We start from the raw sequence: 257,309 nt of genomic DNA on the forward strand, positions 1-257,309 counted from the left end.
AGTTTTCCATTCTTCAAATAGTCGATATACTTATTTCTCAAGTCCCATGTTAAACTTGTTGAATTTATCTCGGCATGACCCTCTTCAACCATAGACTTTGATAGTTGGATGACAGTCCCTAGGACGATGTCATCTTCTTCGACTGAAGATCCCAGATTCGCAAGTGCATAGGCCTCGCTATTTTGTTGTCGAGGTACGTGATCCAGAGTCCACTCCTTAAAGCGATGCAAAGTTACCTGCAGCTTATCCAAGTACCGCTACATTCTATCCTCTCGAACCTCAAAACTCTTTTTTACCTGATTTACTACCAACAGAGAATCACACTTGGCCTTGATGACTTCTGCTCCCAAGATTTTGGCTAGCTCGAGACCTGCAATCATGGCCTCATACTCGGCCTCATTGTTAGTTAATCTTGGAGTTTTGATGGATTTCCTAATAGTATCACCCATGGATGGCTTCAAGACAATGCCAAGTTCGAACCCTTTCACATTTGAGGCACCATCCGTGAAAAGGGTCCATACCCCTGATGTCGTACCCGAACTCAACAGGAGTTCTTTCTCCAATTCGGGTACGAGGGTTGGCATAAAATCGGCCATGAAGTTAGCTGAGATTTGAAATTTGATGGCTATTCGGGGTTGATATTCGATATCGTACCCGCTAAGCTCGACGGCCCATTTGGCTAATCGGCCTATTAGCTCGGGCTTATGCAAAACATTTCGAAGGGGGTACATGGTTGATACACATATAGGATGACATTGAAAATATGGTTTTAGCTTTCTAGATGCGCTTATCAATGCAAGTTTTTCTAAGTGAGGGTACCTAGTTTCAGCATCTCCTAGAGTTCGGCTTACGTAATAAACATGAAATTGCGTACCTTGCTCTTCTCAAACTAGCACCCCACTTACCGCTATTTCGGACACTTCCAAGTATAGATAATGTTTTCCATCTACCTTCGGGGTGTGAAGCAAAGGCGGGGCTCGACAGATATCGCTTTAATTCTTCTAAGGCTTGCTGACATTTCAGGGTCCATACGAAATCCTTTTTCTTTTTGAGCAAGGAAAAGAACCGGTGACTCCGATTTGATGATCTCGAAATGAATCGACCCAGATCAGCTATTTGACCTGTTAACCTTTGCACAACCTTCACGCTATCCACGACCGTGATGTCCTCGATGGCGTTGATCTTATCGGGGTTAATTTCAATGCCCCATTCGACACCATGAAGCCAAGGAACTTACCCGAGCTGACTCTGAAGGCACATTTCTCCAGGTTGAGTTTCATGTTGTATTTTCTCAAGATTTTGAATGTTTCCTGCAAATGAGTCAAATGGTCCTCTGCGCGCAGGGGCTTAACCAACATATCATCAATGTAAACTTTCATTGTTTTACCTATTTGTTCTTCAAACATTTTGTTAACTAGGCGTTGGTATGTAGCTCCAACATTTTTTAGCCCGAAGGGCATTACGTTATAACAATAAGTCCTAAATTTGTAATAAACGAAGTCTTTTCCTGGTCCCCCCGGGTTCATCAGAATCTGATTATACCCGGAGTAGGCGTCGAGAAAAGTTAGGATCTCGTGGCCAGCTGTGGCATCGATCATATGATCGATGTTGGGCAGTGGGAAAGAATCTTTTGAACATGCTTTGTTCAAGTCCTTATAATCTACGCACATTCTCAGTTTGTTTCCTTTTTGAGGAACTACAACTACGTTGGCTAGCCACTCGGGGTACTTTACCTCCTGAATAGATCCTATTTTAAGGAGTTTGGTTACCTCGTCCTTTATGAAAGCGTGTTTTACCTCGGACTGAGGCCTCTTTTTTTGCTTCACCGATTTGAACCTGGGATCGGTGCTCAGCTAATGCGTGGTGATCTCCGGTGGAATCCCTATCATATCAAAATGGGACCAGGCAAAGCAATCCATATTATCAATAAGAAATTGAATGATTTTTTTCTTGAGTTCGGGGGTCAATCCCATTCCCAGGTATACCTTTTTCTTGGGCATGTATTCGATCAAAATGACCTGCTCCATCTCCTAGATAGTTGATTTGGTTGCATTGGATTCTTTGGGAACGACGAAGGTTCGAGGAGTAAGGAAATCCTCATCTTCGATTACCTGTTGCTCCGATTCCATCGAGGCTGGAGGCGGTGATTGCTATTTGGCCGCCTGTTTACCCGCGATGATTGATTTCTCCAAGGTTGAAGACTCTGGTATCAACACAACTTCCTCATCGCAAACATCTCCTTTGCAGCATGTTGCTCCCCATATACTGCTTTTACTCCTTCATCTGTCTGGAACTTCATCATCTGGTTAAGAGTTGAAGCATTGCCCTCATACTGTTTATCCATGGTCTCCCGAGGAGTGTCTTTGTCATGACCCAAATTTCCCACCTTCGGACCGTGATGACGCCTAACATTGTACCCATTAGGCAAGCCAACATTACAGATTATTACACCTTTTCCTTTATATCTTTATAATTACAGTTTAACAGAACTAAATCAACGGAAAATGAAAGCGAAAGTATATAATTTAACTATTTACTATAATACTATTAATGAAAACATAAGTCAATCCCACCTAGAAATTGGCGTCACAACTCACGAACTTTCTACAGATTACTACAAATACTTGTTTGAAAGAAAAGATTACATCTGTCTCGAAAGTAAATAAAAAAAGAAATTAAGTAAGAAAGAAGGGGACGACGGGGCCTGCGGATACCTGCCGGACTACCTTGGGTCTCCGGAATGTAGTAACAGCAACCAACCTCTCGATCAACCACTAGCTCTGAAATCTGCACAAGAAGTGCAGAGTGCAGTATCAGTAAAACTGACCCCATGTACTGGTAAGTGCCGAGCCTAACCTCGATGAGGTAGGAACGAGTCTACGGCGGGTTATAACAACATATATATAACAGCTGATACTAAAAGAAAGGAAATACAAAATGAAATATAACAGTAACTTCCATTAAATAAATACGGAACCCAATTTTCTACCGGTACTCATCTATAACCAATCCTGAAAAGATTTCCAACACTACAATAATGAATTTCAGCAGAAAAGAGTACATAAATAACATTTGATACGGCGCGCATCCCGATCCCACCATATAATCAATAACCGTATAACATTCACCCTTATTACTCCTTGTTGCGTCGTGCGAAACCGATCCTACCAGTCCACCCTTATTACTCCTCAACACATATCACCCTTATTGCTCCTGTGGCGGCGCGCAACCCGATCCAACTTGTCCACACTTATTGCACCTGTTGCGGCGTGCAACCCGATCCCACCTATCCACCTTTATTACTCCTTGTTGCAGCGTGCAACCTGATCCTACCAGACAATCACATTTACCCTTATTCCTCCTGTTGCAGCGTGTAACCCGATCCCATTATATATATCAACACTAATCACAAAAATAATGACAAGTGTTTCGAAAGTTAACTGAAATCCTCCACAACACTTATACATCAATCCACACAATGGAATATCACTACGATTATGAAACTTCACCAGTCAAAACTACACAGCGAGACCAACCAAGTGTACCATGAAGCACCAATAAACCAATAGGTTAATAAAACAAAACCATGAAACAAATAAATACCTCCATAAAGAGAACAACAATTAATATGAAGCAATTATACACGGAAACATTTATGAGCAAGTAGCAATTAAGACAGGAGAGCAATATATAGGGAAACGGGGAAGGGAACATGCTAAAATGATAATTTGGTGGCGCATAGGTACTCGTCACCACACCTATATGCCACACGCATGGAATTTCACATAGAAAATAAGTCGGGGATTCCTAATCCCTCAAGTCAAGCTTCGACCAAACACTTACCTCAAGCCAACGGGTATTTCAAAGCCCAATCGCCGCTTTACCTCTCGATACCACCACCAATTCACTCGTATCTAGTCATAATTAACTTAATAACATCAGTAAATGCTAAATAACTCAATTCCAATGCATAATTATAGGTTTTCTAACATTTTTCCCAAAAGTCAAAAATTGACCCCGGGCCCGCTTGGTCTAAACTCGAAATTCGGACCAAAACCTGATGACCCATTCACCCCCGAGCCCCGATATACAATTGGTTTGGGATCCGATATCAAATTGAGGTCTAAATCCCCAATTTATAAAAATTCCTAATTCTACCCAAACCCCCAATTTCTACCATAGAATCTTATATTTTTGGTTGGAAATTCATGAAATGTGATGGGAAAGTGAAGAAAGTGGGCTAGGATCACTTACCAAAGTTTTGGGGATGATTTGGTCTTGAGAGAATCGCCTCTAGGGTTTTAGGATTTGAGAAATGTGAAGAATGGGTGAAAATCCTGTCCAAGTTATATTTTAAGCAGTTGCAGATGTCGCATTGGCGACTAGAGCTTCGCAATTGCGAACCTATCGCATTTCTGCTACTGTCGCAATTGCGATGATATCCCCCTCCCTGACTACTTCGCAAATGCGAAGAAATGTTTGCAATTCCGAACTATGCTGGCCCAGCTCTTCTTCGCAATTGCGATAAAGACCTCGCAATTGCCAAGACTGTGAAGCTCGCAAATGTGAAGCCTGATCTCGCAATTGTGAGATCAGAGGCCTGCTACAAGTATCAGATGCAACAACAGATTTCTAAGTTCAAACTCACTCTGTAGCCTATCCAAAACTCACCCAAGCCCTCTGGGCTCCAAACCAAACATGTACACAAGTCTTAAAACATCATACGAACTTGCTCGCGCGATCAAATCGCCAAAATAACATCTAGAACTATGAATTCAACACCAACACTCTTAAAATTTCTCAAGATAGTTCAAAGCTCCTATTTCTCAACCAACGGTCTGAATTACATCAAAACACTTCTGTTTTCCACCAAATTTCACAGATAAGGTTTAAATATTATAACGGACTTATACCTGGCTCCGGAACCAAAATATGAGCCCAATACCAACAAGTTCAAACATTATTCCATTTCAAAAAACTACTATATTTCCAGTTTAACAATTTTTTTCATAAATTTATTTCTCGGGCTAGGGACCTCGGAATTCGATTCTGGGCATATGCCCAGGTTCCATATTTTACTACGGACCCTCCGAGATCGTCGGAACATGGGTCTGGATTTGTTTACCCAAAATGTTGACCAAAGTCAACAAAAATCATCTTTTAAGCCAAAAAAATATTATTTTTTAAATTTTTCACACAAAAGCTTTCCGGTATTGCGCCCGGACTGTGCACGCAAATCGAGAAAAGATAAATAGAGGTCTTTAAAGCCTCAAAATATAGATTCGACTTCTAAAATAAGATATGACCTTTTGGGACATCACATTCTCCACCTCTAAAATAACCGTTCGTCCTCAAAAGGACATAGAAAAGTACCTAAGTCGGTGAGAAGATGGGGATATCTGCTCTACATATCAGACTCGGACTCAGATTCCCAGGTAGCTACCTCAACAGACTGGCCTCTCCACTGTACACGAACCGAAGGGTAACTCTTCAATCTCAACTGACAAACCTGCCGGTCTAGAATAGCTACCGGCTCCTCCTCGTAGGTCAAATCCTGGTCCAACTGGATAGTTCTGTAATCTAACACGTGGGATGGATCGTCGTGATACTTCCGAAGCATGGACACATGAAACACTAGATGCACAGCTGATAAACCTGGCTGCAACGCAAGTCTGTAAGCCACCTCTGCCACTCGATCAAGGATCTCAAAAGGTCCGACGAACCTAGGGCTTAGCTTTCCCTTCTTCCCAAATCTCATCACGCCCTTCATGGGCGACACCTGAAGCAACACTCCCTCCCCGACAATGAATGCCACATCACGAACCTTATGGTCGGCATAACTCTTTTGCCTGGACTGAGCTGTACGAAGTCTATCCTGAATGACCTTAACCTTATCCAAAGCATCCTGTACTAAATCTGTACCCAACAATTGAGCCTCCCTCGGCTCAAACCATCCAATTTGCGATCGACACCGTCTATCATATAATGCCTCATAGGGAGCCATGTGGATGCTTGACTGATAACTGTTGTTGTAGGCAAACCCCGCTAATGGCAAGAAACCAAGAACCTCCAAAGTCAATAACATATGCTCAGAGCATATCCTCCAAAATCTAAATAGTACGCTCGGACTGTCCGTCCGTCTGAGGATGAAATGTTGTGCTCAACTGACCCTCATACCCAACTCGTACTGCACTGCCCTCCAAAAATGCGAGGTAAACTGTGTACCTCGGTCAAAAATGATAGACACGAGCACACTATGAAGATGAACGATTTCACGGATATAGATCTCTGCCAAATGCTCCGAAGAATATGAAACTGCAATGGTAATGAAATGCACTGACTTAGTGAGCCTATCCATAATAACCCATACTGCGTCAAACTTCCTCTGAGTCCGTGGGAGTCAAACAACAAAGTCTATAATGACACGCTCCCACTTTCACTCAGGAATATCAATCTTCTGAAGCAAAACACCAGGTCTCTGATGCTCTTACTTTACCTACTGATAATTCAAAACCGAGCTATGTATGCAACAATATCCTTCTTTATCCTCCTCCACCAACAATGCTGCCGCAAATCCTGATACATCTTAGTGGCGCCAGGATGAATAGAATACCAGAAGCTATGGACCTCCTCTAGAATCAACTCACGAAGTCCATCCACATTAGGCACACAAACACAACCCTACATCCTCAAAACTCCATCATCTCCAACTGTAACCTGCTTGGCACCACCGTGCCGCACTATGTACCTAAAGACCAACAAATGAGGGTCATCATACTACCGACCTCTGATACGCTCAAATAATGAAGAGCGAGCAACCGTACAAGCTAGAACACAGCTGGGCTCCGAAACATCCAACCTTACAAACTGATTGGCCAAAGACTGAACATCCAAAGCAAGCAGCCTCTCACCGACTGGTATATAAGCAAGGCTGCCCATACTAGACGACTTCCTAATCAAAGCATCGACCACTACATTGGCCTTCCCGAGATGATATAAGATGGTGATATCATAGTCCTTCAGTAGCTCCAACCACCTCCTCTGCCTCAAATTTAGCTCTTTCTGATTGAACAGGTATTGCAAACTCTTATGATCCGTGAACACCTCACACGACATACCATATAAATAATGCCTCCAAATCTTCATTGCGTGAACAATGGCTGCTAGCTCCAAATTATGAACTGGATAATTCTTCTTGTGAATCTTCAACTGTCGCGAAGCATATACAATAACCTTGCCATTCTGCATCAACACCGCACCAAGTCCAATACGAGATGCATCACAATATATTGTATATGGCCTTGAGCCTGTGGGCAACACAAACACTGGTACCATAGTCAAAGCTATTTTAAGCTTTTGAAAGCTCACCTCATACTCGTTTGACCACCTGAACTAGGCACCCTTCTGGGTCAACCGACGGTAATAACCTGCCAAGCCCAAGAAACTCCGGATCTCTGTAGCTGATGTGGATCTAGGCCAGTCCTAGACTGCCTCAATCTTCTTAGGATCCACCTGAATACACTCTACTGATACAACGTGACCCAAGAATGCAACTAAACTCAACCAAAACTCACATTTCGAAAACTTACCATATAACTGGCTGTTTCTCAGAGTCTGAAGAATGGCTCAAAGATGCTACTCATGCTCCTCTCGGCTGCGGGAGTAGATCAAGATATCATCAATAAATACAATCACGAAGAAATCCAAATAGAGCTTGAACACTCAGTTCATCAAATCCATAAATGCTGCCGGGGCATTTATCAACCCAAATGACATCACTAAAAAATCATAATGCCTGTACCAAGTCTGAAAAGCTGTCTTAGGGACATCGGATGCCCTAATCCTTAACTGATGGTAGCCAGACCTCAAATCAATCTTCGAAAACACCTTGGCACCCTGAAGCTGATCAAATAAATCATCAATCCTTGGCAATGGATACTTGTTCTTGATGGTGACTTTGTTCAACTGTCGATAGTCTATGCATATCCTCATCGACCCATCTTTCTTCTTAACAAACAACACCGGCGCACCCTAGGGTGAGACACTAGGTCTAATAAATCACTTATCAAACAAATCTTGCAACTGCTCCTTCAATTCTTTCAACTCTGGCGGGTCCATACGGTATGGCGAAATAGAAATGGGCTGAGTGCTCGGAGCCAAATCAATGCAAAAGTCAATGTCCCTACCGGGTGGCATCCCCGGCAGGTTTGTAGGAAATACCTCTGGAAACTCCCGAACAACTGGTACAGAATCCATAGAAGGAACCTCAGCACTAGAATCACGAACATAAGCCAAATAAGTCAGACACCCCTTCTCGACCATACGCCGAGCCTTTATATAAGAGATAACTCTACTGGTAGCATGTCCAAGATTCCCTCTCCACTCCAATCAAGGCAGCCCCGGCAAGGCTAAGGTCACGATCTTGGCGTGACAATCCAATATGGCATGATAAGGTGACATTCAATCCATCCCCAAAATGACACCGAAATCTACTATATCGAGAAGTATGAGATATACACTAGTCTCAAGACCCCCAATAACAACCATACACGAGTGATACATACAATATACAATAATAGAATCACCTACCGGCATAGACACATATACATGAGCACTCAAAGAATCATGAGGCACAACCAAATATAAAGCAAAATAAGAAGACACATAGGAGTATGTAAACCCTGGATCAAATAGAACCGAAACATCTCTACTACAAACCGAAACAGTACCTGAGATAACTACATCAGAGGACTCAGCCACAGGCCTGGATGGGAAAGCATAACATTGGGGTTAGGCCCAACCACTCTGAACCATATCTCTAGGACAGCCTCATGCTGGCTGGCCTCCACCTCTAGCAGCTTGGCCTCCACCTCTAACGGCCTGACCTCCACCTCTAGTGGGATGACCCCTACCTCTGGCTCCCTGACCCCTACCTCTAGCTGGCTGGGCAGGCGGTGACGGAATTATGGCACGAGAACTCTGCTGCTATGATCGAACACCCACTAATCTCGGACATGTCCTCCAGATATGCCCATACTCACCACACTCAAAATATCCATCTGAATACTACGGTTGAGAGAACTGAGACTGACCCTGACGGGCCAGCTGACCGCGATAATAACTTTAAAGAGGAGGTGCTCTAATAGGAGCTGGCGGTGCACTATAAGCTAGTTGCCCTGAAGGAGGTATGTAAGGACCACAACCCCATAAAGCTCCATGAGATGTCTAAAGTTCTGAATGAAACGGCCTGGGATGATGGCCCATACCAAAAGTACCTCGACCTCCAGATGAGGCCCCACTGAATCCACCGGAGTGACGAGGCCTCTTGTCAGACCCCTGGCCACTCCCCTAAGCTAAAACCATCTCAACTCGTCTGGCCACATTTGCTGCATCCTGGAAAGAAATCTTACTCCCTGTCTCCTTAGCCATCTGTAATTTGATAGGCTAAGCGAGTCCCTCAATAAACGTCCTCACCCTCTCTCTCTCTCGGTGGGAAGAATATGAAGAGAATGACGGGCCAAATCAACAAATCTGGTCTCGTATTGAGTGACGGTCATAGAACCCTGCTGAAGGCACTCAAACTGCCTCCAATAGTCTTCTCTCTGAGTGATAGGAAGGTACTTCTCCAAGAATAGCTGTGAGAACTGGTCCCAAGTGAGAGCTGGTGATCCAGCCGGTCTGGCCAAACAGTAATCTCTCCACCATTTCTTGGCAGAACCTGATAAGCAAAAAACAGCAAAGTCGACCCCATTGGTCTCCACTATCCCCATGTTTCGTAGAACCTCGTAACAAATGTTCAAATAGTCCTGGGGATCCTCTGAAGATATACTGCCATAGGTAGTAGTTAAAAGCTTGGTAAACCTGTCTAGTCTCGACAAAGCATCAGAAGACATAGCCAATCCATCATCGGTCTATGCTACAACACCCGGTGGAACTACCCCAACTGGCTAAGCTGCTGGAGCTTGAAACTAGGGAGCCATCTACTCCGAAGTGTGGGTAGCAGGAGTCTGTGCTCTTCCCCCAGCCCGAGAGACGGCAGGTGCTACAAAAGGTATGCCGACCTGAGTAACACCTTCCATAAGGCCCACTAGATGGACCAAAGCATGTTAAAGTACTAAGGTAGCTATGAACCCCTTTAGAACCTGAGATGGCCCTGCTAGAACGGTCTAGGCCAGAACCTCCTCATCAAACTTTACCTGAGGCTCCGCCGCGGGTGTTGCTGCTTGAGCTCTAGGCTGAGCCCTGCCCATGCCTCGTCCCCTAGCACGGCCTCGGTCTCGTCCTCTGCCCCTCGTAGGAGTTGCCATCGGGGGCTCGGGCTGCTAATCAGTTGATGAAGCAGTACATGTTCTCGCCATCTGCGAAAGAACAGAGTAGAGAGTTCAATCACAGATGTCTCCATACCGATCCCTCAGACTCTACCAAGCTTGTCCGTGAATTGTCAGACCTAAGCAACCTAGAGCTCTAATACCAACTTGTCACGACCCGAATTTCCCACCTTCAGACCATGATGGCGCCGAACATTGTACCCGCTAGGCAAGTTAACGTTACAAATTATTGCACCTTTTTCCTTTATCCCTTTATAATTACAACTTAACAGAACTAAATTAACGGAAAATGAAAGCGGAAGTATATAATATAACTATTTACTACTATACTATTAACGAAAACATAAGTCAATCCCACCCAGAAACTGGCGTCACAACTCACAAACTTTCTACACATTACAACAAATACTGGTCTGAAAGAAAATATTACATCTGTCTCGAAAGTAAATAAAACAGAAATGAAGTAAGATAGAAGGGGACGCTAGGGCCTGCGGACGCCTGCAGGACTACCTTGGGTCTCCAGAATGCAGTAACAGTAACCAACCTCTCGATCAGGCACTAGCTCCGAAATCTGCATAAGAAGTGCAGAGTGCAGTATCAGTACAACTGACCCCATATAATGGTACACACACACACACACACACACACACACACACACACACACACACACACACACACACACACACACACACACACACACACACACACACACACACACACATATATATATATATATATATATATATATATATATATATATATATATATATATATATATATATATATAACAGCTGATACTAAAAGAAAGGAAATACAAAATGAAATATAACAGTAACTTCCATTAAATAAATACGGAACCCAGTCTTCTACCAGTACTCAGCTATAGCCAATCCTGAAAAGATTTCCAACACTACAATAGTGAATTTCAGCAGAAAAGAGTACATAAATAACATTTGATGCAGCGCGTATCCCGATCCCATCATATAATCAATAACCGTATAACATTCACCCTTATTACTTCTTGTTGCAGCGTGCAACCCGATCTCCCCAGTCCACCCTTATTACTCCTCAACACATATAACCTTTATTGGTCCTGTTGCAGCATGCAACCCGATCCTCCTTGTCCACCCTTATTACTCCTTGTTTGGCGTGCAACCCGATCCCACCAGACATTACACTCACCCTTATTCCTCCTATTGCGGCGTGTAACCCCATCCCAATATATATATCAACACCAATCACAAAAGTAAAGACAAGTGTTTCACAAGTTAACTCAAATCCTCCACAACACTTATACCTCAATCCACACAATAGAATATCACTACGATTATGAAGTTTCACTAGTCAAAACTACACAACGAGACCAACCAAAGTGTACCATGAAGCACCAATAAACCAATATAAACCAACATGTTAATAAAATAAAACCATGAAACAAATAATTACCTCCATAAAGAGAACAACAATTAATATGAAGAAATTAGACATGAAAACATTTATGAGCAAGTAGAAATTAAGACGGGAGAGCAAAATATAGGGAAACGAGGAAGGGAAGAGGCTAAAATGATAATTTGGTGGTGCATAGGAACTCGTCACCACACCTATACGCCGCACACATGGAATTTCACATAGCAAATAAGTCGGAGATTCCTAATCTCTCAAGTCAAGGTTAGACCAAATACTTACCTCAAGCCAACGAGTATTTCAAAGATTAATCACCGCTTTATCTCTCGATTCCACCGCCAATTCACTCGTATCTAGTCATAATTAACTTAATAAGATCAATAAATGCTAAATAACTCAATTCCAATGCATAATTATAGGTTTTCTAACATTTTCCCCAAAAAGTAAAAAATCGACCCCGGGCCCGCTTGGTCCAAACTCGACATTCGGACCAAAACACAATGACCCATTAACCCCGAGCCCAGATATACAATTGGTTTTGGGATCCGACCTCAAATTGAGGTCTAAATCCCCAATTTTATAAAAATCTCTAATTCTACCAATGTCCCCAATTTCTACCATAGAAATCTTAGATTTTTGGTTGGAAATTCATGAAATGTGAGGGAAAGTGAAAGAAAGTAGGTTAGGATCACTTTCCAAAGTTTTGAGGAAGATTTGGTCTTGGGAGAATCGTCTCTAGGGTTTTAGGATTTGAGAAATGTGAAGAATGGGTGAAAATCCCGTCCAAGTTATATTTTGAACAGTTGCAGATATGGCATATGCGACCAGAACTTCGCAATTGCGAAGCTCGCAAATGCGAACCTGTCGCATTTCTACTACTGTCGCAATTACGATGATTTCCCCCTCCCTGACTACTTCGCAAATGCGAAGATATGTTCTTAATTGCGAACTTTGCTTGCCCAGCTCTTCTTCGTAATTGCGATAAAGACCTCGCAATTGCCAAGACTATGAAGCTCGCAAATGTGAAGCCTGATCTCGCAATTGCTAGATCAGAGGCCTGCTACAGGTATCAGATGCAACAACAGATTTCTAAGTTCAAACTCACTCTGTAGCCTATCCAAAACTCGCCCGAGCCCTCGGGGCTCCAAACCAAACATGCACACAAGTCTTAAAACATCATACAAACTTGCTCGCGTGATCAAATCGCCAAAATAACATCTAGAACTATGAATTCAACACCAAAACTCATGAAATTTTTCAAGATAGTTCAAAACTCCTATTTCTCAACCAACGGTCCAAATTACATCAAATCACTTCCGTTTTCTACCAAATTTCACCGATAATGTTTAAATATTATAACGGACCTGTACCGAGCTCGAGAACCAAAATATGGTCCCGATACCAACAAGTTCAATCATTATTCCATTTTTATGAACTACTATATTTTCAGTTTAACAATGTTCTTTAAAAATTTATTTCTCGGGCTAGGGACCTCGGAATTCGATTCCGGACATATGCCCAGGTCCCATATTTTACTTCAGACCTGCTGGGATTGTTGGAACACCGGTCTGGGTTCGTTTACCCAAAATATTGACCGAAGTCAACAAAAATTATCTTTTTAAGCCAAAAATCATTATTTCTTAAATTTTTCACACAAAATCTTTCCGGCATCGCACTCAGACTGTGAATGAAAATCGAGGAGAGATAAAAGGAGGTCTTTAAGGCTTTGAAATAGAGATTCGACTTCTAAATCAAGAGATGACCTTTTGGATCATCACAACGTTATTCCTTATGTCACCTTTGATGACATGGAACTTCGTATCTTGTATGGTCCCGGCTATGTTTACTGGAAAGATAATTTCTCCTTTTGTTGTTTCGCTTGCCATGTTGAAGCCATTCAGGACCCAGGATGTAGGTACAATCTGATCTTGTAGGCCAATTTGTTCCATAACCCTTGATCTGATTATGTTTACTGAGCTACCTGGATTCACTAAAACATGTTTAACTTGAATTTTATTCAAAAGGATAGAGATTACCAGGGCGTCGTTGTGAGGCTGAGACATGCCTTCTGTTTTCTCGTCACAGAATGATAAGACGTCCTCGGGCACATAGCTCTGAGTCCATTCTTCTCTGGTGATTGACACTTTGGTGCGCTTGAACACAAGTCATTGAGGGACATCGTCTCCGCCAATGATCATGCGGATTACATGTTGTGGTTCTTCTTGCTCATTTTTCCTCTCATCTCTCTCTCTGAGGTGATTTTTAGCCCGATCACTTAGGAATTCTCGAAGGTGGCCCTCGTTGAACAAGCGAGCCACTTCTTCCCTTAGCTATCTGCAATCTTCTGTTCGATGACCATGTGTGCCATGATACTTGCACATCAAGTTCGGGTTCCTTTGAAAAGGATTAGTCTGTATTGACCTGGGCCATTTGGTGTCTTTGATTCTCCCAATAGCTGAGACAATCTCTGATGCATCTTTGCTGAAGTTGTACTCTGATAATCGAGGGGCCTCGGCGGGGTCAGTGTGCTTATCGAACCCGCTTTTACTCATGAGTTTCCGAGAGCTCTGACCTTGATCATTTCTTCGATTGCTCTGAGGAGTGTTGCGGCTCGGGCCGCTGTTCCTTTGATCGATATATGGATGATATCGTTCTTTGTTGAATCTCGATTCTCAGTCTGTGTCCCTTGGGGGCTTGGCTATAAATCTATTAGGATGAACTAAACCCGAGGGGGCTCCCAACTGGTCGTCCTCGACCTTGATCTTTGACTGGTAACGATTGTGCACATTCGACCATGTCATAGCTGGATTTTCGATCAAGTTCTGTTTAAACTGTCAAGACGCGATCAAGCTCCTTTCATTCAGATCCTTCATAAAGGCCTATACTGCCCAATCGTCGGAGATTGGTGGTAATTCCATTCTTTCCATTTAAATCCGGGACACGAACTCCCTTAGCATCTCGTCATTCCTTTGCTTTATTTTGAAGACGTCCGATTTTCTCGTGGCCACCTTTATGGCCCCGACGTGTGCTTTAACAAAGGCATCTGCTAACATAGTAAATAAATCAATAGAGTTAGGAGCTAAGTTGTGATACCAAATTATGACTCTCTTTGATAGTGTTTCCCCAAATTTTATCAACAAAACTGACTTGATTTCATCATCATTCAAGTCAGTTCCTTTGATCCCACAAGTGTATGAAGTTATATGCTCGTTAGGGTCGGTTGTCCCGTCATATTGGGGTATATCGGGCATGCAAAACTTCTTGAAAATGGGCATCGGAGCCGCACTCGGAGGGATGGTTTTTGTATGAACTTTTTGGCGTCTAGACCTTTCAAAACTGGAGGTGCCCCCGGTATCTGGTCTACCCTGGAGTTATAAGTTTCCACTTTCTTATCATTGTCTTTAATTTTCTTCTCTCTAGACTCGATCCTCTTAGTAAGCTCTTCGAGCATCCTCATAATCGTGGGTCAGTCCCCGAGCCACTTTCACCGGGCCTTTCTAGTGTTGGCTCAGCACGCAGAGAGTTTACTGGTTCGGCTGTGTTTGGAGTTTATTTTGACTCTGAAGCTGAGCGATGGCGATATGCTAAGCCTGCGTACATCTCCTTCGGGGTTCGTGCCTAGATTTGCATTCAAAGCAATGTGTGAACTAACATCAACATGTTCCACATTTGGCACTTCCCCTGGGTTTATCGGTGGTACACCGACTCCTGCATTGATGTTTTCTCCAAGAACTTCGTTGTCATGAATGGGTGTGTTTTGTGAGCTAGACATGTTTCAGCTTGAGAATCAAAAAATTTTGACAAGAAAAAGTGTAAAAACAACGTGTGTAATGAGAATCAGTAAAGAAATAATCACTATTATCTTTAGCCCCATGGTGGGCGGCAAATTGTTTACCTAGAAAATACGAGTAACAATTAAATTTGATTAGTGATTTTAAAGATATGTGATATAGTTCAATACCAGTTAATAATCAAGAAATATGAAGTAGAAATGAAAGAGACAAGTAAATCAAACCAATGTTACTCAACATCAGTGACCTCGAGGTGGCTTAGAGCAATAGAAACAATTAAGTAAGAAAAGTAAAGTAAGAACATTAGAGCTAAAGGATAATGATGATGAACAGTAGGCGAAACAGTAGAGAGTATATTCTTTGCTCAATGACTAGATGATCTTACAAATGATTGGGGTCCCCTTTTTATAATAGGGGAACCCTAAATAAGGAATATTTTTATTTACAGTAAGGAATATTCTTGGTACAACTGTACGGAATAGTACAATCATATTCCATGATTTGTGCCATGACTTTGGGGACGTGGCAGGAATCTAACTGGTTCTGGTACAAATCCATAACGGTATTATTTCGGAGTCGAGAACACTCGACCTCAGTATGCATCGTGTTTCGCCTTCGAACTCGGGTCTGGTCCCTCGAGCTCGAACTTGATCTTGCCTGGACTCGGACTTTGGACTGGCCCTCGAGCCTATAAGTCGGAGGCATACGATTTTGACAATATACAATGATATAATTAATTTAAGGGAGTATACCTTTAAAGATTTTCCATCCCCGCGCTCATTATTTAGATCGATTCTCTACTGTCTATACAAAGATGCAATGAGCGCAAAATCAGCAAATTGTCATAGCTTTGCAAATTCAACTGCCTGCTTGCCCTCATGAACTTTACTAAAGAAATAATTGAAATAATCTGAATAAATAACCTGTTTCTATTGGCATTTACAATCACGCGATGCTCAACGCTCTTGTACCTATTGTTGCTCATGATCTGAGAACATCCCATGTATTGATTACGAACACCCCTTTGACTGACGCAACATGAATTCAACTATCACATTTGGGTTCTCGCACATAAAGGCCACCAATATCGCCTTGTAGGAGCATAGTGATTGAAGAGACATCAGCATGATAAGAGTTGATAAGAATTGTAAAAGGCTTGTCTGTATTGATTAAAATAGGGAAGTTTATATACAATTACAAGAGGAGAAGGGAGAGAGGATATAGAGTTGTCTGTACATAAGCCTCTTGTGAAGATAGGAAAGAATCTCATAAGATATACCTTAAACTAGGACTCCTGGATAGGCTTGGAGTGTCTATCCTTATCAATCATTACGGCCAGCACCAGCAGTGAGCTCAGGGTTCGGGCATGTAGGGTAGTGAATGAGGTTAATAATCAGCGTACCCGTTACAACAGACTTCATTGCTTCACAATCTACTTCACATTCAGTCCCTTGAGCAGCAATTCTAGAAGCTTTACTATAACAGGTATAGCCCGCTTCCTGTACTCCAAAACCTGATCTCTACAGAAGTAAAATGATATTAGTTAAAAAAAAGGGGGTCTAGATGGATAATGATATTGAATGGCAAAGGAGCCCAAGAACTAAGAGCTCTGGCAATCCTGTTTGAGGGAATGGGCTGGAAGGCTAGTGGTCATATTAGTTATCTTAGGGGAAATGCCTATAGCTGCTTCAGCATTGCCTTTCACAAGACCTGGCTATGTGGAGCAGACCTCACTTGCTCTTTGGCTCCGGCCTTTGGACCTCTATTGGAAAGGGATCTTGTTTTATTTTATTATAAAAGAACACCAGAAGCTACGACTTATTCCGAGGAGATGTTTGATCTCCCTGGTGTAGGGGCTTCTTGTAAGGACTAGGTATAGCCACTGTACGTACTAGAATTTGCAAGAGAAAATTAAATGCATATTTTGTTTATGCTTGGTATTATATCAACGTGGATGGGTCCAGGATCCATAGAGTTGGCGAAAATCCTGTAGAAGAGGAATATTAATATAGCGTGTATCCAGGAGACTAGGTGGGTCGGATCGAGGGCGAAAAACGTGGATGGGTATAAGTTGTGGTACTCTGGTGTCCTGAGGGGTAAGAATGGAGTGGGTATCCTGGTAGATAGCCATCTTAGAGAGTCCGTGGTAGAGGTCAGGCGGGTGAATGATAGGCTAATGATTATTAAGTTGGTGGTGGGTGAGGGCACTTTAAATGTCGTTAGCGCGTACGCACCTCAAGAAGGCTTGGATGAGGATATTAAAAGGCACTTTTGGGAGGGGTTGGATGAGATTGTTCATAGTATACCGCCTTCTGAGAAGTTATTCATAGGAGGAGATTTCAATGGTCATATTGGGTTATCTGCAGGTGGGTACACTGAGGTGCATGGCGGATTTAGTTTCGGAGAGCGGAACGGAGGGGGCATTGCGCTGTTGGACTTTGCCAAGGCTTTCGATCTAGTAATTGCAAACTCGAGTTTTACGAAGCGTGATGAACATTTGGTTACTTACCAAAGTTCGGTGGCGAAGACTCAGATTGACTATCTCCTCCTCAGGAGATGCGACAGAAGGTTGTGAGAGGACTGCAAGGTTATCCCAGGTAAGACACTCTCAACGCAGCATAGGCTTTTGGTGATGAACATTTGTATTAGGATAAGGAGGAAGAAGAGGTCAGTACAAGGACGCCCCAGGATTAGGTGGGGCGCCTTAACTAAGGATAAAGCTAAAGAGTTGGAAGGAAGGTTATCGGCAATGGGAGCTTGGAGAAGTAGTGGGGACGCAAACACAATGTGGTCGACGACGGCGGACTGTATAAGAAAGGCGGCGAGAGAGGTGTTAGGGATATCTACGGGCCACAATGGTGGCCACAAAGGAGATTGGTGGTGGAATGCAGTTGTCCAAGGTAAAGTGGATGCAAAGAAGGCGGCTTACCTATGGTTAGTAGGGAGCACTGATGAGGAGGAGAAGAGAGAGAACACTCAAAAGTATAAGGTAGCTAGGAAGGAGGCGAAGATGGCAGTGACGGAGGCTAAGACAACAACTTTTGCTCGTCTGTATGAGGAACTAAGGAACAAAGGTGGGGAGAAGAAGTTATTCCGACTCGCTAAGGCGAGAGAGAGGACAACTCGGGATCTGGACCAAGTGAGGTGCATAAAAGATGATGACGGCAAAGTTTTGATGGGAGATGACCAGATTAAGAGGAGGTGGCAGACCTACTTTCATAAACTTCTAAGTGAAGAAGGGGATCAGGATATTATACTTGGGAATCAAGGAATGCCGACAGTCACCATGAATTAAGTAATTGTAGGGACATTGAGATCGATGAAGTCATGGAGGCAATGCGTAAGATGAGAAGGGGCAGAGCTACCGGGCCAGACGAAATTCCGGTTGAACTGTGGAGGTGTGTGGGTAGAGCAGGCTTGGAATAGCTTACTGCATTGTTTAGTGTTATATTCAAGACTAATAGAATGCCTTAAGAGTGGAGGTGGAGTACAATGGTCCCGTTGTATAAGAATAAAGGTGATGTCCAGAGCTGTAACAACTATAGGGGCATCAAATTACTAAGTCATACCATGAAAGTTTGGGAGAGAGTGGTAGAAATGAGAGTGCGAAGGACAGTGTCTATTTCAGACAACCAGTTCGGGTTCATGCCGGGACGATCTACCACAGAAGCTATCCACCTTATTAGGAGGATGGTGGAACAGTACAGAGATAAGAAGAAGGATCTCCACATGGTGTTTATTGATCTGGAGAAAGCGTACGATAAGGTTCCTAGGAAGGTCTTATGGAGCTGCTTAGAGGATAAAGGGGTCCCGAGTAACTATATTAGGGTGATTAAAGACATGTATGATGGAGCTAAGACTCGGGTTAGGACAGTAGGAGGCGACTCTGAACACTTTCCAGTTATTACGGGGTTGCACCAAGGGTCTGCACTCAGCCCATTCCTATTTGCCCTGGTGATGGATGCACTGACTCATCATATTCAAGGGGAGGTTCCATGGTGCATGCTATTTGCTGATGACATTATTCTAATTGACGAGACAAGAGGCGGCATCAACGAAAGGCTAGAGATTTGGAGACATGCTCTTAAGTCTAAAGGTTTCAAGTTGAGTAGGACGAAGACGAAATACCTCGAGTGCAAATTTGGAGTTGAGCCGACGGAAGCGGGAGTTGAAGTGAGGCTTGACTCTCAAGTCATTCCCAAGAGAGGTAGTTTCAAGTACCTTGGATCGGTTATTCAGGGGATCGGGGAGATTGACGAGGATGTCACACACCGTATAAGGGTGGGGTGGATTAAGTGGAGGTTAGCGTCGGGAGTCTTGTGTGACAAGAAAATGCCACCGTTACTAAAAGGTAAGTTTTATAGAGCAGTGGTTAGGCCTGCCATGTTATATGGAACTGAATGTTGACCGGTAAAGAACTCACACATCCAGAAGATGAAAGTAGCAGAGATGAGGATGTTGAGGTGGATGTGCGGGCATACAAGGATGTATAAGATTAGGAATGAAGATATTCGAGAGAAGGTGGGTGTGGCCCCCATGGAGGACAAGATGCGGGAAGTAAGACTCAGATGGTTCGGGCACATTCAGAGGAGGAGCACTGATGCACCGGTGAGGAGGTGTGAGCGATTGGCTGTAGTGGGCACGCGGAGAGGTAGAGGAAGACCTAAGAAGTATTGGGGAGAGGTTATCAGACAGGACATGGCGCGACTTAGGATTATTGAGGACATGGCCCTTGATAGAGAATTATGAAGGTCGAGCATTAAGGTTGTAGGTTAGGGGAGAGTGTGAATATTTCTACAGCACAATAGAGTGAGACTATCCAGTTAGGAGTTAGACTAGGAATGTCATTGGTCGTCTATTGATGCAGGGCTTTACCTTCTAGTTGTGCTATACCAGCCATCTATTTCGTATTTCGTATTTCGTATTCTGTATTTCATATCTCTTATGTATTGTTGTTATTTTTATTATGCATTTTTATGGTACTAATATATCATCTCCTATTATTTTTTTGAGCCGAGGGTCTCCTGGAAACAGCCTCTCTACCCTTCGGGGTAGGGGTAAGGTCTGCGTACATATTACCCTCCCAGACCCCACTTGTCGGATTATACTGGGTCGTTGTTGTTGTTGTTGTTGTTGGTATTAGATCAACATTTTAAGCATATAATACTAAAGTTTTTCAGAAGGCTAAGCCACAATAGAACTTGCAGCTTTTGCGAGATTTACCAATGAGCTTTGTTGGAATATAATCTAATACTCTCTCCGTTTCATATTATATGGGGTAGTTTGACTCAGCACGGAGTTTAAGAAAAAATAAGAAGACTTTTGAAACTTGTGGTCTTAAAAGCTTAAGAGGTAAAAAGTTTGTGGGCCCATGACATTTGTGTGACTATAAAAGCTTTTCATTAAGGGTAAATGGGTAAAATGAAAGAGTTTAAAGTTGAATTATTTCTAAATTTAGAAATGCGTCATTTGTTTTAGAACAGACTAAAAAGAAAAGTACCTCATTTAATATGAAACGGAGGGAGTAACTTACTATCAATGACAAAGGGATAAGTTATCTAGTAATGAAATAAATGCATTTTGTTAGAATTTGTTCTACCTTCAAAGAACTCTTTAGTTTGTTTTATTTTAATCTTAACTAGAATTAGTAGAAGTTCTCAGACACTATCACTTGAAAATTTGGCATTCACCAAGCTGAAAAACTAGCAACTTCATGTTAGTTTGCAAATGTTTAAGGTGCTCTCTGGATCAGTTAAAAAACATATGCTCCCCTTTTCAGCTTTTTCAGTCATGACACATAATTGATAAATGATCTGCACAAATTCAAATCTGTTCTTCATATTATTGTCTAGACATTGTAGTTTATCATACATCATTAATTCATAACTCTCATAATATGGAGTACGATCTGTAGATAATAGTAAATGATAATTTTAAATATTTTGGAATTATATATTGATGCCAAGTGAAGAAGCCAAAGTGTATAACTACTAGCATTTCCTAACTATTTTTTAATTTATTTTTACATCAGTTGTTTATAAGATAGCAAGATGCAAAAATTCCGTATACCATGGTAAATTTACTCTTTGCAGTTTGCATATCTACCAGAAAGAGTATTCCAATAGGGTTTCAGAAAACTAGGTTCATTCCAACTCTTTCTACTACACTTGCAATCTTTCTATCTTTTTTTCTTTTATAAAAATAAACGTGAAAAGTTTGCACTCAGGGTATCGCTAGTGGTCCAAAAATTAGGAGGAAAATTGAAGATGAGGGTTCAAATCACCGCAGGGACAAAAAATACTAGGGTCATTAATTTCTTCTCGTCTGCTAACCCTTGATTGACAGAGTTATTCAGTACACGTGCTGATACACATAGTCGAAATGCACTTAAATTGAGATAGTAGACCACGTGGAATGGCGGAGATCCATGCAAACTAACTCAAGAATTTAGTCTAATAGGATGAGTTTTAACCAGAAAGATCAATCTAAAAATGAGAGCTTGGGAATTAAACATAGCTGTCTGGTTTATGGACAGGGTCGTTTAAGTAAATCTAAAACGAGATTAGCCGTAAAATAATTTAACTGACTTAAAAATTAATGTCTGGTTGATTTGTTAAGGTTTGTTGTTAAATTCACAAAAATTCGACAATATGTGTAATTCCTTTTACATAAATATACCTTTATTTATGTTTCTATTGTGTATCTAAGTTCTGATTTCGTTGAAAAAAGGCAAAATACATAAGGTTCCTTAAATTTGTTCGGTTAAACAATGTAATTTTACGGATGTTTGTGTATCTCTTATTCTTATTTAGAGTGAAATTAATGCACTCTTATGCATACACAACCAGTTGCATGGTGTGAGGTGATTAAACGTTCCCTATAATTTCACCACATCATTGCCATGTTATCATTTAATTTTAATTTTTGCACTCTTAAAATTTACTATTCTCACTCCTTTTTTCCCACTCTTTCTATGTACTTTTAATATAGATAAAGAGACAATTATCAGATTCCCAACTACCGTCCTTCAACTGCTGTGAAGCTACGGAACTTCGAGCGCTGAGACCTTGACTAAAAGCTTAAACATCCCAATCGTCAGTGACCGGTAGCAAATCCATCCGTTCAATTTGGAATCGAGATACGAATTCCCTGATTATTTCGTTGTCTTTCTGTCTTACCTTGAAGAGGTCTGTCTGTCTTATAGCAACCTTAATTTCTCCGGCGTATGCCTTTACAAAAGAATCTGCAAGCAAGCAAATGAATAAATAGAATTGGGTGGTAAATTATGGTACCATATCATAGCATCCTTCGATAGAGTCTCCCTGAATTTCTTCAGCAATACGGATTCAATCTCGTCATCTTCCAAGTCATTTCCGTTGATGGCACACGTATATGAGATGATGTGCTTCGTTTGGATATGTCATCCCGTTATACTTCGGAATCTCGAGCATACGGAACTTCGTAAGGATTGACTTCGGAGACGCACTTGGGAGGAAAGGTTTTTGGACAAACTTTTTAGAATCAAGTCCTTTCAATACCGGCGGTGCACCCGGGATTTGATCGACCCTGGAGTTATAAATTTCCACCTTCTTATCGTTCTACTCGATCTTCTTTTTCCTTGTCTCGATTCGTTTTGTCAGTTCTTCGAGCATCTTTACGATAGCAGGATTGGTCTCCGATTCTCCTCCATTCGATCTTTTGGCACTGATTCGGCTCTATGAACGATTTCTTGTGATGGTTCGAGCTCGATCCAGCTTGGTGCGCGATTATGATTTTGGACTTGTGCTATTGCAGCTTGTTGAGTCTACAAAATTTCGAATATCATTCTAAAACTAATCCCGCCTTCTTCACCGCCCTGTGCATTCTGATCGGTTGTTCGAGCATCTCTGCGGACGCTATTTTCAGGATCGACAGCCAAATTCCCATTAATGGCAATATGGGAGCTGACGTCGATTGGGTCTAGACTGGGGCTCCATCGGGGTTGACTGGAGGTACTCCGTTTCCCGGGGCGGCTATGTTGTCGTTCTCGCCGTGGAGACCAAGGCCGTTGTCTGTGTGTGTGAGTGCTGCTTGAGAGTTTGACATGTTGATCCTGTAATCAAAGACACTTCAAAGAACAAACATAAAATAGTGTGTATTACGAAAATTGTACCAGTCAATCACTATTATCCTTAACCCCACGGTACGCCAAACTGTTTACCCTAAAATTGGATAACAATTAAACTTATAAGTGATTTTAAGGATATGTGATTTCACTTGGCACAAACTGATAAATATGCGAATTAGCATTAGGAATTAATAGTAAAATAAAGCAAACCAATATGATGAACGACTATGGTCCTCAAAATAAACCGCCCTCGAACCAACTGAGTATGCTTAATGAAAAGTATGAACTGAACGACAGAGTTTAAGAGAGAAAATATTGTCGTGATATGCGTGAATGTATGATAGTTACAAAGTGATTAGAGTCCCCTTTATATAGTAGATGAATTCTACTTATGGTACAATTCTAAATATGGAATGAAATCCCATGATTGGCTAAATAACTGGTCCTGACTCGATACATGATGAGATTTCCACCAAGATCTTTGTCCGATCACGGATATCTCGGTTTTCTGTTATTCGACTTAGCATGCTCCCTTCGATCTCGCTCGATCTCTCTCTCGTTTCGATCTCGGTCACGTCTGGTCTCGAACTTGATCGGTCATTAATTTATGAGCTTAGCAATTCATCTCCGTACCATGTTTCGATACGATGCGAGGCTGAGCCTTGGTCTGTCGCCCCGGTTTCGTTTAGCTATACAAAATTAGGAAAATCCGATTTTGACGGTATACAATTAGATGAATGAAAAATGCAGAAGGGGTGAAAGATTTATGCAATTCCAGATATTCCGTACTGACCTTATCCAAAAATACAAAATCTCAATTACTCCAGCCTCCGTTATAGTAGTTATTAAAACCTTAACATGTATTATGTATAATTCATTTTATGATGGACAAAATGGAATAAAAGATCAAACAAGAACTGGATGAATTGGAACCATTGAATTTTCCTGAATGTGACAAATCTTTTACTCAAGAAGAATATTAAAAGTTTGTTTTTCCTCTTGATATAATTTATAACTTTGTATCACTTCAAGTCCCTTCAAACTTGATCAAGTATCACCGCAAAAGTCATTCCTTAATCACATAGGCGAATTCATGATTTAAATTCTATGGGTTTAATTTTTAAGATTTTTAACATTGAACCAATTATATATTTAAAGTTATGGGTTCAAATCTATTATTTTTGCAATTTTATTGAATTTTTACGCATAAATTTCTACTCCGCGTCGAAAGTTATGGGTTCAATTGAACCCGTAACTTTCACACTGCATCCGCCTCTGCTTAATCAAGTATACAAACTTGATAATTATAAATTATATTAGAAAATATAAAGTTCAAAGTTCTATTCAATAAAATTAAAGGCTTTAGTTGTGGAATTTCTTTTTAAAATCTTTAAATTGCATGTTCAAATATTCAAGTTGTTTATACACATTTTAAATAAAAATATCGCAAAATTTCACCAAAGCCCACATCTCCGCCCATAAAAACCCGGGCCACTAGGATGGGGACGTGGGCCGATTCAGCCCTACCCCTTAGCCCCTAAATACCGGCCCGCCTAGGCCCCCAACCGGACCCCCTTTTTCCTTGAACCGGACTAGCCCGAGACCAATTCACATGCCTCCTACGACTTGGATCGGCTCACCTGACACTCCTATGCCATATAGTAAACTATATTACCCTACATGCTTAACTTTTAATATAATTACATTTTATATATCTAATTACCATTTATGTACATTTTAGGAGGTTTAATGGTATTAATTAGTCTCCTAATTTAACTCTGCCGTATATTCCCATTCCCCCCAAAGTTTCTCTCTCCAAATCCCACCCCCTCACCCACATATCAAACCACACCTCACGATTTCCTTTTCAATCACCGACTATTTCCTCTTCTAAAACCAACGAAAATCTGTAACCCCTCCACCATTGACAACCATTAAAAAGTTTTGAAGCTTTGAATTCGAATTTGGGTTTTCAAAAGACACTGTTTGTTTGGATTGGATGTTGTTGCAAAGAATTGAGAATTCTCTCTACGTCTCTCTCTATATCTCAATCCCAAATTTCAGTAATATAAAGCAAAGGAAAAGAGAGCAACAATTCTACCATTGACAGCCATTAAAAAGCTTTGAACCTTTGAATTCGAATTTGGGTTTTCAAAAATCATTATTTGTTTGGATTGAGTGTTGTTGCAAATAATTGAAAATATGGTTTGGAGTTTATATCTCAATTTTGAGGGGTTTTGGTGAAGATTAGACTTGGTTTTGGCTGAATTTCAGATTGAAACTCGAAGAAGAAGAAGAAGAAGAAGAAGAAGAAGAAGAAGAAGAAGAAGAAGAAGAAGAAGAAGAAGACATGACATACATTATATTGCAAAAATTGTAGTAAAATTGTATAAAAATTGTATTCTGTTATTTATTTATTTTTCTTTTATTCATTTAACTATTGTATGAAAGTTGAACAACATTGTATAAAAATTATATTTAAGTTGTATGATATTGTGGTTGTATATAACTGAGTAGAAATAATGTACAAAAATTGTAGATAAGTTGTATAATATATAATTAGTTGTATGAAATTTATTTTTACTATGTATAAATCAGATACAAAATATACAAAAGACATGTTGTATAAAGTTTGTACTTAAGTTGTATGTTATTGTAGTTATATTTAACTGGGTAGAAATAATGTGTGAACGTTGTAGATAAATTGTATAATATATAATTAGTTGTATGAAATTTGTTTTTACTATGTATAAATTAGATACAAAATATACAAAAGACATATTGTATAAAAATTATAATTAAGTGATATTATATTGTAATTGTATATAACTGAGTAGAAATAATGCATGAAATTATAGATAAGTTGTAGATAAGTTGTATCATATATAATTAATTGTATGAAATTTATTTTTACTATGTGTTTAAGTTGTATGATATTGTAGTTGTATATAACTGAGTATAAATAATATATGAAAGTTGTAAATAAGTTTTACAAGCCTATGACATAAGCTTTGGAATTTTTTCTGTCTCTTTTAATTTAGACAATGTGATATTGAAATTATATAAGGTAGTTGAAGGGGCAATTAGTGTCATAATTGTACATAGCTGGAGGAAAAGTGGTGGGATGCAAATGCGCGGATTGTTTTCTTTGTGTCCTCAATCGTACAAGAATCATGAATTCTTTACCAAAATAAAACTAAAATTAAAATTTGTGAATTTTAATCTTAGTGAACTAATCTAGGTTGTCCGCTTGGAGCGAACATTACGTAATCCTGGTGAAAGCATAAAGAATTTGAAGACTGACCTTTTAGAAATAAATTTAGTATCTTACCAGAATTGATTTTCATAATAATATTCATGATCATGCACGTTGCCGTTGAGAGTTTATGCTCCACTTTAATGCAAATGGTCATTAAGTAGTTTGCTTTTGATTTTGATAATAATAATATTTATAGATATCTGCAATTGAAAAGCCAATTGGGAATGGGAAGAAAGTAGCAGAATTACAGATCACTGCTTTGATTGAGATGTTAATGAGACAAGCTGTCATTGAAAGAGAGTGGGGCTTCCTCTTGTCGCCGGGTATTGCAATGGAAGAAATCAAGTTCCCTAAAAGGGAGTTCAAATTCCTCGATATTTTTTTCAAATTGCAGAGTTTTAAAATTGTACTCCAAAATTGTACTCGAATTTAGTGATGCATTTGTTAGTATTTTGGGTGATCTAGTGAAGAAGAAAAAAAAAGGAAAATGGTGTAACTAAATCTCTTAATTCAAGGCACTAATAATGGATTGAGAACCTTTTAAGGTGTAATGTATATATTTTATAAACAAAACTTTTGTAGGTAGGGTAATTTACTAAACATGAACATTTAGGGTAATAAAGTTTCCAATAGTATATAGAAATGAAAAAATCCCTATTTTTTACTTGTTCTGCCGCATTTTTTAAGCTGTGTCTATTTTGCGACTACTTTGCAAAAGCTAGCTGACGATATTGTTGTAATAGTTTGCTTGCTTTAATTTTTTTGGTTATTAATTTCAGTTATTATGGACATTGTACCCATAGTTACTCCCTCCTGGCCTTTTTTATTGTCATTTTAGCAAAAAGGTTGTCCAAAATATTTCATACTTTAGAGTTTAGAGAACCAAATAGGTGTTACTTATTTTTTATTTTCATTTATACTCTTGTCCAAAATACTTATTTTAGGTCTATGGTAAGCGCATTTGAATGTTTCAGAGAATCCGAGGGCAACAATAGAGACATTGCACCATCTTGTAATTATTACTTCATTACATAACTTCTTGCTATCTAGCTATCACACGACATCATGTTCATTGTCCCTGTATACAGGTAAAATCGGGCATAATACATATCCCGTTTCTCGGTGAAGAAAATGGACGAAGGGAACGGACGCACGAGGTTGAAATCGAGGCTGGGAGCCCTTCGTATCGAGATCCATGAAAGGTAAACGATGTGTTCATCATCGGGCTCGGACCCAGAACGAGTTTTAAGACCTCGGAAAATATGGTAAACGGTTACACACGACGGATAGAGGGTCGTGATATCCGAACCTAATCGGATATCACGACGCAGATCTTGTTTGATGTCGGTTACAAATAAGTAATTAACGAAAAAGGAAGATTTTTATATTTTTAGACTTGTACTAGGGATGAAACTCTCCTACTATATAAAAGGGAAATTTTTTCTTTTTCAACACACATCGTAACACGCGAATCAAAGGAATACCAATTTCTTTTTTGCTTTCTAGCTACTGCAAAAGTTCTTATTTAATTGTCTTGTTCTTCATACACAACTAGGCTCGAACTAAAGGTCCAATCGAGGGCAAAATTACTGTTCAACCAAGGTTCGTCTAGGCCATAACATTACAACTGATTTGATCGATTATTTTGTCTTTAATTCGTTTGTCTAATTTTCTTGATTATTTATTGAATCAATCCACGCATCCTTAAAACTGCGTACAAATTTAATTATTATCCGATTTCAGGCTAAACAGTTTGGCGCCTACTGTGAGTCTAAGGATAATGGTGGTGATTTGATAAGAATCTCCATAACACGCCTTATTTTACGCTTGTACTTTAAAGTCTTAATTTCAGGTTAGCCCAAAAATGTTAAACTCTCAGTCCGCTCACTTAAACATTGATGCTGAGTCTGGTCATCATGGCGAAAATAATAATTTGGTGCCTAGAAATGAGGTGCCCCTTGCTGATCCTAACAGTGTCCCAGTCGCCAATCCGGTCGATGCTAACTCGGAGGTGGCCATTAATGTTAATTTGCCAACTGATCCCGAAAACAGTGTTCACTAGAGACCTCGACCAACGGCTCGAGAAGCGCCCAAAGGCGAAGGTGATAGGGTAGGCCTGCTGCTGATCTTCGAAATGTTGGCGGCAATACGCAGCTACAGAATCAGGGCCATGCCCCAAGCAGGGTCGAGCCCGAGCAATCCTGGGAAAGCACCCAAGAAATGAATAAATCATCGCAAGAACGGGTGAAGTCGAGCCCGGGGTCAACCCTGAGATAATGAAAATGCTTGAAGCATTAACGAAGCGGTGGAGTCAGGTGAGAAGAAAATTGAGGCTAATGACAAAAAGGTGGAAACATACAATTTCAGGGTCGATCAAATTTCGGGAACACCTCCGATTTAAAAACCCAGATTCCAAGAAATTTATCAAGAAGCCTTTTCCTCCGAGCGCGGCACCAAAGCCAATCCCGAAGAGGTTTCGTATGCCAGATATTCTCAAGTATAATAGAACCACAGATCCAAACTAGCATGTGACCTCCTATACGTGCACAATCAAGCGAATGACTTGGAAGATGATGAAATCTATTCGGTGTTACTGAAGAGGTTTGGGAAGACTTTGTCCAAAGGAACAATGATATGGTAACACAACTTACCCCTAAATTCCATTGACTCTTTTTCTATGCTTGCAGATGTTTTCGCAAAAGCCCATGCTGGGGCTTTCAAGGTCGAGACAAGAAAATCAGACCTTTTCATGGTTAAAAAAAGAGACAACGAGATACTCAGGGAGTTCGTGTCAAGGTTCAAGATGGAACATATGGACCTGCCTATGGTTGCAGATGATTGGGCCATCCAGGCATTCACTCAAGGGCTTAACCTCCGAAGTTCCTTCTCCTCTCAACAGCTAAAATATAATTTGGTAAAATACCCGATGGTGACCTGCCCCGACATCCACAGCAGGTACCAGTCAAAGATCAAGGTTGAGGACGACCAACTCGGAACTCCTTCTAGGTCTGTTTACCCTATCAAGACTAATGACATCTCTAATAGAGTTGTTGATCATGAGCCGAGATCGGTTCGGGATCAGTACCAACCATATAACACGAAGCAAAAGGGAAATTGGCCCGGGCGTCACCCCACAAGGAACGAGAAGAGAAGCAATCGAGGGCCTCGTAGCCAAGGTATGATGAGAAAAAATGGTTTCGACAGGCCTCTCGGGGGTAGGGAAGCGCTGCGATTATCAGAGTATAACTTCAACATTGATGCTGCAAGCATCGTGTAAGCCATCTGGAGCATCAAAGAGACCAAATGTCCTCGACCATTGCAGTCCGACCCTACCCAAAGAGATTCTAACTTGATGTGTCAGTATCACGGCACTCATGGTCATATGACCGAAGATTGACGATAGTTGAGAGAAGAAGTTGCCTGCTTGTTCAAGAATGGACACCTTCAAGAATTTCTGAGTGATCGAGCCAAAAACTACTTCAGGAATAAGGACGCAAACAAACAAGTCAAACAAGAGGAGCCTCAGCATACCATCAACATGATCATTGGAGGGGTCGATGTCCCCCAAGGGATAATGATAAAGCATACTAAAGTACCTATCACAAGGGAAAAATGCACCCGAGATTATGTCCCGAAGGGAACCATTTCGTTCAGTGTCATGGTAGAGAAGAAAAATGGCACACGTACCATACTCGAGCTTTGGATCAATGTCCCCAGAAGCAAGGAGTATACCCGCATGACGATGATGTCGAGGGCATCGTGCCACCTCACAATTATGCACTGGTAATATCCATACTTATTAATAAATATCGAGTTAAATGTGTGTTCATTGATCCAGGTAGCTCGGCTAACATCATTAGATTGAGGGTCGTAGAGCAATTGGGTTACAGGGCCAAATAGTACCAGTAGTTCGGGTGTTAAACAGATTTAACATGGCATGTAAAACCACTAAAGGGGAGATAACCCTGCCGGTAAACACCGCCGGGATGATCCAAGAAACAAAGTTCTACGTGATCGAAAGGGATATGAGGTATAACACTCTATTCGGAAGGCCGCGGGTTCACAACATGAGGGCAGTACCCTCGACCTTGAATTAGGCATTGAAATTCCTTACACCGGGAGGAGCAAAGATGGTCTACGGAGAGCAGCCGGCCGCAAAGGAGATGTTCACGGTCGACAAGGTAATCTCGAAGCCTGCAGTTTCGACATCAAGGAACGTGAAGCTGACCAAAAAGGAAGAAATTAAATAACAATCGCAGATACCGGTCTCGACCGAACTGGAGGAACAATGAATAAACGAGGAGGATGATTACGAAGTCCCAAATTCATTCTTAGCTCCTGATTATACTGACACCACCAAATCGACGGTCGAAGAACTGGAGCAAGTCATATTAATCGAACACCTACCAGATGGAAAGGTATACCTAGGCATGGGGTTAACCCCTGAGCTCACAAAAAAATCATTGACTTTCTTAAAGCTAACATAGATTGTTTTGCTTGGTCTCACCTTGACATGAAAAGGATCCCACTGGAGATAACCACTCATAAGTTGAGTTTGGACCCGTAGTTCCATCCGGTTAGGCAGAAGAGGAGGACACAATCTGAGATTAAGCATGCGTTTATCAAGGACGAGGTATCCAAACTCCTTCAAATAGGGTCCATCCAGAAAGTTAAATACCCAGACTAGTTAGCTAACGTAGTGGTAGTTCCTAAAAAAGAAATAAGTTAAGAATGTGTGTAGATTACAAAAACCTAAACAAAGCGTGCCCTAAGGATTCTTTCCGTTTGCCTAATATCGATCGGATGATCGACGCGATGGCCGAGCAAGAGATACTCAACTTTCTCGACGCCTATTCCGGGTACAACCAAATTCGTATGGACCCGGACGATCAAGAAAAGTCTTCTTTTATCACTAAATTTGGCACCTACCATTATAATGTAATGCCGTTTGGATTAAAAAATGCCGGTGCCACCTATCAACGTCTAGTGAACTGGATATTCGAGGAACAGATATGAAAATCAATTGAAGTTTATATTGACGATATGTTGCTCAGGTTCCTGCAAGCATAGGACCATTTGAAACATTTGCAGGAGACCTTCGACATATTGAAGAAATACAATATGAAGTTGAACCTGGAGAAGTGTGCATTCGGGGTTGGATTGGGAAAGTTCCTCGCATTCATGGTATCCAATCGAGGGATCAAGATCAACCCCGACAAAATCAAGGATATAGAAGTCATCACCGTGGTAGACAATGTCTAGGCCATTCAAAGATTGACCGGGCATATAGCCGTCGTAGGCCGGTTTATCTCGAGGTCCTTGAACAAAAGCCATCAATTTTTGTCACTGTTAAAGAAGAAGACTAAGATTTTCCTGGACCCAAGAATTCCAGAAAGCTTTGGAAGAACTCAATCGGTACCTATCGAGTCCGCCCCTACTGCACACTCCGAAGGCAGACGAACAGATCTACCTCTACTTGGCAGTTTCTGAGGTGGCAGTAATCGAAGTCTTAGTCGGGAGAAATGTCACAACCCCAGTTTGCCCTCCGTGAACTGTCGTGACGACACCTAGTCTCTACGACTAGGTAAGCCTAACAAATGCGAAACATAAGCGAAACTTGCGGAAGAAATAGTCAAAACCAAAATATCTGAATGGAAAAAATAGTTATAATGTCGCTCGCCATATACAACACAACATTCTCAAAACCAAGTACACTATCCCAAAACCTGGAAACTCACAAAAACACAAGCCTTTGGAATATCTAACAATCTAACTCCAGAATATCTAACAAGAAAGAAAATACAGAAGAGCAAGGTTTAACAGCTAGAATAGAAAGGGACTTCTTGGTCTACGGACGCAGCAAATGTACCTCGAAGTCTCTAGATCAGTCGCCTCCCTCAAGGATGGTAGGCCTGAGTAGTGGTACCTGGATCTACACATGAAAAACATGCGCAGAAGGGGCATGAGTACACCACAACGGTACTCAATAAGTGCCAAGCCTAACCTCGGTTGGGTAGTGACGAGGAAGGTCAGAGCCCTACTGAGGTTAAATAAAATATAAAGATCAACAATAAAGAACAGAATAGTATAAATAAGTACGGCAGTAAAATAACACAGGATGTACAGAACAACAACAACTATACAAAAATAAGGTAAACATGGAAAGGAAATATATCTTAGCACCAATAGTAACAATCGGGGATCTTCCAGGATACCGTCTTGTAGTCCCATCTTTACATATCCAGTGGATCTCCCGAAATCCCATCCCGTAGTCCAACTCATAGTGCGCGGGGATCTACCGGAATCCCGTTCTATAGTCCCAAATGTAAATACCTAGTACTGAGGGAATCTACTGGGTGCATTCCCGTAGTTCCATATAACTATGCAGGGGGATCTACCGGAATCCCACATCCGTAGTCCCAAAATAAACAGACAAGGGGGAGCTACCGGAATCCCACATCCGTAGTCCCAAAATAAATACATAGCAGCAACAGGAAAATGTACAGAAATGGCAAGACTTCATATTAAGGCAACACGTGATTCTAGCCTATCATGCTGCACAGAATTCAAGTAAGGCAGGTTGAACAAATAAAGCAATTAAGTCACTTAGACATGCTTTTCTAAGCTAACAACATGCTTAATAGTGCAAGTAATAGAAACAGGAAAGGAAGCATACTAGTAATTACTTAAAGAAAATCGGATTTCCAACAATTAGCACAAGTACACACTCGTCACCTCACGTACAAGGCACTTCAATTACCAAATATACAATTCCTAAGGGGAAGGCCCCCCACACAAGGTTAGACATGCCACTTACCTCGAACCGGCTCAAAATCAACCTGAGACCACGTTTTTGCCACGAGTACTCGACTCCAAATGGCCCAAATCTATCCAATTCAATTGTATCATGTAAATAACACTTCAGTAACTTATTCTACAATTGAACTCTAAGCTAATACACAAAATTTATGTAAAAATGATCAAAATACCCCTCAGGCCCACGTCTCGGAATCGGGTGAAATTTACATTTTCAGAAACCTCGTACTCTCACGAGTTTATATATAACAAGAACACTAAAATCGGAGTCCAAATGTTCCCTCAAATCCTAATTTAAAGGTCTATTAAATTCAAGCCCTAATTACCCATTTTTCCCAAATATTTCACCATTAATTAGGTCCTTAATCATATAAAAACGAGTTATGAAGTCAAGGATGTTACCTCCAAGTGATTCCCCTTTGTTTTCCTCAAATCTCCCTCTTAAAAGCTTCAAACCCGGATGAAAATGGTGAAAGAATCGCTCAAATTCGCGAAGGAAACTATTTATATGTTCTGCCCAGTGATTTCCGCATCTGCGATGCGGTCCTGCTTTTGCGGACCAAAGGTCGCACCTGCGACTTTCATTTAAAGACCATAAACCGCATATGCAATTACCCTTTTGTAGATGTGCCACCGCTTCTGCGGTATTCCTTCCGTATCTGTGGAACCTGAAGACTCTCCCCAGATCCGCTTTTGTGGCTCCGCACCTGCGGAACCCAAACCGCAGGTGCGGTTATGACAGAAGACCAGCTGCTGCAGCAAACTTCAAACTCCAAATCCTTCCGTCAACCATCCGAATTCATCCCGGTGCCCCCGAGACCTCAACCAAAGGCAACAACAAGTCACAAACCACTATCCAAACTTGTACGAGTCCTTAAAACACCTAAAACAACATCAAAATCTCGAATTAGCCATGGATTTAAGCCTAAGAACTCCAAATTTCTCAAAATACGCTTTTGATCAAAAAGTCTACCAAACCTCGTTCGAATGACCTAAAATTTTGCACACACGTCACATTCAACACTACAAAGCTACTCAAACTTCCGAAATTTCATTCTAACCCTCGGATAAAAAATCTCTATCGGACCGGAAACTTTAAGAATTCAACTTTCGGCATTTCAAGCATAAATTAGCTACGGACCTCCAAAACACAATCCGAACACGTCCCTAAGCCCGAAATCACCCAACGGAGCTAAAGGATCCATTGAATTTCCATTCCGAGGCCGTCTTCACACTGCTCCGGCTATGATCAACTCTCCAACACTTAAGCTCTCATTTAGGGACTAAGTGTCCCAAAACTATCCGAAACTCAAAATCGAACATCCCAGAAAATCAAAATAGCAGAAATAAACTCGGGGAAAGAAGTTATAGTGGATCAGGGCTTTAATTCTTAAGACGACTGGCCGGGTCGTCACAAGAAAGAAGGTACACAATTTCCTGTTTACTATGCCAGTAGAACTCTAGGTGAGGCTGAATCAAGGTATCCTCACTTGGAAAAATTGGTGCTCGCTTTGCTAAGCGCCTCCACGAAACTAAAGATGTACTTTCAATGCCACCCCATATGTGTCGTGACCTCTTACCCACTAAGGAACATCATGCACAAGCCTAGGTTCTTGGGCCGATTGGCCAAATGGGCCGTAGAAATTAGCGGGTATAATGTTGAGTATCGACCCTAGACCGCTATAAAGTCTCAGATTTTGGCAAACTTCGTGGCCAACTTTACGCCGGCCTTAATACTCGAAGTTGAAAAGGAATTATTGTTAACCTCTAGGGCCACTTCGAGGATTTGGACCCTTTTCACGGACGGTGCATCGAACACGAATGGGTCCGGGCTCGGTATAGTATTGAAACCACCTATAGGAAATGTAATTAGGAAAACTATTAGAACTAAGAAATTGACTAACAACGAGGCTGAGTATGAGGCCATGATTGTAGGTCTAGAATTATCTAAAAGCCTTGGGGCCGAGGTGGTCAAAGCTAAATGCGACTCTCTCCTCATGGTAAATCAAGTTAACGGGAAGTCGTAAGTAAAAGAAGAACAGATGTGAAGGTACTTGGAAAAATTTCAGGTAATCTTACATCAATTCAGGGAATGGACCCTACAACATGTACCCCAAGATCAAAACAGTAAGGCTGATGCACTGTCTAACTTGAGGTCGTCGGCCGATTCCGATGAATTTAGTTCGGGAGCAGTAGTGCAGCTAATGAACTCGGTGATAGAAAAGCCCACGCTGAAGTAAACTCAACGAGTTTAACTAGGGATTGGAGGAACAAATGGATAGATTACTTGAAGATATGAATGTGCACCAAGACTTCCAGATTTAGCTTGGTTGAAGGGGCATTGTTCATGAGGACTTTGACGGTCCGCTAGATAAATGCGTAGGGCCGGGAGAGACCGAATATGCCATGAGAGAAGTTCATAAAGGCACTTGTGGGAACTATTCAGTGCAGAATATTTGGTTCGGAGACTAATTAGGGCTGGCTATTACTGGACCAAAATGGAGAAGGATGCAAAGGACTTCATACGGAAATGCGACAACTGCCAAAGACACAACTCGATGATCCATCAACCTGGAGAAATGCTCCACTTGGTCCTGTCCCCATGTCTATTTATAAAGTGGGGAATTGACATCGTCGGTCCTTGATGTGATTCTTCAAGTTAACAAAGAACCAACCGACCAGGATCTTGAAACGAAAATGTGGTTGTGGGCCGGTTTCAAGAAACAATGTATCTCAAGTTTTAGCACTCGGAATATGATGATTCAAAAATGAGGTGAAAGATGACAATCTGAACTATAAGAAAAACTATTTACTCATTCAAAACATGTAAATATTGATATTGTACCGGTTCAAGGAAAGATATGATTCTATGATATCAAAAAAATGAATTTAGATCAAGAAACGTGTTCTTGAATGATCAAGAACTATAAAATTCCTAAAGTCAACACTTGGAATCAATTAACGTGATAAAGAAACACCACACGCACTTGAAAACAAGATAAAGACTATCACCACCTTTCTTGGAACCAAAAACAAGGAGCTTCCTTCTCCGAAGCCAGCAGGTCCATTTTGCCTTTCCAAACTTTGGTCGTGACCTTGACCTCGTCCATCTTAGCTCAAAGCTGGTCGATCAGGTATATCTTCTGTTGGACATGCAAATTTATATTATTAGTCACCGGGACTAGTTGCTCATTTTTAGCCTCAAAGATCTTTACCTTCTATACCGGGTCGGCGTGTTCCCGCTTCAAGGTCGAGGCCTCCTTCTAAGCTTTTTCCAGCTCGGCCTGGAGAATCGGGAGATCTTTGAGGGCCTCGTCTTGCTTCTCACTAAGAGCCATGTACATGTCCTTCTTCCGGACCTACTATTTGAGCTCAAACTTGAGCTGTCTAATCTCCAAGTGGCACCGGAGGAAGCTTCCATGGTGAAGCACTTAAGCCTGAAAAATAATTGAGTTAGTTGAGGACATCAAAAAACAAAGTGAGATTCGCAAAGGGGGTACAAAAACGTTGATGCCTTACCCGGCTCAGAACTTGTTGCGCCTCATTGAAGAGGCTCGACGTGCTCACTTTATTCATCTTTGCCTGGTCCCCCTTGGTCACCAGGCATCGGAGGTAGCTGGCTACGCCCATCAGAGTACACAGGACCTTGAGCATCCTCCGGGATTGTGAGAATGACCGTTCTCTTGCGCTCGGGATCTACGCTCGGAGAAGGGAATTGCTTCACTAATTTTGGGCTCGAACTCGGCTGCCCGCTCCCAATGACACATCATTCTTCGAGATCTCCAGGTGACCAAGCCAGAAAAGATCCTCCAATGTAGCCATATCTATGCCATCAAAGAACGTGTTAAAAGTGTCATCTGGGCCCTACACCACCTCGCTAGACTTTTCTTTACCCTCTTGGGCCTCTTCAAGCATAGAACTTGATATAAGAGGACATCTCTGCGAAGTCAATAACACCGGTTGCCTCCTTCAGAGCAGGGGCGGCTTCCTGGGAGTCTACAACCTTCATCTATCTCTTTGGTTCCCGAGTTAGAGTGGGATCAACCTCATGGTCCTCTTTCTTGGTCGTCGCCTGCTCCCCTCATTAAGGGTTGACCCATGAGCGACGAAAAGGTCGTCATCTTTGGGTTCGTCCGTGAGCCGTAGAGAGCATCGAGGTCTGGTACGCTGGACTTGGTGCTCTTTTTGGGCTTATAGACCCGGATGGCCACCCTTTTCTTCTTTTTTGCCTAGGCATCCGGGGAACCGAGGACTTTCTCTTCTTCTTCTTCTTCTCCTTCTTCGCGATAGCCCCGGGCTGCCCTAAAATGAAGGGCTCGGCAAGTGAGGACAGATCCTCGTCCTCATCCAATGGCCTAAGTTAAGTGGTCTTAGGAAAACTTGTAAGAAAAGAGAAAAGATTAGCAATGTGTAAGTTAAGACATGGTGATAATTATTCAAGGAAGAACCTCACCATGAGAACGGGCCCCCCATTTTCCCTTTTGAAAGATTGCGCTATGCGTGCTCAGAGTACGACATCTGCTTGCAGATGCCCTCGATCTACTCCTTGAATCAGGGGATTGCATCAGGAACTTGGGCAACAAATGCACGATCACAAGCACAAGCAATTAGAGAAATAATAAAAAAGAAAGGAATACTCAAGAAAGACAATACTTACGGGATACATTCCACTCCTCGGGAAATGGCAGAAACTCCGGAGGGATCAGATCTTCGGTTTTCACTCAAACGAACCTCCCCTGCCAACCTCAGTCTCAGTCCTCATCGATGCTCGAGAAAGGATCCTTGCTTGCTTGGAAAATGAGCTTGATCAGTCCCCCTCGAAAGATTCAGGGACTGTATATGTGGAGTAGATGGTCGAGGGTGAACCAAGGGGCTTCAGTGTTGTTCACAAAATAGCATAAGAGGATCATGATCCTACAGAAGGACGAGTGGATTTGCCCAAGGCACACCTCATACCTTTTGCATAAAGCAAGGACTATGGGGTCCACCGGGGCGAGCGTGAAGGGGTAAGTGTAACGCTCAAATACCCCTTCGCGTGAGTAGTAATATCGTCATTGGGCCTGGAAACAACCACGTCCTTACCCTTCCATTTACAGTTCGCTCGAACTATGGGTAGGGTCTCTTCAGTGACGGAGCACATGTATCTCCATGCCCCCTTGCCTCAGTCTTGTTGGATAGAGGCCTTCTCGACCTTGAAATCGTCCCCGATAGAGCAGACCCCGGGTATGAAGCTCTTCATGGGAGGCTGCTAACCACTTTGGGAACGACCACCTCGACATCTACAGCCGGGTGGGAAGACGAAGGAGCAGCCTGCTGAGGCACTAATTTGGAGGTTTTTGACATTGCAATTTGTGAAATATGAAGGCCTAAAGAAGAGTATGAAGGGTTGAAGAAAAATATGAAGATTTGAAGAAGGTATGAAGGTATGAAGGTCTGGGCTGAAGGTCCAAAGAAAATGTATGAGGATGAAGATGAATATACGAAGGCTCAAAGAACAAGGTATGGAGACTTCGAGAAGTTAAAAACCATTTTAAAGATCAAGGATAAAATCTAGAGTCGTAAAGTGAAAGAAGTGAAAAAGGTTGAAGCTTTTATAGGTGAAAACAATCAATGCACGAGGTTTCGCATTCGAAGGTAGCCCACCGGTGACTGACACATGTTTGAAGTCAGAACGATGCGACTGATGAGACATTTCGATTTATCCGTCATCTCAGTTGTAACATGCGAAAGAAGGAACCGGGGTTCAACTATAGTTTCCCATCATTTCGGTAAACCTACTCTCCAAAAATTGAGGGGACTATCTATATACAGGTAAAATCGGGGATAATGCATATCCCAATTCCCGGTGAAGAAGATGGAAGAAGGGAACCGATGCACGAGGTTGAAATCGAGGTTGGGAGCCCTTCGTATCGAGATACATGGAAGGTGAACGATGTGTTCATCATCGGGCGTGATAAAGCAACGCTCCCCGGAACCAGAACGAGTTCTAAGACCTCGGAAAATATGGTAAACGGTTATGCATGACGGATAGAGGACCGTGATATCCGTACCTAACTGGATATCACGACGCAGATCTCGCTCGATGTCGGTTACAGATTAGTAATTAACGAGAAAGGAAGACTTTTACCTTTTTTAGACTTTACTAGGGATGAAACTCTCCTACTATATAAAGGAAAAGTTTTTCTTTTGTAACACACATGGTAACATGCGAATCAAAGCAATACCAATTCCTTTTCTTCTTTCTAGCTACTGCAAAAGTTCTTATTTAGTTGTCTTGTTCTTTATTCACAATCGGGCTCGAACCAAAGGTCCAATCGACTGCAAAATTACTGTTCAACCTAGGTTCGGGTTAGGTCATAACATTACAACTGGTTTGATCGATTATTTTATCTTTAATTCGTTTGTCTAATATTCTTGATTATTTGCGTTGAATCAATCCACGTATCCTTAAAACCACGTACACATTTAATTGTTATTCGATTTCAGAGTAAACAGTCCCAACACTTGCTCTTCCCATTTAAAAAATGAGACACTCCTCATGTAAGTACAATTGCCTTATATTATTGAACTGAAGTTTAAGAAAACTGTCACACATTTATTATTCTTTGAATTCAAAAGCATTCTTCTTCTTTTTCACTAAAAATGAAAAAGTCATTTCCAAGATGCTCATAGAGCACATACTGCATTATGATTGGGTTATGTTCTCACATTTACTAATCAGTGGCACTTTTAAATAGTACATAATTTTTTTTGCGATAAATGACGATAGATAAAATTTGTAATATGGGTCTATAATTTAGACACATCACACGACACAAATAATTAGGCATCGTTTATTATTTAGTACGGTTGACAATCCTCCTGTTCTGTCCATTAAACTAGACAAATACACTCCATAATCTAACAAAAATTACCATCATGGAAATTGTTCTGATTTGGCTGATGCAGGGTTAGAGCCAAATATAGGTATATTTGGACCTTTTTCAATTGCATAGGAATATATTTGGACATTTTTTAATTATTCAGGAGTATGCTTCAAAATACTGTAGCTGGTATATCTTAACCAATTTGATAGTTTAAGGATAAATTTGGACATTTTATTTGTCTATGAGACTCCACAATGGCAAATTGTCATAGCCAAGCTGGACAACATTTAGAGGAAGGGCATATTTGAAAATAAAATATAAGGATGGAGGTTTTGGTGGATCGATAGATAAATCGAGGGAAAATGTGAAACAAATCGAATACTTCAGGAGTAAACTTGAATATTTTTTCCTTTATGAAAGCTTTTCCTAACTGAATGCCTAATAAGTTTTTATTTTTGATGGGATTATAGTCAAACATCTCTAAAATAATCGCATTTATTCCAATATTTTTTAGATTCTATAGTAAAGTGTTGTTATAGAGGATACATATTATAACATAACATAAAAGATTGGTTCCGAGAAAACTTAATTTTTATAGTAAATGGCTGTTAATTAGGAATGCTATTATAGAGAGGTTTGATTGTATATGGAAGAGTCGACTTTACTACTTGTAAGGATTCTAATATGTTCAGGCAGTTGTCCCCTCGCTTGAATCCTCTGCAGCCTTTTTGTATTTATTTTGTTTGTGCTTTAAATGAAGACCTTCCCCACAGTAGATATGCTTTTAGTGAATAGTGTTTACCATAAAATTCGAGTAACAATTAAACTTATATTATGGTTTTAAGGATATGCGATTCAATCCAATACCAATTGATAAACAAGGAATTAAATAGATGAATTAGAGAATAAAATAATCCAAACCAGTATGCTATCCAAGTTTTGACCTCGACTTGTGGTAGCCTCGAGGTGTGACAGTAAGAATAGCAGATAATTAGGCAACTCTGATGAACGATAAAGCAAATTAGCAAGAAAGTTATGAATGTATATATTCTTCTCAGTGAATAATGATGATTACAAACGAATGGGATCCTCCTTTATATAATAGTAGAATCCTAAATAAAGTACACATCTAATTATAATAGGAAATCATATTAACATCTAATTAACCACTATAGATTGATCCGTTTCGAGATTCACGCCACGATCCTCGACCAATCGCGAATATCTACCCTTTTTCGTTATCAGGCTATGCCGATGCCACTCGAGGTCTGCCTCTTTCTGGTTGCAATCGAAGTCTACCCCAACAAAAGAATGAAATCAGGTAGCCTCGATTTCTGTCGTATACAGATAGTCCCCTTATTTCTTAGAGTAAAACGATAAGAAATGACTTGAGCCTCGATTTTTTAGAGACCCCGAGAATGGTGTCATCCCCATTATGTAAGCAGTCGAGGTGACCGAAATGTCCCATAGGTACAGTTCCCCAAACCATTAATGCTTGCCAGTAACAGCCAACCACTAGCACTATTGAACCGTCACTGTGAGTCTATAAATTCAGGCTTTTGGATTAAAATAAAATTTTACTTTCACCTCCACCAAATTTTCTAAGTTCCTTACTTTCTTCATCTCTTCTCTTTCACCACTCATTGAATCAACTTAGTTAGCACTAAAAACACCAATTTTCATCCCTTTCCGCGTCCCTTTACCTGAAACAATGGTGAAAACTTCCCAGACCATCCCGCAAAAGGAGAAAGCTTCTTCCTTTTCTTCCTGTTCGGCCGATGACAAAATACCGGTGGAATCGCTCCCTCACGAGTACGTTCCCGGACCTTGCGTCTTAAAAACCGACTTTAAAGTCGAGAACCCTCCATCGGTCCTTGGCCGATGTGAACATGTATTGAGATACATCTGCTCGATAATGGCGAGCAGTCTCGAGGATGTGAAGAGAGAATGCAACTGGGGGGCCGAGGTCGTGGTACAGATCCCCGCCCCCGAAGAGAGCATCACCACCTATGTGTAGGGGTTTCTAAGTGTTTACATTTACCCCTTCACACTGGGTCCCCTCGACCCAGTCATTGTTGACTTTTGCAAGAGGTATCAGGTCACCCTCGGCAAGGTTCACCCCTTATTCCGGCGTATAATGATCATGCTCCGCTATTTTTCTAGCAAGGCCGAGGGGGTTGGAGTTCACACTCGACCACCCCATATGATTATACCGACCTCAGCTTTTTCAAGGGTTGATCAAGCTCCAACGCGGAGCGACAAAGGCCTTTTTCGCGAGCATCGATGAGGACAAAGACTGGGGTTGGATGAGCCAGTTCATAAGGGTAAGGACCTGCGACCTCATCCCGGAGGAGAAACTGCCATTCCCCGAGAAATGGAACCCTAATTGTAAATCACATATTATCCATTAGTCTTTTTACTCTGTTTTTTTGCTTTATGTAATGCTTTCATCTGTTATGCAGCGGTTGCTTAGATTCCTGGAGCAATCCCGCACCTCGACTTCAACACATGTTGAGCGCTCGTGGCGCGATTTTGAAAGGGGCCGATGGGAGGCCAAGAATCATGGTAAGCTTATCCCGTTTGCTTTCAATGCTTTTTTCTCATGAATTTCCTTTTACTTATACTTGAATCCCCTTTATGCAGGTCTTGAGGATGTTTCTAAAATGAGGCCGACCCTGCTTGGGGAAGAGATAGCTCCTAAATCGACCAAGGACAAGAAAAGGAGAAGGGCCTCTCCTTCTAATACCCCGAAGCCTAAGAATAGTAAGGCTCACAAGTCGAAGGGCGACTCTACTGCTTTGTCTACCAGCATAGCCCAAAAGCTACGATATGAAGAAGAGGAGGGAGAGGATGCCGGTTGTGTGCTGGTGCCTCGAAAGAGGGGAATCATCAAAGCTTCTAAGGCAGTTGGGCCGGTGATGGTTGAGGAGACTCACCCTTGGACCGAGGAGATCTCGGAAGGTACTCCGAGAAAAGTCCCCAAGTCATTCGGGGCCCAAGATATTTCTTGCCGTGATGAACAACCGACGAGTGTGCCCGAAGGGTCCGGTTCCGGGGCCCTTCAAAAGGGAAATAATGCCCTAAGTGACTTTCTTGAGGCAATCCATATTGATGATTCGCCGCCCGACCTTTAATTTTCTGAAGGGCAATTTCGGGAGGCTCGATCAATGGAGACCCCCAATGTAGGAACGAACCACGACGGGGAAGACATATTTTGTGGTTGCCTCACAGGGGTCGATGATGTTTCCGACCTAGATGCGAAGATGATTTTTGATGAGATCTAGCGTCTTCTGAACCAGGAAAATTCATTCCCTGTTATTATGTTTGCTTTTATTTTCTTATGTCTGATCTCCTTCTTTTCTCCATAGGCTGTGATTTTTCATCGGGAGGCGTTCACCAAGTCCCAAGCTGAGTTAAACTGTTGTGAGGCCGATCTCAAAAAGCTTACTGAGGAGAGAGATGCCCTGAAATGCCTCTATGTGTAAAATGAAGAGGAAATCAAGGATCTCCGAGCTGAATTGCCGATGGCCCACAAGAAGAAGATCGATATCATCGAGCAGGTAATGCAAACTTTCTGGAACTTGACATATCAACTTGATATTGGCGACTAACACTTAGATCCTACTGGTCCAGTAGAAGGTCGAGAAAATAAGCAGCTTCGCGAAGAGGCGGAGACAAAAGAGACCGAGACTTTGGAGTGGAAACATAACATGGACTATCTCGCCTCTGAGAAAGATACCGCTCGGGCTCAATTATCTTCGGTTGAGCGCCAACTTCAAAGCATAAGGGAGGAGAGCTTGGCTTGGGACAAGAAAATTTAAGAGCTCGAGACTCGGCTAGCTGCTAAGCTTGCAAAGGCTGCATCTGTAGCGGAAAAAGCAAAGGACGATGTGGAGGCGATCGTGGCCGTCTACCGAGCCGAGGCTGCTAATGCTCGATTGGAGGAAATTTTTGATGTTGCTCAGGTTCGAGTAGAGCATGCCAAATGTTAGTCTCATAGGGAGACTCTCGATGAGGTTTATGATCTTTGGATTTGACCTCATGATCGATATTGAGAATGCAAAAGCGCCGGAAGCCGAGTCCAAGGCTTTACTCTTCGATGATGATGACTTCGGGAGTGTGAGCGGATCCGAGAGCGGAGAAGATGGGGATGAGGCTGGGGAAGATTAGGCACTTAGAATTTTCTTTTTCTTCTTTTTAAGATTTTGTGTAAGGACCTTGTTGGTCTCTTGTACATATTTTTGGCCATATAAAGAAATTTCTCTTTGAATGCCTTCTAAAATCTTGTCTACGATCATGTTCCGTGCCTTGTAAAATTTTAGCTCCATTTTATGCCTTAAATAATATGTTCGAGACTTTGGTTTTAAATGACTTGGTCAAAGCCATAATGCTGCTTGTCGGGCCCGAATGAAAATTGAGTTTGGAACAAAAGTACCCTGAGGTTTGTTTAGAATGATGACGAACTCCGATCTGTAGTCTAGTAGGTTCTTATTCGAGCTCGAGAGAGTGGGACCCTTAGGTTCAAATCGAGTGAGAACGTGCTCTCGAACTCTAAGTGTGTTGGCCCTTAGGCTCTTTAGATTTGGTCAATATGGCCTCTAAAAGATGGCTATTATTCCCCTCTTTCGGCTTAAAATACTTACTAAATTTTTTTTTATGCCTTAGCATATATTTTTTACCCATTGGATTTTTTGAGGGTTCGATGTCGATTGAAACCTCTTTGTTTTTTGTGCCTTAGCACGTTTGTGTTAAGATAATTTGGTACCTCTTAAGGTTTTTCGAGAGCTGATTTTATCGAAGCCCTTTTGATTATTCGTCGAGGGTAGCCCCTTTTAAACGGGTTTTCAAAGAATTTGAAGGCCTATTTTCATTGCGGGATTCGACGTCTCCGAGTCGCATTAATTTTTCCGTAGCCTTTGGGTATGCCTCTTAGGCTTATTCCCCAAAAATACTTCGAACTTGTTCGAAGTGTTAATACCCGAGAATGATGGCCTTGGCCTATAGATCGAGGGGTGCCTATTTGAGGTCTCATGAATTCGAGTTTAGACAACTCGAATATATCGATCGTCGACGACAGTCCCCGAGTGTTATATTTGTGCTTGGCCCTTGAGCCATTTCTCAAAAAATCATAAGTATAGAGCTCGTATAGTAGCAAATTTTCTTTGAGACACAAGGTGTTTGATATAGAAAGAATGCTTCTTTGAATAATTTATACATGCGTACATGTTTTTCCATCAGGGCTCGACTAATCTAGATGGACACAGTTCATTCGACCATTTGGCCCACTACAAAGTTTCCCTATCGAGATCCTTTGACATGAAGTATTTTCCTCGAAAATATAACATCTGAGGGTGATTCCCCCCCAGTATTTGAGGTTGATTGTTAAGAAGCCTCGGATACTGTTAAAGTTTCCTCACATAGCACATAATTGTTGCCTCTTTAAAAACTTTGACGGAAAAACCCATTTGGGATAAAAACCGATCTAAGAAAAAAAGAGTGCAACGCGTGTTTTAAAACCTAAGGTTCTCGTACTGAAGAGTTTCTCGACGTCCTCGATCGAACACATGCAATAAGTTAGTATCAAATATAAATGGAAAGGGAGAAAGTCATACCTTAGCAATAATATCGTTTGAAGAGTGATATATTCCAATTGTTCGGCAATTGTTCGCCCTTCATTGTGCCATGTTTATAAAACCCCTTTCCAATGACACCGAGGAACCGATATGGTCCCTCCCAACTCAGGCCTAGCTTCCCTTCGTTTCGGTCTCGAGTATTGAGGGTGATTTTCCTCAGAACTAAGTCCCCGATTCTAAAGTGGCGAAGGTTGGTTCTTCTATTATAATATCTCTAGATTCTTTGTTTTTGCGCATCCATCCGATCTAGTGCAGTTTCTCATTTTTCATCCAATAGTTTGAGGCTAGTATTCATAGCCTCGTGATTTGATTCTTCCGCTACATGTCAAAATCTGGCGCTAGGTTCCCCGACTTCGATTGGAATCAAGGCCTCAGATCCATATACTAAGGAGAATGGGTTGCCCCCGTACTGGACTTCGATGTTGTTCGATATGCCTAAAGGACTTCAGGTGGAATTTCTCTCCATTTCCCCTTAGCGTCATTCAACCTTTTCTTTAAGATTTGAACGATAGTCTTGTTCGTCGATTCGGCCTGTCCGTTATCACTAGGGTGATATGGTGTTGATAATATCCTCTTTATTTTGTGGTCCTCGAGGAATTTCGTTACTTTGCTGCCTATAATTATTTTTCATTGTCACACACTATCTCGGCAGGTATCCCAAATCGACATACTATGTGATCTCGGATGAAGTCTATGATCTCTTTCTCTCTCACTTTCTCGAACGTCTGTGCTTCAACCCATTTAGAGAAGTCAATCATAAACAATATAAATTTAGCTTTACCTGGAGCCGATGATAGAGGGCCGACGATATCCATACCCCATCATGAATGGCCATGGGGACAGGACTGAATGAAGTTGTTCTCCGGGCTGGTGGATCATTGGTGCAAGCCTTTGACATCTATCACATTTTCGAACAAACTCCTTAGTGTCTTTTTCCATCCTTGTTGATACCCAATTTTTTTCTCATATTTTTAAATTGAATATATATACTTTCAAAATAGTATATTTGCATCATCATTTAGTTTATAAACCTATACATGCATTTTCTATAATTTTTAGAGCTTTAAATTAATTTTTCTGCATTTAAATTACTTGAATAATTATTAATTATTCCTTCAAATTATTTTGTGATGACTTAATCATCCAAATTACTATTTTGCATCCTCATATATGTTTCATAATATTTTACTTTATTTCGTATAATTATGTTTGCATTTTTTAAGCCATTTACCTAATTTTGCAATAATAGACTATATTCATATATAATTGCTTTTTATATATACTATTTGTGTCAAAATAGCCTTTATATTTTTATAATGCTAAAACTTTTGTTAATCATTTTATTGCATAAATAACAGTTTTATTTATTTATTAAGAATTTTTATAAATTCTTTTTTTTGAATTTTGGGTATTTAAATAATAGCCCATTCTTAAAAGCAAATTCGGACCCAAAGTAGCCCAATTGTCCCTGGCCCAAGACCAAACGACCCTATCTTATACCCGGTCGCGACCCGTATAACCACCCGAACCAAAACCCCTTTTAAATCGTGGTCGTTGATCTCAGATCAACGACCCGCATTACACCCTCACTTTTAATTATATCCAAACCCCCTAACCCTAAATCATTTCTCACCGTCCGCCGCCCTTGAATCCTCTCAACTCTCAAACCTAAACCCCAGCTGTCTTCCCCCCAAATCCCTCTCCTAATCTCACCTAACATGGGATTCCATGGCCATTTCTTGCCATATGTGACCTCTCCCTGGTACTGGGTACTTTTCTATACTGCTTGCCTAAATATGGCAAACAGATCTCATAAGAATCGAACCAAAATTGGTTCAGATGCTTGACTTTTCTAATTATTCTGTCTATATTCGTCATGTGCTCTATTGTAAGTACGAATATTTCTATATTTTCTGTTGATTCTTACTTACCCTAAATTAGAGTTTTCAGATCTCTTTTAATCGAGCCAAAAAAGGTTCGATTCTTTGATTTTAGTGTTATTTGTGTCTATATTCATCCTATGCTACTATTTTTGTGTATATTCCGTCGATATTTGTTTTACCTTAAAGTAGGGTTTACCTATTTTTTCCTAAATCCAATTTTTATTAATTTTTGCATGATATTGCTTCCTTATTTACGTTTAATTTTATAGTGTTTCCTTGATTACTTGTTTAATTTCTACTACTATATAAACCCTTCCCGCATTCCCTTTTAGACAAACTGGAATCATTTAGAGATTTACTAAAAAAACTGAAGTTATTACTCTTTGTTCTCTAATACTCTTGTTCTATATTCTGGTTCTTGGCCGGCTGAAAGCCAAGGCCAGAAACTCTAGGTCCTTGCTACTGTTTGTTCTTTCTTGTTTTTTCGCTTAACTGGTGAGTTGCTGAACTTTTGTCACTTCATTCCTATTTTCCTGATATTTGCATACGTTTTCATTTCTGGAGATTGTAGTTTAATGTGTTTTCTAGGCTGTTCTTGTATGCAATTTTGATTGCTTTACTTCAATTTTAGGTCTCTCTAATCTTTAACTTCATTGTGTTGGTAATCTGAGAGATGCCCAAAACTAATTTGAGTTAATCAGATTCTTTTCAGGCTTATCTAACCTATGTATTGCAATTTACTGACACACTTTACCATCTCTTTGATGTTTAATTTTGTTAGCAATCATGTTACTTAAACATGTTTTATTTACATAATTCTTGCAATTACTTGTTCTTATCCTGTCTAAATTTTGTTGCCAGTCAATATAATTCTCACTAGGATCTATACTTAGCATAATTTGAACCTTTTTTTCTTACTATAAGTCTATGTATACCAATCCTGCAAACCTGCTATGTTAATGTGTGACTACCTATGCATTAAGTATTGAACTTGTTCTTCTGAAACTTTGTTAAGTCTGTACTTCAAACCTAAAGCATGTTTGATTATCTTCTCTACATGCTCAACTTGACTATGTTTGTACCTTTCAGTTCTGTCCCTCAGCATTCTTCCTCATTATCACTTATGTTATTCTGAACTCCTTATTCTTAGCCAGCTGAAAGCCAAGGCTATCAAGGCTCGTGATACTGACCTCCTAGTGTGAGCACTACTCGGGGTCCAATTGAGACCCTTGTGAACTCTGACACACTAGGACTTGGTTCCCAGTCATTTCCTGAATCTCCTCTATTAACCTCCCTAGTGTGAGCACTACCCTGGGTTCTTGAAGCCCTTGGGAACTCTGACACACTAGGATCCAAGGTTCCTTAACACTTTGTGCTAATTGCTCAATTATGTCCCATTTCACTTGCTGAATAAGCCAATGGGCTTGTGTACATAGTTGTTTTCGAATCTTTGATGGTTATTAGATTCTGGCTATGACTTCTGGGCTGTTGTGAACTATGTGGACTTGAAATTAAAGGCCTGGCCTTGTCAAGTATACTTTGAGCCTACTGTAGGCCCACTATAGTTATTTTGTAATTTATTTCATTTATTGGGCCTGTAATAATGATGTAATAATAATTGGGGTGTTAGTAAAATCGGAAAAATGGGTTTATTCTAATGCTTGCATGAAACGGGTAGAACTCCTGCCTATAGTTACTTAATTGCTTGAACATATTTTGCTTATCTATGTGTTAGATAACCTGCCTATAGGACTTTAATGTTCAGTTCGTTCAACATGTTTGATCCATATGTTTTATTAGATATCATGCCTATAGGAAATAAAATGACCAATCTTTCAATTGAAGCAGGTTCATTAGATATCATGATCATAGGATTCTATTAGCTTACGTTAATCTAGAAATCATGCCTATAGGAGCTAAGTATATAAAAAATCAGTTTAAATCACTAATCGTTAGAAATCCTGCATATGGTAAGCCACTCGCTTTAAGTGCTGATATTGAACTTCCAACATTGTTTCATTGCCACTATTAGAAATCAAGCCTATAGGATCAAATTAAGTAATTTTGAATATCTTCCATGGTTATAACTTCCAACTATTGCATCCAGATATCATCTCTATAGTTTTAAACACTATAATTTGTAATTTTAGTAATTAGTACGCAATACTAGGCTCCCTGAAATATAAAGTTATTCAGAAAGCATGCCTCTAAAATAACACTGTGCATCTGAAACTGCCTGCACGTTTGAATTCCAAAGTGACATAGAAATCATGTCCATAGGGCTTAATGGCTTTAATCGCCTCAATTCTAAAACTGTCAAATACCTAAGTCGTTTGCATGCATTTGTTGTCTAAGTGTAGAGTCTAACCTAAGCCCTTCACTACTTTTTTGTGAAGTCCAACTTGTTTTGTATGTCTCTTAGTTTTTCTCATTTTTTGAGTAACCTAAGTTAGGTCTAGAACCACCCAAAATAAAGGTTTGAACGCCTCCTAGATCATAGGCATGGGACGGGTAGTGCACGCATAAGGAACGGTTTAGAATCAACTAGTGCGCTTTAGGTAACAACTTAAAGATAGTAAGCGGGTAGTAGGAAATGATAGTATGTGCCCGCTGAATAATACGAGTAACACCCCATCTTGAGGGAGTTACGAAGTATTTTTTATGTTGCACGAGGTGATCTTTTAGGATAAAAAATGTAGAACCCCCCCCCAATATTGTCTTTAAATTAATTATTTGTGTTCAATAATGAACATCCCAAACTCCTTATTTTTCTTGTCTCTGATCACATAGACTAAATCATATAATTCGAGTTCGGCCCACCTTCTCTTCGAGGTAACTTCGAGCTCTTACCTGATCTTTGGTGATGCAAACTGGTTAACCTGATTTATTTGCAAATAGGTGCCCTAATGCACCTTAAACTCGTTAGGTGGCGACTCTCCCTTGTAACACCCTTCCTTAAAAGAGTTGTCACGTGTCGAAACCCGATTTCGCGAGAAAAAAGGGTGCAACAGCATGACGACTCTGCTGGGGATTTTTAGGCTCTTACCATAAGTGAACTTGATCTTTATGAATTAGACTTCTCTGATAAGTGTGTCTTTATTATATTTGCTGTTACATGAATATCCCACTCCCTTTTCCCTTTTATTTGCTACATGTACACCTTTTTCCTGTTTTCCCTTTATTTTAATTCACATGCAAATATCTACTCAATTTGGTCATAGCATGCGCCTTCCTTTAGACATATTTTTAGAATTGCTACATCACGTCTCTCCCCACCATCATTCCCTTATCTACTTTATTACGATTCCACAGTGCGAGAACTAACTTCTACCTTGTTTTTCTTTCTTTTTATGTCTTTATGTTTCATTCAATACTGCATTTACTGTTTGCATCATGCAAAATATTTGACAACGTGTTGTTTTATCTTTACATAAAACATGCTCCACATCATATTCCACTCGTGCGTAATTAATATTATAGTGCGCTTGATGAGTGTCCGCACTCTTCCTAAATCACCCTTTAAATTTGGAAAGATTTATTTGCAGTAAAACTAGTCGATCAGCGGTGCAGTCTACAGTTCCATGCCTTTCCCTCTCAAATTGTTCGCTTGAGGGTACCAGTCTAGACTCTTTTAGAAGCCCCCACTCTAATATTAACTATGAATACATCATACCCAAACCTAGTATGAGTTAGAACGTTTTCCGTGTAATAACTCTCTAAGACAAGCCTTATCCAAAGTACATCGGGATTTCCATAATCCCAATGGGAACAATCACGAACTATGCATTATTTGAAGAAAGCATGTCAATATGTTGATCATTAACGTGTATATAGCCAAATATAGTGGGCGAAAGGGCTAACTCTATTTGTTTTGTAGAAATGAGGCACGAAGTCCCCAGGTTCAGCATGGTTCGAAATATCCCTCCTTTGCTGCTGGATTGGTGGGAAAATCACGCACCAAGTGACAAAAACCATATGAAAAGACTCCTCAGGAATTTACTTCTATGTTAGACATTCAGCCAAACAATGCATTAATTGAGGTCGCCACCATATTTTGGGATGAGAAGAAATCCGTTTTCCATTTTGGTGACATAGAAATGACTCCCCTTTTAGAAGAAATAGGAGGTTTCGCTGGGCTCCCATGGGATAGCCCTGGTTTGTTAGTACCGGAAAACCGCACTCCTCAAGGTTTCTTGAAAATGATATGTTTCAAGAAAAACGATGATTTAGTCTGTCTAGAGAAGTCTTACATACCATTCGATTTCCTTTCTGAGCGTTATGGGCACATCAAGTCATACCGCCTTTACCATGATGAGTTTGTCATTACTTCTTTAGGTTGGACTCACCGCCGAGTTTTTGCATTCATTGTTTATTTTTTGTGGATGCTGGTATTTCTAATACAAGGAGAAAAGATCCACACTCACCTAGCTATGGTCACTAAGGCTTTAATGGAGGGGATTGAGGGGAAAACTTACACTATTGTCCCTATGATTATGGCTGATATGTATCGGGCTTTAGACCCTTGCAAAAAGGGGTATTAGCATTTCGAAGGTTACAATCTATTGCTGCAAGTGTGGTTGTTGGAATACCTTCAGAGGGGAGAATACCATTAAGAACTTCCGCATCAACCATGGAATGACCACATAGCCTATCACCATCCGAAGAGAATCACTTTTATCCCAAACAGGTTTGCGCAACCGAAAATTGCTGTGAGCTGGGCACATTTCTTCAGCAATCTGACTGATGATAAGGTACATTGGATGTTCGAGTGGTTCCCTTGTAGTGAATTCATCATCAGGTCGAGAGATACTCCTCATATAGTGCTAATCGGATTGGGGGGGTGGTCTATCCTTATGCTCCTATCAGGGTTATGAGGCAAGCTGGGAGAAAGCAGATTATACCACGAGTTTCCAAAATGGTTCAGTACAAGACAGACTTCTAGGGGAACGCCATTCCATTCAAGTTCGAGGCACAACACATGTGTCATCAAAAGGTCATTGTGGAGAAAGATACCATCGAGCCAGATTGGTATCATTCCGGCCATGTACACTTCTATCCATCATGGTTGGTAGATAATATAGCGGGGGATGTCAAGCCAGGGATTAATCTAAAGAATAGGGTTGTAGACGACGTTGCTGAAGCACAAGTCAAATACAGGATGCTGCGTAAAAGGGTCTTCGAGTCTGAAACTAGGCATTTGGAACAACATAAAGTGGATATGAAAGCAATCAACGAGTGGAGAGAAGTCGCTACTAAGTCAACAGAGAGGTTGGAATATTTAGAGCAGGGATTGATGGAGCTTGAAGGGAAGATAAGAAATAGGGTTGTAGGCTATCAAAACATGGATGGCAATGAAGGAGGGCTCATAGCAAGGGCATATCTGTGAGCACGTGATTTTTGCCTCACGAAAATTACTCCAAAACAAAATAAAAAAAAGTAATGATAAAACAATTTTTTGCTTAGTGTGCAATTTTTAGAATTTGAGTGGCGTTTATTAAATATTTGTGTTATGTCCGTAAATGTCTACTTTGTTTGTTAAAATGAAAAATAAAATAAAAACACATGTTGCATGCATAATTAGGATTTAATTATGCATTTAAGAGTTAATTAAAATAAAATCAAAAAAAATACGCATTTATTCTATTTTAAATGTTTCACTGTGTGATTAATATTTTGTCTATGTGTTAATAGTTGTTAAAAGTAATTAATATTTTGTAAGAGTAATTTTGTTTTTATAATTTTAATTAGGATTTTAATAATTAAAGAATAAAATTGGAAATTGAAAAGAGTTGATTAAAATGTAAAGAAAAACAGACTGGGCCATTTATTTGACAAAACAATTCAGGCCCAAAACAATACATTTTACCCAAACCAAGTCAGTCAACCCAAAAACCATCAAACGACGTAGTATAGGGCAAATACTACGCCGTTTGATGATGCCCGGTCATTTAATTACAAATGCAAACCATACGGCGTCGTATGATTGCAATAGATCGGGGCCGTTCATTACTTCTGATCCAAGGGCTCCCAGGATTTTGACCTAACCCGTGATCCCTACCCGATCCAGTACCCGGGCCGACCCATTCCCTAACTAAACCAAAACGACGCCGTTCATGTAAGCATATAGATCCTGGCCATCCATTCTGCCTGATCTAACGGCCAGTATCAATCCACCCCATCCCTATATAAATCCAAATCCCTACCCCGGCCCCCTAACTAAACACCCCCCTCTTCACTATTCATCATCCTCTCCGAAAGCACACCCCTAACCCTAGCCGCCCTCATTCCCCATCGCCTGAAACCCGGCGGCAACAACGCCGCCGGTCACCACCTTAACACCCCTCAACCCCCTGACCATCCTCTATCCGAATCTGTTAGCCACTGGGCTCGAATCCTCCTGAAGGTTCTCGAATCTTCATTTGAAGATTCAAGCCAAACTCGACCCTTTCCGATGACTTCCAAATTAACACTGTAGCTTCCCCTAACTACCCTAGCTATGGATCTGGTGTTGGTTTGGCTCGAATCACCTCAGAGTTCTTCGAATCTTCTTTTGAAGGTTCGAGCCAAACATGAACTCACTCAGATTCGTTCCAAACTAACACCAAATGACCCCTAGGCATCCCTCACCCTTGTGTCATCTTTGGTTTCTTTCGAATCTACCCAGAAGTGTTCGAATTTAAAATCAAAGAATCTGAAACCCTAAAAAATTTCCAATCTTGGAATTTTTCCAATTCGAGTGAAGGATTGAGGTCTAAGAGACTTTAATCGAGGTATTCTCAATTGAGAATACTTCGAATAAAGTCTGTTCAGCCTCAAAAGGGTCTGAATCCAAGTTGAGTTTGAGTCCGTATGAAATTAAAGATTCAGAGGTATTTTCCTATTTATTTTGTTTCCTACATATGTTGTTGCCTATTTTAGTTGTCTGTTAATTTTTCATATTTTTGTTTGTTTAATTCTGTTATTCTGTCTCATACCCGCTTACTTGATCAAAGTGTGAATTGTTTCTGTTGGTTATGTTTGTTTACAATGTGTGTAATCGACTCGATTAAGTTCGTCGATTAGTTACATTATGAATTCCCGTTTATGATAATACTGATTGAAACAATCTGTTTACCTATTGTTTGTGGACAATTGTTATAGATAATCAGTTTAATTAATACTCGTCAATTAAATCATCCTTGTTTATAATTCAATAAGTTCATCAAAAGGTTGCTGTGTATGTGTTGATTTCTGAGCATAAGTTTCAGGGCATTATCAGTATATTGATAATGCTCCTGTATTTGTTTGGATCTTAGTTCAATGCTGAAATTCAGTTTAACTTGTTATGTTGAATTCAGTATAATGTTGTTGTGATGGTGGGTTTGAATTCAAGTTTACAGGGTTTGGTTAGATACAACTATGTTAAGAAGTTGATTAGGATTGGTTATAGCTGTTTAAATCAGAAAGATAATTAAACCTGGACAGATTATAAAATCTGTTTTGTATCAGATTCTGATTCTTTGTATTAAGGGCAGTAATAACAGTAGGATTTCAGGGTTGTTTTGGGAAAGAAACAGTAGGGTAATGTGATAATAGTAGTGTGCTGATAGTGGAGTGATAATGGCTATTAATTAATGAGATAATGGGAAACAAAGGGTAATGGGAATGCTAAAATCAGGAAAAGATCACTTAATGGGATTTAAAGTAGTAAAAGCAGTTTTTAATGGGAATTTCTGATTTTTAAATACAGGGACTCAGATTTTAAAGGAGGAGATTTAGAGAGAGATTTCAAAAGAAAGAAAACTGATATCTGCTTTTAAGAGGGAGGAACCAGATTTTTTACATTGAGATTCTAAAGGAGATCTGATTTTAAGATAGAAAAGAACTGAGGATCAGATTATTAAAGAAGAAAAAAACCAGATCTGATTTTTAAGAGAGGAAAACACACACAGAAGCAGAAAACAGAAATTTGATTCAAGAAAAGAAAGAAAACAGAAATAAAAAAAAATCAGAAGCAGGAAAAAACAGATTTCTACAATAGAGGCTAATGTTAAGGTTGAATTTCTGATATTGAAATTGTCAGTTTGCCTTCTCTTAAGTCTTGAAAAATCAGAAATATTGTGTTTTATCTATCTGGATTTGTTCAAATCCCATTGTTGAGTTTAAAGTCTGAAATTTCTTAAAGAGTCATTCTACGTTGTGTCTGGGTTCTCGGGTTCTGTATTATTGCTCAAATCTGTGGAAATACTGGTATTCTGCTGATTTTGTTACTGCTGCTACTGCTGAAATCTACTTCTTCTACCTTCATTTCCAGGTACATATCTGTAAACTCATGTCATGCAAAGCTTTCAACATGACAAATAAATGAAGCTCGAATTGTAATTCTGTCTTTTATCATTTAAGTTCGTTAGTTTAAATTTCAGCTTTGTTTCATGTTGGTTAACTAGTAGTGAGTTCGACACGATGGCTATAAGTTAATTGTCTTATTTTGAAATTCGTATAAAAGTTTTGTAATAATGTTATCCATTTCAAAATTTCATTAGTATAGTTATATTTGAATTGTCAAAATAGGGAATATGGCATAAAAATGGGCCATTAATTACATCCCGTAATATTTTTAGCTAAATGTAAAGTAGAATGGAAGTATCAAGAAATTACATTATTAGTATATCTTGTAAAAAATATGATTTTGTTTAGATTGATATAAGTTATATGTTCATATATGGCATGATGACGGGTATATATATAATCATATGAGTAAGGTGAGTTGATATAGCTCGTTATGATGTTAGAATATTATGAACGGTTCAGGCGTACAACTATGTTGCATGTAATGCAATTTTATTGAATCGATTCGAATAATAATTTTTTTTACCAACTTGATGCCTATCTACCATCGTAAACAAACTAACCAAATGATTACAACTTTGGATTAAAAACAAGTAATATAGAAGGTAATGAGGTTTGTAGATTATAACAATTTTTTTAAAAAAAATATAAAAAAAATAGTATTCACCTCAAATAGAATAATGAAAATTCTTGGAAAATATCATTTCCTTTCTTACATCAATTCTTTCTCAATGTTTATACGTAATTCACATGTTGTTTATTTGAGTAGGCAAATATTGTATTCACTATAAATGGTAGTATTAATTACGTTGTTCATATTTACTTCTTAAATTCGAATGGCTTGGAGGAACATAATTTATATGCAAAAAAATATAATTTGCGGTCAACACTCAATAATTGTGAATTCTTTTCAAAGAATTTAAGGGCATCTCAAATAGGGGTTTCTTATGATTTTTCACATAAAAATAATATGGATGTAATAAATAATTTGTAAACAACTTTATATTACCATCAAGAATATATTTGTGATTAGGGATACGTTCGCGTAACCTGATTATATTTCTAAAAGCAATTCGGATTATGCGTTCGCGCAACTTCGAGCGAATATTTAATAAAAGGGATTTCTCCGTAGATGTTAAAATAATTTCATATAACCCGAGATGTGCAGTTCACTGTTTAAATGTAAGGGTGACGATGTTCTTAATTTTATTTTAAATTTCGAACGTATGATATTTTAATTAAAAAAAATAATATTGTCAATCTTATTGTGTACACGTATGCGTGACACCATTCTTTACGTTTATAAAAATAGACAAGGCGAATATACGTACGCGTGATTCGTTTCAAGAAAATCTTTAATTTGTAAACAATCTAAACGAAAGCGGTAATAAAATCAGGTAACAAGAAAAAGGGTATTTAGTAAATCAAGATAATTAAGCCAAGAATAAGAACAGTTAAGCGACCGTGCTAGAACCACGGAATTCGGAAATGCCTAACACCTTCTTCCGGATTAACAGAATTCCTTACTCAGGATTTCTGGTTCGCAGAATAACAAACAGAGTCATATTCTCCTCGATTCAGGGATTAAAACTGGTGACTTGGGACGCCTTAAAATTCCCAAGTGGCGACTTTGAAACAAATAAACAAATCCCGTTTCGACTGTCCTTCAATTGGAGAAAACTCCCTGTACCCTCGCGGGGCAGAAAAAGGAGGTGCGACAGCTCTGGCGACTCTGCTGGGGACCAACTTTGGTGAAAACTGTAACCCAGAACCACTGGTTCAGGGTTTAAGAATTCGAGCTTAAAATAACTGTTATAGTTGTCTTTATTTATTATTTGATTTTTACATGATTATATGCTCAATATGCTAAATGAAATTTTTACTGCTTTAATATTATTTGAATTGTGCATATACAATTGCTACGAAACCCCCTTCTTTCTGAGTCTTCTGAATTTATGGTGCACACGTGTGCGTGGCCCACCTTTCTGTTAAAGGTCATACCAAATAAGACGAAAGTTGGGACAAGTAACTAGGCCGGGTAGACTTTCGTGCTCCCGGTACGTTGCCCCCACTTCGGCTCAAACTGTCCGTTTGGGTGAGCCAGGTTTAGAACAATATGCCTCAGGTTTTTCACCTAGAATAACTCAGCCATGTACCGGATCCCTAGTAGGAACGTCTATTTGCATCATGTACATTTGGCCTTGGAGACTCAACACAGGGGTTGGGTCTGTCTAGGACAGGTGAACCCAAAATGAAAAGACTATCCTGATGCATCCTACTTGCTACCTGTGCATTCATTTGCCTCGGATTTGCTTGTTGACCAGCTTAATCGAAATCATTGTAAGGGTCGAGGAATAAAATGGGTTGTTTTAAGAAATTCCCAAAAATAGTTTTAAATCTTGAAATAAAAAGTGTTTAATAAATAAAAAATTGAAAATGATTTTTTAGTGTATATTTTCAAAATGAGTCTTGATTTTATTAAAATTAAGTTTCAGATACAAAATGAGCACCACACAAAACCTCCCATCCACAAATACAGACGAGTTTTTATTTCAGCTTCAAATGTGGTGGTATGAGTTAGGCGAAGATGGTCAAAAATTGGTCGTCAAGCATTTGGGAAATCTCACGGATATTATGAAAGTTAAACCACGTGATGATCTGATTGCGGCGTTAGTAACTTTTTGGGACCCTGTTCACAATGTCTTTCGTTTCTCTGATTTCGAGCTTACTCCTACATTAGAGGAGATAGCTGGATATGCTGGTTTTGACGGAAGTCTAAGAAATCAAAACCTGATATTCACAAAGGCTCCCTCGGTACATCGATTCTTCGGTCTTCTGAACATCAGTAATCAAATCAGGAAAAGCAATGTCATCAACGGATGTTGTTCTTTCAACTTCTTATATTCAAGGTTCGGAAAGCCAGATGGATTTGAAATTCACGAGAAAGGCCTTACTAACAAGCAAAACAAAGACACCTGGCCGATTCACCGTCGCTTCGCCTTCATAGTGGCTTTTCTAGGAATCATGGTCTTCCCAAACAAAGAGCGAACAATTGATATTCGCACCGCGAAAGTTGTACAGGTCCTCACCACCAAGGAAAATCACACCCTTGTCCCAATCATTCTCTCAGACATTTATCGGGCATTGACTTTATGTAAATCAGGAGCAAAAGTCTTCGAAGGATGCAAAATTTTGTTGCAAATGTGGGTGATTGAACATCTCCAACAACAGCCCAAGATCATACAGTATGGGCCAAGCAATGATAATTGCATCGAGAGTTATGAGGAAAGAATAAAAGATTATAAGTCCCCAGAAGGGATAGAAGCATGGGTATCTCATCTAAGGGCTTTAACGGCAAATCAAATTGAGTGGACTTTGGGATGGCTCCCGATGAGGGAAGTGATACACATGTCAACCTCAAATAGTTATTTGCTACTATTGGGATTGAGAAACATCCAGCCATATGCGCCACTAAGAGTTCTAAGACAACTAGGGAGATACCAAGTAGTTCCTAATGATGAAGATTTGAGTATGCAAGTAATCGAATTACACCCTGAAGCCACTATTCCCGAGGCTCTAATTCAGCAGATGTGGAATGGATGTCGATACTTGAAAAGTGATACTCAAGTCCCAGACACTACAAGGGGTGAAATAAATCCTGGGTATGCAAGGTGGTTTGAGAAACGGTCTCGCGTGGATGATGTACCAGAACCCGAGCTAAGTAGGCCAACAAAAAGACCCCATGTTCAAAACTTTAATGATAAAATCCAAGAGCGGTTGATTTGGGGAGAAAAGGAAAAGGGGTACAAAGCAACTATCCATGCCCTAAAGGAAAATCTGAGGAGCCTCAGTCTGGAGAAAGATTTGCAAGTACAAGAAGCCGAAGGCGAGAAGAAGAGTCTAGCTTGTGAGAAGGAAAATCTTCATGCTCGATTTCAAAAAATGAAAAAGGCTTCTGAAATACCAATGAGGAGTTGGAAGGATCAAAAAACCATCGCCAATATTTTTGAAAGAATGCAAGATTATGACTCCATTCTTGCTAAAAACGAAAGGGCGTTGAGCAAAGCAAAAGAAAGAATCCAACAATTAAACGAAGAAGCCAGATATAATAAGGAACGCCAAGTAAGGCAATCCGAAGAAGACAGGGCACAATTCAAGAAGGAAAAAGACCATTGGATACGATCAGAAGACCAACTTCGTGCACAACTAGAAGAGGCAAGAAGATACAACAGAGAACATCAACAAGCGGACATCGACAGAGAAAGAGCGCAGGCAAGATTAGAGCAGGCCAGACTCCGAGCTCTATTAGAGTCAGCTCTAGATCGTGAGGACTGTATCAGAGATATAGCCACCACTCGCCAACAACAATTACAGAACCAAGACCAACGTCTCCAAGATTTCAGGGCACAAATCCACGACCTGGCGGTCTACACCTCTCAAAGTTATGTAAACTGCCAAGGAATGGATTATGAAAGGTTTACAGAGCATGCACCTATTTTTGCCCGTCATCTAGCAATGGAGTTGGAAAGGATGTATCGTACGCTGGGAGGTCATCCAGGTCAAGCCCCACATTGAGCAGATAATCCAATGATTGACAACAAAAGTGGAAAGTGGGGCATGTTGTGAGATGTTAAGAGTTGTATCTTTTATTTTGATTTGAGTGTGTGTGTTTCAAACCATTTTCTTATAAAGGTTTTCAAATGTAATGTCTGTTCCATCTTTGTATAATGAATAAAAGTGTTTGCCTTATGACCGAACTACGCAAGGTCTGATTCATGCGGGGGCATGATACGTAGGCAATCTCTATAAGATTCGACCACAATAAAAAATATATAAAATAAATTAAGAGTGAGTAACAATAAAAAGACCAAGAAAAGTTGGGATGACACAAGCAGCCGAGCAAATGCATAATAGAAATAGGTTATTTGTCTAGGAGCATTGCATCTCAACGTGTAATTATATATGTGTTAAAATCTCAAAACTAACAAGTTTGCTCATTTCCAGAATTCAAGCAGTTAGTTTCTCTAAAGAGTATACTGGCATATTATCATTATCACACGAGATCAAAAGGACCAATACCCGAAAGTATGTCTATCCCAGATGTTGACACAGGTATTGAGCTAGAGGAGATGGATGTTGGGAAAATGAAAGAAGAAATGTTTAAACTCAAGCAGCAAATGGCTGAGATGTACCGGGCCTGGTCTACAGGGCAGTCACCCCCATCTTACCCAACTAACCCTGCTCTATCAATAGCCCAAACTCAGGATAATCTTACCACTGAATTATCCCCAAATTTCCCCATCTACCAACACTACCGAGGCACCACCTCTCAGACACCGCAATCTCCCCCTCCTAAACCAGTTCCATACTTTCCTCCACCTGCAACTCCTGTCTTTGTGACACCTCCCACAGCTACACTCCACAAATCTCCTAGTGAGCCTACATTCCAGGCCTAGGACAACCAATATTACCCCCTAGAGCCCACCCTCAAAACCTCCGAAATCCATTCAACTACACCTCGTTTTGACCTCCCGACCGAAATTGACAATCCAGCCAAAAATGCTGAACAAGAAGAGATGTTCAGGAAGGTCAAAAGCCTAAAACAATCGTTCCGAGACATCCGAGGGTTAGGTGGACAAGTCAGTGTAGCATACAAGGATTTGTGCTTGTTCCCAAATGTACAATTACCAGTTGGCTTCAAGATGCCCAAATTTGACCTATACAACGGGCACGGCGACCCAGTAACCCACTTAAGGGGTTTCTGCAGCAAGATGCGAGGAGCTGGGGGGAAGGACGAATTATTGATGGCTTACTTCAGTCAAAGTTTAAGCGGATCAGCTTTGGAGTGGTATACACGCCAGGACCATGGGAGATGGTACACCTGGGATGACCTGGCACAGGCATTTGCATACCATTTCCAATACAATCTGGAAATCATCCCAGATCGATTATCTTTGACAAAATTTGAGAAGAAACACAATGAAAGTTTCAGAGAGTATGGTTTTCGGTGGAGAGAACAGGCAGCAAGAGTAGATACTCCTATGAAGGAGAGTGAAATGGTAGACTACTTCCTTCAAGCCTTGGAACCAACTTACTATGCCTATTTGGTTTCAGCGGTAGGAAAATCATTCAACGAAGTAGTAAAGATGGGAGGTATGGTGGAAGAAGGCCTCAAGACAAATAAAATCATGAGCTATTCGGCTATTAAGGCGACTACTCAAGCTATTCAAGGCGGGGTAAGAGGAATCGGAAGAAAGAAGAGGGAGGAAGCAGCGGTAGTTGATTCAGGAACTTGGTCGGGATCCAGAGGTTCACCTCCTTACTATAATCAACATCGACCTCACCAATCAACTCACCACCACAATTCATCTCAACACTACTATCACCCTTCGGAACCTCATTTTTCCATCAACCATGCACAAGCATACAATCATCCACCTGCACACGCTAATTGGCGTGCTCCTGTCATACCAGGTACTTACCCACGAGCCTATCCCGGACCAGGTTTCAGGCCTAGGCCAGCATTCAGGGGAGAAAGGGAACAGAAAAAGAAAACCTACACTCCATTGGGAGAATCCTACACTAGTCTGTTCCATAGGCTGAGACAGCTGGACATGCTAAGACCAATACAATCTAAGCTACCCAATCCTCCTCCAAAGAATCTGGACTACACCATTAGCTGTGAATATTGTTCCAGTACACCAGGCCATGATACGGAAAAATGCTGGCATTTAAGAAATGTAATACAAGAGCTGATTGATACTAATAAAATCGAGGTTCAAACCCTCGAAGCTCCCAATATCAATAGAAATCCAATGCCAGCCCATCAGGAGGCTAATATGATAGAAATAGTACAGGTTGATGGGGAGACAAAGAAGCCGTCACAAACTGTCATGATGATCAGGTCTCATGAAGCCAAGCCAGATAAACAGTTAACAGAGGAGAAACCAGTACCTAAGCAGAACAGAAATGATGATAAACCATCTGTGGTAGTCGAGAAGGGATCTTCGAGAAAAGTAGCCACAAAGCAAGAAAGGCCGAAAGTGATAGTACTAGGGGTTGCCAGCAAACCCATTATATTCGTGGAAGGAGCCCGTATAGATCGGGTTATTATCAAACCTGTAACCCAGCTACCAGTGATCAACAACAAAGCCATTCCATGGAACTATGAACGGGTGACTGTAATGTACAAGGGAAAAGAAGTCAAGGAAGAAGTCTGTGAGGTGCAAGGCTTGACTCGTTCGGGAAGATGTTTTACTCCCGAAGAGTTAAGAAAAACTAAAAATAATCCAACACCAATAAAGAGAGATGTGACGGAAGAAGAAGCGGAAGAGTTTTTAAGAAAAATGAATCTCCATGACTATTCTGTTGTGGATCAACTGAAGAAGACGCCCGCTCAAATTTCATTATTGTCATTACTGATCCATTCAGAGGAGCACCGTCTGGCTTTGATGAAAATCCTGAATGAGGCTCACGTTCCCGATAAAACCTCTGTAAATCATTTGGGAAGAATATCCAACAGAATCTTTGAGGCGAACAGAATTACATTTTCTGATGATGAATTGCCTGAGGACGGGACTGAGCACAATAGAGCTCTTTACCTCACCGTGAAATGTGAAAACTCCGTAGTAACCCGGGTATTGGTTGACAACGGGTCAAGTGCAAACATTTGCCCTCTCTCTACTTTAAGCAAATTGAAAATCAAAGAGGAGAGGATCCAGAAGAATAGTATTTGCGTACGTGGGTTTGACGGTGCAAGCAGAGATTCATTCGGCGACATAGTGTTGGAACTGACAATAGGGCCAGTCGAATTCACGATGGAGTTTCAAGTACTGGACATAACTGTTTCTTATAACTTGTTGTTGGGTCGACCATGGATCCATGCTGCTAAAGCAGTCCCGTCAACACTACACCAGGCGGTCAAGTTTGAATGGGATCATCAAGAAATAGTTGTGCATGGGGAAGAAAGTTTAAATGATCACAGCAGTGCCATTGTACCGGTCGAGGGAATAGAAAATGACCAGGGACCATGGGTATACCAAGTGTCCGACACAGTGTCGGTAGAGAAAATTCCAGAGGGGAAGTACCTTCCGAATCCAAAGATAACATCTGCATCAGTCATGGTAGCCTATGAAATGTTAAAAATGGTTTTATACCCGGCAAAGGTCTGGGCTCATCTTTGCAAGGAATTATACAACCAGTATCTCTCCCCGAGAACTGGGGAACATTCAGTTTGGGGTTCATACCCACTGTCACCGACGTGAGAAAGGCCAGAAAGCTTAAACAAAAGGCATGGGTTCTTCCAAAACCAGTCCCACATCTATCAAAATCTTTTGTCAAGACCGGTGCTAAAAATCGCTCGATAACAACAATTCCTAAATCCCTGGTCAATCCTGAGGAGGAATTAATTGAAAGATTCGAGAAATTGTTTGACGATGTGAATATGGTGAAAAGTGGGGAAGGTTGTAGCAACGCAGAGGTTCAATTCGTTGGGCCAGAAACAAAGCTTAATAATTGGAAAGCCACTCCTCTCCCCATTCGAAAGGAGTCTTGGTAGTTTATTTTTGATTTTCCTTCAGTTTGTTTGGGTTACCTCAGGGTTGTAATCCCAATGCTTATCTTACAGTTTGTTTGAAGTGTGCAAACCTTGTTATCTTTCATCATCCAATAAAATACAGTTTCCTTTTTCATTATCATTCCTGATAGTTTTCTTTTCTTTTTCTTTTTCTGTACAGTTCTTTTTACGCTGGCTCTAGTGATATGGCATGCATGAGGAATCCTCAGCCCAGTCTTAAAAATCAATCTGGTTCTGAAATAATAATTCAAGAAATATATTGTGATTATGAATCAGAATATGATGAAGATGAGGCTTTTGAAGATATTAGTAAAGAGTTAATTCACTTTGAGGAAAAAACCAAACCTAACCTGAGTGATACCGAAGACATCAACATAGGGGACACGAATAATATCCGGGAAACTAAAATAAGTGTCCATCTCGAACCAAAGATCCGAGAAGAGTTAATTAAAGCACTCATAGAATTCAAAGATGTTTTTGCATGGTCATATGACGACATGCCGGGCTTAAGCACTGATTTAGTGGTTCACAAATTGCCTACCGATCCAACGGTGCCTCCTGTCAAGCAGAGGCTGAGAAAATTCAAGCCTGATATGAGTGTGAGAATTAAGGAAGAAATCACCAAACAGTTGGAAGCAAAGGTCATTCGAGTCACTCGATATCCTGTTTGGTTGGATAATATCGTTCCTGTACCAAAGAAAGACGACAAAATTAGAGTATGCGTCGACTACCGCAATCTCAACAAAGCAAGTCCGAAGGCTAACTTCCCATTACCCAATATCCATATTTTGATCGATAATTGTGCCAAGCATGATATAGGATCTTTCGTGGATTGTTATGCCGGGTATCATCAAATTCTAATGGATGAAGAAGATGTAGAAAAGACGACATTCATCACACCATGGGGAACTTATTGCTACCGGGTAATGCCATTCGGTTTGAAGAACGTCGGAGCAACCTACATGAGAGCGATGACCACAGTGTTTCATGATATGATACACAAGGAGATTGAGGTATACGTGGATGATGTGATCATAAAATCAAAGCATCAGGACAACCATGTTGGGGATTTGAGGAAATTCTTCTTAAGACTTCGCAGGTACAACCTCAAGCTTAACCCTGCCAAATGCGCATTTGGAGTTCCATCTGGAAAGTTGCTGGGATTCATAGTCAGTCGGCGAGGCATCGAGCTAGACCCATCAAAAATCAAAGCCATCCAAGAATTGCCACCTCCAAGGAACAAAACTGAAGTAAGGAGTTTGTTGGGGAGGTTGAATTACATCAGCAGGTTTATTGCTCAGCTCACAACAACTTGTGAGCCTATTTTCAAATTGTTGAAAAAAGATGTCACGGTCAAATGGACCGATGAGTGTCAGGAGGCGTTTGATAAGATAAAAGGATACCTGTCAAACCCACCCGTGTTGGTCCCGCCAGAGCCAGGAAGACCTCTGATTCTTTACTTAACGGTTTTGGAAAATTCATTTGGTTGTGTATTGGGGCAACATGACCTCACCGGCAGAAAAGAACAGGCCATCTACTACCTTAGCAAGAAATTCATAGCTTATGAGGTTAAGTATACTCATCTGGAGAAGACATGTTGCGCCCTAACGTGGGTAGCTCAGAAGTTGAAACACTATTTGTCGTCCTACACTACTTACCTCATTTCGCGTCTGGATCCATTGAAATATATTTTTCAAAAGCCTATGCCAACAGGGATACTTGCAAAGTGGCAGATATTGCTCACAGAATTTGACATCATCTATGTGACTCGGACTACAATGAAAGCCCAAGCACTGGCTGATCATTTAGCTAAAAACCCAGTCGACGAGGAGTACGAGCCATTGAAAACCTATTTTCCTGATGAAGAAATAATGAATATCGATGAGATCGAGCAAATTGAAAAACCTGGCTCGAAACTTTTCTTCGATGGGGCTGCTAACATGAAAGGAGTCGGGATAGGAGTTGTAATCATTTCTGAAACAGGGCATCACTATCCTGTTACGGCTCAACTACGATTTTATTGCACCAATAATATGGCTGAATATGAAGCTTGTATTTTGGGGTTAAGGCTAGCCGCAGACATGGGTATCCAAGAAATCTTAGTCATGGGAGATTCGGATCTTCTGGTACATCAAATTCAAGGAGAATGGGAAACCCGAGACTTGAAGCTCATACCATACCGACAATGTCTACATGATCTTTGTCAGCGGTTTCAATCAGTGGAGTTCCGGCATATTCCAAGGATCCATAATGAGGTTGCCGATGCATTGGCTACCTTGGCATCAATGTTGCACCATCCAGACAAAGCTTATGTGGATCCACTACATATTCAAGTCCACGATCAGCACGCTTATTGCAATATGGTTGAAGAAGAATTTGATGGTGAACAATGGTTCCACGACATCAAGGAGTATATCAGGATGGGGATATATCCCGCACAAGCCACAGGAGATCAAAAGAGGACCATTAGGCGATTGGCAAATGGATTCTTCTTAAGCGGAGGAGTTTTGTATAAAAGAACACCAGATCTTGGATTATTAAGATGCATAGATGCCAGACAAGCTACGGCTGTCATGTCTGAAGTACATTCGGGAGTTTGTGGACCCCACATGAGCGGATATGTGTTGGCAAAGAAAATCCTCCGAGCTGGTTATCATTGGCTTACCATGGAGCGAGATTGTATCAGTTTTGTGCGCAAGTGTCATCAATGCCAGATACACGGAGATTTGATTCATTCACCACCATCCGAGTTGCACACAATGTCGGCACCATGGCCCTTCATCACTTGGGGCATGGATGTGATTGGACCAATTGAGCCGGCAACATCCAATGGGCACAGGTTCATTCTGGTAGCCATTGATTATTTTACCAAATGGGTTGAGGCCAAAACATTCAAATCAGTGACCAAGAAAGCTGTGGTCGATTTTGTTCACTCAAATATCATATGTCGATTCGGAATCCCAAAGGTGATCATCACAGATAACGGTGCTAATCTTAACAGTAACTTAATGAGGGAAGTATGTCAACAGTTTAAGATTACACATCGCAACTCTACCCCATATCGGCCCAAGGCGAATGGAGCAGTCGAGGCAGCCAACAAAAACATAAAGAAGATACTTCGGAAAATGGTAGAAGGTTCAAGACAATGGCACGAAAAACTACCATTTGCGTTATTGGGATATCGCACTACTGTTCGCACTTCAGTAGGAGCAACTCCTTATTTGTTGGTATATGGCACTGAGGCAGTAATTCCTGCAGAAGTTGAAATTCCTTCCCTTCGGATCATCGCCGAAGCAAGGATTGATGATGATGAATGGGTCAAAACCCGTCTGGAATAGTTAAGCTTGATTGATGAAAAATGATTGGCCGCAGTATGTCATGGACAATTGTATCAAAGAAGAATAGCAAGAGCATACAACAAAAAGGTGCATCCACGGAAGTTTGAAGTGGGTCAACATGTGCTGAAACGTATTCTTCCACATCAGGTTGAGGCAAAAGGCAAATTTGCCCCGAATTGGCAAGGATCATTCATCGTGACCAGAGTATTATCCAATGGTGCACTATGCTTAACAAATATTGAAGGCAAATGCATAGACATGGCTATCAATTCTGATGCGGTAAAGAGATATTATGCATAACTTTTTAAATGTTTGTATTCGGCATTATTTCGAAGATTGGAATGACAAAGGCAATTTATTCTGCTATCCAAACACTATACCCTTTGCTTCCCCTTTGAGCCACATTTGTTTCTTTCCTACCCTCTCTTGGAATCAATGAAAATCAAATATGAACAATATAATTTTTTTTTTTAAAAAAAAATCACTATTATTGTAGTGAACTACGTTTGACCTGATTCCTCAAAGAAGGATACGTAGGCGCCTCACGACTCGGTCATAGGGTGCACGATATGCATAATGTGCACAAAAAGAAACATCAAGAGACCCCAATCAAGAAACTAGGGCGGGAATTGTATTGGAAATAAGAAAAAGATTCCAAGAGTTGTAATTTTAAACCCATATCAAAGCTGTTTAATATTTTTGATACCTTTCCATTTCCAACCACATACCAAAAAGACCTTTCGATCAATCTTAGAAAAATGCTGAGTCAAGCAAATAAAGATGGTTCATAACACTCTGGTACAAACAAGAAAAGAAAGAGAAAATGAGAGAGTCTTATAGGTGAAAACCCACACGGGCACCATAAGACGACGGAAGTTGAGAGAAAGTAAAATGAGAGAGTCTTATTGGTGAAAACCTTCGCAGGCACCATAAGGCGAAAAGGAATTAAGAAATGAACAAATGAGGAAGGTTTGTCGGTGAAAACTCTTTAAGATATTGCAAGTCAAACAGGTCTGTAAAATGAAAAAATGAAGTTGGTTTATGGAAATTTTGGGAAAACAAAATGATACAATTGAAAGGAGATTGATTAAAAGACCGGGTTGATTAATCCAAAATGCATACCATGATCATTGGTGCCAGTGACTCTAATCAGATAAGTCCTTTATTCCTTCTCCAACAGTCATCCAAATTTGGATTTTTCTTTTCATTCTAGATTGTCGAAATCATCATGTTTTCGTCACTAATAATCTTACTCTTCTAAAGCTTTTGAGATGAGTTTTGTTCCAAACAAATAAGAAAGAATGTCAAGGTATACTACCAAGATTCAAGGTTGCATAGGACAAAAATACGGCCATGATGGGCAGGAGGTAATAAAAAATAATAAGATATGGGTGTAAGAAAAGTGGAATCAAAAGCGGATCAGCAATGTCAGGAGAACATATGATTACGGTTAAAAGGGTTTGAAGGAAAACATACAGTTGGGGATCCTATAGTTAAGGATCAATTACAAGGACAGGCAGTCCTTTCAACCATTCCAAGGCAATAAAACAAAGACGAAGAGAAGCCCCATCGTCGGCGAGAATGCCCCAGTTAACCATCCTGCTTTAAAACTAACAAAGTTTTCTTTGATTTAAAATAGGGGCAAAAACAACATTTGTGTCAGGAAACACCCGGAGAAAGAATTAAAGGAGAAATTAGGCGTCCACCTGGAGAATGAGGATGAAAAATTAAAGAAGAAATCAGGCGTCCACCTGGAGAATGAGGATGAAGAATTTAAGAAGAAGTCAGGCGTCCACCTGGAGATTGAGGATGAAAAATTGAAGAAGAAATCAGGCGTCCACCTGGAGAATGAGGATGAAGAGATAAAGAAGAAATCAGGCGTCCACCTGGAAAATGAGGATGAAGAATTAAAAAGAAATCAGGCATCCACCTGGAGAATGAGGATGAAGAATTGAAGAAGAAATCAGGCGCCCACCTGGAGAATGAGGATGAAGAATTAAAGGAGAAATCAGGCGTCCACCTGGAGAATGAGGATGAAAAATTAAAGAAGAAATCAGGCATCCACCTGGAGAATGAGGATGAAGAATTTAAGAAGAAATCAGGCGTCCACCTGGAGAATGAGGATGAGAGATAAAAAAGAAGTCAGGCGTCCACCTGGAGAATGAGGATGAAGAATTAAAAAGAAGTCAGGCGTCCACCTGGAGAATGAGGATGAAGAATTAAAGAAGAAATCAGGCGTCCACCTGGAGAATGAGGATGAAGAATTAAAGAAGAAGTCAGGCGTCCACCTGGAGAATGAGGATGAAGAATTAAAGAAGAAATCAGGCGTCCACCTGGAGAATGAGGATGAAGAATTGAAGAAGAAATCAGGCGTCCACCTGGAGAATGAGGATGAAAAATTAAAGGAGAAATCAGGCGTCCACTTGGAGAATGAGGATGAAAAATTAAAGAAGAAATCAGGCGTCCACCTGGAGAATGAGGATGAAGAATTTAAGAAGAAGTCAGGCGTCCACCTAGAGAATGAGGATGAAGAAATAAAGAAGAAATCAGGCGTCCACCTGGAGAATGAGGATGAAAAAATTAAGAAGAAGTCAGGTGTCCACCTGGATAACAAGGATGAAGGATCGAAAAGGCAATCAGGCATCCACCTGGAGAATAAGGAAATACAATTGAAGGATCAGCAGTCAGGCGCCCACCTGAAGAACTGGCAATATAGTTTGACATTACAGGTAAAGTCAAAAGCCCGCCCATGTGAGAAAGGAGCACACGTAAAGTCAATAAAGCAGAGGATTCCAACCAAATCCCCAGCAAGAACAACAAGAAGTCCCAAACAAATAAAAGAAATAAGGGACACAATGAAAGGAAATGCAGAACAAGTCAGAAGCAAAAGATGTCCAAAAGTCACCAAGACATCAAGACAACAAGAAACGCAAGGGCATGATCTAGATAAGATTCTGTAATTCATATACCATAGTCTAGTTTAGCTTTTGTTTTACCTTTGAAGCAAGGTGTAATAAGGAGGTCAGCAAGCAGTAAAAGCAGCACAAAACAGCAGTAACATCACAGCCCCACGGTAGTCCCAGCTACCCAAAACTTCCCGAACTACATTGACCTGATTCCTTTATAGCCAAGGATATGTAGGAAACCTTTGAAGCAGAGGTTCGGTCAAATCTTTCAAAAAAAATGCTTCCCACGGAGTATTTAAACGGGTAAAAAATCGCTCGTATCCGCTCACTTTATCTTTACACGAAAACTCTTCGAGTTTCCGCACAAAGAGGGGCAGCTGTGAGCACGTGATTTTTGCCTCACGAAAATTACTCCAAAACAAAATAAAAAAAAAGTAATGATAAAACAATTTTTTGCTTAGTGTGCAATTTTTAGAATTTGAGTGGCGTTTATTAAATATTTGTGTTATGTCCGTAAATGTCTACTTTGTTTGTTAAAATGAAAAATAAAATAAAAACACATGTTGCATGCATAATTAGGATTTAATTATGCATTTAAGAGTTAATTAAAATAAAATCACAAAAAAATACGCATTTATTCTATTTTAAATGTTTCACTGTGTGATTAATGTTTTGTCTATGTGTTAATAGTTGTTAAAAGTAATTAATATTTTGTAAGAGTAATTTTGTTTTTATAATTTTAATTAGGATTTTAATAATTAAAGAATAAAATTGGAAATTGAAAAGAGTTGATTAAAATGTAAAGAAAAACGGACTGTGCCATTTATTTGACAAAAACATTCAGGCCCAAAACAATACATTTTACCCAGCCCAAGTCAGTCAACCCAAAAACCATCAAACGACGTAGTATAGGGAAAATACTACGCCGTTTGATGATGCCCGGTCATTTAATTACAAATGCAAACCATACGGCGTCGTATGGTTGCAATAGATCGGGGCCGTTCATTACTTCTGATCCAAGGGCTCCCAGGATTTTGACCTAACCCGTGATCCCTACCCGATGCAGTACCCGGGCCGACCCATTCCCCAACTAAACCAAAACGACGTCGTTCATGTAAGCATATAGATCCTGGCCATCCATTCTGCATGATCTAACAGCCAGTATCAATCCACCCCATCCCTATATAAATCCAAATCCCTACCCCGGCCCCCTAACTAAACACCCCCCTCTTCACTATTCATCATCCTCTCCGAAAGCACACCCCTAACCCTAGCCGCCCTCATTCCCCATCGCCTGAAACCCGGCGGCAACAACGCCGCCGGTCACCACCTTAACACCCCTGAACCCCCTGACCATCCTCTATCCGAATCTGTTAGCCACTGGGCTCGAATCCTCCTGAAGGTTCTCGAATCTTCATTTGAAGATTCGAGCCAAACTCGACCCTTTCCGATGACTTCCAAATTAACACCGTAGCTTCCCCTAACTACCCTAGCTATGGATCTGGTGTTGGTTTGGCTCGAATCACCTCAGAGTTCTTCGAATCTTCTTTTGAAGGTTCGAGCCAAATATGAACTCACTCAGATTCATTCCAAACTAACACCAAATGACCCCTAGGCATCCCTCACCCTTGTGTCATCTTTGGTTTCTTTCGAATCTGCCTAGAAGTGTTCGAATTTAAAATCAAAGAATCTGAAACCCTAAAAAATTTCCAATCTTGGAATTTTTCCAATTCGAGTGAAGGATTGAGGTCTAAGAGACTTTAATCGAGGTATTCTCAATTGAAAATACTTCGAATAAAGTCTGTTCAGCCTCAAAAGGGTCCGAATCCAAGTTGAGTTTGAGTCCGTATGAAATTGAAGATTCAGAGGTATTTTCCTATTTCTTTTGTTTCCTACATATGTTGTTGCCTATTTTAGTTGTCTGTTAATTTTTCATATTTTTGTTTGTTTAATTCTGTTATTCTGTCTCATACCCGCTTACTTGATCAAAGTGTGAATTGTTTCTGTTGGTTATGTTTGTTTACAATGTGTGTAATCGACTCGATTAAGTTCGTCGATTAGTTACATTATGAATTCCCGTTTATGATAATACTGATTGAAACAATCTGTTTACCTATTGTTTGTGGACAATTGTTATAGATAATCAGTTTAATTAATACTCGTTAATTAAATCATCCTTGTTTATAATTCAATAAGTTCATCAAAAGGATGTTGTGTATGTGTTGATTTCTGAGCATAAGTTTCAGGGCATTATCAGTATATTGACAATGCTCCTGTATTTGTTTGGATCTTAGTTCAATGCTGAAATTCAGTTTAACTTGTTATGTTGAATTCAGTATAATGTTGTTGTGATGTTGGGTTTGAATTCAAGTTTACAGGGGTTGGTTAGATACAACTATGTTAAGAAGTTGATTAGGATTGGTTCTAGCTGTTTAAATCAGAAAGATAATTAAGCCTGGACAGATTATAAAATCTGTTTTGTATCAGATTCTGATTTTTTGTATTAAGGGCAGTAATAACAGTAGGATTTCAGGGTTGTTTTGGGAAAGAAACAGTAGGGTAATGTGATAATAGTAGTGTGCTGATAGAGGAGTGATAATGGCTATTACTTAATGAGATAATGGGAAACAAAGGGTAATGGGAATGCTGAAAATCAGGAAAAGATCACTTAATGGGATTTAAAGTAGTAAACGCAGTTTTAATGGGAATTTCTGATTTTTAAAAGAAGAAGGGGGTCCAAGCAGCACTAAAAGGAAAGGGACAGACCTGTATAAATACAGGGACTCAGATTTTAAAGGAGGAGATTTAGAGAGAGATTTCAAAAGAAAGAAAACTGATATCTGCTTTTAAGAGGGGGGAACTAGATTTTTTACATTGAGATTCTAAAGGAGATCTGATTTTAAGATAGAAAAGAACTGAGGATCAGATTATTAAAGAAGAAAAAAACCATATCTGATTTTTAAGAGAGGAAAACACACACAGAAGCAGAAAACAGAAATCTGATTTAAGAAAAGAAAGAAAATAGAAATAAAAAAAAATCAGAAGCAGGAAAAAACAGATTTCTACAATAGAGGCTAGTGTTAAGGTTGAATTTCTGAGATTGAAATTGTCAGTTTGCCTTCTCTTAAGTCTTGAAAAATCAGAAATATTGTGTTTTATCTGTCTGGATTTGTTCAAATCCCATTGTTGAGTTTAAAGTCTGAAATTTCTTAAAGAGTCATTCTACGTTGTGTCTGGGTTCTCGGGTTCTGTATTATTGCTCGAATCTGTGGAAATACTGGTATTCTGCTGATTTTGTTACTACTGCTACTGCTGAAATCTACTTCTTCTACCTTCATTTCCAGGTACATATCTGTAAACTCATGTCATGCAAAGCTTTCAACATGACAAATAAATGAAGCTCGAATTGTAATTCTGTCTTTTATTCATTTAAGTTCGTTAGTTTAAATTTCAGTTTTGTTTCATGTTGGTTAACTAGTAGTGAGTTCGACACAATGGCTATAAGTTAATTGTCTTATTTTGAAATTCGTATAAAAGTTTTGTAATAATGTTATCCATTTCAAAATCTCATTAGTATAGTTATATTTGAATTGTCAAAATAGGGAATATGGCATAAAAATGGGCCATTAATTACATCCCGTAATATTTTTAGCTAAATGTAAAGTAGAATGGAAGTATCAAGAAATTACATTATTAGTATATCTTGTAAAAAATATGATTTTGTTTAGATTGATATAAGTTATATGTTCATATATGGCATGATGACGAGTATATATATAATCATATGAGTAAGGTGAGTTGATATAGCTCGTTACGATGTTAGAATATTATGAACGGTTCAGGCGTACAACTATGTTGCATGTAATGCAATTTTATTGAATCGATTCGAATAATAATTTTTTTTTACCAACTTGATGCCTATCTACCATCGTAAACAAATTAACAAAATGATTACAACTTTGGATTAAGAACAAGTAATATAGAAGGTAATTAGGTTTGTAGATTATAACAATTTTTTTAAAAAAAATATAAAAAAAATAGTATTCACCTCAAATAGAATAATGAAAATTCTTGGAAAATATCATTTCCTTTCTTACATCAATTCTTTCCCAATGTTTATACGTAATTCACATGTTGTTTATTTGAGTAGGAAAATATTGTATTCACTATAAATGGTAGTATTAATCACGTTGTTCATTTTTACTCCTTAAATTCGAATGGCTTGGAGGAATATAATTTATACGCGAAAAAATATAATTTGCGGTCAACACTCAATAATTGTGAATTCTTTTCAAAGAATTTAAGGGCATCTCAAATAGGGATTTCTTATGATTTTCCACATAAAAATAATATGGATGTAATAAATAATTTGTAAACAAATTTATATTACCATCAAGAATATATTTGTGATTAGGGATACGTTCGCGTAACCTGATTATATTTCTAAAAGCAATTCGGATTATGCGTTCGTGCAACTTCGAGCGAATATTCAATAAAAGGGATTTCTCCGTGGATGTTAAAATAATTTCATATAACCCGAGATGTGCAGTTCACTGTTTAAATATAAGGGTGACGATGTTCTTAATTTTATTTTAAATTTCGAACGTATGATATTTTAATAAAAAAAAATATTGTCAATCTTATTGTGTACACGTATGCGTGACACGATTCTTTACGTTTATAAAAATAGACAAGGCGAATATACGTACGCGTGATTCGTTTCAAGAAAATCTTTAATTTGTAAACAATCTAAACGAAAGCGGTAATAAAATCAGGTAACAAGAAAAAGGGTATTTAGTAAATCAAGATAATTAAGCCAAGAATAAGAACAGTTAAGCGACTGTGCTAGAACCACGGAATTCGGAAATGCCTAACACCTTCTTCCGGATTAACAGAATTCCTTACTCAGGATTTCTGGTTCGCAGAATAACAAACAGAGTCATATTCTCCTCGATTCAGGGATTAAAACTAGTGACTTGGGACGCCTTAAAATTCCCAGGTGGCGACTCTGAAACAAATAAACAAATCCCGTTTCGACTGTCCTTCAATTGGAGAAAACTCCCTGTACCCTCGCGTGGCGAAAAAAGGAGGTGCGACAATATCTGCTGTTGGAGATGCGCGGCCTGGGGAATCTGATCGATGGAGCAAAGAAGGCCGAGCATGGAGAATGTCCCTCTTGACCAAATAGATTAGGAATTATGTTTTATTTACTTTTTAGACTCGTTTTAGACTTTGGTTGTAATAAGGCAAATGCAATTAGTGACTGTTTTTGTTTTATTTATCATATTAATGAAATGACGCAGTTATTGGCATCAGTTTTCTCCAAATCTATATGTCGCTTAGGCCTACCTCGAGCGTAATGAGGTCCCCAAATTAGGACGCGAATTTATAATTCAGCAATATGTGTTTAAATACCGCAAAGATCCTTTTAATACTCCTCACTTAATTATTTACCTTTTTGTTTTCTTCTTTTCTTTATTTGTTTATTCCCATCCCCTAAGGCTGGTTCGTGCATACTAGCATCATCAGCATATCATACCAGATCTAGAGGTCCTCCACCTCCTCCCCTTCCAAGTGATCCTAAAAGCAAGGGAAAAGCCAGAATGGGTTATGCGAGTGGTATCAGGAAAGACAACGCTATGAATGTAGAGAATGTTGAAACTTCGGATGGTCGGAGTACTCCGGCACAGAATGATTTGGTCTTACGGTTGGAACAAAAGATACTGGAGCTACAAGAGGAACTTGAGCAGGTCTGAACTTGGCAAACCTTTCCCTTACCCTGAACATCCCCGATGTCAACCAACAAAACGCCCAAAACCTAGCACCTCCCCAGAACACACAAAACTAACAAAATCTTCATCAGTATGCCACACCTCCTCAAAATCCTAATCCTCCACCAGTACCGACCCCTCCATAACATCATCATCATCCGCCTCAGTAGCCAAAAACCACCACCTACCACACTTCTCAAAATTCACCACAATCTACCCCTGATCCCCAAAACTCAACCAACAACCACCACTATGCCCAAATTCCTGGAGTCCATCAAAGCAACCCCATATACGTGGAAACATTACCCCACACTCCACAACAAACCTTATAAATACCCGAAGCTGCCGAGAAGGACCTTCTCATCAAGAAAATGGCGGAAGAAATCAAGAAACTTACTAGCCGAGTCCAAGGTTTTGGAGGTGGTAAAGGAATCAAAGGTTTGAATTATGAAGATTTGTGTATTCAGCCGAACGTAGAACTACCAGACGGGTTACAAACCTCCTTTCGAAATGTTCGACGGAATAGGTGATCCGAAGGTACATTTGAGAACATATTGTGACAAGATTGTAGGGGTTGGTAAATGGGTTAACTGGGTAAGCATGTCGTCAGATTTTATGGATCAGTTTAGGTTTAATACAAAAAATGCCCCAAACGTCTTCTACATTCAGAATCTTAAGAAGAAGCCAACAGAAACTTTCCGTGAGTATGCTACTTGATGGAGGTCGGAAGCTGCAAAGGTAAGGCCAGCACTGGAAGAAGAATAGATGAACAAGTTCTTCGTTTGAGCTCAGGATCCGCAATATTATGAGAGGTTGATGGTTATTAAAAATCATAAGTTCTCTGATATCATCAAACTGGGAGAAAGAATAGAAGAAGGAATTAAAAGTGGAATGGTGACAGACTTTGAGGCACTCTATGCTACAAACAAAGCCTTACAGTCGGGAGATATCTCTAAGAAAAAAGAAGTTGGTATAGTAATGGTAGCCTAAGGTCCGAAGTTTCCCCTCACATACCAAACACCACCACCAACATATCGGCTTTCACCTCCTAGATACCAACAACCCACCGCTACTTACCATACCTATAACACCCAACCTGCATATTACCACTCACCACCACCAGCCCGCCAAAAACTACCAAAAACCCAAACCAAATTTAAACCGTAGACCGCCCAAACAATACACTCCTATTGTTAAACCCATCGATCAGTTGTATGAGAGACTGAAGGTTTCCGGTTATGTCACCCTTATTGCCATTGTTGCTATGGAAAACTCTTCCCAGTGGGTTAATCAGAAAAAGACATGTGCCTATCACTCGGGCATGAAGGGTCATACTCTTGATGAACGTCGCACTTTGAAGCATAAGATCTAGACATTGATTGACACCAAGGTTATACAAGAAAAAGAGGCCGCACCAAATGTCTGCAACAACCCCCTCCCGGATCACAGAGGCAAAGGGGTAAATGTGATAGAAACTGATGAAGAATGGGATCCGGAAGGATCAATCGGGTTCATTCGTGAAGGGGATGAACCTAAAATATCTCCAGTCATTCTCACACCTATAATGGTGCAGATTCAATTACCAATTGAGGTTGAAGTAGCTGCACCAACCCCATTTGAGGTTGAAGTAACAACGCCCTTATCCACACCAACTCCGTTTGAGGTCGAAGTAACCACACCCTTCACCGTGATGGTAGTACATACATCGTCCTTTAATTCCAATGCTATACCATGGGACTATGTTGCAGAGGCGAGAAGGAAAGGAAAAAGGAAAATAGAAGAAACAGGTGTCGCACAAGGCATGACCAAGACCTGTAGGGCTTACACGCCTGAGCATTTGGGAGGAACAAGTAAAGAATTTTCTCCCAAGAAAACTATCATTGAAACTAACCCAGATGATCTTTGGAGAAAGGTGCAAGCAAGAAAGTATTTTGTGGTTGATTATCTGAACAAAACCCTTGCTTAGATAACCATTCTATCGCTGCTACATAATTCTAACACGCATAGGAATGCATTGATGAAAGTGTTGAACCAAGCCCACGTGCCCAATAATATCACTAGTGTAGAAATGGCTAATATGGTGGTACAAGTGTTGGAAAGCCACAAGATCACTTTTCACAAAGACGAGCTGTCACCAGAAGGATAGAGTCACAATAGGGCACCGCATATCACAGTGCAATTTGAGGATAAATTTATTGCCAAAGTCCTAATAGATGGGGGTTCATGTGACGACCCGGCCAGTCGTCTTAAGAATTAACGCCCTGATCCCCTATAAACTGCTTTCCTCGAGTTTATTTCTGCTATTTTGATTTGCCGAGACGTTCAGTTTTTATTTTCGGGGAGTTTTGGGACACTTAGTCCCTAAATGAGCGCTTAAGTGTTGGAAAGTTGATCGTAGTCGGAACAATGCGACGACGGCCTCAGAATGGAAATCCGATTGTTCTGTTAGCTCTGTTAGGTGATTTTGGGCTTAGGGGCATGTTCGTATTGTGTTTTGGAGGTCCATAGCTAATTTAGGCTTGAAATGCTGAAAGGTTGAATTTTGAAGTTTTCGGTTCGATAGTGAAATTTTGATTTGAGGGTCGTAATCGAATTCCTGAAGTTGGAGTAGCTCCATAGTGTTGAATGTGACATGTGTCAAAATTTTAGGTCATTCGGATGAGATTTGATAGACTTTTTGATCAAAAGCATATTTTTAGAGTTTTTGGAATTCTTAGGCTTGAATCCGATGAAGAATAGGTGTTTTGATGTTGTTTTAAGTGTTCCGAAAGTTGGAACAAGTTCGAATGATGTTTTAGGATTGTTGGCATGTTTGGTTGACATCCAGGGGGACTCGGGATGAATTCGGATGGTTGACGGAAAGATTTTTGTAGTTAGAGTTGCAGCTTCAGCTGCTGGTTCTGTCATAACCGCACCTGCAGTTTGGGTTCCACAGGTGCGGCGCCGCAAAAGCGGCTCAGTGGCCGCAAAAGCGGAATTTTAGAATTTTTTCAGGAACCGCAGAAGCGGATTGGAAGTCACAGATGCAGAACTTGGCCATTAAGTGAAAAGTACAAGTGCGGCCTTTGCTCCGTAAAAGCGGAACCGCAGATGCAGAAATCACTAGGAAGAACATATAAATTCTTGCCTTCGCAAAATTTAGCCATTTTTCATCTTTTTCAAAATGGGAAGAAGCTTGGGGAGCACTTTTCAAGAGGGATTTTCAGAGGAGTTCATTTGGGTAAGGTCTTTGGTCCCTAAACTCGTTATTGGAAAGACTTTTATCAATTTAAGCATAAAAAATTAAGAAAAATCAGTGGTAATTGGGGGGGGGGGTTAGGGCTTGTCTAATTGGAGACCTTTGAGTGATCATTTGAGAGACAAATTGAGGTCCGATTTTGGTACTTTTGATATGACTGAACTCGTGAGAGTGTGAGGTTTCTGAAAATATAAATTTTACCTGATTACGAGACATGGGCCCGAGGGGCATTTTGGTCATTTTACCTAATTTCGCATATTAACTTAGAATTTAATTATAGAATTAGTTACTTGAAGTGTTATTTACATTATGAAATTGAATTGAATAGATTTGGGCCATTTGGAGTCGAGTACTCGTGGCAAGAGCGTGGTTTCAGATTGATTTTGAGCCGGTTCAAGGTAAGTGGCTTGTCTAACCTTGTGTGGGGGACCTTCCCCTTAGGATTGGTATATTTGGTAATTGAAATGCCTTGTACGTTAGGTGACGAGTGCGTACTTGTGCTGATTGTTAGAAATCCAGTTTTCTTTAAGTAATTACTAGTATGTTTCATTTCCTGTTTCTTTTACTTGCACTATTAAGCCTGTTGTTAGCTTAGAAAAGCATGTCTAAGTGACTTAATTGCTTTATTTTCTCAACCTGCCTTACCTGAATTATGTGCAACATGCTAGGCTAGAATCACTTGTTGCCTTAATATGAAGTTTTGCCATTTATGTATATTTTCCTGTTGCTGCTGTGTATTTATTTTTGGGACTACTGATGTGGGATTCCGGTAGCTCCCCCTTGTCTGCTTATCTTGGGACTACGGATGTGGGATTCCGGTAGATCCCTCTGCACAGTTATATGGAACTGCGGGAATGCACCCCAGTAGATTCCCCTAATACTGGGTATTTACATTCTCGCGCACTATGAGATGGACTATAGGACGGTATCCTGGGAGATCCCCGATTGTTATTATTGGTGCTGAGCTGTATTTCCTTTCCGTGTTTACCTTGTTTTTGTATAGTTGTTGCTATCCTGTACATCCCGTGTTATTTTATTGTTGTACTTATTTATACTATTTTATTCTATACTATTGATCTTTATAATTTATTCAACCTCAGTAGGGCCGACCTTCCTCGTCACTACCCAACCGAGATTAGGCTTGGCACTTACTGAGTACCGTTGTGATGTACCCATGCTCTTTCTATGCATGTTTTTCATGTGCAGATCCAGGTACCGCTACTTAGGCCTACCATCCTTGAGGGAGGCGACTGCTCTAGAGACTTCGAGGTACATCTGCCGCGTCCGCAGACCGAGGAGTCCCTTTCTATTCTAGCTATTAAGCATTCCCTTCTGTATTTTCTTTCTTGTTAGATATTCTGGAGTTAGACGGTTAGATATTCCAAAGGCTTGTGTTTCCGTGAGTTTTCGGGTTTTGGGGATAATGTACTTGGTTTTGAGAATGTTGTGTTGTATATGCCGAGCGGCATTATAACTATTGTTTCCATTCAGTTATTTTGGGTTTTGATTTTTTTTTCCGCAAGTTTCGTTTATGTTCCGCATGAGACTAGGTGTCATCATGATAGTTCACGGAGGGCGAACTAGGATCGTGACAGTTCAAGTCTCAACATTTGTTTGTTGACTACTTTGAAGAGGTTAGGTAAAGGCCTGCATGAGATACGAGCAGGAACCGTGAACGTGAAAGCATTCGATGTGTCCCAATGGGCTACGATCGGGGAAATCAACCTATATTTGCAGATGGACCCGACTTGGTTTGATGTTGAATTCAAGTATTGGACATATCCGCCACATACAATCTGTTTTTGGGTCGACCATGGATACATACTGCTGGGGCTATAGCCTCAACTCTACACCAGGCTGTAAAATTTGAATAGAATCATCAGGAAGTAATCATCTACGAGGATAGGAGTAACCCCCTTTACACCAATCAAACTGTTCCGATTGTCAAGAATAGAAGGAAGTTAGATGGAGAAACGTACCATCACATCAAGCGCATCAATGCAATTGATAAAGACAAGTGGTGGAGTAATAAGATTGAAAGCATATTGTCATAGATAGGGTATGAACCCGGCAAGGGTCTCGGCAAGAATCTCCAAGGGATCACCAAAACAATACAGCTAAAGCGCCATGGCACAACGTTTGGGCTAAGTTATGAATACACCTTGCACGAGTATCAGAATTGGTCGCCACAATGGCGTGGTGCTTATTACCCACTTGAGAAGCCAATACCGCATCTGCACCGGACAGTTCAAAAGACTGACGTGATATGGGGATCTGAAGAAGATGAGGCTTTAGCTGGCCTAAGGAATCTATTTCTGGATGATGAATACATGGACTGCAATGCAATAGTTGAGGAGGAGAAGGAGGAACACCTTACAATTCAAACCGTGGGAAAGGGAGTTGTTCTCAAGAATTGGACTGTTGCACCATCCCGGGCCCATCAAGTTCCTGGGTAGCCTGGCAATTAGCATGATTTATTTTTAAAAAAAACAATTTTCAACATTTAAGAAATTTTCAGTATTTCGTTTTAGACATATTTTGTTTTGAAATAATTGCTCAAGTCATCGAGTCGTACTTGTTTTAATGTTTCAAGATTTATCTAATGCATTGTTATTTTAATATTTATTATTATCCTTTACATTTGCTCTCCACAGCATTCTTAGTACCTATCCTGATGAACCGATGACTGTGACTTGTAATGAGACAACGCAACATATGGTTAGTGATTTAGAGGAAGAAGATATAATACATGAGGAAATTTTCGGAGAAGTGAAAAATTTTGAGAACAAGCCTAAGTCCAATTTGGACGAAATCGAGATAGTCAATTTGGAAGATTCTAAAACAGACAAAGAAACTCGCACAAGCATTCACCTGTCACCATCAGAGAAAGAAGAGTACAGTCATTTCCTGAAGGAGTATAAAGATATTTTTGCGTTCTCTTATGATGATATGACTGGTTTGAGCACGTCCGTATGGCTCATAAACTACCTACTAATCTGATGTGTTCGCTTGTAAAGCAGAAACTCAAAAAGTTCAAGCCGGATATGAGTCTGAAAATCAAAGAGGAAGTCACCAAGCAGATCAAAGCTAAGGTTCTCAGAGTGGTTGAATACCCTACTTGGTTGGCTAACATTGTGCTAGTTCCGAAGAAGGATGGGAAAGTTAGAGTATGTGTCGACTATCGGGATTTAAACAAAGCAAGTCCCAAAGATAATTTCCCGTTACCCAATATATACATACTGATTGACAACTGTGCCAAGCATGAACTTCAATCCTTTGTGGATTGCTTCGCGGGATACCATCAGATCTGGATGGATGAAAAAGATGCCGAGAAAATAGCCTTTATCACTTCGTAGGGGATGTATTATTATAAAATGATGTCATTTGGCCTGAAGAATGTTGGAGCCACTTATATGAGAGCCATGACAACCATTTTCCATGACATGATTCACAAAGAAATAGAGGTGTACATGGATGACATCATCATCAAATCCAGAAGAAGCACATATCATATAACAGACTTGAAGAAATTCTTTAATCGGCTTCGAAGGTACAATCTGAAACTGAATCCTGCAAAGTGCACCTTCGGAGTCCCTGCCGGAAAATTGCTAGGTTTCAACGTCAGTCACCGAGGGATTGAATTGGAATTGTCAAAGGTCAAAGCTATCCAAGACTTGTGACCTCCGAAGAGCAAGAAATATGTGATGAGTTTCTTAGGGCGTCTCAACTACATCAGCTGTTTCATAGCGCAATCAACAGTGATTTGTGAACCAATTTTCAAAATGTTGAAGAATGATGTTGCAACAAGTTGGACTGAAGAATGTCAAAGAGCTTTTGACAAAATCAAGGAATATTTGTCCACACCACTAGTCTTGGTCCCGCAGGAACCTGGGAGACCTTTGCTACTCTATTTGTCCGTACTAGATGGGACTTTCGGTTGTGTCTTGGGAAAACACGATGAGACGGGAAAAAAGAGCAGGCCATATATTATCTGAGTAAGAAGTTCACACCCTATGAAGCACGGTATTCTTTGCTGGAACGCACCTACTGCACTTTAACATGGATAGCTCAAAAGTTGAGGCATTACTTTTGTGCCTACACCACATATCTCATATCAAAGATGGATCTTGTAAAATACATTTTCCAGAAACCCGTGCCTATGGGGAAGTTGGCAAAATGGCAGATACTGTTGAGTGAATTTGACATCGTCTACGTAACTCAGAAGGCGATCAAAGGGCAAGCATTGGCGGATCATCTTGCAGAAAATCCTGTAGGTGGAGAATACAAACTACTAAAAACTTATTTTACCGATGAAGAGGTATCGCTCATAGGAGAAGATATCACTAAAACATATGATGGTTGGAGAATGTTTTTCTATGGAGCTGCAAACTTCAAAGGATTGGGTATTAGAGCTTTCTTAGTATCAACAATAGGTCAGAACTATCCAGTATCTGCAAAGCTCAGATTCTCGTGTACCAACAACATGGAAGAATACAAGGCCTGCATCTTAGGACTCAGATTAGCCATTGATATGAACGTTCAGGAACTACTTGTAATTGGTGATTTAGACCTTTTGGTACATCAAGTTCTAGGAGAATGGGATACAAATAATACCAAGATATTGCTATGTTCGCACTATGTATAAGAATTGATGAAGAGATTCACAAAGATAGAATTCAAACATGTTCCAAGGATTCAGAATGAGTTCGCCGATGCATTGGCTACTTTTTCTTCCATGATACAACACCCAAACAATAATTTCATCGACCCTATCCCGGTAGGAATCCAAAGTCAGCCGGCTTATTGTGCTCATGTTGAAGAAGAAACGGATAGGAATTCGCGGTTCCATGATATCAAAGAATACTTGGCAAAATAAGAATAACCGGAGCATGCAAGTCATACTCAGAAACTCACACTCCGAAGATTGGCCAACCATTTCTTCAAAAGTGGAGGAATTCTAGACAGAAGGACTCCAAATCTAGGATTATTATGGTGTGTCGACGCCAAGAAAGCATCTAAACTGCTCGAAGAGATATATGCTGGAACCTGCGGACCACACATGAATGGTTTTGTTTTAGCCAAAAAGATATTAAGAGCGAGATATTTCTGGATGACTATGGAAACGGACTGCATCAGGTATGTTCAAAAGTGTCATCAATTCCAAGTACATGCAGACATGATACGAGTGCCACCAAATGAACTCAATGCAACAAGTGCACATTGGCCTTTCTCCACTTGGGGAATGGATGGCATCGGTCCGATTGAACCCGCCGCTTCGAATGGGCATAGGTTAATTCTAGTGGCCATAGATTACTTCACAAAATGGGAAGAAGCTGCATCTTACAAAGTTGTAACTAAGAAAGTCATCGCAGGTTTTGTCAAAGATCGTATTATTTTTCAATTTGGGGTGCCAGAATCCATTTTCACTGACAACACCGCCAACCTCAACAGTAACATAATGAAATCTATGTGTTAAACCTTCCATATCAAACATAAGAATTCCACAACATACATGCCTCAAATGAGTGGATCTGTGGAAGCTGCCAACAAGAACATCAAGAAAATACTGATAAAGATGGTAGAAAATCACAAGCAATGGCACGAGAAATTACCATTTGCCTTATTAGGATATCGTACCACAGTTCGCACATCAACCGGGGTAATCCCCTAGTTGCTGGTCTACGACACAGAAGCTGTCATTCCGCCAAAGTTGAAATTCCTTCTGTAAGAATTATACAGGAAGCTGAACTCAATGATGCAGAATGGATACGTAGTTTCTATGAACAATTGGCTCTCATTGACGGGAAAAGAATGAATGCGGTATGCCATGGTCAACTTTACCAAAACAGAATGTCCAGATCTTTCAATAAAAGGGTCAGACCTAAACAGATCACACCGGGGCAGTTGGTGCTGAAGCGAATCTTCCTGCATCAAGATGAAGCCAAAGGGAAGTTTTCACCTAATTTATAGGGACCCTACATGGTTCAAAGAGTACTAACAGGAGGAGCACTCATACTTGCAGAAATGGACGGAGAAATTTGGCCAAAATCTATCAATTCAGACGCACTCAAGAGACACTCTGTTTAGATTGTTTACATTTCTTCATTTGATGTAACTAAACTACGCTTGACCTGATTCCCGTTTAAGAGGGGATACATAGGCAGCCATGTGGGTTCGGTCACATCTTAATAAAATCTTCATTTTTCCATGGTAAAAAACTGGGGCAGAATTTTGAGGAGGAGCCTCAAAATTCTGAAGCGAGTCCAACTAATTTTGTCATGCAAAGAATAGTCAAAGAACCGTGTTCAAACTACGACAGAATTTTAAGGAGGACCCTCAAAATTCTAATGCAAGGAGGTTGCGATGTCTCTAAAATATGTTATAGTCATTGGTTCATGTAACTAACTTGATATCGCACACTACTATATTTTTAAAACAATTATATTTATCAAATGCATACATATATTTCTTTGCATGAACCAACCTTCCCCCATAGAACTCATAATTTTTCTTTGTATGCAAGAATAATAAGACAATGATATTCGCAGATACATCAAGACACCGCCTTCAAGACAACAAATTATCTAGCGCAAACGTCCTCAACTAAGAAATACTTTGCTTCATATTCTTTGCATGAGGCTAAACATTGCCTCCCTAATTGCATAAGGCTAAGCACTGCCTTTCCTTGCATGAGACTAAGCATTTTCTCATCTTTGCATGAGGCTAAGCATTGCCTCTCTAATTGCATAAGGCTAAGTACTGCATTTCCCGCATGGGATTAAGAGTTTTTTGCATGAGGCTAAGCATTGCCTCCCTAATTGCATAAGGTTAAGCACTGCATTTCCTTGCATTGAGACTAAGCATTGTCTCCTCCTTGCATGAGGCTAACTATTGCCTCTCAAACTGCATAAGTCTAAGCACTGCATTTCCTTGCAATGAGACTAAGCATTGTCTCCTCTTTGCATGAGGCTAAGCATTACCTCCCTAATTGCATAAGGCTAAGCACTGCCTTTCTTTGCATCGAGACTAAGCATTTTCTATTCTTCCTGCATGAGGCTAAGCATTGCCTCCTTAATTGCATAAGGCTAAGCACTGCCTTTCCTTGCATCGAGACTAAGCATTGTCTCCTCTTCCTGCATGAGGCTAAGAATTGCCTCCCTAATTGCATAAGTCTAAGCACTGCTTTTCCTTGCATCGAGACTAAGCATTGTCTCCTCTTACTTGCATGAGGCTAAGAATTGCCTCCTTAATTGTGTAAGGCTAAGCACTGCCTTTCCCTCAAGATTAAATACTATCTCCACCACGCTATCTAGAAATGAGCACTATCCTCTATTCACATGGTGCTAAGTAATGTCCTCATCTTACACAAGACTAAGCCTTATGTTGTTTCATTTTGCATGTGGCCAAGCATCATATTCTTGAATTTCATGGGCTGTAATACTGCCATTCTGTCCAAAGGCATCATCCTCATAGCCGGAAGATATCATTCCATGGCCTAAGGATCTCTCAATATTGCATATCATTATTCAAAGGAGTAATAGTTCATAGGCACCATTTCCATGGCCCGAGAAAATCATTTCATAGACTGTGAATCCCTTATCATGCTATTCATGGCCCAGGACATCCTCACCGTCCAAAGACAACCTACATGGTCCAAAGGGAATTTGCATCATTTTTAAATTCTCACAATAACCTATATATATTTGCATGCATCGTATGTTAAGTTTTGCAGGTAATTAAGGAAGTAATCATTCTTCAAACAGGAGCAATCTTCGCTCCAGTTTCTCCCTATAACATTCACATCCTACAATTATTTCAAAGCATAACTGACTCCCATCAATTACTCACTTTTCTATATGGCTATTCAGATACTTGCTCTATAACACATCTGTTACATTTCAGATTCACATTCATAACTCTGCATCTGATACTATCCTTCCTAAAAGAACCCTTTTCCGAAACACACGATCATTCCTATAACAATTCCATCGGTTTCATTCACCGTTGGGTCCAAAACTACACATGACCTAATTCCTATAAAATCAGGGTTATGTAGGCAACTCATAAATGCTAGTTCAGCCTATATTTTTAAAATCATCCCATTCAGTCCAAATCGGTCATCATTACTTTACCCGATAATTCTATCATCATTCTCGGATAAAGAGGGGCAGCTGTGATACCAAATTTTTCCATCATATTTTTAAATTGTATATATATACTTTTAAAATAGTATATTTGCATCATCATTTAGTTTATAAACCTATACAGGCATTTTCTATAATTTTCCATAATTTTTAGAGCTTTAAATTGATTTTTCTACTTTTAAATTACTTGAATAATTATTAATTATTCCTTTAAATTATTTTGTGATGACTTAATCATCCAAATTACTATTTTTCATCCTCGCATATGTTTCATAATATTTTACTTTTTTCGTATAATTATGTTTGCATAAATAACAATTTTATTTATTTATTAAGCATTTTTATAAATAATTTTTTGTTGAATTTTGGGTATTTAAATAATAGTCCATTCTTAAAAGCAAATTCGGGCCCAAATTAGCCCAATTACCCATGGCCCAAGACCAAACAACCCTATTTATTACCCGGTCGCGACTCGTTTAACCCCCTGAACCAAACCCCTTTTAAATCGTGGCCGTTGATCTCTGAGATCAATGGCCCGCATTACACCCTCCCTTTTAATTATATCCAAACCCCTAACCCTAAATCATTTCTCACCGTCCGCCGCCCTTGAATCCTCTTATCTCTCAAACCTAAACCCTAGTCGTCTTCCCCCCAAATCCCTCTCCTAATCTCACCTAACATGGGATTCCATGGTTGTTTCTTGCCATATGTGACCTCTCCCTAGTACTGGGTACTTTTCTATATTGCTTGCCTAAACATGGCAAGCAGATCTCATAAGAATTGAACCAAAATTGGTTCAGATCCTTGACTTTTCTGATTATTCTGTCTATATTCGTCATGTGCTATATTGTAAGTACGAATATTTCTATATCTTCTGTTGATTCTTACTTACCCCAAAGTAGGGTTTCCAGATCTCTTTTAATCGAGCCAAAATAAGTTCGATTCTCTGATTTTAGTGTTATTTGTGTCTATATTCATCCTATGCTACTGTTTTTATGTATATTCTGTCGATATTTGTTTTCCCTAAAACTAGGGTTTACCTATTTTTTTTCTTAAATCCGATTTTTATTGATTTTTGCATGATATTTCTTCCTTATTTACGTTTGATTTTATAGTATTTCCTTGTTTACTTGTTTAATTTCTACTACTATATAAATCTTTCCCCATTCCCTTTTAGACAGACTGGAATCATTTAGAGATTTACTAAAAAAACTTAAGTTACTACTCTTTGTTCTCTAATACTCTTGTTCTATATTCTGGTTCTTGGCCGGCTGAAAGCCAAGACCAGAAACTCTGGGTCCTTGCTACTGTGTACTTTGTTCTTTCTTGTTTTTTCGCTTAACTAGTGAGTTGCTGAACTTTTGTCACTTCATTCCTACTTTCCTGACATTTGCATATGTTTTCATTTCTGGAGATTGTAGTATAATGTGTTTTCTGGGCTGTTCTTGTATGCAATTCTGATTGCTTTACTTCAATTTTAGGTCTCTCTCTAATCTTTAACTTTAATATGTTGGTAATCTGAGACATGCCTAAACCTAATTTGAGTTAATCAGATTCTTTTTTCAGGCTTATCTAGCCTAAGTATTGCAACTTACTAACACATTTTAGCCTATCCTTGATGTTTAATTTTGTTAGCAATCCTGTTACTTAAACATGCTTTACTTACATAATTATCACGCCCAACTATGACTTATAAAAAGGACTAAGCGGTCGCTGCAAATATAATCCAATTTACAAGTCCGGAGTCGAATCCTACAGAGAACTAAGGCATAGCTATAGTTGTTCACTATCACTAAGAAGACAAGTTTGAACAATTCCTAACTTATAGATATTAATATTCTTGTATTTAACTAATTAACCAACAAATTAAAATAGTAAATTGACAACTAAAGATACTAAGGGTTAGAGACAAGATTAAAGAGGTCTAGAGTTTTGACTTCCCCTATTATCGGAATCCTTCCCGTTACGTTTTCTATAAATTCGCCTAAGTATTCTCTACTGATCATGATCACTCTGATTGTCATAACTCTCTCTCAAGTAATTACCACAATTTACTAGACATATTCTCCCGAATTACGCTAGCTGGCATTAAGTACGGCTCACCCGGATCGCACCCAAGGTTTCGTTATCCCTAATCCCACATTTAAACCCTCCGTATTGATCCCTCATATATGTTAGGAGTGATGTTGTTCAACAATTACCTAAATATGCACTCTCTCCCGAGTAATACACACTAAATAGGCACAGTCAATTGAGAGCTCTTCAACTAACCACAATAATAACGTAGTTGAACAAATAGAGAAAATACTACAGCAAATGTATATTAACGTAACAGGAAAATCATTCTCCAATAGGTTCCATCAAAACCCTAGATAATTAGCTATTCATAATAGTATGAAAAACTAAAATACTAGAATTCATAACCAATAATGGAAATAGGAAGAAGGAAGTGAAAAACTCATAGAAGAATTTTCCGCCTTGTTCCTTGTGTGTTCTTGCCTCCATAGTCGAATCCTCGATCTCCTTAGCCTCCTTAGGTCTAAATTATGCCAAAGGTATGTCAAAGGTGCTAAAAATACCATTTTCCATGTATATATACCAAATAGGGTCGGTTCCAAACAATTAAACCTTCTCCTACGCTAAAAAGGACAATTTTCCAGGTCAGGACGTCTGCGGCTGCGGATCTGACCGTGGATTTTGCATAGTGTTCAGTTCGTGGCCACGGATTCGACCGCGGACCTGACCACAGACTATTTGGAATTTGAAAAAACGTAAAACATAAAAGTTGTAGCCCTTTGAATTAGATTTCCAACCATATATTGTAGAGCCCAAATGGAGTTTTGATCGAAAAATTATGTGCATTTTATATGCCTACTCGATTCTTCGTTTGTTCTTAACTATCATCCGTTGATCCCCGAGCATGATCCCGACTTAATTCCTTGGGATTTTACTCAGACTTCAAAGCTCCAAATCACTTGAATTCATTCCATAACATCTATATAGCTCGAAATCATTCCTACAATGCATAAAACACATAATTAGTGCAAAATACTAGCGAGTAAAGCTCAAACTCAATTAATGTGCAGTAAATCAGAGTGTAATAAGCAACTAAAATACGGAATTAGAGCCTATTATCAACACCCCACACACAAACCATTTCTCGTCCTCGATCAATTAAACTACACTATATATAGGCACGACCTTTTTAGACAATTCTCCTAACTCGTCACACCAAGAATACTTAAAATGGACTAAGCACAAAAGCGTAACATCTTCACCTCAATATTTGACTCACTAGTACCACGCATTATTCAAAACTCACACACTTACTCTAACATAGAGGTCACTGACATTATCTTTTCTTCATGAATCAAGTGCCCTCACAATACAAAAGAGAGTAGTTCCACACACAAAATAAAATTTAAGAACAATTAGGAACTCAAGATAGAAAGAATTCACTCACTCTCAGAAATAACATTCATATGCCACAAAAGACGCACCATAGGCTTGCCCGGAGTGTACTACTCTACTAGTAGATCTCATTCAGTCTAGGATCAAGTAGGACTTTATTTGGTTGTAATGTAGGCTGTGGGACGGGTAGGATACATTTAGATATAAGAGTGACCACACCTCCCTAAGCACTTTAATACATACATTTTAACATTTAAAACCCCACACTTATGTCAAACCATGACTCCACCTTCACATCAATATACATCAACTCCTAAATTATTTAAGCACAATTACATCAACAGCCATCACTTATCAAGGAATATTTTTCACAACAATCCAACTATATATTTTTTTTCTTTTTTTTCCAATTCAAGTGGCTCTTACTTTTTCAAAACAGTGCACCTTTCTCCTTATTTCATTAGTTCCACTCAAAAGCCAAATCAACCACCCCACACTTTAACTTTTACAAAGTTCAAAATAATTCAAGTGCTCATGAGAGGTTAGAAGGTTCAAATAGATGGTTAATTCAAAAAAAATGGTAAGGCTTGTAATGTGGTTGCTAAAGAAACAGGATTATAGGCTCAATGGGGTTAACTATGATACATAACAATTAGGTGGATAAAGTGTATATATGGTTCAACAAAGATATGCCTATATCACTTCCCAAACTAAACAACACTACTATTTCGCTTTGCAAACATACGTGACAAGTTCTAGACATCAAATGCAATGCATTGAATAACACAAAACCTTATACCCACATGGCACATAACTCATTCAGGATTGGTTCATCAAGACACTCTAATCAAAGCAGCTAAGGTACTTATGCAAGAGTCAAAGACTGAGTCTAAGCGTCACAACCAAAGTACTAACTATTCTCAAGGCATAACAAAGTCAAGAGATATTGCTTCAATTCAACACACAGCACAATGGCTCCTATTCCTAAAAAAACTAACTACACCCGGTTCAAACAAAACCCTTAGAAAAGAACCACGACACAAAGAAAAACCAAGGGGGAATTACTACACTACCTACAAATACAATATTTTTGTTCTTCTTTTTTTAGACTTAAATCCCTCAAGAAAATTGTCTAATAGATCCATCGTCAGGAAAAGTCCAATCTTTTTTTCTTCGTTTTTCAAAAAACAAATTATTCAATTAAACTAACACAACTAAAATAACATAGAAAGTCACCCAAAAAATCTCCTCACCATACACTTAAAATTGTGCATTGTCCCCAATGCACACCATTCTAATAAGAGGGTAAAAGAAACTCCCTGGTAGGCCAAAGGCCGAAGCACTAGCAGCTCATGGGGTACTTAGACTTCTTTCAGGCCTGGTCCTTCGTGCGGGTACCTCACACTTAGTTCCAACCATCTGGTTTGTTGTTGCATCCTTCCAATAGATTTGCTTTCCATGCTCCTAAAAAAATCAAAAATCGACACTACAAACATAATACAATTAAAAAAAATAAAAAAATAAAAGAAAGCAGTAAGCTGGGTTGCCTCCCAACAAGCGCTTGATTTAACGTTGCAGCGTGACACGAATCACTTTCTGCCTCCACTTTGAATTTATGAATTGGACCCCAAGTTTTGAATCTGCTCTGTGATCATGCTCTTGGGGAGGTAGAACGAATCTGACTGGCTCAATAAAACAATGTAGTATTCTGCACTTCTTGGCCTTTGGATGAGATGGTTATTCCCGACTTTTTGGCAAGAAAAATTCAAGAATGTAGGCATCTTGTTCCTTACTCCTTGACTCCTCAAGTGGCTTGGACGACTCTATTCCATATTATCATCCAAACACAATGTGGAAAAATTCTTGGAGTGTGGACCAATGCGCTCAGCTACATAAATATTAGGATTGTCATCATCCTGAACACTAATGATACTAGAGTCAACTAAATATGTATCCTCAATATCCTTGGTTGACTCTAGTATCTCTTCTACGACATCAGCATCCTGAAAATCTAGTTCGATTGATTGTTGGTGTTTTCTCTGGCCTTCTCCTCTAGCTCCTCCCCATATTTTTTTAAATCTTCAATAGTAATAGCAATTTCTGCAGCCAATTCATGCTCATATTGGCTACTATCCATAATGTCAACTTGTTGCGCTTTACAAGGTTCAATTAATTTATTCGCTTGAGCCTCCAAGTTGTGAATAGTTGCCTCTTGCATTTGTATCTGCAGTGGTTTCTTATCATATAGTTCCATGCAACACTTTAACATATCTTTGATCTCTTTCGAGTCATCATCCCTGGGTTCTTTGTTCCTATTAACTTCATAAGAAAAAGAAGAACCATCAAAGTAAGGGGTTGGGGGAAGATAAGAAATATAAGCACAACTATGAAAGTGACCATCTTGACCACCACACATATCATACATACATCACATATAAGATTGAGGGGTGCACACAACTCGCTCTTGGGAATACTTTCACAATTTTGCAATGGGTGGTTTCCTTCACAATATGCATGAGGAAGATTAAAAGTAGAATTACCAACATCAAAACTCTCATAATTCCAAGATGCCATATTTTTTTTAAATCAACAAATAAAACAAAAATAAAAATAAATCAAATACAAAAAATAAAAATAAAAGTTCAAACTTGAAACCTAGCAATATGTACACAAACGAACAGAAAATACCTGAAACTTTATGCACATATATCATAATAAATGTCCCTTCTCTCTAGGAAAAAGGGTGAATAGTGATTTAGTCACTATTCATCGTCATTTTTTCCAAAATCCGGTGGTGGAACTTCACAAACTTGGTACCAAACGACTCATCTTTTCTTTGTGCACAATCCACAACTGATTTAATAGTCAAATCCTTAACCAGTTGGGCTAGATCTTAATTCTAAGATTGCGATTTACTGTAGTGTTTCATCAACTGGAAAATTTTGATCTTCTACTGTAATTTTCATTGGACTTTCGTAAAGTTCAATTTGAAATTACTGTGGTGTTCAACAAAGACCAAAACTGGTTTGAAGCCAAATTCATCAACAGTTCTTTAAAAATATTTTAGAAATTACTATAGCATACTTTCTGCTGCTTTAACTTCTGTAATGTGATTTGTTTAGAGTATAGAAGACCGTTACTATTTTAGTGCTCAAGCAGACACTACAACGCTACTATTTTATTATGCTCCATAAAGGGTTATGTGAGCTGAAGCAGCCAGCTTGTTTCTTTTACATGAACTTAAAATCTGGGCAGTTTCAAGTGAAAAATAATCGAGCAGCTGCATTGAGGTCTTTCATGGCCTCTATGGCCAGTCACCAGTCACTTCCAATGGCTGGTTAGCCCTCACAATCCGTCCCTAATATACCACGACAATACCCAAGCCTCTAGATTATTCAAATTTTCTGAAACCAGCCACGATCAATGCACCAGTTCAAGGACAATGTACTGTCGAGCCTATTCCAATGCGTCGACCAGTTTTATTACAAGGGCAACCAATGATATGTTTCACTGAAGCCGAGGTAGATCGAATGAATAAGATTGAAAATTTGCAGTATGCTGTAGTATGCAAATTTTCGTATGGTTGGCCTGATCTTAATGAATTACGTCGAATTGTCCCGATTCAATGTGGAATCAAAGGCGAGTGTACTTTTGGACACCTTCGTGATAGGCATGTGTTGATAAGATTGACGTTATGACAAGATTTTGTTGAATTCTCATCGAAGAGTGTTTATTATATAAAAGACAAGGCTGAAAATGAATATCAATTGCGAATGTTGATATATGATGCAAAATTCAAAGTCGATGAGGAAACACCTAAGGTAATGGCTTGGATTTCATTTCCAAATTTGTTGCCTACTTATTTTGTGAAAGAATGTCTGTTTTCATTGGCTTATGCTGTGGGAAAGCCAATGCATCTTGATTTGGATACTATTAACAAGACAAGGCCAAGTTGTTCACGAGTTAAGGTATTAGTTGATTTATTAACTGATCTCCCTAAAAAGTGTGTATGGATATTGTTAATGAGCCAACTGGGGAAGTGAGAACTGAGTGGGTGACGATTAGATATGATTACCTACCAAAATACTGTAAAGAATGCAAGTTACAAGGACATGATAGGATTGAATGTTGGAGAATTAATCCTGAGTTAAGGGAAAGCAAAAATGTACAGCAGCAGGAAAATGTGGCAACTGTGCAACAAGGCAATAAGAAACCTACAAAACATGATATGCCTGTGATGATACTTACTAGTGGTAAGGTAGTTGGTAATGTAGGCCCTCAATGGAAGGAAGTTCGTGATAATAGGGGACTAAACAAAGGCAAATAAACTGAAGGTTCTAATAAAGAAGGTAAAGAAATGGTTCCTGTTAACAATACCCCGGTGACAAAACAAATACAAACAACCAACCAATTTGTAGTCTTAGAAATTGAAAATGGTGAGACTAATGAAGGTAACCAACTGGCAGTTGTGGAGGAATCTCCTGTTCAAAAAACCACAGGCAACAATGATATTCAGCAAAATAATTACACAACAGGTGTGGAAAATGAGTTAGAGGAGCAGAAATTTGATTTTTCAACTAGACAAATGGTACAAAAGGTAACTTCTCCTAGCTCTTCTAGGAGACAATCATATAAGACACAACCCAAGAAACTGAACCATGCAGCACCTACTTTCAATCCTACAGCAATAAGAAATCATGCAGCAAATAGGGAATCAATAGCAGATTGTGTACAACAACATTTGGGGAATGAGCAGCATTTTGACAATTACTCAACTGCCCAATGGGTTCAAGAAGCATTCAAAAATAATGTAGTTCAGGTCAATACTTCATGTCAAGACATTCCTTCACAGGACACCAAAGTTGAACAACATTTAGCAAATAATAAAGAAATTGAATTAATTGAAGATACAGATTTTGAGAAATTCAGGACCAATGAAAAAGATAAATGGGCAGGAGGGAGATTATGGATCAACCAAATAGAGGAAGTCTTAGCAGATGGTCAGATTCCAGATACAATGCATAGTGAAGAAGAAATTGGAGGAAATGAAGTGGAAGATGAAGATCAAAGTGTTAATTGTAATGTCAATGCAATCAATATTCAAAGCATAAGTGAATGCACAAATGCAGCAACAGAAAAGACAAAAGAGGGGAACATCAATATTATAGATCCAGGAGGGACTTTACATAATGATGTTAGTAATGTCTTGAAAGATGATGAAAATACAGACAAGAACCAAGAGAAAAATTCAGACAAGAACCAAGAGAAGACAGTGCAAGTCTATGCAAGAAGTGTTGTACTATTGAGCACAGTGAAGGATGAAGCAGGAAGTGTTGTTCCATCGAACAATACACAACTTTTGACCAATGAAAATGAGGAAAAAGCTACTGAACTTACCAATCAGGAAAAAGATGCTGAACTTACCAATCAGACATATGATGTTGTGACATCAAAAGAAACAATAGAAGCACATGACCAAGTTGGCCACGCAGAACATAAAGGTAGAGACATGGATGAGGAATCCACTACACAAAATTTCCTTAATGTTGCCAAGCAGGGTGATCTATCGCCAAGGCTTATTGATATAGTAAAATCTGCAACAAAAGGAAAAAAGAAACAGTCAAAACAAACTTCTAATGTCCCAGCCAGTGGAGTACAAACAAGGAGAACACTATCCAAACCCCAAAACATTTAATGGATGCAATTATATGGAATGTTAGGTCAGTAAATTCAATGCAAGCATTTGAAAGTCTGATTACAATGCACAGAAAACATCACTTTGAGTTCATAGGAATCCTTGAGCCTATGCAACAGTCTCACAAAATGGAGAGGTATAGAGCAAGAATTGGTTTGGCACAGGCTGTGGTGAATGTATCAAACAAGATTTGGGCTTTTATTGATGAAATATTTGAGGTTACTATTCTGTATAACATGACTCAACAACTGACTTTGAGATTAACGCACACTGAAACACATGTTGAGCTCATCCTTACACTAGTTTATGCCAAATGTGATCGCATTGAAAGAATTGAACTATGGGATTCTTTGTATGCAATGGCATCAGATATGACAGTACCATGGCTAGTTGGAGGCGACTTTAATGTGATATGGGATGAGGAAGAGAAATTTGGAGGCTTACCAGTTTCTCTCATTGAAGTAGATGACTTTAGGCACTGCATCAATACCTGCAACTTGACAGATTTGGGATTTAAAGGAAGCATATTTACATGGTGGAATGGAATATCAGAGGAAGACTATATTTTTAAAAGATTGGACAGATGTTTCGGCAATCACGAATTGCAACAGACCTTTCCTGGATTGGAGGTAACTTACCTGTCCAAAATTGGGTCTGATCATAGCCCAATGCTGCTGAAATGTGATATAGAAACTCCTCCAATTAAGAATTCATTCAGATTTCTTAACTTCTGGATTAAGCATGAAACATTCAAAGATGTAGTAAAGGAGAATTGGAATGTTGATTTTAGTGCTAACCATTTCTGCATTTTTAACTACAAGTTAAAGAAGCTTAAGAAAGCACTATCTACATGGAGCAGAGCTACATATGGGGATATATTCCAGAAGATTGCAAGCCTGGAGGAGGTGGTCTTGGTTCATGAAAGGCAATTTGAAGTCAATACTAAACAGATGAACAGACAAAGATTACAACAGGTACAAGCTGAAATAATTAAATATCTTGCACTAGAAGAAGAATTCTGGAGACAAAAAACTGGCATGTTATGGTTCAAAGATGGCGATAGAAACACTAAATTCTTCCATGCTCAAGTTAATGGGAGAAGGAAGAAACTGAAATTATCAAGGATCTAGAATAGGCTTGGTAACTAGATTGAAGAAGATCACTTAATAGCAGAAGAAGCACTAAAGTTCTACAAGGATCAATTTACTGAGAGTAAAGTTCCTAATGCTTTTGATATTCTCAATCATGTACCTTCAATGGTAGATAGTGATCAACATTAAAGATTGATGTCCTTCCAATGAAGAAGTGAAGATAGCAATTATGGGGTTGAATGGGGACTCAGCAGGTGGACCAGATGGCTTCAGTGGAGCCTTTTACCAAACATGTTGGGAAATCATTGAAGAATATGTAGTAGTCATGGTCAAGGCTTTCTTTTGCGGTCAGCAATTGCCAAAGAGTGTGACACACACAAACCTGGTTTTATTACCCAAAAAAAAGAAGTTATGACCTTTGCAGACATGAGACCAATAAGTCTCAACAACTTTGTTAACAAGATTTTCTCGAGGGTTATTCATGAAAGGTTGGTTGAATTTTTACCAAACTTAATCTCACAGGAACAGGAAGGTTTTGTGAAGGGAAGAAGTATAGTTGAGAATGTACTGTTAACTCAAGAAATCATTACGGATATCAGGTTGAGAACAAAAGAAGGCCCAAATGTTGTGATTAAGCTCTACATGACAAAAGCTTACGATAGGCTATCATGGCTATTCCTGACCAAAATGCTAAAGAAGATGGGATTTCCTAAAGCGTTTATTGGATTGATCTTTGATTTGATTGGGAATAATTGGTACTCTATTCTTATAAATGGGTAGCCAAATGGTTTCTTCAAATCTTCGAGGGGAGTTAAGTAGGGTGACCCTTTGTCACCAACCCTATTCATTCTAGCAGCAGAAGCAATGTCTCGGGGATTGAATTCACTACACACTAACCTGTATTTCTGTGGATTTGGAATGCCAAAATGGAGCCCAAAAAATAAATCATCTCTCATACGTTGATGATACAATCATTTTCTCCTCATCTGATGAAAGTTCACTAAGACTTGTCATGGAGGTTTTGCAAGCTTATGAATCATTGTCTGGTCAACTGGTGAACAAAGCCAAATCTGCCATATACCTGCATCATTTAACGGATAATGAGGTGATTAACAAGGTTGAAAGGATTACAGGTATAGGAAGACAATGTTTCCCTATGACCTATCTTGGCTGCCCTATTTTTTATGCAAGAAGAATGAGTGACTATTACCAGGTATTAATCACCAAAGTTATGGACAAACTGCAGTCGTGGAAAGGCAAACTCCTATCTGTAGGAGGCAGAGCTGTATTGATTGCAAATGTCATGCAGAGTATCCCAATTCATATGTTGTCAGTAGTTAATCCACCAATTTATGTGATCAAAAAATTACATAGCATTTTTGCCAAATTCTTCTGGAGCAGCAATGTGGGAGGCAACTCTAGACATTGGTCATCGTGGACTAACCTTTGTATGCCTTATGAGGAGGGAGTCATAGGCTTCATGTCCCTACATGATGTATCCAAGGCACTATTCTGTAAATTGTGGTGGAATTTCAGGACAAAGCCCAGTTTATGGAGTGTATTTATTAGTCAAAAGTACTGCAAGAAACTAAATCTAGTAATTGTACCTTGGAAGCGTGGATCCAATGTGTGGAGAAAATTCTAGAATGTAGGGACTTGATTGAGCATCAAATCTACTGGAAACCGAGAATAGGATCAGCTCAATTCTGGTTCGACAATTGGACTGAGATGGGAGCCTTATATTTCCAAGTGCCTGCAGAGTTTGGTATCGATGAGGATATTCATAATGTCAATGATCTGGTTGAAAATGGTATGTGGAACTTGGAAAAATTATTTCAGACTCTACCTGAAGAGTTGGCAAACCATATTATGCAGAATATTAGACCACCAAACGAATGTGCAGAGTTAGATACACCATTCTGGGTGCTTGAAATAAGAGGTCATTTTTCAGTGAAGTCTGCATGGGAGTACTTGCGAAGAAGAGACAACCCAAGATTAGCTTACAGGATGATATGGGTCAAAGGCTTACCTTTCAAGATATCTTTCTTCCTGTGGAAGGTGTGGAAAGCCAAACTGCCACTTGATGATTTCTTGCGTAAAATAGGATACTTCATGCCATCTAAATGTTGGTGTTGTGCTGATTCTAAGGAGGAGTCATTAGTACATTTGTTCTTCACATCCAATGCAGCTAGGAGTGTTTGGAATTACTTCCTGAGGAGAGCAGGAATTGCAGTAGAAGGGTTATCATTACAACAAGTAATTATGAAGTGTTGGACAGCACCAGTTTTTCCCAGATTGAAGCCAGTCTTACAAGCTTTACCTGCATGCATTGTATGGGAACTTTGGAAGAGAAGAAACAGTTTGAAATATGGAGAAGCAGTGTTAGTGAGCAGAGTTATTTACCAGGTCTCATCTACTCTGCAAGCTCTAGTCCAACTGAAAAAACCTGGACTGCATGTGCCTCAAAAGTGGCTGGACTTACTGACAATGATGGAGCAATACACACCTCGATTGAAATATGAAAAGGTGTTATGGGAATTTTCTCCAAGAGGGTGGATCAAAGTAAATACGGATGGAGTATGTAGAGGGAACCCAGAGAGGAGTTCAATTGGTTTCTGCATAAGCGATGAGGTAGGTGATTTGATATACGCAGAAGGAAGGGAGATTTCTGAAGGAACAAATAATGAATCAGAAGCAGTAGTTATTGTGGAGGCATTGAAGATGTGCAAAAATCTTAATTATTTTTAGATATGGTTGCAGACAGATTCCCTACTACTAAGAACATTTTAGAGGAATCATGGAAGCCTCCTTGGTGTATTACTGATCATGTAGAGGAGATTTTAAGATTGAAGGAACAAAGTATCTTCAAGGTCACACACATATTTATAGAAGGGAATATACTAGCAGATCACCTTGCTAATTATGCTCTAGATGAAGGAAATATTAAATGTCATGGTTTCTGGGATATGGACTCAAAAGGAGGGAGGATTATTAATGAAGATAAGATGCAATGTCCCTACATAAGAGTAAAGGTTGCAAGGAATTAGGAGGAAAAGAGGATACAATTCTCTACCATACTCGAATCATTCTTAAGGAGAGTTTGGTAAGAAATTTTAAAGCTAACATTGTTTACTTTCTTGCAGGTACACATTATGTGTTAAAGCCCTATTTTCTTGCGGACTCAAAGTTGGTAGTGTTAGTGCTGTACACTTATTTTTCGGACAGAAAGCTGAAGGTAGACACAAGCATGCTCATTTGCAGAATAAAATATAAGCAACACGAAAGAATCGAGGAATCAGACTCGATTGAAACAAAAGGAACTCAGGTGTGGTGGCAATTACCAAGGGTTTAACTTTGACCTCCATTGTCCTAAAGTATCAAGGAGCACTTCCTATGGACAACTTTATTGTCAAGCATGCTGTTGTTTATTCGACATATGCTTCTTGGAATAGTACTGTTGGGCACGCTTGTCTCTAAAGACGTGCTGGAGCGCAGAGGCATGGAGGCTTCAGTCAACAAATGGAAAAATGCAGCTGCTCAATGCAAGTTTTCACTTTATTCTCCATCTGACGCAAATGGGGAGTTGTTCTTCGATAGAATAGGAAGGCATGCACATGGGGAATCCTAAAAGTGATTCACTGATCACAAAGCTCACGCGGGAACAACTTTCACTTTCGAGGAATACAGATCACAACTCACGCGTGAAAAGCTTTCACGTTGCTTTGTATACACGGCTCAAGATGTTTGTCTCCATGGGAGTGCAAGGGGAGATTCCAAGAGGTATGGGAATTAAAATATTGCACAAAGTGCACGCCTGCACCAAATGCAACAGCTCTTTTTTCAAAGGAAAGCACATGCTTATGGTGGAAAACAATGGATAATTAACACATTTATTTGTTCAAAAAATCATGGTGCAAATTCGTTCAAAATGGCTGCACATGGTGCAAAATGGCTGCACATGGGAGGAACCAGCATTGATATTTGTTTAATCACTTGGGGAAGACAATGAGGACCTCAATTAGGCACGCCTGGGTCAAAAGATTTATGCTTCACATGCACACATGATAACGTGCAAAGCAGCACATGCATGCCTGGAGGGACTAAGCTTTGGGCAGACTGTGTCTCTGGAAAATTTGAACGTTACAAGATGCTAAGTTATTGCAAAATGCTCGACAGAACAAATGCACGCCTATGCAATGGTGTTACATTTGACAAAAGGGCCAATTCGAAGCAAGAAGACAAACTTGGGTTTCAATGAAATGGAAATGGGTGAATCTAATTGGCCCACCAGATATGGGCTGCAACGCCACACAAATGGACTGGACATTAAATGAATCACGGATCCATTCATGGACTAGTTTTTTATTATACAATTTTTAGTAGTGTTGTTGTGATATCAACTTTGAGTACACTACTCAACTTTGATAAAAGGGTACATGTAATCTCCAAGGTTTATTCTTTACATTTCGTAGAACATTAAGGCACTTTATTGTTTTCTTCATATTTTATATAAATAAAAACTAGCCCTAGGCACTTGCCTAGCGGATTGCCCAAAAAAAATGTACACCTACAGCTACACCGTTAGTTCCCCAGCAATGGCGCCAAAATTTGATCACGTCCAACTATGCCTTATAAAAAGGACTAAGCAGTCACTGCAAATATAATCCGGTTTACAAGTCCGAAGTCGAATCCCACAGAGAACTAAGACTTATCTACAATTGTTCACTATCACCAAGAAGACAAGTTTGAACAATTCCTAACTTATAGATATTAATATTCTTCTGTTTAACTGATTAACTAACAAATTAAAATAGTAAATTGACAACTAAAGACACTAAGGGTTAGAGACAGATTAAGGAGGTCTAGAGTTATGATTTCCCTTATTATCGGAATCCATCCCGCTATATTTTCTATAAATTCGCCTAAGTATTCTCTACCGATCATGAGTGCTCTGACTGTCGTAACTCTCTCCCGAGTAATTATCACAATTTAATAGACATATTCTCCCAAATTACGCTAGCTGGCATTAAGTACGGCTCACTCGGATCGCATCCAAGGTTTCGTACTCCCTAATTCCACCTTTAAACCCTCCGTATTGATCCATCATATACGTTAGGAGTGATGTTGTTCAACAACTACCTAAATATGTACTCTCTCCCGAGTAATACACACTAAATAGACACAGTCGATTGAGAGCTCTTCAACCAACAACAATAATAACGTAGTTGAACAAATAGAGAAAATACTACAGCAAATCTATATTAACATAACAGGAAAATTATTACGCCCTGCAATATTATGTCGATATTATATCCCGTAGTATTATATTATGATGATGTTATGTTTTGCAGTATTATATTATGATGATGTTACGCCTTGCAGTATTACATTACGATGATGTTACGCTCTGCAGTAATATATTACATTGATGTTACGCCTTGCGGTATTATAATACGATAATGTTACACCCTGAAGTAATATACGTTGAATTTGTCGTAAGATAATTGAAATCAGTTCAAGGACAAGATTATTTGGAGATGATAAGTATTATGCTATTTCAAACAAGTGACGAGTAAATTTGTGAAGGTAAGAGGGTAAGCAAATCAAAGAAAACGAATTTTGTCGAAGTTTGGCATTTTGGGATAAAATATAGCCCAAGCTAAAATACCCGATATTTATGGACTAGTACCATACAAGGTACCTCATGGCCATGATAGTAAGGTGTATAAAGTGTATTAAAAGCGAGTATTATTTTATGTATTTGAGATAATTCTTAATTATGTGGATAATTGGTTAATTATTGAACAAGTGGAGGTTTAATGAAGTGATTAAGGAATTAAGTGGATGACTTTGGATAAGTCTTGTGACCGCTTACATGGCAGCCCCCCTCCATCCCTTGTATGACTCTTAAGTAATTTAAATAGGTGGCAAGACTAAATTGTAGGAATTGGACAAGTCTTATAAAGTGAGTCATATATCACTTTGGAAAAAGAGAAACATTATATGTCTTAAAGACATAAGGATCATATCTCCATTTTCTAATGTACATGAGATTCCAAGAGACAGAAACATTATATGTCTAAAATACATAAGAATCATATCTCTATTTTTTAATTTACATGAGATTCCAAGGATCTATAAGACTTATAATTCACAAGAAACGTGAACTAACTTTTAGCAAAGTGACGGAGTTGGGGCCAATTTTCATACAAAGTTACACTGTGTAATCGTAATGGGATTTTGTGATTCTAAGAGAGCACGGTACAACCTTTCCCAAGAATATTATACGGATTTTTCCCTGCTTCAGGTATATTAAGGCTATCCCTTCTTTCTTTTGGCTTGATCAATACGACACAAACAAAATGTGCAAATGCATAATTTCCATAAATGACTCTATTTATAGAAATATTAGAGATGCTTATGTTCTTAGTTCCCCATGCATCATATTATTCTATCATTTGTTCATGGGTCTCAGAAAATACGTAAGTTGATTAAGTTTACTTCATGGTATTATTCAAAGGAAAAATGGTCTTATGACACTCTGAAAGATTTTATTGATGTACTTCTCATGCATTGCATTCATGTACATTGACCCATGACCAGGCGTTATATACGTATATATATGTATGTATGTATGTATGTATATATATATATATGGGATATGGAAAAAGGTTATGGTGTTATATACGCATCACCACCTGATCAGTTGGTATACGTTGATAATTTGCCCACAGTGGCCGAGATGATATGATGGGATGCCCTCATAGGCCTGATGATGTTATGAAACATGTACCTACGCACGACATGACACTCATATGCGTATGCATGACAGTATAATTATTTCATAAATTATAGAATTATCCAAACTTACAGGCTGAGACATTTACTTCATATTTCTTCCATGTCTGTTATGTACTTATTTATGTGCCTTACATACTCGGCACATTATTCGTATTGACATCCCTTTTGACTGGGGATGCTGCATTTCATGCCCGAAGGTCCCGATAGACAGGTCGAGGGTTCTCCAAGTAGGGTATCAGCTCAACGGAAGGTGTTGGTGTGCTCCATTCGCTACGGAGTTGCTTGTTTGGTTGGTATGATTTAGACGTGTATTGTTCTTTATAAACATTATGTATTCTTAGAGGCTTGTAGATAGATGTCATTTACGTAAAAAATTGTATGTCCTTGTCGGCCTATGTTCAATATATGAGTGGTTATTTTGGCCTTATAGGCCCGTATGTCTTATGTATAAATTGGCATCACATGTTGTATTCTACTTAACTCACGGCAGCCTTCTGGCTCAGTTATCTATGATAGTATGACATGAAAAGATACATTATGTTGGTACTCGGTTGGGTAAGGTATCGGGTGCCCGTCGCGGCCCATCGGTTTGGGTAGTGACAAAAGTGGTATCAGAGCAGTTCTGTCCTAGGGAGTCTACACGCCGTGTCTAGTAGAGTCTTGTTCGTGGGTGTGTCGTACACCACACTTATAAGTAGGAGGCTACATGGCATTTAGGACTGTCACTGTTTCTTCTTACTCTAGATCGTGTGGTAGAGCTCAGTTCTAAGAACTAAATTTCCTAAACTCTATCTTACTTATAGTACGATGATCCCTACATCTTGAAAGACGGTTGGTAAAAGATATGGCTGTGGAAGAGTTGAGTCAGAGGAACTCGACTTTGCATCATGCTTATGATAAGTAAATGTGAGGTGTTCAGCAGATCATGTGTATACTAAGATGTGTAAGCTTCTTGATAAGATCCCTAAGGCAAGAATGCCCATCCATTCTTACGGTAAAAAGGAATAAGGAGGGAGACATAAGTTTCAGCAAGCAAAAGAAGTAAGGTGAAGAAGGGTACGAGGCACCCAGTTAATGAGGATTATCAGTATTACCTTTTCTGGCAAAAAAATATAAGCATTGTGAGTTAACCTCAACAGTAATAGAGGTATGTATAATTGACCACACCCATCTCAATTATACCCTATTGGGGGATAACATGTGTAGATTAAGAAAATGACGGGATATCAGGATCCGACTGGGGTTAGTGTAACCCAAAATGGTGAATTTATTATTTGTGTTAGTTGACATTTCCGAAGGATATTGCAAATGTGCTAATAGATCTCCTTGTGAGACACCTAGATAGCGCACTCTAAAATAGTACAACTAGATATGAATACTATAAAGATAGATACTGGAAGCCTTGAAGGAATAAATATTACCTTAGTGTGGCTCGCATACCTAGAAAAGTGAGAACGTTAAGCAACTCGAAGAGCCACTAGATGGAGCAAAGGGGAGCTAAAAGCAAAAGAATGTCTTGTTCGAGTTTTTAGAATAAAGTGATAGGCATAAATGTTAGCAGGGAAATAAGAAGAGAGATAAGGAAGCATTATTAATAAGATGTGGTACATGGATGAAAAACGGTAGATCAAAAGATGACAGTATTACAGAATGTAACAACCCGACAGGTCAGTTAGCTTTTAGAACCCCGTACCCCTAAATAAAAACTTATCACGCTTGCTTTAACAAATATATGACCCGCGGGGATGGTTGGTTTGAGATTTGGAATGAATTTGGGTTGAAATATACTCATTTGATTCCTTAAGATTTTCTTAAAAGGCTAAGTTTGACTTTGGTCAATATTTTTAGCAAACAGACCTGAATTTGTGTTTTGATGGTCCCGGAGGATCCGTAGGAAAATATGGGACCTAGGCGTATGCCCGGAATTGAATTCCGAGGTCCGTAGCCTGAGTAATGAATTATTATTAGAAATTGTTAAACTGAAATTATAAGGAATTAAAGAAACTAAATAATGATTGATCATATTGGTGTCGGGCTTGTATGTTGGTTCCGGAGCCCAGTACAGGTTCAATATAACATTTAAGACCTGCCCGCAAAATTTGATGTCAATCCGAATAGTATAAGCACGTTTCGGCACATTAGAAGTGAATTTAAGAACTTGAAGTTCATAAGTTTGATTCAATTGGTTTTAGGGGGTGATTCATAGATTTAGCTTTGTTTCGGGTGTTCCAAAGGTTCGAGCGGGTCCGTTTCATGATTTCAGGCGGGGTCGGGAGCCCCGAGCGTCAATAGAACAAGGCTCGAGTGAAGTAGGAAAAGTTGAAAAGAGCTGAAGCATCTGGTTTCTGTCATAACCGCACCTGTGGTTGGTCAGCCGCAAGTGCGAAACCGTAAAAGCGGACGGCCTCTCGTAGATGCAGCCAAACAGGTCAGGCCCAAAACCGCAGAAGTGACTCCCAAGCCGCAGAAGCGGATTCAAAACAGCAGAAGTGGTCCCAACCCCGCTTGGCCAATTCCGCAGATGCGGCCACCTTCTCGTAGAAGTGGGATCGCAGATGCGGGAATCACTGAAGCAGTGAGCTTCATTTATTGCAGGCTCCAAGTCATTTTTGGCCATTTTCACTCATCCATTGGGCGATTTTGGAGCTCTTGAGAGAGGACCCTCACCTAGCATTTTGAGGTAAGTTTATCATATCTATTTCTAGTTTAATACTCGAGTCTTCGGTAGATTAACACACAATGATTTAAAATCATGGGGTTAGAGCAAAAACCTAGGGTTTTGACAAAAGTTAGATTTGACCCGAAATTTGCTATGAAATGAATTACAAATCATATATTATTGATCCTTGGGTTATAAAGAACAACTTTCTTCGAAACATTTTGGAATCCGGGCACGTGGGCCCGAGGTCGGATTTTAGGAAACTTGTGTTTAAGGTTGGGAAATTGCTTTAATAGTTAGAATGTGATTTTGCGAGCTTATATTGACTAGTTCTTTCCCCATTTATTTAGTTTTGTATCGTTCGGCTCTAAATTGAGAAGTTCGGGCTCGTTCTTGGTATTGGAAGTGCACTTTGGAGCGAGGTGAGTCTCCTTTCTAATGTTGTAAGAGAGAATTGTCCCCATAGGAGTAAAAATTGTATAATTTGCCACTAAATGCGGGGGCTACATACGCACTAAGTGACGAGAGTCTGTGCGTAGATACTATCATGTAATTGTCCGGGTAGTTTAGGACCCGTATCATGCTATATTTGCCCATGTTATATGTCTTCTTAATAATGTGATCATTTAGGATATGCTGGAGAATTTGAAATGAACATAAGTGAAGATATGTTGTATTAAGCACTTGAAAGAGTTTAATTGAATGTAAATGCGCCTTCTTATACTTTTCTATTGATAATTGATATTTATGGATCAGGCCGACCGCCTCGGTAGAAATAGATGCATCTATAGTTCGCGTCATTCGACCCTCTGGCAGTGTACAATTTCTTTTTATGTTGGATTGGGCCGTCGACCTCGGCATGACGTGCGCATGATATTTATGTGAAATTATTATTGATGACTTACCTGATACATGGTTTGAATTGTAAAGGATTAATCGGAATATTAAATTGACGTGACATAGAAATTCTTATTTCAACTGTTATATAATTGTGACCATCATGTCTGGTATAACATCATATTATATATTGTTTCGCCCTAGTAGGTATCGAGTCGACCTCTCGTCTCTAATTCTTTGAGATTAAACGGGATACTTACTGGTACATATTGTTTATGTACTCATGTTATGCTTCAGTACTTAATTGTACAGGCTCCGAGGCAGGTACATCTGGCTATTAGACTGGTGCGCATCCCTGATCATAGTCCGATACTTCCACGGTGAGTTGCTTCCCTTCCTGTGCCGATCAACAGCTGGATGGAGTGTTTCTTACTTTTGACTGTCCATCCTGTTTCAGACAGTAGGATAGATTTATTATTTTTTGTATATTCTACTAGTTGCCCACACCTTGTGACACCAGGTCTTGGCACACACTTTAGTAAACAGTTCTTTTAGGTTGTATATCTATTATTGAATATTGCCTATTATCACCTATTTTAATTGCAAATTAAGAAAAAATATTGTAACTGCTTTGCTAAGAAAAATAAAGATTTACTTATACTTCTGCATTGGCTTGCCTAACAACGATTTTGGGTGCCATCACGACCTGAAGTGGAATTTGGATCGTGACAACATGGTATCAGAGCACTAGGTTCACGTAGGTCTCACAAGTCATGGGTAAACCTAATAGAGTCTTGCGGATCGGTATGGAGACATCTATATTTATCTTCGAGAGGCTATAGGGTGTTAGGAAACTACTCTTTATTCATTTCCTATCGTGCAGTGGATGGTACACTAAATTTCTCTCTTCTATTCTCTCTTATATGGTGAGGACACGCACGGCAGATGTTCCAGACCCGGGAGGGGCTACTCCCCCCGTTGCTAGAGGCTGGAGGAGGGCACCATCCTGAGGTAGGGGACGAGGGCATCCCAGAGCTATCCCAGTAGCACCACCAGCATATCCTGCGGGAGATCCTATCGTTGAGGAGCAGGGCGAGGTGCACGCAACCGAGCCTACCCTGGCGGACTTTATGACAGCACCGGGTTTCCAGGAGGTCATGGGCTGTATGATGCAGTTCATGGACACCATGACTAAGGCTGGTTTATTTCTAGCAGATCCAGCTACATCATAGGCAGGAGGGGGAGCACAGACCCCTGCTGCTCAGGCTCTTGATCACGCAGCTGCAGTGTATCAGACTCCGGGTGCACTACCCACAGTTGGGGCTCAACCAGTTGCTGCAATGGTGCCCGAGCCCAGACCAGCTGCGGATGGTGACCCATAGAAGTTATTGTATAGATGGACTAGACTTCACCCTCCTATCATCGGAGGTGAGCACCATGAGAATCCCAGGATTTCATTGATAGGTGCAGGGACAGACTGCACAACATGAGGATATTAGAGTCGCATGGAGTTGACTTCACTACTTTTCAGTTGGAGGGCAGGGCCCGTAGATGGTGGTAGTCCTATGTTCTTGGCAGGCCAGCAGGTTCTCCTCCCCTCACTTGGGGTCAGTTCACATAGTTATTCTTGGATAGGTATATTCCACCCTCTGAGAGGGAAGAGCTACGGTATCAGTTTGATCATCTTGAGTAGGGTCAGATGTCTGTGACCGATTATGAGGCGAGGTTCTCTGAGTTGTCTCGCCATGCACTCATGATACTTCCCACGGATGCAGAGAGAGTGCAGAGATTTGTTGCGGGGTTGCACCCCGGTATTTGAGCTAGCATGGCCCGAGAGGTAGAGATGGGTATTGAGTATCAGCTAGTAGTGGAGATTTCTCGCAGGATTGATGGTTATCGCCAGAGGGATAGAGAGCAGTTTCAGCAGGAAAAGTGGGCCCGATTTTCTAGAGAGTTCAGAGGTGCCCCAGCCAGGGGTATGGGAAACACAAGGAGCGGTCAGGCCAGCAGGTCCCCGTATTCAGCACCACCACCACCTCCCCGAGGTGGTCTAGTGAGACCTTATTTCAGTGTGATACCGAAGAGTTCATACCGCCCACCAGCTATTCAGGGTTCCTCCGGCGGGTATTGAGGTCCTCGGGGTTCTTCTGGTTCTTATTTCAGTGCTATGCCGGAGAGCTCATACCATCCACCGACTATTCAGGCTTCTTCTAGTGGGTCTATAGGACATTAGGGTCAGCCATCAAGGCAGTAGGTCGTCGCACCACAGGGTTGTTTCGAGTGCGGAGACCTTGGTCATATGAGGAGATACTGCCCCAGGCTTTGGGGCAAGGCATACAGCAAGGTCAGCTGCCTATGATTTTAGCATCGTCTGCCCCGCCACCTAGAGGTGGAAGGAAAACTAGTAGGGGTTGTCCTAGAGGTGGAGGCCAGGCAAGGAGAGGTCAGCCAGCTACTGCTCAGTCAGGTGGAGGCCATCCAGCTAGCGCTCCAACCAGATTTTATGCTCTTCCAGCTAAGCTAGATGCATTGGCCTCAGATGCCATCATCACAGGTATTATTTCTGTCTGTGGTAGAGATGCTTCGATATTATTTGATCTAGGGTCTACCTATTCGTATGTGTCATCTCTATTTTCTCGTGTTCCAGTTATTGCTCCTGAGCCCTTGGGTACTCATGTTCATGTGTCCACTCCTGTGGGTAATTCTGTGGTTGTGGATCGGATCTATCGATCCTGTGCGGTCACATTCTGTGGTTTCGAGACTAGAGCAGATCTCATATTGCTCGATATGATCGATTTTGAGATCATCCTGGACATGGATTGGTTATCTCTGTATCACAATGTCCTAGATCGCCATGCCAAGACCATTACTTTAGCGATGCCAGGGTTTCCAGGGTTGGAGTGGAAGGGTTCCACAGTTGATACATCTAGCCGAGTTATGTCTTTCCTGAAGGCTCGGCAAATGGTCGAGAAGGGGTGTTTGGCTTATTTGGCTTATGTTCGGGATACCACCGCAGAGACTCCGACGATTGATTCAGTTCTAGTAGCTCGAGAGTTCGCCGATGTGTTTCCTTCTAATCTTCCTGGTATGCCACCGGATCATGATGTTAATTTCTGTATTGATTTGGCTCCAGGAACCCAGCCTATATCTATCCCACCGTACCGAATGGCTCCGAAAGAGTTGAAGGAGTTGAAGGAGAAGCTTGAGGAGTTGTTAGCAAAGGGGTTTGTTAGACCCAGTGTATCGCCTTGGGGTACACTAGTGTTATTTGTGAAGAAAGAGGATGGGACTATGTGGATGTGCATTGATTACCGCCAGTTGAACAAAGTCGCCATCAAGAACAAGTATCCATTGCCTCGCATCGATGATTTTTTTGACCAGTTGCAAGGTGCTAGGGTGTTCTCTAAGATCAACTTGAGGTCAGGGTACCATCAGTTGAGGATTCGGGACTCGGATATTCCGAAGACCGCATTCCAGACTAGATATGGCCATTATGAGTTCCTGATGATGTCATTTGGCTTGACTAATGCCCCAGTAGCATTTATGGAATTGATAAATAAGTATTCAGACCTTATATTGATTCCTTTGTCATCGTCTTCATTGACGATATCTTGATATACTCACATACCCTAAGGGAGCATGAGTAGCATTTGAGAGTAGTGCTTCAGACCTTGCGAGAGCATAAGCTATATGCTAAGTTCTCCAAGTGTGAGTTTTGCCTAGAGTCAGTGGCATTCTTGGGGCATGTAGTGTCAGGAGAGGGTATTAAGGTGGATCCCAAGAAGATCGAGGTAGTTCAAGGTTGGCCACATCCTACTTCAGTGACCGAGATCAGGAGTTTCCTGGGGTTAGCAGGTTATTACAGACGATTCGTGCAGGGTTTTTCATCTATTACATCACCTCCGACTAGATTGACCCAGAAGGGTGCTCCTTTCCATTGGTCCGATGATTGTGAGGCGAGCTTTCAGAAGTTCATGACAGTTTTGACTATAGCACTAGTTCTTGTGTTGCCTTACGGTTTGGGGATGTATACGGTATATTTTGACGCTTCGCGCATTGGATTGGGATGTGTATTGATGCAGGAGGGGCGAGTTATTATATATGCTTCACGTTAGCTGAAGATCCATGAGAAGAATTATCCTGTGCATGGTTTGGAGTTGGCCGTGATTGTTTGTGCTCTTAAGATATAGAGACATTATTTGTACGGGGTATTATATGATGTTTATACTGATCATCGCAGTTTATTGCACTTTTTCAAGCAGAGGGATCTCAATTTGAGGCAGCGTAGATGGCTTGAGTTGCTGAAGGATTACGACATCACCAATCTTTATCATCCGGGCAAGGCAAATGTGGTCGCAGATGCCCTAAGCAGGAAAGCAGAGAGTATGGGTAGCTTGGCATTCATTCTAGTAGAGGAGAGGCCACTGGCTTTGGACATTCAGTCATTAGCTAATAGACTTGTGAGGTTGGATATTTCAGAGCCCAGCCGAGTTCTCGGGTGTGTTGTTGCTCAGTCTTCATTATTGGGGCAGATCAAGGCCCAGCAGTTTGATGATCCACATTTGGTGGTTCTCAGAGAGACCGTGCTCAAGGGCAGTGCCAAGGAGGTTTCTATTGGCAAGGATGGGGTTTTGCGACTCTAGGGTTACCTATGTGTTCCTAATGTTGATGGTCTGAGGGAGAGGATATTAGAGGAGGCACACTGTTCACGGTATTCCATTTATCCTAGTGCGACGAAGATGTATCGTGACTTGAGGCAGCATTTTTTGTGGCGGAGAATGAAGAAGGACATTGTGGAGTATGTGGCTAAGTGTTTGAATTGCCAGCAGGTTAAGTATGAGCACCAGAGGTCGGGTGGCCTATTTCAGCAGATGCCTATACCAGAGTGGAAGTGGGAGCGCATTATTATGGACTTCGTAGTTGGATTGCTTCGGACCTTGCAGAAGTTTGATGCGGTATGGGTCATTATTGACAGATTGACCAAGTCGGCGCACTTTATTCTGGTTGTGACTACTTACACTTCAGAGAGGTTGGCCCAGACTTACATTCGAGAGATAGTCAGGCTGCACGGTGTGCCCATTTCCATCATATCATATAGGGGCCCTCAGTTCACTTCCTATTTTTGGAGATCCGCTCAAAGTGAGTTGGGGACCCCTGTAGAACTTAGCACAGCATTCCATCCTCAGACCGACTGGTAGTCGAAGCGGACAGTTCAGATTTTGGAGGACAAGCTCAGAGCATGTGTGATTGACTTTGGAGGACAGTGGGATCACTTCTTGCCTTTGGTAGAGTTTTCTTACAACAACAGCTATCAGTCCAGCATTGAGATAGCTCCATTTGAGGCTTTATACGGTCGGCGGTGTCGTTCTCCTATCGGGTGGTTTGAGCTTAGTGAGGGTAAATTATACGTTATAGATTTGTTCCAAGATGCCTTGTACAAGGTAAAGTTGATTCAGGAGAGGCTTCACGCAGCTCAGTCCAGACAGAAGAGTTACACGGATCAAAAGGCGCGTGATGTATCATTCATGGATGGCGAGAAGGTCCTCTTGAAAGTCTCTCCAATGAAGGGTGTTATGAGGTTCGGGAAGAAGGGCAAGTTGAGACAAAGGTTTATTGGCCCATTTGAGGTGTTGAGGCGAGTTGGGGAGGTTGTTTACGAGCTTGCTTTACCCCCCAGTTTATTGGGAGTTCACCCAGTTTTTCACGTGTCTATGCTTTGGAGGTATCATGCCGACTTGTCCCATGTGTTGGACTTCAGTACTAATTAGTTGGATGAGAGCCCGAGTTATGACGAGGAGCTAGTTTCCATTATTGATAGACAGGATCGCCAGTTAAGATCCAAGAGGATTTCAGCGGTAAAGGTCCAGTGGAGGGGCCAACCAGTCGAGGAGGCGACCTGGGAGTCCGAGTAGGACATGCGGAGCAGATACCCACAGTTATTAAGCACCTCATGTACTTTTCTATCTCCGTTCAAGGACGAATGTTTGTTTAAGAGGTGGAGAATGTAACGACCCGACTAGTCATTTTGCTTTTTAGAACCCCGTCCCCCTAAACAAAAACTTCCCTTGCTTGCTTTAACTAATTTACGACCCGCCGGGATTGTTGGTTTGAGATTTGGAATGAATTTGGGTTGAAATATGCTCATTTGATTCCTTAAGATTTTCTTAAAAGGCTAAGTATGACTTTGGTCAATATTTTTAGCAAACGGACCCGGATTCGTGTTTTCACGGTCCCGAAGGATCTGTAGGAAAATATGGGACTTGGGCATATGCCCGAAATCGAATTCCGAGGTCCCTAGCCCGAGTAATGAATTATTATTAGATTTTGTTAAACTGAAATTCTAAGGATTTAAAAAAACTAAATAATGATTGATCCCATTGGTATCGGGCTTGTATGTTGGTTCTGGAGCCCAGCACAGGTCCAATATAACATTTAAGACCCGCCACGCAAAATTTGGTGTCAATCCGAGTAGTATAAGCACGTTTCGGCACGTTAGAAGTGAATTTAAGAACTTGAAGTTCATAAATTTGATTCAATTGGTTTTAGGGGGTGATTCGTAGATTTAGCATTGTTTCGGGTGTTCTGAAGGTTCGAGTGAGTCCGTTTCATGATTTCAGACTTGTCGGTATATTCGGGCGGGGCTCGGGAGCCCCGAGCGTCAATAGGATGAGGCTCGAGTGAAGTTGGAAAAGTTGAAAAAAGCTAAAGCATCTGGTTTCTGTCATAACTACACCTGCGGTTAGTCAGTCGCAGGTGCGAGACCGCCAAAGCGGTCGTCCTCTCATAGATGCGGCCAAGGCAGGCCAGGCCCAAAATCGCAGAAGCGGCTCCTAAGCTGCAACAGCAGCTTCAAGACCGCAGAAGCGGTCCCAGCCCTGCTTGGCCAATTCCACAGATGCGGCCACCTTCTCACAGATGCGGTCCCCTGACCGCAGATGCGGAAATCACTGAAGCAGTGAGCTTCATTTATTGCGGGCTCCAAGTCATTTTTGGCCATTTTTCACTCATCCATTGGGTGATTTTTGATCTTTTGAGAGAGGACCCTCTCCTACCATTTTGAGGTAAGTTTATCCTATATATTTCTAGTTTAATACTTGAGTCTTGGGTAGATTAACACGCAATGATTTAAAATCATGGGGTTAGAGCAAAAATCTAGGGTTTTGACAAAAGTTAGATTTGACCACGAAATTTGCTATGAAATGAATTAGAAATCATATATTTTCTATCCTTGGGTTATAAAGAACAACTTTCTTCGAAATATTTCGGAATCCGGGCACGTGGGCTTGAGGTCGGATTTTAGGAAACTTGTGTTTAAGGTTGGAAAATTGCTTTAATAGTTAGAATGTGATCTTGTGAGCTTATATTGACTAGTTCTTACCCCATTTAACTAGTTTTGGATCGTTCAGCTCCAAATTGAGAAGTTCGGACTCGTTCTTGGTATTGGAAGTGCACTTTGGAGCGAGGTTAGTCTCCTTTCTAACCTTGTAAGAGGGAATTGTCCCCATAGGAGTAAAAATTGTATAATTTGCCACAAAATGCGGGGGCTATGTACGCACTAGGTGACGAGAGTCTATGCGTAGTTACTATCATGTAATTGTATGGGTAGTTTAGGACCTGTATCATGCTATATTTGCCCATGTTATATGTCTTCTTGATAATGTGATCATTTAGGATATGCTGGAGAATTTGAAATGAATATAGGTGAAAATATGTTGTGTTGAGCACTTGTAAGAGTTTAATTGAATGTAAATGCGCCTTCTTATACTTTTCCGTTGATAATTGATATTTGTGGATCGGGCCAATCGCCCTGTTAGAAATAGATGCATCTATGGTTCACGCCATTCGACCCTCTGGCAGTGCACAGTTTCTTTTTATGTTGGATCGTTGAACTCGGCATGACTTGCTCCTGATATTTATGTGAAATTATTATTGATGACTTACCTGATACATGGTTTGAATTGTAAAGGATTAACCGGAATATTAAATTGACATGACTTTGGGTCTTGACACAGAATCTATAGTCAAGTGAAGGGAGAGACGAGAGGTGACAAGCCTCGAGATAACAAAAGAATATAGGCCATAAAGTCATATCTTCATTTCGAGAAATAACTTCGTGACTCTAATGTGATTACCAGAAGGAAAATTTAGACCCAAGAGTGATGGAAATCAGTATGGGCTGGTGAACAAGATATACTAAACATGAACTAGGGACCGAGTGATTTTATAATAGTCGGCATCATGAGAATTTCAGGGATTGCATTCTGTAATAATAGAATGGACAACAAAAGAATAATCTTTAAAGGTCATTTGGGAAGACCCTTTCCTAAAGCAACCAATGTGAGCAAAGTTAAGCTTAAGGGACTATGTGTGCCAATTACACTAAGTGTCACCCTCGTGATTAAGGAAATTTGTTATCCTTGGTACAGAAGGATTACCGCAAGGCGAGTAAGGGTCATCGATGATGTGAAAAGACGCCAAAGGTGATGAGGTAAAATATCTACACTTATATCATCATAGCTCTAGATCTTAGTACTCCCCTAAAGGGGGGAATATGGAGCGATGTGACATTAAGTCAAAATTAAGTGGTTCTAGTAACTATGGAATGGTAAAGGAAGAATGCGATAAAAATGAAAGGGATGAGATTGCACTTATTCAAATCCTACAGATATGTTATAATTCCAGAACGTTATGCAAGCACGATGTTAAGGAAATGAAGTCGAGGTTTATGCCCAGGATGTCATTGATAAGTAAGAAGCCAGTGCAAGATGTAAGTTAAGACAAAGGAAATAACTCAATAAAGATTATGCAGAGTAATGATATGCGAATGGGCCAACGAGTACTTAGTAGTTGATTCAGGAAGAGCCTAGTTATGGCTAGTCAAGAGGATACCAACAAATCAATAGGTTGTGCAAGATAAATATAGTAAAGCCTAATATAGTGAATTCAGCCACGCAGTAATGATATTTTAATACTTGAGAAATATTCAGATAAGGAGTCGGGGTAGATAAAGGTACCATATGAGTGTTACTAGAAAAAAAAGGTGCCACTGGGAAGACAGTCCAAAATAACAAGTTCAGAAGCAACTCTACAAGCACAAGGTGGTGGAAGTAAGTAACTACGGATAAGTATAGGCAAGGAAGGACATCAGAAGGTTCATCGAGTAGACAATGTAGTAAGCTCACAGCTTTACAAGAGTTGGAGGGTCCTCCCTAAGTAATACAATGAAAGACTAGCTAAGGAAAATAAGGAAGAAGGCTACAACCTAAACTCAGTGACCTAAAGAGGAAATGGTCTTATAACAACAGTCTCACAACAACATTGTAAGCACTCCAAAGGAAAGTGCACCTACCGTGTCTAATGAACGCGAAGTAAAATTAAAAGTAATATTCGAGATCATATTAGTTACACAAAAACTCTGGAATATATGGGCACTAAGATAAGCTAAGTATTGACGCAACAAGATGGCAGAAAGATAAGGAAAAGTAATAGCTTACGTTTAAAGAAAACTGAGAAGGAACGAAAGAATCATTCGATCAGTGATCCAGAGTTGGTTACGTTATGAACGCACTTAAGAGTTCGGAGTATTATCCATGAAACATATATGTCGACAATCATACAGCCGTAAAAGATTCCGGTATAAGTTAAAAGAAAGAATTGAGCCCAGGTCATAGACAAAGGAATGAATTGTTAGAAGATTGTATCATGGGTATTCCATAGCGTCCATGGAAGGCTAAAGTAATAACTAATACCATGAAACACAGATCGGGAGATAACTTAAGCCGACATAAAGGTCGATCGAAAGAAGGAGGAAACTAAAGAGTTACATCAACAAAGTAAATCATGAATCCGATTATTGGACTCAGAAGTTATAGAAATCATGATTGAGAACATAGAAGAATCACTCTTATTATTAGAGGTGCAAGAAAGATAGCACAACAACCATATTCTATAACGGCTCTACGATAAAGCCAGTTTTAAAAATACCAGCCTCATAAGAATTCAGTATGGAGCTCCCACCAGAATGTATAGGCACCAGAGGTGCAAGTATTATAATAGAGCTTCAAATGGTGGACATGATTTATACATGTGTGGGAGGAAGAGAGATAGAAGAATATGAGGTGATATTTTAAAGTAAGTACGACAAAAGTAAACAACGTACGGAATACTCAAGTATAGAAGGATGAGAGAGGTCCATACTTCAGGTAAAAGACTAGAAGTGTTGGGATTTAGTACCCAAGAATTATAGCAACGTTGTCAGTGGCATATCTTCTAGCCTACGGTTTTTAAGTACCGAAAGGTCTAATTAGAGAGTAAAAGAAGATTTAGAGATGATTCAATGTCTCGCTTGATGTTCCAGAAAAGCATAAGAGAATCAATCGCAAGCTAAAGTATGATAGAACGATAAAGTTTTAGGAAAACAGGAGTAAGGATAAGAAAAGGTAAGTGAAAAGGTGATAAGAATGGATAAGTTCTTGAGATTAAGCTCATGAAAATAAGAGAGATGATGGATTCTCTAAGTTATAGAAGGCTCAGTATAGCCAGAATGAACTCAAAGGAGTCTAAAACTAGTACCTTTTAGAAGAGATGGAATGCTACCCTGGTAGTGGAATAAGGGCGTAATTGTGATAGATAAAGAATAACGTTCGGGCCTTCGATTGAGTAATGACTTGAAGAGGATTGCATAAATTTTAAGGGGATAAAATACCCATATAAGGTGAGTCACATTGGGATGCTATAAAGTGCGGTTACGGAAGTATAGTATCACCCCTAGGATCAACCTAATTACTCTTGATGTCCCCGATGAGACGCGAGCCCTAGTGGCGGTGTTACATAAAAGATCAAGTTATCAGTGGTAGATGATGAGTCAACTTAAGGTGAATCAACAGTAGATTGATAAAAGTCCAATAGTATGAGGTTAGGTTACACCATCAGTTTTAAGGATAAGCAACGAGAGTAACCTGGAGTTGGTTGCAGATCTCAGTAATAATAAATCGAAGTAAGAATTATAGTATAGTGTGACCAACGTAGAGGCAGTAAAATCATACGAATGGATAATCAGGTCTATGAAATAAGATATAGGCATATTTGTAAGTTCTACAAAGTACCGAGCGAAGAACTTCAGTACACCTGTAGATGCCCAAAGAGGAATCCTATTAAGCCTTGTATATGTTTACAAAGCAAGGCCTAGAGATTGGCTAAAAGCTGGACGAAAAAGGATAGAAGAGTCTTATAGGCACACTTACAAGTTCAGTATCGTAGAGGTTGTATGATAGAAGGTAGCAACAGTTACGAGATTTGAAAGAATTCAATCACAAGTCATGGCATGGGAAAGAGACCTAAAGGGGCAATGCCCTGGCCTTTAGATTTATTCATAGAACAACTACGTAAATGGCAAGGAGAGTATTAATGTATTCAAAAGAGCTATAAGTTATGAATATAATAAGAGCATCAGTCAACATTCGAGGACGAATGTTCTAAAGGGGGAATGATGTTATGGCCCGCAATATTACATCGATATTACGTCCCGTAGTATTATATTACGATGATGTTACATTCTGCAGTATTATATTACGATGATGTTACGCCTTGCAGTATTACATTACGATGATGTTACGCCCTACAGTATTATATTACAACATTATTACGACATGCAGTAATGTACGTTAAATTTGTCGTAAGATAATTGACATCAGTTCAAGGACAAGATTATTTGGAGATTATAAGTATTATGCTTTTTCAAACAAGTGACGAGTAAATTCGTGAAGGTGAGAGGTAAGCAAATCAAAGAAAATGAATTTTGTCGAAGTTTGACATTTTGGGGTAAAATACGGACCAAGCTAAAATACCCGGTATTTATGGACTAGTACCATACATAGTACCCCCATGGCCATGATAGTAAGGTATATAAAGTGTATTAAAAGTGAGTATCATTTTATGTATTTGAGATAATTCTTAATTACGTAGATAATTGGTTAATTATTGGACCAGTGGAGGATTAATGAAGTGATTAAGGAATTAAGTGGATGACTTTGGATAAGTCTTGTGACCGCTTACATGGCAGCCCCCCTCCATCCCTTGTATGACTCTTAAGTAATTTAAATAGGTGGCAAGACTAAATTGTAGGAATTGGACAAGTCTTATAAAGTGAGTCATATATCACTTTGGAAAAAGAGAAACATTATATGTCTTAAAGACATAAGGATCATATCTCCATTTTCTAATGTACATGAGATTCCAAGAGACAGAAATATTATATGTCTAAAATACATAAGAATCATATCTCTATTTTTTAATTTACATGAGATTCCAAGGATCTATAAGATTTATAATTCACAAGAAACGTGAACTAACTTTTAGCAAAGTGACGGAGTTGGGGCCAATTTTCATACAAAGTTACACTATGTAATCGTAACGGGATCTTGTGATTCTAAGAGAGCACGGTACAACCTTTTCCAAGAATATTATACAGATTTTTCCCTACTCCAGGTATGTTAAAGCTAACCCTTCTTTCTTTTGGCATGATCTATACTACACAAACGAAACGTGCAAAGGCACAATTTCCATAAATGACTATTCATAGAAATATTAGAGATGCTTATGTTCTTACTTCCCCATGTATCATATTATTCTATCATTTGTTCATGGGTCTCAAAAAATATGTAAGTTGATAAAGTTTACTTCATGGTATTATTCAAAGGAAAAATGGTCGTATGACACTCTAAAAGATTTTATTGACGTACTTCTCATGCATTGCAATCATGTACGTTGACCCATGACCAGATGGAGTTATATATGCGTATATATGTATGTATATATATATATATATATGTGTGTGTGTGTGTGTGTATATGGGATATGGAAAAAGTTATGGCGTTATATACGCACCACCACCTGATCAGCTAGTATACATTGATGATTTGCCGACAGTGGCCGAGATAATATGATGGGATGCCCTCAGAGGCCTGATGATGTTATGAAACATGTACCTATGCACGACATGGCATTCATATGCATATGCATGATAGTATAATTATTCTATGAATTACAAAATTATCCAGACTTACAGGTTGAGTCATTTACTGCATATTTCTTCCATACCTGTTATGTACTTATTTATGTGACTTACATACTCAGCACATTATTCGTACTGACGTCCTTTTTCTTGGGGATGCTGCATTTCATGCCTGCAGGTCCCGATAGACAGGTCGAGAGCCCTCCAAATAGGCTATCAGCTCAGCGGAAGGTGTTGGTGCAGTACATTTGCTTCGTAATTGCTTGTTTGGTTGGTATGATTTAGACGTGTATTGTTCTTTATGAACATTATGTATTCTTAGAAGCTTTTAGATAGATATCATGTACGTAAAAGATTGTATGGCCTTGTCGGCCTATGTTCAGTATACGAGTGGTTATTTTGGCCTTATAGGCCCGTATGTCTTATGTATAAATTGGTATCACATGTTGTATTCTACTTAACTTGCGGCAGCCTTCCGGCTCAGTTATCTATGAAAGTATGATATGAAAAGATACGTTATGTTGGTACTCGGTTGGGTAAGGTATCGGGTGCCCGTCGCGGCCCATCGGTTTGGGCCGTGACAAAAATCATCCTCCAATAGGTTCTGTCAAAATTCTAGATAACAAATTAGCTATTTATAATAATATGCAAAACTATAATACTAGAATTCATAACCAATAATGGAAATAGGAAGAAGGAAGTGAAAAACTCGAAGAAGAATTTTTCCGCCTTGCTCCTTGTGTGTTCTTGCCTCCTTAGGTCTAAATTATGTCAAAAGCATGTCAAAGGTGCTCAAAATACCGTTTTCCATGTATATATACCAAGTAGGGTCGGGCCCAAACAATTATACCTTCTCCTATGCTAAAAAGGACACTTTTCCAGGTCATGATGGCCGCGGCCGCGGATCTGACCGCGGATTTTGCATAGTGTTCTGTCCGCAGCCGCGGATTCGATCGCGGACCTGACCATGGATTGTTTTGAATTTGGAAAAACTTAAAACATAAAATTTGTAGCCCTTTGAATTAGATTTCCAATCATATATTGTGGAGCCAAAATGGAGTTCTGAGCGAAAAGTTATTTGCATTTTACTAGACAGTGCACAATATGCCTACTCGATTCTTTGTTCGTTCTTAACTATCATCTGTTGATCCCCAAACACGATCTTGACTTAATTACTTAGGCTTTTACTCAGACTTCAAAGCTCCAAATCACTTAGATTTATTTCATAACATCTACATAGCTTGGAATCACTCCTACAAGGGATAAAACGCACAATTAGTGCAAAACACTAGCGATTAAAGCTCAAACCCAATTAAAGTGCAGTAAATTAGAGTATAATAAGCGACTAAAATATGTAATTATAGCCTATCATCACATAATTCTTGCAATTACTTGTTCTCATCCTGTCTAAATTTTGTTGACGGTCAATATGATTCTCACTAGGATCTATACTTAGCATAATTTGAACCTTTTTTTCTTACTATGAGTCTGTGTATACCAATCCTGCAAATTTGTTATGTTAATGTGTGACTACCTACGCATTAGGTGTTGAACTTGGTCTTCTGAGACTTTGTTAAGTTTGTTCTTAAAACCTAAAGCCTATTTGATTATTTGCTCTATGTGCTCAACTTGACTATGTTTGTACCCTTCAGTTCTGTCGCTCAGGTATTGTCCATTCTCCCTTGTTATCACTTATATTATTCTGAACTCTTTATTCCTACCCAGCTGAAAGCCAAGTCTATCAAGGCTCTTGCTACTGACCTCCCTAGTGTGAGCATTGCTTGAGTCCAATTAAGGCCCTTGTGAACTCTGAAACACTAGGACTTGGTCCCCAGTCATTTCTTGAATCTCCTCTATTAACCTTCCTAGTGTGAGCACTGCCCTGGGGTTTTAAAGCCATTGGGAATTCTGACACAATAGGATCCAAGGTTCATTGCCACTTTGTCCTAATTGCTCAATTATGTCCCATTTCATTTGTTGAATAAGCCAATGGGCTTGTGTACATGGTTGTTTTCGAATCTTTGATGGTTACTGGATTCTGGCTATGACTTATGGGCTGTTGTGAACTATGTGGACTTGAAATTGAAGAATTGGCCTGGTCGGGTATACTTTGGGCCTGTTGTAGTCCCACTATAGTTATTTTATAACTTTGTAATTTATTTCATTTATTGGGCTTGTAATAATGATTTAATAACAATTGGGGTGTTAGTAAAATTGGGAAATGGGTTTATTCTAATGCTTGCATGAAACGGGTAGAAATCCTACCTATAGGTACTTAATTGCTTGAACATATTCTACTTATTTATGTGTTAGATAACCTGTCTATAGGACTTTAATGTTCAGTTCATTCAACATGTTCGGATCCATATGTTTTATTGTATATCATGCCTACACAAAATAAAATGACCAAGCTTTCAATTGCAGCATGTTCAATAGATATCATGATCACAGAATTCTATTAGCTTATGTTCATCTATAAGTCATGCCTATAGGAGCTAAGTATATAAAAAATTAGTTTCAATTGCTAATCGTTAGAAATCCTGCATATAGGGTAACCCACTCGCTTTAAGTGTTGATATTGAACTTCCAACTACTGCATATAGATATTATGTCTATAGGTTTAAACACCATAATCTGTAATTTTAGTAATCAGTACGCAATATTAGGCTCCCTAAAATATAAAGTTATTCAGAAAGTATGCCTCTAAAATAACACCGCGCATCTAAAACTGCATGCATGCTTGAATTCCAAAGTCACATAAAAAAAATGTCCATGGGCTTAATGTCTTTAATTCGCCTCAATTTTGAAACTGTCAAACACCTAATTTTTCTGTGTGCATTTGTTGTCTAAGTGGGGAGGCTAACCTGAGCCATTAACTACTTTTATGTGAAGTCAAACTTGTTTTGTATGTCACTTAGTTTTTCTCATTTTTGGAGTAACTTAAGTTAGTTCTAGAACCACCCAAAATAGAGGTCTGAATGCCTCCTGGACCATATGCATGGGACGGGTAGTGCACGCATAAGGAACGGTTTAGAATCAACTAGTGCGCTTTAGGTAACAACTTAAAGATAGTAATCAGGTAGAAGGAGATGATAGTCTGTGCCTGCTTAATAATATGAGTAATACCTCATCTTGAGAGTGTTACGAAGTATTATTTATGTTGCACAGGGTGATCCTTTAGGCTAAAAAATTTAGGACCCCACCATCTTGTCTTTAAATCAATTATTTGTGTTTAATAATGAACTTCCGAAACTCCTTGTTTTTCTTGTCTCTGATCACATAGACTAATTCATATAATTCGAGTTAGGCCAGGACCCACAGTTGTGGACCTTGAAAAGTGCCTAACACCTTCTCTTCAAGGTAATTTCGAGCCCTTACCCGATCTTTGGTGACATAAACTGGTTAACCTGAGTTATTTGAAAATAGGTGCCATAACGCACCTTAAACTCGTTAGGTGGTGACTCTCTCTTTTAACACCTTTCCTTAAAAGAGTTGTCATGTGTCGAAACCTAATTTCGCGAGAAAAAGGGGTACAATAATGCTATCCCAGCAGTATCCTGCCCTAATGATTTTGTAAATCGGTGATTCGGTGCCGGAATGGTTCCCACAAGTGCCTTCATGGACCTCTCGTAAAACATAATCGGTCTCCTCTGCGTGTAGGGACTTAACTAGCATGTCATAGATATAAACTTCCATTGACTTACCTATTTATTCTTTGAACATTTTATTTACTAGGCATTGGTAAGTAGCTCCTGCATTTTTTAGCCCAAAGGGCGTTACATTATAACAATATGTTCCATACTTGGTGATAAACGAAGTCATTTCCTGGTCTTCCGGGTTCATTTAAATTTGATTGTACTCGGAATAGGCATTGAGAAGGTAAGGATCTCATGGCCAGTTGTGGCGTCGATCATGCGATCGATGTTAGGCAGTGGAAAAGAATCTTTAGGGTATGCTTTGTTTAAATCTTTATAATCTACATACATTCTAAGTTTGTTCCCTTTTTAGGGACTACGACTACATTGGCTAACCATTCGGGATATTTTACCTCCCGAATGGACCATATTTTGAGAAGTTTCGTTACTTCGTCCTTTATGAATGCGTATTTTACCTCGGACTGGGGTCTTCTCTTCTGCTTTACCGGTTTGAACCTAGGGTCCAGGATTAGCCGATGCATCGTTATCTCTGGTGGGATCCCTATCATATCTAAATGGGACAAAGAAAAACAATTCATGTTATCAATAAGAATTGAATAAGCTTTTTTTTGAGTTTTGGAGTTAACCCCGTTCCCAGGTATACCTTTTGCTCGAGCAGGTACTCGATCAATATAACCTGTTCCAGCTCTTTGATCGTTGATTTGGTGGCATCGGAATCTTCGGGAACAATAAAGGTTCGAGGGGTCAGAAAATCCTCCTCCTCTTCTTCTATCTTCTACTTTCCCGATTCGGTCAAGGCTGGTGGTTGTGATTGCTATTTGGCTTCATATTTATCTTTGATGCTCGACCTATCCGACGTTGATAACGTCGATACCGATATTACCTCGTCTACCGCAAACATTTCCTTTGCAGCATGCTACTCCCCGTATAATGTTTTTACACCATCCGACGTCGAGAATTTCATTATTTGGTGGAGAGTCGAAGGGACTACTCTTATAGTATGGATCCAAGACCTTCTAATTAAGGCATTATACCTCATGTCACCCTCAATCACATGGAACTTGGTATCTTGAATGGTTCTAGCCATGTTCACTGGTAGAGTAATCTCCCCTTTAGTTGTTTCACTGGCCATATTGAAGTTATTTAAGACCCGAGCTGCGGGCATGATTTGATCTTGTAGGTCGAGCTGCTCCACAACCCTCGATCGAATGATATTCGTTGAGCTACCTGGATCCACTTAAACACGCCTAACTTGAACTTTACTTAATATGACAAAAATTACTAGAGCGTCGTTGTAGGGCTGACAAATGCCTTCTGCTTCTTCGTCGTTGAATGATAAGGAACCTTTGGGCACATAATCTTGGGTTCGTTTCTCCCTAGTAATTGATACCTTAGTGCGTTTGAATACAGGCCCTTGTGGAATATCGACCCCACCGACGATCATATGAATGACATGTTGAGGTTCCTCCTATTTATTTTTCCTGTTGGCATCTCTTTCCCTGAAATGATTCTTGTCTCGATCTCTAAGGAACTCTCGAAGGTGGACCTCGTTGAATTGATGAGCTACCTCCTCCCTTAATTGCCTGCAATCCTCGATCTTGTGACCATGCGTGCCATGATACTTGCACATCAAATTTGGGTTTCTTTGGGAAGGAACGGTTTGTATGGGTCTAGGCCACCTAGTATCTTTGATCCTTTTGATAGACAATACAATGCCCGATGTGTCGATGCTAAAGTTATATTTCTAAAACCGAGGTGCCTCAATAGGATTGGCATGTTTATCAAAACCACTTTTGCTCGTAAGTCCCCGAGAATTCTATCCTCGATCACTTCTTCGATCATTCCGGGCTAAATTGCGTCTTGAACCATTGTTCCTTCGATCTGCGGTATATGGTTGATATCGTTCCATGTTCGACCTTGGCTCCTTGTCGACGTTCCTCTAGGTTTTAACTGTCGATTTGTTTGGATGTACTGACCCAAAAGGAGATCCTAATTGGTCGTCCTCGACCCTGATCTTCGATTGATATCAATTGTGCATATCTGCCCAAGTTATAGCTGGATACTCGATCAAATTTTGTTTCAACTGTCGTGATGCTACTGAACTCCACTTGTTCAAACCTTGGGTGAAAGCTTGAACGGCCCAATCATCTGTGACAGGTGGTAACTCCATGCATTCCATTTGAAATCGGGATACGAACTCCCTCAGCATTTCGTTATCCCATTGTGTTACCTTGAAAAGGTTCGATTTTCTTGTTGCGACCTTTATGGCCCCAGTGTGTGAATTTATGAAAGAATCTGCTAACATGGCAAATGAGTCGATGGTATTCGACGATAGGTTGTGATGCCAAATCATTGCTCCATTTGAAAAGTCTCTCTGAACTTTTTTAACAGCACAGATTCGATCTCATCATCTTCTAAATCGTTACCCTTGATGGCGTATGTATATGAAGTAACATGTTCATTGGGATCGGTGGTCCCATTATATTTGGGTATGTCTGGTATATGAAATTTGTTTGGAATAGGCTTCGGAGTCGCACTTTAAGGAAACGGCTTTTGTACAAACTTCTTTGAATCCATCCCTTTCAAGATTGGTGGTGCATCCGATATCTGATCAACTCGAGAGTTGTATGTCTCCACCTTTTTTTATCATTAGCTTCGATTCTCTTCTATCCTGACTCGATTCTCTTGGTGATCTCCTCGAGCATTTTCATTATTGCAGGATTGGTCCCCGATCCGTTACCATTGGACCTCTCTAGCACTGGCTCGATACGGCGAGTGATTTTTGGCTCAACCCCACTCGGAGTTCTATGTTGATTTGGAAGCTGAGAAATAGCAACCTGCTGAGCCTGTAGCATCTCAAATATTACCTGGAGGCTAACTCCCTCGTCTCCTACGCCCTGTGCACCTTAGCAACCAGATCGGCCTTCCCTGCGCACACTCCCTTCGGGATCTGCGCTTAGGTCTGTATTTAAAGAAATGTGCGAACTGACATCAACTGGGTTGGCAATCGATGCTCCCCCGAGGTTAACCGATGGCACCCTGGCTCCTAGAGCAATCACATTGTCATTTTCCACATGAAACCCGAGACTATCATCACCGTGTGTGGGTGCATTTTGTGAGTTTGATATGTTTTAACCTGAAAGCAAAAATACTTGACAAGAACAAGTGTGTGTTATCAGAACTAGTACCGAACAATCACTATTATCCTTAGCCCCGCGGTAGGTGCCAAACCGTTTACACTAAAATTCGAGTAACAATTAAACTTATATTGTGGTTTTGAGGATATGTGATTCAAACCAATACCAATGTCACGATCCGTATTTTCTACCTTCGGGTTCGTGATGGTGCCTAACTTTTAAAAATGCAAGGCAAGCCAACAGATAAATATCTAATACGCTAACCGCTATCAAAAACAGTACATAACAATAATTAAACCAAAACAAATTAAAGAAGCGCGGAGATTTGTAATACTCCAAAAATTACTACACGACTACTCAAAATCTGGTGTCACAATCCACGAACTTCTAAGAATCACTGCAAATACTGGTTTAAAGAAAATACATCTATTCTCGAAATAAAAGAAAATAGGGAAACTAGGATAACTGGAAGGGGACTCTAGGGTCTGCGAACGCCAGCAGATCTACCTTAGGTCTCCTATGGACTGAAAGGCAGCAACCCAACTCTGATCAATGCAGTCCAGTACCAGAATCTGCACAGAAAGTGCGAGTGCAGCATCAATACAACCGACCCAATGTATTATAAATGATGAACCTAACCTCGACAAAATAGTGACGAGGCTAGGACATGACAATAACGTAAACCTGTGCAGTCAAATCATATACGAGAAGATAACAACAAATGGAAATTTAGCAGATATCAACGGGAAGGGGAGAAACATGCTGAGGGGAATATAAATTCTTGAAATAGTACAGTAAAGAAATGCAGTAAATAACATGCCTTGCACCTATGAAAGTAATAACACTGCAAACAAGTACATGGCATCACCCTTCATGCTTTTACTCTCATTCTCACCATAAGAAATAATAGAAATGGCACAGCATCACCCTTCGTGCATTAACTCTCTCATAGCATGGCACGACATCACCCTTAGTGCATTATCACTCACAGAATACGGTACGGCATCACCCTTCGTGCATTATCACTCACTCACAATACATTGCACGACATCACCCTTCGTGCTTTACACTCTTCCTCACCCAAACAACAGAACAATAACACCCGACAAGGGAATCATCAATAACCAACCTCGTTTCAATATTTAACTTCACAATATAAATCTCAACTTGAGTCAATACTCAACCAATATCTAATTCCTAGAAAAACATGATAAGATTTGTTTAACATGAAGAATAGCTAGTTTAAGCATGAACAGTACGAATATGGAATACGACAGTCACAAGTATAAAACTCACTCGCATGCAATGACTTAACGACAACGTATAGGTACTCGTCACCTCACCTATATGTCGTACTCAACAACCAAACACATAGCAAATAAGGCAACAACACCTAATCCCTCAAGCTAAGGTTAGCCATAACACTTACCTCGATTCCACGGTCGAACTCAAGCTTCAATCACCGCTTTTCCATTAGTTTCCACCTCTGAACCACTCGTATCTAGTCATAATTAACTTAATAATATCAATTATTGCTAAAGAAATAAATCCCAATGCACAATTACAAGTTTCCCAATATTTTCCCCAAAAAGTCAAAAACCGACCCCTGGTCTTCTTGGTCAAAACTCGAGGTTCGGACCAAAACTCATTCACCCATTCATTCCCGAGCCCAAATATGTAATTAGTTTTGGTATCCGACCCCAAATCAGGTCTAAATTCCAATTATACAAAAATCCTTAATTCTACCCAAACCCCCAATTTCCACCACGAAAACCCTAGATTGTAGGTTAAAAATTGATGAAATGCAATGGATATTAAAAGAATGTAGTTTAGAATCATTTACCAACACTTTGGGGAAGAAGTTGTCTCTTGAAAATTGCCTCTATGCCTTCTAGTTTTTGAAAATATGAAAGAATGGCCTAATCCCATTTTTGGTTCTGTTTTAAAACATTGGACAGGTCTTCATCGCGTTCGCAATGGACCTGTCGCACTCGCGATGCATTACGGCCAAAAAGGACATTCGCGTTCGTAAGGAGTTGCTCGCGTTCGCGATGATCTGTCCCCCCTGACCATCGCGTTCGCAAAGAGCAACTCAATGTTTCCACAGCCCACCTCCATTTTACTCTATGTGTTCACGTGATACCAGTCGCGTTCGCGAAGAGTAGCCCCTAGTGCTCCACATTCACGACCATGGTTTCGCGTTCGCGATGAACAATCCCCTCCCCAGCCCAGGTTACACTTCGCATTCGTGAGAGTATCTTTGCGAACACGAAGAAGAAAAACCAGAAACACTGACTGCAGCAAAACACACTAGATTTCTAAGTCTAAAACATCGAGTAGCCTATCAGAAACTCACCTGAGCCCTCAGGGCTCCAAACCAAACATGCACATAAGTCTTAAAACAACATACAGACTTGCTCTCACAATAAAATCTCCAAAATAACACCTAGAACTACGAATTTAGCATCAATTTACATGAAATTTTCAAGAATGTTTCAAAACTTCTATTTTCTCAACCAAAGGTCCGAATCACGTCAAATCAGTCTCGTTTCTCACCAAATTTCACAGATAAGGCTTAAATATCATAACGAACTTGTATCGGGCTCCGGAAGCAAAATACAAACCTGATACCAATGAGATTAACTATTAACCATTTTCTCAAAACCATTATAATTTAAATTTAACAATTTTCATCAAAAATTTATTTCTCGGGCTAGGGACCTCGGAATTCGATTCCGGGCATACGTCCAAGCCCCATATTCTACTATGGACCCTCCGAAAACGTCAAAATACGGGTCCGGGTCCATTTACTCAAAATATTGATCGAAGTCAACTAAAATCAACTTTTAAAGGCAAAACTTATTCTTTTCTCAAATTTTCACATAAAAGCTTTCCGGAAATGCGCCCGGACTATGCACGCAAATCAAGGAGAAATAAGATGAGGTTTTGAAGGCCTCGAAACCTCGAATTGGTTTCTAAAACAAGAGATGACCTTTTGGGTCATCACAATCTCCACCTCTAAAACAACTGTTCGTCCTTGAACGGACATAGAAAAGTACCTGAAATTGGGAAAAGATGGGGATATCTACTCCATATATCGGACTCAGACTCCTAGGTGGCTGCCTCAATAGGCTGATCTCTCCACTGCACACGAACTGAAGGATAACTCTTCGATCTCAAATGACGAACTTGCCCTCCTAAAATAGCTACTAGCTCCTCCTCGTAGGTCAAATCCTTGTCTAGCTGGACAGTTTTGAAATCTAACACATGGGATAGATCGTTGTGATACTTCCGAAGCATGGACACATGAAACACTAGGTGTACTGCTGCTAAACATGGTGGCAACGCAAGTCTATAAGCCACCTCTTCCACTCGATCAAGAATCTCAAATGGGCCAATAAATCTAGGGTTAAGCTTGCCCCTCTTCCCAAATCTCATCACGCCCTTCATAGGCAACACCCGAAGCAACACCCGCTTGCCGACAATGAATGCCAGATCACGAACCTTATGGCTGGCATAACTCTTTTGCCTGGATTGAGGTTTACGAAGTCTATCCTGAATGATCTTAGCCTTATTCAAAGCATCTTGTACTAGATTGGTACCCAATAACCGAGCCTCTCCCGGCTCAAACCATCCAACCGGTGATCGACACCATCTACCATACAACGCCTCATAGAGATCCATCTGGATGTTCAAATGATAAATGTTGTTGTAGGCAAACTCCGCTAACGGCAAGAACTAATCCCAAGAACCTCCAAAATCAATAACACAGACGCAGAGCATATCCTCCAAAATTTGAATAGTACGCTCGGACTGTCCATCCGTCTGAGGATGAAATGTTGTTCTCAACTTGACAAGCGTACCCAACTCATGTTATACTGCCTTCTAGAAATGTGAGGTAAATTGTGTACCTCGATCAAAAATGATAGACACGGGCACACTGTGAAGACGAATGATCTCACGGATATAGATCTCTGCCAACCGCTCCGAAGAATAGAAAACTTCCACAGGAATGAAATTTGCTGACTTGGTCTGTCTATCCACAATAACCAAAACTACGTCGAACTTCCTCTGAGTCTGCGAGAGTCCAAAAACAAAATCCATAGTGATACGCTCCCACTTCCACTCAGGAATCTCTATCTTCTTAAGCAAACCACCAGGTCTCTGATGCTCGTACTTTACTTGCTGACAATTCAAACATCGAGCTACATATGCAACAATATCCTTCTTCATCCTCCTCCGCCAATAATGTTGCCGCAAGTACATCTTAGCGGCACTCGGATGAATAAAATATCAGGAACTATGAGCATCCTCTAGAATCAACTCACGAATCAAATCCACATTAGGCACACAAACATGACCCTGCATCCTCGCAACTCCATCATCTCCAGTTGTAACCTGCTTGGCATCACTGTGTCGCACTGTGTCCCTAAGGACAAGCAAATGAGGATCATCATACTGTCGCTCCCTGATACGCTCAAATAAGGAAGACCGAGTGACTGTACATAATAAAATACGGCTGGGCTCAGAAACATCCAACCTCACGAACTGATTGGCCAAAGCCTAAACATCTAATGCAAGTGGTCTCTCACCTATTAGAATATATGCAAGGCTGCCCATACTAGCTAACTTCCAACTCAAAGCATCGGCCATCATATTGGCCTTCCCAGGATGATACAAGATGGTGATATCATAGCCTTTCAATAGCTCCAACCACCTTCTCTACCTCAAATTGAGCTCCTTTTGCTTGAACAAATACTGCAAACTCGTATGATCTGTGAACACCTCACATGACACACCATATAGATAGTGCCTCCAAATCTTCAGCACGTGAACAATGGCTGCTAGCTCCAAGTTATAAACTGGATAATTCTTCTCATGAATGTTCAACTATCGCGAAGCATATGTAATAACCTTGCCACCCTGTATTAATACCACACCAAGTCCAATACGAGATGTGTCACAATATACTGTATATGGCCCTGAACCTGTGGGCAATAGCAACATCGGCGTCGTAGTAAAAGTTGTCTTGAGCTTCTGAAAGCTCATCTCACACTCTTCCGACCACCTGAACTGGGCACCCTTTTGGGTAAACCTGGTCATCAGGGCTACTATAGATTAAAACCCATCCACAAACTGATGGTAATAACCCGCCAAACCCAAGAAACTCTGGATCTTTGTAGCTGATGTGGGTCTAGGCTATTCCTTGACTACCTTAATCTTCTTAGGATCCACCTGAATACTCTCTACTGATACAACGTGACCCAAGAATTCCACTAAACTCAACCAAAACTCACATTTCGAAAACTTAGCATATAACTGGTTGTCTCTCAAAGTCTAAAGAACAATCCAAAGATGTTGCTCATGCTCCTCTCGGCTGCGGGAGTAGATCAAGATATCATAAATAAAAACAATCACGAAGGAATCCAGATAGGGCTTGAATACCCGATTCATCAAATCCATAAATGCTGCTAGGGCATTTGTCAACCCAAATGACCACTAGAAACTCATAATGCCAATACCGAGTGCAAAAAGCTGCCTTATGGACATCGGATGCCCTAATCCTCAACTGATGGAAGCCAGACCTTAAACCAATCTTTGAAAATACCTTGATACCCTGAAGCTGATCAAACAAGTCATCAATCCTCGGCAATGGATACTTGTTCTTGATATTGACTTTGTTCAACTGTCGATAATCTATGCACATCCTCATTGATCCATCCTTTTTCTTTACAAACAACACCGGCGCACCCCAAGGTGAGACACTAGGCCTAATAAAGCCCTTATCAAGCAAATCATGCAATTGCTCCTTCAATTCTTTCAACTCTGGCGGGGTCATACGGTATGGCGGAATAGAAATGGGCTGAGTGCCCGGAGCCAAATCAATGCAAAAGTCAATATCTCTGTCGGGCGACATCCCCGGCAGGTTTGCAAGAAATACCTCTGGAAACTCATGAACAACTAGTATAGATTCCATGGAAGGAACCTCCGCACTGGAATCACGAACATAAACCAAATAAGCCAAACACCCATTCTCGACCATATGCTAAGCCTTCATATAAGAACCCTATTGGTAGAATGACCAGAAGTCCTTCTCCACTCCAATCGAGGCAATCCCGGCAAGGCTAAGGTCACGGTATTGGCGTGATAGTCCAATATAGCATGATAAGGTGACAGCCAATCCATCCCCAAAATAACATCGAAGTCAACCATATCGAGAAGTAGGAGATCTACATTGGTCTCCAGATCCCTAATAATAACCATGCACGAGTGATAGACACGATTTACAACAATAAAATCACCTACTGATGTGGACACATACACGGGAGCATTCAAAGAAACGAGGCACAGCCAAATATGAAGCAAAGTAAGATGATACATACGAATAAGTAGATCCTGGGTCAAATAATACTGAGGCATCCCTACTGCAAACTGAAACCGTACCTGTGATAACGGCATCGGATGCCTCAGCCTCAGGCCTAGCTGGGAAAGTATAACATCAAGGTTGGGCCCCACCACTCTGAACTATATCCCTGGGATGGCCTCTTGCTGGCTGAACTCCACCTCTAGCAGTATGACCTCCACCTCTAATACCTCGACCTCCACCTCTATCTGTCTGACCCCTACCTCTACTTGACTGAGCGGGTGGTGGAACACCCGATGTCGGGACCATGGCACGAGAACCCTAATGTTAAGAACTGCTCGATGCTTGAGGGCAATACCTAGCGATGTGCCTCGGATCGCCATAAGTATAACAAGACCTCGGCTGCTGAGACTGCTAACCCTGACGGCCTAGGTAACAACCCTCAAAACTCTAGAGCGGAGGTGCACTGATAGGAGCTGGTGGTGTACTGTAGGCTAGCTGATCAGAATACTGCATATGATGGGCCACCGCCACCTGAAGGACCATGAGAAGCTTGAAGTGCTGAATGAAATGGCCTGGGAGGATGGCCTCTACCAAAAGAGTCCCTGCCTCCAGATGAGGCACCACTAAACCTACCAGAACGATGAGACCTCTTGTCAAATCCCTGACCACTCCCCTGATCTAAAACCGCCTCAACTCGCCTGACCACATTGACCGCATCCTAGAAAGAAATCTCGCTCCCTATCTCCTTAGCCATCTGCAATCTGATAGGCTGAGCGAGTCCCTTAATAAACCTCCTCACCCTCTCTCTCTCTCTCTCTCTCGGTAGGAAGTATAAGAAGAGCATGATGGGCCAAATCAACAAACATAGTCGCGTACTGAGTGACAATCATAGAACCCTGTTGAAGATGCTCGAAGCGCCTACGATAGTCCTCTATCTGAGTAACATAAAGTAACTTCTCGAGAAATATCTGAGAGAACTAGTCCCAAGTCAAGGAAGGCAACCCAGCTGGTCTAGTCAACACAAAATCATTCCACCATCTCTTGGAAGACCCTATCATCTGGAATAAAGCAAAGTTGGCCCCATTGGTCTCCACTATCCCCATGTTCTGCAACACCTCATGGCAGCAGTCAAGATAATCCTGTGGGTTCTCAGAAGCTGCCCCACTGTAATGAACCGGGAAAAGCTTGGTGAACTTGTCCAACCTCAACAAGGCCTCATAAGACATGACTGATCCACCAGTGGCATGTGCCGCAATAGCTGGCTGAACTACTCCAAGTGGTTGAGATGTTGGAGTCTGAAACCGAGGAGCCATCTGCTCTGGAATGTGGGTAGCGGGAGTTTGTGCTCCTCCCCCATCCTGAGAGACAGCTGGTGCTACAGGAAACGTGCCGGTCTGAGCTACACTCTCCATAAGGACCAGTAGACGGGCCAAAGCATCCTAGAGCACTGTGGTGGCTACGAACCCCTCCGGGACCTAAGCTGGTCCTGTTGGAACAGCCTGGGCTAGATCCTCCTCATCAAACTCTACCTGAGGCTCTGCCGCTGGTGCTGCTGCTCGAGCTCTAGGCTAAGCCCTGCCCCTGCCTCGGCCTCTGGCACAGCCTCGGCCTCGTTCTCTGCCCCTCGTAGGAGCTGCTGTTGGGGGCTAGGACTACTGATCAACTGATGAAGCGGTACGTGCTCTCGCCATCTGCGAAAGAACAAGAATAGAGCGTTCAATTAGCATTGAGAGATCAAATTGCACGACAGAGGAGAATATAAGTGAATTTGTTTCCTAAAAATTTGTAGCCTCTAGGAATAAGCACAGACGTCTACGTACCGAGCCCTCAGACTCTACCTAGCTTGCTCGTGAATTGTGAGACCTAGGCAACCTAGTGCTGTGATACCAACTTGTCACGAGCCGGATTTCCCCCCATCGGGTTCGTGATGGCACCTACCTTTTAAAAATGCTAGGCAAGCCAACAGATAAATATCTAATACGCTAACTGCTATCCAAAACAGCACATAACAATAATTAAACCAAAATAAATTAAAGAAGTGCGGAAATTTATAATAATCCAAAAACTACTACACGACTATCCAAAATCAAGTGTCACCATCCACGAACTTCTAAGAGTTACTACAAATACTGGTTTAAACAAAATATATCTGTTCTCGAAATAAAAAGAAAACAGGGAAACTAGGATAACTAGAAGGGGACTCCAGGGTCTACGAACGCTGGCAGATCTACCATGGGTCTTCTGTGGACTGAAGGTAGCAACCCAACTCTGATCAGTGCGGTCCAGTACCAGAATCTATACAGAAAGTGCAGAGTGCAACATCAGTACACCCGATCCCATGTACTAGTAAGTGTCGAATCCTAACCTTGGCAAAGTAGTGACGAGGCTAGGACACGACAATAACATAAACCTGTGCAGTTAAATCATATACGAGAAGATAACAACAAATGGAAATTTAGCAGATAGTAACAGGAAGGGGAGAAACATGTTGAGGGGAATATCAATTCTTGAAATAGTACAGTAAAGAAATGCAGTAAATAACATGCCTTGAACCTATGAAAGTAATAACACAACAAACAAGTGCACGGCATCATCCTTCATGTTTTTACTCCCATTCTCACCATAAGAAACAACAGAAATGGTACGGCATCACCCTTCATGCATTAACTCTCTCAAAACATGGCGCGACATCACCCTTCATGCATTAACTCTCTCATAGCATGGTATGGCATCATCCTTCATGCATTATCACTCACAGAATACAGCACGACATCCCCCTTCGTGTGTTATCACTCACTCACAATACATTGCACGGCATCACCCTTCGTGTTTTATACTCTTCCTCACCCAAACAACAAAACAATAACACCCGGCAAGAGAATCATCAATAACCAACGTCGTTTTAGTATTTAACTTCAGAATATAAATCTCAACTTGATCCAATACTCAACCAATATCTAATTCCATGAAAAACATGATAAGATTTGTTTAACATGAAGAATAACTAGTTTAAGCATGAATAGTACGAATAAGGAATACGACAATCACAAGTATAAGACTCACTTGCATGCTATGACTCGACGACAACGTATAGGTACTCGTCACCTCACCTATACGTCGTACTCAACAACCAAACACATAGCAAATAAGGTAACAACACCTAATCCCTCAAGCTAAAGTTAGCCATAATACTTACCTCGATTCCATGGCCGAACTCAAGCCTCAATCACCATTTTTCCCTTAGTTTCCACCTCTGAACCACACATATCTAGTCATAATTAACTTAATAATATCAATTACCGCCACAGAAATCAATCCCAACGCACAATTACAAGTTTCCCAACATTTTCCCCAAAAAGTCAAAAACTAACCTCAGGCCTGCTTGGTCAAAACTCGAGGTTCGGACCAAACCCATTCACCCATTCATCCTCGAGCCCAAATATGTAATTAGTTTCGGAATCCGACACCAAATCGAGGTCTAAATTCCAATTACACAAAATTCCTAATTCTACCCAAACCCCTAATTTCCACCATGAAAACCATAGATTTTAGGTTAAAATTGATGAAATACAATGGGTAATTGAGAGAATGTAGTTTAGAATCATTTGCCAACACTTTGGGGAAGAAGTTGTCTCTTGAGAATCGCCTTTATGCCTTCTAGTTTTTGAAAATATGAAAGAATGGCCTAATCTCGTTTTTTGTTCTATTTTAAAACACTGGACAGGTCTTCATCCTGTTCGCGATGGACCTGTCGCGTTCGCGATGCATTGCGGCCAGAAGGGCCTTCGCATTCGCGAAAAGCTGCTCATGTTCGCGATGGTCTGTCCCCCCTGACCATCGCGTCCGTTGGCCTAGGGTCGCGTTCGCGAAGAGCACCTCAATTTACTATACGCGTTCGCATGATGTCGGTCGCGTTCGCGAAGAGCAGCCCCCCAGTGCTCCACGTTCGCGATGAACAATCCCCTCCCCAGCCCAAGTTACACTTCCCGTTCGTGAGAGTATCTTCGCGAACGCGAAGAAGAAAAACCAGAAACACTGACTGCAGCAAAACACACCAGATTTCTAAATCTAAAACATCCCTAGCCTATCCGAAACTTACCCGAGCCCTCCGAGCTCCAAACCAAACATGTACACAAGTCTTAAAATATTATACGGACTTTCTCGCACGATCAAATTACAAAAATAACGCCTATAACTACGAATTTAGCATAAATTTACATGAAATTTGCAAGAAAGTTTCAAAACTTCTATTTTCTCAACCAAAGGTCCGAATCACTTCAAATCAGTCCTGTTTCTCACCAAATTTCATAGGTAAAGCTTAAATATCATAACGGGCATGTACCGAGCTCCGGAACTAAAATATGGACCTGATACCAACGAGATCAACTATTAACCATTTTCTCAAAACAATTATAATTTCAGTTTAATAATTTTCATCAAAAATTCACTAGGGACCTTGTAATTTGATTCCGGGCATACGCCCAAGTCCCATATTTTACGACGGACCTTCTAGGACCGTCAAAATACGGTTCCAGATCCATTTACTCAAAATATTGACCAAAGTCAACTAAAATCAACTTTTAAAGGCAAAACTTATTATTTTCTCAAATTTTCACATAAAGGCTTTCCGAAAACGTGTCCGGACTGCGCACACAAATCGAAAAAAATAAGATGAGGGTTTGAAGGTCTCGGAACCCCGAATTGGGTTCTAAAACACGAGATGACCTTTTGGGTCATCACAACTAATTGAAAAACAAGGAATTAAATAGATGAATTAGAGAATAAAATAATCCAAACCAGTATGCTAGCCAAGTTTCGACCTCGACTTGTGGTAGCCTCGTGGTGTGACAATAAGACTAGTAGATGATTAGGCAACTCTGATGAACGATAAAACGAAATAGCAAGAAAGCAATGAATGTATATATTCTTCTCGATGAATAATGATGATTACAAATGAATGGGATCCCCTTTATATAATAGGGGAATCCTAAATAAGGTACACTTCTAATTATAGTAGCAAATCATATTAACATCTAATTAATCGTTATAGATTGATCCGTTCTGAGATTCACGTCACGATCCTCAACTATTCGCAGATATCTCACCTTTTCCGTTATCAGGCTATGTCGATGCCACTCGAGGTCTGTCTCTTTCTGGTTGCAATCGATGTCTACCCCGACCAGTGTGTGAAATCAGGCAGTCCCAATTTCTATCGTATACAAATGGTATAGGTGAAATCAAGAAGGAATGATATGTGACGATAGTCTATCTAATTCACAAGATGAAATAGAAATGTTCAACAACTGAGGAATTAGGAGGTGACCAACATCCAATGGCAGAGTCAGAAATTTTAACGAGGGAATTCAAAATTTTCAAACTAGCGACCTAAATTGGACTCCTTTATGAGGATAATCATAATGAAAATTTTGTTCAACAATGACTTGTTAAGATCTGCAATCAACCTAATTAAAGTCTTACAGATCAATCAGCTTCTAGTGTCTGGTAGTGTGAAGGATAAAATAGTCGTGACATAGGCTATCATCAAGCTTGCCTTGCCTTCCTTAATAACAATTGATGAAGTCAATTCCTCAAAGATAGAAATCTAAATTTAGAATTTAAGCATGAAGTTATAGTTCTTTCTTTCTATCATGCCTCTATATAAGTGATTTCATACCTAACTACTCTTCTTCATCACCCTTCTAAGCTCATTTTCCCTAGGGCAGCTAATACTAAAATTATAAGTCAAGTAGTCGTTGTTTGATAAATTGGCTCAAGACACGATACTGCCCGTGCCCGCTTATTTTTTCTCGCCATTTATGGGATGGCTCTCATAGTTGCACTTTCTAAGACCCCACGGAGAAGAAAGACAAGGAGGAGTTTGAAGTAAAATTTAATACTTGAAAATATAGCCTTGCTCGAATTGATAGTTGCATAGTGCTCGACACTCTTGTATCGATCGTTGCTCATAATTTGGAGCGAGTCGCCAATATTAACAACTAATTTTTTTTTTGTCGATTATCTTGGAGTGTTTACATCCAGCCAAAATAAAAGAACAAATAAAGTTCAAAGTTACTCAACTAAGAGGTTAATTTCAATGATGGTCGTTCAACTTTCACTTTATTGAATCAAAGCCATTAAACTTAGTTTTTTTTTTTTTTTGGGAAACAAAGAAAGCACTCAACTTTATATAGGTATCAAAAAAGCCATTAAACTATACTTTTATGCAAAAGAAATAACCCAAATAGTCATTCATCCAATTGGTTAAACTAAAAATAATCGGTAAAGATATAATATATGTGTAATCTATATACTATATGTGCAGAGGTGGACCAAGAATTTGAGCGCGACGGGAGCACCACTATATGCTAATCACCAACAATAATATTCTAAAGAAGAAAAAAAACACTAAACATATATATATGAGAAAAAGAGATTTCTTCGCAAAATGGTTGCTATGGAAGAGAAGGAATAAAATTAATTAAGTTGACTATTGTGTATTAGTACTAAACTATAAATGAAATCAAAAAAAAAAAGATAAAAGTAAAAAAAAACAATTTGCTATTAAATATAAATTATATGGTAATCAAAGAACTAAAATATTAATTAAGTTAACTACTATATATTAGTACTAAATTATAATTGAATCCCAAAAAAATAGATAAAAGTAAAAGATAAAGCAATTTGCTATTAAATATAAATTATATTGTACTCAAAGAATAAAAATAGAAAGGAGGGAAAAAAAAGAAGCTAAAGGGCCAAAGGAGGTTTCGAACATATGTCCCCAGCAAAGTTGGGAATTTAAGGTCCCAAAGCAACCACTTCTCTCATCCGCCTCTTTGTTTCTGGGGCACACTTAAAATATTTAAGGATTTAAGGGATTCCATATTATATAGATATATATAATATGTATATACAGAGTTTTTGCCGAGACTAACGGGGTCACGTGACCCCTCACCTCACCACATAGGTCCGCCTCTGCTAGTATGTGTATAATTGGATCAATGCATAATTTATGTATGGCCAGAAATATTAGTGACATAATCAATTTATATACTATATCTATACGTGTATAATTGTGTAAAGATCCCTTTTATATATAGGGAGTAAATTTCAGTAACTTTAATATGATAGAAAACTAATATTGTGGTTTTGCTACTCGAATAAATTAAAGTTAGTTACCGTAACAAATATAGTGATTGACTTAAGTGAATAAAATTTAGAAGATATTTCACCAAAGTTACGAGAAGAGCTAATTACCTGGTTTGAGGAAGTCAAAGATTGTTATCGTCCCCAAGATTACAATCATAATTTTTACTATCTCTCCGTTCCAAAATCTTCTGATCTTTCTCACCTATAGCACTCCAAAACAAGAGCACAATTTCATCAGGTCCATCATTTTCTTTATAGTACTTGATTTTTTCTTCAGCTGGTAACTCAAAGAACATGTGACCAGCTTCCTTCAAATTCTCAAGAATTTCAAGTGGGATCCCATGATTGATTATTTGGAAGAAACCCCATTTATTAGAAGGAAAATAGTAATTTTGAATAGAAACAGAAGCAATTTTTGGTAAGTAGAAAAAAAATAGTTTCTTGCCAAAAGTTTACTTTTCTGTGTACTTTTGAAAAAAAAAAATCATTTTGAAGTACTTTTTAAAAGTTTAACCAAATACTGATTGTTGCTCAAAAGTATTTTTTAAATTAATTAGCCAAATACAAATTATTTCCCACTAAAAGTTAAAAAATTCTTTTGAAATAAGTAGTTTTCAAAATAAGCTGATTTTTAAAGTTTAGCCAAACATACTATTAATAAAAGGAAATATATAACCTGTTTTGCCAAGCTTCTTTTCAGGCAAAAGTACCTTTTTTGTCAAAAGTATTTTTCTCTAAAATTAAGGTGTTTGGCCAAGCTTTTGAAAAAAAAAAAATTGCGGAGAAGCAGAAGCAGTTTTTGAAAAGTAGAAGCAATTTATAAAAAACAGAAAAAATTAGTTTCTCTTCAAAAGTGCTTTTTGAAAAGCACTTTTGAGAAAAATATACTTAAAAGTAATTTTTAAAAGTTTGATCAAGCATTAATTACTATCCAAAAGCACTTTTCAAACTCAGTAGCCAAACACAAATTATTTCTCACCACAAAAAAAAATTAAATAATTTTTAAAACAAACTAACTTTAGAAACTTCGCCAAACATACTAGTTCTACATAACACTTTTTTGAAAAACTTGTACAAAATTTTATGGACAAATATATTTATTTTTTAAAATCGAAAAAGAAAAATATTATGGCCAAACGTCTCCTAAATGTTATGAAGATTTCATCATTCGGGACAACTGACAAGAAAAATGTGGAGGCTATTCAAACAAACCGCCACTTATATCACCACAAACTCATGCATGTGGATTGTGGACACTACCACATCAACTACCAACAAAAAAACAAAGGAAGCCACCACACTAATTTCCAAAACTAATCTAACGCTTTATTTTATATTCACAATTTAATTGGACACGAAATTATAAGAAGACACGTCTGACACAACCTAAAGTACCCTTATTAGAACACGTGGTCTTAAGATTTTCATGACAATTACAGCGTGCCTAATTATTTTCTTTCTTGTAAAAAGATATATTTCAAAGAAAAATACTTTTTGTTTATGTTTGATTGCCTAATTATTTTCTTTCTTGTACCAAACACACCCAAAATTAAATATTGCTATCCAACACGCCACTTATAAACCCCTCCCCCAACCTCAACCATGAAAATATAAAAGAGGGCACCTCATCTCTTCCCTCTCCCATAGTAAATTACATCAAAATGAGTTGTACAAAATTTGAAGGACGAGTTGACATATTTGATTTTGTGATCAAGAAAGCAAATGGAATAAAAGGCCTAGTTGACACAGGCCTTGAAAATGTCCCAAAACAATGCATTCAGCCAGAAAATCAAAGACTAGACAAGAACCAATTACAAATAAATATTCAAGAATCAATCCCAACCATTGATTTATCCAATTGGGATGATGTAAATGCTGCAAAATCAATTCAAGAAGCAGCTAGCAAATGGGGTTTCTTCCAAATAATCAATCATGGGATTCCTATTGAAGTTCTTGAGAATTTGAAGGAAGCTGGTCACAGGTTCTTTGAGTTACCAGCTGAAGAAAAAATCAAGTATTATAAGGAGAATGCTGGACCTGATGAATCTGTGCTCTTGTTTTGGAGTGCAATAGGTGAGAAAGATGAGAAGGTTTTGGAATGGAGGGATAGTATAAAACATGGTTGTAATCCTGGGGATGATAGCAATCTTTGGCCTCCTCAAACCAGGTAATTAGCTTTCTCATAATCTGATTCACTAAGCTCCCACTATGTGCGAGATCCAAAAAAAAATCGGACCATAAAAATCTACCGTACGCAGTCTTATCCTGCATAGTAAAATAGCTACAATTTTTTCCAATTAAGTCACTCGGTTTATATACCTAGTTTATAAAGTCACTATAGTAGAATAGTCAGAAAACTATTTTATTATCACATTAAATTTGTTGAAATTTAGTCGTTGTATATAAAAGTAATGTTATTAAATTTTGCCACTACAATAATATAATTTACCATTAAATAATTTTATTGTTACAGTGAAGAACTTTTTTTGATTTTCAATTATTTTAACCTGACTTAGTGACTTTTGGGTCTATGTTCTATCGTATTTGTTACTCCATATACTTTCTTACTCTTCAATTTTATTGATTATCAATCCCTTTCTTTATACCTTTATATATTTCAAGTTTCCCTTTCTCAGAGAATTTTTCTTATCCTTCCATGATAGAGGTAAGGTTGAGTATAGGGGTGTATAAACGGAACTGAAAAACCGCACCAAATCGAAAAGTCAAACCAAACCGATTAAAAAAATCTGAACTAAACCGACATATAATTAAATAAATATTTTTTGTATATACTTTTAACATTTTATATAGAATTTTATTTTTAAAATGTCAAACCACTTCCGTTTGTTATCACTTCACCATTCTAACTCTAATATATATCTTGAAGATTTTGAAGTAGAAACAAAGAGTTGTCACTTTCTTATCAAGTGTTACTGAAATACATCAATCTCTTTATTCTTCCATATTCATATGTCAATATCTATTAGATTCTTATATCTTTTTCAAATTTGAAGTGGTTATTATTATTTAGGTATCATATTGGTTTTTATGTTTAATTACTAAATTCAGTTAACCTTGAAAGTGTACATCAACGAAAAATTATTGTCAGACGACTAAAAAATAACTATCATGTGTTACTAAGTAGATTCTCCCATAAGAATATTTAATAGATAATATGTTTGTCAATTTTTTTAATTTTACTAAACATATATTTACTTATCAAAAATTTAACAAAGCAAGATTGAAATAATATTTAAGTAACAAAAAACCCGAAAACCCCTCCAAAACCTGACCAATACAAACCGATATAGTTGGTTTGACTGGATTTTGATAAAAATTGAACCAACTCGGTCCATGTACACCCCTAGTTGGGTATATCCTATCCTCTCCAGAACCCACTTGTGAAAATACAATGGGTGGTTGTTCAAGTTATATATATTGATGGATTAAAAAGTATATTTATAAATTAAATTATTTAGAGTATTAATTACAAATAAATTAGAATAATAACTATTAATTGATAAAATGACAAAGTAATAACTCACCCGCTGTAATAAATTTAATTTCACTGTTGATGTTAAGAACCTGAGTTGGGTAAACTTCGAATTTCAATTATTCTTTTCTTTTGGCTGGATACAAACACTCTTGTGACAATCAACAAACATTCCTAATGCTGGTGCTAGACATTAGAAACTAAAATGATAATCACAAAAGTTTGACTCATATATATATTTGGTCCAAGAAGAAAAAAACACTTATTCATGCAGCTAGTACATACTCCTATGTTTTATTTTAGAAAAATTAACCCAAAACCCGCCCCCAACCACTTAAACGCATAATATATGTATTATATGTGTATTCGGCTATTTCTGTAAAGATCCTTTTATTTTATATGATCATTATTTTTTTTAATTGTTCAAAAAAGAATGATATCTTTTCATATTTTAAGACGTTTTAACTTTAGACCTCTTATTTTACCTTAGCAGCATGTTCTTATAGCCAAGATGTCATAACATAATTAAAATCACAAGTTCAAAGATTACCTTTGATATGTATCAAAAATATTTCTTTTTTAAATGACGTGTTCAATCAAATACCGCCGTATAAAATAAAGAATGAAGTCTCACTTCTGTGACATGGAGTTTCTGGATCTTATTTTCCTCTGTACAGGGACCAGGTCTTGGAGTATCAAAAGTGGGCTATACCACTTGCTAAAAAGTTACTGGAGATTTTATTAAAAGGCCTTAATGTCAATGAAAATATTGATGGAACTTTAGAACCTCTGTTGATGGGCACTATGGCTATCAACATGAACTACTATCCACCATGCCCAAATCCAAGCCTCACAATCGGTTGTCGCAGACACTGCGACGTTTCTTGCATTACTATCCTCCTTCAGGATGACACAGGAGGCCTTTTCGTCCGAGGTACCAAAGACAATAACTGGATCCATGTAACTCCAGTTAAAGGAGCCTTAGCTGTTAATATTGGCGACTCGTTACAAATTATGAGCAACGATCGATACAAGAGTGTCGAGCACTGTGCAGCCGTCGATTCGAGCAAGGCTAGAATATCTATACCATTTTTTGTGAATCCTAGGCTTGATACTGTCATTGGTCCTTTCCCACAAGTTCTGGAAAATGGAGAGAAACCAGTCTATAAGCAAGTTCTATTTTCTGATTATTGGGAGTATTTCTTCAGTAAGCGTCCTTCGGGGAAAGCATCACTGGATTTTGCTAAAATTTGATGACGTTACCATTTGTTTGCATTGGTCGAGAGAAGTTAGCTTCATGTATTTTGACAATCGCAGTTGGATTTAATTAGGTTGATGCGGATCTCAACAACCCATTATTGAACAAAATTGTCATTATGATTATCGCCTCCTCAGTTATTGCTTACCGATTTCTCTTTCATTTTGTGAATCAATCGACTATGCAGTATTTATAAAGACATATTTGTCACGACCCCCGTTCACAATGTTGTGACGGCACGTAGTCTTTACAATTAGGTAAGTCTAACAAATACGGAAAATAAAGAATTTGCGGAGAAATAATTAAAAACCAAAATAACCGAATGAAACAGTATTTAAAATCCGCTCGGCATATACAATACAACTCTCGAAACTAACAACATTTCCCAAAACCCGGAATCTCATGAAACCACGAGCCTTTGAATGTCTACAAGTTTCTAACTCCAGAATATCTAACAAAAATAAGTACAGAAGGGCTAAAACATAAAGAGAGAATAGAAAGGGACTCCACGATCTGTGGACGTGGCAGATATACCTCGAAGTCTCTAGGAAAGTCGCATCGCCTCAAGGGTGATAGGACTGAGTAGAGGTAGCTGGATCTGCACATGAAAAACATGCGCAGAAAGGGCATGAGTACACCACAGCGGAACTCAGTAAGTGCCAAGACTAACCTCGGTCGGGTGGTGACGAGGAAGGTCAGGGCCCTACTGAGGTTAAACAAAATATAAGGTTCAACAGTGTAGAACAAAACAGTATAAATAAGTACAACACTAAAAGTAACACGGGATATAAAAGACAGCAACAACTATTACAGAGGCAAAGTAAACACAGAAAGAAATACAGCTCAGCACAAAGATAACAATCGGGGATCTCCCAGGATACCGTCCTGTAGTCCCAAATATAAATATCTAGTGGATCTCCCGGGATACCGTTCCGTAGTCCAACTCATAATGCGAGGGGATCTCCCGGAACACCGATCCGTAGTCCCAAATGTAAACACTCACTACAAGGGGAATCTACCAGGTGCAGTCCCGTAGTTCCAATGTAAATGTGCATGGGGATCTCCCGAAATACCGTTCCGTAGTCCCAAAGTAAACATACAGGGGGATCTCCCGGGATACCGTCCCGTAATCCCAAAGTAAACACACAATAACAACAAGAAGAGTACACAATTCAATTCAAATTCCATACCAAGGTAAATCAGGTGTTTCTAACCTAGTATGCTGCACGTAATCCAAATAAGGCATTTTGAGCAAGTACGGCAATTAGACATGCTTTCCTAAGCTAACAACAGGCTTAAATTGCAAGTAGTATCAACAAGAAAAAGAAACATACTAGTAATTACATAATGAAAAATCGGATTTTTCAATAGTTAGCACAAGTGCGCACTCGTCACTTCACGTACAAGGCATTTCAATTATTAATAATACCAAATCCTAAGGGGAATTTCCCCACACAAAGTTAGGCAAGCCACTTACCTCGAACCGGCTCTAAATCAAGCCCTATTTACCCAATTTCGCGTTTTAGCTTAGAATTTGTTTGTAGAATCAGTTACTTGAAGTGTCATTTACATTATGCAATTGAATTGAATAGATTTGGGCCATTTGGAGTCGAGTACTCGTGGCAAGAACGTGATTTCGGGTTGATTTAGAGCTGGTGGTTTCGGTTATTTGGTTTTTAATTATTTCTTCTGCAAATTGTTTATTTTTCGCATTTGTTAGGCTTACCTAGTCGTAGAGACTAGGTGCCGTCACAACAGTTCACGGAGGGCGAATTGAGGTCGTGACAAAATTCCTCTTGAAGTCACATATACCCTTCACTTAAAGCATATGTATTGTGGAGATAACATGTCACTCGATAGGTCAATCAACAAAAAGTTAAAAGAATCATCAATTTGAATAAAGTATGAAGAAAAAGCCGCGGTATTCGATCAAAACTTATAGATATGTATAGGCACAACATATATTAATGCTTGTGTAAAAAAAGTTACAAATTGGTAATGTAATATATATTGCCAATTCTATTTGAAATTGTTTTAATTTTTTTCTCTCTTTCTAAAATATCAACTCAAAGTACAACCCTTCCCCAGACCTATAGCTGGATTTTCAATTACACTTTATCTTTGCGGGGGTCCTATTACCCCCTGAACTTTTTTTAAATAGAATTAATATACCCTTAGAACTGACGTGGCAGAAGAGAGTGTATGTCACCCTTTTTTGGGAGAGTAAGAAAGAGTTAGAGAATGCTGAAATTTTATTTTTATAAAATACTAGTTCCTATTTTTTTGTCACGATCCCGGTTCGTCCTCCGTGAACCATCATGACGGCACCTAGTCTCTATGACTAGGTAAGCCTAACAATACGGAATATAAATAACAGTTGCGGAAGAAATAATTTAAAAACCGAAATAGTAAAATAAAACAGTGTTTAAGATGCCGTCTGGCATAAAACAGTACAAAATCTCAACCTAACACTCCCAAAATTCGGAACCCCGTGAATCACAAGTTAAGAGATACATAAGAAGCTCTAACTCCATAAATGTCTAACAAAAGGAAAACTACTGAAGGGCTATACTATTACAGAAAGATAGAAAGGGACTCCTCGGTCTGCGGACGCGGCAGATATACCTCGAAGTCTCTACATAAGCATCTCGCCTCAAGGATGATAAGACTGAGTGGAAGTACCTAGATCTGCACAACAAAAATGTGCAGAAGAGTAGCATGATCACACCATAGCGGTGCCCAGTAAGTATCAAGACTAACCTCGGTGGAGTAATGACGAGGAACAGTCAAGACACCTACTGGTCCAATAAACTGTACAAATATAGGAACAACGGAACATGATGTATATATAAAGACTACACTAAATGGCTAATAATACTACAATCACAATAAGGGAAGAAAACAACAAGTAACAACGAAAATACTAAGGATAATGACATAGAAGAGCGAGCGAAAACACAAACCCAAATCCTAAAGTCACAATACAGTAAAGGTAAGCAATAACTCAGATCCTACGACACTATTCACATCAAGTCCTATCCAACAATTTCCACGAAGTACCGAATCTCGGACAAATTACAGCTCATGAGTCCCAGTACCTGAAATATAACACTTGGCATCCGGTGCCCTCATCAACCTCATGGTCATGCTGACAACTCACTTGCTAACTAGAGTCACTCTCACATATATAACAAGTAAACGAGGGTGTACATCTATACTCAGCAAAATCAGGAGGACTTCACATCCAATGGAAGTGTTCAACTACGTGTATGCTTGTGCAAGTGCCTTAACATAGCTCCTACCAGCTAATAAGCATAAGGAAAAGAACGTACAGCACGTAAGATGTTTCCTCACAACTTTCACGAGATAAAGCTCATACAGGTAAGCGTACCACAACACAATATTAAACAACAAGAATGCCCCCAGGCTATCACAAATCCTTACAATCAATACCTGACATAGCCCACCTTGTCCGCCACGTGTGCAAATAATAACATAATAAGTGCCTGCCTTATATATATATATATATATATATATATATATATATATATATATATATATATATATATATATATATATATATATATATATATATATATATATATATATATATATATATATATATATATATATATATATATATATATATATATATATATATATATATATATATATATATATACCACCTTGTCACGCCGCATGTGCAATATATCAATAGTAGCAATAGCACAACAGAAACCTCGTGCAACCCTATAACAACAGTCGCACGACAGAAACCTCGTGCATCACAATATCAACAACCGCACAACAGAAACCTCGTGCACCACCACAACAAGTACAACAGCAACAATGACAATATTGACAAGAACACGACAAGTAAATCAACTCAAGAACTTTTGATCACAAGGAGATGGTAAAACTAGCTCACAAGGAATAACCACAATAGAGAATACTAAGCGTGATAAGAACAACTCAATAGGGAAGAAAATAATATGAAGCAACGATCCCACAACATGTAATTCAACAACAACGAAGCTAATACGAATCAAATAATTCCAAATAAGAAAATGTCGACTAAATATAGATTATCTAAACTTCTTTTAAGGTTGGGAAATTTATGAAGAATATACAATAATTTCAATTAAGGATGGGTGGCGGGAAGATAATCATCATCTCAATCCAGACTAAACAATTACAGGAGAGATAATAATGATTTCCAATAAAGACGAGCAGTTATGAAGGATAGCATGACAATAGAAGAGGTAAAAATATTCAGTTAAGCAAAATAAGAGTCAAGTAGGCAATAAGAATAAATCATGAGCATGTAGAGGTGAAACTAGTAAGTGGAGAACTCAAGCATATCAAGTACACATTCATACACAGTGAATATAAGGACCTAAGAACCCTAAAAGGCCAATTTTTTCCACAAATAAGTCCAAGCACGCACTCGTTACCTCGCGTACATGAACTACAATCAACATAGCAGACTCAAATCCAAAGAGAAAGTCTACTACATAAGGTTAGGCAAGATACTTACCTCGAACCAACTCAAAATCAACCCGAAACCATGTTCTTGCTACGAGTACTCAACTCCAAATGGCCCACATCTATCCAATTAAATTGCATATTGTAAATAACACTTCAAGTAACTGATTATACAAATAAATTCTAAGCTAATATGCGAAATTAGGTAAAATGACCAAAACGCCCCTCGGGCCCATGCCTCGGAATAGGGTAAAATTTATATTTTCAGAACCCTCGTACTCTCACGAGTTTATACATATCAAGAACACTAAAATCGGAGTTTATTTGACCCCTCAAATACCCATTTTAAGGTCTCTTAATCTCAAGCCCAAATTACCCATTTTGCACTGATTTCCCTAATTTTTCACCACTAATTAAACCTGTAATCACATATAAACGAGTTATGAAGTCAAAAATATTACCTCCAATTGATTCCCCTTTGGTTTCCTAAAAAATCTCCCTCAAAAGCTTCAATCCCGTTCAAAAATGGTGGAAAAATGAAGAAGGGTCGCGGATGGGCTATTTAAATACTGCCCAGGTATTTGTACATCGTGATCACGGGAGAAGAGATGTGATCGCATAGAAGAAATAGTTGTTGGCCCAAAGTGTGCAACGCGATCGCGAACAAATCAATGCAATCGCATAGAAGGAAAATGCTACTGTCCAAATTTTGTGCTACGCGATCGCAGACAAATCAATGTAATCGCATAGAAGAAAATGCTACTGTCCAAATTTTGTGCTACGCGATCGCGGGAAAATCAATGCAATCGCATAGAAGAAAAATATGGCAGGTTGACATTGTACTACGCGATCGCGGCTATGCCTATGCGATCGCATAGAAGGAAATACCAGATAGCAGAACAAAAGTTCAAACATAGGGGAAAATGACTCATGGCCCACTCGGAACATACCCGAGGCCCCAGGACCCCGTCGAAATACATAGACAAGTCACATAACCTAACATGGACTCGCTCGAGGTCTCAAATCACATCAAACAATGCCGAAACGATGAATCACACCATGAATCAAACTATGAACTTCCAAATCTTCCAAATTCAAAAACTTGTGTCGAAACCGATCAAATCAACCCGAAATGACACCAAATTTTGCAGACAAGTCCAACATGACATAACGGAGCTGCTCCAACTCTCGGAATCACATTTTGACCTTAATATCACAAAAGTCAACTATGGGTCAAACTTTTCCATTTCCCAAATTTCAACTTTTCGAACTTTCGCCGAAATGCCTCAATTTACCCTACGGACCTCCAAATATGAATCCGGACGGGCGCCTAAGTCTAAAATCACCATAAAAAGCTGTTGGAATCATCAAAAATTTATTCCGGTTCGTTTACTCATGTCACAACCCCAGTTCGTCCTTAGTGAACTGTCGTGACGACACCTAGTCTCTACGACAAGGTAAGCCTAACAAATGCGGAACATAAACAAAACTTGCGGAAGAAATAATCAAAAACCAAAATAACTAAATGGAAAAAATAGTTATAATGTCGCTCAGCATATACAACACAACATTCTCAAAACCAAGTACACTATCCCAAAACCCGGAAACTCACGGAAACACAAGCCTTTGGAATATCTAACAGTCTGCATTCTGAGGCCTTGAAACCCTCTTTTAGTCTCACCTCGATTTGCGTGCGCAGTCCGGGCGCATAGCCAGAAAACCAATATGTGAAAATTTGTGAAAAAGGATAAATTTTAATTATAAAATGGATTAAGTTGACTTCGGTCAACATTTTGGGTAAACGGACCCAGACCCATAATTTGATGGTCCCGGAGGGTTCGTAGAAAAATATGGGACTTGGGCGTATGCCCAGAATTGAATTCCGAGGTCTCAAGCCCAAAAAATGAATTTTTGAAAGAAATTGTTTTCTGAAATTATTTATGAGATTTAGAAATGAATTGTGATTAGAACTTGATGGTATCGGGCCCGTATTTTGGTTCCAGCACCCGATACAGGTCTTATATGTGATTTAAGATAAGTCTGTGAAGTTTGGTAAGAAACGGACTTGAAACGACGTGAATCGGATCATTTTTGAGAAAATTGGAAATTTGAAGCTCTTAAGAAAATTTCATGATTTTGATGCTAAATTCATGATTTGGGTTGGAGCCCCGAGGGATCGGGTTAGTTTTGGATAGGCCATGGGGTGGATTTTGGACTATAGAAATTGCAGAATTTCAGTTGTGCATTTGCAGGCCTGCAGGCTTCGCATTTGCAAAGCCTGGCTCGCAAATGCGAAGGCCTCGTCGCAAATGCGATCAAAGGACCAGGCCAGCTACCTCGCAATTGCGAGGAAATCTATCGTAAATCCGATACCTCCCCTCCTAGCCAGTAGTCGCAAATGCGATCCCTTATTCCCATTTCCCAACTCACAAATGCGAGAACCCCCTTTCGCAAATACGAACCTAGCAGAGGTCGGGGTTCGCAATTGCGAACCCTGTTCGCAATTCCCATACCTACAACCTGCAATTTTTATGCTTAGCCGAAAATCAACCATTTTTCACATCTTTTCAAAATACAAACTCCCTAGGGCAATTTTTCAAGAACAACTCTTCTTCCAAATCGATTGTAAGTCAATTCTAACTCGTTTCCTTCAATCATTAATATCATTTAGCATGATTTCACCTCAAAACCAATGATTTTCATGGGGAAAATTGGGTGTTTGGGTAAAATCTAGGTTTTTCAAAAATTGGGGATTTGGACCTCGATTTGAGGTCCGATTTCAAAACAAATTATATATTTGGGTTCGTGGGGGAATGGGCAATCGGGTTTTGGTCTAACCTTAGCTTGAGGGATTAGAAGTTGTGTCCTATTTGCTACTTGCTTCTTGTTGAGTACGACGTATAGGCATGGTGACGAGTATATATACATTGGTGTCGACCATGACTGTGAGTCTTAAATTATGATTTATTATGTTCTTGAATAATACGACGGATGCTTAAGTTGATGATTCTCTATATTGAGCAAGGATTATGGTTATTCTCGTGGAAATTACTTATGACTGAGTATTGGTGTTAGCTGAGGTAGTTAGGTGTTGGAACAAGTTTGGTTATAGTTGTTTCTCCCTTGCCGGGACGTAGTTACTTATATTGTCGATTCCCTTACCGGGATAGTGTAGTTCTTTATTGATCCCTTGTCGGGACTCTTGTTATGATTGTTATTGATTGTATATGTGGATCGGGTTGCATGCCACAAATATATTATATGTGGATCAGGTTGTACGCCGCAACAATGATATATGTGAATCGGGTTGCACGCCGTAACAATGATATATGTGGATCGGGTTGCACTTTACAACAATGATATATGTGGACCAGGTTACACACCGCAACAGTGATGAATGATATGGATCGGGTTGCATGCCGCAACAGTATTGTTATATATTAGGATCGGGTTGCACGCCGTAATAGTGTTATATATAGGGATCGGGTTGCACGCCACAACAGTGTTGTTATATATTGAGATCGGGTTGCGCGCCACAATAATTGTTGATACAAAGTGTTTATAGATTGGATACAAGTTTCTTATTGTTTTGCCGTGAATTATAAGTTGTTCTTATGCCGTTACTCTTGATTTACTGTTGATATTGATACACCCCCGCAGCATGTACCCCCTTCCCATATTTACTTGTTTATTCCTGTTTTATTTTCCATTGTATATTATATAACTGCACAGGTTCATTTGGTAGTCTGGTCCTAGCCTTGTCACTACTTCGCCGAGGTTAGGCTAGGCACTTACCAGCTCATGGGGTCGGTTGTGCTGATATTACACTTTGCACTATGTGCAGATCCCGGAGTAGATCTTGGACCATAGCATTTGGGTGGCTACCTTCAGTCCACGCGGAGATCCAAGGCAGACATGCAGGCGTCCGCAGACCCTGGCGTCTCCTCTATCCTTTATTTCCTATTTCATTTCTTTGATTCGGAAACAGTGTATCCTTATTTTCAAACTTTGTATTTAGCACTCTTAGATCGTATGTGGTACTGTAGCACTAGTTCTGGGTGATTAAGGCTTAAACAGTTGTATTAGATTCATATTTCAAATATTTTAATACATTTCTTCCGCTTAATGAAATTTTCGCTGCTTTTCACATTATTGCTTTATAAATGCTAAAAGGGTATAGAAATGGATAAAGGTAATATTTTCAATAATTGGCTTGCCTAGCTCACATTAGTAGGCATCATCATGACTCCCAAGGGTGGGAAATCCAGGTCGTGACAAGTTGGTATCAGAGCTCTAGGTTACACGGGTCTCATAGTTCACAGACAAGCTTAGTAGAGTCTGAGGGATCGGTACAGAGACGTTTGTATTTATCCCTCAGAGGCTACAGAGTTAGGAAAACCTTCACATTTATTCCTTCTTGTCGTGCGGTTTGGTTTCTCAATGCTAATTGAATTTCTACTCTGTTCATTCGCAGATGGCGAGAACACACGCTTCCTCATCCACTAACTAGCAGCCCGAACCCCAACAGCAGCTCCCACGAGAGGTAGAGGGCTAGGCCGAGGCCGTGCTAGAGGGCGAGGCCGAGGCCATGCTAGAGGCCGAGGCAGGGGCAGAGCTTAGCCTAGAGCAGCAGCACCAGTAGCAGAGCTTCAAGTTGAATTTGATGATGAGGTTCCGGACCTAGCAGTTCCGGTGGGCCCAGCTCAGATCCCAGAGGGGTTTATTGCTACCCTAGTACTCTAGGATGCTCTGGTCCGTCTAGTAGGCCTTATGGAGAGTGTCACCCGGGCAGGCATACTTCCTGTAGCACCAGCCGTCTCTCAGACTGGAGGAGGAGCCCAGACTCTTGCTACTCGCACTCCGGAGCAGGTAGCTCCCCAGTTCCAAACTCCAATAGTTCAGCCAGTTGGAGTAGTTTAGCCGGGTATGGTAGCTCAGACTGGTGATAGAGCAGCTATGTCTACCGATGCTTTATGGAGGTTGGATAGGTTCACCAAGCTCTTCACTCCTACTTTCAGCGGTGCATCTTCTGAGGATCCCCAGGATTATCTAGACAGTTGTCATGAGATTCTCAGGAACATGGGGATAGTTGATACTAATGGGGTCGATTTTGCTACTTTTCGCTTGTCTGGATCCGCCAAGACTTGGTGGAGAGATTATTGTTTGGCTAGACCAGTCGGATCACCAGCCTCGACTTGGGAGCAGTTTACGCAGCTATTTCTGGAGAAGTTTCTCCCCATCACTCGGAGAAAGGCCTATCGGAGATAGTTTGAGCGTCTCCAACAGGGTTCTATGACTGTTACCCAGTATGAGACCAGATTCATCAACTTGGCTCGTCATGCTCTTATCATACTTCCCACCGAGAGAGAGAGGATAAAGAGGTTCATTGATAGACTTATTCAGCCGATTCATCTTCAGATGGCTAGGGAGACTGGGAGTGGGATATCTTTCCAGGAGGCGGCCAATGTGGCCCGGAGAGTTGATATGGTTCTTTCCAGGGAGGTGGTCATGGGTCAGACAAGAGTCATCGTCATTCAGGCAGATACAGTGGTACCTCGTCAGGAGGTAGAGATTCGTATGGTAGGAGCCATCCTCCTAGGCCTTTTCAGTCAGCACTTCAGGTTTCTCATGGTGCCTTAGGTGGACGTGTTCCTCAGATGCAGTATTCTGATCAGCAGCCCTACAGTGCATCACCAGCTCCTATCAGTGCATCGCCGCTCTAAAGTTTTCGAGGTGGTCATTCAGGTCACCAGGGTTAGTCTCAGTTTCCTCAGCCGCAGCACTCAGGTAGATGTTTTGAGTGTGGTAAGTATGGTCATATCCGGAGAGCTTGTCCGAGATTGGTGGGTACTCAGCCGTAGCAGCAGGGCTCCCGTGCTATGGTTCAGGCACCAGGTGTTCCATAGCCCGCCCAGCCAGCTAGAGGTAGGGGTAGAGGTGCTAGAGGTGGAGGTAGAGGTGTTATAGGTGGAGCTCAGACCGCTAGAGGTGGAGGCCAGCCAGCTGCAGGCCGTCCCAGAGATGTAGTCCAGGGTGGTGGGGCCCAGCCCCGATGTTATGCTCTTCCAGCCAGGCCTGAGGTTGAGGCTTCCGATGCAGTTATCATAGGTACTGTTCTGGTTTGTGGCAGAGATGCTTCAGTTTTATTTGATCCAGGGTCTACATACTCATATGTGTTATCTTATTTTGCACCGTATCTGGTCATGCCTAGTAATTCCTTGAGTGCCCATGTATATGTGTCTACACGGGTTGGTGATTCTATTGTGGTAGATCGAATCAATCACTCTTGTATAGTTGTGATTAGGGATCTTGAGACTCGTGTAGATTTATTTCTTCTGGACATGGTTGATTTCGATGTCATATTGGGGATGGACTGGTTATCACCTTACCACGCTATCTTGGACTGGCATGCCAAGACTGTGACCTTAGCCTTACTGGGTTTACCTCGTTTAGAGTGGAGAAGGACTCTTAATCATTCTACTCGCAGTGTTATCTCGTATGTGAAGGCTTGGCGTATGGTCGAGAAGGGGTGTTTAGCCTATTTGGCCTATGTTCGTGATTCTAGTGCTAAGATTCCCTCTATTGATTATGTGCCCGTGGTTCGTGAGTTCCTTGAGGTATTTCCTTCGGACCTGTCGGGTATGCTACCCAACAGGGATATTGACTTCTGCATTGATTTGGCTCCGAGCACTCAGCCCATTTCCATTTCACCATATCGTATGGCCCCGCCTGAGCTGAAAGAGTTGAAGGAGCAGTTGCAGGACTTGCTTGAGAAGGGTTTCATTAGACCCGATGTTTCGCTTTGGGGTGCGTCGGTGTTGTTTGTTAAGAAGAAGGACGGATCGATGAGAATGTGTATTGATTACCGGCAGTTTAACAAGGTTACAATCAAGAATAAGTATCTGTTGCCGAGGATTGATGATTTGTTTGATCAGCTTCAGGGTGCCAAGGTATTTTCGAAGATTGACTTGAGATCTAGCTACCATCAGTTGAGGATTAGGGCATTTGATGTCCCTAAGACAGCTTTTCGCACTCGGTACGAGCATTATAAGTTCTTGGTGATGTCATTCGAGTTGACAAATGCCCCAGCAGCTTTTATGGATTTGATGAACCGAGTGTTCAGGAGTTACTTGGATTCGTTCGTGATAGTCTTCATTGATGATATTTTGATATATTCCCGCAGCCGGGAGGAGCACAAGCAGCATCTTAGAGTGGTTCTTCAGACTTTGAGGGATAGTCAGTTGTATGCTAAGTTCTCGAAGTGTGAGTTCTGGTTGAGTTCAGTTGCATTCCTGGTTCATGTTGTATCAGTAGGGGTATTCAGGTTGATCTGAAGAAGATTGAGGCAGTCAAGAACTGGCCTAGACCAGGTTAGCTACGGAGATTCGGTGTTTCTTAGGATTGGCTGGCTACTAATGTCGGTTCGTAGAGGGGTTTTCATCTATCGCAGCCCCGATGACTAGGTTGACCCAGAAAGGTGCCCAGTTCAGATGGTCGGACGAGTGTAAGGCGAGCTTTCAGAAGCTCAAGACAGCTCTGACTATGGCACTGGTGTTGGTTTTTCCCACAGGTTCAGGACCTTATACAGTTTATTGTGATGCATCTTGTATTGGACTTGGTGCGGTGTTGATGCAGGATGGCAAAGTCATTGCCTATACTTTGCGACAGTTGAAGATTCATGAGAAAAACTATCCGGTTCATGATTTGGAGTTGGCAGCCATTGTTTACGCGTTGAATATTTGGAGGCATTATCTGTATGGCGTGGCATGTGAGGTGTTCATGGATCACAAGAGTCTGCAATATTTGTTCAAGCAAAAGGAGTTGAATTTGTGGCAAAGAAGGTGGTTGGAGTTATTGAAAGACTATGATATCACCATCTTATATCATCCGAGGAAGGCCAATGTGGTGGCCGATGCTTTGAGTAGGAAGTCAGCCAGTATGGGCAGTCTTGCTTATATTCCGGTCGGTGAGAGGCCGCTTGCTTTGGATGTCCAGGACTTGGCCAATCAGTTCGTGAGGTTGGATGTTTCTGAGCCCAGTCGTGTGTTAGCTTGCGCCGTTGCTCGTACTTCATTATTGGAGCGTATCCGGGATCGGCAGTATGATGATCCTTATTTGTGTGTCCTTAGAGACACGGTGCAGCACGGAGGTGCCAAGCAAGTTACCTTAGGTGATGATGGAATTTTGAGATTGCAGGGTCGAGTTTGTGTGCCTAATGTGGATGGACTCCAAGAGTTGATTTTAGAGAAAGCCCATAGCTCTCGGTACTCTATTCATCCGGGCGCCACAAAGATGTATCAGGATTTGTGGTAGCATTATTGGTGGCGGAGAATGAAGAAGGATATCGTTGCATATGTGGCTCGGTGTTTGAATTGTCAGCAGGTTAAGTATGAGCATCAGAGGCCTGGTGGTTTATTCCAGAAGATTGATATTCCTGAGTGGAAGTGGGAGCGGATCACTACGGACTTCATTGTTGGACTCCCACAGACTCAGAGGAAGTTCGATGCAGTATAGGTTTTGTCGATAGGCTGACCAAGTGAGCGCATTTCATTCCTGTGGTAGTCTCCTATTCTTCCTAGAGGTTAGCTGAGATCTATATCCGAGAGATTGTTCATCTTCATGGTGTGCCTGTGTCTATCATTTCGGACCAAGGTACGCAGTTTACCTCACATTTTTGGAGAGCCGTTCAGCGAGAGTTGGGCACACGCGTTGAGTTGAGCACAGCATTTCATCCTCAAACGGACGGGCAGTCCGAGCGGACTATTCAGATTTTGGAGGATATGCTCCGAGCTTGTGTCATTGACTTTGGAGGCTCGTAGGATCAGTTTTGCCTTTAGCAGAGTTTGTCTACAACAACAGCTACTAGTCGAGTATCCAGATGGCTCCTTATAAGGCTTTATATGGTAGGCGGTGTCGGTCTCCGGTTGGATGGTTTGAGCCTGGAGAGGCTCGGTTGTTGGGTACGGATCTGATTCAGGATGCCTTGGACAAGGTCAGGATTATTCAAGATAGGCTTTGTATAGCTTAGTCCAGGAAAAAGAGTTATGTCGACCGCAAGGTTCGCGATTTGCCATTCATGGTCGGTGAGCAGGTATTGCTTCGAATGTCGCCTATGAAGGGCGTGATGAGATTTGGGAAGAAGGGAAAGCTTAGCCCTAGGTTCATTATCCCATTTTAGATTCTTGATCGAGTGGGAAAGGTGGCTTATAGACTTGCGTTGCCACGGAGCTTATCAATCGTGCATCTAGTGTTTCATGTGTCCAGGCTTCGGAAATATCACGGCGATCCATCCCACGTGTTAGATTTCAGCATTGCCCGGTTGGACAAGGACTTGTCTTATGAGGAGGAGTCGGTAGCTATTCTACACCGGCAGGTTCATCAGTTAAGATCGAAGAGTTTTCCTTATGTTTGTGTTCAGTGGAGAGGTCACCCTACTGAGGCATCGACCTGGGAGTCTGAGTTTGAAATGTAGATCCATTATCCCCATCTTTTCCCCGACTCAGGTACTTCCTTCTTATGTCCGTTCGAGGACGAACGGTTGTTTTAGAGGTGGAGAATATGATGATCCAAAATTTCATCACTTATTTTAAAAACAAATTCTACGTTCCGAGGCCTTAAAAACCTCTTTTAGTCTCACCTTGATTTGCGTGCACAGTCCGGGCGCGTAGCCAGAAAGCCAATATTTGAAAATCTATAAAAAAAATGATAAATTTTGACTATAAAATGTATTAAGTTGACATTGGTCAACATTTTGGGTAACGGAGCCAGATATATGATTTGACGGTCCTGGAGGGTCCGTAGGAAAATATGGGACTTAGGGGTATGCCCGGAATCGAATTCCGAGGTCCCAAGCACGAGAAATGAATTTTTGAAAGAAATTATTTTCTGAAATTATTTATGAAATTTGGAAATGAATTGTGATTAGAACTTGATGGTATCGGGCTCGTATTTTGGTTCCAACGCTCGGTACAGGTCTTATATGTGATTTAAGATAAGTCTGTGAAGTTTGGTAAGAAACGGACTTGAAACGACGTGAATCGGATCATTTTTTAGAAAATTGAAAATTTGAAGTTCTTAAGAAAATTTCATGATTTTGATGCTAAATTCAAAGTTGTTTGATGTTATTTTAGTAATTTGAATGCACGTGCGAGTTCGTATGATGTTATTAGGTTGGTGTGCATGTTTGGGTTGGAGCCCCGAGGGCTCGGGTGAGTTTTGGATAGGCCACGAGGTGGATTTTGGACTATAAAAATTGTAGACTTTCAGTTGTGCATTTGCAAGCCTGCAGGCTTCGCATTTGCGAAGCCTGGCTCACAAATGCGAAGGCCTCGTCGCAAATGCGATCAAAGGCCCAGGCCAGCTACCTCGCAATTGCGAGGAAATCTATCGCAAATGCGATGCCTCCCCTACTGGCCAGTAGTTGCAAATGTGATCCCTTGTTCGCATTTCCCAACTCGCAAATGCGAGAACCCCCTTCGCAAATGCAAACCTAGCAGAGGTCGGGGTTCACAATTGCGAACCCTGTTCGAAATTCCCATACCTGCAACCTGCAATTTTCATACTTAGCCGAAAATCAACCATTTTGCACATCTTTTCAAAACACAAACTCCCTGGGGCGATTTTTCAAGAACAACTCTTCTTCCAAATCGATTGTAAGTCAATTTTAACTCGTTTCCTTAAATCATTAACATCTTTTAACATGATTTCAACTCAAAACCATTGATTTTCATGGGGGAAATTGGGTGTTTGGGTAGAACCTAGGTTTTTCAAAAATTGGGGATTTGAACCTCGATTTGAGGTCCGATTTCAAAATAAAATTATATATTTGGGTTCATGGGGGAATGGGTAATCGGGTTTTGGCTCGAACCTCGGGTGACCATGTGGGCCCGGGGGTGATTTTTACTTTTTGGGTAAAATTTTAGAAAACTCATTTTCATGCATTGGGGTTGATTCATTTAGCGTTTATTGATGTAATTAAGTAACGTGTAGCTAGATACGAGCGAATTGGTGGTGGAATCAAGGGGTAAAGCGATAATTGAGACGTGAATTGTATTCGTGGCATCGAGGTAAGTGTTTGGTCTAACCTTAGCTTGAAGGATTAGAAAATGTGTCCTATTTTATACTTGCCTCTTCTTGAGTATGACATATAGGCATGGTGACGAGTATCTATACGTTGGTGTCGAGCATGACCGTGAGTCTTAAATTGTGATTTATTGTGTTCTTGAATAATACTACGGATGCTTAAGTTGATGATTCTCTGTATTGAGCAAGGATTATGGTTATTCTCGTGGAAATTACTTATGACTGAGTATTGGTGTTAGCTGAGGTAGTTAGGTGTTGGAACAAGTTTGGTTATAGCTGTTTCTCCCTTGCCGGGACGTAGTTACTTATACTATCGATTCCCTTGCCAGGATAGTGTAGTTCTTTATTGATCCCTTGTCAGGACTCTTGTTATGATTGTTGTTGATTGTATATGTGGATCGGATTGCACGCCGCAACAATATTATATGTGGATCGGGTTTCACGCCGCAACAATGATATATGTGGATCGGGTTGCACGTCGCAACAATGATATATGTGGATCGGGTTGCATGCCGCAACAATGATATATGTGGATCGGGTTGCACGCCACAACGGTGATAAATGATATGGATCGGGTTGCACGCCGCAACAGTGTTGTTATATATTGGGATCGGGTTGCACGCCATAACAATTGTTGTTATATATTGGGATCGGGTTTCACACTGCAACAGTGTTGTTATATATTGGGATTGGGTTGCACGCTGCAACATCTGTTGATACAAAGTGTTTATAGATTGGATACAAGTTTCTTATTGTTTTGTCGTGAATTCTAAGTTGTCCGTATGACGTTACTCTTGATTTACTGTTGATATTGATACACCCCCGCAGCATGTACCCCCTCCCATCTTTATTTGTTTATTCCTATTTTATTTTCCGTTGTATATTATATAACTGCACATGTTCATTTGGTAGTCTGGTCCTAGCCTCGTCACTACCTCACCGAGGTTAGGCTAGGCACTTACCAGCACATGGAGTCAGTTGTGCTGATACTACAATCTGCACTATGTGCAGATCCCCGAGCAGCTCTTGGACCATAGCATTTGGGTGGCTACCTTCGGTCCACTCGGAGATCCAAGGTAGACCTGCAGGCATCCGCAGGCCCTGGCGTCTCCTCTATCCTTTATTTCCTGTTTCATTTATTTGATTCGGAAATAGTGTATCCTTATTTTCAGACTTTATATTTAGCACTCTTAGATCGTATGAGGTACTGTGGCACCAGTTCTGGGTGATTAACGCTTAAACAGTTGTATTAGATTCATATTTCAGATATATTACTACATTTCTTCCGCTTAATGAAATTTCCGCTGCTTTTCTCATTATTGCTTTATAAATGCTAAAAGGGTATAAAAATGGATAAAGGTAATATGTTCAATAATTGGCTTGCCTAGCTCACATTAGTAGGCACCATCACGACTCCTGAGGGTGGAAATTTCAGGTCGTGACACAGTCTAACTCCAGAATATCTAACAAGAAAGAAAATATAAAAGGGCAATGTTTAACAGCTAGAATAGAAAGGGACTCCTCGGTCTGTGGACGTGGCAGATATACCTCGAAGTCTCTAGAGCATTCGCCTCCCTCAAGGATGGTAGGCCTGAGTAGCGGTACCTGGATCTGCACATGAAAAACATGCATAGAAAGGGCATGAGTACACCACAGCGGTACTCAGTAAGTGTCAAGCCTAACCTCGGTTGGATAGTGACGAGGAAGGTCAGGTCTCTACTGAGGTTAAATAAAATATAAAGATCAACATTATAGAGTAGAACAGTATAAATAAGTACAACAGCAAAATAACAACAGGACATCAACAACTATACAGAAACAAGGTAAACACGGAAAGGAAATACAGCTCGACACCAATAATAACGATCGGGGATCTCCCAGGATACCGTCCTGTAGTCCCATGTGTACATATCTAATGGATCTCCCAGGATCTCTTCTCGTAGTCCAACTCATAGTGCGCAGGGATCTACCGGAATCCCGTTTCGTAGTCCCAAATGTAAATACCCAGTACTGGGGGAATCTACCAGGTGCATTTCCGTAGTTCCATATAACTGTGCAGGGGGGATCTACCAGAATCCCACATCCGTAGTCCCAAAATAAACAGACAAGGGGGAGCTACCAGAATCCCACATCCGTAGTCCCAAAATAAATACACAGCAGCAAGAGGAAAATATACAGAAATGACAAAACTTCATATTAAGGCAACAAGTGATTCTAGCCTAGCATGTTGTACAGAATTCAGGTAAGGCAGGTTGAGCAAATAAAGCAATTAAGTCACTTAGACATACTTTCCTAATCTAACAACAGGCTTAATAGTGCAAGTAATAGGGACAGGAAAGGAAACATACTAGTAATTACTTAAAGAAAAACTGGATTTCCAACAATTAAAACGAGTATGCACTCATCACCTCATGTACAAGGCATTTCAATTACCAAATATCCCAATCCTAAGGGGAAGGTCCCCCACACAAGGTTAGACAAGCCACTTACCTCGAATCAGCTCAAAATCAATCCGAAACCACGCCCTTGCCACGAGTACTCGACTTCAAATGGCCCAAATCTATTCAATTCAGTTTTATAATATAAATAACACTTCAAGTAACTGATTCTACAAATAAATTCTAAGCTAATACGTGAAATTAGGTAAAATGACCAATACTCCCATCGGGCCCACATCTCGGAATCGGGTCAAAATTTGCATTTCCAGAACCCTCGCACTCTCACGAGTTTAGTCATATCAAAAGTACAAAAATCGGACCTCAATTTTTCCCTCAAATCATCACTCAAAGGTCTCCAATTAGACAAGCCCTAACCCCCCAATTACCACTGATTTTACTTAATTTTTCATGCTTAAATTGATAAAAATCATTCCAATAACGAGTTTAGGGACCAAAGACCTTACCCCAATAAACTCCTCTGAAAATATCTCTTGAAAAGTGCTCCCCAAGCTTCTTCCCATTTTGAAAATGATGAAAAATGGATAAATTTCGTGAAGGCAAGAATTTATATGTTCTGCCTAGCTATTTCCGCATTTGTGGCCCTGGGACCGCTTCTGCGAGGACTTTGTCGCATCTGCGACTTTCACTTAAAGGCCAATTTCCGCATCTGTGGTCACACTTCCGCGGGTGCGGTACTGCTTCTGCGGTGAATTACCCGCATCTGCGGAACCTACTGATCCTCCCCAAATCCGCATTTGCATTTGCTTCGCCGCTTCTGCGGCTCCGCACCTGTGGGACCCAAACCGCAGGTGCGGTTATGACAGTAAACCAGTTGCTGCAGCAAACTTCAACTCCAAATCCTTCCGTCAACCATCCGAATTCATCTCGAGGCCCCCGGGACTTTAACCAAAGGCATCAACAAGTCACAAACCATTATCTAAACTTGTACCAATCCTTAAAACACCTAAAACAACATCGAAACCTCGAATTAACCATGGATTTAAGCCTAAGAACTCCAAAATTCTCAAAATACGCTTTTTATCAAAAAGTCTATCAAACCTCGTCCGAATGACCTGAAAGTTTTCACACACGTCATATTCAATACTACAGAGCTACTCCAACTTCCAGAATTTCATTCTGACCCTCGGATCAAAATCTCACTATCGGACCGGAAACTTCAAAAATTCAACTTTCGGCATTTCAAGTCTAAATTAGCTACGGACCTCCAAAACACAATCCAAACTTGCCCCTAAGCCCAAAATCACCTAACGGAACCATCAGATTTCCATTCCGAGGCCGTCTTCATACTGTTCCGACTACGGTCAACTTTCCAACACTTAAGCTCTCATTTAGGGACTAAGTGTCCCAAAACTCCCCAAAACTCAAAACCAAATATCCCGGCAAATCAAAATAGCAGAAATAAATTCGGGAAAATCAGTTAATAAGGGATTGGGGCGTTAATTCTTAAGACAACCGGTCGGGTTGTCACAACTCAAAAGTCCAGTTCCGGTCAAATTCTCACCGTTCAAACTTCCAAAACTAGATTCCTTCTTCCAATTTGACTCTGAATCATTCATTAACTGAACTCAACCGTGCACGCAAGTCGATACTCATATTATGAAACTATTCAAGACCGTGCGCTGCCGAATGGAGCTGAAATTTTCAAAACGACCGGCCGGGTCGTTACATTTTTCTTCTCTTATTTTTCTTTTTCTTCTCTTTCCTCTAGTTTCGTTACTTATAAACTTGGCCGGAAATTAGTTTCGACATTCTCCATATTCTCCAACGATATCAAGTTGCAGATCTTATTTTTTCCTCTCCATATTTTACTTCACATTTGTAGAGGATTACTGCTACTTCTAATCCCTTCATTCACCACTTTTAAACTTTCAATTGCAATTGCTTCTCAAATAAAGGAATGAAAAAATCTTGTCCCGAGATCAACTTTCGATTAAACCCAAAATAAGTCACAAAAATGTTCTTCGTCATTTGACCACCCACATAACGGATCCGTGATGTCGTCATTTATCAAAGAAGTTTTATTTGTTGAAGCAGAATTTTGAATAAAAGTTTTATTTAATCAAGTATACAAGAAAAGACTAAAAAAGAAAAAGGGTTTTGATTGTTCGTTGCAAAAAATATTCTCGTCATGCTCGCAGTTTTTCGATCGGGCCTTCGGCCTTTCACTGCTTCACTTATGGGTTGGAGGATGGAAGAAGGTGGAGAGTGTGAAAAGGTAAAAAGTATTTTAAAAAAATACAAAAAGTGAGTTGGAAAAAGAAGTAGTTGGAAAAAACAAAAAAGTAATAATTTTAGCAGAAATACATGTGTCAAGCGCATGTATTTCATCACCAAACACGGATGTGGTAATAGTATTTTAGGGTGATACTAATTCTATTTAAAAAAATTAAAGGGGTAATGAGACTCTCATAAAAATAAAGTGTATAGTTGAAAATTTGGCTATAGGACATGAGGGTCTTATGCATTTTACTTTTTGTAAATATAAGAAAATTTTACCTCCTATAGCAAAGGTATATATCCTATTTATTATAAACCATAATCATTTTAAGATATTGTTTTTTATAGGTACCCTTTATATTTAATAATAAAATAAGTATTTAAGGTATATACTATTGAGGCATGAAATACACTATTTATGTTTTTCCTCTCTCTTTCTTTCAATTAACACACGATTCTCTCTCGGAATTTTTCTTCTTTCTCTCTCTCTTTCTTCTCTCTCTTCGAGCAAAAATCATAGATAAACTAAAGAGAAATAAATCATGAAAGAAAGCCTCAAAATCAGAAACATGAAAGTAAACCTATAATCAAAAAAAGGAAGCAGAGATACCTTGGGCGACGAAAAGATTGAAGAAAAAGAGGGATTATTAGCGTGGTAAGTAAGAGAGAAAAGAGGAAGAAGCGATCGAATTGGAAGCGTTGTAAATTATAATGGAAGAGGTAGTGAAGCGATACAAAGAGTCTTGGCCGGAAAACGCCATCTCTGACTAATTGTCTTCTCTTCTTTGCTATTTAGTCACATACAATGATACAAATATATTGTATTCTATACAAATTCACTCAAACATATTGTATTTTTGTATAATATATCTATGTTCTTTTTGCACATGTTTATGTATTTCGAAGGTCTACATTTTAATACAGCTGAATACACATGTATTCATGCATTTGTACATACAATATGCATGAATACAGGATATAATATTAAAATACATTGAATACAAACATTAAATAGAAAAAATACAAACAATGAATACATTTAATTTTAAAATACAGTAAAATATACTGAATAAAAATAGAAACACAGTGAATACAACTAATGAAATATACTAAATACAACAGTAATAGCACGTATTAAGAATAACCAAAATACTATTAATACGAATACATTTGAATACATTGTATATAAAATAGCAAATACAGTAAATATAAATATTGAATCTAATGAATGCAACAACAAAAAAAATATTAAAACACACTAAATACAAAAGTTTTGTACAACTGAAAAATCATTCTAATTAATTGGGTTGATAATGAGGCATGTTAGAATTGATTTTGTTGAGTTATATTAGGAGTGTATCACATTATTTAATATTATTTCCACTATTAGACAGCTGGACATACCTATTTTTAAGGTGATTGTTGTTACTGTATTCATGAATACATGGCACGAATACATGTGAATATATTCGCGTAGCTGGACTGCCCTAATTTAGGCGCTTTTTGTTGCTGTATTCATGAATAGAATAGCGCGAATACATGTGAATACATGCGTATACAGCTGGATTACCCTGATTTTAGGTGCTTTTTGCTGTTGTATTCATGGATACATAGCGCGAATACATGTGAAACATGCGTGTGCAACTATACTGCCATGATTTTTAGGCATTTTTGCTGTTGTATTCATGAAGACAGCAACGCGAATACAGCGAATACACTACAGTAACAACTGAATAGTAGCTATAGGAAGTAATTATGTATATGGTAGCTATAAAAAGCTAATAGCCACTGAATGATAGTAATTTCTGAAAATTCCTCTAAATATAACACCAAATCATAACAAATCAAACATACACTAACTTTTAAGGAGGTAGATTATAACATCATAAGGGAAGTCTATAAGAATTGTCGTCATGTGACCTTGAGGTCACAAATTTTTTGGAAACAACCTTCTCTTACAAAAATGCAAGGTAAGGCTTGTCAAGAGGAAGAAGGCACATAGAACCTCGAGCTCAAACTTGAGCTCCCATGGTGAAACTTTAGAAGCTTCGAGAGAAAGAGATAAGTCTGAGAGAAAACAATTTTAGAAAGGAACTATGCAATCTCATTAGTTAAGTAAATGAGTACATATATACACATGTAGGGTCCTCCACTTATAATATGTAAAAAAACTAACTAATTAACATCTAAGCTAAGCTAACAGTAAGGTAAAATACATAAATATACATAGCTCAATACCCCCCCCCCTCCTCAAGTTGGAGGTGAGGTCTTCACAACCAACTTGCTTAACACAGTGGAACGTTTGATGCCAGTGAGGGCCTTGGTGAGAATGTCTGCCAACTGGTTATGCGTGCCAATGTGATGCAAGGAGATGAAACATTCTTGAAGTTTATCCCTCACAAAGTGACAATCAACCTCGATATGTTTGGTCCGCTCATGGAACACAAGGTTCCTAGCAATGTGTAAAGCGGATTGGTTGTCACAATACACAGTTACATGTGTAGGAAAGGGAACAGTTGGCTCCTCAAACAATCTGCATAACCAAGTCAGCTCCCCAACCACCTTCTTAAGGGACCTATATTCAGCGGAGGAAAGGGAAATGGTTTCCTACTTCTTAAACCTCCAACTAATAGGACTAGTACCTAGCAGCACCAAGTAACCACTGACTGACCTCTTGGAATCTGGGCAGGCAGCCCAGTAAGAGTCACAATACCCTTTAATAGTGCAACCAAGATCATTAGACATAAAGATACCAAGTGAGGGATCACCCTTAAGGTACCTAAGCAAGTGAAGTGTAGCCTGTAAGTGGGGCTCTCGAGGATCCTGCATAAATTGGCTCAAGTGTTGGTCACCAAAGGCAATGTTCAACCTTGTGTTGGTAAGGAAGTTAAGCTTGCCTATTAATTTTCTGTACTAAGTAGGGTCTGAGAGAATAGCTCCCTCTTTAGCTTTCAGTTTGACATTAGGATCAAGAGGAGAAGCAAGACTAGTGCAATGGAGACAGTCAAACACCTTCAGGAGATCTAGTGCAAATTTTCTCTGGGAGATGATAATCCCATCTTTTTTGTAAAGGACCTCTAAACCAAGAAATTAGTGAAGTTTTCCCAGATTCTTAATCTTGAATTGGTCATGTAAGAAGGTTTTCAACTCAGTGATCTCTGTAGAACTGGTCCCAGTAATAATGATATCATCAATACACACAGCAACAAAAATTGTGGAAGAAAGTGATTTCTTGTAGAAGAGAGAATAATCATGCAAGGAATGAACATAACCTTTGGAATATAGAGCAGTTGCCAATTTTGCATACCATTGTCTACTAGCATATTTCAGGCTATAAAGAGATTTTCTTAACTTGTACACAACTCCAAGTGTGTCTACTACCAAACTAGGTGGTAATTGCATGTATACATCTTCCACCAAATCACCATGGAGGAAGGCATTATTCACATCAAGCTGGAAGATGTCTTAGTGTTTCTTAACTGCGGTGGCTATAAATGCTCTAACTGTAGTGATTTTTACAATAGGGGAATAGTTTTCTGTGTAGTCAATCCCAGTTTGTTGGGTATAGCCCTTGACAATTAACCTGACCTTGAACCTCTCTATGCTCCCATCAGCCATGTGTTTAACCTTGTAGACCCATCTACAGCATATTGCTTTCTTACCATAAGGTAAAGGAACTAGGTCCCAAGTGTTATTTGCATGTAAGGCCCCAAACTCTAAAGACATAGCCTCTTGCCAAGCAGGGTGCAAGGCTGCCTCTTCATAAGAAGAAGGCACACTATCATGACAAACAGTTTGCATAAGTTGCTGACTATCTGGGAGTAAAGAAGTAAGAGAAACATGGTGATGATTTGAGAACAAAACACTAAGAGACAGAGAAGAGTCAGTAGAGATAGGAGGTTTAAGTTTGGAAGGGAGCATACATAATCCTCCAAGTGAACAGGTAATTTATGAGGTCTAGAGGACTTCCTAGTAGCTATAGGAGGACCAATGGGATGAGGAGTAGAAGAAGAAAAAGGTAATGAAATGGAGGAAACGGATGTGCATGGTATGTTGGATGAAGAATGATGGGTTGTAGACTTATTAGGATTGCTACAATGAGAGGTCAATTCATCAACAGAAGGAACACATTGAAATACAGAAGGAAAAGGTGCAGAATCAGGGAAAAGAGCAAAGGGAAACACATTCTCATGAAACATTACATCTCCAGAAATAGAGATTTTCTTGGTGAGTAGACTAAGGACCTTGTACCCTTTTGTGTCATAGGGGTAACCCACAAAAACATGGAGTGTTGCTCTTGGTTCAAATTTGGTTTTGTGAGGCTTAGGAATCGTAGGGAAACATAAACAACCAAAACTTCTAAGGTAAGAGTAAGTAGGTACTCTTTTATATAGGGAATTCAAAAGGAGTTCTGTTTTTAAGATGGCTAGTAGGTAGTCTATTGATAATGTAGGTGGCAGTTAATATGCATTCTCCCCAATATTTGAGGCGTAGTTCGGATTGGAACAAGAGTGCCCTGGTAGTTTCAAGGAGGTACTTATGTTTCCTTTCAACCACTCATTTCTATTAAGGTGTATAAGGGCATGTTGTTGCGCCCCCTTTTTTCTTGCGAAAATTGGGTTTGTGACATTTGGGAGACAACTCGTTCCCTTTTGGGGAATTGGGTTTGAATTGAAGAGTCGCCACCTAATGATTTAAGTGCACTAGGACACTAAGAAAGGTTTGATTTGAACAACCAGAGATTGGGTAAGGGCTTGAAATTATCTCAAGGGGAAGGTGTTAGACACCCCTCAAGATCCACTAGTGTGGTTCCCGGCCAAGCTATTGTTGTGACTTAAGTGCAAATAACACATAGGCAAATAAAAACTTCAAATAAGAGGAGATTTTCACGTAATGGTTACTGTAAGCACGTGATTTTTGACCCTCCCCGAGAATTTTCACATTTTTAGCGTGAATATGTGAAATTGGGTCCAATATAGTCATTTTAACTATTTTACTTTATTTCGTTGCAAAAAGAAAACATTTCAAAAATATATATATAAATTTTAGTTTATGTATTTCTCATAAACTTGAAAAATACAAAAATTGCACTTTATTTTTTGTACTTTATATAATTTCGAAAATTACAAAAAAAAAAAATATAGTTCTATTAAGGTTTTATAGTCATTATAATTTTGAAAAATACAAAAAATATTACTTCATATTTTATCCTAATATTTAAAAACAAAAATTACAAAAAAAATAGTTTTATTAATATTTTGTAGCTATTTTAAATCTTGAAAAATATTTAAAAAAGATATAGTTTTGTTTAAATACTAGTCTTATTTTTGGTAGTTATTTTATTTACATAGGACTAGTTAAGCAACGTTTTCCTATTTCTCGGGTCCGGGCAAAAGAATAATATTCGGGTTCAAACTAACCGGTTTTAGGCCTAATTTCGGACCTAACCCATAATAAACCGTGTCCAGGACACATGGGGAACCCCACCACGCGTGGGGGACATAAGTCTCGAACTCCACCACACGTGGGGCTCATTTTTCTTGACAAGCCCATGCTAAATACACGGACAAACACAAAGAAAAAGAGGACTTTGGGATTTTTGAAAAAACAAGTATTGTACATCTTCTTCTGAAAAGAGAAGAAGCAAAAACCCTACAGGGACGACTACTGTTCAATCTTCTTCTTCAAGAAGAAGAAGAAGAAGCCCTAGCTAACCCCCTCTGTCAACAACCAAACAGACCTCCGTTCAGCTCCCCGTCACCACCAAACAGACCCCAAAACCACCGTCAACCTCCCAGCTGCCCATCAACAAACCACCAATCCCTCCGTCACCCTCACAACGAAAACCAGCAAAACCACGTCCAAATAACCACCGGCTCCGACGACACCATCTCCCTCGTCGTCTCAAAAACCAGTCCGTCAAACCTCCATCCATAACCCAGCCCGATGAGCAGCAACAACGTCATCACTGTCCAAACACCATATCCGAAAACCACCCTCAAACCTAACCCAAAACCACCAGCGACACAGTCCAAACACCACCCTCTCTCACGTCGGACCCCAGCTCTTTGACCTTACGTCCGAACGCCACCACAGACGACGCCTAGTTGCTGCTGCGTCGTCACTACACGAACGACCCTCCATAGCTGCTCCTTTCATCACCTCCAACGACCCCTTTGTCGCAGCTTCACGCAATAGTTGCTGCGTCGAAAAATACAGCAGTTGTTGCTGCGTCGCTGCGTTGCTGAGTAGCTCAGCCGTTGCTTCAGTCCGGTGAGGTTGTTTTGTTCGTCGAGGTCCGGCGCGTCGAGTTTGTTCGTTGAAGTCGCTGTAGGGGTTCGGTCCATGGCTCTATGCGTTTCTGTTTATGCAGGTTAGTAAGCCTCGATGTATTGGTTTAAAGAAATTTTACGTTCAATGTTTGAAGTTGCAATATATCAATTGATATGATAATTTTCTGCTTATGTTTTACCGTATGCATTTTAGTTCATTTTTGTGTTATGTTATTATTGTTTACTTGATGTCATTTGATTTAGTTGTATTAGTAGTCCTAAGACACAGTTTGACGTTGATTCGCTCGTCCCTTCATTGTCTCAGTTTATTTGGACAAGATTAGTATTAGTACCTGTTGTTACTACGCCCGAAACACTCATTCGATCAATTCCTTTTATTAAAGCTTGACAAGTTATGAGATTGTATTTATAAAGAGGCTGTAAGGTTTAGTATGGTTAAAGGCGTAAAAATGGCATCCCTTTAAAAATAAAAATAAAAAATAATAATAAAATAAATAATAATAATAAAAAAAATAAAATGAGACGAGCCTCGCCAAATAAAAGGGACAAATTGCGGGGCCCTCACAAAATATATGTATTAAATACTTAGATTCCGGGATGGGTCGTTTAGCAAATTTCGCGGCCCTACCCGAAAATAATAATGCGCTAGTTGCTTTAGGCACGCCTTTAATAATGTTATCTCCCTAAACTCGGGTGCACATTTATGTGACCCAAATCCAAATCTCAACGAAATCGAAATGGGTCCCTAATCACGGGTACATTGACTGTGACGTGATGTGAGACGCATTTCCATGACGTTACAAATTCCTTTTAAAAATGAGAATGAGATGAGCCTCGCCAAATAACAACACAAATTGCGGGGCCCTCAGTAAATACTTGTTTTAAATTACTTAGAATTCAGGAGGGTCGTTTAGCGAATTTCACGGCCTCCGCAAAATAATAACGCGATAGTCTCTTTAGGCGCGTGTTTAATAATTTACTTTCTTAAGCTCGGGTATGCATTTCATGCGACCCAAATCCAAATCTCAAAACATCAAATAAAATGCGTTCCGGACTGTGGGTGCATTTCATGTGACGCAGTCCAAAGACGCGTTTTAAGCGATGTTCATATTCTTGTAAAAACAATAATAATAAAGCGGTTAAAAGTTAAAATTTGCACATAAGTTCATATTCGTATAAAATCAGATAATCAAGCCAAATATAACAGTTGAGCGACCGTGCTAGAACCACGGAACTCGGGAATGCCTAACACCTTCTCCCGGGTTAACAGAATTCCTTATCCGGATTTCTGGTACGCAGACTGTAATATAGAGTCATTCTTTTCCTCGATTCGGGATTAAAATTGGTGACTTGGGACATCTTAAATCTCCCATGTGGCGACTCTGAAATAAATAAACCAATCCTGTTTCGATTGTCCTTTAATTGGAAAAAAACTCCCCTGCGCCCCTCGGGCGCGGAAAAAGGAGGTGTGACAGCTCTGGCGACTCTGCTGGGGATGGTAAACCCAGAACCACTGGTTCAGGGTTAAGAATTCGAGCTTTGAATAATTGTTATTATTTGGCTTTATTTATTATCTGATTTTATTACATGTTTTGAGCCTAATATGCTAAATGCTGCTTTTACCGCTTTGATATTATTTGAACTGTACATATCAACTGTGCCGAAACCTTTCTCTTCTTACCTCCGGGGAGAAGCTCGCTGGTCGAGACTCCCTATTCTGTTAGTGTCATATCATGAAATAAGAAAGAGGTCGGACATGTTACAAAGCCGGACGATCCCGCGGGTCCCCGGTACGTAACCCCCTCCTCGACTCGAGTTGTCCGCTCGGGTACACTGTCTAGAACAAATACCAGGTTTTGAACCTAGAATAACTCAGCTTCATGCCGGATCCCTAGTAGGAACGTTTATTTGCATCATGTGCATTTGACTTAGGGGACTCAACACAGGGGTTGGGTCCGTCTAGGACAAGCAACCTGAAAATAATAGACCATCTTTCGGCATCCTATGTGCAACATGTTGTATTTAGTCAAGGGAGAATGGGTCATTTGGTCATTTCCAGCATGGGTTATTTTAATCAAAGCATGGGGAACATTTGTGGAATCCAAGAATTCTTGGAATTCCCTATGTCCCCCACGTTTGCTTTTTGGGAAAGCACATGGGGAACATTTGTGGAATCAAAGAAGTCTTGGAATTCCCATATGTCCCCCACACTTCATATGTTGGGAAAAGCGCATGGGGAGCATTTGCGGAATCCAAGAAGTCTTGGAAATCATTATGTCTCCCATGCCACATTTTTGAAAGAAATAATAAATATAAAAAATAAAAATACAAATAAAAACAAAGCATGAAAATTCAAAAAGATTTTGTATGTTGTCATCATTTTCCACATATAAGAAAATCGTGAAAAAAGGAGAAAATAACAGCATAGAAGTCCGAGTAGAGTCGAAACTCTGCCGAAATTTTGAAAATGAAAAATGTCTTGTTAGTTTGTTATATTAAAAGCAAAGGAAAAATAAAAAAAAATCATCATTGTTCTGTCTGTTTTTTTTAAAAAAATATTAAAGAAAATAGTTTGTTTTGCCATTAAACGAAAATGAAAAAGAGTCTGGTTTTTTTTTTAAAAAAAAAATATTTTATTTTATCTTACTTTGTTTGTCTATGAAAATGCCAGAAATAAAAATAAAAAGAGTCCGGCGTTGAATGTGATTTTATTATTTGTTCCAAAAATAAGTATATATATAATCAAAAAAAAATTCAAAGAAAGTTCAAAATTCAAAAAGATAAAATAGATAAATAAAAAAAAAATCCGAAAATATTTTGATTCTTCTTTAGAAAATTCAAAATTCAAAAAAAAAACATTTTAGAAGCATTTCTTATATTGAAGGTAAAATTCCGAAAAATATTTTCTTCTTTTCTTTAGAAAAAAAACGAAAATTCAAAAAATATTAGTCTTTCTTTTAAAAAGAAAATCAATCAAAAAATAATATTTCCTTGCTTCTTTTAAAGTAGTTCTTTAAACGAAAATTCAAAAAAGTTAGTTCATCTGCTTATTATTATTTGCCTACTTATTCTTATTTGCCCGAACTACGCGGGTTTGATTCTCACCGGATGTGAGATACGTAGGCAACCCTCATCGGGCCCAACCCCACCTTTTGCTAAAATAGCCCAAAAAAAAAATAATAAATAATAAAAAAAAAACATGTCAAGTTTTTATTCATAAATAAGTCGGGTGATGTCCAACTTCCCCTTTTACAAAAAATAGCAAAAATATATGTCAAATTTCATAAAGAAGTCGGGTGACGCTGTTTTATCAAGACATAGCCGAATGTTCCCGAAAGGGACGACGGAAGGCTGACTTTGCATAAACAGCCACTTTTGGGTCATTTTTAAGACTTGGTCCAGTTGACCCCCACAGCCTAAAAATCTTCGTCCCCGAGACGTTGAAAGGCTGTGTTTGCAATATTGAGTTTTCTAAATTTGAAAAACGATAAAAAGAGTCATAAATAAGTCAGGTGATGTTGTTATGTCATAAATAGTCGAATGTTCCCGAAGGGAACGCCGGAAGGCTGACTTTGCATAAACAGTCACCTTTTGGGTAATGTTTAAGATTTTTTGTCCAGTTGACCCGCACAGCCTTAAAAACCTTCGTCCCCGAGGCGCTGAAGGGCCGTGTTTTCAACTCCACGTTTTCATTATAATTTGAAAAAAAAAACAAAGAGTCAGCAGTTAGGTGAATACCGTTTGAATTTTTAGTCAAAAGATAAGTCGAGCCAGCTTCGGCCGCGCCTTGAACCGTTCTTGCCGAAATAGCCTTAGAGTGTCTTTCAGTTGTCGAAAGGTTATTTTCGTAAAAGAATGGACAAGTTTGTAAAGTGTCAAAATAATCCTCCCCGGCCTCAGAATTCATGTGAGAATTGGAAGGGACCACCTTTGCAAAAATAGCCGTTTGGTTGCATTTGTCAAACGGGGAAAGACACTGGCCGTTTATAAATCTTTAATTAGAATATGTGGTTTGTTTGATTTTTTTTTAGTTTATTTTAATATGAAAATCGAAAAAATGTTTATTATTATTTATCTTTTAGTGGTCTGAACTACGCAAGGTCTGATTCATGCGGGGACATGATACGTAGGCAATCTCCATAAGATTCGACCACCACTAAAAAAATAATAATAATAATAATAAAAAGAATAAATAAATAAAGGAAAGTGTGGGAAATTTTCGGAGGGGCACAATTGTATCTCTGATATATGATTGTCTGTCAAATGCCCTAACACTAACGTTGATGGCTTCCCTTTGCTGTGTTCATATATAGAAAAGTGGTTGGTTGTGGTAGCTCTTCCCTGCAAAGCAAAATCAAAGGACAATGGCTCAGAACTGCAAAACCGAGTGGGTCGGTATCGATGACCGACAACAATTGGTCGAACGGAATAACGGGTTGGTAGAGGAAGTGAAAATGCTGAGACAACATGTGGCAGATATGTATCAGGCATGGATAACTGGAAAAGCACCACCCCTCCACCGCCAAGCCTCTTGAACTTTGTCATTTCCCAAGCACCCAACACCATAACGGAAGATCCCCCATACTCTCCATCCCAACCCACTTATGGCAGCTTTCCCAGCTACCCGAGTAGCTCCATCACTCCTCAATGCTTCTCCGCTCCCCAACACCACTTCTTTCCCCGCCATACTTCACTTTCCAGGCACCCGGCTCCACAAAATGCCTACCAACCTACACAAGCCTACCAAAAGCCACCTGGATCAGGTTTCCGGCCCTGTCAACATGCAAGAATGAAGAGGCTGCTGAAACGAGGAAAGGCTCTCACCCCCATCGGGGTATCTTATGCCAGTTTGTTTGAAAGGCTAAGGCATGCTGGCTCGATTGAGCCACTCCCCGCATGTACTCTAAATCCACTTGCAAGGAGCTTTGATCCGGCAGCGCGATGCGCCTACCACTCAATGTCATAGGGCACAACATTGAGAGCTATCATAGTTGGAGAAGGGAAGTAGAGAAAATGATCCGAGAAGGGCGGGTTGTGATTAATAACAGTGACATGGAGCACTCGAACCCCCTCGAGAACTTGCCGACGGAGGTTGATGAGATTGAAGCTGGTAATGATCTCGGCAGTATTGATGCAAAGCTCAGTGGCTAAAATGCCAATTTTGATAAAGTGGGAGGACGTTTCGTTCCTTGGTCAGGAAGAGAGAAGCTTGTGGTGGCTCATTTTGTTGTCATTTCTGTTGTTCGGATTATTAGGGTTATAAGTCGGATGTTGTCTTGTCCAGTTTGTTTTAGGATTTTGTTCTGGATTGTTTTGTTTGTTTTGTTATTTAAACCATTTCACCGGTAATCTAATACAAAATCCGGTCTTTTATTATTTCCAGTCATCTTTTTGTTTAGTCCTTTTATCATTTTTGTTCAATGCCGATTCTAGGGACATGACATGCGCACCCAGTTTGGGCCTAGTCTTAAAAGTTAATCATAAAACTCTGGGAAGGTGATCAAAGCATTTAAAGGAAATAAGAACGGTTTGAGATTATTTGGAGCCCGAGTCATGTGGAACTGGGGCAAGTTAAACACAAAGAAAACCGTTAAAGAAAGATTCGCCTAAATTGGCATGAGGGTCGTTCATAATAATGAGAATGAGAGTGTCGCCCAACGGTGCTTTAGAAGTGACAAATGAACAAACATATGTTGAATATAATTGTCAAGTCCAGCACCATCGGAAGAGACTATAAATCTATTGTTTAATTGTGTTGTTTGCACTTGGCATGTTTTGAAGACTGGAATGACGAAGGCATTTTGTTCTGCTACCCAAACACTTTATCCTTCGTTAACCCCTTTTAAGCCTTATTTATTTTCCTTTCATACCCCTCGTTCGGAATTAGTAGCAACGAATAGAATACGCAAGCGCGGCAGGTAAACAAAAGAAAAAAAAGAGAAAGAAAAGAAAACAACAAAACGAAAAAAAGAAAAGAAAATGGTAACAAAAAAAAAGTCAAATGAAAAAGAGGAATTGGGAACTACGTTTGACCTGATTCCTCAAAGAGGATACGTAGGCGCTTCACGGCTCGGTCATAGTTTTGAAAAATAAAAATAAAAATCAATTAAGATATCCCCAAGCAAGAAGCTGGGGCAGAGGTTGCGTTCGTTGTAAATAAATCTGGTTCCGAAAGTTGTAATTAATAACCCAGAATCGATGCACTTTTGAGCCTTTAATACCCTTTCTTTCTAGCCCTGTCCAAAACCCTCATTACGGTCCAAAGAAAGACCTTCCGATCAGTCTTCAAAAGATGCCAAGTCAGACAAATGAAGAGTCTTACCGGCGAACATAACATTCTGTTCCACAGCAGAAATGACTCTAATCTCCAACAGAAAGAGTCATACCTGAAACACCCCAAGATCCCCAAGTGGAGAAAGATATAAAACGAGAGAGTCTTATTGGTGAAAACCTTCACAGGCACCATAAGGCGATGAAAGCTGAGAGAAAACCAAAATGAGAGAGACTTGATAGTGAAAACCCTTCGGGCACTACAAGTCGAATAAGATTGAGAATCAGAGGGGGAATCGCCAATGGAAGATCTTAAAAGATGATTGACGGCAGAGGATAAGCCACATACGCATGTCATGGCCATTAGAGTCGGTATCTGCGTTTGATAGGTTTTTATTTATAGTTTCTTTTGTAAAAGAGTCATCGTTTCTTTTGTCTTTTATTTTGTTTCTGTTATCTTTCTCCTTTCATAAAAAAAATTTCCCCAATAGAGTCTGTCCGGTCAGAACAAGTATGAAATGACTTCAAAATACGCCATCAGCTTTCCAAGATGAGATCTGACTAGTATATCCGAATGGTATAGTCAGCAAGGAAAAAGCGCGAGGTCAGTGTCAAAAAAGATATCCCCAGCAAAGGGAATTGACAAAAGGATTGACGAGCATCAAGAGGGATATCCTTGCCAAAACAAAAGTTATAAACCTCAAGGCCAAGGCCCATGAACAAAGCAAGGAAAGCAGTGAGCGTGATTTGGCGAGATCCATACTAGACTAAAAGGTCGGGGAAATGCCAGTTTCCAAGCTATGCCACAAAAGAAGAGGGATATCCCCCAGCAGGAAGGGATTATCCCCAGCACATAAGATCATCCCCAACAAGTTGTTGAACGCAGAGCAAGGAAGGAGAAAGGGAAAACCATCCCAGTAGGAGTATCACAACCAACCACCATGTTTTAAACTAACAATTTTGTTTGATTTGAAACAGGTAAAGGAAATGGCATTGATGCCAGAACTGCGTGCCACAAGGGATATTATCAAACTGGGGCAGAAAAGTTTCCTTCCATTTAGAAAATTTTCTGGAAGTCAGGTACCCCCAGCTGATAACATTTTACCCCCCAACAGGTAAGTAAATCAAGGGAGGTAGTCTTTGAAGGAAGAAGCTATGCAAAAACAAAACAAAAAGGAATAAAAAAAAGAATAATAATAAAAAATTGGGGAAGGTAGAAAAGGAAAATTCATCCCAATCCCCAGCAAGTATTCGAGGTAAGACATTTTCAAGTCTTAAAGATATTTTGGGTTCATCCGCCCTCGAATAGGATCTTTCGGGTTCATCCGCCCTCAAATAGGATATGTTGGGTTCATCCGCCCTCGAATAGGATCTTTCGGGTTCATCCGCCCTCAGAATAGGATATGTTGGGTTCATCCGCCCTCGAATAGGATCTTTCGGGTTCATCCGCCCTCAAATAGGATATGTTGGGTTCATCCGCCCTCAAATAGGATATGTTGGGTTCATCCGCCCTCAAATAGGATATGTTGGGTTCATCCGCCCTCAAATAGGATCTGTTGGGTTAATCCGCCCTCAAATAGGATATGTTGGGTTCATCCGCCCTCGAATAGGATATGTTGGGTTCATCCGCCCTCAAATAGGATTTGTTGGGTTCATCCGCCCTCAAATAGGATCTGTCGGGTTCATCCGCCCTCAAATAGGATCTGTCGGGTTCATCCGCCCTCAAATAGGATATGTTGGGTTCATCCGCCCTCAAATAGGATATGTCGGGTTCATCCGCCCTCAAATAGGATATGTTGGGTTCATCCGCCCTCAAATAGGATATGTTGGTTTCAGTCTTTACATTTCTTGACAGGCGCCCACCTGAATAACGAGAGGAATACATTTTGTCTTTTCATTTCTGTTCTAGGTCACCCACCAGTATAATGCGGGAATACATTTCTGTTCTAGGTCACCCACCAGTATAATGCGGGCATATCATGTTTCATATCTTTACCACCAGGCACCCACCTGTATAACGAGAGGAATACTTTTATGTTTTAGTTTGAACCAGGCGCCCACCTGAATAACGAGAGGAATACTTTTCTGTCTTAGTTTGGACAGGCGCCCACCTGAATAACGAGAGGAATACATTTCAGTCTTTATATTTCCAGAGTTGAAGTTGGGAGCCCGCCCAGATAACAGAGGCATACATTCAGTCTTTACTTTTAAGTGTTGAAGTTGGGAGCCCGCCCAGATAACAGAGGCATACATTCAGTCTTTACGTTTCAAGTATTGAAGTTGGGAGCCCGCCCAGATAACAGAGGCATACATTCCACGTCTTTACCCATAGGAGATGTATTTCCTCCTAAAGTTTATTTTTACCCATAGGAGATGCATTTCCTCCTAAGAATAGTTGTTCCAATAGGAGACGCACTTCCTAAAATTCAGTTTTACCATAGGAGACGCACTTCCTAAGTTCAGTTTATCATAGGAGACGCACTTCCTAAGTTCAGTTTCACCAGTAGGAGATGCACTTCCTAAGTTAGTTCCACCATAGGAGACACACTTCCTAAAGTTCAGTTTCACCATAGGAGGCGCACTTCCTAAGTTCATTTCACCCATAGGAGACGCACTTCCTAAGTTTAGTTCTACCAATAGGAGACGCACTTCCTAAGTTCAGTTTTACCATTAGGAGACGCACTTCCTAAGAATAGGTTCACCAATAGGAGACGCACTTCCTAAGTTAAGTTTTACCAATAGGAGACGCACTTCCTAGATCCATTGTACCAATAGGAGACGCACTTCCTAAGAATAGTTTCACCATAGGAGACGCACTTCCTAAAAGCAAGTTTCACCAATAGGAGACGCACTTCCTAAGCAAGTTTCATCAATAGGAGACGCATTTCCTAAGTCAGTTTCACAATAGGAGACGCACTTCCTAAGATATGTTTCACCATAGGAGACGCACTTCCTAAAGTTCAGTTTCACCATAGGAGACGCACTTCCTAAGCAAGTTTCATCAATAGGAGACGCACTTCCTAAGTCAGTTTCACCATAGGAGACGCACTTCCTAAAGTTCAGTTTCACCATAGGAGACGCACTTCCTAAGTTCATTTCACCCATAGGAGACGCACTTCCTAAGATATGTTTCACCATAGGAGACGCACTTCCTAAAGTTCAGTTTCACCATAGGAGACGCACTTCCTAAAGCAAGTTTCACCAATAGGAGACGCACTTCCTAAGCAAGTTTCATCAATAGGAGACGCACTTCCTAAGTCAGTTTCACCATAGGAGACGCACTTCCTAAAGCAAGTTTCACCAATAGGAGACGCACTTCCTAAGCAAGTTTCATCAATAGGAGACGCACTTCCTAAGTCAGTTTCACCATAGGAGACGCACTTCCTAAGTTCAGTTTTACCATAGGAGACGCACTTCCTAAGCAAGTTTCACCAGTAGGAGACGCACTTCCTAAGCAAGTTTCACCAGTAGGAGACGCACTTCCTAATAAGCAAGTTTTATCAGTAGGAGACGCACTTCCTAAGATAAGTTTCACCAGTAGGAGACGCACTTCCTAAGCAAGTTTCACCAGTAGGAGACGCACTTCCTAAGCAAGTTTCACCAGTAGGAGACGCACTTCCTAAGCAAGTTTCACCAGTAGGAGACGCACTTCCTAAGCAAGTTTTATCAGTAGGAGACGCACTTCCTAAGATAAGTTTCACCAGTAGGAGACGCACTTCCTAAGCAAGTTTCACCAGTAGGAGACGCACTTCCTAAATCCATTGTACCAGTAGGAGACGCACTTCCTAAAAAGTTTCACCAGTAGGAGACGCACTTCCTAAGTTTATTTCACCCAATAGGAGACGCACTTCCTAAGCAAGTTTCATCAATAGGAGACGCACTTCCTAAGTCAGTTTCACCATAGGAGACGCACTTCCTAAAATTCAGTTTTACCATAGGAGACGCACTTCCTAAGTTCAGTTTTACCATAGGAGACGCACTTCCTAAGCAAGTTTCACCAGTAGGAGACGCACTTCCTAAGCAAGTTTCACCAGTAGGAGACGCACTTCCTAAGCAAGTTTTATCAGTAGGAGACGCACTTCCTAAGATAAGTTTCACCAGTAGGAGACGCACTTCCTAAGCAAGTTTCACCAGTAGGAGACGCACTTCCTAAATCCATTGTACCAGTAGGAGACGCACTTCCTAAAAAGTTTCACCAGTAGGAGACGCACTTCCTAAGTTTATTTCACCCAATAGGAGACGCACTTCCTAAGCAAGTTTCATCAATAGGAGACGCACTTCCTAAGTCAGTTTCACCATAGGAGACGCACTTCCTAAAATTCAGTTTTACCATAGGAGACACACTTCCTAAGTTTAGTTTTACCATAGGAGACGCACTTCCTAAGTTCAGTTTTACCCCATAGGAGACGCACTTCCTAAAATATTTTCATTCATAGGAGACGCACTTCCTAGTTCAAAATCATTAAGGTTTCACCCATAGGAGACGCACTTCCTAAGACTATTTTATTTTAGGAGACACACCTCCTAGTTTGGTTCACTCAAGTTATACTTTTGCTTTAGGGGACGCACTCCCGAGTTTGGCTTTTTAGATTATATTTTATTTCAGGAGACGCACTTCCGGAATTGAGATTTCACCCCTAGGAGATGCACTTCCTAGTTTGATTCATTTTAAGTTCGACCATAGGAGACACAATTCCTAGTCCAGTTTTTTTAAGTTTACCCGTAGGAGACGCACTTCCTAATCGAGATTTTATTCATAGGAGACGCACTTCCTAGTTCTAGTCACTGAAGTTTTCACCCTTAGGAGACTCACTTCCTAGTTTAGCTCATTCCGATTCAACCATAGAAGACACACTTTCTAGTTTGAGTCATTGAGGTTTTTATTTTAGCAGACACATTTTCTAGCAAGAGTTTTGGTTTTACTCAGAGGAGATGCACATCCTAGCCTAGTCTTTAGTTTACTCTCATCATTGCATCAGTAGTGTAAGTGAGTTACAATTTTGCTAACGACTCACAAATCTTCCCAGTACAAACTGGGTTAGGAAATTTTGTTTGTTTTGTTTGTTTTGATTGTCAGGGACCCGCCTGTAGAACGGAGGTTGTTGCGTGTCGAAGATAGAAGAAGTCAGGAGTCCGCCTGTAGAACGGAGAAAAATTTTTCAAGATCAAGCAGTGACCCACTGGAAAGCAGAAGGTTACAACAAAAAATCCCCAGCACTCAATCCAAGATAGAAGCAACAAGAAGCTCTCCCCAAGAATGCAAGTCAACAGTCTGGGATGATCAACAGAAGCTGGTCACCAAAAAAAACAAAAACAAGAAGAAAAAAGAAAAAAAAAGAAAAGAAAGAACCCAGATTACGAAAGTGGAGAACGAATGTGGTCTGCTCAAGAACTAGCACCTACAGCTAGCAAGTATCAAGGTTCAGATCCAAAGTCTGCATGAAGCACCATTCAAGACTCAAGACCAAGTTTCAGAGGACTTAAGAGATAAGAATCCTTGTAACAAGTAGCTGATAGGCTTAGTTAGTCTTTTTCAGTTTTCATTTTTGTTGTAATGACAGGACCGCGGACCGGAACCTCAACGGAACGGCACCTCGATCGGCTCTCCACCTCGGTACAACTTCACTATCTCTCTCATATCCCGAACTACACGTGGCCTGATTCCTGTATAACCAAGGATATGTAGGCAGCTCAGATACCAGGGCTCGGTCACATTCCCTCCCTTTCCTTAAGTGTAGTCCGTCCAAGTAATGGTCGGGTCAAAAACGCGTCTAGTCGTTCTTTGTCGGAAAACTCTACGTGTTTCCAGTCAAAGAGGGGCAGCTGTAAGCACGTGATTTTTGACCCTCCCCGAGAATTTTCACATTTTTAGCGTGAATATGTGAAATTGGGTCCAATATAGTCATTTTAACTATTTTACTTTATTTCGTTGCAAAAAGAAAACATTTCAAAAATATATATATAAATTTTAGTTTATGTATTTCTCATAAACTTGAAAAATACAAAAATTGCACTTTATTTTTTGTACTTTATATAATTTCGAAAATTACAAAAAAAAAAAATATAGTTCTATTAAGGTTTTATAGTCATTATAATTTTGAAAAATACAAAAAATATTACTTCATATTTTATCCTAATATTTAAAAACAAAAATTACAAAAAAAATAGTTTTATTAATATTTTGTAGCTATTTTAAATCTTGAAAAATATTTAAAAAAGATATAGTTTTGTTTAAATACTAGTCTTATTTTTGGTAGTTATTTTATTTACATAGGACTAGTTAAGCAACGTTTTCCTATTTCTCGGGTCCGGGCAAAAGAATAATATTCGGGTTCAAACTACCCGGTTTTAGGCCTAATTTCGGACCTAACCCATAATAAACCGTGTCCAGAACACATGGGGAACCCCACCACGCGTGGGGGACATAAGTCTCGAACCCCACCACGCGTGGGGCTCATTTTTCTTGACAAGCCCATGCTAAATACACGGACAAACACAAAGAAAAAGAGGACTTTGGGATTTTTGAAAAAACAAGTACTGTACATCTTCTTCTGAAAAGAGAAGAAGCAAAAACCCTACAGGGACGACTACTGTTCAATCTTCTTCTTCAAGAAGAAGAAGAAGAAGCCCTAGCTAACCCCCTCCGTCAACAACCAAACAGACCTTCGTTCAGCTCCCCGTCACCACCAAACAGACCCCAAAACCACCGTCAACCTCCCAGCTGCCCATCAACAAACCACCATTCCCTCCGTCACCCTCACAATGAAAACCAGCAAAACCACGTCCAAATGACCACCGGCTCCGACGACACCATCTCCTTCGTCGTCTCAAAAACCAGTCCGTCAAACCTCCATCCATAACCCAGCCCGACGAGCAGCAACAACGTCGTCATTGTCCAAACACCATATCCGAAAACCACCCTCAAACCTAACCCAAAACCACCAGCGACACAGTCCAAACACCACCCTCTCACGTCGGACCCCAGCTCTTTGACCTTACGTCCGAACGCCACCACAGACGACGCCTAGTTGCTGCTGCGTCGTCACTACACGAACGACCCTCCATAGCTGCTCCTTTCATCACCTCCAACGACCCCTTTGTCGCAGCTTCACGCAATAGTTGTTGCGTCGAAAAATACAGCAGTTGTTGCTGCGTCGCTGCGTTGCTGAGTAGCTCAGCCGTTGCTTCAGTCCGGTGAGGTTGTTTTGTTCGTCGAGGTCCGGCGCGTCGAGTTTGTTCGTTGAAGTCGCTGTAGGGGTTCGGTCCATGGCTCTATGCGTTTCTGTTTATGCAGGTTAGTAAGCCTCGATGTATTGGTTTAAAGAAATTTTACGTTCAATGTTTGAAGTTGCAATATATCAATTGATATGATAATTTTCTGCTTATGTTTTACCGTATGCATTTTAGTTCATTTTTGTGTTATGTTATTATTGTTTACTTGATGTCATTTGATTTAGTTGTATTAGTAGTCCTAAGACACAGTTTGACGTTGATTCGCTCGTCCCTTCATTGTCTCAGTTTATTTGGACAAGATTAGTATTAGTACCTGTTGTTACTACGCCCGAAACACTCATTCGCTCAACTCCTTTTATTAAAGCTTGACAAGTTATGAGATTGTATTTGTAAAGAGGCTGTAAGGTTTAGTATGGTTAAAGGCGTAAAAATGGCATCCCTTTAAAAATAAAAATAAAAATAAAAAATAATAATAATAAAAAAATAAAAAAAATAAAATGAGACGAGCCTCGCCAAATAAAAGGGACAAATTGCGGGTCCCTCACAAAATATATGTATTAAATACTTAGATTCCGGGATGGGTCGTTTAGCAAATTTCGCGGCCCTACCCGAAAATAATAATGCGCTAGTTGCTTTAGGCACGCCTTTAATAATGTTATCTCCCTAAACTCGGGTGCACATTTATGTGACCCAAATCCAAATCTCAACGAAATCGAAATGGGTCCCTAATCACGGGTACATTGACTGTGACGTGATGTGAGACGCATTTCCATGACGTTACAAATTCCTTTTAAAAATGAGAATGAGATGAGCCTCGCCAAATAACAACACAAATTGCGGGGCCCTCAGTAAATACTTGTTTTAAATTACTTAGAATTCAGGAGGGTCGTTTAGCGAATTTCACGGCCTCCGCAAAATAATAACGCGATAGTCTCTTTAGGCGCGTGTTTAATAATTTACTTTCTTAAGCTCGGGTGTGCATTTCATGCGACCCAAATCCAAATCTCAAAACATCAAATAAAATGCATTCCGGACTGTGGGTGCATTTCATGTGACGCAGTCCAAAGACGCGTTTTAAGCGATGTTCATATTCTTGTAAAAATAATAATAATAATAAAGCGGTTAAAAGTTAAAATTTGCACATAAGTTCATATTCGTATAAAATCAGATAATCAAGCCAAATATAACAGTTGAGCGATCGTGCTAGAACCACGGAACTCGGGAATGCCTAACACCTTCTCCCGGGTTAACAGAATTCCTTATCCGGATTTCTGGTACGCAGACTGTAATATAGAGTCATTCTTTTCCTCGATTCGGGATTAAAATTGGTGACTTAGGACACCTTAAATCTCCCAAGTGGCGACTCTGAAATAAATAAACCAATCCCGTTTCGATTGTCCTTTAATTGGAAAAAAACTCCCCTGCGCCCCTCGGGCGCGGAAAAAGGAGGTGTGACAGTTACAAATAAACAAAACTAAGAAAAAGGAACTAAAAGGAGTTGATTTTCTTAAAAAAATGGTTTAAAAAGAGATTTAAAAGAAACAAAGAAAACAAAGGAAAGGGGAGTCCTAGGTTTATTAATAATATGGATCACCCCACACAACATCCGGTAATCACTCCTCAATGAGGGGCTACACGTGATGTTATTGCGTGGTCATCATATCCATATCTACCCTTTCCCACCCCGTTAAGGTATTAAAGTGCGGAATGGTCTTGTTTACTTATTACATGTTATTACCCGCCCCAATCCTATCAGCCCCGGAGGCACTTGGGACTACTAATCCTAGAGGGGGAGGTATTGGGCTAATTTGTGGTTTCAAAAGGTAAAATACTAAGGCGACAAACAAAATACATTTAACAAGTTTGGGGAAGCATATAAACAAATAAAAGGGCTTAAACAGACCTCCTTTAAACCAAAGAAAGCACATAATGTAGCATGACTTGCATGTACTGTTTAGGGTCTGATTAAAACTTAAATGGTGGAGGTAGATTGATTTATTACATAGTTCAGGTAAGAAGCCCGAATCAGGCCTGCCTGCTGGTTGTAGTTAATAAAATCTGATTCAGTTTATAAACTATCATATGCCTTGCCTGAGTGTTAGACGAAGACCCCTATAGGCATGATATCTACTGATTCCATAAAAGGTAAAATATACTGATTTTGGAAAAGGTTGTCATTTATTCAGGAAAGATGAGTTTTGACAAAAGATCATAAATTCTGCAGACGATAGACAATGATTTTAGATTTGTAGGCGAGTGAGATGTTTCAGATTTGGTTATTAATTCCTATAAACATGCTTTCTAGGCGTTGTTGATTTTAACCACTTTTACAGACATAGCAAGAGTGCAAAAATCCTATAGGCATGGCATCTAAATGTTGTACTTCGTTTAAGCCTATGAACATGATATCTAGATGCAGTTAGTTATTTAAGCCCTATAAACAGGTTTGCCTAGTGACAGATGCATATGCAGGATTCAGATTTCCAATTAACTATGAGCATGGTATTTATATGAGAGATGCAGAAATTTAACTATAGGCAGGATATCCATATGAATGCAGAATTTCAGAAACCTATAGGCAGGATATCTATATGTTTGCAGAATTCCTTATAGGCATAATATCTACATATGAAAGTGCAGAATTCCTATAGGTAGGATATCTATGTGATATGCAGAGATCAAAAATTCCCTATGAGCAGGATATCTACCCCTTTTACATATATGGTTACCCTTCCCTCTTCACTAACCATCCCCAAAAGTTATTACAAGTTATTACAGTCCAAAAAAAATAAAGAAAAATACATCAGAAATTGAAAATTACAACTAAGGAGAGCCTGATTCAGACTTCATGTCTGAAGTATGAAGTAAACCAACTCCAAAGATCATGTTTCAAAGCCTTTCTCCCACTTGGGTGTGTCAGAGTTCCCTAAGAGTTTCATAAGAACTTCGGGCAGTGCTTACACCCAAATGTATCACCATATTAAGCCAAAGTACAGTGTGGAAGGGACAGCCCTCAGGTGTCCAAGTTCAGTGGGAACTCAAGGTCCCAAGGCAAGGCTCACAAGAAGGGGGCAGAACTTAGGAACTAAGAGAGAGTGCAAGTGCAGAATTCTAAAAGGGGGAAAGGAAAAGGGAAACAGCACACATAGAGATATAAGGAATGGGGAGTTGCAAGAGGTAAAAAGCAGGCTAGTGGGCATAACCTAACAATGGGAGATGTTGGCACACCCATAAGCCTACTGGAACACATTGTTTAGAGGTTAGGATCCCCTAAGAGATAAAGTTCAATCCATAGACAATAACTTATATATTGTCATGTTTTAAACTGTAACTCAAAGCACATAAAGGGAAATAAGGAATAGGGATTCATAGCAGAAACAAGCAAAAGGGAATCAACATGCTAGTTTAAGTATTTAACTCTGCAGAAGTAGTAAAGTAGACATAAATGCAGAAAGTTGTAAGTAAACACATTGTAGGGATGCTGAAATTTGAAATTAGAACATGCCGGTTTCAAAGAAACAAGTAGAGAAAAATGCAGTAGTCTGGTAAAAACCTCAGTGCAGACAAGAAGAGAGAGTTATAGTATGTGAGACTGAGAATTCAAAAGAGATTCTGATGTTGTGAAGTCTGAAGTGTGTGTTTGTGAAAAGGGTCACGCCCTTTATAGTGTAGAAGGCAGGCATAAATAAGGTAAGCAAATACTTTGAAAATTGATTGTCAATCAATTACACAAGGCTTTCCTTAATTAAGGGATTCAGATTCAAAATGAGTAAAACCATTTAAGGAAAAGAATTGAATAAACACTTTGTGTAAAGCATGCAATTGAGGGCAAATGCATAAAGGTTATTGAAGGACAGGGTTTTGTCAGTACACAATTTGTGCAAATAAGGTAAGGGAGTCAATTAACGGCCAGTAAATCACAAGGTCTGAGATTTGGTATGAATGAACCAAGTCAGAAAAGATGAAGAAGGGTTTTACTTAAGTTAAGTAATAGAGGAAATCAGTAAAAGATGGAAAGAAATCAATCAAGCTATATTCAAAAAGAAGTTTGCACTAATTGCAAATTTGAAAACCATTTAGAGGAAAATTCATCATATATAAGGAGCATGTGAGCATGAAAGAAAACTGTCGTGTAAATCAGCAGAAAAAAAGAAGAGTTTAGCAAAAAGTTCAGCATTATATGAATACAAAGATGTCCAAACTCAGTTCAGAGACTCAATGTCAGTCTGAAAGAGTTAAGGGTTCTAAAATAAAACCCTAGTTCAATCAAACCTCGGCAGAACCCCAAATTCTAGGGTTTTCACCTTGAATCAAGTACAGAGATAAGGAGGCAAGTAGTTGAAACAGGCTCAGAGGTTTCAGAGTTGAAACCTCTTGCATGCTTCTTTAATCAACAGAAACTCATGAGAAAAACATGATAGCAAAGTAACATGCGGAACATAGTAGAAGCACTCAAAAGAAAAACACTGATAGGAACAGTAAAAGAAACATTCTTAAGAGATTTTTCAGAAGAAACTTAAACAGGGCTTAATAGAAGGAAAATAAGGAAACTTAAGAACTTAGCAGGAAAATACAGTAGGAGAAACATGCGGGAACATAGTAGAAGACAAAAAATATAAGAACACAGTAGAAAAGTATATGAGAGCATAGTATGGAAAACATGGTAGAAGAACATACAAGCATGGAGTATATAAAACTCAGTAAAAGAACATACAAGAACGGGGTGTAAAAACTCAGTAGAAGAACATACAAGGTAGAAGGAAAACATAGAACAAAGTAGAGGCAAATACACACAAAAGAAAAGGAAAAGAAAGTCAGAGAAACACTTAAGCATTTTCAGAAAACCCTAGATCGGAAACGAAGCGGTTTTGAAAGTAATTTTTGAAAGAAAAATTAGGGAAATCATTGGAAAACTCAATGAGATCACAAATACACAACGGATCTAAGGAAATCGGAGAAAACCTCGAAGGGTTATGGTTTCTAAAGAACCCTAGAAGTGAGATAGGCTTTGAAAGGTCACCGATCTGAGTCGGAGAGGTCGGAATTAGGCTCAAACCACCATGGTACGCCGTAGTAAAGCCGGAGATGGCCGTGGAACCTTGAATCGACATAGGTCTGGGTGCAAACCTTCGAGCCCAGGCCTTGAATCTTCAGAGATCAGGCGCGTGGGAGCAAGAGAAGGTGAGTATAAGACTCTCATAGCCTGAGAAGTCATGGATTCCGGTGGGTTTCAAGGTGGAGGTGGTGGTAAGAGGCGGTTAGGGTTTGGGAATGTTCGAGAGAGTTTGAGAGTTTAGAGGTGGCTGGTTAGGTGAACTGATTTAGGGTTAAGGGGTGTTGATAGATTAAAAAAGGAAAGGAGGGTTTGTGGTCGTTGATCAAAATATCAACGCCCTGGATCAAAAGGGGAGCTGGGCGGGTTGAATTAAACGGGTCAGGGGTCGGGTAATTTATAAAAAGGTCCGAGTAATTTGAAATTGCAATTGGGTTCAATTGGGGGTTGATTTGGGCTACAATTGAAATGAAATAGGGCTAGTATTTAAATAGCCACTTTTCCCTTATTTGTTTTATAAAAAATAGTAAAATAATTTCTGAAAATAAATTAAAGGTACTAAAATGATTAATAATACATAATTATCAAATTAAAAAATACTTGAGTCAATTTAATAATTATGAAAACAACTAAATCTTAAAATAGGCTAAAATTGCAATTATATGCAATTTAACTTTAAAATTACTAAACAAATTTGTAAAAATATGTAAAAATTATGCCAGATATATTTTAATATAAATATGAGAATACAATAAGTGAATCACCCAAAATGATAATTTTGGGGATAATTATTGGGTTTTTCTTGATAAATTAGGGCAATAAATAGATTTAAAAATCTATAAAAATTAAGAGAAAAAATAGTAAAATCTTGGGACATACTTATATATGCATATACCTGCTATTTTGAAAGTATTTTGCATATAAAAATATATAGGGAAAAATTGGGTATCAACACATGTTTTCTGATGAATAATTCCCTTGGAGTGAAAGAAATGAGTGGACTCGGTGCTAGTAAACTCTAGGCCATTGTGTGACCTAATACACTTGATTTTAGTTTGAAATTGGGTACTAACCATAGACACAAAAGCTTTAATGATCTATAAAGCATTGCTTTTTGAGCTCAAGAGGTATGTCCAGGTGTACCTACTATAGTCATCCACTAAGGTAATGAAGTATTTAAAGTTGTCATAGGTAGGTTCATGATAAGGTCCTCACAGGTTAACATGTAGGAGATCAAAGATGTTACTAGTGGAGCTAGTTTTCTGAGGAAATGGTAGCCTAGATTGTTTGGCCATGGGGCAAATTGAACAAAGAAAAGGCTGTTTTGATATACCCCTCATCTTCACAAAAGTTACATGTCCCAACCTATTGTGCCATATAAGGTCCACATTGTTTGTATTAAGCAAAACATAATATGAAGTAGAGCACTGAGTTTTATTACAATTGGGAGTATTTACAAGTGAACATGAATGAGTGTGAGTGTGTGAATCATTTACAGGTGAGTGAATATGAGAACGTAAACTATTTACATCACATGAAGTAGGTAAAATAGTGCAACAATTCAAAGGAGAAGAATTTGAAAGAGAAACTGAGTTCTTTAGACAGCTGGAGCAGAGGAGATATAATCCATCTTTGATCTCACTAATCTCTAGAGGCCTCTTCATTGAAAGGGCCTGCAGAAGACATGAAGAGTCAGTGAAGGCAACTAAGCTTTTAAGCTGTGAAGCAAGGCAATGAATAGATATGAGATTATACTTAAAGGAAGGCACATAAAGGACTCTATGCAATACTATCTGAGATGCAAGTGTTACGGTTTCAATTTCTATCACTTTCACTCAATAGCCATTTGTTAGGGTGATTAGCAAAGGATATGAAAGAGTTTTAGTGTGAGATAGTAGGGATTTGTTAAAGGTCATGTGGTTGGATGCTCCGAAATCTAAAATCCAGAGGTTAACACTTGGTGTAAAACATCTACATGATAGCAAACCAAAATCAATAGACAAGACAGAGGCAGAACAAGCAAATATACCTACAAAATTGGCATTTCCATTGGTTACAGTCAGACTGGTGGTGTTCTCTCCTCCCCCTCTAATGTGAAATTCTTGTAGTAGATTGAATAGTTGCCTATATTGTTCCTTAGTCAAATTGAGAGGGGAACTCATGTTGTTTTTGTCACTGCACCTTTGAGAGCTCATCCCATCATCCTTAACTGACATGGATTCAACTGGTGCACCATGCACATTGGTAGAAATCCTCTTACCCTTATTGAACGTAGGATTAAAGTTGTTGTTTTGAGGATAACCATGCAACTTAAAGCGCTTATTTGGTATGTCCTAGATGCTTACAGTAATCGCAGAATGGACGAGGCTTGCTATTTGGGTGATTCCCAGTTGAATAATTGGTTTTGAAGTTCTCATTTCTAGATGTATTGACATTCAAAGAAGTAGATTCAATTGTAGGCAAGCTGATATTCCTAGAAGTATTGACATTCATAGATGCAGATTCCATCATAAACGAGTCATTTGGTCTGACTTCCCTTTGTTTTTCCTCTTGGATCAGCAAAGAAAATGCTTGAGCCACTAATGGTAATGGATTCATCATCAGAATACTACCTCGCACAACTGTATATACCTCATTAAGTCCCATCAAAAATTGAATCAGACGCCTGTCTTGTTCGGCATTATGCATGGACTCTTTGGCTCCACAGGTGTAGTGGAAGCTACATTGAGATTTGGCACTCAAATTATTCAATTCTTCCCATAGCCTTTTTATTTTTGTGTAATAACGTGTAACGTCGAGAACTCCTTGATACAAATCATTAATTTCTTTCTGAATTTGGTATAGCTTGGTTCCATTAGTTTGGTCATAACGATCCTCTAATTCTCTCCATAATTTTGCAGCATCATTTGCATATTCTATGCTATTTACGATATCTTTAGCAAAAGAATTTAAGATCGACAAAGTAACCATGTCGTCACAACGCATCCACTGACGAAGAGATGTAGAACACTTCTCCTCCAAGATCGATAACCAATACCGTTGAAAGGAGTCGTCACCAATATTGCACCAGGGTTGTCAGAAGGTGCATGTAAAAGGAACAATTTAGATCTATGTTGGGCTCATAAATAAGGGTAGAAATAGGACTACCTGAGGCGATGCCGGAATCGTCAATTTGATCGAGAATAGCCATGTGAGAGTTAATCTGGGAGAAGAGAAAGAGTCAAAATTGAAAAATTAGTGCAAAATTGAAATTCCTGATTTTGTGATGAAAATCACGATTCAACAAGAATCGAGAAGTAGGATCTCATAAAGCAATGCTCTGATACCATGTCAAGAGGAAGAAGGCACAGAGAACCTCGAGCTCAAGCTTGAGCTCCCGTGGTGAAACTTCATAAGCTTCGAGAGAAAGAGAGAAGTCTGAGAGAAAACAATTTTAGAAATGAACTGTGCAATCTCACTAGTTCAGTAAATGAGTACATATATACACATATGGAGTCCTCCACTTATAACATGTGACAAACTAACTAATTGACAGCTAAGCTAAGGTAACACTAAGGTAAAATACATAACTAAATAAGGTTGGCGCTTCCCCGACCCATGCATAAAGGATTTGTGCACCAGGCTGACCATAGATTAATGGCAAAATACCTTAAACCACCCCTAAACTTGGCTCAGATTATTAGTATCCTCCCGAACTATGTCCGGTCTTAATTACCCCCCTCAACTTGGCATTTTGAGAGACATTACCCCCTAGACACTGAAGTGGCAAAAAGTGTGGGTGCACTCGTCTGCTACGTGGATTTTTCTGTATATGTGGCATTTTTTTGAAAAATAAAATATATTTTTACAGTTTTAAGAATATTACTTTTTTAGATAATTTTTTCGAATACAATTTATAATAAAATTTGGATAGAACCACATTATTTAGGCTAAATATTTTTATTTGGCAAAAAACAATAAAGTTTTAGTTAATCTTTTTTTGAATTTGACCTGAAAATAAAGATTTATACAATTGAAATAAATAGTCAATGCATCTAAAAAGTTATAAAAAAAATACATAGACATTGCATCAATACATTCTTTTTATTTTTTCTTTTGATGCAATGAATATTTATTTCAACTGTGTATTTTTACTTTTTTAGGTAAAATCTGTAAAAAAAATATATATATATTTTTAGAGCACCGTAATTTAGAGCTATATAAAAAATTATAGCCAAAATAATTAATTTCAAACTATATATTTTGTATAACTTTTTAGATGCCTTGACTATTTATTTCAATTGTATAAATCTTTATTTTCAGGTCAAATTCAAAAAAAGATTAACTAAAACTTTATTATTTTTGGCCAAATAAAAATATTTAGCCTAGATAATGTAGTTCTATCCAAGTTTTATTATAAATTATATTCGAAAAAAATTATTTAAAAAAGTAATATTCTTAAAACGGTAAAAATATATTTTATTTTTCAAAAAGATGCCACCTATACAGAAAAATCCACGTGGCAGGCAAGTGCACCCATACTTTTTGCCACATCAGCGTCTAGGGGGTAATGTCTCTCAAAAGGCCAAGTTGAGGGGGTAATTAAGATCGGGGCATAATTTGGGGATGATACTAATAATCTGAGCCAAATTTAGGGTCGGTTTAAGGTATTTTGGCTAGATTAATTTACGGTTTATCTAGTTTTATTAGATTTACTTGAACGACCCTGTCCATAAACGAGATAACTATTTTCTCACTTTCCCCTCCTTTGAGCCTTTTGCTGTCAGCATACCAAAGCGATTTTACCAAATAAATGTCTACTGCAGAAGTCACTAACTCATCAGATCTCATTGATTTTCTAGTAAACAAAGGCAATGGAGTAAAGGGTCTTTCCCAAATTGGTCTCAAGAACGTACCTGAAAAATTCATTCAACCTCAAATAGAAAGACTAAATTTTACCCAAATAGTGTCCTCAGAATCCATACCCATCATTGATTTCTCAAATTGTGATGATCCAAAAGTTGCAGAGTCAATATGTGATGCAGCAGAGAAATGGGGTTTCTTTCAGATCATTAATCATGGAATCCCAGTTGAAGTTCTTGAGAATGTATTAGAAGCTGGGCACAAGTTCTTTGAGTTGCCCGTTGAGGAAAGGAGGAAGTATTTGAAAGAGAATTCACCTACTCATACTGTGCAGTTGAAGACCAGCTTTAGTCCTCTGGCTGAGAAGGTTTTGGAGTGGAAAGATTACCTTTTTCATATCTATGATTCTGAGGATGAGAGCAGCACTATGTTGTGGCCTGCTGTTTCCAAGTAAGAGAGAAACATTAACAATTCCTGTTTAAAGTTTCAATCTATCAAGCTCTTTTATTTCTGAATTCTCTGTTTGGTCTAAACTTGGTTAACTGCTAAAAACTTATCCTATTAGACTAAATTCTTGAGTCAGTTTGCACGGATCTCCACCATCCCACGTGGTCTGCTATCTCAATTTACGTGTGTTGGCATATGAGAAGAAATCACCCAGTATTTTTTATCTCCAATTTTACACCTAGTTTATTGACCACTAGCGACACCTTGAATGCAAACTTAATTGGAATGCTCTTTCTTGTATGCAAAGAGTAAATTTAGCATGATATACGGAATTTTGCATCTTGCAATATTATAAACAACTACTGTAATGATAAAAAGAATACGTAGTAAGGAAATGCTAGTACTTATATACTTTTTCTTCATTTGGCATCAATGGCGAAATATTTAAACATTTTTTTAATATTATCTACAGATCTTACTCTATATTATGAGAGTTATGAATTAATGATGTATGACAAACTACAGTGTCTAGACTATAATTTGAAGAATATATTCAAATTTGTGCAAATCATTTGTCAATCCTGTCACCTTTAACATTTGCAGACTTGCTAGCTTTTCAACTTGGTGAATGCCAAGTTTCCAAGTGATAGTGTTTGAGAACTTCTACTAATGCTAGTTAAGATTAAAATAAAACAAAATAAATAGCTCTTTGAAGGCAGAAGAATTCTAACAAAATGCACTTATATCATTGCTAGATAACTTATCCGTATATAATTGATACTAAGTTATTAGATCCCAGCAAAGCTCTCTGGAAATTAGCAAAAGCTGCAAGTTCTATTGTGGCTTAGCCTTCGGAAATACTTATCCGATATCTAAGTAGTGTTGTCTGTTTAAAATGTTGAGAGAACTATTACCACATAGCGAGAGAATTATCAAGTTGCATTTGCTGATCTAGTACCAAGCATAAACAAAATATGCATTTAATTTGCTCTTGCAGATTCTAGTCCGTATAGTGGTTGTATCTAGTCCTTACAAGAAGCCCCTAGACTAGGAAGATCAAACATCTCCTCGGGAATAAGACGTAACTCCTGGTGTTTCTTTTATAATAAAATAAACCATTTCCAATAGGGGCCTAAAGGCCGGAGCCAAAGAGCAAGTGAGGTCTACTCCACACAGCCAGGACTGATGAAAGGCAATGTTGAAGCAGCTCTAGGCATTTCCCTTTCGATGACTAATATGACCACTAGCCTTCCAAACCATTCCCTCAAATAGGACTGCGACCGCCAGTGGCGAAGCCCGGAATTTTTCTTAGGGTGTTCAAACTTGAAAGAAGTAAAAAAAATCTCTGACAAAGGGTGTTCAATATATGTTAAATACCTCTAAAACCTAATATTTTACCTATATACGTAGTGTAATTTTCCAACGAAGGATGGTCAATTGACCACCCTTACCATAGCGTAGCTTCGCCCACGGCGACCGCTCTTAGTTGTTGAGCTCCTTTGCTATTCAATATCACTATCCGTTTAGACCATTTTTGGGGCTAACATCATTTTACTTCTACAGAGACCAGGTTCTGGAGTACATGAAGTGGGCTAAACCTGTTATAGTAAAGCTTCTAGAGGTGCTGCTCAAGGGACTAAATGTGAAGCAGATTGATGAAGCAATGAAGTCTGTTGTAATGGGTACGCTGATTGTTAACCTCATTCACTACCCTACGTGCCCGAACCCTGAGCTCACTGCTGGTGCTGGCCGTCATGCTGATGTCTCTTCAATCACTATGCTCCTACAAGATGATGTTGGTGGCCTTTATGTCCGAGAACCCAAAGGCGATGGCTGGATTCATGTGCCCCCAGTCAAAGGAGCGCTCGTAATCAATATAGGGGATGTCCTTCAGATCATGAGCAACGATAGGTACAAGAGCGTTGAGCATCGCGTGATTGTAAATGCCAATAGGAACAGAGTATCAGTGCCAATATTTGTGAATCCAGCGCCCGATGCAGTTTTTGGTCCTTTGCCACAAGTGCTAGAAAATGGAGAGAAACCGTTGTATAAGCAGGTGATTTATTCAGATTATTTCAATTATTTCTTCAGTAAAGGTCATGAGGGAAAGCAGGCAATTGAATTTGCAAAGCTATGACAATTTGCTGATTCTACCCTCATTGCATCTATGCTTGGACAGTGGAGAATCGATCTAAATAATCTTAAAAGGTGTACTCCCTAAAATTACATCATATAGAAAACCATGCTACCGGCTTAGTTAACTTTGTTTCCCTGGTTGTACACTATTCAAACTATTGTGATAGAACATATGATGGATAGACTCTTTTAGAATGGATTTAAGTTATATATACTAGCATTGTAAAGATTATTTTACACTATCAGTGTACTTTAACATGTTGTAGTATGTTAGTTATCCTTTTTATCAGGTTACCAATTATTATAATCATAGAGATCTACATGTAGAAGAGGAGGAGCCTTGGAGCAACGGTAAAGTTGTCTATATGTCACGGGTTCGAGCAGGAGTGGCAAAATAGTTAAAAGAAAATAGTTAACCACTCATATTATCCATTAAAAATGGGTTGGATAATGAACTCTTTAAAAATAGGTCAAATATGGATAAAAAAAACATATTATCCATTTAGAAAAGAATTAACATCCTAATACCCCCTTAAACTATCACGGTTTTGTCAGTTTCCTACTTAAACTATTCGGTGTCCCCAAAATCCCCTTGAACTATATTGTTCTTCATATCTAAACTCCTTCATTGCTCATCTGGCATAATATGTGTACACACTCGCTTGGGAGCGGTTGGCGGCTGAAAAAAGCCATCAAAATTGCCCACCTGACGGGATATAATGGCTAATTAGCCTAACCATCTTTCAACTTTGTTTTTGTTTTAAATATTCTCCTTATTTCCTTCATATCCACCATTATTCCTTATTTTTTCGCCTTCCTTTATTATTTTTTCACCCTCTTCATTTTTTCACCGTTTTTCTTCAGTTCTAAATATGGGATCCCTCTGGAAAAATTTCTCCCTCTCTTGTTTCCTTCGAAATAATTTATTTTCTTTCTTTTTTAGTCTTCTTGCATATCTTTGACACATACCGTTGAAAGAACATCCATTTAAACCTTCTTATTAAACCTACACCTTGTTGTAGAGAATAAAGTTGAATTTCTTAAACCTTATTTGTGTAATTTAGAATTATAGAATGTAATTGTTGACCGATTAGTTTCTTATTTGCAAAATTTTTATTTTGTATAATCTTGTTTATGTAATATAAGATGATTTATCATAAATGCTATACCATATGCCTTTATTTTTTTTATTGTGCTGGAAAGTGAATGTAAATAAGGAATTAGTCAATTAGAGTCTAGTATAAAGTACAACCACAATTAAATCTAAAGTTAACCCATTATATTAGATGCTATTTTGGCAAAATTAAACTCCTAGAATTAATCAGTCATCCGAGAGTAAAATATCATGAGCAAACTACATAAAAAATTTACTACAAATTATAAGTTAATATAGTTAGAGAGACGCACATCTAAAAATTCGACATATGGTTTTAATATATAGGAAACATAGTTCAAGGGGGTTTTGGGGGCACTAGATAGTTTAAGTAGGTAACTGGCAAAAAAGTTATAGTTTATGGGGGTTTTAGGCTAGGCTAAACAGCCACATATAGTGCCACATGGCAAGTTTTTTGGATAATTTAGAGCGTGTACTAGACGCACCTCTAAGAATGCAAAATGGAGGTTTTAGTATGAAGGGCAATATAGTTTCAGAGGGGTTTTGGAGACACTGAATAGTTTAAATAGGAAACTGATAAAAATATGATATTTAGGGGGATTTTAGGGTATTAACTCTTTAGAAAATGAATAACTAATGGATTTAACTTTTACATTTCTAGGACCTCAAATTAGGGGTTCCTCAAGTTTGGGAGACTAGGAATTCTCCCAAAATGATCATATTCATGAAGCCATGGATATTATAGTTACACATATTATTCGCTGGTTAACCTATTTTTTATCTGTATTAAATATGGGCCGGGTCGGATAATTTATCTATTTTTTCATTACTCGTTTTCAACCCATCCCATCCGACCCGACCCGACCCACCCGTTTGCCACCCCTAGGTTCGAGTCATGGAAGCATCTACTTGTGCTTGCATTAAGGTAGGTTGTCTATGTCAATACCCCTTGGGAATACGGCCCTTTCTCGGCCATGCATGAATGTGGATGCTTTGTGCACTATGCTACTTTTTGTTTTTGAGAGATATACATGTAATTATTTTATGAGTGTTAGTGTATAGAACTTATACTCTTTTAAAATATCCATGCTATTATTGATGCGCGCGGTGTGAAAACGTAGACGCTAATTATATGACAGTAGTTTTTTTTGCGTTTTTTTTTTGTGATTTATCTATAGACGAACATTGTTTATTTTTAAGTTGATTTATCTTTAAAAAGAAAATAAAATCCACTAGGTCGATTCTGTTATGATAAAAATCAAAATATGGTGGATGTCTACTCTTCCTCCATGATCTTTCTCTCAAATGGTTAATGACATATTCAATGACATATTTTCTATGTTCAATGACATATTTTCTATGTTCAATGACATATTCCATGACATATTTTCTTCACTTTTCATGCCTATATAAAGGCTTTGTAATAGATAAGAAAATACACACAATTTAAGAAGAAAATCTCTTCCTTTCTCTCTATCTCTATTTCTTGTTCATGTTTTACTAAATTGTCTTTATTTCTTGTTCATGTTTTACTAAATTGCTTTTATTTCATAAACGTTATCAGCACGAGTCTCTAACCAATTGTATATATATATCTACAAAACTTTTCCTACATCCAGAAAGATTACAATTAGAAGCCATACATATCATCACATGGTTAAATGTAAAGAGAAACTACATATGGTAAGTAATGAAATGTAAGAAGGTATGATTATCTTATACTTGTCATTCCTTTAAAATCTCATATGCACACAACTTCGTACTACACTTGTATTGCATAAGCACATATTAATATTACATCTTTTATATCACATGAATGGAATAAAATTTTCGAAGTTCTGTATGTTAAAATCATAGTAGCAGTTAATTGTTGATATGATGCATGTCATGGTAACCAAGGATATTTTATATAAATTGTCTTATGTATATTTATGTGTTAACTATCTTCAATCTGTCCTGCCGCTTTTAACATTTTCTTTTACTTGGATGAATATGTTTTTTTCTTTTGGATTTTTACACTTGCATATAGTACCCAAAAAAAGGAATTAAAGATAAAATAAAATTGGTCATACTGATTAAAAGCATAAATCATCTTGAAGAAAACAAGAAATACTTCACATCTTTATCTAGGTTGATTAATTACTTCTTTGAAGTTTGGAAAACAAACCAGCTATTGAGAAAGTATACTTCATAATTTATGGTCGTATCATTTGAAATCAAACAATGATTAGTATGACTACTAGAAGAGGTATTTTTGAGTATCCATAACCTACTTGATGTTTGCTACTAACTTACCATTTGTAAGTATTTTATATGAATGATGCACAAGCTACAACTGGTAAGTTGTTACCTATAATGTCACTTTTCAGGTAATATAAATGCTGAATTTATGTATTAGTACTATATATGTGTTGTTACCTATATGGTGTACTTTTGATAAATTTATTCACTAATTGCTTGGTTGAATTGAGTGAAGGAAAGTCATGGCGTTAAATCAAATCCAATAGGTAGGGTATACCCTGAAAACAACAATATTTTTTAGAGCGACTCAATAAATATTATGACAATGATTTTATGATCCTTTTAAGCTCTAATAGAATTTAGAAGAAATATTCTGACTACAAACGGTTGTATTTCATATATATGCTACAAATAATTAATAAAGTTTTACGCTGATTTGAGATTTGTACACTTATTTAAGAAAGCAAATTTGATTTGCTAAGTTGCAAATTAGTTGTGTATAACTTTCTTGGCATGTGATTGAAATTAAGGCTTGAGAATGAATCTCAATATTGTTTAGCCTATTATGCCATTAATTGAGGATAAGACATCGGGATCAAGTCCTGATGCTCCATAATGATAAGAGTTGGGTTTGAGTCCCAATTTATTATGGCCTAACATGCCTTTATATTGGTAAGACATTGGGTTTGAGTCCCAATGTACCATATTGATGATATAATGATGACTAAAGAAAAATAATATATTTTTCATGAAAAGGCATGAAAATTGTCCCACTTGATTTGCTCCATTCTTGAAGTGAATGTGATAACAGTGCATAATAAGTTTCAATGAAGAAGTAGTTGAACAATGAACGTGGGCGTTCCAAATATCAAAATAACAATAATCATCACTATGATTATAAAAGGAGAACAATAAGGGTTCTCAAAATAGTCCTTCAAAATGTGAAGGCAATGCTTACCATCAAATTGGTATGAAAATAATAAAGCGCGTCGCTGATTATGATCCATTCCTTGAAGAGAATGTGACTTGTGATAAGCATTTAGAATGCAAACCCATTCCTAAAGTTGAATGTGGCAATATGTGATAAAAGCAATGAATAAAGACATGCAATTCATGATTATATGAATACCACACAACTCACCTCTAAGGGAGGTTTGAGTAAAATAAAGAGAATAAATATTATTGTGTGGTTACATGAATATGTCATTGGTCGCGTACATGTGATATGCCAAATATTATTTTGTCATGCCTTATAAAAGTTATTAAAGGCAAAATTAAAGCAAGAAATAATTTTGCTTTTGATGATTTTGACCATGATAATTTATTATGATATAATTTTCTCCGTGAAGGAGATATTTACCATATGAATGGTATGATAAAAGATCTTGTAGTACAAAAGTTGTTAAGAACTCCGAAAAAACTAATTTGTTACTACCCGGATGAATAAGCTTATTCATGACATTGATATTGTAAAGTCTCAAAAGAAACTTTTTGAGTTTCAAATATATAAGTCAAAGTGATTGGCATATTGAGACTATAAATGAAAGGAAGATTGAATATCTTCATATTTCTATAATCATACCGGGTAAATATGAAAGGTTACCCGATCTTCTTTCTATTTGTACTACACAAATATAAGCATGATGCTGGAATCATATGCCACAAGTAAACTAGATATTTATTAAAATAAATATTAATTGGCATGACCAGTTGACCATATCGGTTCAATTATGATGCGAAAAATTAATTAAGAATTACATTGACACATATTGAAGAATACAAGATTCTTCAAGAATTCTCTTGTGTTGCTTATTCTCATGATATACCAGTTAAATGTTGGGATTGAATCCTTTGATTTCTGGAAGGAATAAAAGGTGATATATATAGGCCCAGTCACCTGTCATGTGGACCGTTTACTATTATATGATTTTAATAGATGCATCTATTTTATGGTCACATGTGCATTTGTTATCAACTTGCAGTTTGGTTTTTGCAAGATTGTTTGCTCAAATTATTAGAGCACAATTCCAGAATATAAATTATGATGATTTATCTTAATAATACTGGTTTAAATCTAAGTTGGTTTAGCAGAAATTGTATGCCTCCAATTATAGCTAAATCATTGGTTATGAGAACAAAACTCCCAAAAATGAAATTTGGTATGAGATTTATTATTTAATATACAACAGCACTTGTACGCATCTAGCCAAGTTATAAAAATTTCTCCCTTCACAATCGGTTCAGGGTCAGGAACCAAGTAATTTCTATATAGAAATATGGATGTGTTATATGATTTAATTATGCCACCAAAATGCACGAAGATGAGTTCCCAAAGATGGTTGGGAAATGTGTTGGTGATCCCAACATTAGGGGGAGAAAATGGGCAGCTGAGAAAGTGATACGTGAAATGAATTATTATGAATACATATAGATCCTCGTACAAGAAAATATAAACTTGAAGTTCAAATGATAATTTATTTACAAATTATTTTCAGACGCATTTGCTGACTCAAAGCTAAATGTCATATTTCAGCTGCTAATGCTCCAAATAGAATAAAGTCCATGAGGGACAGAGTCTATGGCACGCATGAAGCGTAACAGACCAAACGGTTCCAAAGATAAAACTCCTTGAAAATAAGGCCTCATGGGAGAGGCTCAGGTACCTGAAAATAATGAAATAAAGAGATCTCAATAAGTTATGTCTTTATTGGGTAATAATGGAACCGACATAAAATGATTGTCGACGATATTGTTAATATAATATAGCGCTCAATATGATTAATATTGACGAGGATCTTGAGATCAAATCTGTCATGAAATTTGGACGGATAAAAGATTGGCTAAATAAAAAATACGCAATGAAATTGACTTCACTTGAAAAATGTGAAGTTGGACGGATAGTCCAACACCTGAAAGTATAAAGTCAATTGAGGTATAAATGTGTTCTTGTGCGAAAGGTTCAAGTCGATAGACATAAAGACGACTTGTGACACAAGAAAATTAGTAAATATCCTCATATTGATTATATGGAGACATGTTCTCTTATAGTGGATATAGTCACTTCAGGTTTTAATCTGGCAATATATGAAAAACTTGATATGCGTATAGTGGATATCATTGAAAGATTTAAATTGTCTTGGAGCATATTAAGGTTTCCAAGAAATTTATTAAATAAAGCTTCAAAAATCCTTATACTGATTGAAACAATCAGGGCCCATGTGGTATAATCGCCCGAGAGAATACTTGTTGAAAGAAGGGTATAAGAATAATTCAATTTGTCCTTGTGTCCTTATAAAAGGATATGGATTTGAATTTGTTATAATCGTCATGTATGTTGATGATTCAAATATCATTAGAACTCCCGGAGAGCTTCCTAAAGCAGTAGACTGTTTAAAGAAAGAATTTGAAATGAAAGATCTTGGAAAGACAAAATTTTGTCTTGGTCTACAAATTGAATATATGAAAGATGGAATTTTTGTTCTTCAATCAGCATACACTAAAAAGATTTTAAAGAGCTTCTATGTGGATAAAGCACATCCATTAAGTACCCCGATGGTTGTGAGATTACTCGATATAAATAAAGATCCACTCCGACCTCATGAAAATAATGAAGAGCTTTTTGGTCCTAAAGTACCATATCTTAATGCAATTGGTGCGCTAATATATCTTGCTAACACTACAAGGCATGACGTAACTTTTTCAGTTAATGTCTTAGCAAGATATAGCTCCGCTCAAGGAGAAATTGGAATAAAATCAAACACATATTGCGTTATCTAAGGGGGATTACCGATGTGGGCTTATTTTATGGCAATGATTGCAATACCGATCTTGTTGGTTATGTCGATGTGGAGTATTTATCTGACAAACACAAGGCTTGATCTCAAACATGTTATGTGTTTACATGTGTGGCACTGTCATATCTTAGCGATCGACTAAGCAATTAATCGTGGGTACTTCTTCTAATCATGTTGAGATAATTGCTATTCGTGAAGCAAGTCGAGAATGTGTATGGTTGAGGTCTACTATACATCTTATTCGAGACAAATGTGGTTTGAAGTGTGATAAACTACCCACAGTTTTGCATGAAGAAAATACAACGTGCATAGCCCAATTAAAGGGAGGATTCATAAAGGAGTTAGGACAAAGCACATTTCACCTAAATTATTGTTCACACATGATCTTCAAAAGAATGGTGATATTAATGTGCAACGGATCTGTTCAAGTGATAATATGGCTGATTTGTTCACCAAATATCTACCGGCGTCAACCTTCAAGAAACTAGTGTACAAGATTGGGATACGAAGGCTCAACGATGTGAACTGATGATCTCATCAGGGGGAGTTAATACGCGTTGTACTCTTTTTCCCTTACAAGGTTTTGTCCCATTGGGTTTTCCTCGCAAGGTTTTTAACGAGGCAACCAAAAGGCGTATTTCTAAATATGTGTACTCTTTTTCCTTCATTAGGATTTTTTCCCATAGGGTTTTTTCCTAATAAGGTTTTAACGAGACACATTATTTATGGACATCCAAGGGGGAGTGTTACGATAAAAATCAAAATATGGTGGATGTCTACTCTTCCTCCATGATCCTTCTCTCAAATGGTTAATGACATATTCAATGACATATTTTCTATGTTCAATGACATGTTTCATGACATATTTTCTTCACTTTTCATGTCTATATAAAGGTTTTGTAATAGATAAGAAAATACACACAATTTAAGAAGAAAATCTCTTCCTTTCTCTCTATCTCTATTTCTTGTTCATGTTTTACTAAATTATCTTTATTTCTTGTTCATGTTTTACTAAATTGCTTTTATTTCATAACAGATTCCTAAATTTATGAATCAAATAAAGATTAATAAGACAAGCTTTATAGATATTTTCTCTTTGCATATGCAAATGTCATTCAAATATTCATATATCGACGCTAGCCAATTTCCTGAGCCTTTAAAGCAAAAATTAGCTAATTACAAATGAGAAAAACATGTTGACAGGGCATCCTAAATTCTGTGTAGCAAGCATTCTAACCAAGTCAAGTTCTTAAAGTTTGATATTATTCTAAAACCTGAGTCAACAACGTACAAGCCAAACTGTAGGGGAAAGACTCATGCCCTGTTCACCCATTGAAACAGTTTGTACATCTCCACAAATAATATATCGTTGGAAAATCAGGACCGGTTAAGAAATTGTATTGACATACAAAAAAAAATTATACTGAGTAGAAATCGAACAACCAACCATATACAATCACAATTCACTAAGAAGTTAGTCACACTAGAAATGCAGACAGCTTAAATCTAAGTAGAAAATGTTTGGTCCTGATGCAAGATTCACTGTTTTGGTGTTGGCTGTTGTGGTCTGAATGTCCCATTCTTTAGGGGTGTGATTTGACTCATAAAATATGACCCGGCAACCCACCCAAATGTTAACTAGTCGGGTTAATGCTATATTAAAGAGAGGTAAATAATAGAAAGTTGGCGTATGACCACTGTTTATCTCATCTTAAATCGACCCATTTTGGCGAAAACAAACTTGGGGCAAATTGGATCATAGTCCAATTACTAAATCAGCTCATTTTAACCCTTCCAGAATTGGTCAAGGCGATTCGCCGTATCTAATTTTTGTATGAAATATCCATACAGTACTCAAAATAAAGCATGTTAACTTATCAATCAAGGAAAATAGCAATTTCGAGGTTGCTGAATGGAGCATGTCGAGTTCTGCTGTTTGATTATCAAATACGTAAACTCTACAACAGATTCACCCTAACAACAAAACTCAATATGGAAACAATCTTCAGTCAAAACAAGAAGGCCAAACAAAATTGACTTTGCTCTATTGGTAACATGGAGTTCATTGGACGAGCATATCATTGGCAGGCCAAAGCAACAAAAATCCTACAGAAGTCAATGTCGCGTTGATCACACTGTAAGTAACCAATATAACTAATTACTGTTTCTCTTTCTTCGCCAAGGATTCTCCTTTATGTTCACTGCCTGCTGAGACCACATAACCTGCTCCAACCTGTGTCAGACGTGCAAAATGAAGTAATAGGAAAACCTGAAAACAAATACAAAGAAACAAACAGTAACCAACTCCCTAACCCCTAAAGCTCGCATGCACCCACAAATTTTCAATAATATCAACAACAATAATAATAGTCATTAGTAGTATTATTCTAGAAAATAGAAGTAGGTGAAATAGGAAAAGCAGGATACCTGGCAATCTTTCAGTACAGCACGTTCTTGGAGCTGTACATTACTGCAAATAACAGAACCTTGGATCGAACAACCATCTCCAATGGTGACATGGTCCATAATGACTGAGTTGACAACCTGCAAAAACAAGCGACTTAATAACGAGCTAGGCAACACATGTGCAGGTGCGTTTCCTGAGGTTGCATCCTTGTGCGACAGAAAGTTGCAAACAATAGCTGTGTTCCTTTTTATCAAAGGTAAAGAATGAATCATACCTTCACATTTGAGCCGATCCGACAATGCCGACCAATGACAGACTTTTTCACGCTACACTTGTCACCCATTTGTGAACCTTCTCCTAGCATACAATGCGGTCCAACCTAAATGAGATTAATTCCTCAGTCATGAGAACCAAGATCCAACAATTTGCACAATTTGTAACTGTGTTTTTTGTCGCACTGACTTGGTGCAAGTTAATCATATATAAATTTCTTATATTCCCATAAAAACAAACCAAGATCCAACAAGACAAATTAAAACCAAAAGGAAAGGTATGATGCAATATGAACTTCTTTCTTCGGCACTAACAAAATAAATAAATAAATAAATAAAGATGACACAACATGTGCAACAACATAATATTCTGCATATATAACTGTAAGTTGCAACTCACTGTAGTTTTGGAACCAAGCACGGCTGTAGGATGAATTATGTTGTTCTGGGGAGAGAAAGAATAGTCTGACAGGTGACTTGCATCACCTATGACCTAAATCATAGAGAAAGTAAACTAGCTCATTAGCAGATAAGCACACATCTGCTTTAGAGATAAGCAAAAATACAAGGTTAAACAGTAAATCTCACATCTCGATTTATGTCACTGAAGGCTTGAATGGAGTTTAAGCGCACACAATAATTGCTCTTGCTGGCAATATATACGCAGCACTTGTGAGTCTTTCTTGGAGACGGAGCAGAACCATCAGGACCCAAAGCGTATAGTTCATGAAAACTTTGTGTAGATGCATTGGCCAGTAGTTGTGACAGCATAACTGTACTACTCTCAGAAAAATCCTTATGATGCCCATTTTCTTCTGCTAGCACTCCATTTTGTGATAATTCAGATCTCTAATATAATTCAACATCATCAACTCATGGAGAATCTTAGATGGGAAGTAAACAAAGTTAACATGTGACAGAAAAAAATCATGCGTTATAAGACTTACTAGCTGACTCCTCACAAGATAAGGCAACACGTCGCGCCTCAAGCTCAGAAAAGTTTCTTTCTTATTCAGAACCTCTTGCAGAACAGTTCTACAGGAGAAAACATGGAAAAGATAACCATTTTCGAACATACCCAAAAAAAACCATCTTAGAGAATATCCAAGCATAATGGATAAACAACATCAACCAAAACTACTTGAAATCAGATAGAAACACCTCGAACCTCTTGAAGGCATACATATGAGCATCCATTAGATCAGCACGAATCTCCATCTGCAGATTAAAGAAAAAGGATAAGATGTAGAAGGAAAACTCCACCGAAAATTACGGAGAAGCTTGTATATTTGGATGTATCTGCACGCATGCACTTCGTTTCTAATGGTCTAATATCATATTTTCATGTGAAAAGAGAAAAAATGGGGGGGGGGGGGGAAACAACAGAATGGTTCTTGCAGAGAGCAGCATATCCAGTATCTCACATTGGTTAATAAGCAAAATTCAATAATACATATACATGGCAGTCTGTGTTTATCATATTTGGATAGAGAGGAACCAAAGAGATTTTCAGGGGAAGCAAACTGAACCAGAGATCATTATCAGGAAGATTATTCAAGAAGTGTTTTATAGAGCACCAATGAAGAGTAGGCTGACTGCAGTACTTAGACAAATTAATTTCTATCCTCGATAGTATTGCATCAGAGAATAGTTGTTTGTGGAGTTCTTTGATGTTTTAGTTGAGTAGCTGTTTTCTGCATTTTGGATGGAACGGTATGCAGTTTTTTGTGTTTGTAAATGTACAGAATGTCATTGGTAATAAAATTTCTTTTATTTACCCAAAAAAAAATAATATATACATGTGATCATGAAAAACATAAAAACTCATGCATTGGATATAGAAGAAATAAAAGAGAGATCATATGAAGAAGGAAACAATCCAAAATAATTGCAAGCCATAGCCAAACTGAATCATAGATTGGGAGGAGGAGAAGAAGAATACTACATCTTCAAGCAAATCTACCAGTTCTTCACTTATTTCCCCTCTCTTTTCCCATTAATTTCTCAAGTAACAGGAATCAGACAAGAGGAAAGATGCATGAGTAGAAAAGAAACATATCAGAAAAAAAGTAACAGGAATCAGACAAGAGGAAAGGTGCATATGAGTAGAAGAGAAACATATCAGAAAAAACTCCCATCTTAGTGATTTCATTAGCTATGAAGTTCGTACTGATTGGCATCATTTACCTGGCCTACCGCTCGGAGAATGCTCTTCTGGACACGAATATCTTTCTCAACTTCACCTCCTAGAGGATATCAAAGATGCCTCATAAGGGAATAAAACCAATTGATGCATGAAGGATGTAAAAGCATATGCAGGGGTCTCACCAGCAGCTATATGCAACAGAAATTGTTTAGTGGGGTCCAGTCCTATAATGTTATGGCGTGCCGGTTTCTTGGCTTTGTCCTTTCCGCCAGAGGAACCTGACTCTGATGGGCCACTGACAGGAGTAGAACAAAGCATAGCAGTCACTGCAGCATCCTGTCGTCTATGAGCAGCTGCCACTGCCCCAGGAGGAATATCAGAAACAAGATCACCACTCACAACCTGCATAAGAATCAAACAAATTAGCTCATTGAAGCATGCGACCCTGTTGGAAAGCAATTCGGATTAGAACATCAACCAAAATATCTTTTGCAGTCAGGTGGTGATCAATGGCCCTAAGAGCTCCAGCTGTCCCGATATCCTCAGGGACTGCTGCAACCTGAAGACAAAGTAACAAAAAAAATAAGCCCTTTATAGCAACAACCATACTAAGTTAACAAGGGCCAAATAAGTATTAGGACGAGCACAAGATTTATCAAGTGAACTTTTTAATGTAAAACTACTAGATTCATCCTGCTCAAAACAGTCAGTCAACAGGGAGCATTAAATAAATTTATTTTGAGTCCAATTGTTGAGGAGCATTAACGTTAATAAAGAGCAAGTTCATAACAAAAACAATAACAATAATAATTTGGCACTGCTTGGCCATTCGGCCTTAAGTGTAGCACAAAATGGCCCAACTCCCATTTTATTTGCCCCTTTAACCATATTCCCGCACTGTTAAACAATTCATTTTTCTCTGCAAATTCACCACGTCTTCCTCACTCGTCCCCTGCCCCCTCCTCTCTTCTCTTCTTATTCATTAGTATTTTCTTAAAGACCAATCATATAAGGTTTGGGATTGAACAGGAATTCAAAGATGGGACTCGATTTGGGAGTTGAGTTGGGAAATTGAGGTGTGCAGATTGTCAATGGAGAATCATTCTAGCCCATCTCTATTTGGATTATGATCAGCGCCTTGCCAAATCAAGACTTGTAATTTGTTTATGTACAACAATAAACAAAACTGATATGCGCAAAGCTAGTTTGCTGCATAACCTATCAAAAATAGTAAGGCTGCATCTGGGGAGTGCAGTTGGCAGACTTGCAAAGCAACTGGATTCCACTAGAAGCATGAAATTTCGCAGTTACCAAAGCCCTTCTCTCTGTTGTTAAGCTTGAAGATGCTCAAAAACCTTTTTCCTCATGATGGTTGTGTCAGGACCACCTTGCACGCTTCACTGGGTATCTACTACCTCGGACCAATACAAGTATGGGTAACTCTGCCATCAAAGCTTAGGATGGGAAAAAATCACCTAATGTTTTTAACCTCCGCTGGTATTTAAACCTGAGATCTCATGGTTCTCCTCCCGCTTCATTGATCAATAGGTCACATCCTTGGTTGCACAAGATGATCAAAGAACTTTGTTTCCTCGTCTCTTCATATTTGTCTTCTTTTTTATAACAAAAAAATCCCAAGGGGCAATTGGCACACGGTTTGAAACTCGGCGGATAATGAGTCTGCCCCTCTACCCTTTTCCAATTAAAAATTGTTGTATTTGTCCCTTCTTTCCATCCACAAATTATAAAATATCTCTTTCCAATATAATCCTTAGGTTACGTGCTTCACAGTGTTCCCTTCGCGATTTGATGCGCAGTGCAGAGTACGACTATATATCAATTAATCCATCAACTTGCCACAATCACAAATTAATTTGAGTCAGCTATACAAATCTTCTATATATGTTGCGCTCTACTCAAGCCCATTTCATTTCAATACAATAAGTTTTGAAGTAAATGAAGAATTCTTAAAATCTCACTTAATGCACGATGAGACTATGATTAGAAAGAAAAAAAAACACATAAAGCAGATGGGCAGCCTCATCCATGTATGTATCTCATCAAAAATGACACAAAAATTTCATCTAGAATCATTATTAATTTTTCATGAATGATCCATGTTGTCCTATTCGTAATTTATGTAAATTACAAGAAAGAAGCACAATGAAAGACTGAAACTAGGGGCGGAAACATTTCTTATTTATCAGGTTTGTTTCATCAGTTGTCAAGCCTTAAAAAGCTGGAGAAACTGATGTTTCTGACGAGAGGAGACTGAAGAACCTACTAATAAGCTTTGAGCTATATGCCAAAACAAAATTGAATCATCAAACAAAAAGTATCCACACTATTCTAACAATCTTATTACTATTTCTCTATTAGTTACATACATTAGTACAAAAAATTTATAGGGGAATCACTTATCATGTCTGCAATATCAATATTGCCAAATTTCACTTGAAACAATGTACTATAACATGCACTTATAACCCTCATAGTTTTCTTCACAATACCACCTCGCTTATGTGACACACTCTCCTTTTTAGTCTGTCCCAAAAAGAATGCACCTTTTTATATTTAGAAACAATTCAAACTTCTCATTTTACCGTTGCTGAGATGATTTATAACCCTATAAATATCTATGGCTTGTTTTAGACCACAAGATTCAAAAGTTATTTTTTCTTTCTTAAATTCCATGTCCACTCAAACACTGCCACATAAAGTGATCCAAGAATTACCTCAACATGAAGGCGATCAACATAAGCATTTGAAATCCAACCCCCAACAAGAAGAGCTGCACTTTCCCCTTCAACAACCTGAGAAAAACAGCACAATCAACCACACTATTCAATTAAATAACCCTAATTTCCATAATTAACACAATAAAGAGAAAACAGTGCTCAAAACACAACTAACTCACAACTATAAAATCCTTGAGATTGTTTTGCTCAAAATGCTCCAGCACGTAAGATAGAACCGGCCGGTTTGCCACCGGAAGCAGCGCTTTGGGCACCTCCTGCAAATTTTATTGGAAAATAACTTCATAAAAGTAATAGGGAAAAAATGGGAAAGGGCTTAAAGAGAAAAAAGGAAAAAGGAGGGAACCTTGGAAACAAGAGGAACAAGGCTTTTTGATAAGCCACCTGCTAATACTACCACTTGAAAATCCATGGCTATCAAGAGCTTTTTCAGGTGGTGGGGGTTTTCACTTCAGAGGGGCGATGGCGTTGAGGTTTAAGGAGTTTTTGGTCATTTTAACATAATAAAAGGGATGGATGAAGTAGGCGAATTTTTTCATTTTCTTACCACAAAGAAAAAATGTTGCTGTTTCGAATTTTTGGTTTGTTTCGGATATATGGAATTAAGAATTATGGTTTAGATTTTACAATTTTACGGTTAGATTAGACCTATATTAATATGCTTTTATGCTTGATAGAATTGTTTGATGAATATTTCAGCATAATATGCTTGTGACGTGAAGAAATAAACAATAAATAAATCAACTATCTTGAATAATAAATAGTAGTATATGTTTTGTTTTGATTGTGATATTAAGTCGTGCAAGCTAATCTTATTTGCTTGTCGTATTATGCTATTATAAGTGTCATGAACTGATAAAATAATTAAAATACCCTTAAAGTCATTAACACGAAAAATAAAATAATTATCATAAGATTTTAGTTCTAAATTAAGTAGGCGTTTGGCCATAGATACCAACAAAAAATTTCAAAAGGAGTTTTTAAAATTGAGTTGAAAAATTATATTTGAAAGTTAAAGTTGTTTTTCGACAAGAATTTTACTTTAACAACAAATTGATATTTTGTGAGCGGAGAAAATTGATTTTTGAGAAAACTTGAAAATTTTGGTTTTTCAAAATAATTGAAATTTTTTTTAAGGGCAAACAAGTTTTCAAAAAACATTTTGGGAAAAAAAAAAAGTAAAGATTTTGCATGGCCAAATGGGGCTAAGTTATATTTCGAATTCTAAATTTATAGATAAAACAATATTGATTTACGAGAGGTTTTTTTCAGATTTTGCATGGCCAAATGGGGCTAAGTTATATTTCAATATATTTTGAGTTTTAAATTTATAGATAAAACAATATTGATTTACGAGAGGTTTTTTTTCCCTTTGATCAGATCTGTGTATATATGTATCATATCTACAAATTAAACACCAGTATAACATATTATACCTCGAATTAATTTAATTAAAGAAGCATCAACGTTAATAAGTTATAACAAAAATTATGCGGAAACAATTTGCTATGAAGTCAGAAACATGTAGGTAAACAATTGCATTTTTTCGTCAAAACCTCACAACCAATAAAAATATAATCAAAAAACAAACTTCTAGTTAAAAGCATTTTTTAAAGCTATTTTAACCAGTTTTTAAAGGGGTAAATCATCAAGAGCCAGATTTAGAATTAATAGTTGAAAAATAGCCACAGTTTCAAAAGCAATCGAAATTTTATTTTATTTTTATGTGAAAATAAAATATAAACAAAAAGGCGCTTAAAATCCGGAAAATTTTTAGCATAATATGCTGGAGTTCAAATTTTTTTTACATATGAAATTCCAGCATAATGTGCTTGAATTTTATAATGTACTGGAGTTCCAACATAATATGCTGGAATTTTAGACGCATGAGTTTCATAATTCAACATATTATGCTGGAATTATCCGTATTTCAGTTAGGGTACTTTTGTCCAGATTTTATCTCCGTATAAAATAGTATGATTTTCAATTACTTTTCAAAGGCCGGGTTTGCTAAGTAGTGTAGTGCTCATAAAGTTTGGGAAGACTTAAAAGAGAGATTTGATCAAATAAATGGTTCCAGAATTCTGTACCTACATATGGACGTTCATACTTTGACTCAAGGAGTTATGACTGTAACTAACTATTTCTCCAAACTAAGAGAGTTTTGGGATGAGTTTGATGTTCTTATGCCATGTCCTAGTTGTCCCTGTCCTGAGTCAAAGGAGTATGCTCAACACTTTGAATATCAAAGGCTTCTTCAGTTTCTTACTGGCTTAAATGAATTCTATTCTTAGTCAAGGAGCCAAATCATGATGATGTCTCCTTTGTCTAGTATAAATAAGGCCTATTCTATGTTAGTTGATCAGGAAAGCCAAAGAAACCTTGCAAATATGACTCAAATAGCTCAAGTTTCTGAAGCCTGGGAGAATGTAGCTATGTATAGTAGCAAGAACACAAATAATAATGAAAACTACAAACCAAAGAGGAGTCAAGTTCAGTGTGAATATTGCCACTACAAGGGACATACAAAGGAAATTTGCTATAAGCTAGTTGGATATCCTCCGGATTTCAAATCCAAGAAGAAAGGAATCAACACGGGACAGTATGCAAATCAAGTGTGTGGAGCAGAGGTGAATTGTACAGACAAATATATTATGGGGAGCAATGTAGCTTCTAGTGTGACTCAACAAGGCAGAGGAGGAAGCCACACTAATTCAGGTGTTCCAAAACCAACTAATCAACCTACTTTCTTCCAGCAAATGTCGCATCGTGCTCTTGTATTTACTCCTGAACAGTATCAGCAGATTGTTCATTTGTTGTCCAAAGGAAGCATAGAAGGATCAGACTCATCAAGCAAACTAGTTGTTGCGGGTATTCTTAGAAAAGTGATTGCTTTTATGTCTCATTGTGTTAATAACAAGTGGGTTGTTGAAACTGACCATCAAATCATATGACTTCAAGCCAAGACATGTTGCACAATCATAGGGCACTTCCAAACACATAAGAAAATAAGGTACACTTACCTACTGGAAGTGTGGTGTCAGTATCACACACAGAAGATACTTCTGTATTAAGTAATCAGGAAATCTCTGATATTCTCTACATTCCTGACGTTAAGTTCAACCTGCTCTCAGTTTCAAAACTCACTAAGGAACTAAGATGTATGGTTGGCTTCTTCCTTGACTTCTGTATTTTTCAAGACCTCTTCAGTGGTCAGGTGAAGGGGATTGGTAAAAAGAAACATAGATTGTACATACTGTGTGGGAATACTTCTATATCAGCCTCATCTCAGGCAACAAATAAGTGTGTCAACACAGCAAATGATGCTTCCACTTTTTCTTCTATTTTCAGTACTTCTTCTAGTGTGTTTGTTTCTAGCATTTGCAGTTACGGCATAAGAGATTAGGATATGCTGCTATAGACATAATAAAGAAGATAGAGACACTGAGTAAGCTGACAACAGGTCACTCTAATCAGTCATGCACTGGAGGTCCTGTTGCTAAACAAACCAAGATGCCTTTTCAGCTGAGTAATACTATAACAACGTCTCTTTTTTTAATTAGTCCACTGTGATATTTGGGAACGATATAGAGTACCTACACATGATGGTAAAAGGTACTTTGTCACCATATTTGATGATTACAACAGATTTACTTGGATTTTCCTCTTAAATTCTAAGTCAGAAGCAACTATAATTCTAAGAGATTTTCTTACTCAAGCAAATAATGTGTTCTCTACTACTGTTAAAATTCTAAGGACTGATAATGGAAGTGAATTTTTTAGTATTGAGTTCAGGTAGTTATTGTCTAGTCTTGGTATTGTCCATAAGAGTATATGTGTTTACACACCCCAGCAGAATGGAGTGGCAGAAAAAAAACATAGAACTATTTTGGAAATGGCTAGATCCCTCAGATTTCAAGCAGTTGTGCCTCTAAGATTTTGGGGGGAAATGTGTTACTACAGCGGTGTATTTACTCAATAGATTACCTTCTAAGGTAATTGGATACAGATCACCTTTTGAGAAGTTGTATTTGTATCCACCTTCTTTACCTCGTCTCGAAGTATTTGGTTGTTTGTGTTATGCAACAACTCCTAAAGTCTTGGACAACTTTTCACCTAGAGTAGTGCATGTTGTGCTCTTAGGTTACTCCTCTACTCAAAAGGGGTATATACTGTATAACTTGCATTCCATAACCTTTATGGTCAATAGAAATGTTGTGTTCCATGAAACTGTGTTTCCTTTCAAATATGTTAGAGATTCAGGAACTTGGTTTTCCCTGTCCTGGATCTGTTATCTCCTGAGTTGAATGTTGCAACTCATATCTCATCTTCAACACCTACAATAGAAGACTCAACTGAGCCTGTTGCAGGTCACATATCATCAGAGTCCTCTGCATAAATTCCTTCCTTCCCTACAGACACAACTGTTTCTGAACCTATCATTCCCACTATGAGTGATTATCAGGATGATGCTTATGCTGAAACATGTGCAATTCAATCATATCCTGCTGAGCCTCTTGAAGAATGCAGGGGATCTTCCAGACCAAGCAAGTCACCTGCATGGCTTCAAGATTATGTCACCATCTCCAAAGGCTCAAAATGTACTTATCACATTTCCTCTTATATAAGCTACTCTCACATCTCTCCAACTTTCAGACAAGCTCTCACAGCATACTCAGCTCTGACACAACCAACTACTTTTAAAGAGGCTGCTACTGATCCTAGATGGGTGAAAGCTATGCAGTTGGAGATTGATGCACTGGAGGACAATCATACCTGGAGCATTATAGATCTTCCACCTGGAAAGACACCTATTGGCTATAGGTGGGTTTACAAAATTAAGTATAAAGCATCTGGAAAGGTAGAAAAGTTCAAAGCTCGATTGGTTGCTAAAGGGTATAGTCAAAAGGAAGGTTTGGATTATGGTAAAACTTTTTCTCCTGTGGCTAAGATAGTTACTATCAGATCTATTATTACATTGGCTGCTTCTAAACAGTGGTTGATCTTTCAGATGGATGTTAATAATGCTTTCCTTAATGGAGATCTCATTGAAGAGGTTTATATGCATATACCTGAGGGGTTTGCTAGACAGGGGGATACTCACAAGAAAGTCTGCAAACTCCATAAGTCCATTTATGGACTTAAATAGACCCCAAGATAATGGAATATGAAGTTGACTAAAGCTTTACTTCATATGGGGTTTCAGCAAAGTCATTATGATTATTCCTTGTTCACAAAGAAAGCTAGGAGCGACATAGTAATCATATTGGTGTATGTAGATGATCCTTTGATCACTTAACAACCAACAGTTGTTGTGTGACACTAGGATAGGCCTCAAGAAAAGGTTCAAGATGAAGGATTTAGGAGAGCTGAACTTTTTCCTAGGCATTGAGTTTGCAAGTTCTAAACAAGGAATTATCATGTGTTAGAGGAAGTATGCTCTAGAGTTAATATTTTAGTCAGGTCTAAGTGGTGCAAAGCCAGCTGGAACACCATTAGAGATGAACCAGAAGTTAACACCCACAGAATATGACAACTGTTTCAATACCAATAGTGCTCACTTGGATTAAGCTCTCAAGAATCTTGGTGTTTACCAAAGATTGGTAGGAAGATTGTTGTATGTTACTATGATCAAGCCAGACATTGCTTTTGTAATTCAGGTCCTTAGTCAGTTCATGCATTATCCTAAGAATTCCCACAAGGAAACATCACTAAGAGTGGTCCAGTATATAAATGAGGCACCAGCTTTGGGATTGATGATGCCTGCAGAATCATCGAGTAAGTTGATTGCTTATTGTGACTCAGACTGGGGGGCATGCATACAAACAAGGAGATCAGTTACAGGGTACTTAGTTAAGTTTGGCAATGCATTAATATCCCGGAAGTCTAAGAAGCAAAGTACTATTTCTAGAAGTTCAACAGAAGCAGAATTTAGAAGTATGGCATCATGTGCAGCAGAAGTTACATGGTTAACAAGTCTGTACAGTGAACTAGGTGTCAAGATTGAGCTGTCTATTACTCTAATATGTGATAGCAAAACAGCAATCCAAATAGCTGTCAATCCTTTATTTCATGAGAGAACAAAACATATTGACATAGATTGAGATTTTGTGAGGGAAAGGCAAAGTTAGGGACTGCTGAAAACTGAGTATGTGAATATAGAAGATCAACTAGCAGACTTACTCACAAAGGGTCTGGGAAAAGCTCAACACGAATACTTGCCGAACAAAATGGGATTGAAGAACTTATTTGAATCATCAGCTTGAGGGGGAGTGTTGGCTAGCAGCTAAGTGACTAGCTGATAGCTAACTATAATTAAATTTAAGTGTAATATTAACTAGAGTTAGTGAAAGTCGATTAGAGTTAATGTTAGTTAGTCTGTTAAATACTGTTGTAGGTTGTACATAACTTAGTTTTTGGAAATGAAGTGAGTTGGTTCTCTTCTTCTCTCATCTTCTCCTTCTAGATCTTCTTTACATTAGCTTTGATCACCATTCTCATGGTTGTTAACAGTTATACATCTGCCGACTATTTTTAATTTAAAATATTAAGTGAGCAGCTATTTGGGTCAATTCTTCAAAAACAACCAGCTAACCCATTCTCTATTTTCACGCTTTTAAACCAATGCAAATACCCTCTAAATCAAAACACGGAAAGTAAATGATGCTCGGCTGACACACAGAGGTTGGGTAAGGCTGAAATTTTTGCTCTAAGTTATAGTTTCTCTAATGGCGACTTGTAATCATTTTAGAGGTCAATTTATATTATTATAAAAGCATGAATACAATGTCGGTTTACAAAAATAACCTTATAACATTAAACATAATAACTCATAATAAAAGGACATAACCGAAAATTTAGATATTAGCCTTATAATCCTATTAGTTTTAGGACATAATACTACACATTATGAATCCTACATGATTCCTGAAACTGAGTTTATCTTCCTGATAAAGAATATAATTAATATCACAAAGGTCATTCCAACAACCAAAGTACGCTAACTTTAATATGGATGAATATACTAGAATGATGGCACCTAAAATCTGTTTAAGCTCCAAAAACCGAAAGATATTTACTTTCCTTCAATCGTATATATATGACATAGTTCTTAATGAGGCGGAAAAATAAAAATAAAAAATGAGGCAAGTTAGTTAGCCGTGGTATATTGGAAAATTTGACTCTCATATGACAAACCACCCTTCATTTTTTCTTAGGACAGTGTATTTCAATCTGTGTAATACGCTCCACTATAAATTTCAGCATCATCTAAGAAATCTATATTAGATTTATTCACACAGACTCTTATCCAGATAAAACCTAAAAAGAGATCATTTTACGGAAAAACTATCAGTTATATCCTTTTATTGTGAGTTATTATGCTTAATGTTATAAAGTTATTTTTGTAAACTGGCATACGTATGGAGAAATTAACTATCGATTATGTCCTTTTATTGTGGTTATTATGTTTAATGTTATAAGGTTATTTTTGTAAACCGACATTGTATTCATGTGTAAATAGATAAATAGATATAGATATAGATTAAATATGTAGAAAGGTTTTGATAAAATTAATTTCATAAGAATCCTCCGTATTGGAAATACATAACCACTCCATAATGTCCAATACCAAGAAAAATAAAAGTAATATCAAATGGGCTGCATAAAGTGTTGAAATTGAGAAAAAACAATATCCTCATGATAATATATTTTATATTGTATTTGAATTATTCTCCTATAAATATTGAAAAATATCCAATTATTAAACAACAACTAAGAAATGATTTAAGAATATAAATGTGTGAGGCAAAGAAAGAAAAATGATTAGTAAGAGTCAATACCACTAATGATTTTACAAACATAAATATCTAAAAATGAAATGTGAGATCAATTTTTTACTCTTGTAAACTAAAATTCATGGTGGATAAAATTAAAATTAAGATTAAATATTCAAAACAAGAGATGAATTAATATTAAGATCTGAATCAACATAAAATAGATTATTTTTTAAGCTAAAACCAAATAATTAAATCTTTAAATTACTTATTTAGCAAGAGAATCCAATTCAATTATTTTTTAAATTCATCTTATGAGTAATTATTTTTCAAGTTAAAAATAATCTTAGGGTACATAAATTTATTCCATAAAAAAGTGTTAGAGATTAAAAAAACTAAAATACAAACTAAAAAGGTTAGTATATTATTAAGAATCAAAATGCTATACAAGTGTTTGAGGAAGCACAATCAAAGCTAGATCTTGAACAAGAACAAGCTTTCAAGACTATATTATGAAGAGTCGACTCTGGTATAGCGGGATTATTCTTTTTAGATGCCTCCAGCGGGATTGAAATAATATTTCTATGTCATGCATTACTTGCAAATATCATATCAAGAGACATAATACTGTTAGCAATAATAACAAATGGTGTACCAACAACGATTTTATTATGAGACCACCTATTTTAGATTTGATATACCTCTTCAAACAACTGAAATAACCATCACAAATATATCCAATCAGAGCAATGATACTAAATTTATAAGGAAAGCAAAATTGATAGTATGTGATTGCGCACTTATAGCTAAGTGTCAAATGATCAAAACAATTACCCAGAGTTTTAGAGATATATTGGATATTAATGAACTGTTTGGTGGAAAATTAATGGTTTGGAAGGTGATTTCTGCCAAGTACTACCAGTAGTTTCAAAATCGTTAAAAGCAGAGACTATAAAAGCTAGCTTGCCAAAGTTATACTTTTGGCCTCAATAAAAAAGATTCAATTGACAAGAAACATAACGTAAGAACATATCCAATATTCAGTGGCTTCTTGTTTCGTATCGGAGACGAAAAAGAGTGTCCAATAAAAGATGATTTAGTTATTCCAAAACACTTGGTTATCAACCCTAATAATAATAGTAATGCATTTAATAGGGTAAATATTTCTATCATTAGATTAAAACACAATTTGTACATTGCATGATAGAAATTAAAAATTAATCTTAGTTAGCAGAAATGAATATGTTGATCAAATAAATAAAAGATTGACTGCAAAATTTTATAGTAAAATAAAATATCTTTCAATTTTGGCCTCAGCAAAAAATGATACCAATAATTACTACCAAGAAGAATACTTAAATACTTAAATACCAAATGGTCTTCTACCATATATGTTTGTTGTCAAGTTTCTTATTTACGTATGTTATTGTCACCGCATATATGATAGACTAAGTTAAAAATGATCTTCCATTGTATATAAGTTGATTTTGAAGAAAAATTTGCCTGTCATGCTACTGAAAAATTTAGATACGCCGAATAAGTTAAGTAATAACACACATATGGTATATAGAAGTCTTAACAATAATGTCATACAACAAAAATTATGATACTGGTCTATTTGCTTCTAAGTATATTCTTATTCCTGAAGTCAACTTTCGTCTTCCGAAACTAAGGAATATCTTTTTAAATTTGTGTGAAAATAATTTTCATATGTTTTCTTGCACGAACAATTATATGTTGCACTCTCAAGAGAGATATCAAGATCGACAACAAGAGTTATGGTTAAGGCACAACAACCAAAGTATTAGGAGGAAACATACACACAAGAAAACATCGTCTACAAAGAAGTGTTCGGTAAGATACCATTACACTAAATACTTTTAAACTATAATACATAAGTATCCAACTAACATGACAAAATTGATTATTTGTATAAGTTTTGATGATATCCTTTTATTTTGAATTCATGTATTATGCTAATGTGATAATATTTTTCGGCATTTAGATGATTTTTGTATTATTATACATAAAATTTCTCTCATAAATTTTGTTGCTCCTTTATATAAAAAATATTTAAATCATCACGTGTCATTATTAACGTGCAACGTTCATAGATACTAGTACAAGTATAATATTGAACAATTAACACTCTCTAAATTACAATCAATTTGTTATAATCTGTGCATATAAGTTGCTCCAAACTACTAAACAATTAAGTACTAGATAAAAAGCCCCATTTTCTCAGCAAACATCATAAATTGACCTAAACATAAACAACAAATTATATCTATTAGTAAAATCTTTATAAGCAACTTTTAACCAATATTTGAAAATAACATGTAGGATCAACTTACCGAAGTTAGTGATTACCAAAAGTTTCTTCTTTTACCAATGGGGAAGAAAGAATGCAGAGATATGTTATCAATGTTATGAATTACAAGTACTTTCTTCTATTGATACAAGATCACACGGCGCAAGTTAGCACTCAACACAGACGCAGGCGGCTCGGCGAATGACCTCCGGTAAATCGGCCACACGGCTCCATTCGCCGGCGGCACAGTCGTAGACCAACACCAGCCCCTCCTTCATCCCTCTTTCTACCCTCCCACTCCGCCTCAGCAAGTCGTCTATGCAACCATTCACTTGTATTAGCACCACCTTCTCTCCTATCCCCACGCAGCTGAACCTCACCGTGCTGTCTAGTCTAACCTGCGCCGGTAGTGGTGGCGATTTTATCCTGCACCATTCACCAAACCCGTTGCTTTTACGTGACCCATTAAACTTCCAAAATGAAAGCTCAACTGCATGGCTAGAAAGTACATAGATTTGCCCAGCTGCCGCGCACGCCGCCACTACGCAGCCGCCACCGGGGACGGCACGGCTCCTCAGCCAAACACCATTAGCCACATCGTACAAGTCCATCGAGCTCGCGTAAACATGCACCGCGTCTGCCCCACGCGCAACCACCCCATCATTCCCTGATGCGCCGCCGATCTTGAGCCCTCCGACGATATAAAAGACGCCGTCGACAGACGCGCCGACGCATCCGTACCGCTTTCTCGGAGCGTTCGCCACCACGCTCCACGCGTCACCCGCCGGATCGTACTCCTCCACCGCTGCAGACCTTGCGCAACCTCCGGCGACGTAAATTTTCCCGCCCACAAACGCCGCAGCAAACTTCTTCCTCGGGAAAAGTGGCCCTTCTCTTACAACCACAGTACCCGTCCAGGTATCACACCGGAGCATCGCCGTCCTACCAATGACGTAAATTCTCCGACCAATCGCCGACAAACGAGAATGCGAGAACAGAGAATAAAAAGACCCATCTTGAAAAGAGCAAATCTTCCAGGAACAGTCATTTTCCAATCTGTAACTAGCAGTAAAAAGAGTGGAATCAGAAACTGAAACGGCGAAGAGGGTGAGGCGAATAAGGTTATTACGGTGACGGAGAAGGTGAAAAGATGGGGAATCGAGAAGGTGGGACCAACGAGAGCAGACTAAAGGTAAAGAACGGAGGGAAGAATGTGGGACCCGTGAGAGACATTCAAGGAGGAGGTCATCTGGGAGGTCAGAAATGGTAGTGGAGGAAATGGTGGTGGTGGGAGTAGGGTGGTGGGGTGGTGGATGTTGGGGGTTGGGGAAGCAAGATTTCATCAGCCATGAGAAGTGCCGTGAGTTGCAGCTATCAGACATCGAATTGAAACATCAAAATTGCTTTTTTCAGGTTTTGAGAATTTGTTGAGGACTTAATATGAAGGTATTTGTTGGGGGGGGGGGGGGGGGGATGAGCTTTTCTTCCAATCAGGGAATGTGTAGGTCCCTTGCTCTTCCTAATTCTGAATCTACGTTGAAATCTAAATTTTTATTCTGAAATGGCTTGTATAAATATTATAGAAAAGGTACAACAACTGAAGCGTAATGCTCACCTTTTTTAGTGACTTTTAAGCTAAAAGTTAAGTTAAAAATTTCTAGTTTTGGCTTTTTGTTTATTTTTGTCATTTTAGCTAAAAAAATACTCTCTTCGGTTCACAATAAGTGACCAGTTTACTTTTTTATTTTGGTTCAAAATAAATGTCCAGTTAGGCAATCAAGAAAAAATTTAATTTATTTTTACTCTTTTACCCTTATGTGTATATCCCTAAAAAGTTTTCTCACTCCTCACTATAATTATGTGACCAATATTTAATAAGGGTAGTTTAGTCATACTAGATATTTTTGTATAGGATTTAGCATTTTCTTAATGGGCGTGCTAAAAAAAATGATCACTTATTGTGAACCGAAGGGAGTAAGTGCTTAAGAGCACTTTTTTACTTTATTCAAACACTACAAAATGACTTAAAAATTATTTTGGCTTAAAAACACTTAAAATAAGCCAATTCAAACGGACTTATAACTACTTATGCTCATAAATGAACTTGAGGAAAATGATAGTCAATAAATGCCAAACAATTCATTAAATCCTCGTAAATGAGTTTTCTTTTGCCGCAACGATAGGAAATAAAGGTGCTATGAGTTCTACATCTTCTTTTTTTCTTTTCGTTTTCCTTGTAAAGTACTTCAAGTGATCTACTTTATTGAAATTTTATGTAATACTCACGTTCAAGTTTAATTATCCATTATACTAAAAATAAATATTATTTTTATTTGTTCAATTTAAAAAACTAATGAATAAATTACAATTTTATACCTATTTTACCCTTATTATTTACCAATATTCTAGATTTATTGTCACGACCCAAAATCCATTAAAGGTCGTAATGACGCCAGACATCACTATCAGGCAAGCCAACACCAAGAAGCTAATTAAATTTTCATTTTCGTATTTTTGAAATCATTTCTTTTCCTTACATTAATCAACATATAATGAACTTCACTGAGTAAATAATGATGTCTTTACAATGTAAATACTGAAGAATCCCATAATCATCCCAGAACCCGGTGTCACAAGTGCATGAGCAATTTCTAGGAATAAAATATAATACAATGACTGTCCGAAATACAAATAGAACAAAAAAAAATACAATACTCTGAAGGAGACTCTGCTGGTTGTGGGTCGTCTCGAGAGGTGCAGCTCACCTAAGTCTCCGTATCAACCATGCCGTTGCGCCCAACGAGGCCACTAAAATACATGTACCTGTGCAACAAAAACGCACAGCGAGTGTAGTATGAGTACGAAAATAACGCGTACCCAGTAAATATCCCGTCTAACCTCGAAGAAATAGTGACGAGAGGTCGACTTCGATACATACTAGTGGTCCAATAATAAAATATCAATAATGTGGAAAATCATAAATTTTGTAAAGTGTCTATAAACTTATTTAATCAAGAAGCAGGCAAACAATTCTTTTAATCGTAATAGATTTCCAAAAATTCATGTTTCCATTTATCAATTTATCTCAGGCTAGAGAGGCAATATCAAATTTTGTAAATCTTAAGGCAAGCAATACAAGCATGCTCAAATCATGCCGAGGTCGTACGACCAGATCCATCAATATAATAAAATGTGTACTGCCAAAGGATCGAATGACGCGAACCATAGATGCATCTATTACCCCGCTCGCGAATCATACATGCGACGTGGTCAAATATAAATAAAGAAATTACCCCACTCGCGAATCATATATGCGGCGCTGGTACACATATATACACACATTCAAACAGTCAATCAAGACTACATCAGGAAAACAATTACCCAAGGGAATGACAACTTCTCTTTTAACAGTCAAGAAAATGTTGTTTAGCCCTTTAGAAATTTGATTACCAAGTTCGATATGATTTAAGCTTTTAAATTGTCAATAAATTTACAAGTACGGCAAGTAAGCATGCTTTTGGGTCCTAGACTATCCGAACTTAAGCATAATAGTAGCTACGTACAGACTCTCATCACCTTGTGCGTACGTAACCCCCACAAATAGAAGCACATGTTCAATTATTTCACCTATGATAATAATTCTCTCTTACAAGGTTAGAAAGGAGACTTACCTCGCTTCGAAATTTCATAACTGGCCTCTAAGCCCTTCCAACGATTCAAATCGATGTCCAACGCTCCAAAACTAGCCAAATAATGGGCAAACCAATAAAAATATACCCTAGTACTTATAATAATTCAATTTATATAAATTCCCAACTCCGCTCGAAAAGTTAACAAAATCGCCCTCGGGCCCACGTGCCCCGGATTTTAAAGATAAAATTTACTCATAACCTCACGAGCTCAAATATATAATTTACTCTCAATTCCATACCAAAATTCGTGGTTAAAATCCAAAGATACCAATTTTCTAGGTTTTTCTTCAAATCCCAAATTCCCACTGATTTCCATGTTAAAATCTATACATAATCAATGTATTTAACTTATAATAGCTGGGGATAGCTTACCTTGCCATTGATACCTATTTTACCCTTATTATTTACCAATATTCTAGATTTATAATAGTCAAAGTTAATTTTTTAATAATAATAATTAAGGATGATATAGTAAAATTATTATATTAATTATTGTTTCTTAAGGAATATGTTAAATCAATATATAGTAGATAAATAAACTTGGATAGAAAGAGTATAACATAAATTAACTGTATATTGACACATCGAAATGGGAAATTATCATATGTCCTCCGTTATACTATCAGTCTAAATTTATCCCTCCTGTTAGCAAACTAATAAAAAATACCCTTATTTTTAACGGTGCTCCACAATGGCAATCCAAATCCTACATGGTCTCTGGCATTTGGGTGAGGTGGATGCCACGTGGAATGACACCTCACCATCTTCTTCTCCTTCCATTTCTTCTAGCAAACAAAAATATGGCCCATTTTATTCCCAAAAACAAAATCTGAGCAATGTGTAGATAATTCTTTGTCATTCTGGAAAAAAAATCAAATCTTAAGCAAATAAAGATTAAAGTCTTCTCTGTGAGCTCATTTAATTAACCACTTCTCCTTCCACTGAACATAACTTTATTTCCCAAATCTTCATTATATATATATATATAAAGAGATTATTCTCTACCACTATGAATCAACAAAACAGGCAAGATAGCAAAAAAAACTTATCTCTTCTAACAATTGAAGTTGCTGGAAGTGAAGATGCAAATGTTTACTTCAATGATTTAACTCGGCCAAGGAATACATGTGTTAATAAGCTTTAGGTATAAATAGGTATTGAGCAAATTTGGTTCTCCAAACTTGTATCAATCTCCTCTCACAAGGGAAAAACTTCAGATAATTTTGTCATTGGGTTTTGTGATTTGTTCTTTAAGTCTTTTGGAAATCATTTATTCGCGTTAGATTCGGAAATTAACAATAATTTTGTCCAAATTTAAAAGAAAATAAATTTGGAACCTCCATTTCAAGGTATGAGGGGAAGAAGAAATGGAAGGGGAAGATGGTGAGGTGGCATGCCACGTGACATCCACCTCACCCAAATGCCAGACCATGTAGGATTTGGATTGCCATGGTGGAGCACCATTAAAAATAAGGGTATTTTTTTATTACTTTGCTAACGGGAGGGATAAATTTAGACCGATAGTATAGCGGAGGACATATGTGGACAATTTTTAATAATACAAGGGTATATCTGACCCTTTCCCCTATATTTAATCAAAATTTAGTTCGAGTTTTAAGAATGATAAAGGGTCATATATGTCCCTCTACTTTCAAATATTGTTTATATTTGCCCTCCGTTATACTATCCGACTCTATATACCCTTGCCTTTAGACTTTTAAATAAAAATGCCCCATTTCTAATAGAGTAGTAGGACCCAACAACCAAAGAGACACGTGGAAGCTATATACTCATTTGGATATACTCATCTATTTAGCCTAACCCAGACCCTTACGAATAACCCACACCCGAATCCGGATCTTACAAACAAACCACAAAAATGAGCTATATCATTCGGTCTTCTCTTGTTGTAGCAATTGTGCTAGCTAGCCCTTTCTTAACCACGAAAGAATCATGAAAATCACAAGTATATTCTTCGTTTTATCGCTCAGTTTTAAGACTTACGAAAATTTACCTTTTCCTTTATACAAAGAAGTTTCGAATTTGACACCTCCAAACAATTTATGTAACTGAGTATCAATTCTTGAAACATCTGCACAATTTTCAGTTTTCCTATTTACCCCCCAAAAAAAAAAGATACCGCTAAATCAATCTTTAAATCAATCTTTAACCTATATCCAGAAACAAAAGCAATCAAAAAAAAAATTAATCTTTAACTACACCGAAAACACACACACAAAAAAAAATCCAATCATTACCTATGTTCACAAATAAAAACCAAAAACAATTCAACTTTATCTGTACCCAAAAACAAAACAAAAAACAGAAAAAAAAAGTTGAAAAGGATACAGTGCTAAAATGTCGTTCGAGCAAGAACAAAAATGATGGTTTGAAGGCCAATCACTGTTACAAGTGTAGAAATAGAGACCACCATTATTCACCAACTTCAAGAACAAATTCATCAGTCTGTTCATCAATTTCTTTTTAATGTTTTACTCTACTTTTATTTAATATATAGGAAAATCGGGCTTTTACTTTTAGTCGAACATTAATCACTTAGCATCTATTTTTGAAGTTTTGAGTATTGAGAAGTGTTACTTTTGCTGGATTTAGTTGCTTCGGAAGGAAGATTTTAGAAGGAGATGAAGTAACAAAGAACGGGAAAAGATCTCGATTCGGGTGTGGGTTATTTGCAAGGGTCCGGGTTAGGCTAAATAGATGGGTACATCCAAATGAGTATATAGCTTCCACGTGTCTCTTTGATTGTTGGGTCCTATTGGTCTGTTAGACATAGGGGCATTTTTGTTTAAAAATCTAACGGCAAGGGTATATAGAGTCGGATAGTATAACGGAGGGCAAATATAAACAATATTTGAAAGTAGAGGGACATATATGATCCTTTTCCGAATTTTAATAGATAACACCTTTTCTTTTAATGAATACGGAAAAGGGCCAAAAATGTCCTTGAACTATTCGAAATAGCTCAAAAATATCATCCGTTTATTTTTTGTGCCAAAAATATCCCTGCCGTCTATGTTTTGGACCACAAATGCCTCTAAACCGTTAGTCTTATCATTAAAACTGACATGGCAGTCCAACTAGGTTAGATTTGCTTACATGGCCATCCACCTAAGCAATCCAGCATGACAAATTTTTTTTTTTCGAAAAAATTATTTTTTCGAATTTTTTTATTAAAATACAAAATCAACATTTATTCCCAAAAAGTAAAAAATATTCGAAAAAATTATTTATTTTGGAATTTTTTTTATTAAAATACAAAACAAACACTTATTCCGAAAATAGTAAAAAGATTTCAAAAAAAATTATTTATTTATTAAAATATTATATATAATATACAAAATAAATTATTTTGGAGCGTGCTTTAATATATTGTTCCGGAAATTTTTTACTTTTTTCGGAATAAGTGTTCGACCGTGAAAATTTTAAATTTCACTTACAGTTAAATTTCGAAATTTTTTAAAATTTGAAAACTCCAAAATTATAAGAACTTCGGATGAACCAATTGATACTTACAGTAGAGGTGTGCCTTTTGTGAAGCTATAACTGATAAGTCTCTAAAAATTTAGATCAAACTAATCATAAATTCACAAAAGAGAACAATGGAGTTTTTTTAATCAAATCATAAAGCCCAATCAAGAATAATATTTTCGGATTTTTTTTACTATTTTCGGAATAAGTGTTGATTTTTGTATTTTAATTAAAAAAATTCCGAAATAAATAATTTTTCTGAATATTTTTTACTTTTTTCGAAATAAATGTTGATTTTATATTTTAATAAAAATTTCAGATAGTTTTTCCGAAAAAATAGTTTTGACATGCTAGATTGCTTAGGTGGATGGCCATGTAAGCAAATCTAACCTAGTTGGTCTACCATGTCAGTTTCAATGGCAAGACTAACAGTTTAGGGGCATTTGTGGTCCAAAATATAGACATCAGAGATATTTTTGGCATAAAATTCAAACGGAAATTTTTTTTGAGCTATTTCAAATAGTTCAAGGACATTTTTGGCCATTTTCCGTAATGAATATTATGCTTTGCGAATATGAACTAACCGGACGGTAAATAATAAATACCAAATACTTGTACAGAAAATGACAAAAATGATCTAACTCCTTTTTCTTATACATTGCGAATCTTAATCTTTAGAAGAAGCAGTTGATTTTAGTCGTTTATATTTGTGGAGATTTTAAATCAAATATGAAAAATCCCTCAACAAGGAAAAAGAAGAATAAATATCAAATGACTCCCAATAAGATTAATAGTAATACTCTTGTCTTGAGAATATCAATACAGTGTGAATCTGATTTTTAGCTGGTCAAAAATTCAAGCTTTACTTATGAAAGTTGTTAATCCCTATCATAACCTAATTAAGTAGTTTGAAATATTTTATATTGTTTAGCTTTATACCGTTCATCACGCAGGTTTACTTGAAAAGAGTAATAATATCTTAATTAGTTTTTTTTTTGTTGCTAATATCATAAAGTTAGTACATCAACATTATTTCTTCTTTCTTCACTGAGTTTGCTGTTATTGTTGACACTGATGTGTGGCTATAATTTTATAGTTTCGTACATTATTTGCCTTGTATTTTATATGTTTTAATAATAAATTACACTTTATTTACATGTAATGGAGTCTATTTTGTGCGTAGGCGAATTGAAAATGAAAATAGAGCAAAAGGGATACTTAAACGTTGGAGGCGTGCTCGAGAATGGTGAATGAGAAACCCTGGCGACGCGAGGCTTGAAGTTGGCTTTAGACTGGCGAGGCCAGGCAAAGGCTAGGCTTGAAGCTGGCGAGGCCAGGTCCACCATGCGTTAGGCTGGCGACGCCAGGTCTGGGGCGAGGTCCATTCCGAGTTTTGAAGATTTATTTCGTCTCCTGGTTTGATTAGGACTTGACCTACATGTTTAGGTCTTTTCCTACACATATCAATAGACCCAAAAATGCCACTTTTAAGGAGACAGTGGAGACAGTCGAGACAGGCAGAGATCGGACAGAGAGACCAACATTAGACCGGGGATTCGACCTAAGGAGGCAAGAACACACTAGGAGCAAGGCGGTGAATTCTTCTACGAGTTTTTCACTTCCTTCTTCATATTTTCATTATTGGTTATGAATTTTAGTATTGTAGCTATGCATACTATTATGAATAGCTAATTGTTATCTAGGGTTTTGATAGAACCTGTTGAAGGACGATTTTCCTGTTATGTTAATATAGATTTGCTGTAGGCTTGTAGCTTTTTCTCTAATTGTTCAACTACGTTTATATTGTAGTTGGTTGAAGAGTTCTCAATCGATTGTGCCTATTTAGTGGGTATTACTCGGGAGAGAGTGCATATTTAGGTAGTTGTTGAACAACATCACTCCTAACATATACGAGGGATCAATACAGAGGGTTTAAAGGTGAGATTATGGATAACGAAACCTTGGTGCGATCCGAATGAGCCGTACTTAATGCCAGCTAGCGTAATTCGGGAGAATATGTCTAGTAAATTGTGGTAATTACTCGGGAGAGAGTTACGACAGTCAAAGTGCTCATGATCGGTAGAAAAGACTTAGGCAAATTTATAGAAGACATATCGGAAAGGATTCCGATAATAGGGGAAATCATAACTCTAGACCTCCATAATCTTGTCTCCGATCCTTATCCTTATTAATTGATGGTTTACTGCTTTCTAGTATTTGTTAGATAATTAGATAAAAATAAATATTAAAATCTTTATAATTAGGAAATTGTTTGAATTTGTGTTTCTTAGCGATATTGAACAAATGTAGCTAAGCCTTAGTTCTCTGTGGGATTCGACTCCGGACTTGTAAATTGGATTATATTTACAACGACCGCTTAATCCTTTTTATAAGGCATATTTGGCCCTGATTTTTTGGTTTGTTCCATTCATTAAACAAGTTAAATAGACTTGATTATTTTTATTTGTTTTTATGTAGTGCCTTTGAATAAAAAATAGTGGAGCATGCATGTAAGCTCGATAGAATGCAATCAACTATTCTTGTGATAGGTAACTACACTTTTTTTTTACATAAGATAATTTACCGCACTTTATTATATGTGATTTTCTATAATATTCTCAAATTATTTTGTGTTTATTTTCTAGTTTATTAATTCCTCACCGATAGAAAAGTTGAGGAGGTTTCATTTCTATGTTCCAGTAAAAGATTCAAATTTTCAACGTTTATGGACTTATTTACTTAAGACTCTTTTTATAAAAAAGAAATGAACATTTATTTTATCTACTTTGTTATGATGACCTCATGTTTGATGTAGGACAATTTCTTAGTTTGACAACCAAAATTTTTTAAGATAAATTCAGCACAAATATAACAGTGAAAGTTAACTTTTTTTCCCTTTAATCCACTTACCCTTTATACGACCCGCAGAATATTTACCTATTGATTGAAGGAGAAATGTCAAAGTAAAAAATAAAAACAAACTATTATGTTTCACCTTTTAATAATGTTGTCAATATATTATTTCTGAATCGAGGGTGTATCGAAAATAATCTCTTTATCTTCACAAGGTAGAAATATAGAAGTAAAAACTGCATATGCATTATGCTCTTCAAACAACACTTATTGGAATCATACTGGGTTTGTTATTATTATTATTATTATTATTATTATTATTATTATTATTATTATTATTATTATTATTTCTTGATAAGCAAGAAAAAACTTTCAAAATTTACCAACCACAAAAGTGTAACTTTGCATGATTAGGAAGCACGTAACAATCACTAGAGATTGTAATGGAACTAGAGATTTAATTTTTCTTTAATAGTCTTATGCAGTGCTAATCAAAATTAATTGGGTCTCAAAAATAATAAGAAAGCCAAAAAAGAGAAAGCACGTGACAGTATAATAAGGTTTCACGTGATTTGCTTGGGATTTATGCCATGGGGATAGGATACTGTTTTCATGTGACACAACAGTCCACACCAATACAACAAAAGTAAGAAAACAACTAATGCATAGCTTTGTTTTTCTCATCTTTTTTAATATCTTATCAATTTCTTTTACTGTATGATTTTCCCAACACATAAAGTCAAATGGTGTCGTCTCTCTCATCATTCGCTTTCACAAGCGCAATAAATAAAATAAAATAAAATAATAATATGATACCTAGTTGTTGAAATGCTAATTTTGTCCCACATCTTTAATCATTTTCCTTTATTATTTATTTTGAAGTTTAGCTCTCCATTTTTAACTGGCTGTATTTATTTTCGCTTCTAGCGCCTTATTTTTTTTAATTATTATATTTATAGAACTATAATAAGTCATTTATTTCATGTCACCATCACGCTCTACTGTCATTTCACCTCATTTTCTTTTGTCTGTATTATTTGATTATTGTGACCATTCTTTTGTCTTGTTTATTTCTTTCTTATCGTTGATTTTCTTCCATCATTAATGTTTTACAAGAATAGCAGCAAAACAGAGGACGAGAGAGGAAAAATCAAAAGCAAAAACCTAAAAAAAGAAGAGAAATGTATATCTTTAGATACTCTAAAAAAGGCGATAAAATGTATATTTTGTTATATACGTGTATTCAATATATTTTATATACTTTTTGGTTAGCGAATGTAATTAGTTTTGGCCAACAAGCCAATTTTATATTTTGCCAAAAAATAACTGGGCTGATTCGCAAAGCCCAAAGGGTCAAAGATACAAAGAGGGAATTTGGCCCCATAACTATTTTTTCACTTTTAGCCTGCGTCAGAAACTATTTACATTCGGTAGCGGAAAAAGATATATAAAATTTATATAATTTTTATATATAACATAAAGAATACACACACACAAAAAGTATATAAAAAAATAATATTTTTTAACTATTATTTTGAGAGCGGTTATATGTAATAAATTGAAGGAGAGACTGCAAAAACTTTGAAAATTTTCTGTGTGTGTTAATTCATTGCTTTGTTCATCAATATATACACTTGAATTTGAACGAAAAAAATAAAGAAAAGAAAAAAAATACTAATTACACTTGTCCTATTCTAATTTATCTAATTGTAGCAAAAAATTCCTATCCTAACTAAAATCTTCATACACTGCCGATAATGAAAGAAACACACAGAATCTCTTAACCACTCATCTGATCAATAAGCCAAGAAGCTCACTCGCCCGTCCAGGTCCATTGCCCAAATCCTCAGCCGAAATATATGTAATACCCCCAATATTTTAAATGAGGATATATGGGGTATTTTGTAAATAATTTAAGTTTAAAGAAAAAAAAAGAACTAACTAAATAAACAAAACAAAAAATAAAGAAAAAAGTTAAGAATTGAAACCAAAGGGCCGAAGCCCATTAATATATCTGTCAAAAAGTTGAAAACGGTTCTGAAGGAAACGAAGCAGAAAGCTTCGGAACGGAAAAAAAAACAAAGAAAAACGAGCAGAAAAAGGAAAAGGAAAAGAGAATAATAAGAAAGCTTTGGGCAAAGGCCTCAAGAAGAACCGACAGTTGAAATTGAAAGTATTAAAGTGCTCCATCGATTCAAGAAGCCAACCTTCTTTTCCTCATTTGTTGAATTATTTCACTGCATCTATGCAATTTCATGTAGTACAAAACAATTCAATATCAACTTTCTCTTATATATATATATATATATATATATATATATATATATATATATATATATATATAAATACAATTACTATGGAGATAACAAGGCTATAAAGGTTTAGTTTAAGTACTGATAGGTCTAATTTTAGAGGAATAAATTATACTAAATAGTTTGAAATTGATAGAATTATGGACTAGTTCTATGATTAAATATAAATTCGCAAACTAAGACTCAAAGATGAACCCCGATGATTGAGTATTCTAAATTAGCTATGAATTAGCCTAAATGAGGCAATTAACACGAGACTGGTGTTGATGTGGTTATAGATTGATTGAAGAAAGTTGTATGGATCGTTCGAGGTGATGAGTTTGGCATTTTGCACGAGTACTGTGAGTAGTAATCTTACCACAATTTGTGTTTTCATAATCTGCATGGTTTATATATGATTTTGAAAATAAATATGTTACCAATGCTTTGAAATTGCATGTGGGACAGGTCTTTTACTTTATATGGTACCGAATAGTTTACTTGAGATGTTTACCGGTTAACCTAAATATTTTCATCGTTACTAGATATGTTTTACCGTTACTTGAGATTTAACAGTTATTTAAAATATTTTCACTATTACTAGACATGTTTTATAGCCTATTTGGCCAAGCTTTTTTTGGGTCAAAAGTGTTTTTTGTCCAAAATCACTTTTGGCCAAAAATTGAGGTGTTTGGCCAAGCTTTTGGAAGGAAAAAAAATGCTTTTGAGGAGAAGCAAAAGCAGTTTTGGAGAAACAGAAAAAGTAGTTTCTCTCCAAAAGTACTTTTCTGAGAAGCACTTTTGAAAAAAATACACCTAGAAGCAGTTTTCAAAAGCTTGGCCAAATATTAATTACTGCTCAAAAGTGCTTTTCTAATTAATTAGCCAAATACAAACTACTTCTCACCAAAAACACTTTTTTAAAAAGTACTTTTGAGAAAATCACTTCTCAAAATAAGCTTATTTTAGAAGCTTGGCCAAACGAGATATTACTGTTACTTGAGACATGATTGCCCTTACTGAAATGAAACTATAAGATTTGATAAGCAATTATATGCCCTTTATTATTTTGAAAATGCTTTGTACGAGATTTACTATTTACAAGAAAGAGTATTAATGAGAATAGACATTAAAGGATCCCGTAGCTAACGATGGGCTCGTTAGACCTGGTGCATCTTGTTATTACCGATTACTGTTACAACCCTCGCTAGTGGGAAGGTAGAACTAGCATACCGTTATCGATTTTCCTCGAGTAGGGACTACCGTTATATTTCACTTCTTGCGAAGAAGTCCACAGTTATACCGATTACATGATCCGTTCATTGAAATCTCCCAAATGTGAATATTGATATTATACAGTGGTTACCGAGCTTATTACTGAATTGTTAATTGTATTATACCACAAGAAAAGCATGATGAGACAGAAAATTATTTATTATTTCTGAAAGGGCATTTTTATGTTATTTTCTGATTGATCTACTAGCATGTTTTCTGACTTGTCCCCAATAAAAATAGTTGTGGTTAAGTGTTATTACTCACTGAGCTAGTGACTCATTCCCCGCTAATTTTTTTTACAGAGACAACAGTTGAGGCAGGCGAGAATTTCATTAATTATAGCGCACAAGTTGATAGTTCTTGGTGAGCCTTGTACTTGTTCGTGTGGGCGGAGATTTTATTTATTGTTATGGTTTTTTTTGAACTCTTAGAGTCGCTCCATAGTCATTATTTTAGTGTCATGAGTATTCTTTTGTTATTATAGTCTTATGTTGAGTATCATTCTTTATTATCGAAAGTGGAGATAAATTAGTATTTCTGATTGTTAGTGGGTTGATTAGTAATGGTGGAGACTTATCTTGGTTAATTGATAAGTTTTTAATTGTTTGGTTTGATGTTAGGATGGTTGGTTGTTGATTTTGAGACAACAAAATTTTTTGGATAGTCCAAAATAGGGGAAACTCTGTCCGATTTTCTGTAAAATACCGATGAGGCTTACTTGGGAGCATTTGCTCCTAAGAGCCGGTCACGATCCTAAATTGGATCGTGACAAAGTTGGTATCGAAGCTTAGACTTTAATTACCGAGTCATGAAGCAATGTTTAGTAGAGTCTTGTTCATGGGTATGTAGGCGCCCATACTTATGATCTTGAGGCTACTGAACATCTAGGAATATTTTCCCTTCTTTCATTTTTTGATCGTGCGTTGAGATAAATTGAGATTGACTTTGAAATATTTCTTTCGCAGATGGCTAGGACATGCACACCCTCATTTGCTGGACGTAGTACTGGATGTGGTACTACCCGGGATGGCGGTCAAGTTGGGATTCATCAAACTAGAAGACGGACTGCTTCTCAACCTGAAGTTGGGAACATGGGTCAACTCCAAGCTACTATGCCAGATCAAGTACAAGAATAGGGGGTTCAGGATGCTCCACCACCAGTGCTAACTGTTGTACCTACTGTTGTCTTACCTGCAGACGCAGTGGCAAGGTTATTGAATGTGTTAGAGGCATTGGTGCCTATTCAGGGTGGAAGTTTAGCTCTTCAGGCTACTTTACAGACACAAGCACCTGCACATACTTAGACTTTCGGGGAATAAAGAAGTATCCTTACAAGAGTTCCTGAAATTGAAATCACCAAAATTCACAGGTTCCAATAATTCAGCAGATCCTCAAAGTTTCTTGGATGGGACACTCAAGGCATTACGTGCTCTTGGATGTTCTAGTGAGAGACCCGTGGAGCTCGTAGCATACAAACTAGAAAATATGGCCAACACATGGTATGAAACTGCATTATTAGGAAGGCCAGCAGGAGCAGCACCACTGACATGGGACAAGTTCACTAAGTTGTTCAAGAATCATTTCCTTCCAGACAGCCTGATGCAAAAATATGCTAGAGACTTTGAGATATTGGTTCAGACTCAAGATATGGATGTGTCAATATATAACACTAAATTTTGTAAGCTGGCTATATATGCTCCTTACTTAGCGCCTACCGAAGAAGCTCGAGTTAGAGGTTTGTTGATGGATTGGTTGGTCATCTATACACTGCAGTATCCCCACAAATGAAAACATTATCCTACACTGATGTAGTTGACCTTGCTATAAAGATTGAACAAGGGATGTGATGAGCGTGCAACTAGTGATTTACGTAAAAATGCCAAGACATGAGGGTCTTTCAGTGGCGATTTTAGTGAAAATCGAAAAGCAGGAAATCAGGGACAACAAAAATGGGGTTCTCATATAGGGACACACATATCTTCACAGTCCACATACAGACCACATCATAGACAGGGTACTAGGGGACCGTCAGCATCTGGACATCGTAATTCTGGGCAGATATATGCCACTACTCCAGTCTGCCAGACCTGTGGTAGATCACATTTGGGCCAATGTCATGTTCTAACTGGAGAGTGATTTCAGTATGGCCAGTTGGGACATCACTTGAGGGATTGCCCTCATCCCCCGAGAAATTTCAACCAAACTTCTATTCAGTCAGCTGCACCTACTCAGACTACTCGTAATACTTCAGGTGCTACAGGTATAGGAAATAAAGGTAGAGGTGATGGAGACCGTGCTACTGTGAATCAAGGACAAGGGAATGTTGGTAGAGGTCAGACGAGAGTTTTTGCATTTACTAGACAGGATGCTCAGGCCTCGAATGCTATGGTTACAGGTATTCATTCTGTCTGTTCATTTGATGCACTTGCGTTGATTGATCTGGGATCTAATCACTCCTATGTGTCCTCGTACTTTGCTTTGAGGTTTAGTAGATAGCCTGAGCTATTGAATAATCCTTTTCTAGTTGCTACCCCTGTTGGAGAGTCTCTATTAGCTAAATACGTGTATCGTGCTTGTCAGATTCGGGTTGAGGGTAGAGATACTCTAGCTGATCTTATTGTACTTGATATGATTGACTTTGACATGCTGATGAGAATGGATTGGTTATCTTCTTGCTATGCTATCGTCGATTGTCATGCAAAGATAGTCAAGTTTGAGATACCAAATGTGTGAGCACGTGATTTTTGACTCGCATGAATCACTCCTACAGAATCTCCAAAATTAGGATTTTTCTTTTTATTTATTTGGTTTTTAGAAATTAATTGCCCAATTTTTGTGTTTATTTACATTTTGTGCACATATTTAATTTTATTTAAATCATAAAAAATAGCAAAAAATATCATGCATTGCATTTAGGATTTAATTTTACATTTTTAGATTAATTAGTAAATTAGTTTGTTTTACGAAAATGGAAAATCACAAAAATAGCTCGTTTTTGCATTTTAATTTTTAGCTTCGAATTTTGGTAATTTTCTTTTAATTTGGTATTTAATTAGTAGGGGTAATTATTATTTAGAGTTAATTAATTTAATTTGGTAGGATAATTTGGTTTAGGGATTAATTTAGGTTTTATTTTTAATTTTTGAAAAGAAAAGATGTTTTTAAAATAGAAGGAAAATGAGAAAAGGAAAAGAAGTGAAAAGAATCAGATTTTTGGGCCAAATTCATGAAATTTCTCAAAGCCCAATGAATTTAACCCCTCTACCCGACCAAACCAGCCCAGATCCACGTCCCAACCCGGTCCAAACCCCACCAATAACCAAAACGACGCCGTTCCAATGGTCTTGATCAGGACCGTTGATTTATTTCCATCGGGTGGTCCAGAACTAAGCCTCATTTTACATATAACTGTCCTAAGCTTACCCCCTATCAAACGCATCTCTCATCTCACCCCCTCTCCTCAGAGACTCCGCCGAGCTCCGCCCTAAAACCACCGCCCGACACCCAAACGCCTTGAAATTAATACCAATTACTCTCCTCGACCTCCACATCCCAAATCCTCGAACGCTTCTCCTCAAATCCACCCAGAATTCGTCGAATTTTAGATCAAAACTCGAAACCCTAGCACCGCCACGATGTTCGTCGGTGACGACACCACCTCTGTTCAACTCCAAATCAACACTGGAGAACCTCCAAGGCTCCCTCATTCTAAATCCCCATTTTCCTTCCCTCGAATCCCCATCAAACCGCTCGAATATTGGGTCACAAGAAAGCCCTAATTCCTTAAACTCGAATCCAACTAGCCTTTTGAAGATTCTAGGCTGTAATGGCCTTTACTAGTGTGTTTTCACATGAAAACATGCGATTAAAGGGCGTTCTTGTCAAGAAATCGAAGAAGTTCTTCAAGTTGGTTCAAGTCCTTCATGAGCTACTGTAGGTATTTCTTTTTCAGTTTTCTTTTGTTAGTCTTCTTTACTTCTTCTTTCATTTTTTTACCTTTCATTGCCATCTGCTTCTCCCTCTCCTTCTAAACTCTTTGTTTTCCCAGTTTTAGAGTCGTCCTTGACATGCATGTTAGTTTTCTTGTCTTTAATTAATTAGTGTAAACAGTTCGTTATTATTTAGTTTTAATTTCATTAAATGTTTGTTCATTAGTTGAATTTCCAAAAGTTGCTCGAATTGCTTATTTTTTGTTTTGCTTCAGTTAATTTGGTTCTGATTGTATTTGGGCCTGGGGTTCATGCCTTTAGATTCAGGCTCATGGTTTGAGTTAATTCAACCCAGGGTCAACTTGACCCATACCCGTTTGGTTTATCTGGTAAAAAAAATAGGGTAACTAAGGATTATTTTTGGGTAATGTACCGAGAGAATATCTCAAGTAACTACCTGAGAAGCTTCCCAGAAGTTGCATAATATACTTACTTGACCAACAAGTCAGTAAATGAAGGACTAAGCAGCAAAAAGAAAAATTTGAAAAGGACTAAAATGAAAAAACTGAACTCTTAAGGCTGCCCTAGTATTTTGCCTATAAAGGTATAGTTACTTGGGGTTCAATTCATATTTTAGAGATTGGAGGGATTGGAAAAAAGCTAAGAAAACTCAGAAAAAGAGAATGGCTGAAAACTGAAGAAAAATCACTGTTCCATTGCAAGTCTTTTGTGATTTCTTAAGTTCCTACTCCCTGAAAAGGTCTTCTGGTTAATATAGCTCAAATGGATTGAAATTTGGTGTTGGGTATTGGTTTTGAAGTTTGCTTTGTCATTTGCTCGAGTGAGGTTGCTTTTTATTGTTTTCAAACTCAATTTGGTTGAGCTGGTGTTGCTGTTGTTTGCTGGCTGCTGTTCTGTTGCTGATTCCCTTCCTTCCCTCTTATTTGCTTTCCCAGGTACCTTCTTATCTCATGAATGAGGAGTGATTTCGAACATGTAATAGAGTGAAATTTCTGTCAAATGAAGATTGCATTCAAAGCTGATTTTCCCCTGTTCCTTTACTATTTTCCATGTTCTGTAATTAGTCTTTGAACTATAAGTGTCAATAAGGTTCTCTTTTCTCTGAAATGGTGTATGTGAAAGTAACCTGCAGTAGTACATTACATTTGCACATAACTATGGACTAAGATTGAGGTGTTCAAATGGTCGAAACTGTCCTGTTTCTTTTGATTCCATGGTCATAACTTAGAAGCATGTGGATGTAGACCATAAATCTATTTGTTCATATCTTAGTTCCTAAATCCATGAATCCTTGAAGTTATTTCTCATGCTTATGTTACTCTTCCAACATTAGTGATGAATCTGTTGTTACATTTGCTACTTAAGTTTTCTTATTTCTTTCTGATTATATGATGTGAAAGTTGAAACTATGCTCTTAAAAGTTTAGTACCATGTTGGATTTGGTGGTAGGAAATCTATGTAGTAGATACATATTTGGTTTTGAAAATGGTCTGATATGAAAAAAAGGGAACGATGGTCGAAGTTATTCTTTTTTAGATTAAAGGTGTACTGATCTGATATGGGTTGTGAATAAGCTGGTTAAATTGACATTAGTGTATAAGATTCAGAATGTTTAGCTAGATCAAAATTAAAGTTAGTTCAATTACATGTTTTCACATAGTCTTAGTTACATTGCACGTAAATGATTTTTGAACAAATGTTTGGCTTTAAAAATGGGATCCAATGCTGACTCAACCGAAGAACAGTCCCTTACGGGCTCAATTGCACGCCCCATATCGATGAAGTATTCGCTGCTTCGATTGGGCTCATTTTGGGCCCAAGCTTGAAGGCATCGTGAATGGGTTGTTTACCCTTTTGTTATCTGGTTTTGTTTGTTTCGTCATATGCAACTCTTTCATTTAGTTGCTTTAACGTGGAAGTAATTTCCTTTTAGACAATTGTTTACTTTAATACCATGCCGGTTAGTTGTTTTATAGGTTTGAGCAATTAATTAGAATCTCTTTAAGTTTTTCTTTAATTAACTAGTTTTTTTAAAATGGATCTGAGGTGAGCCATAGTAGATAGTAAATAGTTTATGGCCCTCTGAACTTTAGTTTGAATATGCTTTCAAAATGGAATCGAGGTGCGCTGCACCAAATAAAATCTCAAATGTATGGCCCTCATTTAATTAATCTTGAATCTTTAGAAATCGAGGCGTGCCATTTAGTTGAATTTCCATGGCCCTCGCGAAATTAACAACTCGTAGTTGCTTTAGGCGCGCATTTTAATAATATTACCTTCCTTAAACTCGGGTGTGCATTTCATGTGACCCAACTCTAAATCTCACAACGTTGAATAAGATGTATTTTGGATTGCGGGTGCATTTCATGTGGCGCGATCCGAAGACATGTTTTATACGACGTTAAATCTTCTTTAAAAATAATTGAAAGCGGTTTAATAAGTTAAAATATACCATAGGCTGAAACATGTATTAAAATCACACAATAGGCCAATTATAATAGTTTAAGCGACCGTGCTAGAACCACGGAATCCGGGGGTGCCTAACACCTTCCCTCGGGTTTACAAATATTCCTTACGCAGAATTTCTGGTTCGCAGACTTCAAAAGGAAAGTCGAAATCTTCCTCAATTTGGGATTTAAAAATAAACTGGTGGCTTGGGACACCAGAAAACAAACCATCTCAAGTGGCGACTCTGAATTTAATGAATAAATAATCCCATTTCGAATAATGTCACTTAAAGTGGAAAAACTCCCTTGTGGTACCTTCGGGTAGTGTAGAAAGGAGGTGTGACAGCTCTGGCGACTCTGTTGGGGATCGAACCCAGAATCTCTGGTTCAGGGTTCAAGAATTCGAGTTTAGAATAGCTGTTATGATTTTCTTTATCTGTTATTTGATTTTTTTACATGTTTGAGCCAATGTTCTAAATGCCGCTTTTACCGCTTTGATTTTTTGTGAACTGTATATAATCTGCTACGAAACCCTTCCTCTCTTTGAGTCTTCTAAATCATGGCGAAGGGTGCACTTCGTGTGACTTCTCTTCTATTTAGAGTCTTACCCAATTTTAGAACAATGTTCGGACAAGTTGCAAAGCCGGTGAAGCTTCTGTATTCCTGGTACGCTTCCCCCCCGGCTCGAGTTGTCCGCTCGGGTAAGCCAGGTCTAGAACAGTAAACCCAGGTTTCAAACCTAGTATAACAAAGCCTAATGCCGGATCCCTAGTAGAAACGTTTGTTTGCATCACGTGCATTTGACTTAGGAGACTCAACACAGGGGTTGGGTCTGTTTAGGACAGATGTACCCCAAATGGAAAGACCATCCTAATGCATCCTACTTGCTACTTGTGTATTTATTTGCTTTGAATTTGCATGTTGACCGGCTTATGAATAATAGGAGAAAAGTTGGGAAAAGAAAATCAATGTGAGGGCTCAGAGAGATAATCACTTGTTTTGAAAATCAGTGTCCAAAAATATGCTGAAACTCTGCCAAAATTTTGACAAAAATTTTCTATTTGAAATAATTGGTTTATTTTCATCCAATCTGCCCAAACTACGCTAGTTTGATTCTCACCGGATGTGGGATACGTAGGCAATCCCCATCGGGTCCAACTTTCCTTTTTGCAAAAATAGCCCAAAACAACAAAACTTTATTTTTGTCACAATAAGCAGGGTGATGTCATTCTTGCTTAAAATAAGCCGAATGTCCTCAAAAAAGGGCACCGGAAGGCTGTTTTTTGCAAGAATAGCCCCTTTTGGTCATTTTTGTACAGTTAGCAGGCACAACTTTAAAATCTTCTTCCCCGAAGTATTGAAAGGCTGTATCTGCAAAACTGGGTTTTATTTTCAAAGTACAATTTTGAAAAAAAAATGGTATCACTTTTGGGTCAAAATGAGTGACTAAAACACCTTAATAAATGTGCAGGATGAGCGCAAATGAAATTGAACCCTTCACAGTCCTTAAAGAGATCCCCTTACAGCTCCACATGTGGTGGAATAATCTAGGAAAAGGCAGTAGAGAAACAATGGTAAGAGTTCTGGGAGGCCTCGTTGGACTATTGAACATCAAGCTAAGGTTGGACATAATTGAAGCTTTAATACCTTTTTGGGACCCCTTCTCTGACTTTGAGCTCACACCTATATTGGAGGAAGTTGCAGGTTATGCGGGCCTTAACGAAAACTTTAGAAGTTGATATCCATTAGCACAAAGACCGGTACCCCCCCACAGATTTCTAGATTTGCTGAGTATTAGTCGGGATATTCGAGACGGAAATTTATCTGAAGGGTATTGCACGCTCCAGTTCTTGTATTATCGATATGGTAACCCCCAGGGTTTTGAAGAGCCGAACACTGGTCTAACCCATGCCAAAAATAAAGACAAATGGGAGGCAAGGCGGGGTTTAGCTTTTATGGTAGCCTTCTTGGGTGTTGTAGTTTGTCCGCGAAAAGATGGTAATATAGAGATAGGTCTCGTGGGAATGATCGATGTTGCAATCAAGAAATCCAAAAGAACTGTGGTTCCTCTAATTTTATCTGAAATCTACCGAGCCTTGACTATCTGTCAGGAAGGAGGAAAGTTCTTCCAATGTTGCAATCTGTTACTACAATTATGGATACAAGAACATCTCTGCCACCGGGTTGGGTATATGAATTACGGTTTGACCTGCATTGAAGAATTTGAAAGCCAAGTGGCAGGTATTGAATTCCCCGAAGGTACTGAAGCTTGGCTTATCCTTGACTGGCGATAAAATTGAGCGGGCATTCGGATGGTTTCCTGCCACCGAAGTAGTATACATGTCAGCTGAAGTGTGTTATCTCCTCTTGATAGGCATCCGGAGCATCCAACCTTATGCTCCACACAGGGTTTTGCTCCAATTAGGAAGATTTCAAACCGTCCCCAATAATGAAGATTTGAGTAAACATGTCATTGAATTGGGCCCAAAAGCCGCATTTCCAGAAGGGAAAATTCGCCAAGTGTGGAATGAATGTAGATTTCTTGAACCTAAGACCATGGTGCGAAATCTAGCTAGGGGTGAAGTGGACCCTAAGTACATTTTCTGGTTCGGCAAAAGATTCCAGATTCCTGAAAGGCCCGCAAAGAGACCCCATGTCCAATAGTTCACCGATAGTGCATAGGTGCAATGAGACTGGTTGACCAAAGAAAACGAGTACATGGCCAAAATAAGCCAGTTAGAAAGGCAAGTCATGGAACTTCAGTTTGAAAATGGTGTTCAAGTCGCCGCAGACAAGGGAGAAAATAAAAAACTAACTCAGGAAAATGAGGCCCTCAAAGCACAGATCCGAAAGATGAAAATAGCTTCTAGAAACCCGGAAAGAAGCCGGGCTGATGAAAGACTTATAAGCAGTCTGAAAAAGAAAATCCTTTAGTGTCAAGAAGACCTGGAAAAGTCTGAAGCCAGTCTAGTGAAAATCCGGGCACAATGGACAAAGAAGGCAGAAGAGCGGGCACTAGTTGTGCAACAAATGAAGAGGAACTATGAAGGGACCATCACTAGCCTAAGAAGAAAGGTAACTACTCTCGAGAATGAGGCAGCCAAGCAGGCTAAAGATTTCAACGCTGATAGGGAGCACTGTTATGATTTGATGGCTCAAATGGAGGAAGGAATGCAACAGTTGCAAGATCAACACCTTCATGACTCTCAAGTGTTAGAAGCCTGGAATCAGCAGATAGGTTGGTTGCTTCAGGAAAAAGGCAGAATTAGAGAAAGGATCAGAACCATCGCTGACTACATTACTATGAAATGCCAAGCATGTGAGGACATGACTCGTACCACCTTTTTCGCTGCAGTGATGACTTTTGTTCGCAAAGTTATGAGTGATTTGGAGCGACTGCAAGGGGATCTCGCATTTAGGCCCGCGGCGAGACCGAATGATGTCCCGCGGGCACCAGGACTATTAATGTATTCTTGATTTTTACTTAAGTCTGTATCTTTCTTTTCTGTTGGAGTCTGTTAGTTTATTTTCGATTCTGTTAGTCAGTTCTTGAGTCTGTATTGTCATCTTGTTGTTGGAGTCTGTTGTTTTCCTTTTAGTTTTGAATCATTGTAATCCAGAGTATTTCTCTTTTATGGGAAAAATTGAAAATTCCAAAATATTTTGTTATTTAGTTTTACATTTTATCGCCCCCAGAACTACGCTTGGTCTAATTCATGCAGGGTCATGATACGTAGGCAATCTACATAGGATTCGATCATAACCCCAAAAAAAAAAAAGGAAAAGAGGAGCAAAAGAGAGCGGAAATGGAAAGAGGAAAAATTGGGAAAAAATAAGGAAAAGCCAGGATGAAGCATGCAACCATTGCAAAACATGTAGAAACACCTTTAACTATATAGGTGCATCACCCCCAATGGGCGATTACCTATCTATTATTTGTGTCAAATTAATCGTTTGCTGCTATTAATCTTAGTCCATGGTGTTTATAGAATGGTGGTTGGTTTTTGTGGTAACCTGGTTTCGCACCCGTACTTTACTATATTGAAGGGGAGCATCGGAATGTCTTCAAAAATGACTCTGCCAACAATTCCCATCACGGATGATAGCCCAATCTCGGGCATCCCGACCTTAGAATTGGCAGCGGCCGAAGAAAACAGAATCCTGCGTCTTCAGGTTATGGAAATATGGGACGCTTGGGCAAATGGAAGAGAGCCACCAAGCGCAATCTCGGGATTCCCCGAGCTTTTTCCTAGATCAGGTGGTACTTCCAATGTTCCAATCAGTCACCCAAATACCCCACTAGGACATCCAACTATCTCAGCTCATTTTGTGGGAACACCTTCTGAGGTTCGACCCTAGGTGTTCATCTCCGGTGCAGCTTCAAACATCTTCACCGCTCCCCCATGCTCGGCCACAACACAACCTACACTGCCTAGGCCCAGTTTTGACCCCTCAGCCTTCACCTTCCAAACACCCACCTTTCAGATGGAACTTCCTCAGTTTCCCACTTATACTTATCCTCAGCCACCTCAATTTGAGTTCACTGCGGGTCAAGAAAAGACTACCAAAACTCCTGAGCAAGAAGAGATTGTGAAGAAGATGAGGAGTATGGAGCAGAGCCTTAAGAACATACAAGGCTTGAGTGACAGAAAAGTGTGTCCTATGCTGATTTATGCATGTTCTCTCATGTGAACTTACCATTGGGATTCAAAACCCCAAAATTTGAGAAGTACGATGGGCACGGTGATCCTATTGCTCATCTCAAGAAATATTGCAATCAATTGCGAGGGGTCGGTGGAAAGGAAGAACTACTCATGGCCTATTTTGGAGAAAGTCTGGTGGGCATCGCATCGGAGTGGTACATGGACCAAGATATATCCCACTGGCACATCTGGGATGACTTGGTTAGAGATTTCATCAAGCAATTCCAGTACAAGATTGATATCGCTCCAGATAGGAACTCGTTGACAAACTTGAAGAAGAAATCCTCGGAAAGCTTCCGAGAGTACGTAGTTAAATGGCGTGAATAGGCCTCCAGGGTAAAGCCTCCGATGGATGAGGTTGAAATGGTCACGGTTTTCCTCCAAGCTCAAGAAGCTGACTACTTCTAAAATATGATGTCCGCAATGGGTAAACCGTTCGCTGAAGCCATCAAGATTGGCGAAATGGTTGAAAATGGGTTGAAAACGGGCCGAATTCTAAGCCAAGACGCCATCAGAGCTATCTCCCAAGCCATTAAGGGTGGGTGTGGAGGAATGGCGAAGGGCAAGAAAAAGGAAGAAACATCTATGGCAGCGTCGGGTGTAAGAAAACACCTTACTCCCAGATCCCTTCTCCAAGAAAGGACCCCACAACACTATTACCCCCACCAAGACATGGCCTATGCTCCTCATCCATACACGGTCATGAATGCTCAACCTTATGTATGGCCACAACAACAAGCCAACCGTAACCAAGCTCCATTTCCTAGAAACCAGCCTTCTTACCAAAACAACTACAACCCCCGTCCTCCACAAAACAATTTTCCCCCTTGTGAACCACCTAGAAGGCCAAAATTTACACCAATCGGCAAATCCTACTCCAGTCTATTTCCAAAACTTGTCCAAATGGGTCTGCTACAGTTGGTTCTTCAAATCAGGCAAAACCCAGCATCACCCGCTTACAGAGCCGGTACCCGATGCACCTATCACTCAGGGGCAGAAGGGCATGACACGGATGACTGTTGGACTCTAAAGAGAGCCGTAGAAAACTTGATAGAACAAAGGAAGATAGTGCTAAGGGATGAAGATATTCCCAATGTGACTAATAACCGACAGCCCAAAACAACGGGCTGGTAATCGGAATGATTTGTGAGGACAAGGAATTTGACCCAACATTGAAGGCCATCATTGCCATCGCTGATGTACAAAAGAAACCAAAAGCTGCCCCGAAGCAAGACAAAGGGGAGAAAAAGAACAAAACCACCCCTCCAAAGTCAGAAAAGAAAGTTGAAGTGGAAATTGGGGCAATGCCTCCCAAAGATGCTGTCCTCTATGTCCCTCCAGGCCGAAAAGAAAAGCAGATGGATTTGAGTCCTCCCAGGAGGTTCAAACTGAATAAGACAACCCAAATGTATGTGATCAAAGGAGCTTATGTGATGCGGGGGCCAATTAATCTACCAAGGCTGAGTGAGCCCGTGGTTATTGGCCGCGCACCACAAAAGCCCATGACGGATCCTACCGCTGTGCCCTGGAACTACAACAAATCAGTGGTAACTTACAAAGGCAAAGAAATCTCGGGAGAAGTTCAAGAAAATAACCCGGCTGAAAAGTATGTCAATTTGAAAGAGGTGAACAATGCCACTAGAAAGCGCTTCCCATCTAAGAAGCCCACGAGTGTCGAGAAAGCGGAGACCTTCTTTCAAAAGATGAAAATGGCGGAATATGAAGTGATCGACCAACTTCGAAAATTTCCCGAACAAGTATCGTTATTGGCTTTGCTAATGAACTCCACTGAACATCAGAAGATATTGATCAAGACCCTTAACAAAGCATATGTGCCTGTTGAGACTTCTGTAGAACAGTTGGAGAGGATGACAGAAAGGTTTTTCGCGATTAACTAGATTTCCTTCAGTAAAAATGATTTGCCCCCAGAAGGGGCCACGCATAACAAAGGCCCTGCACCTGACAGTCAAATGCGAAGGTTACTACGTAAAAAAGGTTATGTTGGACGGAGGCTCTGGGGTAGATATCTGCCCACTCTCAACTCTACAGCGCATGGAAATCAGGACCGAAAGAATTTGACCCAACAATGTCTGTGTACGGGCTTTTGATGGTATAAAAAGGGACACAATTGGAGAGATCGATCTGATTCTGACCATTGGCCCAGTAGATTTTGAAGTAACCTTCCAAGTTCTAGATATGGACACATCCTACAACTTTCTTTTGGGGAGGCCATGGATTCATGCAACGGGGGCTGTACCTTCTACCCTTCATCAGATGGTAACATTTGAGCATGAAGATCAAGAGATTATGGTCCACGGGGAAGACGAGCAATCAATTTATCGGGACCCATCAGTCCCATGTCTTGAAGCAAGAGAGGGGAGTGAGCACATAGTTTATCAGGCCTTTGAAATTGTGGTCGCAGACCAGTATGAAGAGGGAAACCCTTGCCCCCAACCCTTTCTTTCTAATGCATCAATCATGGTGGCCAAAGAAATGATCAGACATGGCTTCAAACCGGGGAAGGGGCTCGGGAAATCTTTGTAAGGGATAACTGAACCTGTCACCCTGACTGCCAATGAAAAGTTCTTTGGGATAGGCTTCCGACCCACTCCAGCTGATGTAAAATGGGCAAATGATAGAAAGAATGATGGTTGGGTCTTGCCTCAGCCGGTGCCGCATCTGTACAGAACATTTGTCAAGCCAAAATACCATGAGGAAGAAGAATATGAGGCATTCACGGCCGAAAAGATTGAAGAGATCTGTGGGGCAATGAGGAAGATACTATATGAAACCCATATGGTCCAGCCAGAGGAGGGCTCAAGCACCGCTGAGGTGCTATATATGGGACTTGACGCCAAGCTACAAAATTGGAAAGCTACACCATTCCCAATCAGGCGGGAGTCCCGGTAGACCTGTCCTGCCACCTTTTCTGCGTCACGAGTTATTTCAGGGTGTAACTCGGATGTTTTCTTTAGTTTCTTGTCTTTTAATTTTTCAATGTAAACCCTTTTATCTTCAAATTCCAAGAAATGAAATCAATATTTCATCATTCATCTTTCTTTATTCTTTCTGATTTTTGTTATTTTTCCCTTTTGTTTCTTTTTTCAGTTCTAACAATGCGGCTTTAAATAACATGACATGCTTGTGGACTTCATGCCCAGATCAGAACACACTGTTTAACTATGAAATGATGAACCAAGAACTGGAGTACAATAAAGAAGAGGCTTTTAGGGAAATAAATCGAGAATTGGAACAATTTGAGAATAAACCCAAGCCGAACTTAAATGATACTGAACCGGCTAATTTGGGTAGTTCTGAAGAAATCAGGGAAACCAAGATAAGCATCCACGCAGATGAAAAAACTCGAGATGCCTTAATCCAACACTTGTTTGAGTTCAAAGATGTGTTTACTTGGTCATATGACGACATGCCAGGACTGAGTGTTGATTTGGTGGTTCATATGTTGCCTACTTACCCAGACTGTCCCCCAGTCCAGCAAGAGCAAAGAAAGTTTAAAATTGATATCAGTGACAAGATCAAAGAAGAGGTCACGAAGTAGTTGAAAACGGGGGTGATCCGAGTGATCCGGTATACCACATGGTTAGCTAATGTAGTCCCAGTGCCAAAGAAAGACGGGAAGACTCGTGTATGTGTGGATTACAGAGATTTAAACAAGGCAAGTCCCAAAGACAACTTCCTTTTGCCGAACATCCACATCCTTGTTAATAACTGCGCCAAGCATGAGATACAGTCCTTCATGGATTGTTACGCAGGATATCACCAGGTGTTGATGGATGAAGAAGATGCAGAGAAGACAACTTTTACCATACCTTGGGATACATACTATTACAGAGTCATGCCATTTGGTCTCAAAAACGCCCGGGCAACCTATATGAGGGCCATGACAGCCATTTTCACGATATGATGCACCAAGAGATAGAGGTATATGTGGACGATGTAATCATCAAATCCAAAACCCAAGATGGCCACGCTCGGGACTTAAGAAAGGTTTTTGAGCGGCTGCGCAAATATGATTTGAAGCTGAACCCAGCCAAATGTGCATTTGGGGTGCCATCTGGCAAACTCTTGGGATTCATTGTCAGTCGGAGGGGCATCGAGTAAGACCCAACAAAGATAAAGTCTATCCAAGTTTTCCTCCTCCGAAAACCAAGAAGGATGTTATGAGTTTGTTGGGTAGATTGAACTACATCAGCCGGTTCATTGCCCAGTTGACATCCATATGTGAACCCATATTCAAATTGCTAAAGAAAGATGGGGCATTCAAGTGGGCAGATGAATGTCAAGAAGTTTTTGATTAATTTAAGGAATATCTGTCAAATACGCCAGTCTTGGTCCCACCTGAGCCAGGGAGGCCTTTGTTCTTGTACCTGACAGTCTTGGAAAATTCTTTCGGCCGTGTCCTCGGGCAACACGATGTGACCGAAAAGAGAGAGAGCAGGCTATTTACTCTCTGAGCAAGAAATTCACCAGTTATGAAGCCAAGTACACTCTGTTGGAAAGGACCTGCTGCGCTTAGACTTGGGTCGCTCAAAAGTTGAGGCATTATTTGCAAGCCTACACCACTTACCTCATAACCAGGTTGGATCCTTTAAAATACATATTCCAGAAGCCAGTGCCCACTGGGAGGCTAGCAAAGTGGAAGATCCTGCTTACAGAATTCGACATAGTATATGTCACTCGCATGGCAATGAAAGCCCAGGCGTTAGCATATCACTTGGCTGAAAATCCGATTGATGATGAATATCAACCTTTGAATACTTACTTCCCAGATGAAGAGGTAAACTCAGTTGAGGCAATATCCGAAGACATCGACACTTGGAAAATGTTCTTCGATGGAGCGATAAGCGCAAAAGGTGTTGGAATTGGGGCAATCTTGATCTCGCCCACCGGTCAGCATTACCCGGCCACAGCTAGGCTTCGGTTTTTCTGCACAAACAACACTGCCGAGTACGAAGCTTGCATTATGGGTATGAACATGGCAATTGACAAAGATGTCGAAGAACTGTTAATCATGGGAGACTCAAATTTGATTATCCGATAAGCTCAAAGAGAATAGGAAACCCGAGATGTCAAGATTATTCCTTATAGGCAACATGTGGAAGAACTTGGTAAGTGATTCAAGTCAATAGAGTTCAGGTACATTCCTCGTTGCCACAATAAACTAGCTGATGCGCTTGCCACTTTAGCCTCAATGCTACCATACCCGATTAATGCCCACATTGACCCCTTGGAAATCCAGATCCGGGAAAGGCATGGTTATTGTAATACAGTTGAAACAACACCAAATACCCAACCATGGTATCATGACATCAAAAGGTTTTTTAAAATGCAAGAATACCCCGAGCAAGCCAGTGGAGACCAGAAGAGAACCATTAGGCGACACACAAGTGGTTTCTTTTTGAGTGGCGATGTCTTGTACAAGAGAACTCCGGACCTCAACTTGTTAAGATGTGTTGACACAAAAGAGGCTGGAAGGATCATGCATGAGGTACACGCGGGAGTATGCGGGCCCCACATGAACGAGTATGTTTTAGCAAAGAAAATCCTTCGAGCGGGCTATTACTGGATAACCACGGACAAGGACTGTTTCAGCTTTGTCCGGAAGTGTCATCAGTGTCAGGTGCACGGTGATTTGATTCATGCAGCTCCTACAGAAATGCATCCCATGTCAGCACCTTGGCCATTTGTTGCTTGGGCTATGGACATCATTGGGCCGATCGAGCCGAAAGCCTCAAATGGGCACAGATTCATACTAGTTGCCATTGACTATTTCACAAAATGGGTTGAAGCCATCACTCTGAAATCCATCACCAAGAAAGCTGTGGTAGATTTCGTGCACTCCAATCTTATCTGGCGTTTTGGCATTCTTGTAACTATTATCACAGACAATGCTGCAAACTTGAATAGTCATTTGATGGGAGAGATATGTGAACAATTCAAGATAACGCACCGGAACTCTACTCCTTATCGGCAAGCCAATGGGGCCGTCGAAGCAGCAAACAAAAACATCAAAAAGATTTTAAGAAAGATGATTCAAAGTTCCAGGCAGTGGCACAAAAAGTTACCATTTGCATTATTGGGATATCGCACTACTGTGTGCACGTCAATTGGAGCCACCCTGTATCTTTTGGTTTATGGCACTGAAGCCGTAATACCCGCAGAGGTTGAAATCCCCTCTCTCTAGATCATTGTTGAAGCTGAAATTGAAGACAGTGAGTGGGTTAAAACCCGACTGGAACAGTTAACCTTGATCGATGAAAAGCGAATGGCCACGGTCTGCCACGGGCAGTTGTACCAACAAAGAATGGCCCGTGCTTACAACACGAAAATGCGGCCTAGAAATTTTGAAGTAGGGCAACTCGTTTTAAGGCGTATCCTTCCCCATCACCAGGAAGCTAAAGGAAAATTTTCTCCTAATTGGAAGGGCCCATACATCATCAGAAAGATATTGCCAAAATGGGCATTGTATCTGGGCGATATCGAATGGAATAGTCCCGAAGTAGCTGTAAATTCGGATGCAGTCAAAAGGTATTATGTTTAGCTTTTCTGTAGAGATAACCTTGTCCGATTGGGATGACGAAGGCTTTCATTCTCGCTACCCAAACACTATCAACCCTTTGCAAACCCCTTTGAGCCGGTTACTCTTCTTTGATTACCCTCTTGGGAACCGTAAAGTGTTAAAAACAACAACAAACCAAAATGTTTCCTTGAACTACGTTCGACTTGATTCCGAAAGGATACGTGGGCAGCCTCTCTCTAGGGTTCAGTCACACCAAAACAAAAAGCCAAATTCCCCCAAAAGTGAAACTGGGGCAGATGACATAGTGGTTTGGCGATAAGCCCACCAGAACGGTTCTGAAGATGTAATTACGTCGAGATTCTTTCTACCCAAACCTTGTCCAAGTCCTTATGATCAATTGGCAAAGGCGTAGAAATTAGAAAACACAACTGCTTGGATCCGACAAAATCAAAATGAGAGAAATAAAATGAGAGTCTTATCGGTGAAAACCTACGGGCACTATAAGGCGACGGTAAGCAGAGAAAATGAAAATGAGAGAGCTTAGTTAGTGAAAACTCGTAAAGAGCACTATCATGCGATGATGAGAAGAGAAATAAGAGAGGTCGATTGGCGAAAACCCGCAAAGGGCGCCGTTGATCGAAAAGAAGAAACCCCTCACCACCACTGGTATCGAAAGAGTCTTGGCAAGGTTTCTTGGTTCCAGAACACGGGTCGCAATGAGTTTATTAGAAGTTGAATGGTCGTGCAGATCGGGCATCCAGTCCAAGAAGCATGTCATGTCTATTTGAAGCCTGCATGCACCCCAGATAAATCCTTCCTTCCTTCCCGAAAGAGATACTTCTCATTAAATTCATTTTTCTTGCCTTTTGTTTACTTTTTCCTTGAATCCCTTTCGGTCTAACTCTATTTCCGAAACTAATACAAAGAAAAGGTGGCAAGATTGGCTTTATAGGGATCTGCCTAACAAAAGCTAAAGAAAAGTACCCAGCCTCAGCGGGTGCATCAAGTCGATCCTGACTGGCCATGATGGCTGATACCTTGAAATCAAAGTTATTGAAAAAGAAAGAAAAGTCAAAGGCAAAAGTCATAAAGGCGGAATAAAGTGAAAGGGTCATACCCTCACACGGGCGAGTCGTCATGAAATCTTAAAAATTGAGTCCCTCGGTTTGAAAGAGAGATCAATCTATAGAAAACCAGCAAGTAACATAGGTTTTCGCTAAAAGTTGGGCCTAGATAGAGTGATCAAAACCATCAAGGCCACAAAACCAACCACCATTTCAAAACTAACAATTGTTCTTTGTTTGAAAAGACTGAAACAGGTGCAGCCTAGGGCAACCGTGCAAAAGTAGGTGCAAACGAAGGAGAAGCTGCGCAAAAGCTAGAAACAGCTTCGCAGTAACAATCAACCCAAAAAGGGAAGTTTTTCTCAAAAATTCTTTCCTGCATTTTATTGAAATAAAATGAAATGAAAAACGGAAAATGAAAAAAGAAAAAGAAAAGAAGAAAAGAAGAAAATCCAAACAAATGATAGCTTCGGATTCCCAACCTCAGTCTTTTAGTATTTTTGCCAACAATAGGGCTCCAATCCCTGAGTTGAGCCTTTTTAGACATAGGGCCTCCATTCCCTAGTTGCCTTTTGCCAACATTAGGGCTCCAATCCCTGAATTGAGCCTTTTTAGACATAGGGCCTCCATTCCCTAGTCACCTTTTGCCAACATTAGGGTTCCAATCCCTGAGTTGAGCCTTTTTAGACACAGGGCCTCCATTCCCTAGTCGCCTTTT

General features: G+C 38.9%; 5 protein-coding genes and 1 pseudogene across 6 annotated transcripts; 3 read left to right on the forward strand and 3 right to left on the reverse strand.

Moving 5' to 3' along the window:
- Window positions 1-16,365: 16,365 nt before the first annotated feature.
- On the reverse strand, window positions 16,366-143,240 carry LOC142172623 (feruloyl CoA ortho-hydroxylase F6H1-1-like; annotated as a pseudogene).
- Window positions 143,241-143,737: 497 nt separating this feature from the next.
- LOC107784295 (feruloyl CoA ortho-hydroxylase F6H1-2-like) lies at window positions 143,738-147,100 on the forward strand. Its single transcript, XM_016605403.2, has 2 exons — window positions 143,738-144,369; window positions 146,373-147,100. The coding sequence occupies exons 1-2, from the start codon at window positions 143,864-143,866 to the stop codon at window positions 146,947-146,949; spliced, it is 1,083 nt and encodes a 360-aa protein (XP_016460889.1). The 5' UTR covers window positions 143,738-143,863; the 3' UTR covers window positions 146,950-147,100.
- Window positions 147,101-196,749: 49,649 nt separating this feature from the next.
- Window positions 196,750-199,756, forward strand: LOC107770966 (feruloyl CoA ortho-hydroxylase 1). Its single transcript, XM_016590293.2, has 2 exons — window positions 196,750-197,337; window positions 198,898-199,756. Exons 1-2 carry the CDS (start codon window positions 196,838-196,840, stop codon window positions 199,469-199,471), a joined length of 1,074 nt encoding a protein of 357 aa, XP_016445779.1. The 5' UTR covers window positions 196,750-196,837; the 3' UTR covers window positions 199,472-199,756.
- An 8,690-nt stretch (window positions 199,757-208,446) lies between these two features.
- LOC107770965 (translation initiation factor eIF2B subunit gamma) lies at window positions 208,447-214,712 on the reverse strand. Of its 2 annotated transcripts, none has more exons than XM_016590290.2 (13): window positions 214,547-214,712; window positions 214,362-214,457; window positions 214,180-214,257; window positions 211,923-212,003; window positions 211,627-211,846; window positions 211,486-211,544; window positions 210,467-210,516; window positions 210,246-210,333; window positions 209,887-210,147; window positions 209,699-209,791; window positions 209,301-209,405; window positions 209,047-209,163; window positions 208,447-208,888 (listed from the first exon to the last, which is right to left on the reverse strand). In XM_016590290.2, the coding sequence occupies exons 1-13, from the start codon at window positions 214,610-214,612 to the stop codon at window positions 208,778-208,780; spliced, it is 1,425 nt and encodes a 474-aa protein (XP_016445776.1). In that variant the 5' UTR covers window positions 214,613-214,712; the 3' UTR covers window positions 208,447-208,777. The 2 variants fall into 2 exon arrangements, with proteins under 2 accessions (XP_016445776.1, XP_016445778.1); XM_016590292.2 differs by having other exon boundaries at window positions 208,447-208,852; window positions 214,547-214,707.
- A 1,878-nt stretch (window positions 214,713-216,590) lies between these two features.
- Window positions 216,591-220,304, forward strand: LOC142172624 (uncharacterized). The gene is made up of 8 exons (XM_075236288.1): window positions 216,591-217,071; window positions 217,401-217,492; window positions 217,579-217,745; window positions 217,849-217,995; window positions 218,210-218,261; window positions 218,456-218,570; window positions 218,619-219,310; window positions 219,861-220,304. Exons 1-8 carry the CDS (start codon window positions 216,591-216,593, stop codon window positions 220,302-220,304), a joined length of 2,190 nt encoding a protein of 729 aa, XP_075092389.1.
- Window positions 220,305-224,341: 4,037 nt separating this feature from the next.
- On the reverse strand, window positions 224,342-225,731 carry LOC142172958 (F-box/kelch-repeat protein At5g26960-like). The gene has a single exon (XM_075237138.1). It carries the CDS (start codon window positions 225,666-225,668, stop codon window positions 224,454-224,456), a length of 1,215 nt encoding a protein of 404 aa, XP_075093239.1. The 5' UTR covers window positions 225,669-225,731; the 3' UTR covers window positions 224,342-224,453.
- Between the last annotated feature and the right edge of the window lie 31,578 nt (window positions 225,732-257,309).

This window comes from Nicotiana tabacum, chromosome 18, assembly GCF_000715075.1.
Source record: "Nicotiana tabacum cultivar K326 chromosome 18, ASM71507v2, whole genome shotgun sequence".
In the NCBI taxonomy this organism is placed as follows: Eukaryota; Viridiplantae; Streptophyta; class Magnoliopsida; order Solanales; family Solanaceae; genus Nicotiana; species Nicotiana tabacum.

What these genes read in the sequence shown, in the direction of transcription:
- LOC142172624 (XM_075236288.1), top strand. Translation starts at nt 216,591, where the DNA reads ATGACTCAAATAGCTCAAGTTTCTGAAGCCTGGGAGAATGTAGCTATG. An exon ending in TTTTTTAGTATTGAGTTCAG is followed by an intron (nt 217,996 to 218,209) that starts GTAGTTATTGTC and finishes AATTGGATACAG; the next exon opens with ATCACCTTTTGAGAAGTTGT. An exon ending in CTCAACTGAGCCTGTTGCAG is followed by an intron (nt 218,571 to 218,618) that starts GTCACATATCAT and finishes CCTTCCCTACAG; the next exon opens with ACACAACTGTTTCTGAACCT.
- LOC107770965 (XM_016590290.2), bottom strand. Translation starts at nt 214,612, where the DNA reads ATGGATTTTCAAGTGGTAGTATTAGCAGGTGGCTTATCAAAAAGCCTT. An exon ending in TTCTCCGAGCGGTAGGCCAG is followed by an intron (nt 210,517 to 211,485) that starts GTAAATGATGCC and finishes TTTAATCTGCAG; the next exon opens with ATGGAGATTCGTGCTGATCT. An exon ending in CATATGTATGCCTTCAAGAG is followed by an intron (nt 210,334 to 210,466) that starts GTTCGAGGTGTT and finishes TTTCTCCTGTAG; the next exon opens with AACTGTTCTGCAAGAGGTTC.
- LOC107784295 (XM_016605403.2), top strand. Translation starts at nt 143,864, where the DNA reads ATGAGTTGTACAAAATTTGAAGGACGAGTTGACATATTTGATTTTGTG. An exon ending in CTTTGGCCTCCTCAAACCAG is followed by an intron (nt 144,370 to 146,372) that starts GTAATTAGCTTT and finishes TCCTCTGTACAG; the next exon opens with GGACCAGGTCTTGGAGTATC.
- LOC107770966 (XM_016590293.2), top strand. Translation starts at nt 196,838, where the DNA reads ATGTCTACTGCAGAAGTCACTAACTCATCAGATCTCATTGATTTTCTA. An exon ending in TTGTGGCCTGCTGTTTCCAA is followed by an intron (nt 197,338 to 198,897) that starts GTAAGAGAGAAA and finishes TTACTTCTACAG; the next exon opens with AGACCAGGTTCTGGAGTACA.
- LOC142172958 (XM_075237138.1), bottom strand. Translation starts at nt 225,668, where the DNA reads ATGTCTGATAGCTGCAACTCACGGCACTTCTCATGGCTGATGAAATCT.